Genomic DNA, 273635 nt, shown 5'->3' with positions numbered 1-273635 from the left:
GTCGGCCACCCCCCAAGGGGCGGGTCAGGGGGCAGCTTCGCCACCTCCTCGCCGAAAGGCGCTGCCATGTCTAAAGGAAACTCATATCAACTCAAAACAATGCCAAGCGTTTATCAAAACAAGGCCTAATTCCCTCGTCATCGCCCGCTATCAAAATTCCCCAGCCAAAACACTCCACACTCGAAACGGAGCGACCTGTCATTGAACTTCAGCCTCGTCTGTGAAAAATCTTCATTGCATTCAATAACTGTAATTTGTGTATAAAATCCCTTATAGTCAAATAAATAAAATGGAAAATCCTTCAACGCGTTTATCCGTTTTAATCGCGGCAATCAATATTGCTTAATAAACAAATTATATGGGCTAGGATCGCAAGCACAGCGCTGAGAAGCAAGGAAAGAAGGAGGAGAGAGATTCTGCAGGGGAGTCGAAGTTAGCCACAACATTCTACCTAGCATAAAATGGATTGGAAAAACATAAAATATACCTTGTAATAAATGCTTGCTGTTAATCCAGGAGTATTTTAAAGGTTGCCAGTGCCCCCATTTACACACCGCCATCTTCTGTCTTCATCAAAAGGGATTCTACAACATGCTATATCGTGCTTAGAACCTTACCGGTTTGCACAGCAAGAAATCGCCAAGTCGTAGTTATATTCTTCGGTCGTGGTTTTTGATACAGTGGAACCTCGGTTTTCGAACGCCTCTCAGTTGGAACAAATCGGTGTCCGACCCAAAATTTTGAGAAATTCTTGCTTCGCTGTTCGGTCAAAAAATGGGAGTTTGAACGCCGGTAATGCGTGAGTGCGTACGCTAGGGTGCGATGCTGAGCGGCGTACGGGTGTTTTAGCCCCTTATTATGCCTCCGAAGAAAGTCAGTGCAAGCAGCAAAGTTGCTACAGGTGAAAAAAGAAAAGTAGTGCGTACAACTATTGCATTTAAGAAAGAGATAATAGCCAAATATGAAGGAGGTGTGCGAGCGCCTTCTGCTGACCACCACAAAGGGAAGAAATCCTATTCATAAGATTACGATAACGCGAACGTTCGATTAGCCTGGGTTAGCTTTAAGTTTACATTCAGGGTGTTGGAACGGAGCCCAACATTGAGGGTGTTGGAACGGAGCCCCCTTTCCAATGAACCGCTCACTACTTGTTGTGGAGACCCGGGTGCTAAATGACTTGTAAACGACCTGATTTTTTTCATTTTTACACGTTCATGTTAGGGGAATCTTTCGTACGGAAGATTACGATAACGCGAACGTACGATGAGCCAGGGTTAGCTTTATGTTTACGCTAAACATTCAAGGTAAACATTCAGGGTGTTGGAACGGATTAAAACGATTGACATTATTTTGAATGGGAAAAATGATTTCGGTGATCGAACAAATCGGTTTTCGAACAGGGTTCTGGAACGGATTATGGTCGAGAACCCAGGTTCCACTGTATTTGCCTCAACTCAACTGCCATGCACTCAAGTGTCCCTCGCCGTCCGTCATGGCCCTCACGTGCAAAGGATCAATAGCATTAACGTTATCCGTCCTCATTTTCAGGAATTGTCATTTTTCAACAGGTTTTAACCCCGAAAGACCGAGCGGGTCGTGAACTTGGCCCCGGGGCGTCTCACGGGACAGGTTAGAAGTCTCGGTCGAGATTGTCGCGGAAGACGGTGATTAATATTGTAAACATATCTGGAGTGGATGCCAAATTTGCGTCCAAGCGGCTGTACAAAGTCATAAATCATCCGATGGCTTCCCCGAGGTGACTGTCAGTGTTCAGGTAGGAATCCCGATTCCTTGTCCCTAAGCGAAAAAGCAAACGGAGAGCAGACGGAAAGGATAAATTTTCCCTCCAGGCGAGGACAGGTAGCGTTCAACAGCCGGCCATCTGGCCGATATCGTGTCCTGCGGACGTTTTATGACTTTTCATTGCCTCCCGTAGACCCCGGAGGAATCCGAGCAAACAAGACATCGGCCCGGCCGAGCCCGGCTTGTTTAAGTGATTACGACGTGCGACCCGCGGCCTTCGCATGACATTCGAGGTTCGTACGGGTGCTTGAAATCCTTCAAATGGCTTGAATTTGGGGTCAAACACTGAGAATTGGTACCGTGTTTCTTAACACGTCTGCTTGAGAATGGTGCCGGCAAAGCTCTTTGGTGGATTAGCTTTGCCATTTAGCAGTGTATGAAACTCATGAGAAAAAGTTAGCGGACACCAACTCTGAAAAGTTGCCTGCCCAGCCATAAAGTTGCCTGCCCCATTTTTCCTAACTTGAAACAATAAAACGAGTGATAGCAAAAAAAAAAAAACATTGTTGCAAAGTATTAAAGTTTGATAATCAGAATATATAACAGAGCAACACTTTCAATTTAAGTATATTGAAAATCTACTTATAACATTCATTGAATGTATATGAGATCGCTGTTTTCCCTCTGCCATCAGTATGTAGCTGTATTGACTCATCTTCATTCATGCAATGTTTGCGTTGCCTCATCTGCTACAAGCCACGTGAACTCCTCTTTCCAGGATGCTTTTAACGTAAGTTTACGTTTTGTTGCGTCATCAATTTTGTTAGCTTCTTTTGAATCTTTAAAATAATTGGATTTTAGTTTTAAATATCGCAAGCGGATAAAGAAAAGTTATTGGTCTCTTATGGACAATTTTATCGGTAGAAAAAACAGTTATCGTGCATATCTTACACTAATCAGTGTCTGAAACTCATGAGAAAAAGTTACCAGACACCAGGGATGCCAGCTACCCATCCATAAAGTTGCCTGCCCCATTTTTCCCAACTTGAAACAATAAAACGAATGATAGCAAAAAAAAAACATTGTTGCAAAGTATTAAAGTTTGATAATCAGAATATATAAAAGAACAACACTTTAAAATTAAGTTTATTATAAATCTACTTATAATATTCATTGTATGTATATGACATCGTATTGACTCATCTTTATTTTTGCAATGTTTGCGTTGCCTTGTCTGCTACAACACACGTGAACTCCTCTTTCCACGATGCTTTTAATGTACGTGTACGTTTTGTAGCGTCATCAATTTTGTTAGCTTCTTTTGAATCTTTCTTTTGGGGCTGAGGTTTTGGTTAAGCACAAAGTTATTCGACACTGGTTTCTGATCGGCTGCAAAGTACCCAATAAGACCCAACACCTATAGATCCCTTTCCATGTTTATAAACAAGTGTGACCTAGCCGGGCTGCAAGTGCACTGTTGAAGCAGAATGGCAGAATTCATGTCAGTTTATAGCAACACTATGAAACAAAAAGATCATAGATAGCAACAGCTCAAAATAGCGAGATTATTTTAGTCATATAAGTCAACAAAAACATATTCTTGATTGGTGATGGATTTTTTTTCCTTCGAAGGTACTGGAAAAAATTGAAAATTGGCATCGAAAGTGCTTGAAAAGTGCTTGGATTGGACCATGATAAAGGTGTATGAACCCTGAGAAATGTTTCCGTGTCTCTTAGCCAATGAGATGCTTCAGAATACATGACCACTTGATTGCCAAGGTTAGAACTGGAACCACATCAAATAGTTGAAGGTCAATTTGTATCCTTCTCATTTGCAGTATTTAGTGACATTTTTACCAAATAACTCTATTTGCACCTTGTTTTGAAATCATCACTTACAACAAAAAGGATGATCAAACAAATTTTAATTGGGATATTGTTTGAAGTAGGACACAGGCTGTGACATTATTATTATTCAATATACTTTATAAACTGATCAAATGTTAGCCAGTGAAACAGTTCAGGTTCGGAGGTTTTGCTTGATTTTTTTAGGAAAATATATGGTGTGGCTCTTACTAAACAACAAAAAAACCCTAGATATTTTGTTTCCATGGCTCTTTTAGTAAAAAAGCACCCCAACCCTGTTCCAAGGCCATGGCAATCCTTGTACAAGTTTTAAAAATAGGTTTTATTTTAAATCTGCCACCCCCTCCCTCTGCATCCACCCGCTACTCCACCTGACCAGCTCAAGTAGAGTCATACCAAAGGTAAATAAAATATCATTTTTCTTTTACATGTATATTACACATAGGTAATATGATATAATATTTCTTTATTTAAATGTTTTGACGCGGGGTGCAGGGAGTTTGGACCGCATGAGCTAACTACCTTCGGTTTCTATCCGTTGCCATACTGCAATTTTACTTTGCGATCACGACCTCAGAATGAATTCATGTCGTATCCCGGGGGTCTAGTGTAATGGACTACATCCAAAGAACACCAATACCCACTGTGAAAAATGTCCTGCCAGAATTTTGCAGTTCCTTATTTCCTCGATTTGAAGTTGTTGGGGCTGGATATTTGGACCAAAACCTTTTAAAAAAGTGTTTGATTGGAACGAGTTAAACCGGGGTTCCCACAGATCCTTGAAAAGTATTCAAAGTTGTTCTAAAAATGATTCCTTAATTGGCATTAAAATATCCATCCATCCATTTTCTGCACCGCTTATCCTTACTAGGTTCGCGGTGGGCATTATAGCGTGACGACAAATACGGAACTATAAAAACTGATCTGGTTTTTAGTTTAGCCTTTTCAGCGTCGCGACCTCGTAGCTCGCCTTTGTAGCATTTTCATTTGACTCGCAAGGTGTCATGAAAAAGCGCTGATTTGCAGTTAAAACAGCTTCCAGTTGCTTCACCTTTTCACAGCGTTCGTTTCCGGTTAGCTTTTTGTAGTCAGGAAGTTTTATGTAGCAGTGTCTCTTGACATTATATTCATTAAAAACACTCGAGCAAATAAGCCAGACACAGTTGTTTCGGATTTCCGTGAAAAAATTACTCCGATTTCCAATTGTCCTGTAAGCGGTGGCCCTCACAGTCAAATCTCCTTTTTTTAATTACAGTTGCAATGTCGGAAATGGGCTAAATTTTTACTGCCATTATCCGAGGATTTTTTTGTTTTTGTTTTTTCATGCTGTGGGCAACAATACTGGCGGGTCACGTATTATTTTATGACAGAGGCCGTGGGCCAGTGAAAATTAAGTAACTGGCCCTGGGGCCGGACTTTGCACATAGCTGGCTTAGTTCTACCCACAATACACATAGCAACTTCAGACAGAGATGTTTATTTTGGACCATAGGAAAGAAAAAATGCTTTAAATTCTATTTATTTAATATGACAGTGCTCATGGTTTCCCACATGAATTAATGCGAAACAATCTTATATTGTGTCTACCATTTATCATAAAGGAAGCAATACTTCAAACATATTTTATCTTTAGCTTTAAGTTATCAAATTTTGAGTTCATCAGGGGGGCGGTGTTTGGAAGAGCACATGGCCTCACAGGCAATGTTCCCTCTAATTTTCCTTACGGGTCTGAGCGTTCACACATAGTCGGTGAGCAACGCTTGAAACAACAGTGAGCAACAGCAATCCCAAGTGTGGCAACTAAGTCATCATCAAACATGTCCAAAACTTGACATCACGTTACATTTTGCTGAGTTTCCGGCTATGCAAAATTATTTTTCTCTTTTGAATGAATTGACTCATGTACTATTGCAAAGGTTGTACAGCCTACAAACGTCGTTTGTTCTTACAATTCTTTCACAAGATATCCATTTTTTTTTCCTGATATATTTTGTCGCATAATATTAACATTTTTGGGGGCTTATTTAGTCGGTTGTAAAAACTGTACTTAATCACATTTTTTAGTGGAAGTACATTGTTGGCAACAAGATTCACTTGATATAATTGGAAATTATTTGAACAAACTTTTTCTTCTTTTCCTTTAAAAAAAATCTCATTGTTTATTTTTTCCGAGCTGTTACTTTTTTCTTTTTGTTCTCTATTTACTTTTTTCCTACATTTCTTTCTTTTCTTTTTTTCTGGCTTTTTTCTAAAAATTTTCTTCTTTTTTTCTCTTCCTTTTGTTTCTTTTTTTTTTTTAGCTTTTCACTCCTTTTTCATTTTGGTATTTTTTTTCTTTTTTGTTCTATTCCCCTATTCCTTTAACTCATTTTGTGCATAATTTTACATAATATTTGGTCATGTTGGGATTAAAGAAGCTAAAACAACCCGAAGAGCCGTTTAGTACCCGAAAGAGCCGTTTCCTTTTAGTGAGCCGAGCCGAAGAAGCCGGTTCTCGACAAACTCTACTGACTTTTTAACTTTGTTCGACATTGACATCAAAATACCGCATTTAGGACACAACGTCAGGGGACCCGGTGTATTATTACCTTCATGCACTGTAACTTTGACTTAAGTCGCTTCTTAATTAGTAATTTTTAACCCATCATTTTTGTGCGCTGGCTCGATTTTCTTGTGCGCTGAGAATGTGCGAGCAGTGGGCAATTGCGCAGGCGGGCAGCTTAGAGGGAACACTGCTCACAGAAGCTAAAGAAAACCAGGTCCCTTTTCTTTGGCGGTGGACTTCACGGCAGTTGTGCTCATCCGGATGACAGGGACGGCGAGAACCACAGAATCTCGCAGCCTCGAGATTCTGATGTGACCAGACTGTAAGCCCAAAGACCGCGGTCCGCCATCTTGATCTAGACCCATGTCGACTTAAACTTGATTTCAAAAGGCATTTGAAAAAATCTTGAATTTGACTTGCCGTCAGCTGTCGGATCCCTGTAAACTGTCTTATACAACGTTATCTCCTTTAAGATCCCTCAAGGGTCCCAAACATCAGCTCCCGGTTTCATCCCTTCCAGTTCTGTTAACGTTACACAACAAGAAGCGTGTCCAATAACAAAGTCTCCAGCTGTCTTGGAGCGCTGGCCGAGCCCCCCGACATCCTTCGCTCTCTCGCGTTCACTTCCTCACCTGTCAGGAACCGGAATGTCACTGGCGGACGCGATCCTCCCTCCGGAGAACGCCGTTAAAACAGATGTCATTCGAATCAGTCCGCGAGGACCAAATACCATAAACGGTCAGGGGCGCTTTAACCTGGCTCGGGGAAGACCCAGAAAGTAAGATTACCGTAAATTCTGGACTATAAGCCGCTATTTTTTTCCCAAATGTTCAGCCCTGCGGCTTATTCAGTGAAGCGGCCAATTTATGTAAATTTTCTAACAGCCACCAGCGGCGCTCGAGTACAAGAGGTAAGATTTAGACCGGTGGAATGTATGCGCAGAGGAAGACTGCAATCTCTACGCTTAAGTATACATTTTTGAGGTAGACGCCTTTGAAGGCGATAGTTAAGAGGAGGAAGTAGTGAATGATCTACCGTGAATTTCACATTTAAGGAATGCTTTATTTTTAACAGGTACATTTAATACATTGCGAGCGTGTACCTTTCAAAGGCACGGTTTGGGATGAAAGTTATATTATTATTATTAAAGCTATGAAAACTCTCTCGGTGTACCGTCTTTCTTCGTAAATATGTGTAACCATGTATAATATGTATTTGCAACTGTATATTTTTGTATTTATTTTAGAGATTTATTCTGTTATGTGTTCTAGGGACGAATGAAAAAGAAGGGGCGGATCAAACGCGGGCTGATGGGAATTAGAGTAAAGCTGAGTTACTGGTAGATCTGTCTGTTGTCGCAGCAGACAATAGTGGATATATATTTTTCCCACCCTTAACTTTGGAAATATACATTTTGTTTCCTTGGATTACTTTCGACGGGACCCAGACTTTACAAGTCTGCATCATACCTTAATTACGGGTATCATTTTCCATTTATGATGCTGACTGTGATTCCAGGTCTGTGCACTATCTATGAAGTTTCAATCGTGGAATTGTCAGGATGGTCTGAGATAAACTTGTGATTGTGTCACGAGTTCCAATGCAGGCACACGCGGCTCATACATGGGTGAAGCTTGTGTAAGTACAAAAGTGGCCAAACATCTAAAAAGTGGCGGGAGCGGCTTATAATCAGGTGCGCTCTATAGTCTGGAATTTACGGTATAAGGGGAAACGAAATTGCAGCAAAGGGAAGCGACAGAATTTGTGTTTTGGTGTTGCCTGTCAATTGTTTTAACAAATTATTTCATCATCTTAAACATTGTTCTCTTGAGACAGAAGAAGAGTGCCGGTCTAAAACTCAAATTGTTGCCATTAGAGTTGGCCTTCATCAGTGTTCTGGTTTGCCCGCATCCCTGCGTCCTAGACGCATCATTTTTGCTGGGGACGCATCGTCTCAAATCAACGTGCGTCCCCGGGACGCAACTTTTTTGACACCAAATTGTCATTATTACCCGATTATTTTTTTTTTTAACAAAGATTTACCGCACTCCGAACTTTTCGTCAGGCAGATCCGCCATTGTTGTTTTGGTCTCGAGCCGATCTTGGCAAACGAGATCTCGTTGTTTCAAATGACGTCATTGTTTTGGTGGTGGTCCATTGAAAGAGAAGTATGCCTCCGTAAAAACAGTTGGTATTAGTTGCAAATCAACAAAAAAATTGGTCATTTCTTCAGTGTCGGTAATAAGTCAAAACATTATACAGAAAGTGGTAACAACGGCAATAATTCTGGCACGAAAAAAACGGCGGAGAAATTCTTCGGAAGATCGCGAAGGCAAGGAAAACATGTGTTTTGAAACGAACGATTCGACGAAAGATAAACAAAAGAATACTGCTACCAAGAAAAGGACATTTCTGCCAAAATAGACTCAATCATATTCCTGGTTACGCTATGAGGAGGATGATAATGGAGGCTACATGTTCTGTGATGCGTGCACCCAGCGTGACAAAAAAACTGAATTACATAAATCATTTCGCAATACGAACTTTCAGAAAAGCACATTGGATCGGCACAACGACAATGAAAACAACAAATTAGCGATGGAAATTCCGTTGCTGCAATTGGACCTTGAGAAGGCATTACAATTGTGGCGGGACAGAAAACCACGAAGAATATATGAACTGAAAAATCTGAAGTGATTAAAACTGCATGAATATATAGACTAATATTTCAGCAATAATATTTTGTATAATGTACAATATTTTTGTGAACTGAAAAATCTAAAGTGATAACTGCTTTGTATTACCAATTAAGTGTGATGATTCAAACTGAATGAATATATCGATTTTTATTATATATTTGTCGCCGATTTACAATTTTTAACACAAAATTTTGGGGAGCCATAGATCTCTGTTGGGACCCATAGATTTTTGAGCATGCGAGTCCCCGGGACCCATCACTTTTCACAGCTAAAATGAACACTGCCTTCATTCTTAATTATACAGACGCTGCCCTACTTACGAACGAGATAGATTCCGGACAATCGTTTGTAAGTTGAATTTGTTTGTAAGGTGCTTCAGTGCTATACTTTTTATGTTTAAGGTTTATAGAAGTGCGTTTAAGGCTTGTATACGTAACCTGTATTGTTTTGCACTCAAAAAATAAACATTTCATAAAATAATGTGCTCTATAAAGATAAAGTTGAGTTTAACTTACTTTCAGAAGATGCGCTTCAAGAGGTCCTCCTCCGTGGTAAAAAGTTTCTGAAAAAAGCGTTCCGACCATTTTCTCAACTGCATCAAGCTTTCCTATTCATCTTTCATTAGGAAAGAAAAGGCTCGCCTTTTCTTTACACTTTACACCAACCATATTGAATGGATGCACGGATATAAGAGGACTATGGTTGCACATTATTATTGAACACAACGACTTCGGTGAGCTACTCCGGCTATATATTTTCCCAGGATCTTGTTTCAGAGTGATCTCGATGTTTCTGTGATGGGTCTTTTTTTAAATTAAACTCAATTCCAAGTGTTTACTGTCATATGCACAGTAAAGTGGCGAGCGAAAAAGAAAATAGAAACTAAGGAATGGTTGGCATTTCTTGAATCCCAAGAATTCAATGTATTTATTTTGGGGCGGCAGTAGCTCAGGAGGTAAAGCGATCGTTTTAGGATCAAGGGATCCCAGTTCGAATCCCGGCTCGTCTGTGTTACATGTCGAAGTGTCCTTTGGTAAGACACTGAACCCCCAATACCCCCAATAAGCAGGTTAGCGCCTTATATGGCTGCACAGATCACGGCCGCTATTGGGAAATGTGAAGCACAATGTAAAGCGCTTTGGGAAGTCATTGACTTGAAAAGCGCTATAGAAATGCAGATCATTTCATTGACTTTAACCTTCCGAATGATATTTGGAACGATGCGTTTGAGTGACATCGTACGGACACGGTTTCTGTGTATGTCTGAGACACGTATTTGCTTCTTTGCAAGCTTTTGGAATGTTAAGGGGGTAATAAGTTTGACTCAACTATCTGACTGTTTTGTCCACGTTCCCATTGTAGCGCCTTATAATCCGGTGCGCCTCATGTATGGAAGATATAGGACCAAAAACTATTTTTTGGGGGTGCGTCCTATAACCCGGTGCGCCCTATAGTGCGGAAAATACAGTATATCCGTTGGCATCCTTGTTTGCAGTATTTAATGACATTTTTACTGAAGAACTTTGCTTGCACCTTGTTTCAAAACCATTCAGGACGTAAATTGCAGTCAAAATGAGACCTCAATACTTTTAAGTAACTGCAGGAGAGAGACCAATTTTAAGTGGTTTATTGAAATGGGACACAGGCTCTGGCATTAATATGTCATAGATTTAATCCAAATATTACACAGTGAAATAAAATGTGCTGAAGAATTGGCTTTTGTCTGGAGAGCGGGTTTCGCATATTTGTTGAATTTTGTCTTCAAATACAATGGCTTGCGAAACTATATGGCCCCCTTAAAATTTGTGACCATTAGCCACATTTCAGACTTCAAACATCAAGATATAAAACTGTTATTTCTTGTGAAGCATCAACAATAAGTGGGACAAAATCATGAAGTGGAACACACTATAGGATATTTTAAACTTTTTTAACAAATAAAAAAACAAAAAAGTGGGTGTGCAAAATGATTCAGCCTCATTGAGTAGCGCCACCTTTTGCTGCGAATACGGCTGCATGTCGCTTTGGATATATATCTATCAGTTTTGCGCATCGAGAAACTGATATTTTGGCCCATTCCTCCTTGCAAAACAGCTCAACCTCAGTGAGGTGGGATGGAAAGCGTTTGTGAACAGCAGTTTTCAGTTCTTTCCACAGATTCTCAATTGGATTGAGGTCTGGACTTTGACTTGGCCATTCTTACACCTTGCTCTGTTTTTGGTGAACCATTCCTTTGTAGCTTTTGCTTTATGTTATGGATCATTGTCTTGTTGGAAGACAAATCTCCGTCCCAGTCTCGGGTCTTTTGCGGACTCCGTCAGGTTTTCTTCCAGAATGGTCCTGTATTTGGCTCCATCCATCTTTCCATCAACTTTAACCATCTTCCCTGTCCCTGCTGAAGAAAAGCATACCCAAACCATGATGCTGCCACCACCATGTTTGACTGTGGGGATGGTGTGTTGTGGGTCTCATCTGACCAGAGCACCTTCTTCCACATGTTTGGTGCGTCCCCCAGGTGGCTTGTGGCAAACTTTAAACGACACATTTTATGGATATCTTTAAAAAAGGGCTTCCTTCTTGCCACTCTTCCATGAAAAAAATTGTGCAGTATACGGACAGATTCTCCCACCTCAACTGTAGATCTCTGCAGTTCATCCAGAGTGATCATGGGCCTCTTGGGTGCATCTCTGATCAGTTTTCTCCTCGAATGGGCTGAAAGTTTAGGGAGACGGCCCAATCTTGGTCGATTTGCAGTGGTCTGATGCTCCTTCCATTTCAATATTATTGCTTTCACGGTGCTCCTTGAGATGTTTAAAGCTTGGGAAATTGTTTTGTATCCAAATCCAGCTTTAAACTTCTCCACAACAGTACTTCGGACCTGCCTGGTGTGTTCCTCGTTCTTCGTGATGCTCTCTGCGCTTTAAACAGACCTCTGAGACTATCACCATGCAGGTGCATTTATACAGAGGCTTGATTACCAACAGGTGGATTCCATTTATCATCGTTAGTCATTTAGATCAACATTGAATCATTCAGAGATCCTTGCTGAACTTCTGGACAGAGTTTGCTGCACTGAAAGTAAAGGGGCTGAATCATTTTGCACACCCACTTTTTCCTTTTTTATTTGTTAAAAAATGTTTAAAATATCCAATAAAGTGTGTTCCACTTCATGATGGTGTCCCACTTATTGTTGATTCTTCACAAGAAATTAATTTTCTATCTTGATGTCTGAAATTTGGCAAAAGGTTTAAGGGGGCCAAATAGTTTCGCAAGCCACTGTATATGGTGTGTCTCAAAGAGTCAAAATATTTTTGCTTTTTTTAGGCTATTTGGCTCAAAAATGTTCCCGACCCCTGCTGTAACTTCTCATAACTTCACGTTTCGTTATTCTTGGTCTCAGTGCGTCGCAGGTTGAAAAATGTGATTATTAGATCGTCATTATTTCAAACTATCATAAGTTTAAATGTGTTTTTATTCCTGATTTCCAAACGCCTCGAAGCGCTCGGCCTCAGCAGCTGAGAATGTGTAGGTCTTCAACACTGTAAACCGATAACGCACGTGGCGCGAGTAAAACCACGGCACGTACATGCGATAGAAGGCATCCGATGGCACAGATGCTTGGGTTTCGCTGACTCAGCCGTATTATGCTAGCTTTCTAATGAGAGGATTTGAAGTGACGGCGTGACCTCTTTCAGATTTGACTTCCGCCCACAGAGAGACACTTCCCATCCCCGCTGAGAGCTGGACCCGAGCCCGGTTGCAGAAAACTCACTTTTCGGACATTTTTTTGCTATTTCTAACATTCAAGCCCAAGGGGTGTATTTATCTCAGAATTAGGGTTCATCTACCTCAGGATTCGGGTTCATTTAACTCAGAGTTAGGGTTCGTTTAATCCAAATATGAGTGATATTTGTTTACACCTGCAAAGTTCATTTAACTCAACTTGAGAGTCATTTTATCCAGAGTTCAGGTTAGTTTAACTCTGAGCTAGGAGTTAAAAAATATGAATATTTGCTTATTTCTGCAAGCTCAATTTAACTCATATCGAGGTTTAGTTTTACTCAGCACAGAAGAGGTTAAAAATATGAGTGATATTTGCAAGGTTCATGTTACCCGAAGTTCAGGTTAGTTTAACTCTGAACTAGGAGTTAAAAATATGAATGTTTGCTTATATCTGCAAACTCAATTTAATTCATATAGAGGTTTAGTTTTACTCTGCACAGAAGAAATAAGAATATGAGTGATATTTGCAAGGTTCATTTTACTCGGAGTTCAGGTTAGTTTAACTCTGATCTACGAGATAAAAATATGAATATTTTTTTATATCTGCAAGTTCAATTTAACTCATATTGAGGTTTAGTTTTACTCAGCACAGAAGAAATAAGAATATGAGTGATATTTGCAAGGTTCATTAAACTCAGAGTTAAGGGTAATTTAAAAAAATTTGGATTTATTTAACTCAGAGTGGGGAGTTGAAAATATTATCGATAATTTAACTCAGAGTTGCAGAGTTGAGTAACATAAGTATGGATGTTAAGAGGGGACTGTATGAAAGTGTGATTGTTGAGACTGGGAGGTCGGTGGTTCGCGCCCCGGCCGAGTCACTCCTAAGACTTAAAAAGTGGTCGGCGGCGCCCTCTGTTGGCTGCGGCTGCATCGGCTCGCTACAACGGGTCAGGTGCAATCGACATTTCGTTCTGTGTACATTGTTACACAGAATGACAGTACAAGGAAATTATTATTATTATTATTATTGTGCCGACTGTGTTGTATGGTGCAGAGACTTGGAGCCTGAATGCAGATTTAAGAAGGAAATTCAATGTTTTCGAGATGAAGTGTTTGAGGAGTATGTTAGGCGTGACAAGATTGGATAGATTGAGAAATGAAATTGTGAGAGACAGAACTGGAGTAGTAGCGGAACGGAGCAAGCGTGTGGATAAGAGAGTACTCGGTTGGTTTGGAAACATGGAGAGGATGGATGAGGAGCGAATGTTGAAGAGGATCTACAGAGCAGGAGTCAATGGAAGGAGACCAAGAGGAAGGCCGCCATTGACATGGATGGATGGTGTTATGAGTGCGCTGCAAGAAAGAGGTCGAAAGTGGAAGCTAAATCTCGTGTTGGTGATAGGAATGAGTGGAAAGGTATGGTGAAAGGATAGTAGGATGTTTGGATGGGTTCTATGATACGGCAGTGGTAAACCAGTGAAAACTGTCAGGTCCTGCTGTTGAACAGAAGAGTGTGTTGTGTCTCCCTGACCCGAGTGACATGGCCGCTTTCTTGTGTCCCGTTTCATCAGGAGGGAAGAATGCATGACTGACTTAGGTGGCGAGGTGCTTAACTTGTTTGGGTGTTTGGCCATTTGGGTTGGCCATGGTCCAAAAAAATTGTGTGTGTTTTTGCTACTTTTTCCCTTTTTTATTTTCTTTGTTTTTGGATATGTTTGTCTTGCTGTCAGTCACCCCTCTCAAGGGATATGACCAGGGTAGATAGATAGAAAGATATGAAAAATGCACACAAAAAAAGCATTGAAATGAAAACTCTGCTTCAAATGCATCCTTTTAGAAAAAGACGTTTTTATTGTGACACTTTCAAGAAACTGATACAAAAAAAAGACAAAATGGGTATGGAGTGTCTCACCTACGTTAGTTTGATCGTCAGATATACAATCGGCAAAACAGATGGAAAATAGGGCTGACGGTAAAGGCCATCTTGGACCTCTTCCCTTCACAGTTCAAAGATTTTCACAATAATCATATCATGCAGATTATGATACACGGTATTATATGTAATATGATTCACATCTTGGTGTCACACGAGAAATAATTTTTATTTATTTTTTAAATCTTATTATTTGATTCAACATAATCACACACACAATAAGACTCAAGAATTTCAATAAATGGATACATGTGTGTTTTTTTTTTTTTTTTTTTTTTTTTCTTTAATTGATTTTCTTTCCATTAACTCTTTCTCCGCCCTTACTTTGGATCATGCCCCAATTTCGTCCTTGATTTGTTTCCAGCAGAAAAACTAAATGCTTTTTTGCAGTAACACGCCCGTCACTGGAGGGGAAGGGGAAGGACAGGGGAAGGGGAATCGGGATCTGCTTTGTCCTGAAACGTGAGCATTTGATGACACCCTGTAATGATCCCGATGTCATCTTTCATTTCAAAGGGCTGCACAGACTACAATGACACCATCCTTTGATCTAAAAACTACATGAGGGAAAGGAAAAACTCAAAACCTTTACATCTTTCTTACAGGACACAATACAGTATCTGAATCGTTTGCATCCTATCTACAAAATGCATCTATCATACAAGATCTTTAGTGTTGTCAGTAGTACCTAAATAATGGACCTATACATTTGTTTCTATATAGCGTAGAGAGTTTTGTATTGATTTTTCATACGCTTTCAATCTATTTTTGTACTGCAAATTGCGACGAGTCTAATATTAGAATCTCGCTGGTTTAAAATAAAGGAGTAACCAAAATACTGGGAGCATGATGTGGTTAAAATCTCCAGCATTGCTTTTGGTATTTCTAAACGGATCTGGATAAGCTATATAATGTCTCATGCATCCTGAAGTTTTATACTATTTTATACGCTGTTTTATAATCAAAAATACTTGTCCTAAGTTGGACTTCAGCCTTTGAGTGCGAACTCTGGCAGTAGGGTGTCGTAAACCACGCTTTGCGTTGGAATGCGTTTTCTTTGGTCCATTCTGTGCAGATAACAATGACTTATCACCTCGCCTGGGTCGGTAGGAGTGTGTGTCTTGCCCCATTCTGTACAGAGGGCGATGACCTCTCACCCCTCCTCCCATTTTTCAAAGGACTTGGAAGTCTGCATCGGCAACAGCGTGGATCAATCGGCAGAAGCTTGGTCATGGGGTGTGTACATTTCATCGCCATGTGTTATAAAATTGGCAAACTTTGGAGCACTTCTTGTCTTCTCCTACACGATTGCAATTTGGCATGGCAGAAAGACCCAATCTGATCAACTCTTTGATTAGGCTAGATAAATTAATTATGTGGACTATCTTCGTCGCCTGGCTCATCAAATTTCACCGCCTTTTGAATATGCTCCAACTGTAAGGGTTTAGACAAGTGTCCGATTTCAGTCCAATGAATATTAGAACCTTAAAATCCACACTAAAATAATTATTCAGCCATCAGTACTTGTTAGAAAGAAACAATTGTCTTATTCGCGGCACACATTTTTGTTTGTACCACTGTGTACTAGACCTTTCCCAGATGTTTTGTTTTTAAAAATAAGACTTAATGCGAATGAGTTCATTTGTAGGGCTTTTTAGGCCTGCGGCGTAAAATCCGGTGTACAAAAACAAAGTTCAGTTTCTTCCTTAAATTTGCACATGCGGCTTTTAATCAGGTGCTCTCTGGAGTCCGGAATTTAAGGTACCTTAACAACCAGATATACCCAAAATATGAATTAAAGTTGTACCTAAACAGGTTTATAAGAATGATTAAACACAACAAATATAAACATATAGATCAAATTTAAACAATTTACTGTACCTTTAACCAGAAGTTGGATGTCAGACACTACCCCATTCTCATGTTTGGCAATATTCTTCGACTCGATGGTTTTTGCTCTTTTCCTCCTCCTTAGGACTAACTTTATTGGAACTCGTTTATATCGAACAATAAAACGCCATAAATTCTCAAAAAGTGTTGTATTACTAACTTTCTCAAAACGATGCTAATGCTACCCGTGTATCCAAGATGGCCGCCCATCTCACTCGGCCACTTTTTGTACATTTTCCGAAGTTTCAATCGAATTCCAAAGCAAAATATACTCGATTTTTTTGTTAAATACTAATTTATTCGAACACAAAGTTGTGTGAGTACTAAGGTGTCACCATATTTTGATTTAACGATATTACTTCTCAGTGTATTGAAGCCGCCATCTAGCGGACATTGTTTACAATTTAACCAAACCCTTGCATTTTTTTACTACTTTTAGCATCGTCTCCGTTTTAGTAAATAAGTCATTTAAAAATGTTATAGATATATGACCTAAAACCTGCATTTTGGAGTTATTTTTTAGTCATCTTTGTGTTATTAGGTTGGGGTTTAATAGCTGTCGCCGTTGGGTAAAATGAAATCACGTGACATGAAAGAAATTTGGCTAAGTTGCCTTTCACATGTTTCTTAATTTGTCATTTTTAAAAATAAAAATTAAAGAAAAGCCTTATTCATGCCGCCTAGGTCCAGAGATGCACAAATATCTTTCGGCTTTCAGTACAAGACTTCGTGGCGCAACGGTAGCGCGTCTGACTCCAGATCAGAAGGTTGCGTGTTCAAATCACGTCGGGGTCATATTTTGTTATTTACAACGCACATTCATGACGTCACATTCCAAATCTAATTTTTACAAAATGTGGAATTAATACGACGTAGGCAGCACGGCGTATTTATGAGAGAGAGAGAAAGAGATAGATAGAGCTATATATATATATATAGAGAGAGAGAGAGAGAGAGAGAGATAGAAATATATATATATATATATATATATATATAGAGAGAGAGAGAGAGAGAGAGAGAGAAAGATATATACGGTATAGTGAGAGAGAGAGATAGAGAGAAAGATATATATAGAGAGAGAAAGATATATATAGAGAAAGATATATATATAGATAGAGAGAAAGATATATATAGTGAGAGAGAAATATATAAATAGTGAGAGAGTGAGATAGAGAGAAAGATATATATAGTGAGGGAGAGAGAGAGAAAGATATATATATAGTGAGAGGGATAGAGAGAAAGATATATATAGTGAGAGATAGAGAAAGCTATATATATAGTGAGAGAGAGAGAGAGAAAAATATATATAGTGAGAGAGAGAGAAAAATATATATAGTGAGATAGAGAGAAAGATATATATATATATATATAGAGAGAGAGAGACAGAATGAGATAGAAAGATATATATAGTGAGAAAGAGAGATAGAAAGATATATATAGTGAGAAAGAGAGATAGAAATATATATATAGTGAGAGAGAGAGAGAGAGAGCGAAAGATATATATAAAGTGAGAGAGAGAGAGAGAGAGAAAGATAGATATATATATATATATATATATATATATATATATATAGAGAGAGAGAGAGAGAAAGAGAAATATATATGTAGTGAGAGAGAGAGAGATATAAAGATATATATAGTGAGAGAGAGTTAGATAGATATAGAGAGAAAGATATAAATAGTGGGAGAGAGAGATTGAGATAGAAAGATACATATAGTGAGAGAGAGAGATAGAAATATATATATAGTGAAAGAGAGAGAGAAAGATATATATATATATAGTGAGAGAGAGAAATAGAAATATATATATATGGTGAAAGAGAGAGAGAGAAAGATATATATAGTGAGAGAGAGAGAGAAAGATATATATATATAGATAGAGAGAGAGAGATAGAGAGAGAGATATATAGAGAGATAGAGAGAGAGCGAGAGATATATAGTGAGATATAGAGAGAAAGATATATATAGTGAGAGAGAGAGATGAAGAGAATCAAGTCCGCACACCGTTTCCAAGATGTGTCCATCCAGTTTTTTTCACCTTCCAAACAATGGTAACCTAAATCCATTGGAGTCCATTCCAATTGGCTGAAATCGGCAAAAAGAAACCTCGCCTTCATCACAACTTAGTTCTTTACTGAACATTGTACAAAATGGCGCTGGATTATGATCGAAGCCCAGACATTTACTAGCTGTCCACCGACTATGTAAAAACGAAAAATAATTGAAACGATTGATTTGATTAGAGGTTATAACAAAAAAGCACGATAAGCCGTCTAAAAACTGTTTTCTTCTAAAAACTTCTGTTTTTTTGCATTCCTCGTTCCGCAAAACCTCTCGTGGAAAACTCGGAATTGAAAAATGAAACTGTCTGTCGCCATCTTTACGACACCGTAATACAAGGCACTTACGCCTTGCTTGGTTCATTTAACTCAGAGTAAGGGTTTATTTAACTCTGAGCTGGGAGTTTAAAATACAACTCAGATTTAGTGTTCATTTTACTCAGAGCGGGGAGTTAAAATATGACAATATTTGCTTACACCGGCAAAGTTGATATAACTCAGAGTTAGGATTCGTTTCAATCAGAGCTAGGGTTGGTTTAACTCAGAGAGAGGAACTGAACATATCAATGTTGTTTTCTTACACTTGCAAAGTTCATCTAACTCAGATAGGGTTAGTTTAATTCAGAGCGAGGAACTAAACATGAATGTTATTGTCTTACATCTGCGAGGTTCATTTGACTCAGAATTAGGGTTAGTTTAACTCGGAATAGGGAGTTACAAATATGAGTGATATTTCTTACACCTTCAAAGTTTATTTAACTCAGATAGGGTTAGTTTAACTCAAAGCGAGGAACTGAACATATGAATGTTATTGTCTTACATCTTTGAGGTTAATTTAACCCAGAGTTAGGTTTAGTTTAACTCAGAGCGAGGAACTAAACATATGTATGTTATTGTCTTACATCTGCGAGGTTCATTTGACTCAGAATTAGGGTTAGTTTAACTCAGAATAGGGAGTTACAAATATGAGTGATATTTTTTACACCTTCAAAGTTTATTTAACTCAGATAGGGTTAGTTTAACTCAGAGCGAGGAACTGAACATGTGAATGTTATTTTCTTACATCTGTGAGGTTAATTTAACCCAGTGTTAGGTTTAGTTTAACTCAGAACGAGGAACTAAACATATGTATGTTATTGTCTTACATCTGCGAGGTTCATTTGACTCAAAATTAGGGTTAGTTTAACTCAGAATAGGGAGTTACAAATATGAGGGATATTTCTTACACCTTCAAAGTTTATTTAACTCAGATAGGGTTAGTTTAACTCAAAGCGAGGAACTGAACATATGAATGTTATTGTCTTACATCTGTGAGGTTCATTTAACTCAGAGTTAGGTTTAGTTTAACTCAGAGCGAGGAACAAAACATGAATGTTATTTGCTTACATCTGCAAGGTTCTTTTAACTCAGAGTTAAGGTTGGTTTAACTAGGAACAAGGAGTTACAAACATGAGTGATATTTCTTACACCTGCCAAGTTCATTTAACTCAGAGATAGAAGTCATTTAACTTGGAGTTCGGGTAAGTTTAACTCCGAGCTAAGGATTAAAAATATGAATATTTGCTTATATCTACAGGTTCAATTTAACTCATATAGAGGTTTAGTTTTACTCAGCACAGGGAGTTAAGAATATGAGTGATATTTACAAGGTTTATTCAACTCAGAGTTAAAGTATTTCAAAAGTGGACTCTGGGAAACTTGGATTAGATTACTCCTACCTAGTTTCATCTAACACAGAGTTCGTGTTAATTTTAGTCAGAGTGTGGAGTTGCAATGTCGTGATATTTTGTATGTTCCAATTGAACATCAGAAAGTGTGAGACTTGGGGAAACTTTGATCTACTCACTCTTGAAAAGTTGATTTAACTCTGAGTTAAGGTGAATTGAACTCTGTGGAGTTCAAAATCTGAGTGATATTTGAACTATTTCAATTTATCATTGGACGGTGTGAGACTCGAGAAAACCTTGATTTACTTACTCTTGATTGAACTATTCCAATTTATTATTGGAAGATGTCAGTCTTGGGGAAACCTTGATTTACTCACTCCTGAAAGGTTTATTTAACTCTGAGTTGAAGTGAATTTAACTCGGTTTGTGGAGTTCAAAATCTGAGTGATATTAGAACTATTCCAATTGATGATCTGACGGTGTGAGACCCGGGGAAACCTTGATTTACTTACTCCTGAAAGGTTTATTCAACTCTGAGTTTTTGATTTACTTACTCCTGAAACGTTTATTTAACTCTGAGTTGAGGTGAATTTAACTCTGTTTGTGGAGTTCAAAATCTGAGTGATATTTGAACCATTCCAATTGATCGTCGGACGGTGTGAGACTCGGGGAAACCTTGATTTACTTACTCCTGAAAGGTTTATTCAACTCTGAGTTCTTGATTTACTTACTCCTAAAACAGTTATTTAACTCTGAGTTGAGGTTAATTTAACTCTGAAGTATTCCAAAAGTGGTTATTTAGCATTGGAAAGTGTGGGAAAGAATTGAGCACCGTTTTGTTGCCAGGAAGTCCAAAACCGTGGGTTATATTGTAGAAGGGTTAAGTTAAGCCTGTGAGTTAGTTTTCTTTGTCAACATCAAATACACGCTTCGGCGAGACTTTTTTGCGGCGTCCTCTCGGAGGAGCGAAAGAGTAAAGCGACAGTGAGCGAGCGAGCGCTGCAAACAGGGCGAGGCCTCTGCTGCGGTTCTGTCGCACCAGGAAAAAAATCGGCGTTTTCGGGGGTAAGAGAGTTAGCCGGGGCGGAGCCCCCCTTTGGCCCCCTCCCCTCAAGAACAGCCGCAGCGATCCACCACCATGGAGGGGATCTTCCCGTAGATGATTTGCTCTTTGCGGTTGAAGTAGAGCATATTGATGGGGGACATCTTGGTGGGGGTGCAGCAGGGGCCGGCGTTTCCCCGGGGGTTGGCCTTGTTGACCAGGTGGGTGTGCGGGTATTTCTGCAGGTGCATGTACTCGCATTCTCCCGAGCAGTAGTTGGCCTTGTAGCGCTTGGGGGCGATAATCCAGTCCCAGCCGAAGTCCTCGAAGTCCACCGTCAGGGGGTAGCGGCAGCAGCGGGACTCGGGAGAGTTCTCGTCGCAGTCCAGGCCGGCGTCCCGGCGGAGGCGCCTGGGGGCCTCGCTCAGCTTCACCTCCATGAACGGTTGCTGTCGGCGAGACCAGAGAATAATTCAGTGGGCGGGGTTCGGACGGGTGCTTGGAATCCTTGAAAATCATATACAGTGGAACCTCAGTTCTCGAGCATAATCCGTTCCAGAACCCTGTTCGAAAACCGATTTGTTCCATCACCGAAATCATTTTTCCCATTAAAAATAATGTAAATCGTTTTAATCCGTTCCAACACCCTGAATGTTTACCTTGAATGTTTAACGTAAACATAAAGCTAACCCAGGCTAATCGTACGTTCACGTTATCGTAATCTTCCGTACGAAAGATTACGCTAACATGAACGTGTAAAAATAAAAAAATCAGGTCGTTTACGAGTCATTTAGCACCCGGGTCTCCACAACAAGTGGTGAGCGGTTCATTGGAAAGGGGGCTCCGTTCCAACACCCTCAATGTTGGGCTCCGTTCCAACACCCTGAATGTTTAACGTAAACTTAAAGCTAACTTAGGCTAATCGTACGTTCGCGTTATCGTAATCTTATGAATAGGATTTCTAACTTTTGTGGTGGTCAGCAGAAGGCGCTCGCACACCTCTTTCATATTTGGCTATTATTTGTTTCTTAAATGCAATAGTTGTACGCACTACTTTTCTTTTTTCACCTGTAGCAACTTTGGTGCTTGCACTGACTTTCTTCAGAGGCATAATAAGGGGCTAAAACACCCGTACGCCGCTCAGCATCCCACCCTAGTGTACGCACTCACGCATTACCGGCGTTCGAACTCCGATTTTTTGACCGAACAGCGAAGCAAGAATTTCTTGAAATTTTTGGTCGGACACCGATTTGTTCCAACTGAGAGGCGTTCGAAAACCCAGGTTCCACTGTATTTTAATATTTTGTTTTTAGGGTCAGGAAAAAGCTTAGATTTTGGGTGAAGGGGCTGCAAAATGCTTGAAATTGTTGCCATTGCCATGTTTCTTGCTAGTCTGACTATAGACCACGCAATATCCATCCATCCATTATCTGCACCGCTTATCCTCAGTAGGGTCGCGGGGGTGCTGGAGCCCATCCCAGCAATCATCAGGCAGTGGGCAGGGGACACCCTGAACTGGTTGCCAGCCAATCGCAGGCCACACAGGGATAGACGACTCACTCGCTCTCACCTAGGGACAATTTGGACCGGCCAATTCACCTGAAATGCATGTTTTTGGAATGTGGGAGGAAACCGGAGTGCCCGGAGGAAACCCACGCAAGCACGGGGAGAACATGCAAACTCCACACAGGAGGTTCGACCTCATGATCTCAGAACTGTGCCGCACACGCGCTAACCACTGGCCGGCGTGCCGCCATAAGCAATAAATGATTTGATTTTTCTCTAAAGTGCGTGAAAATGATGCCTGCTCTCAGTCATTATGGTGTTGACATGTAAAGCGCCACAGCCCCCTACTGGTCGCACCCAAGAGGACAGCTCTCTTTAGAAAACCAGCTCTTTTGGCTCAGCTCACTCAGAAGAGCTACTGACTCCCAAACGGCTCCTCTTCTTTATGTTAATATCTTATCAATAATAATTAATCATTGTGCACCAAGTTGTTTAATAATTGGGATTTTGTATGGTTTGCAGAGGATCACTGAAAAACACATGAAATTGTCACAGTTGCCATGGCACCCAATTGGCCCTGCCTGTGTGTCATGGTTGCCATGGCGCCCAATTGGCCCTGCTTGTGTGGCGCCAGCTGCAGCTTGTTGACGGATTGGCTCCCTGTCAGTATTTAAACTCCTGTCGGTCCGTCTGCGAATCTCCGTTTTTTACACGGCTAGCCCTTTTTCGCCTGTCCCGTTTTTTGCTCCTGTTCGTCTCCCACTACGATCTGTTTGATCTCGACCACGTCTGCTGTCCCGTCCCGAATTACGACCTGTTTTGATCTCGACCACGTCTATTCTCCCCTCCCGAATAACGACCCATTTTCTGATATCGACCACGTTTTTGCTCTTCTATCCCGGCTACTGACCCGTTTTTTTTCCCGTTGCCGACACCGCCATCGCTCCCCACGGAAGTCCCGCTTTTAGAAAAAAGAATGAAAAATTCAGAAAAAAGCCAGAAAAAAAGAAAAGAAAGAAAGGAAAAAAAGTAAATAGAGAACAAAAAGAACAAAGTAACAGCTGGGAAAAAATAGACACAATGAGATTTTTTTAAAGGAATTAAAAAAATAGAAAAAAAACTGGGAAAAAGAAGAAAAAGTTTGTCTTGCATTCAAATAATTTCCAATGATACCAAGTCAATCTTGTTGCCAACATTGTACTTCCACTAAAAAATGTAACTAAGTAGAGTTCTGTATCTTACAACCGACTCAATAAGCCCCCAAAAATGTTAATATTATGCGACAAAATATATCAGGAAATAAAAAGAAATGGATATCTTGTGAAAGAATTGTAAAAACAAACCTTTGCAATAATATGAGTCAATTCATTCAAAAGTGAAAACATTTTTTGCATTGCCGGAAACAAAATGTAACGTGATGTCAAGTTTTGGACCTGTTTGATAATGATTGAGTTGCCACACATGGGATTGCCGTTGCTCACTGTTGTTTCAAGCGTTGCAGAATGCTCACCAGTCCTTCCTCGCCCGGCTGGGCGCTGGTGACGGCCAGATCGTTTCCGGCGTTGTCGAAGGCGCTGACGCCGATGCCCCAGTTGGTATCGGGCTGGCGCAGCCAAACGCTCAGCAGCTGCTTGACGTCGATACTCTGCCAGGAGGGGGCGCCGGCTTTCACCTCCAGTTTGAGCGAACGTACCCGGGTTTGGCGCCCTCCCTCCGCGGTCAGACGCGAGATCTGCAGGAAGACGGGGCCCGACTCCCGGGCCGCTCGCAGCCGTACCCACAACTGTGCCCGCAACACTCGCCCGGCTTGGAATTTGGGCGTCAGGGAGAACAGGCAACATTTGGGACCGCCGTTGGTCTGCGACGCCGGATCGGCTGAGGGAACACAAACGCACCGCTGAGCACTAGAAACACCCAGTCAATCAAGGTAAAAACAGTTCCCGGTGTTTCCTATAATATAGGAAGACCCTGGCAGGCCGCCAGGGTTTAATGGGTCCCGCCAGAGTCTCAAAAACTTGTATTATTCAAAAATAGAAATACAATACAATAACTTTTAGATTTCCCGTTCTATAAATCAGTGGTTCTCAACTGGTCTGACTTGAGGACCCACCCTTGTCACGGTTGCCATGGCGTCCAATTGGCCCCGCCCGAGTGGCACCAGCTGCGACTCATTAACAGATTGGCTTTCCATCTTTTTAAGCTCAGTGCTCTCTTAGTTTGTCAGTGCGTCAACGAACTTCTGCCCTGCAAGACGTGGGTTTCGACTCGGTCCTGTCCCTGTTGGTATTTCCAGTTCGGTATTCTCTCATCTCATTAGCTGCACTGCTTATCGTCAGTAGGGTCGCGGGGGTGCTGGAGCCCATCCCAGCAATCATCAGGCAGTGGGCAGGGGACACCCTGAACTGGTTGCCAACCAATCGCAGGGCACACAGGGACAGACAACTCGCTCGCTCATTCACACCTAGGGACAATTTAGACCGGCCAATCCACCTGAAATGCATGTCTTTGGAATGTGGGAGGAAACCGCACAGGAAGTCCGGTAGCTGGATTTGAACCCACACAGGAGGTTCCCAAGACCTTAGAACTGTGCCGCACACGTTCTAACCACTGCGCCGCTGTGCTGCCCCAGTCCGGTATTGTTCCCGCTTATTGTTGTCCTGTTTAATTTCAGGTTCCAGTTTTTTTTTCTGTCTGTTTTAGTCCTGTTTATTATTTTTTCCAGTTTTCGTTCCCGTCTAGTTTCTCCTGTTAATTTTCAATATCCTGATCCGTTATCTATCCTGTCTGTGACTTCCTGTCCGGTATCGACCCCCATCTGTCCGATATCAACTCGGGCAATTGGAATCGATCTTTCAAATTTGTTCTGCCTCGACAGCAGGGTTGGGTAGGGTTACTTTAACTGGATTACTTTCAATGACTTTTGGATGACTCCAATACCAAATATGCTAATAAAAGACAAAAGAAACTAAATAGGAATCAAATGACTACATTTTGTGCAGGCAGCAATGGCAATGGCTCTAATCTCCAGTATTTCCTTACAAACAAGTTTTGGGGACACTGTGTGTGTGTGTGTGTGTGTGTGTGTGCGCGCAAAGAATGAGAAAAGCCCTTAAGGGACACAAAATGATGTTGGCAAGCTGTTTGGATTTATTTTCATTTTGTTTCTGTCACATTTTATGTTAATTTTGCCGGAGATCAAAGAGATCAAAGCCAGGAGAGAAAACTTACCACGTGTTGTGAGTCATCATTTTATTCATATTTAGTTTCTTTTGTCTTTTATTAGCATATTTGGTATTGGAGTCATCCAAAAGTCATTGAAAGTAATCCAGTTAAAGTAACCCTACCCAACCCTGCTCGACAGGGTATTAAACCTTCAACCCCATGAGTGTAACACAATCATCTTACCATCTGAGCTGCTACAGACTCCAACCAAAATGTTCACCCTAGCTAGCTACAACCAAAACCCTAACCCTAGAAACCACAACTCTGTGGAAGACCGGTATCTTACCATTTAAGATAACTGTTGTATTGCTCTAAAGCAGGGGTGTCAAACTCATTTGAACTCGGGGGCCACACGATAGAACAAACATTCTGTCGGGGGCCGGACGAGTAGATTAAAGAGAAAGAAAAAGAGAGATGAAGAAATAAGAGAAAGAGGGAGAGAAAAGGAGAGAGGGTGGGACAAAGAGAGAGAGGGAGGGAGAGAGCGTGAGAAACAAAAGAGATAAAAAGAGAAGTCGTGAGAGAGGGGGAAAGAAAGTGAGCCGAAGAAAGAAATCCAAAGAGAAATAGAAAGACAGAAGGAGAGAAAAGAGAAAAGAAAGCGAAAAGGGTAGGAAGAGAGAAAGAGAAAAGAGAAAAGAGAGAAAAGGAAAAAGGAAGTTAGAGCAAAAGAAGTTAAAAAACAGAGAGAGAGAAAGAAACAAAGAGCAACAAAGGAAGAGAAAAAGAGAGACACAGAGAGTGAAAGAGACAGAGAGTGGGAGAAAAAGGGTGGAAGAGAGAGAGAGAGAGAGAAATACAAGTACAGTGTCTTTGTTCAAGGCACCTTTCTTTGGCAAAATCAAGTTGACATATTTCAACCTGCAGCTTGTTTTTCTCTTGCACTTCTTTGAGTGTTCCGGATTCAATCCCTTAGCGGGCCTGATCTGGCCTGCGGGCCGCCTGTTTGACACCTGTGCTCTAAAGCCTAACCAATGCTCCAACCGAAACCCTAACCCCCAAAAACCCTAACCCTACCTCAGAAGAACCGTAACCCTAGCTCAATTGGAAAACCCAAAACCTTGCTCCCACACTAAGCACCAAACCATGGCTCCAAAAGTATTTCCCTACCTGCAAGCCAATACATAGCCTAGTTATTTTGGCTTGACTGTGTACCGAACCCGCAGACCAGTATATGGAAAGCAAGGACTTCACCAGTGGTACCCTGTATTTTTTTGATTTATTTAAACACAATGATTAAAATTTAAAACGTAATTGGAAATTCATGTATTAGTATTTTTGGTTTGCCTATGTTTTTTGGGGGTAACGCCTTTTTTTTAAGGGACTGACAAAGTGTATGATTGGAGATCAAATCCGGGAAAATAAACTAGAATGGAAAAAATGGGGATGCAACCAATCCGGGTGTTGAATAAGAAAGTAGCCCAAAACCTGAATCCTAGCTCCAACAAAAACCCAAACTCCAACCATAACCCTAACTCCAAAAACCCTAACGTTAGCTCTTTGCAAGTTTTTATGTCCAATTATAGAATCTCAAACTAGCAATTAATATACATATTCATCAAAGCTGTGGTCGCTACATTTACAACATTTTTGGCTTTTATTTTGTCGGGTATTTTGTCTTGTTTCGGTCGTGCATTTTGTCTTTTATTTGTTGTGTATTTTGTCACAACAAAATGTTGTCCAAATGAGGAGGCGGGTTCAACTGTCCACACCTTTCACTTATTGCTTTTCACTTATTGGATTTCCTCGCTGATCAACCAATAAGTGAAAAGCTCCAGTTTGACCCGCCTCCCAATTTAAATTACATTTTGTTGTGACAAAATACATAAAGAAATAAATGACAAAATATGTGAAAAAATAAACAATATATAATAATATGCTACAAGATAAATGACCAAATACACAAAAAAAATTTATGAGGAAATTACAAAATACGCGTTAAAATACACAACAAAACATGCAACAAAATACATGACAATTAAATGACACAATATGCTTCAAAATAAATGACAAACTACACGACAAATTACATGTCAAAATATGTGACATAATACGCAACAAAAAATGACATAATATGGGACAAAATTTGCGTAAAAATGCGGTAAAATATGCTACAAACTCTTCAACGAATATGACAAAAAAACTAAAATATGCTACAAAGTACGCAACAAAAATGCCAAAATGCAAGACAAAATATGTGACAAAATATGCAACAAAAGTAAAAAAACATGCGCCAAAATACACAACAAAAATATGCAAGAAAATACGCAACAAAAATGACATAATATAGGACAAAATTTACGTAAAAATGTGGTAACATATGCCACAAACTCTTCAACAAATATGACAAAATAAACTACAAAATGCGCAAAATATGCACTTAAATTCACTGGAAAAAATGTGAAATGTGATAAAATATGCTACAAAGTAAGCAACAAAAATGCCAAAATGCACAACAAAATATGTGACAAAATACACAACAAAATAAATGACAAACTACATGACAGATGACATGACAAAATATGTGACGTAATACGCAACATAATTTGCGACAAAATTGGCGGAAAAATGCGGTAAAATATGCTACAAACTACGCAACGAATATGACAAAATACAATAGAAAATACGCAAAATATGCGCCTAAATTCACTGCAAAAAATGTGATAAAATATGCTACAAACTACGCAACAAAAATGCCAAAATACACAACAAAATATGTAACAAAATATGCGCCAAAATACACAACAAAAATATGCAAGAAAATACGCAACAAAAATGACATAATATGCGACAAAATTTGCAGAAAAATGCTTTAAAACATGCTACTAACTATTCAATGAATATGACAAAATACAATACAAAATATGCAAAATATGCGCCTAAATTCACTGCAAAAATGTGATGGAATATGCTACAAACTATGCAACGAAAATGACAAAAAACACTACAAATTATGCGACAAAATTCACAACAAAAATATGCAAGAAAGTACGCAAAGAAAATGACATAATATGCAACAAAATCTGCGGAAAAATGCGGTAAAACATGCCTCAAACTGCAACAAATATGACAAAATACACTACAAAATACGCAAAATATGCGCCTAAATTCACTGCAAAAAATGTGATAAAATATGCGACAAACTACGCGACAAATATGACAAAATCCACCTCAAAATATGCGAAAAAATACACAGTAAAAATATGCAAGAAAATACGTAACAAAAATGACCTTATATGCAACAAAATCTGCAAAAAAATACGGTAAAACATGCGTCGAACTATGCAACGAACAAAAATGACAAAGCATGCAACAAAATACACTACAAAATACACGTCAAAATATTTCACAAAATACGTACCGGTAATAAAATATGCTACAAAACAGGCAACAAATATGACAAAATACACGACAAAATATGTGCCCCAGATTCCCTGCAAAAAAATGCAATAAAATATTCTACAAACTACGCAACACAAAATGACAAAATACACTACATAATATGCGAGAAAATACGCAACAAAAATAAAAAAAACATGCGACAAAATAAATGAAAAGATTCACTGCAAAACATGCGATTAAATATGCTACAAAATACAAAAACAAAATATGCATGAAAATACGGAACAAAAATGACAACGTATGCGACAAAATAAACTAGAAAATACACATCAAAATATTTCACAAACTACGCAACAAAATATGCTACAAAAATGACAAAAATTCATGACAAAATATGCGACAAAATCGCACAATAGTCCAAGACAAAATTCAAGAGGAAGTAAGAAAACACACAACAAAATAGGGGGGAAGACAAAATACAGGACAGAATACACGACTAAAAAAAAAACATAAAAAACGCCAAAAAATACACAACAAATTAAGAAGCTACATGACAAAATAGTAAAAAACTCATCATTAAGTGACAAAATACATAACAAACTAATAACATCATAAATACCAAAATACATGAATAAATGAATAAAAGTGCATGTGTGTCATATATATATCTATATATATATATAACATTCAGTTATTTATCCAACACAGTATATTTGTAGCTATTTATTTATTGATACATTTATTTCTCAAGCTCGCGGACGCGCTCCAACTCGCGGACGCGCGCACCCTCGGCCAATAATTGGCGTAAAGCACACAGCCATGCAAGGTGCGAGCTCGCGAACGCGCTCAAACTCGCGGACGCGCGCACACTCGGCCAGTAAATGTCTAAAAGCACACAGAGACGCAAGTTGCGAGCTCGCGGACGCGCGCACACTGGGCCAAAAACTGGCGAAAAGCACGCAAGGTGCATGCTCGCGGGCGCGCGCAGAACAAAGTTTATCCTTGTAACTCACGTTCCTTGGCCACGAGCATGATCGTCTCGGTCACCGCGTGCTCGTCATCGTCCTGGTCCAGTCTTTGCTCCCTGTTGTCGTCTCCCAGTACATCATACTGGTCCAGGAGCTGCTGTAACGGGGGCGCCCTGGGCAAGAGCTGCTTGACCACATCGCGGCTTATATTCGGAGCTTCCTTCATGCGCAATTTGCTCAAGATTTGCGACTTGATGGCGTGGAGGCGCAAAGTTTTCAGGTGCTGACGCGCCTCGCAACTGGCGCAAGCTTCGAACGACTCGTCCGGAGCGCTCGGCGACTGCGCATGCGCGTAGTCGCACCACACGCCGGCGGAGAAAAGCGAGAATAATAAAGTTAAAGTGATGTGAGAGGAACGCATGGCGAACGGAAGCGCACAAAAATAAAAGTCTGAAGAAATCAAAATAAAAAAGGTTTCCGTTCGGGTCCAAACTTTGATTGGCATTTCTTGATTAGCGCGAGCGTTTTTATAATGAGGTTTTTGTTTTTTTGGGAGATGATTTCGAGAAGATGATTGGCTAAGGGCTCCGAGAATGACAAGTTTTTAAAGGGGAGGGGGCGTATCGAGAGCACATTGCGGATAGATTGAGGGGTCGTGCGGCGATTGCGCAACAGGCGGAAAGCGCTTGACCTCCTTTGCGTGAGACGCCAATACGCATGCGCGGGAGAGGTGCATTCGTTTCTTTTTGTTTTTCCTCTTTCTTAAGTTTTCAACTTATTTTGTTGATGATTTTTCATATTTTCTTCTTGGTTTGATGTTGAACACTGAATGTTTAGGTTAAAACTCCTATAATAGATATATTTTCAAAAAAAATTGCAGGTGAATTACCCGTGTGTCACTCATCTTCAATGCTTTTTCAATACTCTCGCTAGTTTCCGTTTTTTTGGAGAAATTTTCCATTCTTTTCACTATTTTTCACTACTTCTTCCACTTCTCTATTTAGCTGAAATCTTGGCTCCGTACACATGAATGGGTTTCAATTTTTTCCCATTTGGAATACACGGGCCCATTCATTTTCAATGAGTCACCATGGTAACCAGGAGAGTTTCCAGGGGTGGCCCAGGTGGGTCCCCGACTAACATGAAGATAAGCGTGAGCAAAAGGTATGCTAACAAGTGGATGCTGACAGCTACATCCTAACAACCACATTCTAATAAGTTATGCTAACGGGCACAAGCTAAGGGGTAGATGCTGAAGAGTCATGCTAACGGCTACATTACTAATGGGTTATGTTAACAGCGACTTGCTAACGGGGTCATGCTAACTGCTACATCCTAATGACTACATTTTAAGTTATGCTAGCATGTACGAGTTAATAAGTAGATGCCAACGAGTCATGCTAACAGCTACATTGCTAACAAGTGATGCTAACGACTATATGCTAACGGCAACTTGCTAATAAGTCATACTAACGGCTACATTGCTAACAAGTTATGTTAACGGCTACATGCTAACGGCAATATGCTAACGAGTCATGCCAACGGCTCCGTCCTAACGACTACATTCTAATAAGTTATGCTAACAGGTACAAGCTAAGGGGTAGATGCTGAAGAGTCATGCTAACGGCTACATTACTAATGAGTTATGTTAACGGCGACTTGCTAACGGGGTCATGCTAACTGCTACATCCTAATGACTACATTTTAAGTTATGCTAGCGTGTACGAGTTAATAAGTAGATGCCAACGAGTCATGCTAACAGCTACATTGCTAACAAGTGATGCTAACGACTATCTGCTAACTGCAACTTGCTAACAAGTCATACTAACGGCTACATTGCTAACAAGTTATGTTAACGGCTACATGCTAACGGCAATATGCTAACGAGTCATGCCAACGGCTCCGTCCTAACGACTACATTCTAATAAGTTATGCTAACGGGTACAAGCTAAGGGTTAGATGCTGAAGAGTCATGCTAACGGCTACATTACTAATGGGTTATGTTAACGGCGACTTGCTAACGGGGTCATGCTAAATGCTACATCCTAATGACTACATTCTAAGTTATGCTAGCGTGTACGAGTTAATAAGTAGATGCCAACGAGTCATGCTAACAGCTACATTGCTAACAAGTGGTGCTAACGACTATTTGCTAACGGCAACTTGCTAACAAGTCATACTAACGGCTACATTGCTAACAAGTTATGTTAACAGCTACATGCTAACGGCAATATGCTAACGAGTCATGCCAACGGCTCCGTCCTTACGACTACATTCTAATAAGTTATGCTAACGGGTACAAACTAACGGGTAGATGCCAACAAGTCATGCTAACGGCCACATTGCTAACGAGTTATGTTAACGGCTACATGCTAACGGCAACTTGCTAACGAGTCATGCTAACGGATACATGCTTACGACTACATTCTAATAAGTTATGCTAACGGGTACGAGCTAACGGGTAAATGCCAATGAGTCATTCTAACGGCTACATTGCTAACGAGTTATGTTAACTGAAACATGCTAACAGCAACTTGCTAACGAGTCATGCTAACGGCTACATCCTAACGACTACATTCTACTAAGTTATGCTAACTGGTAGGAGCTAACAGGTAGATGCCAATGAGTCATTCTAACGGCTACATTGCTAACGAGTTATGTTAACTGATACATGCTAACAGGAACTTGCTAACGAGTCATGCTAACGGCTAAATCCTAACGACTACATTCTAATAAGTTATGCAAATGTGTACAAGCTAACGGGTAGATGGCAGCGAGTCATGCTAACGGCTAAACGCTAACAGCAACTTGCTAACGAGTCATGCTAACGTCTACATGCTTACGACTACATGCTAAGAACCTCACGCTAACGGTTATATTCTAACAACCGCCACCTCTGGCCCCATTTCTGCCAAATGAATTGTGTAGTTGTAAATACTTTTTCTGTACCATCTTCATACTTTCACTAATTTTCAGTGTTTTTTTTCATACTTATCACTGTTTTGCTATATTTTCCATAATTTCACTATCTGTCATACTTTTTCCATAACGACTTTTTTAACGAAATACATTTCCACACTTTACACAATTTTTCACAACTTTTTCCTTACCCTCTCTATTTGTAAATACTTTTCGATACCTTTGTCATACTTTCACTAATTTTCAGTACTCTTTCCATCCGAATCACTATTTATTTTTTTGCTATTTTTTCCATCATTTCACTACTTTTCATTTTTTTCCATAATGTCACAGATTTTCGCTATTTGTAAGCACTTTTCCATACGTTCCACACTATTCACTATTTTCACTACTTCTTCCTTACCTTCTCTATTTGTATATACTTTTCTATACCTTTGTCATATTTTCACTAATTTTCAGTACTTTTCCCATCCGAATCATATTTTTTTGCTAATTTTTCCATAATTTCACTATTTTTTTCCATAATGTCACGGATTCTTAACTCTTTTTAAGCACTTTTCAATACGTTCCAATTATTTCACTATTTTTCACTACTTCTTCCTTACCCTCTCTATTTGTAAATACTTTTCTATACCTTTGTCATATTTTCACTAATTTTCAGTACTTTTCCCATCCGAATCATATTTTTTTGCTAATTTTTCCATAATTTCACTATTTTTTTCCATAATGTCACGGATTCTTAACTCTTTTTAAGCACTTTTCCATACGTTCCAATTATTTCACTATTTTTCACTACTTCTTCCTTACCCTCTCTATTTGTAAATACTTTTCTATACCTTTGTCATATTTTCACTAATTTTCAGTACTTTTCCCATCCGAATCACTATTTTTTTGCTAATTTTTCCATAATGTCACAGATTCTTAACTATTTTTAAGCACTTTTCTATACGTTCCACACTTTACACTATTTTTCACTACTTCTTCCTTACCCTCTCCATTTGTAAATACTTTTCTATACCTTTGTCATATTTTCACTATTTTCCAGTACTTTTTCCATCCAAATCACTACTTTTTTGGATTTTTTTCCATAATTACACTACTTTTCATTCTTTTTCCATAATATCCCATATATTTAACTTTTTTCACTACTTTTCCCCATACTTTCCCTAGTTTTCTATACATTCCAATACGTTTTTCGATACTTGTATTATTTGTCTTTACCTTTTCTGTAGTTTCCCTCTTTTTCACTACTTATCAGTACTTTTCACCTATATTCACTATAGTTCACTATGATTCGTTAGGGTTTTTTTAAATAAATTGTTCAATTCTTTCCAAATGATTCCACTTTATTCCCCAATCATTTCCCATAGTCCCATACGTAAACTCTTATTTCATTATTGATATTTTTGAGGGCGTCATTTCTCGAAATTAAAAAATGAAAACTTTGTGGACAACTTTAGCATCACTTTGCTCTTTAGTGCATCTCTTTATGTTGACGTTTATGAATAATATCGTAAAAAAAATAGAGAAAAGTCTGACATTGATTCAATCAGCTCCTACCGTCTCCATGTTGCTTGCTAGCAAAATGAAGAAGAAATTATGAAATGTATTTAAAATATAACCAATGGGTGACAAGCTCAGCCACTTTGACCCGCCTCCCGATATCAATAAGTTTGGTTGTGACGAAATAGACAAGAAATAAAATGAGCAAATATGTGACCAAATTCGCGACATAACATGCAACAAAATTAGATAAATACATGCCAAAAATATACGACGAAGTAACATAATACACGTCAAAATAAACATGCAACGGAATACATGACAATTAAAGGACAAACTACACACCGAAATAAATGATATAATACAAAATAAGCACCTAAAATGTCAATATATGCGACAAACTATGCTAAAAGATATGTGACAATATAATAAAGTACAAGAAAGAAAAATAAAACCCTAATAGAAAATACAAAATATAAAAAAATACACAATTAAATAGAGAACAAAATACGATACACGACAAAGAAACAAAAATATATATTTACAAATAAACGGTAAAAAAATACAAAATCCAGACAAATTTCAAAAAATGAACCGAAAAATAATTAACACTCAAACTTCTTTATTGATTTAAAATAAAATACCGGTACTATCAAGGTATACTCTTCGTTCATTGGCTCACCAAGATGCCCAGCGAAGGAAATTCTCTTTAAAGCCGACTCTGCCATCTAGCGGGCATTTGATGACGCGCAGCCCAGAAACGCGTTCAAGTGCTCTTCTCAATTTCTCCACCAGAGAGCGTTGTCGTCCCACTTCTTTGCTCATCTGGCGTCTCTTGCGAGTGCGCGTTCTCGGCGGGGCTGAGACCAGACAGGATGGACCTCCACTGAGGACCGAGACCAGACCCAGTTCTTCTATTTCGCGTCGAACGGCATCTTTCACGTTCTAAGAGTTGGATTCTCGATGGTTTTTATTAGAACGGATCGACCTGAACGCCCCACCACGGGTACGGAGATGGTCCCGATGACGTCACGCTGCTTCCAAAGTATGTCATTATTTTTATGTTAATAATTTTAATCAAAAAACGAAAAATTAAGAGGTTGTATCTTTTTATTTTTTAATCATGAAATATTTTAAAATAGAACCATACCAAAAAAATAAGGAACACTTGTAAATCAATCATTTGAACTTCGTAAACTAACCTCTAATATTCGTTCTAACTCAATTCCCGAGACATTAAAAGTCAAATGTTTGAATTGACTTGACTAAAATGTGCAAACTTCGTGAAAGTATCGTAATTGCGAGAAAAGGCTTAAAAAGATGAAGAATTCGACGTAGCGTTGTGATGTCATCAACCTTTGGACCGCACGGCACTCGTGCTGCGTTTGCGCAAGATTAGGAAATCACAGTGAACCCGAAATCACGTTAGGTAACGTTGCATATTCAATTACCTATTAAAAATTAACAAAACAATAAAAACTTTATGATGACCAAGTCAGGGAGTGAATTACTGAGCTTTCAGTTTGGGGGCAAGACCTCTACCCAGTTGTCAGGAATGTATGGTTCGCGAGACAGATATGGCTCGATCTATGAGTACGTGTGGCTCAGAAACCAATTTCATTTTTTAAACGCAGAGTGCATCACCCTATTTATACCACTAGAGGATGTCACATTAATTTTAGCTCCGGGGCCACATGCTAGAAATACGGGGCCCATACCTGTCAAGCTCCATGCCCGTACAAACTGTCGTATTTTCCCATACAAAATAATCTTACACCATTTTTTTTTCCGGAAGGGTGCATGATGGGAAATCCCCAGGCAGCAGACGCATGCGCACAATAGCATCAAACCGCTCGCTTCGTTTGCAACGGAAAAAAAAACGATACCGAGATAGAGGCTACCGCGGCTAAGTCGTTTGACTTGATTGATTTGCCGTTTCGTGACAGTTGGTGTATACCGGATGGTGCCCATAATTGACAAATTTGCGTTTTTCCGTACAGATTTTTTCGTATGTCGTAACGGTCTTAAAATGCATAAAAACGTACTTTGTACGGCAAAACCGTATGACAGGTATGGGGGCCGCACTAGCAGATTAAAGAGAAAGAGGTAGCAAAAGAGAAAGAAAGTGAAAGAGGTAGAGAGTGAAAGACAGTGAGAGAAAGACATAACTAAATGATCTGCAAGAAAAAAAAAGAAAAAAAAGGCAAGTCAATATAACTCATTTAGGGAGAAAGAGAGAATAAAAGAAAAGAGTGAAAAAGAGAAATGGAGGGAGTGAGAGAGACAGAATGGAAATAGAAAGAAGAGAAAAACGAGAGGAGAGGTAAACAGAAAGAAAAGGAGAGGGGGAAAGAAAGAGAAAGCAAATACAGTGGAACCTCGGTTCTCGACCATAATCCGTTCCAGAACCCTGTTCGAAAACCAATTTGTTCGATCACCGAAATCATTTTTCCCATTAAGAATAATGTAAATCGTTTTAATCCGTTCCAACACCCTGAATGTTTACCTCGAATGTTTAACGTAAACATAAAGCTAACCCAGGCTAATCGTACGTCCGCGTTTTCGTAATCTTCCGTACGAAAGATTACGCTAACATGAACGTGTAAAAGTAAAAAAATCAGCTCGTTTACAAGTCATTTAGCACCCGGGTCTTCATTGGAAAGGGGGCTCTGTTCCAACACCCTGAAAGTTAGGCTCCGTTCTAACACCCTGAATGTTTACCTTGAATGTTCAACGTAAACATAAAGCTAACCCAGGCTAATCGTACGTTTGCGTTAGCGTAATCTTCCGTACGAAAGATTACGCTAACATGAATGTGTAACAATAAAAAAAAAAAGGATAAAGAAAAGAATTATGAATAGGATTTCTTACCTTTGTGGTGGTCAGCAGAAGGTGCAGGCAAGATCAGACACTCGCACCCCTCCTTCATATTTGGCTATTATTTCTTTCTTAAATGCAATAGTTGTACGCACTACTTTTCTTTTTTCACCTGCAGCTACTTTGCTGCTTGCACTGACTTTCTTCGGAGGCATAATAAGGGGCTAGAACACCCGTACGCTGCTCAGCATGGCACCCTAGTGTACGCACTCACGCATTACCGGCGTTCGAACTCCGATTTTTTGACTGAACAGTAAAGCAAGAATTTCTCAAAATTTTTGGTCGGACTCCCATTTGTTCTAACTGAGAGGCGTTCGAAAACCGAGGTTCCACTGTATGAGAAAGAGGGAGAAGTACAGCTACTGTTGACTTGGGAGTGCCATCTGTCTTTGGCGTCATGCAGTGGACATATTTGAAACTGCAACTCATTTTTTTTGTCTTTGCTTCTCTCAGCATTGTCCCGCAGGTCCCATTTGGTACGCGGGCCACGAGTTTGACACGCGATTTAGACAAAAATCAACTAAAAAGTACAAAATATTTCTATATCTCGTCTGTCCAGGGCCCACTTCTCACCACAACCAGGGATTCTAACCCCGCCCCTTCATGCAGACTCCGAACTTCTGGTGTCCGCCCAGGCCACGCCTCCCGCGACATGGGTTGCATCAAATCCAAAAATCTCGACGCTGAAGCCGGCGGCGAGAAAGCTCACCTGGTCCGAACCCGGGCCGGTTCTGGCGGAGCCGACCCGGTCCTGCTGGAGTACGCTCACAAACTCTCGGAGGAGATAATGGTTCGGGCCGTGCAGCAGTGGGTCGAGGTGGAGCGTCGCTACGGCGACATCCCCTACATCGAGTGTGACCTGCCCTGAACGCAACACTTTGACACTTTAATTACTGTAATTTCACAACTATTTAAAGAAGACCCAGACTCCATAGCTGGTTCTATTTCTGAATTTAACACGAATATAGGCCGCGCCTGATTATAAGGCGCGGGTGCCCTCTGCTGCTGCTTCTTTACGACAACGCAGACAAGCATCCGAGTGTTTGCATTTCATTGAAATTGATATTATAATGATGATAACCGTTTAATTAAAATATTTTGCTAAAAACATATCATTTTAAAAGGCTGTTTTACCAAAGGAATGCAACTTTTTTTTTGTAATTGAATTGTGGCACTCTTGGGCTTCCATACTAACATCATCTCATCGTAATACACCAGGAGCCTCCACAGACTCTGCCACTATGCCGCAAGCAGGGTTGGGTAGGGTTACTTTAACTGGATTACTTTCAATGACTTTTGGATTACTCCAATACCAAATATGCTAATAAAAGACAAAAGAAACTAAATAGGAATAAAATGACTAAATTTTTGGGGAGTAACGGAATACATGGAACGGCAAAAATGATGTTGGAAAGCTCATTGGATTTATTTTCATTTTGTTTCTGTGGCATTTTATGTTCGTTTTGCCGGAGATCAAAGAGATCAAAGCCAGGAGAGAAAGCTTACCACGTGTTGTGAGTCATTTTATTCATATTTAGTTTATTTTGTCTTTTATTAGCATATTTGGTATTGGAGTAATCCAAAAGTCATTGAAAGTAATCCAGTTACCCAACCCAGGCCTAAAGTGACCCAAGCCTTGTGGATGGAGGGGCAGGAGCGGTGCTAGGAATCGACTAGACTGAACCACTTAAAGGCGTTTTTGTTCCCGTTTTGTCCTGTTTTTTTTTATATATTTTAGCTAGCATTTCATCACATTTAACCCTATCCTGTCCTTTATATAAAGGATAAGAGTTTTAAAAATTACATTTGGGGTGCTTAAACGAGCTGGTTACGCCCCTCTGTTCAGCCTCCGGTAGCACAATGTTCCTAGATACTCTCCGCCGTGAGCATCCATGAGTACTTCCGCTAACAATGCGCACATAGAGGTCACAGGAGATTGCATACAAAGTTGAAAATGTGCATAATCTGCCCAAAAACATCGAATATTAATATAAGCATGAAGCTCTGCAGTGTGGACCTAGCCTTTTATACACGCCCACTTCACTCTTTAACAGCCTCATCTACGTCCGCCACAGGGGGCGCCGCACCATAGGAAAGAAAAAAATCGGAGACTTTTATGTGCGTGGTGAAAAGAAGGCAAACGGTCCGATTCCTTGGTCCGCACCAGTTCTAGGCCAGCTGCTAGGCACCAGCCAAGCAGCAGACTTACAGTTCTGGGTTCGAATCTCATGATTAAAATGAATTTTTTTAAAAAACTGCAACGAAGCCTCTCTTTTCCCGGTCTTCATTCTCAAACTTCTACGATCTTAAAAAAATGGATCAGAATTGAAGGAATCAAATGGGATAAACAGGAAAGTTAGGGGTTGTTGGTGAGGCATTCAGGTTCTGACCTACTTTCCGGATTAAAATGACACGAGGACGGATTCGAGAAATCCGCCACCCGTCCAAAAGCAATCCCACAAGAGGATATTTTTGGATTATGGGCATCAAAAATGACATTTTCATGTTCCTGCTTAAAAACAAAACAAGAACAGCAAGTGTTAAAGTTCTTAAACATATGTTTTTGAACACAATTGGTGGATATAACTGTTTCATTGTATGTGTATATATATATATATATATATATATATATATATATATATATATATACACACACTCACACGTACATTGGTACCTCTACTTGCAAATTTCATTCATTCTTGGAGTAGCTTTGTAACCTGAAACGTTTGTAAGTAGAGACGCATTTTGAATGTAAATGCGTTAATCCGTTCCAAGACCTGCAAAAGTATTTTTTTGGGGGGGGATAAATCCTAAAAGAGCATCAGAACACGAAACAAATACATATTGAAATTAAATTACAGTACAATAAACAAATCGAGAAAATATATTGTAAATATATTGCTGGTCCTTAGCAGGGTTTCTTGTCTTGCGTTTTTTGAGAAACTGGTCCAATGACGTCTGCTTTTGACAATCTGTCGAAAATGCGTGATGCGGATGTCATGATAATAAGGGATAGCCCGACCTGTCAACACTTTTACTGGCTGATTTATTTCCAAAAATTTTGGGACCTCATGGAGTTTTGCCAAAATGTCTCTTATATGGGCTAATGGAATAATGGCTGCATCCTACTTCTTGTCGTCTCTGAACCCATCCTGCACAGCGGTGTGTTTTCATACCATTCTATTATCTCTTACTCGGTTTCAACGGACAGAAAAAGTCTCTTCCTCTTCTTTTCTCCACGTCCACTTTTCTGCATGTCTTCCGTGGGGTCCATTGTGAATGATAACTATTTGTAGCGTTAGCATACAGTAGACTGCTCTGAGACTATGTCATTTTGCCAAAATGTCTTTAAAATGGGCTAATGGAATACATTATTCAATAATGACTGCATCCTCCTCCTCGTCTCTGAAGTCCTCCTGCACAGTGGTTTGCGTTTTCATACCATTTGATTACCTCTTGCTCTGTTTCGGCGGCCGGAAAAAGTTTCTTCCTCTTCTTTTCTCCTTGTCCACTTTTCTTCAGGTCTTTCGTCGGGTCCATTGTAAATGATAGCTCTTCGTTGCTGTACCCTACAGTAGACTGTTTACCAAGTGGGAAGGGGACACGAAGAGCATGCTGGGATTCAGGCACACACACTAGATTTCCACGTACAACTCTGGGAATGGCGAATGGCAGCGCGCACTGTATTTCTGAGTTTGTATCCTGAAACGCCTTTGTAACTACAGGCAATATTTTCTCGCTTTGGTCCTTCATAACCTGAAATTTTTGTATGTAAACATTAGTAAGTAGAGTTTTTCAGGCTGTAAAGTTGCATCTCAACCCAATTCATGCAACTTATTTCCAATATGGATAAGAACATAGACAGTAGAACCCTGGTACTAATCCGGCACCGAGGTAATCCTAAACATATTGGCGACACATTGAAGATTAACATCAATTTTACATTTTTTTTTTTAAAAACAGTGTCTAGATCAGGGGTGTCAAACATGCAGCCCGGGGGCCATATCAGGCCCGCGAGACAACGCTCAGAGAAGCGCAAGAGAAAAACGAGCTGCAGGTTGAAATATGTCCACTTGATGTTGCCAAAGCCAGGTGCCTCTCACAAAGACGGTGGACTTTTGTATCTCTCTCTCTCTCTCTCTCTCTCTCTCTGTTTCTCTTTTTACCTTATTTTGCTCTCTTTTATTTTGCTCTCTCAATTTTCCTTCTCTCTCTCTCTTGCTTTCCCCTTCTCTCCTTCTCCCATTCTTTCTCTCCTTTTTTCTATACTTCTCTCTATTTCTCTTTGGATATCTGTCTTTCTTTCTCTTTCTTTCCCCCTCATTATTTGTCTTTATCTCTTGTTTCTCACGTTTCACGTTCTCTTTCTCTTTTTTCTCTCTTTCTCTCTCTCTCTCCCTTTCTCTCTTTCTTTGTCCCACCCTCTTTTTCTCTCCTTCGCTTTGTCTTATTTTTTTCTCTTTCTTTCCCTCGAATCTGCTAATCCGGCCCCCGAGAGAATGTTTGTTCTATCCTGTGGCCCCCGAGGTAAATGGAGTTTGACAGCCCTGGTCTAGATTTAAAAGGTCAAGTATTTTAAATGTATTTATATTTATTGATATATGAATATGGATTTCATTTCTGTATTATTTTGTCCCTTTTTTTGTTTCACTATTTGGCGAGTTTGCATATACATCATAATACACTAGTATTTTCACTGAATATATTCAAGTCAATTTCCCAGTGCTGACCCAAACGCGGAAGAGCTGTAATATTCCAAAAGGGCCATAAATCACAAGCTGCTGTTTGAACAGCGCCCCCTCGATACAAATCAAGAGCAAACATGAAGATTAGGACGTTACATAAGATGATTTGACGAGCGGGGAGGATTTGAGGCCGGGCGGCTGTAAAATCCAGTGGCTTGTTTTTCAGGAACAGCCATAATGGCCCACAAAAAAAGCATTTTCATTTCCATAAAGTGCCACTTCTTTCCCATGAGTAGCTCCGTTTCAGAGAGGTTATGATGCATCGGGTTACTTTGTGGCACAATCATCTCCCGAGTATATTTTACCGAGGTCAGTGGCTACTTTTCATGATTTAAGAAGTGAAAGAAACAAAAAGTCAAACCCTAGAAACACCGTTTTACATTGGATGAAACTTGCTGCCTTTTTATGCGTTATCATGAAAAAGTAAATATCTCATCTCATCTCATTTGCTGCACCGCTTATCCTCAGTAGGGTCGCGGGGGTGCTGGAGCCCATCCCAGCAATCATCGGGCAGTGGGCAGGGGACACCCTCAACTGGTTGCCAGCCAATCGCAGGGCACACAGGGACAGACAACTCGCTCGCTCATTCGCACCTAGGGACAATTTGGACCGGCCAATCCTCCTGAAAATGCATTTCTTTGGAATGTGGGAGGAAACCGGAGTGCCTGGAGGAAACCCTCTCAAGCACGGGGAGAACATGCAAACTCCGCACAGGAAGTCCGGTAGCTGGATTTGAACCCACACAGGAGGTTCCCGAGACCTTAGAACTGTGCCGCACAAGCACTAACCACTCCGCCGCCGTGCTGCTCTTTCTCCTTTTATCTTTCTTTTATGTTTATCTTTTTCTCTCTCACTCGCTCTCTGTTATCTTTCTCATTTTCTCTCTCCGTTGTCTTTCTCTCTCTTACTTTTCCTCCGTATTTTGTCTCTCTTTTCCCCATCTTCTTTTCTCTCCATCTTTCTTTTCTCACTTTTTTTCTGTCTTTCACTTTTCTCTCTCTTACATAATCCCTTTATCTTTCTCTCCTAAATATATTTTTCTTTATTGGTAGACTTTAAACACCAGCAAATGAATTTTTGTTCATTATCAAAATTGAAAAGCGCAAAATTACTCTTAAACTATTGTAAGTTTTATGGGAATAATATGTGGAATCAGGTTACTCAATCTAACGGGCGTTCAAAGCAGTTTTCTAGCAAATATATTCGTTCCTATAGGCCACAGGTGTCAAACAGGCGGCCCGCGGGCCGAATCAGGCCCGCTAAGGGATTGAATCCGGCCCGCGAGACAACACTCAGAGAAGCGCAAGAGAAAAACAAGCTGCAGGTTGTCAACTATGTCAACTTGATGTTGCCAAAGCCAGGTGCCTCACTACTTGTATTTCTCTCTCTCTCTCTTTTTTTTTCCACCCTGCTCTTTGTCTTTCTCTGTGTCTTTTAACCTCTTTTGCTCTAACTTCCTTTTTTCCTTTTCTCTATTTTCTCTCTTCCTACCCTTCGTGCTTTCTTTTCTCTTTTCTCCCCTTCTGCTTTTCTCTTTCTCTTTGGATTTCTTTCTTCCTCTCCCTTTTTTCCCCCCTCTCTCACGACTTTTTATCTTTTGTTTCTCAATCTCCCTCCCTCTCTTTGTCCTGTCCTCTCTCCTTTTCCCTCCCTCTTTCTCTTATTTCTTTATCTCTCTTTTCTTTCTCTTAAATCTACTAGTCCGGCCCCCGACAGAATGTTTGTTCTATCGTGTGGCCCCAGAGTTAAAATGTGTTTGACACCCCTGCTATAGGCATTCCAGGACTGTGTACATGGCCAAATTCAAGCACTTTTTAAAAGGGATTACCATCTTTTTTTCGATTAGGCACAGAACAGGTCATACAGACTTGTTCCATAATATTCCACGCGCCATGGATCTCCTCAAATGAATTCTCGGAGTAGACAGTTTGACCCCGAGAGTTGCGACCTGAAGACATTAAGCACCAAAACAATGGCAGCACCCTTGAAAACCGGACGGCAATTATAGTAATCAGCGAATGCATACCGTTATTTTGTATGGAGTGATTGGAATTTTGCCTATGTCACTAGGGTACTTCTGTTTTGTCCAAAGCGTAAATTTACCTGCCGTCGTGTACAGCGTTTGTTCCTTTGTCGCCTTCGTCTCCTTTTAGGTATGCGATTGTGACTTTTCCTTTTGTGTTTTTCGCCGCGTGTCTTGCAATTAATACAATGTTGGCCAGATATTTCCCTGGTTAGCGTTAGGGCTCCCGAAGGCTTCCAGGTTAGGCCTGTTAGCAGTCAGCTAGCTGGCCAGCCTCCATTTTTTTCCGCCGATCGGTTGTGTTTTGTCCTCAATTATATCGGGCTAGCCTGCTGTGCTAATTGTTTTTTTCCCTGGCTTCGTTCGTGTTTGTTGCCGTAATTGTTTTTGGCCCCGGGTATCCTGTTCGCTTACTGCATGTCTTTTCGCCGATCGCTCCTGGTTAGCCAATTTTAGCAGCCGGCTAGGCTGCCTTATCCCGGCCAGTTTAGCCCATTAGCTCTGTGTGTGTGTATTTTTTGCCCTGCTACTTTACGGTCTGTGCATTGTGGATCGAAAACTATTCCACAATCGATTTTCCCTGATAGCATATTGCAGCGAGGGGTGACCAGCAAGCCCATTTTTGACAGGCCCGGTGGCTCTTTTTTACTATTCCATTCACATAAATTGAACTGCACTCATGCGGCCACGATCCATTATCCTGGACCGCATATCGCTGCAAGCGGGGACTGGGAGAGCACACTTTTACGAGCCTGGTGGCTCTTTTTATGCCATGAATTCTACTTAAAATGACCTGCACTTGTGCAGCTGTGATCAATTATTTCCCATCCTACATTGCCGCAAGCAAGGACCGTCAGAAGGCACTTTGGTCAGGAGGTCTTTAGCCTTGACTAAAATGAAATGCACTGTTGTGGCCGCAATCCGTTATCCCCGATCGTTTATTGCTTAGACCAGGGGCAAGCAGATTACTTTTTTTAGTTAGGACTAATCACGCCCGAAGAGTAACATTGTGGCCCACCAGAAATTACTGCACTGTTTAGGTCGTGATCCATTATCCCCAGAACTATTACTGAGAGCGAGGACTGTGAAAACGATCCACCATTGCCGCAAGCAAGGACCAATCTTTTCAGCTAAAATGAATACCACCTGCGCTGTCGGAATCCATTTTGGCTGTTGACTTTCTGAGGGGGTCAGAGTGCATGCTCAAGTGGGGGTGGAGCTTGTTTTTAAACGAGGGATGACAGTATCAGTTATTTATTTTCTGTAATGTAATTGTGGGATCTAAAACGATCTCTTACATGTGGGAGAGCTATCTTAAAAGTTTCTGACCCTAGAAAAGATACACCGAGCGTTCGACTTTTTTTTCAAATGCCAGTTGGAGGGGGGAGGGGCCAGAAGAGGAAGACTTACGTCCATCTCCTTGGTCGCGCTCCCAACTCTGGGGCACCCCTCCCCCTCCAAACTGCATTTATTTAGGCAAAACAAAGACAGAGAAAGAAACGCCCCTTTGGGCGGTACCAATATTTAAAACAAACGCAAATCTGGTTTAGGGATACAAACTTTTTGTGGAACTAGTTTAAACCCACTTTACAGTAATAGACATATGTATTCATTAGAAATCTGCAGAAATATTAAGTCTTTCATTGTTTTAATGGCAAAAACTCAAATATACCATGTCAAGTCATGCTTTTGTATAGCTCTTAATCACAAAACGCCTCACAAGTGACAATTATCAACATGAGGGCAAAGAAAAAGTGAAAAAAATTGATTCATCAATAATCATCGCTGGCCAAAATTGCAATATGCAATTAATCTCACACCCGGGTCGAGGGTGCCATCACTCCACCACTAAACCAAGGAAGTGGTACAGATGACATTCGAAAAGGCACTAGAGCTCATCTCATCATCACACCATTTCCACTCACAGTGCCAGAAACACAAACCTTCATGATAAAGTCAAGTCAAGTCATTTTTATTTGTATAGCCCTAAATCACGAAGAGTCTCAAATGATAAAGTAGTAGTAACAATACTTGTGTTCCTCTCGAACACTTTGTCATGTGCGTAAGAGATGGGAGATCGTAAAATCATGGGACTCATTATGTGACATGAAAATAAAAAAAGATTATGCTTACGAAATTTGGTCAGTACAGTAGAATACACTGAAAAAGTATTTTAGTACATTGTAAGCCATACTGGGACATTAATAAAATCAAAGGGTTTTAATATTTCAGTGGATTTGTTATAATTCCAGAATGTATTACATTCTTTTATATTTGCTTTATCCCAAAAAAAATAGAACTTGATCATTATATTCTCCTTTGTTCAGTTACCGTATTTTTCAGTCTAAGAATCACAGCTTTTTTCATAGCAGGGGTGCGACTAAAACGTTTTTCCTTCTTAACTATGCATTTTGGGGGTCAAACTGTAATTTGAAACGGCATCAGGGGAACAAAAGCACCACATGATCAATCTGAGGTTGGACTTTGTTTAGACGATGAGAGGACAAAGTGCAGACAAAACAGCAGCAGCCCAAAAAAGGACAGAAAACCGGCATATGCTTCCATGGCGCGTCTTAAAATGGAATGAGGCTCTGCTTTTTCTGTCCAACTACACGTTTCGGCTTCATTTCACAAAGAATTGCAAAAACGCATTTGCCATTACCATTTTTCACAATTACTTTTGGAAATATAAACTGATTTTTTTTGATGATGACAATGGCTTATTGTATTGATTAGACTATCATATACAGTGGAACCTCGGTTCTCGACCATAATCCGTTCCAGAGCCCTGAATGTTTACCTTGAATGTTTAACGTAAACATAAAGCTAACCCAGGCTAATCGTACATCCGCGTTAGCATAATCTTCGTACGAAAGATTACGCTAACATGAACGTGTAAAAATTAAAAAATCAGGTCGTTTACAAGTCATTTAGCACCCGGGTCTCTACAACAAGTGGTGAGCGGTTCATTGGAAAGGGGGCTCCGTTCCAACACCCTGAAAGTTGAGCTCCGTTCCAACACCCTGAATGTTTACCTTGAATGTTCAACGTAAACATAAAGCTAACCCAGGCTAATCGTACGTTCGCGTTATCGTAATCTTCCGTACGAAAGCATACGCTAACACGAACGTATAAAAATTTTAAAAAAGAATTATGAATAGGATTTCTTACCTTTGTGGTGGTCAGCAGAAGGCGCAGGTGGACGGTGGGGTATTCCCTAGCAAGATCAGACACTCGCACACCTCCTTCATATTTTGCTATTATTTCTTTCTTAAATGCAATAGTTGTACGCACTACTTTTCTTTTTACACCTGTAGCAACTTTGCTGCTTGCACTGACTTTCTTCAGAGGCATAATTAGGGGCTAAAGCACTTCGTACACCTATTTTAAAAGCGAAAGCAAAAGGAAGCACGTCCGCACGCGATAACAGTCGGTCACGGAAAGAGCCATCTACACCCGCACGCCGCTCAGCATGGCACCCTAGCGTACGCACTCACGCATTACCGGCGTTCGAACTCCGATTTTTTGACCGAACAGCGAAGCAAGAATTTCTCGAAATTTTTGGTCGGACTCCGATTTGTTCGAACTAAGAGGCGTTGGAAAACCCAGGTTCCACTGTAGTATCATTACCTCCAACAAGTTCCTTAACATTTCTGGCGCACGTGTCAACATCACAGAGTCAAATCGGTGTCGCCGAGCGGGGAGAAGCACTGCTCCACGCTGGAATCGGTGACTTCCTCCAAGGTGGCCGGCCTCCATTGGGGCTTGTGGTCCTTGTCCACCAGAACTGGGAAACAAACAGACTTCAGCCAGGTTTATGGAAACCACATCAAAATCTAAGGATCGAACGATATGGGTTTTTCAGGGCCGACACCGATTATTAGTATTGAGAGGACGCTGATAACGGATATTTGGAGCAGATATTCATTTGCTGTAAAAGCTTCGGAATCGGCGAAGAATTGTTTTAATAATGCCAAGAGAAACAAAGAATATTTTGTATATATATTCAAATAAAACTTGAATAGCTCCCTTAAACCTTTTACAGTAAATAAATTAAAATTTCAACACAACAAACATGACTAATCTTTCACTTTTAGTGCAGAGAACAAAATTAGGCTTAGCAACTCATATAAAAAGTACATAAAACTTTTTTTTACAATAAATAAAAATGTCAATAGAACCAACATGACTTGAATTAACTTAAAACAAAAATTGCATCGGAATTTAAAGGGAGCTCGTTAATTGAAAAGAGTGGGTACTCCTGTTTTGAGCCGGATTGACGAACTAATGTTATGGTAAAAGCTAATCACGCAGCCTTCCATTTCAGCGTGCTTTTTATGCTCTATCTCAATCACAAATACTTGCATTTGATTCACAAACTAATGTTATGATAAGTGCTAATATATCGGTCTCCACCTTGAAGGATTTGATATATTTGACTATAAAGGATTTTATACGATTGAATACAAGTCACATTTATTGAGTGTAATGAAGATTTTCACAGAGTAGGCTATAGTTCAATGACAGGGCGCGCCTTTCCGAATGCAGAATATTTTGTCTAGTTCAGTTGATAACAGGACTCTGACGGAGGACGGCAGGCGATGTTTTGAGAACAAGGCCCTGATGACGTAGAAACGCTCGGTGTTTTGGTTAATTCCAGACATCGCGGCGCTCTTCTCCAAGGTGGTGGAGCCCAGGGGGCTTCATTGGCACGCCCATGGGAGGAGTCGGCACACCGTTGTGCGGGGAGAGGATGGCCAATGAGATCAAAAGCTAGAGGACTTCAAAAAAGACTTGACGGAGACTCGAGCGACACTAATTCGGCCATATTCGATGGAGTTCACTTAGTTAAATTGTTTCAGAAATTAAATCTGCCCCCGTGTGGAAATGCCGGTGTCTTGTTCATCTTTTCCAACAAGAAACGAGCGCGCATTGTTAGGTGAATGTACGTTGTGTTTGGTTAATGGAGTCAGATAACTAATTCGGACAATTTGGTAAACGATACATTTTAATATTTAATTCCAAACAACCTGAACACGTTTCCTAAAACAAGTTAACTACATCTTTTACGCCATCTTTAAATCACACACTCGCTTTTCTACCACGGACTCAATACACTGAAAAAACTGAATATTAACAGCGGTTTCGATTCACAAACATGTCAGGACTCAGAAGTTGCCCCTGGTCGCGGGGTGAGCAGCGTGGGAAACATAGGGAAAGAAGAGAGGGAGAGAGAGGCTCAGCTGCATCTGAGCTTAAATAATCGGCTCGTCGTGAAAATTCCCAAATATCGGTGGCGATAATCGGCCCGTCCCATAATCGGTCGACCTCTACCAAAATTATTTTCACACTTACCAGCTCGGACGCCCTCGTAGAAGTCGAAACCTCGCTGCAAAGGATAACATGTTAACGAAATGTCATGTTAAGCCCCCTCCCCCAAACCACTTCCTACCATGCAAGCCTGACTCAGGCGATATTCCATGACAAGGACGTCCTGCAGGCTGAGGGTTGCACCCAGTTGCAGCTGTCTGAAGGTGATTTTGAGAGACGTGGGGGACATCTTGGACAAAGTCTGTGGGGGATGGGGCTAGTGTTTAATATCATCAAATCGATATGGATTCGTATAGCACAGGGGTCGGCAACCTATGACACGTATGCCAGCAGTGGCACGCGAGGGGTTAACCAGTGGCACGCGAGCGCACGGCTAAATAATAATGATGTTTTTTTTCATGCGCATTTTTAGGAGAAAAAAAGACATTTTCAGTTGCGCGCATGGTTATTTAGAAGCTTTACGGTAGCGCCCCTCTGCTTGGTGTGTCTGTGCCGCGCCTCGCAAAAGGAGGAAAAATCTGTGTTTTAACCCAGCCACAGAAACACTTGCACCCAATAAATCAATGAATCATGACTGCTCCTCCAGCGAAAAAATCTCGTTCTTTTCAGCCAGCGTGGACAGACAAATGAAGCTTTGTGTGAAAAATGACCGTGCTGTTTGTGTATTATGCCTCAAGAGTGTTGTACCTCGCACGTCAAGTGTTAAACGTCGTTACGAGACGAAACATGAACACGAATTCAAGGATGAGTCTGACAAGGCGGAGACATTAAAACGCGCTGTGTCCGGGTACGGCCAACAAACAAAGACCCTGAAAACCTTTGTCACTGCTAAAAACGCCACCACTGAAACAAGCTATCACATTGCTCACTGCATGCTTGGGCAAAGCACAGAAAACCATTTACTGATGGCGGATATATTAAAGGTGTGTGTGTGTTTCAAGTTTTGCTAGTTTCTGAAAGAAGATTTTATCGATAAATGGTATGGTAGGCTAGCTGTCCAAATCACTTGTTTTTGATTGTAGTTCATTGTTGATGAAGAATGGTTGAAGTCATGGATGTCTACAGGCCTTTTCACGTGTTGCTCACATTCATTTTTTAGTTTATTGATGAACAAGAATAGTGCTAGATAAATAGGTCAGTAATACGATTTCAATGTCTATCCATGTTGTATATTTGGACTGGTGTAAAATGACAGCTCTGTTGGATATAACATTTTTTTGTGTGAGTCATTGATTTTGGTGTGGCACACTGATTTACAAAGACATTTAAAAGTGGTAATACACACCGAAAAGGTTGCTGACCCTTGGTATAGCCCTTTACGGGGTGATGTCTATCCCTCGCATACTCTCGAGCTCTCTCACAGTCACTCTCATCAATTATTACACTCAAACTCTCTTTCATACCAACTCAAACTCCGCAAACCTACTTTCACACTGCTTCCCTCTCTCGTACTATAACACTAAATCACTATCACATTTTCTCACATACCCTAGTGTTTCCCATACCATATTAAGTCTTTGGCAGGCTGCCAGGGTCTAATTAGTTCTGAAAAACTGCTCTGAACATTGACAAATGTAATATCACCCAGAGTGACTCAGTCAAAAATTTCAGGGGTCATATTTGACCCCGATCTGTCCTTTCAAACACACGTTAAGAATATGACTAGAACAGCTTTCTTCCATCTTCGCAACATTGCTATAATCCGCCCTATGCTGTCTCATTCCGATGCGGAAAATTATAAATCACGTTTTTGTTACCTCCCGTCTCGATGACTGTAATGCACTACTCTCCGGTCTCCCGAAGGCCAAAATCAAGAGCCTTCAGCTGGTACAAAATGCTGCAGCGAGGTTTTCAACTAAGACAAGAAAGTTTGATCACATGACCCCGATTTTAGGTAACCTGCATTAGCTCCCTGTTAGCTTAAGATGTGATTTGAAGGTTCTGTTGGTAGTATACAAAATCATGCATGGACTTGCTCCCTCATATCTTTCAGAACCTTTGCCCTGAAAATGCTGGCCTACTAGTGATTGCAAGAGCCAAGAAGAAATCTGCTGGTTCGAGAGCGTTCTCCAGTCGGGCCCCGGTGCTGCGGAATGCTCTTCCCCCTGAGATTCGATCTGCAACCTCAGTGGAAATGTTACATCGAAGCTTAAAACACACTTGGGGGCGGCAGTAGCTCAGGAGGTAGAGCGATCGTTTTAGGATTAAGGGATCCCAGTTCGAATCCCGGCTTGTCCGTGTTACATGCCGAAGTGTCCTTGGGTAAGACACTGAACCCCTAATACCCCCAATAAGCAGGTTAGCGCCTTACATGGCTGTACAGATCACGGCCGCTATTGGGAAATGTGAAGCACAATGTAAAGCGCTTTGGGAAGTCATTGACTTGAAAAGCGCTATAGAAATACAGATCATTTCATTCTATTCGATAGCATATGAATAACCTATTTTTTATGTTCACAATATCTGTGTAATATTTGCTCTCATTTGAGTTTTAGATCAGGGGATGGTGTCATAATAGTCTGTAGTTTGCAATTGTCTGTGCAGCCCTTTGAGACTCCTTCTGATTAAGGACGTCACAAATAAACGTGACTTAACTTGACTTTGGGTTTTTGAGTTTTCCCTTGCCCTCATGTAGGTTTTAGATCAGGGGATAGTGTCATAATAGTCTATGGTTTGCAATAATCTGTGGTCTGTGCAGCCCTTTGTGATTAAAGGCTATACAAATAAACATGACTTGACTTAATTAGTCCCCTGTCAGAGTTTTTTTATCATTTCGATCTATTGAAAAATATAATATTTTCATATATATATATATATATATATATATAAATGCAAAATTAATAACTTAAATAATAACTCTCATTTTAAAAAGATCGCAAACGCCAAGGTGTGCTCGCTTTCACCCTATTTTGTCATCTCGTCTCTGGTTAATTAGTAAATATGCATGTTTTTGTTCGTAGAGGAAGGGGGGTGAGGGAAGAAGCACATTGAGCACAGGAACGGGTCAAGTATTTTTTTCTGAGGTTCTGTGTTGTCTATATCGGTTAAACGTTAAATTGTAAATAGTTAAAAGTTCTTCTATTGAATATTTTTTTAAAGCACTGAGGAGTTCATATTTTTATTTTGTAGTGTATTTTGTTTTTCAGGAATTCTGTGTAGCTTTAAAGTTGCTTAGTTCAATGTAAAGTAAGAAAATAGAGGTAAGATAACAATGAAAGGGAAAGTTCTTTTTGGGAAGTCAAGAGAGCAAAGAATTAAAATGATCGGTTTTGTCCTGAGTTATAGCACGGCGGCGCAGTGGTTAGCGTGTGTGCGGCACAGTTCTGAGGTCATGAGATCGAACCTCCTGTGTGGAGTTTGCATGTTCTCCCCGTGTTTGCGTGGGTTTCCTCCGGGCACTCCGGTTTCCTCCCACATTCCAAAAACACGCATTTCAGGTTAATTGGCCAGTCCAAATTGTCCCTAGGTCTGAATGAGCGAGTGAGTTGTCTGTCTCTGTGTGCCCTACAATTGGCTGGCAACCAGTTCAGGGTGTCCTTTGCCCACTGCCCGATGTTGGCTAGGATGGGCTCCAGCACCCCCGCGACCCTACTGAGGATAAGCGGTGCAGATAATGGGTGGGTTTTGTCCTGATGGAGCTGTAAGAATGTCTCTGCTATCCATGTTTTCATATGAAAAATGCATTTGAAAAGGGGACCAATAGCACTTGGCACATCATATTACAGCTGGTTTTAAATACAGACAACCGGTCAGAAAAGCCACATTGCAAAAACTCCCAATTTTTCATTAGCTAAATGCAAAATGGGTCCAATTGAGCAGCAACATAACAGGACGATCTAGCAAAGTGCTTTTGCATTATTAATCCTCGGCACCATGAAGAGAATATAAGCAGTAATGAGCGGAGGTGTAGTTGGGGGTTGGGGTTTATAATCTTTTTTTTTTTTTTGATAATCCCTTTCAGTCTGACCTCATTGGACACCGCAAATGGATGAAAAACAGAATTAGGCAAATGAGTTTGGGAGAAGCTACTTTGCTTCGAATCGCCTCATGGGGGCTGGGGGGGATTGTGAAGCCGTTGAGGTAAAAAGGCGGCGCTAACCCCATTAAGTGCTTAACTCTGGTGACTGCTAATTTGCAAATACTGTAAAAAAAGGGTCCCAAAGAGCCATAAAAGAAAAATTATTTTGATTTGTTTTGGGGGAAAGTCACACCGAATAGTTTAAGACAAAATTCAACAAAACTGCCAAACCCACTCTCTTCAGCACGTTTCATTTTCCTGAGTGACGTTTGATGATTTGATAAAATCTATTAAATAATAATGCCAGAGCCTGTGTCTCATACCAATATAAATATACTCCTTAAAATTTGTCTCCCTCCCAAAGTTACTTTTCGAGTACAGACGCTCCCCTACTTACAACAATTCAACTTACATAAATTGGTAGATACGAACATTTTTTTCAGGATGTTGAAAAATATCCGGACATTGTTGTAAGTTAGATTTTGTATTGTGTGCATCTTTTTCTGAGTACTGGACATTACTGTAGTGCTTCTTTCCGCCACTACCGGAGTGTGGCACTGTGAGGTCACCCAGCATCCACCGAAGAAGAAATCTGCTTCCTCTTCCTAGTTCGTGTGTAAACATTCTATACTGTATCTCCAGCGTGCTAAGAACTTTGACATTTTTATGGTTTATCATCTCGTGCATCCATTCAATATGGTTGGTGTAAAGTGTAAAGAAAAGGCGAGCCTTTCCTTTCGAAACAAAAGTGGAATAAGAAAGCTTGTTGCGTTTGAGAAAATGTTCAGAACGCTTCTTTTCAGCCACTTTTTACCATGGAGGAGGACCTCTTGGAGCGCATTTTCCAAAAGTAAGTTAAACTCAACTTTATCTTTATAGAGTGTATTATTTTATGAAATGTTTATTTTTTTTGTAAAAAACAATACAGGTTACTTATGCAAGCCTTAAACGTACTTGTATAAACCTTAAACATACAAAATATAGCAATGGAGCAACTTACGAAAAAAATTAAACGATGGTCCGGAACCCATCTCGTTTGTAGGAAGGGCAGCGTCTGTTTTGAGGCTCATTTTGGCTGTCATTTCTTTCCTAAATAATGGTTTCAAAACAAGGTGCAGGCAAAGTTTTTTAAATTAAAATGTCCCAAAATACTCCGAACGAGGATATCAACGTATTTATCTTCAGTGCAGACTGCACAGAGCGAGAGAGAGGAAGGGAGTGTGCATGTCGTGTGTATACCTCCGACCACTCCTACCGCTCAGCCAATCAAATTGCTCAGGGTGCGTTGCTGGATTTTTGGGGGGTTTACAGGTTGTTCTGTGGGTTTTTATTATTAGGTGTCACAACAGTGAAAATATATTGTTCAATGAGCTTCCACATTAGGGAAAACGGGGTCTGTTGTTGTGACACCTCAACTGTAAACTGTAGTTAAACTGTGCCCTATATATACAGGAACGAACCCCATGTATATCTAGTGTTATTTGGGCGTCGCACCTGTCAGAATTGGCACTGCATGCAACAACAGAGTAAACAGTTTCGCAAAATCTATTTTATCTCAGAGCAAGATGCACTCATGAAATTAGACATAGGTTCCCGAAGCCTGTTGTAACAGATGTTTAGCACATGGCCAAAAAGTAAATATTTGGAGTTGACGATTGAATTGCTCTTCGTCGAGGGTTCTTACCTCCAATTGTTTCTTAGCAAATTCCGAGCAGTCAGCCTTCAAGTTGTGCATGACGCCTTCCATGCTCTCGGAACCGAACAACCTGTGGGTGTGATGACAAAATAGTTACTGCCAGCGTGGTCCCATCCCAAATTCTCTCCTTACCTGTCAATATCCGACATCTGTTTCTCCAGGATGAAAGGTTTGTCGCCATCTAGGCTGCTCTGAAAAAATAAAAGTAATGAGAAAATAAAAATCAAGCGTATCCTTGTTATGACATTTAGGTTCCGACCCCTCACCTCCTTCTGGAAGGAATCCAACAAGCTGGAGACGTTTTCATTGGACGGAGACCTCAAGTCCAATAGCCTCTTCTCCAGGTCCGAAATCTTAAAAAAATATAGATAAAAAAAAAAAAAAAATGGACAAATTAAAAACAAGGGCTGTTTAAACATTTTCAGAGTCATACGTGCCCTCTTTCTGGACTACACACTCTCACAGACCAAGTCACCATGTCACACTATCTCACACAATTGTTCACTCTCTCCTTCACTCACACAAACACCCTCCGTCACTCACCCCTTTTTCAAGTCAAACTAACTCACCATCTCACACTAAATAGGTCTTCCCAAAACTCTTACACTTATTGTTCACCCTAATTCACTCTCCCTTTTCACACACCATATCTCACTAACTTACCCTTTCACTATCTTACTTTCTCCTTCAAAAATTTGTCGCTAACGAACTCAAACCCCCTTCTCACAAAGTCACTCTCTCTCACACTTATCCACCAACTCATTTTCTCACTCTCCCCAAAACTTACTATCATTAATGCACTCTACAGTAGCTCATTCTTCCTCACACTTAGTCACTCCTTTGTCAGTAACCCTTTCTCACTGATCAATCTTCCACACTTTTAAACTAACTCTCTCAAGAACTGACTCACAAAACTCCTTCTCCCTCGCACAAAGTCACCCTCTCACACAAACTTCTATATCACAAACCCTCTCATGAAACCAGGCTCTTCCACACTCTAACACTAACTCACTCTCTCACACTCACCCAAACTCTCTTATAACTCATTATCTCTCACTAACTCACTCTCTTACCAACTCATACTCCCTCACACTAAGTCAGTTCCTTACACTTACTCACTTCTACATCACTCACCCTCTCACTAACCCACTCTCTCCCACAATCCTTCACGAATTTAACCAGTCACACTCTCCCCAAAACTCTCCCAAATTAATTCACTCTCACAGAAACTCATTCTCACTTTCAATAAGTTATTTGCTCCTCAGTAAATCACCCTCTCACCAGCCCACTCTCCCATACTCTTAAACCAACTCACTCTTCCCCAAGAACTGTCTTACTAACTCATTCTCCCTTCCACTAATTGACTCTCTAACACTAACTCTCACTCTTTCTCATGAACGCACTCTCACACCAACTCACCATCCCACACTAAATCACACTCCCCAACACTCACACTGACTGTCTCACCCTAACTCACTCTCACTCAGACTAAGTAATTCCTCTCTTCACCATACTCCCTCCCTCCCACACTTTCAATAGATCCTAAAAACTTTCTCGCCAACTAACTCTCACTGACATATTCTCCCTCACATCAAGTGACTCAAATTAACTCACGCTCTACCACACTAAGTCCTGTTCACCATCACTCTAACTCACTCTCTCCCAAAAAACATTAAGAACCAACTCTTTATCATTACCTCAAACTCTCATAATAACAACTCATACATGAGTCATCTCTTGCACTTAGTCACCCTCTTACTCTAAGTCAGTGATTTTCAACCACTGTGCCGCGGCACACTAGTGTGCCATGAGAAATTATCCAATGTCACTTATTAAAATTTTATAAAACATTTATGAATCCTTTTCTGCAAATATGTCATTATCAAGTGTATGTGCTGTAAAATGTGGGGGTTTATGAATTATAGTGTAATTTAACGAACTGTTCAGTGTCATTCTATAACATTTTTGGTTAATGGTGTGCCGCAAAAATTTTCCAATGTAAAAAAAGGTGCCCTGGCTCACCCGTTCTTACTACATCACTTTCACACTAAACAACTCTCTCACATTAAAACTCACAACAACTATCTCACACTGTCTCACTCTCTTGCAAAAAAAACTATTACAAACTCTTCTCATTCACTATCTCACTCACACTGTCTTCGCCAGCCAGGTACGGCAACTTTCGAGTATAGAGTTTGAAAAAACAAACAGCCGATACAGCTTGATTTTCGCAGGTTAACAGGAATTTGAACGGGCACACACTGGCTACCTTCCGGGACTCGACAAAGTGAGTGGCAATTCCAGCTCTGTGCACGTCGCGACCTTTCAGGCGAAAGCCGGTCAGGGCCAAAAACAAGCCCAGCTTCCCCTGGAGCCTCGGGAGGAAGTAGCCGCCTCCCACGTCAGGGAACAGACCTGTCACACACAAAAATGAACTCAAATTCGAAAGAGAATTTGAGGTCAGAAGGCAACAAAAGCAGTGTTTGTTTGTTTTTATTTGAAGTCAGATTTTAACAGCAGGATTAAAGCCCAGATGACCTCGTTGGCCGACACAGAGCGTGACGGGCACGAGTAAATCTGCAGAGTTCAGCGAGGCTACGGCAGAATATTAGCATGATGAGTGCTAGCAACGTTACGGACATGTTATCTCTGCAGTGTTTGTCTTCTGTTGATGATGGGCTTACCGATAGCAGTCTCTGGCATGGCAAACATAGTTCTCTCGGTGGCAACTCGAAAACGCCCGTGAACAGAGAGACCGACACCCTGTGGGTGAACCGAGACCAGAATTAGAAAAGATTCACTCTCAAATTAAGTACAAGCAATATTACTAGAGACATGTTGCTGTTTTTTGGTGCTATTTTTTTTTTCTATAATGCTCACTGGCCCTTATTAGGGCAAAATAGGAACTGAAGCACAGCAGCGCAGTGGTTGGTGTGTGTGCGGAACAATTCTGAGGTCATGAGATCGAACCTTTCTGTGTGAAGTTTGCATGTTCTCCCCGTGCTTGCGTGGGTTTCCTCCGGGCAGTCTGGTTTCCTCCCACATTCCAAAAACATCCATGTCAGGTTAATTTAAAGTGTGAATGAGAAAGTTGGTTGTCTGTGTGCCCTGCGACTGGCTGGTGAGCAGTTGAGGGTGTCCCCTGCCCACTGCCCGAAGATAGCTGGGATGGGCTCCAGCACCCCCGCGACCCTACTGAGGATAAGTGGTGCAGATAATGGATGGATGGATGGCAACTGAAGCCTTTCACAGCTGAGTATAGTGATGCTTTTTATCGGTCGCCAGTCAATCAAAGATTTCTTACAGAGATAAACATTACGCGCTACGCAGGATGCACTGCAGCAGACGGGAAAGCCCTGCAGAGGATTATAAACTCGGCCCAAAAGATCACCGGCGGCCCCCTGCCCAGTCTGGAGGACATTGTCAGCTCTCTCTATCTCAGCAGAGCTAAACACATCCCGAAAGACTCATCACAACTGCTATCATCGGGCCGACGGTTGAGATCCCACAAGTCCCGAACAAACAGACTAAGGGATAGCTTCTTCCCTAAATCCATCAACACACTTAACTCATGGAACACAGTTTTAATGTGCAATGTCCCTGCTCTAAGTGCAATACCCCAGTTTTTTGAGTCCAAAATCGGAGTCTAGTCTGGTGCATATCACGGTTATGTACAGTTTTTACTTTAGATTCTCTTAAATTAATTCCACAACACTTTTGTCAGAAGAACTATTTAATTTGCAGAAGAATTATTTTATTGCAGAAAAGTGAATTACCTTATTTTTGTACTGTTAAAGGTTTTACATTGTACCGTTAACTTATTTACACTTGACTTCACTTCTATACTTTTCAGTTGTCACGCTGACCATTACAGTTTCAAGTGCAATATCCCCGCTGTGTACCGTTCTTATTTCGGATGTAAATACTTTTTATTAGAGGTGAACCCATCCATCCATTATCAGCGCCGCTTATCCTCACTAGGGTTGCGGGGGTGCTGGAGCCCATTCCAGCTATCTCCGGGCAGTGGGCAGGGGACACCCTGAACTGGTTGCCAGCCGGTCGCAGGGAACACAGGGACGGACAATTCACTGGCTCATTCACACCTAGGGATAATTTGAACTGGCCAATTAACCTAACATGCATGTTTTTGGAAAGTGGGAGGAAACCGCAGTGCCCGGAGGAAACCCACGCAAACACGCGGAGAACATGCAAACTCCACACAGGAGGTTTGATCTCATGACCTCAGAACTGTGCCGCACTAGAGGTGAACACATTCAATTTATTTACTATTCATAAGTCTTAACATATATATTTTGCCACCTGAAGCGCAACAGCGATCGCATCGTAGAAATACAATGATAATAAAGGTGTTTCTGATACAAATGGGATTTGATTTGATTATTAAGGTGGTAGATACAGTAGGTCCGGACTTATTGAACATCTCGTTTGATATTTTACTGATATGTTAAACCAGCTGAGAAGCAAAGATGTAAAACTGGACCAAGATCTGTCCATTCATGGTTTTTAAAATGCATTTTTCATTGAGTGATTAAAAGTTTGTGGGATCCTGAAGAAATTAACACAAACATGCTGAGACCGAGCAGCAAAGCACGCTCTCTAATGATTCATGTTGGTTATTTCTGGTGTAGGGTGACCAGTAGGTCATCATTCAAATTCAAGCTATATGGGACTCCTGCAGGGTGGCAACAATGCCGGTCATCCAATCAGGCGGCAGGAGGTAACACAAAGTCCTCTGCTGCCTCCTTCAGACCAAATTTCACATTGCACTTCGAACTTCATCTTAAACTCAATATTGATTAAAATAAATGATTTTGACTCACCCCTCCCATTGTGATTCCATCAATTAAGGCAACAAATGGTTTCTTGTATGTTCCTGAAAAGATCACAAGTGAGAAGGTGAATGATTTTTTGGAGCGTTGAGGAACATGTTAACAAATCTTGTCACTGAATTTTACAAGGCATAAATGTATATTTGGCCCCCGGGATACGACCTTAATCCATTTGAGGTGGGAATTGCAAACCGAAGAAACCACATAGCGGGAGATAGAAACCTATGCAATTTAGCCAATGAGTACAATTCAGTATGGCCGTGCAACTTACCATTGCAAGCTTTGTTTATATGGTTATGTTTTTTCTTATTTGGTATCAGTGCAAGCCTTGGTACCCATGATGAAACAATACAAAACAATAAATACAGTATACAGCGACAAAAACCTATAGCTAGTGTCTGAAATAACGTCTGCCTGTGCATCTTTTACGTCGGGCGTACAACTTACACATCGTCTCTGCCTGGTCGGCCAACAACTTTTTCAAGAAAAAAAAAATATTTCGTTTTTATTTTTTTCAAATCAAACGTTTGCTTTATTCCGATTTCGAAATCTTCGTTCTTTTTGGAAATTTCGGTCCGCTTGGCAATTTGCATACTCTGCAGCCGATCAGAAGCCTGCATCGAATAACTTCGTGCTTCCAGACTTTCCCGAGCCTTATAAGGTCATGCATATCATTTTCCAAAGAAGATGCACAGAGAACACAAGAAAAATGGATACGTAGTTAGGAATCAAGCCAAAACCTCAGCCCCAGAAGTAAGATTCAAAAGAAGCGAACAAAATTGATGACGCTACAAAACGTAAACGTACATGAAAAGCATCGTGGAAAGAGGAGTTCACGTGGCTTGTAGCAGACGACGCAACGCAAACACTGCATGAATAAAGATGAGTCAATACAGGAACATAGTGATGGCAGATGGAAAACAGCGATGTCATTTACATGCAATGAATGTTATAAGTAGATTTATCATAAACTTAATTTTAATGTGTTGTTCTGTTATACATTCTTATTATCAATCCTTAATACTTTGCAACAATGGTTTTTTTCTTTTTGCGATTAGTCTTATAGTGTTTCATGTTGGAATAAATGGGGCAGGCAACTTTATGGCTGGGTGTTCGGTAACATTTTGTCATGAGTTTAAGACACTGCCATAGCAGACAAGTATTTTATGTTACATCTATCAATAGTGGACAGGCATCTTTATTGAGGATGAGGCACGTGACTCACGCACAGAACGTCAAGTTTGAATTTAATGAGATGAGGTTTTTCGGCACTCAGTCATTTTTTTGTTGATGTCGTACAGTGGGTAAAAGAGGGGCCGAAAAAACACCTTATTACACACTGTAAAGTGGAAAAATCATACGGTGTACTGTAGTTAATTTTTTTAAAGTTTACCTATTGCATTGTTCAGAATGTACTCCTCACGAAACAAATCCTTGGTAAGGCGATCACCAACTTTCCCCGCTTCCGTGAGTGCTGAAATGAAAACGTCAAACAACAATAGCAAAAACGATTTCATTTCTTTGCCCAGTCACTCCGACATGAACTCGTATTCTTTACCTCGGACATCTCCACCGGCACAAAAAGCTTTCCCGCCAGCACCTTTGATGATCACAAGGTCTGTGTCGCTGTCACTCTCCCATTTCTAAAAAAAAAAGGAACATTTGAAGCTGAAACTGAGTGTGACGACTTTCAAAGAGCTCCTACCCTGAGTTGTGGGTAGATAAGTCGGATCATGGTCAAGTTGAGCGCGTTGAGAACTTTGGGCCTGTTCATGGTAATGACGCCGGCCCGTCCCACCTTCTCCAGGAGAACCTCGGGTTCCGTGTGACTGGACATCTGAATAAAAGAAGAAAAAACACTCACCAAAAAACTTTTACTAGTGTTCCCAAGAGCCAAGAAGAAATCTGCAGGTTCGAGAGTGTTCTCCATTGGGGCCCCGGTGCTGTGGAATGCTCTACCCCCTGAGATTCGATCTGCAACCTCAGTGGAAATGTTTAAATCTAACGTATTTTCCACACTATAAGGCGCACCTAAAAGTCTTAATTTTTTTCAAAAGATGACCATGCGCCTTATAATACAGTGCGCCTTATATATGGCTCAATATTAAATTCGCAAGGTCTCGCAACTTACGCAACTGCCGCCGACTCGATTTTCCCCCAAACGTGAAGTAGTCCGCGGTGTATGCTGGGATTTATATACCGGCGTTTCATTGGCTAACCAATGTGTCAATCATCATTTGAATCTATCACTATTGGCTAAAGTTATTTGGAGCCTCGGATTGGCTAGAGGGCCAAAACAAACCCTGCAATTGGCCGAAAAAGATGTGTCAATCATCCGTTAAATTGATCGCTATTGGCTGAAGTTATTCGGAGCCTCGGATACGCTAGAGGGCCAAAACAAACCCTGCAATTGGCCGAAAAAGATGACTGAATAGCAAGCTTGCTAAACTTCGCCATAAAGAAACATGTTTCATTAGTCTGTATTTGAAAACATTTTACTCTTCTGGATTTACTACACTCACGGTTGTAAGAAGACCATGATTGCGTATCATTATTGAACGTGAGAACTTAGGAGAGTTATGCGGCTTTATATTTTCCCGGTATCTTGTTTTAGAACGATCTTGATGTTGCTGTGATGAGTTGAGTGAATGAAACTCAATTCCAAGTGTTTATTGCCATATGCACAGTAAAGTTGCGAGCGAAAAAGAAAATAGAAAGTAAGGAATGGTTAGCATTTCTTGAATTTCAAGACTTTAACCTTCCGAATGATATTTGAAATGACGCATTTAAGTGACATCGTACGAACACCGCATCCGCACGTGTCTACGACACGTATTTGCTTCTTTGCAAGCTTTGGGAATGTTAAGGGGGTAATCAGTTTGACTGAATCATCTGACGGTTTTGTCGAAATTCCTATTGTAGCGCCTTATAATCCGGTGCGCCTTATCTATGGAAGATATAGGACCAAAAACAATTTTTTGGGGGTGCGCCCTATAGTGCGGAAAATACGGTAGGCTTAAAACACACTTATGTTCTATAGCTTATGAATGAGCTATATTTCATGTTGACAACATGTGTGTATTGTTTGTTAATGCTACATCCATTGCAGCCTGGTCTAAAGACCCTCAATCGTGCGCAAAACAAGGGTTCACAGTCACTTGGTGCCTGCATGCAATAAACAATACAAATAAGTCAAGGCGTCCGTGCACGACTCCATACATCTAAAACCTCAACAAAAATACAAAAACGGGACATCACTCAACATGCCGCACATTGTGGCGTGATTGCATTGAAACATGTAGTCATCGTTTCAAGCTGCATTACTTTACATTTAATTAGTGCTTTTTTATGCATCATTTATCACAACTTATATACAAAAAAATAGTTAATGAAAGCGGCTCCTATATTTCGCAAAATATGAACTTTACCCGAACTGATATTGGGCACAGCTTACCTTCAGCACGAGGTGATTGAGCTGAAGGTAAGGCAAGCGCAGAAGACCATAAAGCGCCGAACAAAAAAAGACAGTCACACACGCCCATGGCTTAACAAATGAATGTGGTACTAGAAATTTAATAGTAATGCAACAAAAACACAGATTTTGTGAGAATTAAAAAAAATTCAAACTAATCAAATTTCAACTCTGTTACACTGGTTATCCTAGAAGGGGGATTACTTCATGTGCGGTCCCTACTCAAAATTTCTCAATTTTCCTCATGTTGAGGTTTTTGAGTTTTTCCATGCTCTCATGTAGGTTTTAGATCAGGGGATGGTGTCATAATAGTCTGTAGTTTGCAGTAATCTGTGCAGCCCTTTGAGACTCCTTTTGATTAAGGGCTATAAAAATAAACATGACTTGTCTACTTGCTTATTTTTTGCTTATTGATTTAGCATTTTCAAAGCACTGAAGTCCTTGTCATTAATGACGGCAATGTCTTCATAAAATATTATTGATAAAAAAACATGCAATAGAGGTCTTGGGAACCTCCTGTGTGGGTTCGAATCCGGACTTCCTGTGCGGAGTTTGTATGTTCTCCCGTGCTTGCGTGGGTTTCCTCCCACATTCCAAAGACATGCAATTCAGGTGGATTGGCCGGTCCAAATTGTCCCTAGGTGTGAATGAGCGAGCGAGTTGTCTGTCCCTGTGTGCCCTGCGATTGGCTGGCAACCAGCTCAGGGTGTCCCCTGCCCACTGCCCAATAATTGCTGGTATGGGCTCCAGCACCCCCGCGACCCTACTGAGGATAAACGGTGCAGCTAATGAGATGAGAACATGCAATAGAAGGTCAGCAACAACCCGGATCGTCACATGTCGTAAAGCGAGTATTGTGTTGCATCTTTACCATGTGTCCTTGGATTCGATGAAGTCTGCAGACAGCTCTGAGTCTAAAGGGAAAAAAGCACGAATTGGAAATTAATGATATATTTTATTTTAAAATGTATTTTTTTTATTTTTATTTTCTCTCAAAAACCCAAACAACGGTGAGGCTGCTGTGCCAAAAACGTTTCTAGCAATTATTAATAAACAGTCGACACTAAAATAAACCCCTTGTGGTAAAAAAACGAAGAAAAATACCTGTTTTTCGTCCTCAGCACAGTTAATGACATGACTTTGATTCTGTTAGCCTGTTAGCTACTTGAGCGTGTTTTCCTTTGGACGTGACACTTCTGGGTTCATATCCTGAAAGAGGTTGTAGATATTCCTGATTGGTCAGATATGATGACGTCAGAAAGAACCGGATGGCTACTGCCTTTAGTTTTGTTTTAGACAAATGTTATTTTTTTATATCTGTTTGCAAATATTAGTTTTTGTTTTTGTTTTATCATAATACATTACCTAAAAATACTCCCAAAATTACTGTTTTAAGACAGCAGGCTACTTTTGTTTAGCCAGATTTGGTGACGTCACAAACACGCGGATGTTGTCGATTGATACGAATGGCAATTGTATGGTAAAGTTAAAAAGTTTTGTAATGTTTATTTTTGTATACATAAATTGTTTTCTGAAATACTCCCAAAAATACTATGGTTACACAGCCAGCTGCTTCTGATAATTCAGCATCATCGACGCCCTGTGCTGCGTTTGATAAAAATCGGTATTTCTTTTTAATAAACTTTCATTTTAAATTACAAATCTCAAAATTTACAGGATTGAGGAACAAAAACACAGAACCAAAGTATTAAGTTTTGTGCAAATTATATTTCCAAGCACAATGACATCATTTTCTTTGCGCTCATAAAAAAACATATTCACGAATTTGCGAGCTATTTTTGATTGGTCAAAACGAAGAAGTGTTCGTAAAAGTTCGGAAAATTGTGATATTCTTTCATTTTGAATAATAAATCTTGCAATTTGTCAATCAAGGAACAACAAACTGAGCAAAAGTATTGAATTTGACATAAACTGCTGTTTCGAAGTAGGATAAGATTTGCTTTGTGTTTATAAAAAACCCCTCTCCCAAATTTCATTTTAGTGTTCTTTGCTTTTGGGGGTCATAAGTGGACTTCTTATACCGGAAAATAGTTTGTTTTACTCTTAAAGTGTGCGAAATATACTCCATTCAGCAAATGAGTCGTTTTTTTACCGCATCAAGTCTCGGCATTGCATTTCACTTTCCCGTTTACTCATTTCCGTGTTTTTTTCCAAAATAAAACTAAAAACGGAAGTTGAAATGATTTGTTAAAGTTAATGAAAACAATGTTTTGCTTGTGTAACAGGTGTAATATTAGCTTTCGTTTTGTTGAAATTCCTGCTGAAATATGTTTGTATAGTTTGTGTATAAGCAGGGTTGGGTAGGGTTACTTTTACTTGATTACTTTCAATGACTTTTGGATGACTCCAATACCAAATATACTAATAAAAGACAAAAGAAACTAAATGTGAATCAAATGACTAAATTCTGTGCAGGCTTGGAGAATAACGGAACACATGGAACGGCAAAAATGATGTTGGCAAGCTGTTTGGATTTATTTTCATTTTGTTTCTGTCGCATTTTATGTTCGTTTTGCCGGAGATCAAAGAGATCAAAGCCAGGAGGGAAAGCTTACCACGTGTTGTGAGTCATCATTTGATTCATATTTAGTTTCTTTCGTCTTTTATTAGCATATTAGGTATTGGAGTCATCCAAAAGTCATTGAAAGTAATCAAGTTAAAGTAACCCTACCCAACCCTGTGTATAATTGTCCTGCAATGAGGAGTCCAACAGTGCCACCTGCTGGTATGGGGTAAGGTTTAGTTTAGCCTCTGATTTTATGACCGGAAGGCAGATATTGTTAGCAGTCTCAGGCACGCTGCTAACGATGTTGAGAACCAGTGGAGGTGCTAACCACATGGTGTGTGTGTGTTGTGTTGCTCATTGCAGTCTCCAGCGCGCTGTTAGCTAATGTAACTGAAATAAAAGCCTCATCATCCAGTTCAGCCTGAATGTGGATCCTTGGTGGGACGGGTACACCACGGTTACATTTGTAACATATTAAAAACAATCAAACATAGCTGACAGCAATGTTCCCTGTAATTTTCCTGGGGTCTGAGCGTTCGCACAGTCAGTGAGCAGCGCCTGAAACAACAGTGAGCAACAGCAATCCCAAGTGTGGCAACTAAGTCATTATCAAACATGTCCAAAACTTGACATCAAGTTACATTTTGCGGAGTTACAACAATTCTTTCACAAGATATCCATTTCTTTTTATTTCCTGATATATTTTGTCACATAATATTAACATTTTTGGGGGCTTATTGAGTCGGTTGCACGATACAGAACTGTATTTAATCACATTTTTTTAGTGGAAGTACAATGTTGGCAACAAGATTCACTTGATACCATTGGAAACTATTTGAATGCAACACAGACTTTTTCTTCTTTTACCCTGTTTTTTTTCTTTTTTTAAAATCCCTTTTAAAAAAAATCTAATTGTGTTTATTTTTTCCTAGCTGTTACTTTGTTCTTTTTGTTCTCTATTTATTTTTTTTCCTTTGTTTCTTTCTTTTCTTTTTTTCTGGCTTTTTTTCAGAAATGTTCCTTCTTTTTTCTCTTTTTTCTCAGCTTTTCACTACTGTTTCTTTTTTGTTCTATTCCCCTTCCTTTAAGTCATTTTGTGCATAATTGTACATAATATTTGGTAATATACAGGGTTGGGTAGGGTTACTTTAAATTGATTACTTTCAATGACTTTTGGATGACTCCAATACCAAATATGCTAATAAAAGACAAAAGAAACTAAATATGAATAAAATGATCACTCACAACACGTGGTAAGATTTCTCTCCTGGCTTTGATCTCTTTGATCTCCGGCAAAACCAGTGTTGGGTAGGGTTACTTTAACTGGATTACTTTCAATGACTTTTGGATGACTCCAATACCAAATATGCTACTAAAAGAAAAAAGAAACTAAATAGGAATAAAATGATAACTCACAACACGTGGTAAGCTTTCTCTCCTGGCTTTGATCTCTTTGATCTCCGGCAAAACGAACATAAAATGCGACAGAAACAAAATGAAAATAAATCCAAACAAACATCATTTTTGCCGTTCCGTGTGTTCCGTTACTCCCCAAGCCTGCACAAAATTGAGTTATTTTATTCATGTTTAGTTTCTTTTGTCTTTTATTAGCGTATTTGGTATTGGAGTAATCCAAAAGTAATTGAAAGTAATCAAGTTAAAGTAACCCTATCCAACCCTGGGACTCATATAGGGATGAAAGAAGCAAAAACAACTTAAAGAGCCGTTTGGGACCCGAAAGAGCCGGTTCCTTTTAGTGAGCCGAGCCGAAGAAGCCGGTTCTCGAAAAATTCTAAAAACTCACACATGCAGTTTAGAGGGAACATTGCGCTGGCTAGATTTTCTTGTGCGCTGAGAATGTGCGGGCAGTGCGCGATGCTTTGAGGGAACACTGGTTGACAGCAAAGAAAATGAGGCAGCAATGTCAAAATGTCAGCAATTTGGCGTCCAATGGCCGTTATCTCGGAATTTTCCGGACTATCAAAACGGGATGAGATTACAAATTCCAAGATGACGAACACTGTTGGGAGAAGGTGCGGCCGTGCACAGGTCAGCCTCTCCCAAAGCAAAACATGAAGTCAGTTCACGTGTCATATTGTTTTATTTTCCGCAGTGGGGTCGGTACAACGGTGCAGAGTCCAAAATCTGTTGCTCGAATCGGGCGTTGACGAGAAGACGCAAAAAAGTTTGACTTCTTTTTGTCTTCATTCGTTTCTTTGTTGTTGTCTCTTTGTGGGACGATTTGATCTAGTCAGAGTCGCTGCTGCTGCTGCAGGAACTGCTAGAAGACTGGAGAGAAAAGGAGAACATGGATGGAGATTGAAAGAAGGGGACAATGCAAGAAGGGACATTGGCGAATCTTACCCCATGGCAGTCTTTTTCTTTTTTGTGGCATTTGCCGTGTTTATGGCCATGCTTGTGCTTGTGTTTTTTGTGACAGGTACCGCCATGTCCATGTCCATGATCGTGTCCATGACCATGTCCATGACCATGTCCATGATCGTGCCCATGTCCATGTCCATGATCATGTCCATGACCATGTCCATGATCATGTCCATGACCGTGTCCATGACCAGGTCCATGTCCATGACCAGGTCCATGATCATGTCCATGAACGTGTCCATGACCAGGTCCATGTCCCTGATGTCCATGTCCACCATGTCCTGAGGTCGGTCCAGAGCCAGGCGGACAGCAGGGCTGAGGAGGGCATCCACCCGGTGGGTACTGCCCCCCAGGAGGATACTGCGGGTACCCCCCTGGCTGGTTGGGGTAACCTTGGGGGTACTGGTTCCCTTTTGAGGAAAGATGAAAATGAGGACAAATTAGAAAGTTCTTCATTTACATTAATAAGAAAGGAGTGAACATTGTTTATAACGAGATAAGACGTGGCACTCAAGGATAAAATAAATAAAAATATATATAATTGTAATTCCCTGCTCTCGGGATTCCCGGAAAAGAACATCAGGATGAGTAACAACAATAGTTCAATGACATCAGCAGCAACACATTTCCAAAATAAGAGTCGATAAGTCATCAACGAATTTTAATTTGGTCACTGTTGCCATGGCGCCCAATACAAAAAATAAACAACGTTACTTTTATTCATAGGGCAGCACGGCGGCGCAGTGGTTAGCGCGTGTGCAGCACAGTTCTAAGGTCTTGGGAACCTCCTTTGTGGGTTCAAATCCAGCTACCGGACTTCCTGTGCGGAGTTTGTATGTTCTCCCCGTGCTTGCGTGGGTTTCCTCCGGGCACTCCGGTTTCCTACCACATTCCAAAAACATGCATTTCAGGTGAATTGGCCGGTCCAAATTGTCCCTAGGTGTGAATGAGCGAGCGAGTCGTCTGTCCCTGTGTGCCCTGCGATTAGCTGGCAACCAGTTCAGGGTGTCCCCTGCCCACTGCACGATGATTGCTGGGATGGGCTCCAGCACCCCCGCGACCCTACTGAGGATAAGCGGTGCAGATAATGAGATGAGATGAGACTTTTATTCATTTGTGATAAAATGTAAATTCAACAGAAACATAGAAAAACGGTTCTTATTTTAAGTAAAATATCTCAAAATAAGACATATTACACATAAAATGAGGTCCATTTTTTGCCATTGGGGTAAGGATCTTTTTTTTTCAAGTCCAAAAATCTCTGGAAAACAATAACCGAGGATTCTTTTAAATATTTGGAACAAAATGTCGTAAATATAGCACACCCTTTAAAATCTGCAATGCACTATTATTCTGATTTATTCTAATATTTTTGGGGGGAGTCCGTAGAGCAGGGAATTATAATTACGTTTTTCTATTAAGTCTTTTATGACATGTTTATCCTGGAGTGCCACATCTAAACTTGTCATAAACTATTTTTACTAAATTCTTATTAAAGACAATTACAATTCTAAAGAATAGAATATTGGATATTATTCTCATTATTATGATCCAAGCTACTGCAAAAAATATTGCAAAAAAGTTTTTCAGAGCGTCCATGCTGTTTACCTTGGTTGTTGCCGTACATCCTTCAGCGATTTCCTGTTATTTTGAAAAAAAAATCTCAATCATCAGAATGAATTTCAAAAGAGCAAAAAAGAGAAGAACTTACTTTGTACTGCTGAGTTTCAAATGTAGGTGTTGCCTTTCTTTGTTGCCCCTTTTAAGAGGAGCCACTCCTTCACTTTCCACTCCCACCTAACTTGTGTTTTCGTGTGATATAAACTGTGTTCTTTGAATGATTTAACACGTTTATTAGTTAACATACGGTGGCTTGCGAAACTATTTGGCCCCCTTAAACTTTGTGACTTTTTGCCACACTTCAGACTTCAAGCATCAAGATAGAAAAATGTAATTTCTTGTGAAGCATCAACAAGATAGATAGATAGATAGATAGATAGATAGATAGATAGATAGATAGATAGATAGATAGATACTTCATTCATCCCCGAAGGGAAATTCACATTCCCAGCAGCATCCCTTCGCTGAGAACAATACAATAATAAAGCAAAAAGAATACAATATACAAATACCCAGTGTGACGTGCAAATGCCCACTGTAGCGTGTTATATAGAATAACTAAATAGTGCTACACAGAATACATATTGCAATAAGATTCGGTAATGTGCAATGTAGGTGGTGTGGTTTACTGTGAGCTTTTACTCTGCCGGGTGGAGTTAAAGAGCCTCATGGCATGAGGAAGAAAAGATCTCTTCAGTCTGTCCGTAGTACAAGACAGTGACAGCAGTCTGTCACTGAAACTGCTCTTCGGTCTGGAGATAACGCTGTGTAGTGGATGTGATGGATTGTCCATGATTGACCGCAGCTTTTTCAGTGCTCGTCTCTCAGCTACTGTTGTTAGGCTGTCCGGCTCTTTGCCCACAACAGAGCTCGCTTTCCTAGCCAGTTTATTGAGACGAGAGGCATCCTTCTTCTTGACGCTGCCTCCCCAACACGCTGTCGCATAGAAGAGGGCGCTTGCCACAACTGTCTCATAGAATATTTTCAGGAGCTTTTTGCAGATTTTGAAGGAGGCCAGCCTTCTGAGGAAGTAAAGTCGGCTTTGCCCTTTCCTACATAGAGCTTCTGTGTTGGCAGTCCAGTCCAGTTTGTTGTCCAGCTGCACACACAGGTATTTGTAGGTCTGAACAAATTCCACACATTCTCCTTTATGGTTACAGGAACCGGGTGAGTTCTGGTTCTCCTGAAGTCCACCACCATCTCCCTGGTCTTGGTGGTGTTCAGGTGCAGGTGGTTTGCGTCGCTCCATCGGACAAAGTCCTGAATCAATAAGTGGGACACAATCGTGAAATGGAACACACTTTATTCGATATCTTAAACTTTTTTAATGAATAAAAAAGGAAAAAGTGGGTGTGCACAATGATTCAGCTCCATTGAGTTAATACTTTGTAGCACCACCTTTTGCTGCGATTACAGCTGCAAGTCGCTCGGGGTATGGTTCTATCAGTTTTGCACATTGAGAAAATGATATTTTTGCCCATTCCTCCTTGCAAAACAGCATGAGCTCAGCAAGGTTGGATGGAAAGCGTTTGTGAACAGAAGTTTTCGGTTCTTTCCACAGATTCTCAATTGGATTGAGGTCTGGACTTTGACTTGGCCATTCTGACACATTGATATGTTTTTTGGTGAACCATTCCATTGTAGCTTTTGCTTTATGTTTCGGATCATTGTCTTGTTGGAAGACAAATTTGCGTCCCAGTCTCCATCAGGTTTTCTTCCAGAATGGTCCTGTATTTGCCTCCATCCATCTTCCCATCAATTTTAACCATCTTCCCTGTCCCTGCTGGGTCCAAACCATGATGCTGCCACCACCATGTTTGACTGTGGGCATGGTGTGAGGGTGATGAGCTGTGCTGCTTTTACGCCACACATAACGTCTTGCATTGTTGCCAAAAAGTTACATTTTGGTCTCATCTGACCAGAGCACCTTCTTCCACATGTTTGGTGTGTCTCCCAAGTGGCTTGTGGCAAACTTTAAACAACGCTTTTTTTATGGATATCTTTAAGAAATGGCTTCCTTCTTGTCACTCTTCCTTAAAGGCCAGATTTGTGCAGTATACGACTGATTGTTGTCCTATGGAGAGATTCTCCCACCTCAGCTGTAAACCTCTGCAGTTCATCCAGAGTGATCATGGGCCTCTTGGTTGCATCTCTGATCAGTTTTCTCCTTGTATGAGCTGAAAGTTCTGTAGATTTTCAGTGGTCTGATACTCCTTCCATTTGAATATTATTGCTTGCACAGTGCTCCTTGGGATATTTAAAGCTTGGGAAATCTTTTTGTATGCAAATACAGCTTTAAACTTCTCCACAACAGTATCTCGGACCTGCCTGGTGTGTTCCTCGTTTTATATCTTTATGTTTGAAGTCTGAAATGAGGCAAAAGGTCACAAAGTTCAAGGGGACCAAATAGTTTCGCAAGCCACTGTATTTACTACTAAATTGATTGCATTGGCCTCAATTTAGGGAGATTTTAATATTGCTATTCTAGATGTGTTTGGTTGCCAAGCTCACATTCGTCTTTAAAGGGACAGTGTGTATTATATGGTGCCTCCACACCATTCATATAAAACAGAAAAGGTAAAATGCATTTCATTACTATTCAATACTAATGAAATAGAAAAATAATTCTTATATATAATTGAATTTGTTGAATTTGTTTTTGTACGAATTAAATATTTTAGTGAATTAAATAGATATGCACCAAAAATTTGAGAACAATTTACAAACAATTCAATAATTATGAAATAAAATCCATCTGCACTGCTCAACAGTTTAAGGACATTGTGTTGTTTCTACCTGTATACCATGCTACTACAACACTTTTTCACAAAATGGATCAGGCATTTCAACTAAAAAAACCTGTATTTTGCCAAAAACACCTTACAAGGGCTTCCTGTTTAATGGTGCTAATCTAGCACATGGTGCTAATTTCCTTGATTATCTGTCAACCCTTATTTGACTGGCATTCTAACTGACGGTTTCACTGACTTTGCAAGATGGTGGGACGTTCTAAAGTGACTGAAAACCTCTAGGCAGCAGGTTGTCCAAATGAAAACGAAAGGGATGGTCTTATAAGCCATAGCACGACACGGTGATGGTTCCAAATCTGTGATTTCAAGAATATTGAATCTTTACAGAAGTACAAACTCATTCAAGTTGCCCAAGTAGGCTGGTCGTCCACAGAGGACAAATTCAAGAGAGGGCAGGTCACTGCAGAGGATCATCACACTCATCTCATCAGTTGTACTGCTTATCCTCATTAGGGTCGCGGGGGGGCTGGAGCCCATCCCAGCCATCTCCGGGCAGTGGGCAGGGGACACGCTGAACTGGTTGCCAGCCAATCACAGGGCACACAGGGACAGACAACTCTCTCGCTCATTCGCACCTAGGGACAATTTGGACCGGCCAATTCACCTGAAATGCATGTTTTTGGAATGTGGGAGGAAACCGGAGTGCCCGGAGGAAACCCACGCAAGCACGGGGAGAACATACAAACTCCGCACAGGAAGTCTGGAGCTGGATTTGAACCCACGCAGGAGGTTCCCATAACATGAACTGCAGAGGATGTCAATGGGTAATTGTTTCCCAGGGTTGGGTAGGGTTACTTTAACTTGATTACTTTCAATGACGTTTGGATGACTCCAATACCAAATATGCTAATAAAAGACAAAAGAAACTAAATATGAATAAAATGACTAAATTTTGTGCAGGCTTGGGGAGTAACGGAACAGCAAAAATGATGTTTGGATTTATTTTCATTTTGTTTCAGTCGCATTTTATGTTCATTTTGCCGGAGATCAAAGCCAGGAGAGAAAGCTTACCACGTGTTGTGAGTCATCATTTTATTCCTTTTTAGTTTCCTTTGTCCTTTATTAGCATATTTGGTATTGGAGTCATCCAAAAGTCATTGAAAGTAATCCAGTTAAAGTAACCCTACCCAACCCTGTTGTTTCCACACTGCAGCAAGAATTGCTCTCCAGTTCAGTGCTTAACATGGTAAGCATCATCTCACCATTTAGACTGAAGGACCACACAGCAGTAACCAAACCTCTCATTAGCGAAATAACTCAAAAAGCTGGACTAAGCATTGCTAAGGAGCATGGTGTGTGGTCAGAGGAGACCAGGTCCAGAGTTCACTTCAGTGACAAAAGCATATTTAATTTGTTTGGGTCTGATGGAAAGCATCATGTTTGGCGAAACATTGGAGAAAGACTATACACAAAATGTGTTAAAAGTCAATGAAAGGTGGAGGAGCAAGTGTCATGGTTTGGGACATGCAGCCGAAGTTGGTCCTCTTATACAGCGGCACGGCCGAGTGAATGCAAATGTGTATCAGAACCTTCATCAATGCTCAATCAGCCTGCAGTCTTCATGCAGGATATTCTAGGTCACACAGCAAAATGGGCAAATCATTTCCTTGAAGGTGAAAAGGTTGAATTAATGACAAGGCCCGCCCAGAGTCCTGATCTGTAGAACCTCTGGAAAATCCTTGATGACAAAGTTATGGTCAAGAAACCCACTACAATCACCGAACTGTGGAGGAGGCTGGAAGAAGAATGGACCAAAATTACGGCAGAGTTGTGTGAGAAACTAGTGGTAGCCTGTGGCCGCAGATGTGCCGAAGTCATTCAAAGCAGAGGCCTGTACTGTCATGGTTGCCATGTCGCCCAATTGGCCCCGCCCATGTAGTGCCAGCTTTGGCTCGTTGACGGATTGGCTTTCCTTCTATTGAAGCTCAGTGCTCTCACTCACCGTTTGTCAGTCTGTTGACAAACCTATGCCCCGCAAGACGTGGGTTTTGACTCGGACCTGTTTCCTGTTGGTATTTCCTGTTTGGTATTGTTCCCGTTTGCTTTGTCCTGTTTTAAATCGGTTTCCAGTTTCGTTCCCGTCTAGTTTGTCCCGCTTAATTTCGATACCCTGTTTTGATATCAATCCGGTCAGTCTCGTCCTGTCCGGCATCGACCCCATCTGTCCTATATCTGCTCAGGCAATTGGTATCAATCTCGTCGACCTATGGCTCCCTGTCCTTCCACGCCAGACTGCTGCCTAACGTGCATGACTCCCCATTTCCCGTAAAATAAAAGGCTGGTTTGAGAAACGTCACGCATTTGGGTCCTGATCCTGCTCCGGTTCATGACATGTACACTTCTTACCAATTGCTGACTGTTGTAACCTACAAAAAAACATATTTCCATGCCTAAGTCATTGTTGTTCTTTAATTTTGATCGATGCATTTTCTGAAAAACATCTTGCCTTAAGTCTTTTTGTGAAATGAATATTTCTCTTTGTATTGCAGACATTCCAGAAAACAATTCCTGAAAGTTGCAAAGTTAAGCAGTGTGACGCATAATCCTTACAAAAATCACAAGACCCTTTACAAAGGTCTTCATTCAGAACTCCCTTGTGATGCTCACGCAACAATAATGACAAAAATAATGATAGGAATGATGCTCTTTATTATTTCTCTAAGGAGAATAACAATCAGGTTTCAAAATATAGATTACTGTATGGAGCATCCTTTGTGGCCGTAGCCGTAGCCATGGTAATAGTGTCCGCGACGACCGTAACCACGGTAGCCGTATCCGTAGTTTGGGCCGTAGCCGTAGTTGTGCCCGTATCCATACGCCGGCGTATATGGCCCTGCATAGGGTCCGCAAGCCGGGGGCGGGGGATAGCATGGGCGAGGAGGGATACACGGTCTGTTCGGACCGTACGGCATTATTCCTGAAGAAAAAAAATAAAACAGATTTATCAGTTGCAACAAAAATGGTTTGACAGTGTAACAGCGCAAACATCTTAAATTTCTATGATGGAAGATTTTGGCAAAATGAGTCACAGTCCTTTGTGTGCTTGTTTAGGGTGGTGATACCCCCTGCGGAAGAAACTATTGTGTTCCCTCCAGGGGGGGGTATATTTAAGGGGTCAGAAAAAAGACTTAAGTGATCACATCCAATAGCATCAACCGTCAGAGTGATCTTATTTTTAAAAAATAAGGCAATTGGAGGCAGCACGGCAGCGCAGTGGTTAGCGCGTGTGTGAGGTCATGAGATCGAACCTTCCTGTGGGGTGTTTGCATGTTCTCCCTGTGCCTGCATGGGTTTCCTCCAGGCATTCCGGTTTCCTCCCACATTCCAAAAACATGCACGTCAGGTTAATTGGCCGGTCCAAATTGTCCCTAGGCGTGGATGAGCGAGTGAGTTGTCTGTCCCTGTGTGCCCTGCGACTGGCTGGCAACCAGTTCAGAGTGTCCCCTGCCCACTGCCCGATGATTGCTGGGATGGGCTCCAGCACCCCCGCGACCCTACTGAGGATAAGCGGTGCAGATAATGGATGGATGGAAGGCAATTCGAGAATTGTCTTGTATGATGCAGGTCAAATTGGAGCCAATGCTGACAAGGATACATTTATAATTTATTTTGGTAAATTTGGCAAAATGAGTCTGTTGTATGGAAAAAAAAGTGGGGGGGGGGGGGGGATTGAGATGTTGTTTTTGTTTCAAATGAGAGTACAAACTTTATCGTGGAAAAATATCACACAACTCCAAAAAGTATATGAGAGTCTGTACGAATATTAGGATAGATAAGAACTATAGTTCAATAAAGACTGCAATGACATTAAAGGGAACCCAATTTTAAAATAAGGCTCATGGAATAAAATATGAAAATACATAGGCAAGATATTTTTATATATTTTCAAAGTCTTGTGTGCTTGTTTAGGGGGGGTGATACTAGCTGAGGAAAAGACTATTGTAGCCATGTTGGAAAATGTGGCTAATGGTTGTTTTTTTTCCCACACAAGAAACTTTGTTGTACAAAAATACTCCACAATCCCAAAAAGTATATGAAAGGCTGTAATTATTTATGATTATTATAGAAAGTATTTTATGAATAACTTTGCCTTATATACAAATATTATAATTATGTAGATATCTAAGAAACATACCTATATATATTAACATTTAAATATTTGTGAAGTTGTCTGAATTAATTAATCCGTATCCATGTATAAATATGTATTCCCTTATCGACTAGGGTTGTAAGGGCACCATTTCCTGTGGTGTGTCTTTTGCAAGCACAGCCTGGTGGCGCCCATTCCTCTCCAGGCCAACACATATTTCCATCCAGTCTCTTAACGAGGGACTTTTTGCGTGTATATATACATACATACACATATGCATACATATAAAGGAAGGCCGCGATTGACTTGGATGGATGGTGTTATGAGTGCACTGCAGGAACGAGGTCTAAATATAGTGGAAGCTAGAGCTCTTGTTGGTGATAGGAATGAGTGGAGAGGTGTTGTGAAAGGATAATGGGATGTTTGGACGGGTTCTATGATACGGCAGGGGTAAACCAGTGAAAGCTGTCGGGCCCTGATGTTGAACAGAAGAGACGTCTGCCCGGACGCCCGGGGCGTACATCTTTTTCGTCGGGCGTGAAGCTTACAAAACCTCTCTGCCCGGGGGGCCGACAACTTTTTCAAGAAAAATATATATTTTTTTAAATCAAACGTTTGCTTTATTCTGATTTCGAAATCTTCGTTCGGTTTGGAAATTTTGGTTCGTTTGGCAATTTGCATACTCGGCAGCCAATCAGAAGCCAGCATCAAATAACTTTGTGCTTCCGGACTCTCCCGAGCGTTATAAGGTCGTGCATTTGCATATCATTTTCCAAAGTAGACGGTCAGAGAACACAAGAAAAATGGAGAAGTGGTTAGGAATCAAGCCAAAACCTCATCCCCAGAAGAAAGATTCAAAAGAAGCGAACTAAACTGATGACTCTACAAAACGTAAACGTACATTAAAAGCATCTTGGAAAAGGGGGTTTCACAAGTTCTCTTAATTTTTTTTTTTTTTATAAAGTCAAGAACTTATGGACTAATTTTGGAGAAAAGCCAGGGGAAAATGTCTCAAGGTTTCCAAAAACGGCTCGGCCATTTTATTCGATTAAAAAAAAATAAGAAAACAAATCAATGGTGGCTCACAGACGCCTTCAGGAAGTTAGGCAATTCCAAATGTCAAAAAATTCCTCTTTACAAAACAGGTTCCCTATCAGGTTATGCAACATAGCATTACTATAAAAACTAAACATTTAATAAACAGGGTTGGGTAGGGTTACTTTAACTGGATTACTTTCAATACTTTTGGATTACTCCAATACCAAAATATGCTAATAAAAGACAAAAGAAACTCAATATGAATAAAATGACTCAATTTTGTGCAGGCTTGGGGAATAACGGAACACATGGAACGGCAAAAATGATGTTGGCAAGCTGTTTGGATTGATTTTCATTTTGTTTCTGTCGCATTTGATGTTCGTTTTGCCGGAGATCAAAGAGATCAAAGCCAGGAGAGAAAGCTTACCACGTGTTGTGAGTCATCATTTTATTCATGTTTAGTTTCTTTTGTCTTTTATAAGCATATTTGGTATTGGAGGAATCCAAAAGTATTGAAAGTAATCAAGTTTAAGTAACCCTACCCAACCCTGGTTTTGCCGGAGATCAAAGCCAGGAGAGAAAGCTTACCACGTGTTGTGAGTCATCATTTTATTCATTTTAGTTTCTTTTGTCTTTTATTAGCATATTTGGTATTGGAGTAATCCAAAAGTAATTGAAAGTAATCCAGTTAAAGTAACCCTACCCAACCCCGTTAATAAATACGTACACATTTGAAAGACGGAAAATGTCCATCAATAACAAAAAAATAATAATACTAAAAACAGTAAAAAGGTAAAAATACCTTGATAAGTCTTGTGCTTGTCAAAATTTCAAATCCAAATCCTAAAATAAAGGAAGACAAATAAATGACATTAAAATATAATTCACCACAACTCAAATAATTAAATTGATCTTCCCCAAATGTTTTATTTTCTTTTAAGCGTAGCTGCATTTACCTGGCAGTTGAGTTCTTCGTTTCCTCACCTGCCTAAAAGTTGTGCTTTTATTAAATGTCAACAAGGAAAAAAAGCAAAAAAAAATCCGAATTGTGCCACACCCCCCGGAAATATTGCAAATGGTTTTGTCCGTAATTGCAGATGACTCAACATTTAGGGGATTTCTTACCTGACAAAACTCAGCCATTTTTATGGGGAATAAGAACCAAAAAAATCTAATTAAAAAAAAAAAGAATCAATAAAATAGTAAAATTGTTTTGGGGCAGAAATATATTAAAGAAATAAAAATAAAAACTCACCTTTTCATCACCTGAGCGGCCATTTTACCACTTCCTGTTGACAACAGAATGACATAGAAATTGCTTCGACCAATCAAAGCTCAGCTTAAAATGGGAAATGAACTATGAATGGTTGTGACGTCAACCCTGGAAAATGTGATTTCTTCTTCGTAAATCTGTTTCATTTTTATTTTATATATATATATTATTAATTTTAAATTAATATATTCCATTTGTGTTTGTTGCAAGTAAATGACTGTTAAAAAACAACCTTTTCTCTTGATATTTTTTAATTGGATATTTTATTGATATATTTTTGGGGATGATTTATTATAAAATAAATATTATTTTATATTATATTAAAATTGTAATATTTAAGCAGCACGGCGGCGCAGTGGTGTGCGCGTGTGCGGCACAGTTCTGAGGTCATGGGATCAAACCTTCCTGTGTGGAGTTTGCATGTTCTCCCCCTGCTTGCGTGGGTTTCCTCCGACACTCGTTTTTTTTATTATAGTTTTTTTTGGGAGGTCTTTTGTCATATTATTTAGATATTTCCTTTTTTTTTAGATATTTAGGCATCTTATTACTAGCTAAGTAGTTGAATATTTTATTATTAAATGTATTATTATTCTTTCTTATTATAAAAATATATATTTGGATATTTTATTATGATTCTTAAATATTTTGATTTTTTTTTTTTTATTATTCTGGAATTCAGCATTTGATATTTTTCAAATGTATAAACATCATTATTATACTTTTAGAATATTGTGATATTTTATAATACATTTTTAGGTGATTAGACATTTTATGTATTCATTTTTAAACATTAAGTTATTTTATCACGATATTTATTTCAGATGGTTAAATATTTTATTATTAAATTGAATAAATACTAAGGTATTTCATTCTTTTAGATAGTTTGCTTAATTCTTTAATAGTTTGAAATTGTATTTTTATATGATCCCAGTATTTAGATGTTTTATCATTATATATTTTTCAAATTCACAAATTTCATTTTTATATTTTTCAAATGTTTAGGTTTTTTTTTAATGTAGGTATATTGTTTTATTTTATGGAGATTTTTAGATATTTCATTACTAATTTTCAGTTGGTTAAATATTCTATTATCAATTTAATAGATATTTAAGTATTTTATAATATATTTTTTAAAATATTTAGATTCATTTCTAAAAATATTTCAAAATTGTATTAATATATTTTTTTAGTATTGAAATGTTTTATTCTTATACTTTTTAAAATTAAAAAAAATATCTTTTATATATTTAAATATGTTATCATGATACGTATAGGTATTTCAATTTTTTTCAAATATTTACATAATTTATTACTACACTTTTTCAGACAGTAAAGTATTTTATTATTAAGATCATCAATATTGTAGGTATTAAATTGTTATATTGTTTCCATTTTTAAACTCCTAAATATTTTGAAATGTTTTTTTCAAATTTAACTTTGCTATTTAAGTATTTTAACATGATCATTTTTTATATATATATATATATATATATATGTTTTTTGATTAGATATTTTTAATTATTTAGATATTTTATCATATTTCTTGGTAGCCTAGATGGTAAGGCGCCCGCTTTGAGACTGGGAGGTCGGTGATTCGCGCCTCGGCCGAGTCATTCCTAAGACTTAAAAAGTGGTCGGCGGCGCCCTCTGTTGGCTGCGGCTGCATCGGCTCGCTACAACGGGTCAGGTGTAATCGACATTTCGTTCTGTGTACATTGTTACACAGAATGACAATACAAGGAAATTATTATTATTATTTAAATTTGATATAGGCTGCAGTTACCCTTTCAGCCAGAGAGGCCAGTATTGAGTAGAAAGTGACAACAGCCTTGAAAATACGGTAATGTATTTTAATTCATGGTCAAAAAAGGACACATTTGCATGATTAAATGAAAATCTTTTAATGCAAATATGTGTTTTAGTATTCATTAAGAGGCTGACATTCTAGTCAGAGTCGCTGCTGCTGCTACTGCTGCTGCTGCTGCTGCAGGAACTGCTCGAGTACTGCAAAGAAGAGCAGGAAAACAACAGCTTAACATTAAAGTCCCAGTGTGTTTTCTTTAAACATGAGATAGCACTGTATTTTCTAATGCCAATGAAAACCAGAGCCACAGAGCACAGTGGAGTAGCAAGATGCCAGACAAACACGGTGGCGACTACAAGGTATGGATTCTAGTATGGAAAAGAAATAAACATTTCTCGAAGTGTGAGCACCTTTGTTATTCTGTTACAAGGATTCTGATTGGAGGATAAAATAAATCACGTGCTTGTAAGTGGTATTCGGATTGGACGATTTCTTTGGTGACATGGTGTGATGTACACTGCTGGCCACTAGGGGGCACTCCAACCTGACAATAAACATACAAAAAAAGAGTACACTATTCCCCTAGGGGGGAAGCTAACAGTATACATCAAAGGCCGTACCCTTTTACATAGCTAGCGATCACAGACTTCCTTTGTCGAGCGGTTCCTGGGAGTTGGATTAACAAAAAGGATTTCTGTGATAGGCTAGCATGAGGAGTCTTGGAAACCACCGTAATTCATTGTTTGATAAGCACCTGGAAGTTATTTTCAACGGATAAGCTAGCATGAGGAGTAGCTGGGAAACTGTTAGTGGCCTTTCAAGTCTTGGCTTTTTAATGAAAGAGACCCAGTTGTTGGCTGGGAACTCATCATTTTGACCTTGAAGGTGCGTGCCTCTGAGCACAACTCAAATTCGTAAAACCACACACTTATTGAGTATATTATAAAAATATAAACGTATAAAGATATAAGAGTATAAAAATATAAGAGTATAAAAGGCACCTTTAGACCATAATTTCCCTTACAGTTGTTTTTCTACTGAATGAAAGATTCTTTTGCCACTAGAAAGCACCAAATTTTACACACTGTCCCTTTAAATTTGAGCCATCAGCTTTTAATCAGGTGCGCTCTGTAGTCTTAAATTTACGGTATTCATTTTCTTTATTGAATAGAAAATCAGAACAAAGAAATGTGGTTAAATAAGAATCTCACCCCGCGGCAGTCCCGTCCTTTCTTATGACACTTGCGATGTTTGTGTCCTAACTTGTGGCGCCGCTTGCCGCGTTTTTTACATCCCTTTTCTTGTCCGTGCCCATGCCCGTGCCCATGCCCGTGTCCATGCCCGTGTCCATGACCATGTCCTCCACCTCCACCTCCACGGCCACAGTGTCCTCCTAGGAATAATTAAAACAGTTACTGTGTCGTAACAAAGTATTTGCCGCCTTCCAGATTTCTGTGATTTTTGCATATTTATCATTCACACAGGTTTCAGATCATCAAACCAAGTATTGAGGATAATCAAGATGCATTTTGGCAAATGTTCTTTTTTGACTGGAGTGGTTGTTGCCCGGAAACTGCCATTTTTTGCCTTTCTTACATTAAAGTTATGAACACTGACCTTAACAAGGACCACTGAGACCTGCTGTCCCTTAGATGTTTTTCCAAGGTTCTTTTGTAACCTCCTGGATGAGCCGTCGTCAAACTCTTGGAGTAACCTTAGTTGGTCTACCACTCCTGGGAAGGTTTGCTACGGTTTCAAGTCTTAGTGGGCTTATTGGGCGGCGTTAGCTCAGGAGGTAGAGCGCTCGTGTTCACAGGTTCGATTCCTGGCTCCTCCGTGTTATATGTCGAAGTGTCCTTGGGCAAGACACTGAATCCCTAACGCCCCGAATAAGCAGGTCGGCGCCTTGCATGGATGACTCCCTATTGGTGTGTAAGTGTGTGTGTGAATGGGTAAGTGTGAAGCACATTGTAAAGCGCTTTGGGAGGGCTTCATTGACTTAAAAAGCGCTATATAAATGCAGACCATTTACCATTTAGCCATTTGTGTATAATGGCTCTGACAGTGGTTCGCTACGGCCAGCCCTACAGCCTTGGAAATGGCTTTGTGACCTTTTCAATCACTTTTTTCCATTTTTTCTCGAATATCTTTAGATTGTGGCATTTCAATTGTGTTGTTCGGATTTTGTAGCCTACTTCGCTTTTGCTGACAGATTCCATTTAATGTCAAAATGTTGTAAATTAAATAGACAAATAGGAAAATGGTTCTTATTTTATTCAAGATTCAAAATAAAATATCTCAAAATAAGACCTATTTGTCATGATTACTGATGTGATTCACCTGTGCCCGCTCATTTGGCGCCAACCGCTGCAGGTTCTGATTGGCTCACTATCACTATTAGTCCTGTCAATCCCCTGTTGTCAGTCTGTCTGCGAACCTCAGTGTATACTAGGCAAGACTTTTTCGACCCTGACTCCCACCTGTCCCGTTTTTGCTCCCGTTTGTCTCCGGCTACTACCTGTTTTGATCCTGACCATGTCTGCTGACCCGTCCCGGCTTACAACCCCTTTTTGTTCCCGACTACGTCTACTCTCCCTTTCTGGCTTACGACTCATTTCCGACCCCGCCTTGCTCTCCCAGTCCCGGCTACCGACCAGTTTTCCGTCCCTGACACCGCCATCGCTCATTTTCAGAATATCTACTTCCGTGTCCGGATCACAATCAGAGTACGAGAGCAACTTGCCTCCCGCGCCTAGCGAACAGCGGATCATGGGCGCAGCCCTTCCTCTTTCCTGCAATAAAACTTGTGGTAAACACTACAAGATTGGGTCCTGTTTCTGTTCTGGTCCTGACATTTAAGTGATTTCTCAATTCAACAAAGGCGGTGGCGATCAATTTTGGGTGTGGCCTGTGGAAGTCAACCTAGCTCCCTGCCCTCTAAACTCACCAAAAAATAACAATAAAATAACGAAACAGTAAATACGTACTACTGCATATGTGTTATATATGTGTGACTATCATAAATAAATCTACATGTGGAGATAAAACAAATTGATTTACCTGGTACGGTAGAGTAGCGGAAGGATGCAAAAGGGGGGGGGGCGGTGGATTCAAATGAAAACTAAATTCAAACTGTTAAAACTGTTGTTGTTGTGCTCTGTGCAGCCCTTTGAGACTTTTTGTGATAAAGGGCTAGACAAATAAATATGACTTGACTTACCCAAAACTATGGTTAGTCACAGTTATTTTTTCACATGGGGTCGGAAAGGCTTTAATTTTTTGGTGCCTTAATAAACTGAATCAACCATTTCATACAGCATTTTACTTCTCCTTTGATTGCCTCTGTATGATATTAAAATTGTTTTATAATCTGGAACCTTTGTGAGTGATAACTACGCAAAAAACACAGAAATCAGGAAGGGGGCAAATACTTGTTCACAGCACTGTAACTCTTGAAGCAAATCTCAAAATTCCTCACCCTTTTTGTGATGCATCGACAGGCTGACCTGAAATCATGAGAAACAAATGCAAAGATGAGAGAAAATAGTAGAAGACAACTAAAACAGTAAAACGATGTTCTTACCTTGTGTGCTCAATGCAAAAAATTCGCTCTTGGTGCATGTCCCTGCACATTTATTTACCTGCAGGAACGCCCTCATCATCTCACAGGAGGGCAAAGTGGGCACTGGCTGAATGCAAACAATCTAGAAAATGTGCACGCCAGCTCGAAAACAATGTGAAAATTCTTCAAGAAAAACATTTTGATCGTGATAACGGTTGAGAAAACACAAACAGCGAGACGGAATTTGAAGAAGCTGACTGGTAGTGTTGTGATAGGTTGGCGTGTCTGTGACAAACACCCGGATCGGGAACACCTGTGTTCAGGATTTGGCACCAACAGCCAGGACAACTGATTGGTGCACCCTGTACATTTAAATCCCCAGCTTCCAGTAACTCTTTGTCTGATTGTACTCACGCTACCTGTTGCCTTCAGCTCAGTAAGCCCGTACCTCTGACTCTTTGCCTGCTCCCTGTTTTCTTCTGATTGATCTCCGTTGCCGACCCGTTTCTGTAATTGCCTACGACCTGCCCTGCCCGTCTGACTCCTGAACTCTTTTCCGAATACTACGACGCCCTTCTTCTCCAGCCCTGGCCAACAAGACTACGATTACGCCTGTCCGCGACCATTCCCGCCAAGCCTTCACCCGCCTGTCAAGTTCCGTCAATCCGCCAACCAACGGATCGAAGAATCCCACCTTGTCATTTCCTTCCTTTCAATAAAACCAAGAAACGAGCGCAAGTGATCTCAGTCTTCCTTTCGTCCTGTCTGACAGTGTCAAGGTAAAGTTGTAGTCCTGCAAAAAATACATAAATACACAGTATTTTCAGGACTATAAAACGCACTTATATAAAATAGTGTTTTGCGAAGGATTTATCAACTATATGTCATGAACTAGAACCGGATCAGGACCCAAACGCGTGACGTTACTCACACCAGCCTTTTATTTTACGGGAAATGGTGAGTCATGCACGTTAGGCAGCAGTCTGGCGTGAAATGATTGGAAGCCAGAGGCCGACAAGATCGATACCAATTGCCCGAGTTTATATCGCACAGGAAGGGACAGACAGAATAGATCATGAAACAGGATATCGAAAATAAAGAGGACAAACTAGACGGGAACGAAAACTGGAGAAAATAATAGACAGGAAAAAAAATAGACGGAAACAAAACTGGAAACCGGAATTAAACAGGACAAAATAAAAAAATAAAATCATATTTGGTTTGTTTTGTCTTTTATTAGCATATTTGGTATTGGAGTCATCCAAAAGTAATTAAAAGTAATCAAGTTAAAGTAACCCTACCCAACCCTGCAAGCAGAAATTCAGTACAGGATAAACCAGCCTTGAGTGTCAGCTTCTTATCCCCGTGAAAGATCTGCTCGCCCATTTTGAGGCACTCCTCATTCGAGCAAAGATTTTCCATTCTGATTGAGCTCCACCTTGGGTTGAAGGATCCAAAACTAACAGTTCGATTCGACACCTAACTTAAGCTGTGTCAATGACTGTTGTTTTGATCTATTTCTTTATTTAATCTATTATTTTAGCTGAGTGACTGAATTAAGATTATACAACCGGGGTCCGGGGGGGGGCGGTAGCTCAGGAGGTAGAGCACAAGTCTTGGGACCAAGAGTCGCAGGTTTGATACCCGGATCCTCAGAGTTGAATATCGAAGTGTCCTTGGGCAAGACACTGAACCCCTAACGCCTACAATAGGCACCTTGCATAGCAGTCTCTGGCCATCGTCATCAGTGGCTAATATTAAGTGTTTCGGTCCAGTAAATCAAGAGCATACTCCTCATTACATTCTACAGACACGGTGTCACACCAACAGACCATGGCCGTACATCTCTAAGGAATCCTTTATATGGAAGCTCATTAAACATTGTATGATCACCGTTGAGACACTTCAAGAAAAAACCCCACAAAAAAACTGTAAACAGCCAGAAACGCCAGCCAAGCACACAGAGCAATTTGATTGGGTAAGTGTTAAGCGTGGGCGGGGCTATGGACACAGTGCACTTCCATCTTAGTGCCGTCTGCACCGAAGGTAAATACGTCAGTATCTTTGCAGTATTTGGTGACATTTTTAAAAAATAACTCTGCTTGTTTTGAAACCATTATTTATGAAAAATAATAAAGGTTGAAATGAGCCTCGACTATCTTAAGTAATTGTGGAAGGGACATAAGTTTAAAGTGGAATTATTGTTGATATGGGACACAGGCTCTGGCATCATCTAACGTCAAAAAATTAGATTATGTCTGGAGAGTTAGTTTGGCAGTTTTGCTGAGATTTGAAAACGATCAGGATATTTTGCTACTATGGCTCTTTTGGTCAAAAAGGTTTTGGGATAGGCTCCAGCACCCCCGCCACCCTACTGAGGATAAGCGGTGCAGATAATGGATGGATGGATGGATGGTTTTCTACTTGTTATGCATTATTCCCACATCATTTTTCGGATCGACTTTTGCATTATCTATATTTTTCTTTATCATACCAATGTAAATTTGTACATTTTTATCAAGAATCATATTTCGTATTTCTTTTACATAGTGGAATCTATACCTAGTAATTACCGCCATATTGGTCGGGCTTCTTTTGCTGCTACGCTATGGTCTTGGAACTGGTTTTCATTCCCATTACAAAACTGCTATGTGGTGCTCAAATATTACACACAAGGTTTTAAGAAAAAACAATATTGATTTGAAAAAGTCGCAAAAAGACAGAGACTAGCATTGTTAAACGTGCATTTTTGTTTAAATACCCATAGGTCAAGAAATGTTTTATTTTAGATATCATGGGGTATTTTGGAGAGAATGTCATTGGGCATCGCCCCAAAATATCCGCAGAGAGAAGACATGGCAAAAAGGGAACATGCTTTATTGCGTTCGGGACATGTTCGAAGTTCCAGACGTTCAACATTGGCTTTTATAGTGTTCTCAAATAAAGTTAAGACATCTCGTGAAGGTCGTCCGCCCAGGCAACAACGTCATCCCAAGACCTTCACCAAATGCCTACATACTTATCATGAGCTATTATCCACATTCCACAACAGGTTCACCTGGAGGGAGCTAACATGATTGCCTGCCATTTTGCTGTAACAGGTCCCCCCAAAGAACAAAAACCTTTTGAAAAGGTGGGGAAAAAATAATTGTGCGATTTGGTTACTTTGAGTCTCCCTTTAGCCTTGTAGTACTGTATTTTCCTCACTATAAGGCGCACCTAAAAGCCTTTATTTTTTTCAAAAGCTGACCATGCGCCTTATAATACAGTGCGCCTTATTTATGGATCAATATTAGGTCGCAAAGTCTTGCAACTAATGCAGCAGCCGCCGACTACATTTTCCCCCAAACGCAAAGTAGTCCGCGGTGTATGCTGGGATTTATATACCGGCGTTTCATTGGCTAACCAATGTGTCAATCATCATTTGAATCCATCACTATTGGCTAAAGTTATTCCGAGGTAAAGGGGGCGGATCCTTTTTATCATTTACAGGCTCACATAGGCTAAAGGGGCAAAACAAAGCCTGCGATTGGCCGAAAAAGATGTGTCAATCATCAGTTGAATCGATCACTATTGGCTAAAGTTATTCGGAGGTAAAGGGGGCGGATCCTTTTTATCATTTACAGGCTGGCATAGGCTAAAGGGGCGAAACAAAGCCTGCAATTGGCCGAAAAAGATGAATGTGAATAGCAAGTTGGGTTGACGGCATAGAGAAAACAGTATTTTACTATTCTGTACTGTATTTGTAATTATTTTACTCTCCTGGATTTACTACACTCACGGATATAAGAGGACCATGGTTGCACATTATTATTGAACACAACGACTTCGGTGAGCTACTCCGGCTATACATTTTCCCAGTATCTTGTTTCAGACTGAACTCGATGTTTCTGTGATAAGCGGTGCAGATAATGGATGGAATGGAGTGTCTATTTTTAAATTAAACTCAATTCCAAGTGTTTTATTGTCATATGCACAGTAAAGTTGCGAGCGAAAAAGAAAATAGAAACTAAGGAATGGTTGGCATTTCTTGAATCCCAAGACTTTAACCTTCCGAATGATATTTGGAACGATGCATTTGAGTGATATCGTACGGACACCGCACCCGCACGCGTCTACGACACGTATTTGCCTATTTGCAAGCTTTCGGAATGTTAAGGGGGTAATAAATTGGACTGAACTATCTGACTGTTTTGTCCATGTTCCCATTGTAGCGCCTTATAATCCGGTGTGCCTTATGTATGTCAAATATAGGACCAAAACCTATTTTTTCGGGGTGCGCCCTATAACCCGGTGCGCCTTATAGTGCGTAAAATACGGTACTTGTTTTTGGTTGCACTACACAATGCAGAGACATCTAGTGGTCAAATATTAGACAGTTTTCATGTAATACTGGTGGTCATGGAACAGAGTGAGAGGGAAAATCGAGGGAATACTGTATTACAGAAGTAAAATACCCTTTTTAAATCCTTTGGACGGGGCAGTTTGACATCGTCACAGTTTGATCTTGCCTGCCAGAAAACTTTTGGGGTATTGTGAGGCGAATCGGCCCAGTGTCCAAATGGGAAAGACGTTCCTGTAGGAGGTGTAGCTGATGGCGCAGCTCTTGTTGAAAACACCGGCGATATTTTCCTACGGTATTACGACGCAATGTTTGTTAAATTCTCATTTTTGTGCTATAAAATTGAAGGACGGGAAGGTCACCTGAGGCCAGTCGCCATTGGGAAGCTGCCTGTCGATCAGCAGCTTGATGCCTCGCTCGATGGCTTGCCCGTCAGGGTGTCTTCACATGATGAGATGAAATACATTAAAATAAATTTGATTTTCTCAATAGCTTTAGAATCACAAATCGTTTTGATTCATTCCCACAACATTGTATCACTAAGGCACTTTCAAAATGACAGAAAAAATGACACAGAACAAACTTTAAACACCCAAAAGCCCGAGCAAAGCACCATGATTGGGTGAACGGTGGGAATGGGCAGAGCTATACACAGGACAGGGCCTGTGCACGACTTCTCCTACCCCAACGCCGTCTGCTCTGAAAGTAAATAAGTTGGTATCCTTGTTTGCAGTATTTTGTGACATTTTTACAAAAGAACTTTGCTTGCACCTTGTTTTAAAGCCATTATATAGGACAAAAATGACAGTCTCAACAGTTTTAAATAACTGTCGGAGGGAGACTGATTTTAAGTGGTATATGTATACTGAGTTAGGACACAGGCTCAAGCACTGTTTCTTTTTTATATCATCAAACATCAAACGGTGAAAGAAAATGTGCTGAAGAAACAGGGGGTTTGGCATTTCTGTTGAGTTTGGTCTTAAAATATAGTATTGTATGACTAAAGTAAAATAAAATAAAAGTAAAAATTAAATTAAAATAAAATAAAATAAGATCAAAATCTGAATATTATGCAATCAATGGCTCTTTGGGTCAAAAAAGTTCCCGATCCCGGCATCAGAGTAATTGTTACATTCAGAACATGGCTAACAAATTTGACTGTCTGTACACAATGAAACAAGGATTTGTCATTCTGGCAGTACTGACATGTTACAAGACACATTAATTTAATTTTGAGCCATAGACTCAGACTTTTGCACCCAAAAACTCACTTTTGCAGATAATCCTTGGCGTTAAGCTAATTGTTCGATGCGTTTTGTGAAATAACAAGAGAAACGTACTTAAGTAACTGATAAAAAAAAAAACTATATTTACATTAAAATGCAGTGATCCCTCATTTATTGCGAGGGTTTGGTACAAAAAACCTGTGACAGGTGAAATCCATGAAGTACAAACCCTGAAACATAGGAGCAAATCTACTTGGAGGCCTTCACAGTCAGCTCTGCAGGCCCTGAGGCATAAAATAAGTGTGGATGAAGCTGTTGGTTTAGCTAATCAGATTTCTAGTTGGCCGAGCAGTGCCTTCTCAAAGGCGTGACAAAATGTCTGTGGTTTAACCAGGGTTGGGTAGGGTTACTTTTACTTGATTACTTTCAATTACTTTTGGATGACTCCAATACCAAATATGCTAATAAAAGACAAAAGAAACTAAATATGATTAAAATTGCTAAATTTTGTGCAGGCTTGGGGAGTAACGGAATACATGGAACGGCAAAAATGATGTTGACAAGCAAGTTTGGATTTATTTGCATTTTGTTTCTGTCGCATTTTGTGTTAATTTTGCCGGAGATCAAAGCCAGGAGAGAAAGCTTACCACGTGTTGTGAGTCATCATTTTATTCATATTTAGTTTCTTTTATTAGCATATTTGGTATTGGAGTTATCCAAAAGTAATTGAAAGTTATGAAGATAAAGTAACCCTACCCAACCCTGGGTTTAACTATGATTGGCTAGGGGGCAGGAACTGGAGTATCACAACAAAAACTTGAAGCAAAAATCCCAGTGTCCACTGTAAAGGGTTGTTTACTTTAGTATCAAAATTGTGGGCAAAGGGGGCGTGTTAACCAGCAGACGACGCCAGGGGTCTACGACAACAATTAGTTTTTAGCAGTCTCATTTATTTTTTCATGTCAAATCAGTCTCAAATTGTAGATATTTCCAATGATTGATGGTGAGTCTTTCAAAGTTCCTTTTTTTGACAAAGTCTGTGGCTGGGGGGTTTGTAGCAAGGGATTTACTTCTGTCGAACGGACCTTTTCAGCCCAAAATCGAATAAAAACTTGTGTCAGTAATACGACAGGACAGACTTGACTTTCAGCATTAGCTTCAATGGTGATAGAAAGAAACTTGTTGATGAAACTGAAATGTACGAAGAATCATAGGCGACGCCGCGAGCGGCAGCCTTTCCAGCAGCTCCGTGTTATTTTGCTCATTTCGTGATTTATTGCTTTTATTGTCTGCTTGCATCTTCAATGTTACACTTTGGATTATTTTCTATCCTTTCGATGTGGGTTTTAACGCACAAAAATGCGTTTATTCGAGGATTCAACTCCTTGCCCTGAAGAATTCTCATGCCGGCGTGATGAGGGGGCCCTATCGTGGCTGCAGAGCCGGAGCTAAGGCTAAGCGGCTAGCGGCATTATAAGCGTTCGGAACCGTCCGTAATCATGGTAAATGGGAATGCTCTACCAAATAAGACCGACAAACTGGCTGTGCTGGTGAAAAACATCAAAGCGCACAGGGAGTGCAGTTTGCTGTGTTTTACGGAAACGTGGCTAACGTCTAGCATCCCGGACGCTAACGTGGAGCCAATGTATGTAGCGCTGTTAGGGCAGACAGAGACACAAAAGCTTGCGGGAAGCGGAGAGGAGGCGGACTCGCTATCTACGTGGACACGAGGTGGTGTAACCCTGGGCACAAATATTTCCATCTGCTGCAGGGACATCGAACTTTTGGCCTAGCGTGTGACGTCATCCACTCGGCTGTTGCTAAACTACAACACAGCACCCCGAGGCCATCCTGTTAATAAACAACACAAGGATACTGCTGGAAGTGTGAATTGCCCTACGGGGATGAATAATCTATCTATCTATCTATCTAATTGAAAGCTTTTTAGGGAAAAATATGAGGATGGTTTTTGTGCACAAATTAAAAGTTTGGTCGGTAAAATGTGGTTATATTAACAAATCGTATTGCCATTTTATGAGGATAAATTATTGTTGATGCTCTTTTACATGTGTTGCAGCTGTAGATGAAGGATTTCATACATTTTACTATAAAGGATTTTATACAAGTTACATTTATTGAATGCAATGAAGATTTTTCACAGAGAAGGCTTAAGTGAGCTTCAGGTCACGCCGTTCCGAATGCGAATGTTTTGTTTAGTTCTGATGATAACCGGACTCTGACGGAGAAGGCCAAGACGCAGGAGGCCAGGCACTGATTTGATAATCGCTCGGGGTCCAGACATCGAGGAGACGAGGTGGAGGCCACGTGGGGGCTTTTCTCTGGCCCGCCCATGGGAGGAGCCGACAGGCTTGTGAAAAGACGTGGGAGGAGGATCGGAGAACGGTAGGGACAATCGAAAAATATACACTAATTCGGCTAATTCGATGGAATTCACTTATTTAATTTGTATAAGAAATTAAGTCTGCGCCCGTGTGGAAATGCCAGTCTCTTGTTCATTTTTCCATAAAGAAAGGAGCATGCATTGTTAGGCGAATGTAAGTTGTGTTTTGTTAATGGAGTCAGATAACTAATTCAAACAATTTGGTAAACGATACATTATTAATATATTTATTTACTAACACCAATCAAAGACTTATTGAGGGTTGCATTTATTCAGACGTAGCACTACTGATACACAGCCCGCCACTGCCTTCAAAATTTCGTGATCACTTAAAAAAATCCGCTATAAGCCCACTAATTCCAAGACCAAACCTACGCCCTCGCAAGTGCTGATCAGCTTTCAAGACGTTTCCTTACCTGACGGCCATGAGCCCCAAGAGAGCCCAGCAGGTGTTGTGGATCTGTGCCGAGGCGCTCTGAACGTAGCGCCGGCGCTCGCAGGACTCAAAGTCTTCCCCCCAGCCGCCGTTGGACATCTGCCGCTCCAGCAGGAAGCGGCAAGCGTCTCGTACCTCGGCCGATGCTTCTCTACCTGACGCCACGTCCTCCCGTCCAGGATAACCGTGGCCCATGCAAGCGAAGGCTTCCAGGCCGAACCACGTCCCGTAGGTGAAACAAACGCCCCAGGACCTGGGTGGGGGAAATACAGGGTGTTACAAAAGTCTTTGGCACATTTGAGGTCCCCAGATCTCCTCAACTATGAATGGTACGGACGCTGCCTTTACGAAGGTTCCTGACGATCGTTCGTAAGTTGAATTTCTTCGTAAGTTGCTTCAATGCCAAGTGTCTGGCTTTTTTAGGTTCACAATGCAGAATTTCTGCTTGAATGCGTTTTGAACACTTTCAGTATGAGGTGGCTCGGAATTGTTTTTTAAATGGAGTAATTGCAGATGTTTTGATCCCTTGCAAAGATTGTGTGGCTAGATTTTTTATTTTAGGAAATTGTTGGGATATTTTTCCGAGGCTTACTCAATTGGCCGTGCGCGTGCGAAGGGAATTCCCTTCCGCGGAGTCCTGCCATGGCCGGGCGTTATGCCAACGGGCGGAGACATAATTGCGTGCGATTCTTATTCAAAGATGTAGGAATGTCAAGACTTGATTTTATGAACAAGTTTCTTGATAAAATTCTGAAGTTTAAAATGGAGGACTTGCATTGCGTCATAACTTTGACTTCTGGCAAGGGCTTTGATGTAAGTTTTGTAACGGCGGCTCTTTATCAAGAGTTTTGGAATCGTTTTGAGGGGGTGAGGCCCCAGTTTTCTGGTTTTATAGTGGAGAAGCTGTCTGATAATGCCAACAAGATAGTTATTGTCAGGATGTTTAATGAAATGGTGAATGCTGAGGACATATGTTTTTTGTTGAGTAGATATTGCTTGATAAAAGGACCGGCTATGAAGGTGAGGGATGAGAAAGGCGTTTGGAATTGTGCCTGGAGGATACCCATCCAGCAATTGCAAGATCCTCAGGGCTTTCAGGGACTGAAACAGCTCCCGTCGACTATATTCCTGGGGGAAAACCGTGGCTTTGTCCACTATCAAGGTCAACCGAAACTCTGTCGCAAATGTGGTGAGCATGGACATCTAGCTGAGGTATGTGATCGAGTTTTTTGTGGAAAGTGCAGGACAATTGGACATTCCTTTGAAGAATGCACCAATAGCAGAAAATGTAATCTCTGTGGAGAAACGAACCACCTCTATAGGAACTGCCCAAAGTCGTTTGCTAACAAGTTGAAAGCTAGGAAGGCAGTTAACAAAGACAACAAAGACAATGAAATGATGTCAGAAGACAATGAAATGATGTCAGAAACCATAGATAATGAAAATAATATATGCAACAAAGACAATGAAATGAAAAAAGACGACAAAAACAATGAAATGACTAAAGTTATGGAAATGCAAAATGAAAATGAACAAGAAATTAATAAATTTATGGAAATACCCAATAAAGATGAACAGAAAATGAATAAAGTTATGGAAATACCTAATGAAGATGAACAAGAAATGCACAAAGAAAATGAACAAGACAAACAAATTGAAAATACACCTCAAACCTCTGGAGGAGAGACCAAAGAATCAAATTTGAGTCAGGAAGGAACTGGAAATTCTAATTCGACTTTTCATCAAATACCTGAATTTGGACAAGACAAACAAATAGAAAAGACAACACATATTAATCAGGAAGGGCCTGGAAGACAGTCCAAAATAACAAAATTTGTTACTACGCCACTACCGGAATTTGAAAAAGACAAAAAAATTGAAAAGGTGAACGACTCTCCAAAAACCCCTACAGGCACTGGAAAGAGGGGTAAAAGTAAGACAAAATTGGGGGTGGTGAAAACACCGGAAACAAAGGGAAGAGATTTAGAAGAAAGCCGATTGCCGATAAAAAAGCCCACAAGGGAACTGTATGAAGTTGAGATGGAGGAAGTCGGGGAAGGAAAAAATCTGCCCCTTTGTGGGCAGGGAAGTAAAAGACCCCTTGATAGGTCCTCTGGCTCACCCCCTAACCCAGAAAAAAGGGGAAGACCTGGAACCACAGACAGAGAGTCGGAGGATTCCAGAGTTTTCCCCGGTGAGTCTCCAAATGAAGTACTACTCTTAAGTGATATGTCTGACACAGGTGACACTCTTGATGATCACCAAAGAATGGACTCAGATCCCCCGGTTTTGTCTAACTAGTTTAAATACTTTAACCACAATTATGAACATTACATTCTCTACTATCAATGTGAGAAGTGTGAGATCAAAGATTAAGGCTCACAGTGTTTTATCGTTCTTAAAAACTATCAGAACAGATGTGTTTTTACTACAAGAATGCTGCATCCCCTTTCTAAAAAATTATAAACAGTGGGAAGAGATTTGGCCATATCCTTCATTATGGAGTGGCTCGAATGAAAACCGTAACGATGGGGTAGCCATTTTAATAAACAACCCTCAACTCATCATAAAGGGGAGTACTGTGATGAGAGAAGGACGCGCAATCTTAGCAAAACTTTCTTATATAGGGAATGATTTTAACCTAATTAACATATACGGCCATGCAGACAGACATCTCAGGTACGAACTTTTAGAGGACATCCAGTCGCATATGCTAGGCCATCAACCACTAATCGTGGGAGGAGATTTTAATTGCATCCTAAGTCGGAAGGATAGAAAGAGGACCGATGAGGAGTTTAAAGTAGATAAAACATCAACTTTATTACAAGACATGTGCCGGACATTTAAACTGGTGGACTGTTTTAAATCCATACATCCAGGAGAAGAGGGCTTCACCTGGTTCAGTAGTGACAATGTCAGAGCCTCTCGAATAGACTACATATTTACAAGGGGTTTAGCACAGAGTGATGCAAGATTAATTCCTGTTTTTTTTTCGGATCACTTGCTATTGTCCTGCTCTCTCTCATTCTCTTCAGGTATGACTGTTGGGAAGGGTTTGTGGAAGTTAAACTGCTCTTTGCTGGAGGATGAGGCTATAGTCACACAATACAGAGAGCTTTACAAAGACTGGCAGACCCTTCAAGACTCGTATGATTCACGAGCAGAATGGTGGGAAGTGACAAAGAAACGAACACAGACCTTTTTTAAAAATGCAGGGAAAAACAAGAAACTTAAAGAGATGAAACGCATGTCGGGTCTACAAAGAAGACTCCAACGCTATTTCATCCTAACAGAAAAGGGGATGGACTTTAATGATGAAATCAAAGAGACCAAACAAGAACTAAACGCTTTGGCGGAAATAAAGAGTAAAGGCATCATAATAAGAAGCAGAGAAAGAGAAATAGAAGAAGGGGAAAAATGTACACGCTACTTTTTTAAAAAAATTATGAGCAAAAATGAGGGGCTTTTTAAACTTCAAAACGAAAACGGGCAAATAACAAAGGAAAGTAGTGAAATAACCAGATTGGTCGAAGACTACTACAAAAAAATATTTGAAAAGAAAGAAACACATGAGAATGAAATGGGGCATGTATTGGATCATATTTCAAGATCAGTGCGTCAAGACCCCTTTTTAACGTCAGACTTTAACAACTGAATGATTGCATAAAAGCTATGAAAAAAGGCAAATCACCTGGGGAGGACGGACTCAACCTCGAATTTTACCGGACTTTTTGGGATATTTTAGCACCAGATCTGATTACGGTTTTTAACGAATTTTCCAGTCGAGACAATATGCCAGACAGTTTCAGAATAGGGATAGTTACTCTATTGCACAAAAAAGGAGACAAAATTGACTTAAAAAACTGGCGACCTATAACACTTTTAAATGTGGACTGTAAAATTTTCAGCAAGCTTCTAGCGACACGAATGTCTGTAGTCTTGGGAGACTTGGTTGATCCAGACCAAACCTGTGCCATTGTGGGAAGGAAGATCAACGACAGTCTCATGCTGATCCGTGACACCATTTGTTATGCGAGAGACAGAAACATGCGACTAGCGGTCCTAAACCTAGACTTTGAAAAAGCCTTTGATCGAGTCTCGCATCAATACCTCTTCAGGGTATTGCAAAAATGTGGTTTTCCCCAAAAATACATCAAGTGGGTAGGACTGCTATACCGAGACATCTTCAGCAAATTCATGATTAACGGGAATTTATCGGAAGCAATCGAGGTCAACTGCGGTGTACGTCAAGGTTGCCCTATGTCTCCGCTTCTCTATGTTCTTTGCATTGAACCTTTGGCACAAATGTTAAGAAAAGATAGATTTGTCGAAGGGATCAATATCCCAGGAAGTGGGGGACAAATTATCAAGTGTGTTTTGTACATGGATGATTTTAATATTTTATGTACTGACCGCGCATCTGTTGGAAGAGCCCTTGACTTGACTGACCTGTTTGGAAGGGCGTCTGGGTCAAGGCTAAATAGAGAAAAATCACAAGTAAAATTTTATGGAATGTGGAAAGAGACAGAAAAGGCAGGACTCCCGCTGACGGTATTAAAGACAGACCAGAAAATCCTAGGGATAAAATTCAATGCGGATGGAGGAGGCGAGACCAACTGGGATGACATGACAAGGAAAGTTAAGCAAAGACTTGTTTTTTGGTCACTGAGAAAACTGACAATAGAGGGGAAGGTCCTTATCATCAAAGCGATTATCCTACCAATGCTTTTGTCAATCAGTTTAGTTTTTATGCCCAAAAGAAACGTGCTATTACAACTGGACCGAGCCATCTTTCGCTTTGTCTGGGGATCAAAGTGGGAAAGGATAAAAAGAGATACAATGAAAAAGAAAAAGGAAAAAGGGGGAAAAGGAGTACCTGACCTCCAGCTTTTCCTGGGAAGCAAATATGTCTCTCTCCACTTCCAAAACGCTGTGGGCCCACCCAACAACCCGAAAAGTCAAGCAATGACCCGTTTTTGGATGGGCTCATATTTGCGGAAGCTAAAGCTTGTACCAAACAATCGTTTGATTCCAGTTTCATTTAACTTGCCACCAACACATCTCTTTATTAGGGATTTTTTAAAGAAGTTTGATTTGGAAAAACAAGAATGTCACAATTTACAAAACCACAGGGCCCTTATTGCTATTGTGCAAGAGCGAGCAACAGTAAGCCCTGTGCGGGGGCTTGCGTTTGGCGAACCTACAACGGTTTGGAGAAACGTGAATCATCCTGCCCTCCCAAACAGACTAAGAGACTTGTCATGGATGGTGGCTCATGAAGTTCTCCCAGTCAGAGCCGTAATGCACCACCGAGGTATGTCGGCGACTTCGACGTGCCCTCGACCTGGCTGTGGCGCCCAGGAATCGGTGAGGCACCTTTTTTGTGAGTGCAGCGCTGCCGAGGTCTTGTGGACAATGGCCGACCAACTAGGAAAGTTCCCGGACTTGCCAGCAGGGGAGGTCCCTGATGCACAGTACGTGCTTTACGGGGTGAGTCGGTCGATGAGGTCTCAGAACGACTTTGCCAGGGACTGGCTCACTCTCGCAGCCATCAAGGACGCCATCTGGACCTCCAGAAACCTGTTGGTATGGAGGTGCAGGCAGATCCCCCCCGTGGCTGTGCTACAAATGGCTGCGGATACCATACAATCTGCGAGCGGCGGGGCTAGGACGCAGCCATAAAGAAGACTCGTCTGCACCCACCCAGAGGTGGGAACCGGAACTACACTGTGGGAGTCCCGGCAACAACGGGAGATATACTGTGGAAGTCCCGGCAGCAACGGCCTGAGAGGACCCACTGTGGGAGTCCCGACAGCAACGGAAGCTACACTGTGGGAGTCCCGGCAGCAACGGCCTGGAGAAGACCCACACAGAGGACTGTAAGAGTGCTGCTTGGGAGAGTGGGATGGCAGAGCTACGCCCTTGCACAATAGTATTGCCTTTTACACGCTGGTTAACTACTGTTAAAAGAAAATAACTCTGAAATTGTTTAATTGATGTCGGTTTTGTTTTTGCTGCTGTTGGTGTCGGTGGATTTTTTCAGACCAAGGACAATCAACTTTGGCCTGGACGGATCTATTGACACTAACAAAGATGTTATATAATGAAATTGTGAATATGCTTGATTGCTATTGAGATTTTCGAGAAAGGTTGTTCAAACCTCACATTGTGTTTGTTGTTAAAATCGTCATATTGGAATATAATATTGTGAATATGCTTGATTGCTGTTGTGTTGGTCATAATTGTTTTCTGTTGTTGGTGATCTATTGACACTAACAAAGATGTCATATAATGAAATTGTGAATATGTTTGATTGCTAATAGGATTTTCGAGAAGGGTTGTTCAAATCCTCACTATGTGTTTGCTGGTAATAACATCATATTGGAACATAATATTATGAATGTGCTTGATTGCTGTTGTGATTGTCATGATTGTTTTATTTTAATATTAGTGTCAATAAATTTGTTCAAACCAAAAAAAAAATTTTTGTAAGTTTAAGGTTTATAGAAGTATGTTTAAGGCTTGCATAAGTAACCTGTATTGTTTTGTACTCCCCCGAAAAATTTCATAAAATAATATGCTCTATAACGTTACAAAGCAGACAGAATGGTAAGGCATAGTCATGAAAAACTTAGCTACACATTCGGCGTTGAAATTCTTTGGTCTGTGAAACCCTTTGTGACTCCTTGTGATTAAGGGCGTCACAAATAAGCTTGATTATAAAGATAAAGAAAGTTAAGTGTAACTTCCTCCTCCGTGTAAAAAGTGGACGAAAAAAAATCAATCCAACAATTTTCTCAACCGCATCAAGCTTTCCTATTCCACTTTCATTACAAAAGAAACGGCTCCCCTCTTCTTTACGCTTTACACCAACCATACTAAATGGATGTACGAGATATTAAACAATAAAAACGTCAAAGCTCTTAGCGTGCTAGAGATACAGTGCAGTGTGTTTACACACAAACCCGGAAGGGGAAGCCGGATTTCTTTTTCGGGGTCGATGCTGGCTGAGCTCTCACAACACCAGTAGTGGTGGAAAGAAGCACTACAGTACTGTACTCTACTCGGGAAAAAGTGCTCACAATACAAAATCTAACTTACAGCTATGTCCGGATATTTTTCGACATTTCAAAAATGTCTTTTGTATGTACCGTGGTTCATCATTTGAATGTTCGTAGGAAGGGGAGCGTCTGTAATGAAGTAAAAGTAATGATAATCACATTAAGATTTAGTAAAGCTATTGATTTTGATCCATTTTGTGTGCTTGAATCTGCAAAAACTGAATCATGGACTGTTCTTCAATGTGCATTTCGCAGAAAATTCTGAAAAATGCTGGCAGGGAGGAAGTTTAAGTGAGATGGCATGGTAAATTCATAACAGATGGGTGCTTATGCCCAGCTAACCCTAACCCTAAAAAGAAGAGCCAGTAGAGAACTTCAGTGTCCTACAAAAACTGTTTGGCGTGTCTTAAAGAGATGACTGCGTATGACGCCTTACAAGCTACAGTTAGTCCAACAGTTGAAGGACAAACCAGCTCGTCGTGACTTTTGCATTGCAATGCCACAGATGGAAGATGACAGATTTGACGGCCGGCGTGTTTTTAGCGACATTCCGCATAAACAGCAAAGTTAGCAGCCATAACTCTTGCATATGAAGTACTGAGAACCAACATGAACACCTTGGACTTCAGTCAGATTCATCAAAGGTGACCTTGTTTGGTGCATGTCAATAAAAGCCATCTACAAACCTTTTTCTTTAAAAGAGCAACAGACAATGGTGAGACGTACCACGACATGCTGAAAAACTGGTTAAAGGATAAATTGAGTGAGAAAGAGTCTGGTAACTTAAAAATCCAACAGGATGGGGCGCCACCAAACTGGAGCCTCGGGGTTAGACAGTTTCTGAACACTATTTGCTCGTGTATCCTGTCCAGTTTTGATCTCTTCTGCCCAGAGATCGCCAAATCGCTGGCGTTTGTGTTCCCGCGCATGACTGCCCCGCTCCGGTAAAATAAAGCTTGTGTGAAGACATTACGCGTCTGGGTCCACCATCTGTTCAGGTTCTGACAGCAGGAGCAATTAGCCAAACTCAATTAGAGCTCCTGTCGCGTCAACTGCCGGTATGAGCCTCTGCCTTCCGGGGACTCTCCTCCTGCCCTGCTGTCGCGCTCCCCGCCCATTTGGCCCACGGACTTGCCCGCCATGGGAATTGCTGTGCCTCAAATGAGTTTTCGGGAAAAATTTGCGCCAATCTGTCTGAGGTTCCTGACGGGCTGTCTGCCGTTTCTCTCTGTCCTTGGGCAAGACATTGAATCCTTAATGCCCCAGATAGCAGGTAGTTGCCTTGCATGGCTGATGCTGCTATCGGTTAGTTTGTGTGTAAAAAGGGAAAAGTGTGAAGCACATTGTAAAGCGCTTTGGGAGGTCTTCATTGACTTGAAAAGCGCTATATAAATGCAGACCATTTACATTTTACATTTACAAGACTGTCAGACTGATGGATTGGACGGACTGGGCAGAAGGATCACGATCTCGTGTCCTGGCAACCCAGATCTCCGGATCTGACACCACGCCTTTACTTTTTGTGGGGATTTGTGGAAGGATTCGTGACTAGTGGCTCGAAGCGAGTTGTGTTACCAATAGTGATCGCTTGGAACATTTTTAAACATTGTGTACAAATTGAGATTACAAGTTTTTTGTATTTACCATTTTTTTTCTTTAGATGTCAAAATGTGCCCAAGATTTTTGGAACACCCTGTATTTTAGCACGCCGTACATAGTGCCATGTGACGGTTCAGCTCACCCTTCCCACGATCCGTCGGGCCTCTGCACTCTTCTGCAGTAGTCCAGCCCCTCTGATAAGGTTTTCCTGGAGGATTCGCAGAAATACGTAGTACCAGTTAAAGCAGGCGTGGGCAAATATTTGGAGTTGGGGGCCACATTGAGTTCAAAAATGTGCCCAACATATCCAAATTTTCATTTCTGGATAAATATACATGCAGACCTATACATGTTATTTTCTTTACAATTGTTATTAAATAGATTAGTTTCATCAAATTGATTTTGAAACGCTTAACATTAAAGAAAAAATAATATTAGGTCCCTGTTTTGAGCACAAGATTTTATATTTAGTTTTGTAGTATTCCAGTACTTGTATCCATCCATCCATTATGTGTGTGTGTACTGTAAGATCAAACATCCAGTTTTGATCCCCCATCTCTGTTTGTCCCTCATGACCTCAGAACTGTGCCGCACACAGGCTAACCACTGCGCCGCTGTGCTGCCCTCCTGTACTTGTATTTTTATCGTATTTTTACTGTCTGATTATGTAGTAAATTAGTTTTACCTGGTTATATCAGTATTATTTTCCCCCCATTTTATTAACACTCCACTTATTGAAACATGAATATTTTGTTTGTTTGTTTGTTTGTACATGATTCAAATTGAATCTTTTCTTCCGGCGCCGTCACGAATGGCAGCCACTCCAGCAGCCACTCCAGCAGCTCCCGTGTTATTTTCGATTGTTCTCGATTGTTCTCAGCTCAGGGATGCTGCTGGAAATGTGAATTTCCCTTCGGGGATGAACAAAGTATCTATCTATCTATCTATCTATTTTTGTAGTACGACTGTACTTGTATTTTTGTATTATTTCCATCATAGCATTTTGCAGTATATCTAGTATTTTGTAGTTTTACTGTAGTAAATATGTTTGTGTTATAGTATTTCTGTCGTAATATATGTGTAGTACTTTTTTAGTATCACTATTTAATTTTATAGTATTTCTGAAGTAGTATTACTGTAGTATTTCCATAGTAGCATTTTGCAGTATATCTAGTATTTTGTAGTAAATATGTTTGTGTTATAGTATTTCTGTCGTAATATATATGTAGTAGTTGTTGTAGTATCATTGTTTTATTTTTATAGTATTTCTGCAGTAGTATTATTGTAGTAATTCCATAGTAGCATTTTGCAGTATATCTAGTATTTTGTAGTTTTACTGTAGTAAATGTGTTTGTGTTATAGTATTTCTGTCTTAATATATATGTAGTAGTTTTTTGTAGTATCACTATTTTATCTTTATAGTATTTTTGCAGTAGTATTACTGTAGTATTTCCATAGTAGCATTTTGCAGTATTTCTAGTAATTTGTAGTTTTACTGTAGTAAATATGTTTGTGTTATAGTATTTCTGTCGTAATATATATGTAGTACTTTTTTAGTATCACTATTTAATTTTATAGTATTTCTGCAGTAGTATTACTGTAGTATTTCCATAGTAGCATTTTGCAGTATATCTAGTATTTTGTAGTTTTACTGTAGTAAATATGTTTGTGTTATAGTATTTCTGTCGTAATATATAGGTAGTAGTTGTTGTAGTATCATTGTTTTATTTTTATAGTATTTCTGCAGTAGTATTATTGTAGTAATTCCATAGTAGCATTTTGCAGTATATCTAGTATTTTGTAGTTTTACTGTAGTAAATGTGTTTGTGTTATAGTATTTCTGTCTTAATATATATGTAGTAGTTTTTTGTAGTATCACTATTTTATCTTTATAGTATTTTTGCAGTAGTATTACTGTAGTATTTCCATAGTAGCATTTTGCAGTATTTCTAGTAATTTGTAGTTTTACTGTAGTAAATATGTTTGTGTTATAGTATTTCTGTCGTAATATATATGTAGTACTTTTTTAGTATCACTATTTAATTTTATAGTATTTCTGCAGTAGTATTACTGTAGTATTTCCATAGTAGCATTTTGCAGTATATCTAGTATTTTGTAGTTTTACTGTAGTAAATATGTTTGTGTTATAGTATTTCTGTCGTAATATATAGGTAGTAGTTGTTGTAGTATCATTGTTTTATTTTTATAGTATTTCTGCAGTAGTATTATTGTAGTAATTACATAGTAGCATTTTGCAGTATATCTAGTATTTTGTAGTTTTACTGTAGTAAATGTGTTTGTGTTATAGTATTTCTGTCTTAATATATATGTAGTAGTTTTTTGTAGTATCACTATTTTATCTTTATAGTATTTCTGCAGTAGTATTACTGTAGTATTTCCATAGTAGCATTTTGCAGTATTTCTAGTAATTTGTAGTTTTACTGGAGTAAATATTTTTGTGTTATAGTATTTCTGTCAGAATATATATGTAGTAGTTGTTTTAGTATCACTGTTTTATTTTTATAGTATTTCTGCAGCAGTATTTTTGTACTATTTCCATAGTGTTACATGTGTAGTATTTCCGTATATCTGTAATATTTTTGTAGTATTACGGTAGGTGGTTTTTTTTGGTAGTGTTTCTGTAGAAGTATTTTGTAGTATTCCTGTTGTGATATGTATTTTTGTATCTAATTATAACTGTGGTGTTACTTTGGAGTATTTCTGTAAAAGCTTTTATTTAAGTATTTATATAGTGGTGTTTTTCTAGTATTTCCATAAAACTGTTTTTGAATTATTCATTTTTTTACGTTTGTAATATTACTGTAGTTGTATTTTTTGTATAATTTCTGTTGTAGTATTTATGTATCACTGTTTATTAGGCCGGAGGCAGAGGAGCTGTTATCGACTGCAGAAATTCAGAATGCGTTCGCTTGCTGGGGAAAACTACAGGCTTTTGTAACATGAAGATTTCCTGACGAAGCAAAAGCCGACGGGCATTGAAAATATTTGATAATAACAGTTTGAAAATTGTAAAAAAATCTGCATTCCAGAAAGACACAACAATCACTGGATCGCTATTATGCATCCAGCGGCACAGTGAGTGGAAAAGCGTGACAAAAGGATTACATTTACACTGACTTTGTACGTTTTATAATTTTCACTCGGTTTTTGTAACTGTTCTTGGTTGATTAAGTTTTGTACTGAGCAGTAACTTCATCTACCGTAAATTCCGGACTATACGCCGCTACTTTTTTCCCAAACGTTCAACCCTGCGGCTTATTCAGTGATGCGGCCAATTTATGTCATTTTTCTAACAGCCGCCAGCGGCGCTCGAGTACAAAAGGTAAGACTGCAACTTCTTAGCTTGTGCACAAATTAAATTAGCGTAGACATATCCTCATCATGCAAATTGCAAAAAGAAAGGCACATGACGTAGCATTTTAGCTAAAAGCAAACTAGCAGCCCGATATAGAAGGAAACAGAGCTACTGCACGTAAACTTCACTTTGAGAGCGTGTTGCTTGCGTGTTTTTGAATAAGGGAGCGTGGGACGACTCCTATATGGTAAAGTCTCTTTCCCATACTGGGAAGGACGACTTTGATGACGCCAGTTATAAGGAGGAAGATGAGGACGGTTTACTGTGATTTCTACAAGCACGAGATGTTTTTTTAACAGACCCGTTTACTGTACTGCGAGCGTGTCACTAGTAGCGTTTTGCTACCCTTCACAGGCACGGTTTGGGATGAAAGTTATAATATTATTATTAAAGCTTTGAAAACTCTCTCGGTGTACCGTCTTTCTTTGTAAATATGTGTAACCATGTATAATATGTATTTGCAACTGTATATTTTTGTAATGTATTTATTTTAGAGACTTATTCTGATATGTTTTCCACGGGCGAATCAAAAAGAAGGGGCAAATACAACGGCGGCTGACGGGAAGTGGAGTAGAGGTGAGACGTGTTTGTGGACGCAGCGGACAATAGTGGATATATATTTTTCCCACCCTTACCTTTGAAAATATACATTTTTTTCCCTTGGATTATTTTCAACGGGACCCGGACTCTGCAGGTCTGCATCAAACCTTAAGTACCGGTATCATTTTCCATTCATTATGCAGGCTGTGGTTTTTGGACTGTTTACTTTATATTCAGGTACAATCGCGGGAGTCGAAGTCGGGTCCGAGTTAATTTAGTGATTGTGTAACATGTTTTAATGTGGGCGCATGCGGCTTATATACAGGTGCGGCTTGTGTAAGTACAAAAGCGGTTTTCCTCTTAAAATGTGGTGGGTGCGGCTTATAATCAGGTGCGCTCTATAGTCCGGAATTTACGGTAATCGAGTTTACATTCATTTCAATGGGAAAATGTGTTCCATTATACAATGTCACTGCCAGAACCAATCAGATTTGTAAATTGTAATGTACAGTATTTTATCGCAGTCATGTGAAAGAAGAAAATGGTTTATTTCACTACATTTGCTTCAAAAGGAAATTTGGAAGTATAATTTTCTTTAAAAAAAAACAATATATTTATGGTGTACCTAATTTCCTCGGTGCGATGTTGAGGATGGACCTTTTGGAAATGGCTGAGCGCTTGCATAGCAGCTGACGTGCACTCCACGTAGGTGTAGTCGATCATGATGTCACCTGTTTGTGAAAGGGAGAAGATGATTTCACAATTCAAAAGAGGAAGCAGCGCTATATTCGGCTTTTTGTCCTTTTCGGATCGCATTGGAAAGACTGAGTCAGACGCATAAAAATATGAAATGTCATATAAATGATCAGCTTCTTCTTTTCAGACGTGGCCACATAACAAAAATAGTAAAGACATAATTAGCATAGTAACAAGTGCAGTAACAAATTTGAGACCTCTAATTGTTGTCAAGGAAAGTGCTTCAATGCAACGATTGCTCTTTATTTCACATCGAACGTTTGCTTTATTCTGATTTTAAAATCTTCGTTCGGTTTGGAAATTTCAGAATTTCAGTCCTTTTGGCAATTTGCATACTCAGCAGGCAATCAGAAGCCTGCATCGAATAACTTCGTGCTTCCGGACTTTCCCGAGCGTTATATGGTCGCGCATTTGCATATCATTTTCCAAAGTAGACGCACAGAGAACATAAGAAAAATGGATAAGTGGTTAGGAATCAAGCTGAAACTTCAGCCCCAGAAGAAATATTCAAAAGAAGCTAAGAAAATTTATGACGCTACAAAACGTAAATGTACATTAAAAGCATCATGGAAAGAGGAGTTCACGTGGCTTGGAGCAGACGACGCAACGCAAACATTGCATGAATGAAGATGAGTAAATACAGGTACATACTGATGGCAGATGGAAAACCGCAATGTCATATACATGCAATGAATGTTATAAGTAGATTTATAATAAACTTAATTTGAAAGTGTTCTTCTGTTATATACAGTGGGACCTCGCTACTTCGCGGTTCGACGTTCGCGGGTTCAGAGCTTCGCGGGTCTAAAAAATAATAATAAAATAAAAAAAATAAAATAAAATAAAAAAAAAAAATATATATATATATATATATATTTTTTTTTATTTTTTTTAAGCATTTTTGAAGGGGCGTCGCTACTACGTGGTTCCACGTTCGCGGGTTCAGAGCTTCACAGGTCTAAAAAATAATAATAATAAAATAAAATATTTTTCTTTTTTTAAACATTTTTGAAGGGTCGTCGCTACTTAGTGGTTCCAAGTTCGCGGCTTCAGAGCTTCGCAGGTCTAAAAAATAAAAATAATAAAATAAAATAATTTAAAATAAATATAAAAAATTAAGCATTTTTGACTTTTTTAAGCACCTACTTCGCTGATTTTCACTTTTCGCGGGTGGTTTTGGTCCCCATTAACCGCGATAACCGAGGGATTACTGTAGTCTGATTATCAATCCTTAATACTTTGCAACAACGCGTTTTTTTGCGATTAGTCGTCTTATTGAAGTTGGGAAAAATGGTGTCCGTCTGGTGACTTTTTGTCACGAGTTTCAGACACTACTTTTACTAAAACATAATGAAGAAAATTCTGCAGAGATGTAAGGGGTGTTCTCACTTTTGTGATTACTGTATTTTTTCGTCCTGTTACAGCCCCTCGGCCAGATATTTGAACCCATAAGTCTGCTCATGTCCGTTCTATGGAAAGAAACTCACCAAACACTTCCGATGGGTTGAGCAGCTCAAGGAGTTTTCCCCCCCTTTTCCGTTCATAAGTGGCAAAGCCACCATCTGGGTTCCTCATACTCAGCAGCTACAGAAAAGAAAAGAGAAGGCTTAATCCCAGCTATTTGGCATTTGGAATTTGAAGTCCATGAAATTTTCTGCAGAGTACTATTGGCTTTAGAACACCAACAGCACCGTCCCCTGCACACCTGATGCCGTTTTTAGCTCTAGACCAGGGGCCACACGATAGGACAAACATTCTGTCGGGGACCGGACTATTAGATTAAAGAGGGATAAAGAAATAAGAGAAAGAGGGAGGGAAAAGGAGAGAGGGCAGGACAAAGAACGAAAAAAGTCGTGAGAGAGGGGGAAAAGAAAGGAAGAGGAAGAAAGAAATCCAAAGAGAAATAGAAAGCCAGAAGGAGAGAAAAGCAAAAAGTAAGCGCAAAGGGTAGGATGACAGAAGGAGAAAAGAGAGAAAAGAAAAAAAGGAAGTCAGAGCAAAATAAGTTAAAAAGACACAGAGATAGAGAGACAAAGAGCAACAAAGGAAGAGAAAAAGAGAGACACAGAGAGTGAAAAAGACAGAGAGTAGGAGAAAGGGGTGGAAAAGAGAGAGAGAGAGAAAGAAATACAAGTACAGTGTCTTTGTCCGAGGCACCTTTCTTTGGCAACATCAAGTTGACATTTTTCAACCTGCAGCTCGTTTTTCTCTTGCGCTTCTCTGAGTGTTGTTTCGCGGGCCGGATTCAATCACTTAGCGGGCCTGATATGGCCCGCGGGCCGCCTGTTTGACACCTGTGTTCTAGACGGTTCGACAACCTACGTCAAAGCCACAGCTCGGGGCAAAACAAGACTTGCGCTGGTCAGAAGACTGAGGAAAAGAAAGCTGTTGTTGCTGCTATTTGTCGTCATGTTGTTTGTTTGTGAGCCAGAATCGGAGAAAAAAAACCTTATTGATCGCTAAATTGAAGTTTTATACAGGATATAAGCGGACACTCCTGATCAGAAAAAGAACAGACTTGTGGTTAAATGCATTTGTACCATTATCTGTATTGAGGTCACTATTTGCTGCTGCTTTGAATATTTTATTGTTCGTCGTGTCTTATATGCCAGTTGGTTTTACTTCAGTATTAGCTGAAAACACTCTTGAATTTTTATTGAGTATTATTTTAGGTCAGGGCTGAATTTTGGTTTCTTGTATGTAAAGTACATTTGAGAAATCGACACATGAAATTGACTTTGACTTTGATTAAAGCGAAAAGATTGGACCGAGGCACTCATCAAAAATGCTCAAGTTTGCAGCACACACTTCCTATCTGGTAAGAGAGATTAAAAATGTATGATTTTTGCCATTAAGTCCAAGCCACCAAAGAGGAATGTCAGCGTCATTTTTTAAGCAGACTTGTGAAACATTGCAACAATTTCAAGCATCTGCAAGCGCCTTACCCAAAATGGAAGCACTTTTTAATTCTTGAAAACACAACATTACAATTCAAGCATTTTCAGGGATTTCAAGCACCAGTACGAACCCTGAACTTACCACATTGACGGCATCGTACAGACGCTGCGGTGCCACAGTCTCGCCCAAGGAGGCACCAGACTCCCCCAGAAGCATCAAGGACTTGAGACCCTCAGCCGTGCAATCGGCCACGATCCAGCCGCAATCGCGAGTGCTGAAGGGGAAGCCTCCCTGCCCCAAGAAGAACGTATCATCGGAAGGACTTTGGCTCGGAAGTCGGAAGAATCAACTCACCTTGTTCATTTGCCGGTAATACTTTTGGTAATCGGGAGGATTTTCCGGGATCTGAAGGAGTGAAACACGTTCAATGTCTCACATTTTATTTCTACACTTTGAGTAGAGGTGGACCAATCATCTGCACCGATATTTGGGAATTTGACGGCTATCGGTATCGGCATTTTTATTTATTTGACGGCCCGATTATTTAGGCTCAGATGAAGGCAAGCCTCTCTCTTCTGTCTTGATCACTACCCACACTGTGCCCTCTGATTGGATAAGCGACAGGGGCCAGAGCTAATGAATCAAATGCTTTCCAGGCTCCACAGTCACAGACTGCAGACCGAAGTGTGAGTAGACATGTTGAAGGTAAACACAGAAAACTCCACCGCAAATGATATAAACATCCCAGTGTTCTACATCTCTCTCACGACCATCACTAACTTTACAGTGAGTAGGTGAATAACGTTAGAGCGGAGTAAACAGATGTAGCTTTGGTAACTCCCGAGTCCTGACATGCCTATGAATTAAGACCGCTCATAATATTGAGATTTTTAAAAGTCTGTGGTGGAAAAGTACATGTGTGATTAAGACATAGCATAAAAAGTGTAGTTTACCTTCTTTTAGGGAACCCAATTCTGGTGGAGACTGATATATTAGCACTTATCATAATAATAGTTCATCAATCAAGCGTGTGTGCTTGTGATTGAGAGAGAGCATAAAAAGCATGCTAAAGAGGAAGGCTGTAATTAGCTATTATCATAACACTAGTTTGTCAATCTGGCTGTGCCCACGCTTTTCAATTAGCGAGCTCCTTTGAAATTTCCGTTGCGTTTTGCAACACGGTTTTATGAGGGTTTTTTGCGATACCTTAAATTATTTTAAGTCATGTTGATTGTGTTGACAATTTTATTTATCTATTGCAAAAAAATCAGAGGGTTAAGTTTTAATGTAGCTTTATACGAGTTGCTGCTTAGCCTAACATTATTTCCTGCACTGTTAGTTTTTGTTTTAAGTGAACATTTAGTCAAGTTAGTTGTATTCTAAATTATTTACTGTCAAAGGTTTCAGAGAGCTATTAAAAGTTGTATTTAAATTCATAACAGAGATTCTGTGTTTATTTTTGTATTATTAAAAAAGCTTTAACAGCAAATGAACATCAGCTCCAAATATTGGTTATTGGCCTCCTCTTAATACTAATATCGGTCCTAAAACCCCATATCGGTCGATCCTTAATTTTGAGGAAAGTCATTAAAAAGGCAATCCTATTTTCTCACCTGTGTGATAGTCAGAAAGTGATGGGCTTTTCGGAGAGACTCTGTGAGTTTGGGGTCGTCCTGGGCTCCTGCCTGAAAGACCCCATCGGAAAAAAAAAAACATTTCAAAAAAGGGAATCTTTTCATACCGATCCAGTTAAATAGTTTGCGACCTACCACATCAGGGGTTTTGTTTGTGGTTTTGTCCCAGGAAATATTTTAACAAACTAACCCCCCTATTCCCCGAGAAAAGATTGTTTGCGGGCAAAATTTAGTTAGCTTTTTGTTTTATGAAGCATTAGAACATTTATCTAAAAGAATAAGAAAGATAAGAAAAAATGAATTAAAATAAAATAACTAGGACAGTAAAGAACAAAAACCAAAACTTTTACTTTAGATAAACAAACAGATAAATACATATCCAGTATTGAGGTATTGAGGACTGAGATCCAAGATTAGAAAATAGGAAAATATATACATAAAATTCTAGGATTCCAGTAAATTCACATATTAAGATGTCATGGTTCAGCGCCAGCAGTCCCTCGCCTTCTCAAAGACACGGCAACATTACCCCGTTTCCCAGTCTCTCTCTCAACTCCCCCGGCTAGGTGCTCCCATCACCCAATTAGCCAACTCCTACTATAAAGACTCCAGCCTCCCATTCTACATTGCCGAGTCGTCTTTGAACCCTTCAAGACATTTACTTGCCAAGAAGACGAGTTCATTCCCAAAACTTTCATCTTCAGGTTCCTTCTCGTCACAAGACCTTCTTCACCAGGCATTTTCTTCTAAGTACGTGTTCTGCCACATCAAGAGCACCTTCCCAAGTTTCTCTCCCAAGTCTCCCTCCTCAGCAGTACCCGCTCCTCCTCTCAAACCTTCCTCACAGCCATCTTCTTCAAAGTACTCACAAATTTTCTTTTCAAGACACCCAAAGATCCCCTCAGAAGTTTCCCCTCCTCAGCAGTCCCAGTCCCACTCTCCCTTCTCCTTAGTGATTTTCGTTTTTGTTGTTGAATAAATGCCCCCTGTTGGGGTTTGATCACAGTCCTGTTTTTCATGTCTCCTTGGGTCCTGGCTGATATCACGTGACATTAAGACAAGAATGTACTGATTAGTCAAGTCATATTTATTTATATAGCCCTTAATCACAAAAATGTCTCAAAGGAAGGCACAGTTTTGCACATCTGGTTAGCTACTCTTCTTGCACTATCGGCACTATGGTAAAATACTATAAGTAGCCAAAATACAATACAACATTATTTATATCTGTACATTCAAGGAAACTGTGGGGGTCAGATGCATCGACATTTCGTTCTGTATACACGTGTACTAGAATGACAATAAAGTAGATCTGAATCTGAATCTGAATCTGAAGGATTACAATTACACCATTACCTGATCTTAAACCAACAATCGGGCAAGGAAAAACTCAAAACCGCAGCGTGAGGAAAAAAGAAACCTTGAGAAGGGGCCTCACAAGTGGTAATCCCCATTCCAGGATGACCAGGGTGGAATAGATTTAGCATTGAGTTACAGTACACAAATATAGTAAACATCAATCAAGGAGAACACTACGTAACATTTTGAAATTTGTCCGGAAAGTGCATGACAGCAACAACATCCCCAAGCCTGTAAAATAGTCCAGAAAGTCCATAACAGCAACATCCAGTTGTCTCCATTGGCAGATACAGTTGAGTGTCGTCTGCATAGCAATGGAAACTAATATTATACTTGCGAAAGCATCTAAATACTAAAATGAAGGGGGCCAAGTACAGAGCCCTGTGGAACGCCACAGGGGACATTAGAGTGTTTAGAGGTTAGATTGCCGTAATTGAAGAATTAAAGTGTCGGTTATATTGTCAATTACAAAGTAAAAAAACAAACAAATGCACAAATAAGTGTGTGGTTATATTCCCAGCCTCCATCGACTTTTCACGTTTTTCTTATCATTCTGTTCATTGAATATACTAGTGTGACAGGTTTCAAGTAGGTTGAGGGGATGGAGCCAAGATAAGATCTGGCTGCTTTAGAACTCATTGCAATTTAAATTCTGGAAAGTATTATCCTTACCTACGTACAAAAAATAAATCAAATAAAGGAAAAGTCACTGACCTCAAGAAAAGCCTGAACAGTAAAGCAAGTATCCCACAGCTGAGAGCCGTTGGTGCCCTGTTCCAAAGGGAAAAGCAACTTTGATTAATGCATGATTTCCAGATAAGACTATTCAGGTTGGCATCAGCTCTCTGCAAGAGTGGATGACTTACCTGCATTTTCATTCCATCGAGTCCTAGCCTGCAACGCACAAAGACAGCGTTTCTACCGTATCCTCCGGACTTTAACGTTTTTTTTTTCATAGTTTGGGTGAAACTGACAATCTGGTGCGATTTATGTGTGAAATCGTTAATAGAATATATCATTTTAAATGTTATTTTCAAATTTAAACCTTATGTCTGAAATTATTAACTCACAATTACCGTAAATTCCGGACTATAAGCCGCTACTTTTTTCCCAAACCTTCAACCCTGCGGCTTATTCGGTGATGCGGCCAATTTATGTAACTTTTCTAACAGCCGCCAGCGGCGCTCGAGTACAAAAGGTAAGATTTAGACCGGTGGAATATATGCGCCGAGGAAGACTGCAACTTCTTAGCTTATGCACAAATTAAATTAGCGTAGACATATCCTCATCATGCAAATTGCAAAAAGAAAGGCACATGACGTAGCTTTCTAGCTAAAAGCAAACTAGCAGCCCGATATAGAAGGAAACAGAGCTACTGCAGGTAAACTTCACTTTGAGAGCGTGTTGCTTGCGTGTTTTGGAATAAGGGAGCGTGGGATGACTCCTATATGGTAAAGTCTCTTTCCCATACTGGGGGAGACGACTTTGATGACGCCAGTTATAAGGAGGAAGATGAGAACGGTTTACCGTGATTTCTACAAGCACGAGATGTTTTTTTAACAGACCCATTTACTGTACTGCGAGCGTGTTACTAGTAGGGTTTTGCTACCCTTCACAGGCACAGTTTGGGATGAAAGTTATAATATTATAATTAAAGCTTTGAAAACTCTCTCGGTGTACCGTCTTTCTTTGTAAATATGTGTAACCGATGTATAATATGTATTTGCATCTGTATATTTTTGTAATGTATTTATTTGAGACACTTATTCTGCTATGTTTTGCGAATTAAAAAAGAGGGGCGGAGCAATCGCAGGCTGACGTGAAGTGGGGTAAAGGTGAGTGAGACCTGTTGTCGCGGCGGACAATAGTGGATATATATTTTTCCCACCCTTACCTTTGGAAATATACACTTTTTTTTCCTTGGATTAGTTTCAACAGGTACCCGGACTCTGTAGGTCTGCATCAAACCTTAAGTACCGGTATCATTTTCTGTTCATTTTGCCGGCTGTGGCCTTTGGACTGTGTACTTTGTATTCAGTTACAATCACGGGACTCAAAGCCTGGTTAGGGCTAATTTTGTGATTATGTTACATGATTTGATGTGGGCGCATGCGGCTTATATACGGGTGCGGCCTGTGTAAGTACAAAATCGGTTTTCCTCTTAAAATGTGGTGGGTGCGGCTTATAATCAGGTGCGCTCCATAGTCCGGAATTTACGGTATATCCTTTCACATGTTATTTTCACACTAAACCGCAAGAGGGCGCTCTAGGCCTGTGTTTCCCTGTTGTGTCGAAAAATGCCCCTACCAGCCTTTATCAATCGCACAAATGTCACTAAAATAATTTTGAATTTCATTTCTGAGGGAAAAATGCGACTTATACTCCATTACAAATTGTGTATGTTTTTTCTTCTTGGTTATGCATTTTTTTGGGCTGGTGCGATTTATAATCCGGAGCTATTTATGGTCCGAAAGAATGCTTTTATGGGGAATTTGGAAGCAGTAAACTGACCAGAGATAATCAGGGATTCTAGACACGTGCTCCTGGAAGGCAGCGGATGAAGGCCCGTCCACGTACCAGCGGACCAACATGTTGATGGTCTTGGATATCTGAAACACAGCCAATTAACTTTAAAGGGACAGTGTGTTATAATTCACCACTATAAGTTGGTATAGTTCAGAACGGAGATAAAATCTGTGTAATGGAAGAAGACGCACTACGGAAGCCCAGAGGATACCACGAGGCGAAATTCATAATCCCTCTTCCTTTTTCTATTGCCTGATTTCAGTTAGCCGTGGTTTGTTAAAAAAACACCAAGGAACCACAAGGGAGTGCCAAAGCGCAGTATGGCCACGTGCAGCTCCATAGCTTGTACACAAAAGCAGATGTTTAGCAATTTTGTTGGTGGTGCCTTGACACGAAACCTAGCTAAAGACCCGGATGCCGAGAGTAACACTGAAAATTTTCACGAACATCGGTTTAGCCATTACAAAGCCCAGCTCAGTAGCCTAGAGGGTAAGGCGCCCGCTTTGAGACTGGGAGGTCGGTTGTTCGCGCCCCGGCCGAGTCATTCCTAAGACTTAAAAAGTGGTCGGCGGCGCCCTCTGTTGGCTGCGGCTGCATCGGCTCGCTACAACGGGTCAGGTGCAATCGACATTTCGTTCTGTGTACATTGTTACACAGAATGACAATACAAGGAAATTATTTTATTATTATTATTAATAAGCTACATACGAACATACACAAATCGGGATTTATAAAGTATTTTAGATGATAGATGGATTGACAGACAGTTACATTTAGATTGGATTTAGATTGGATTAGATTTATATCTATTGGGGTGCTTTGACACAAAACCTAGCTAAAGACAAATAAATTAGTTTAGATTAGATATATTTAGATCTAAATGGATGCCCGACAGGAATACCACCAAATTTATATTTCCAATTGATCAAAAGATTAGATAAAATTTAGATTAGATTAAAATAGATTTAGACAAGATTATATAAAATAGATTTAGATAAGTATAGTGTTATGCAGAGGCTGCATAAAATCATTTGATGAATTATACAATTTTTAGTAGGGGAGGAGGTTTTCTTCTTCCTAGGGGGGCACGACAGAAAATAACCTAGAAGCATTGCTTGAGCCTATGGTTGTACTGGTTTACTTATTTGCATAATTTCTAAACACTGGCCTACCGGTCCGATGCTGATGCATTTAGTGAAGCGGTCGTCGGCCTGAATGTGCTCGTAGAGTTCTTTGACGGCCATTCCTCGCAGAGTGGCGCTATGGTGGGCCTCGTACATGTTGAGCAGGACTGCAGAATCAGAATCACATTAATTATAGTTGTATTGCTACACCAAAATTGCGGTTGCACTCTAGTTAGCTAAAATATAAAGACTAATAAATGAAAACATATAAAGTATTCACCGCTAATATCAAGTATTCACATTTAAAATAAAAACAATACACAACGGGGATATTGCACTTAAAACTGTAAAAAAAAGTCAACATGACAACTAAAATACCTTCCATTGCACAATATTTTGGAAATGAATTCAAAGTGAAAATAAAGTAAACAATACAACGAAAAATATTTAACAGTACAAAATATAAAATACTTTTTCTACAACAACTGTTTTAGAAAATCTAAAATAAAAACTACAGACAACCGGGATATTGCACTGAAAACTGACGCGTTGTGTCACAAAGTGTCAGATTACAAGGGATCAAACCCCACGAGGGAGACGTTTGTTTAACAGCAACACAAAAACGTTACTAGCAAAAGAGGGTTGTGGGACCGGAACAGCTGAGGAGGAGATCTTGAGAGGGAGGCTTGGAAGGGTCTTAGAGCGAAGAAAAATCCTAAAAAGGAAATTTGGGAGTACCTTTAAAAAAGGTGGCTTGAGTGGATGATCATGGGACAAAGATTGAATTGAAGTAGGTGGTTGGAGTAGCAGGTCTTGGAGTGGGTAAACTTGGAATGAGGAGGGAATTGAAGAAGGAAGTCATGGGAGGAGAAGCTTGTTGTTCTGGCAAGTGAAACTCTTCAGAAATCCAAACGAGTCAGCAACATGAGGTGGGAGTCTAAGGCTAATTGTCTAATTAGAAAACACCTACCCTCACATATGGTCAAAAACTGTTGGTCATGACTGAAAAAAACAGGATCCCAGATACAAGCAGTAGAAATTAGTTTTCCCCACTGGGCTCTCCCTTAGAGATAAGGTGAGAAACTCGGTCATCCGGGAGGGACTCAGAGCTCTCCTTTAGAGATAAGGTAAGAAGGTAGGTCATCCGGGAGGGACTCAGAATAGAGCCGCTGCTCCTCTGCATGGAAAGGGGCCAGTTGAGTTGGCTCGTGCATCTGATAAGGGTGCTTACGGGACTCTGACAAGTAAGTTTCTGGGTACTTACTTGTCAGCTGACCTCACATGGACTGTCAATGCTACTGATATTCTAAAGTCAGCCAGACAAAGGCTCTACTTCCTTCGTCAACTCAAATCATTCGGAGTCCGTCAATCCATTCTAGTAAATTTTTATCGTGCTATCATTGAATCCGTTATAACTAGGTCAATCACAGTTTGGTTTGGTCGCGTCAATCAGAAAGAATTGTCAAAGATGGAATCAGTCGTGAGGACGGCAGAGGAAATAATAGGTACTGGCCTCCCGTCCCTGCAAAGTATCTACATCGATCGAACTAGAAAACGGACACTAAAAATGATAGACGATTCCAGTCACCCTGCTCGCAGGTACTTTAATGACCTGCCGTCAGGTCGCCGTCTTCGCTCCATTCCGAGCAAGACTTCCCGTCTTAAAGAGAGTTTTTAACCTTCCGCTATCCGTATGTTCAACGGGAATTGATTTAGGTTATTATGTATAGTATTATTATGCCAACGGCGTTCCGCCGACCTATTCTACTCTAGTCTTGTTATTAACATATTCTTTCTTTTTAAACTATTCTATATAATTACCTTGTATTATACATTACAATATCTTTTTTACTCTATTCTTTTTATTCTTTTAAATCTATTATTTATCATTATTGAGTGTTCGCGTGTCAAATGATTTCTTGTAGATATCATGTTTATGGTTTATACTGGCTGAATAAATAAATACAATACAATACAATAGTTTAGTGGGTGCAGAAATTCCAAAGTGGGCCAAAAACATTTAGGACTTCTAAACCTACCATAGGCGACGTTTAACAGCGTGCTGTGCGGCGTGTACATGTCACACGCTGCCACGTTGTTCCTCTGAGCCGGCCAATCGATGCTGGCATAGTCTTGGACGTAAAGCTCCTATTAAGAAGAAAACCGAGAAGTGACCATTAAACTTTATTGATTGAATTCTAAAGGAGTTGTTGCAGAGCGATAGTGGGCAACTATTTGGACCCAGGGGCCACATCGAGATCAAAATTTTGCACAAGGGTCCGATTGTGGAGACTTATCAGATTTTTTCATTTATGAATGAATATACATGCAGACATTTAAGTGTTAATTTTCTTTAAGGAAGTTTTTAAATAGATTAGTTTCATCACGGGCAGCACGGCAGATGAGAGGTTAACGCGTCCGGGGCACAGTTCTGAGGCCATGGGTTAAAATTCAGCAACCAGCCTTCCTGTACGGAGTTTGCTTGTGGGTTTCTCCAGTTTCCTCCCACAATTCCCAAAACATGCTTGTAAGGTTCAATGGCCGAACTAAATTGTCCCTAGTGAGTTGTCTCTGTGTGCCCTGCGACTGGCTGGCAACCAGCTCAGGGTGTCCCCTGCCCACTGCCCGAAAATAGCTGGGATGGGCTCCAGCACCCCCGCGACCCTACTGAGGATAAGCGGTACAGATAATGGATGGACGGATAGTTTAATCAAACAGGTATTGAAATGCTCACAATTGAAGCAAAGTACTGTAATTTATTTGGTCCCTGTTTTAAGAACTACATGTGATCTTTAGTTTTGTAGTATTACTGTAGTTGTATTTTCTTTTTAGTATTTTTGCACTCGGGTTTTTGTAGTATTTTTGTAGTTTAACTGTATCCTTATTTTGGTAGTATTTAGAAGTATTTCTTTAGTAGTATTTGTGTACTAGTATTTTGTAATCTTTAGTTTTGTAGTATTACTGTAGTTGTATTTTTGGACTCAGGTTTTTGTAGTATTTCTGTAGTTTAACTGTAATTTTATTTTTTTTATTCTTTAGTAGTATTTGTATACTAGTATTTTGTAGTATTTCTGTAGTGTTTTTCTGGTATCTTTGTAGTAATTCCATAGAGACGTTTGTAGAATATCTGAAGTATTTCTGTCATAATATTTCTGTAGTAGTATTTATGTATTATAGTATTGCTGTAGTGGTATCTTTGTAGTATTTCTTTAGGAAAATACTTATAAATACATCTAGTTTTAGTATTTCTGTTTAGTACCCGTACTCTCCCCCGCGACCCTTCTGAGGATAAGCGGTGCAGATAATGGATGGATGGATGGATGTATTCTCTCTTTCTCTCACTCAATGCTGTCCGCCACTCCAAATATTTGCTTAGCCTTGACGTAAGGTTACAGCGCCATCTTGTGGCACCAAAGATGAGAGGTGGGCACCTGTCTGAGGGTGAGGACCAAGGCGTCCTCTTCAGCCACCAATCGGACAGCGTAACAGAAACTCATGGGGAGGTAAACCTGCCGACAGTGACACCACAACGTAGACGGGTGAGCCGGCACCCAACTTGGAAAAAGCCTGGTGGCACACAAGAGTACAAAAAAAGTCAGACTGAAACAAATTGTGCAGGAAAAAACTTACTTGATGTAGTATTTATTTGTTGTAATGTTTATTCAGCAGGCCGGATTTAAAAGTCTGGCCTGTGGGTCGTACAGTGCCGTGAAAAAGTATTCTGGATTTCTGTCATTTTTGCATGATATGACTCTTTACGTTCTATTGTGACAGCAGCGGTTTTCACCTGGAAACTCTTCCATGTGTAACGGGTGTAATAATAACTTTTGTTTTATTGAAATTCCTGCTGAAATATGTTGTATAGTTTCTGTATAGGCGGCGCAGTGGTTAGCGCGTGTGCGGCACAGTTCTGAGGTCGTGGGAACCTCCTGAGTGGGTTCAAATCCAGCTCCCGGCCTTACTGTGCGGAGTTTGTATGTTCTCCCCGTGCTTGCGGGGTTTCCTCCGGGCACTCCGGTTTCCTCCCACATTCCAAAGACATGCATTTCAGGTGAATTGGCCGGTCCAAATTGTCCCTAGGTGTGACTGAGCGAGTGAGTTGTCTGTCCCCGTGTGCCCTGCGATCGGCTGGCAACCAGTCCAGGGTCTCCCCTGCCCACTGCCCGATGATTGCTGGGATGGGCTCCAGCATTCCCGCAAACCTTATGAGGATAAGCGGTGCAGCTGATGAGATGAGATGAGTTTCTGTATAAGTGTCCTGCAATGAGGAGTCCAACAGTGCCACCTGCTGGTATGTGGTAAGGTTTGGTTTGGCTTTAGACTTTGCGACAGGAAGGGGGGGGGTTTTGGCAGTCTACAACGAGCTGCCAACGGTAAGACACGATCTATTAGTGCACCACAAAAAGTTAATTTTAAACATTAAAACCACAGCTGACAAATCTCTCAACATCCACAGCAATATGATTGATGTTGTCAAGCTGTTTGGATTTATTTTCGTTTTGTTTCTATCGCCTTTTATGTTAGTTTTGCCGGACGTTGCGTATTGTGCTAAAATGTTAATTCCCCTTATAGAGATCAAAGCCAGCAGAGAAGCTTACCACGTGTTGTGTTGTGACTCATTCATTTGCAGGTAAATTGTACCCGTTTTTATACTCATTATTGTTATTATTTCTATTTTCTCATATATATAAAAAGGATGATGTTGGTTAAAATTCAGACTAAAGGAAAATATGTTGAATTCATTGTAAACGTTAAAAAAACACTATACAATCTCTTGTTTAAAGTATCTTGTTAAAATGGATGTAAAAATGTATTGTGATGGTTGATATTCTAAAATGTATTTTATGAGCTTAAGAAAGCTCTTTGAAATGTATTGGGCAGTCTAACAGCGAGCTGCCAACGAGATCAAAGAGATCAAAGCCAGCAGAGAAGCTTACCACGTGTTGTGACTCATTCATTTGCAGCAATTGTAATAAAAACCTCATCATCCAGTCCAGCGTGAATGTGGATCTTTGGTGGGACAGGTACACCGCGGTAACACATGGATGCCATTTTTGGTCAGTGTCTTTCTTAAAATGGATTCATGAACACTGAGCTTAACTGAGGCCAGCCGGCCTACAGTTCCTTGGATGTTTTTGGAGTTTACTTTGTTAACCTCTTGGATGAGCTTTCGTTGCACTCTTGTTGTCATGTTAGTTGGTCGGACACTCCTGGGAAAGTTTGCCACCGTTTCTAGTTTTCTCCATTTGTGGACAATGGCTATGACAGTGGTGTGCTGGATCCCTATAGCCTTGGAACTGGCTTTGTGACCTTGCCACATTTAAATCATTTTTTAATTGTAGTTTCTATTACTTTTTCAAAAAGCGCCAGATAGGTTTTATTTTTTGTGCTTTTCTGCATTTTGTATTTTTTTGGGGGTTGTCTCTGTGTGATAGAAAAAAATGGTTTGATGATTTGAAACCTGGCAGCACGGCGACGCAGTGGTTAGCGCGTGTGCGGCACAGTTCTAAGGTCTTGGGAACCTCCTGTGTGGGTTCAAATCCAGCTACCAGCCTACCTGTGCGGAGTTTGTATGTTCTCCCCGTGCTTGCGTGGGTTTCCTCCGGGCACCCCAGTTTCCTCCCACATTCCAAAGACATGCATTTCAGGTGGATTGGCCAGTCCAAATTTTCCCTAGGTGTGAATGAGCGAGCGAGTTGTCTGTCCCTGTGTGCCCTGCAATTGGCTGGCAACCAGTTCAGGGTGTCCCCTGCCCACTGCCCGATGATGGCTGGGATGGGCTCCAGCACCCCTGCTACCCTACTGAGGATAAACGGAAGAGCTAATGAGATGAGAAACCTTTGTGAGTGATATATAAGCAAAAAGGACAGAAATCAGGAAGAGAGTAAATTCTTTTTCTTGCCTTAATAGATTCCTATATATAGTTTGAGACATCAGGAATTTTTACCACATCTCCGGTAGCAGCGTGTTCATCCCTTCCCAGCTGTAGACATTTAAAATAGCCAACCAGAATTTACCCCAGGATGGGATGCCCACTGCACCACCTGCAAAACATCGTTTCAATGACATTTTAATGTACAATTTTAGGGGTCTTTGGACCCACAGTATAACCAGAGTGTTAGTTTCACTTTATTTGAACCTTTGCTATGCAGGTTGTTCCTGGCCCGGACCAAGTCGGGATCGTCAGCATCGACACCCAAAATCCTCATGGAGGTGTAACTCAAAGCCGTACCGAACACCGTTGACTTGTCTTCGATGTGGCTGATAAAATACAAATAACACAAACAACCGTCACAAGCAGTGTTCCCTCTAAGCTGCGCGCGTGCGCAATTGCGCACTGCTCGCACATTCTCAGCGCACAAGAAAATCTAGCCAGCGCACAAAAATGAGGGCTCGAAATTACTAATTAAGAAGCGACTTAAGTCAAAATTACAGTGCATGAAGGTAAAAATACACGGGTTCCCCTGACGTTGTGTCCTAAATGCGGTATTTTGAAGTCGAGTCGAAGGAGAACGAAGTTGAGTAAAGTTAGTAGAGTTTGTCGGGGAACCAGCTTCTTCGGCTTGGCTCACTAAAAGGAACCGGCTCTTTCGGGTCCTAAACGGCTCTTTTTGCTTCTTTAATCCCAACATGACCAAATATTATGTAAAATTATGCACAAAATGACTTAAAGGAAGGGGGGAATCGAACAAAAAAGAAAAAAATACCAAAATGAAAAAGGAGTGAAAAGCTGAGAATAAAAGTAACAAAAGGAAGAGAGAAAAAAAAAGGAAAAATTCAGAAAAAAGCCAGAAAAAAAAGAAAGAAACCTAGGAAAAAAGTAAATAGAGAACAAAAAGAAAAAAGTAACAGCTCGGAAAAAATAAACACAATGAGATTTTTTTTAAAGGAATTTTTTTAAAAGTAGAAAAAAAACACGCAAAAAAGAAGAAAAAGTTTGTGTTGCATTCAAATAATTTCCAATTATATCAAGTGAATCTTGTTGCCAATATTGTACTTCCACTCAAAAATGTGATGAAGTACAGTACTGTATCTTACAACCGACTCAATAACCCCCCAAAAATGTTAATATTATGCGACAAAATATATCAGGACATAAAAAGAAATGGATATCTTGTGAAAGAATTGTAAGAACAAACGACGTTTGTAGGCCGTACAACCTTTGCAATAGTACACGAGTCAATTCATTCAAAAGAGAAAAATAATTTTGCATTGCCGGAAAATCAGCAAAATGTAACGTGATGTCAAGTTTTGGACATGTTTGATAATTAATTATCTTGCCACACTTGGGATTATGGTGGCTCACTGTTGTTTCAAGCGCTGCTCACCGCCTTCGTGTCAACACTCAGACCCGTGGAAAATTAGAGGGAACATTGGTCACAAGGTTGAAATTTGGAAAGAAGTCAGGTTTGGTTTTCCTTACAGGCCCCATCCTCCATCCGGCAGCTGAACAGAGCGCAAGTATCGCACCATCTCTTCCTTCCAGGTCTTCTCCAGATGGATCTTAGCGATATGGCAGGTTATTAGCAGCCCTGGAAGCATGTTTGTTTAGTTTAGTCTCAAACTGTGGAATAGTTGCAAATTTTAAGAAAGGTGGTACCGGGTAGGAGGAAGAGAGGTCCTCCATAGTCACCCGCCCAGTGGCCGTCCTCAGCTTGAAGCTGACTGTAGAAGTTCATACCTTTACGGGCAGCTTCTATGGCCGTGCTAGCCGCCGGGGAGTCGCGGACAAATTTAGTCTGTGGGCACAAACTGATCATATAAGATTCTGCTCTGCTATTGGTCAGAGCATCATGACGATGCAGATATGTTATTGGCTGAACTAACTCCCACAATGCCTTTTTCCTGATTTATGATTAAGACTGATATGATGTGTGTTAGGGCAGCAGGGCAGCGCAGTGGTTAGCATGTGTGCGGCACAGTTCTCAGGTCATGTGATCGAACTTCCTGTGTGGAGTTTGCATGTTCTCCCCGTGCTTGCGTGGGTTCTCCTCCGGGCACTCCTCCCACATTCCAAAAACATGCATGTTAGGTTAATTGACCGATCCAAATTGTCTCTATGTGTGAATGAGCGAGCGAATAGTCTGTCCCTGTGTGCCCTGGGATTGGTTCAGGGTGTCCTCTGACCACTGCCCGAAGATAGCCGGGATGGGCTCCAGCACACCCGTGACCCTACTGAGGATAAGCGGTGCAGATAATGGATGGATGGATGGATGGATGGATGAAGAGGAAGTGATTGTGTTTCAAAGCACATCAACTGACACTTACTGTGTCCAAGCCTAGGGAATGGGCCTCTAGCATGGTCTGATCCCTTTCCGGGGCATCCACGTATGCCCATGTCTGCCTGCCCTCGACATTAGAAAGCCTCCAGCGAGTCAGGTCTGTAGCCGGCTCTGTCTTGTATGGTCCTCCTCGCCTCCGCAAGTGCCTGGCCCAAGCATCAAAACCAAGTTGAAGTTCTAAGTACAGTTTCTGACTTGAATCACATGAACTGACATGGTTTAGAATGCAGATTTTAGGATTTCATTGCATAAAATGTGTGAGGAAGGAAATGTAACTCTTAGTCTTAATCAAGTTACAGTAAGCCCCTCTGGTAATGGCGTCGCTACCTTGCTATGTTTTCGTGTTAAAATGTTTTTGGGCTCCTCGTTAAAGCATTTTTCATACTGTACCCAGAAATGGGTAGCAACGAGTTACACATACTTGAGTAGTGTTTGGGAAATTTTGTACCCTTAGGCGGATTTTTAATTCACTATACTTTTTATTTGAGTACATTTGTGAAGAAGAAACTGAAATCTTACTCCACTACATTAGGCTATATTGAACCCGTTACTTAAATCTCCTCTACAAAAGTAAGCCTCTGTCTTTCTCAGCCAAGGCGCACTTATTTTGTCAGAGACTTTGTTTATTTTATTCACATTTTACCAGTAACCGAAAAAAAAATCAGGTGGCACTTATGAGCAGGGTTAAGATCGTTTTTTTTTACTGTACTGTATGTGCAGTGTATATAGCTGTAGCCTCATATTAGAGGTAAGATCGGATCTAATAATCCAGCCCGACCCTCGGGGATCAAAACCTATACCAGCCTGAGCCAGACCGGTTAACTTGAGTTGAGGGACGAAGCCCGAAGTAAACCCGAAGCTGCACTTCGTCGACAAAGTGTGCCGAAGAGCATGTATGCTGTGCAGATTTCCCACAAACAAAAAAAAATCTGCAAGAGAGAAACCCGACTTAATGATTGACATTTATGCCTGCCCAGACCCAGGCCCAAGATCTTACCTCTACCTGACATATGTATATATTTTTTAATCCACTGAGGGTTCACCCAAACAAACTGTCTGAGTAAACAGGCTTACAATTACACAGACTTGTAATTTATTGTTGATTGGATGGACTCCCATCAGTTGATTGATTTTTTTTTTCAACCAATAAATAAAATGTTCTACAGTTACTCAGTACTTGAGCGTTATTTGTACCAAGTTATTTTTTACTTTCAATGAAGTAAATAAATGGATGACTACTTTTTACTTCGACACGGGTCATATTATTCTGAAGTAACAGTACTTTTACTTGTGGAAACTTTTCGGCCACTCTACCCACCTCTGACTATACCTCATCAGTAGCAAATTATTTCTTGAGCTAAAAACTTCTCATTTAAATTTTGAACTGTATTCGTGTTACAGTACAATTCTAAAATGCCTGTCCGCTATAGCTCGACATCATATAAGATGCTGCTCTGCTATTGGTCAGAGCATCATGAAGAAGTAGATATGTTATTGGCTGAACTAACTCCCACAATGCCTTTTTCTCTTCATTCAGGTCAGAATTTCTAGTTATTTGTACAGAGTTTGTGATACAATACTGTATTTTTTGTACTACAAAAGATTTGCAGTGAGGCATAATAGTAGCCATTGAAACAAAGCTTGTGATGATCAAGAAATACGAACAAGACACATGAAACTCCTCTAAGTTGTCTGACACTAACCAAGCAACGATCGGGACTATATAAAAAAAGCAGAGGCGATTAACACACAGGTGGAAGTTTTCACTTTAATCCGCTATCTCTTCCCCTATGCATCCACCCACTAACTCCACTGTACCAGATCCAGTTATGTCCCACCCAAGCTAAATACAATGCCCCTTTTCCCTTACTGTATACTAATTATTTGATGTAATTTAATCACATGCACCAGTTCAGGGTGTCTCCTGCCTACTGCACGAAGATAGCTGGGTAAGGCTCCATCACCCCCGGGACCCTACTGAGGATAAGTGATGCAGATAATGATAGATGGACAGTAGTTACTACTGTATATAATACCTTGGTAGTGTTACAATTATTTTCTATCCCTGCAAATGGACGATTTCACTCTACGATCCCAACATAAGAACAAACTCTTGTCGTATCTTGCGGCTTTACTGTATAAATGCACATCAAGCTTTTAGTTACGTTTCTATTTAAAATTTGTTTCCAAGTAGCTAAGTCCAGTGCTTGTAACCCACTCACAAGGAAAAAACGTGATTTCAGAATCAGTAAAATTAAAAATTCACGTTTAAAAAAAGGAGTTTAAATGGGAAGAACGACTTCATCACACTGATGTATTTTCCGGACAAACTTTTATAGCAATTTTAACTTGAGAAACTTTAGCTAAACATGATAAACTCATACTAGTCAGAGAAAACCAAATTTAAGTTTAATAAAATGTTTAAAGTTGTAGAAATTAAAGTTCCCTACTCACGTTTGGTGATTCATAGCCGCTGTACAAAATTGAAAAAAGTCAACACTACATGTACTCAACAGGTAGACCTCCGCCTCCTATATGGTACCCACGGGATGTGTAGTCTTTAGAGGGATAGAAAGTCTTTTATTGAATGAAATTAGACTACATTTCCTAGAAAGCACAGTGGCACCTTTCGAGAAGCACTTCGGCGTGGAGAGATATGAGCAGAGACAGGTTGACCTATCAGAAAGCGAAAAAGAGAAGCGGGGGCGGAGCTGCAAGTGATCCAACCAATCTGAGAAAACGACTGGTTACCGTTGCTTTTGATGACATGCCCGCTCCAGTGTTGAATTTTCATTTTTTGCGTAACATTAGCTTCTCCTAATGGTACAAAAAATGCCATTAATTTTAAAAAAAACACATTTATTTGAATACCAGGGAAAAGTACATGAACTATCATACCCATGTTATTTTTCCATTAAAAAAACATATGTCAAGAAATTTATATTTTCTTGACTAACCAACACCATGAAAAATAAAACAAAAACAAAATTATAAGCAATGTCATTTGTTGAGTGGCCCCCTTTAAAAAAAAGAAATATATTTCCGTCACTGAGGTAAACAACTATATATCCGGTTTCCGGTGTGACGTTGCGTTTGCTGGTGCTCGTCACTTTGCTATAATCTCTTTGACTTTACACATTAGGACTCCAAAACATTCCTGTCAACTATTATCGAGTGATTTAACCATTACTAATGTTTTTTTACGATTACCTTTTGACTGATCTTCTATTCCTCGTTTTTGGTTAACGTCGGTCTCCTTGTTTCAGTTTCGTTGAATGCAGCACTAGCATTCAGTGTGTTCTGACATAGCGTCTCATTCATTCGTGACCAAAGACTATATATATATATATATATATTATTTGTTTTTATTTAATATAGCTCACGATCACTTAGGAATGATCCTTAACTTGCAACCGTCCTTAATATTTTACATCCTGATATCATTGCGTGTCACCTTGGTTTGCCTTTATAGCGTTGCAAGGTGAACGTGCACACCCCTGGAAAGGATATTTCATTTAAATATTAAAGATTGAGAATTTAATAACATGGGTGTCGTGGTGAGGAATCTCCAAAAAGTGGTAACTCTTCGCCGAGCCCGCCTCCGCAAGGACGTCAACACCCTCGGGCACATTTTGGGAATTCAAAAGTTCGATTTGAGCGTCGTTTGCGTGGACAATCGCAGGATTCAACGCATCAACAGCATTTACAGGAAGAAAGACGAACCCACGGATGTCCTCTCGTTTCCATTCCACGAGGTAACTACCATGGACGTAGCCAGCTTGTTTTAGTGGGTGCTTGAGCACCCCCCAAAATTGTAGCACTTTTATTTTTCCTAAAAGTACGGTGCGTATTTTGAGGTCAAGTCACATTTATTTGCAGGGTTGGGTAGGGTTACTTTAACTGGATTACTTTCAATTACTTTTGGATTACTCCAATACCAAATATGCCAATAAAAGACAAAAGAAACTAAATAAGAATAAAATGACTCAATTTTCTGCAGACCAGGGAGTAACGGAACACATGGAACGGCAAAAATGATGTTGGCAAGCTGTTTGGATTTATTTGCATTTTGTTTCTGTTGCATTTTATGTTAGTTATGCCGGGGATCAAAGAGATCAAAGCCAGGAGAGAAAGCTTACCAAGTGTTGTGAGTCATCATTGTATTCACATTTAGTTTCTTTTGTCTTTTATTAGCATATTTGGTATTGGAGTCATCCAAAAGTCATTGAAAGTAATCCAGTTTAAGTAACCCTACCCAACCCTGTTTATTTGTGACGCCCTTAATCACAAGATGTCTCAAAGGACTGCAAATATTTTCTTTGTTAAGTATGTGTTAACAACTGCATTCAAAGCGCCTTTATATTTCTTATCCTATCTGCTTTTATCTTCCTTTTATCATCAGCATTAGCCTGGAGGAAAGAAGGCGGGTGGTGGTAGGGGCGGCAAGTTATTTCACGCGCGTGACCGAGATTTCTTTAGTTCTAGGATGAAAATGGTGAAAGTAAGAAAAGGACTTTCGAAATAGTTCAAATGCCAACACAAACCCCCCAATGAGTTTATTCGAGTGCTTCGAAGATAGACACGTACATGCGCGCGCCGTACAAGCAGTATGGTAGCGGCTGCAATGATGATTTCAGCCAGAAGGTGGCGTCAGAAAGTAGATATTTTAAATTTACAGACACCACCTTTAATATAAGGACAGGATAGGCTCAAATACTTGGAAAACGTGAGATTAAAAAAACTATACAACATCATAAATACTCCACTGCCTTTAAATGATTCATTCCATTCGATTTTTAGCACTGCTCTGGCCCCCCTCCCCGCCGCTCTTTAGCCATTCAGGCATTTTTGAGTGCTCAGGGCCCCCCGAAGTGTGGTGTATTATTTATTTTTAGTTTTTGAGTTTTTCCTTACCCTCTTGTAGGTTTTAGATCAGGGGATGGTGTCATAATAGTCTGTAATAATCTTTGGTCTGTGCAGCCCTTTGAGACTCTTTGTGATTAAGGGCGTCACAAATAAACATGACTTGACTTAGGTTATGAGTTTTTCCTTGCCCTCATGTAGGTTTTAGATCAGGGGATGGTGTAATGATAGTCTGTAGTTTGCAATAGTCCGTGCAGACCCTTGAGACTCTTTGTGATTAAGGGCTATAAAAATAAACATGACTTGACTGACTCAAATTCAATGAAATGAAGCACAGACAAAACATGTAGGGCTGCATGCACAAGGTGACCCAACTGGCTATTAGGTTCAGGGGCCAAACTACTTTTTCACATAGGGCCAGGTGGATTTTGGAACATGTCCAAACAGCATTTTGTATTTTCTTGGGTTGTCTCAGATTTATATTGAAATTGGTTCGATGACCTAAAACCTTTGTGAATGCGAAAAACACAGGAATCAGGAACGGGGCAAATACTTTTTCACTGAACTGTAAATATTACATTTGGCCTGTCTCAGATGCCGACTTTTGATCCCAGTTGGAATATTCCCCGTATCTAAACTAACCCGTCTTACTTTGAAACACCCTCCTAATTGAATATCCCTCTAGAACCTAAGACCAGGCAAGATACCAAGCCCCCTCCACCGAGATGAGCTCAACCTTGGAGACATTTTCCTGGGCGTGGAGTTTGTCATGAAACAGTGTCAAGAAGAGTCCGTGGATCTGCACCAAGCACTTACCGTGAGTGGCTGCTGCCAAATCAGCGAGCAATTTGTTGACAAATACTCCTCATTTTCAGGTGGTGACGGCCCACGGAATTTGTCACCTGCTCGGCTACAGACATGAGACAGAGGAAGAATGGAGTGAGGTAGATACCTTTAGGAGAACCTGCATGAAATTACCGTATTTTCAGCACTATAAGGCGCACCTAAAAGCCTTTATTTTTTTCAAAAGCTGACCATGCGCCTTATAATACAGTGCGCCTTACATATGGATCAATATTAAGTCGCAAAGTCTTGCAACTAAGGCAAGCAGCCGCTGACTAGATTTTCCCCCGAACGCGAATTAATCCGTGGTGTATGCTGGGATTTATATACCGGCGTTTCATTTCCTAACCAATGTGTCAATCATCATTTGAATCAGTCACTATTGGCTAAAGTTATTCGGAGGTAAAGGGGGCGGATACTTTTTATCATTTACAGGCTGGCGTAGGCTAAAGGGGCGAAACAAAGCCTGCAATTGGCCGAAAAAGATGAATGCGAATCATATGTTGGATTGCACCACGGCATAGAGAAAACATTTTTTACTATTCTGTATTTGTAAGTATTTTACTCTCCTGGATTTACTACACTCACGGTTGTAAGAAGACCATGATTGCGCATCATTATTGAACGTGAGAACTTAGGTGAGCTATGCGGCTTTATATTTTCCTGGTATCTTGTTTTAGAACGAATTTGATGTTTCTGTGATGAGTCTATTTTTAAACTTAATTCAAGTCAAAGTGTTTATTGTCATATGCACAGTAAAGTAAAGTTTCCCTGCACAATAAAATTCTTACTTTGCTGTCCACATAGTTACCAGCGAAATCTTGAATCCCAAGACTTTAACCTTCCGAATGATATTTGGAACGATGCATTCGAGTGACATCGTACAGACACTGTTTCCGTATATGTCTGAGACACGTATTTGCTTCTTTGCAAGCTTTGGGAATGTTAAGGGGGTAATCAGTTTGACTCAACTATCTGACTGTTTTGTCGACATTCCCATTGTAGTGCCTTATAATCCGGTGCGCCTTATGTATGGAAAATATAGGACCAAAAACTATTTTTGGGGGGGTGCACCCTATAACCCGGTGCGCCTTATAGTGCGGAAAATACGGTATATATAAAATATAACTGTGGTCTTCGCTTCTGCAGATGCTGCAAAAGGAAAGTTACATTCTTAGTGAGTACAACAGATTGACAGGGCAACATTTGCTCCCCATGATGAAACGGTGTCATCAAGATAGGTGACATTGACTTGTAAGCACTCCAATAAAAACTTGAAAAACAATCTGAAGTTGTTGCTTTTTATTATCAGGGTTGGGTTACTTCAAAAATCTAATCCGAACGGTTATCACCTGTTGAAAAATGTAATAATACTGACGCTCCCCTACTTACGAACATTCTCATCTCATCAGCCGTACCGCTTATCCTCATTAGGGTCGCGGGGGGGCTGGAACCCATCCGAGCCATCTCCGGGGAGTGGGCAGGGGACACCCTGAACTGGTTGCCAGCCAATCGCAGGGCACACGGGGACAGACAACTCACTCGCTCATTCACACCTAGGGACAATATGGACTGGACAATTCACCTGAAATGCATGTTTTTGGAATGTGGGAGGAAACCAGAATGCCTGGAGGAAAACCCACGCAAGCACGGGGAGAACATACAAACTCCGCACAGGAAGTCTGGAGCTGGATTTGAACCCACACAGGAGGTTCCCATGACATGAACTGTGCCGCACAAGCGCTAACCATTCGATTTACAAAAAACGGTACATACAAACTTGTTTCTAGATGTCGAAAAATATCCGGACATTACTGTAAGTTAGATTTTGTATTGTGTGCACCTTTTTCCAAGTAGAGGACGGTACTGTAGTGCTTCTTTCTGCCACTGAGTGGCGCTGCGAGAGGTCACTCAGCATCCACCCTGAAATCCGGCTCCCTTTTCCTAGTTCGTGTGTAAACATTCTATACCACATCTCCAGAACTTTGACATTTTTATCGTTTAATATCTCGTGCATCCATTCAATATGGTTGGTGTAAAGAGGCGAGCCGTTTCATTTGAAATGAAAGTGGAATAAGAAAGCTTGATACGGTTGAGAAAATGGTTGGATTGCTTTTTTTTTTGGCCACTTTCTACCATGGAGGAGGAAGTAGCCTAACCCTTAATGGTCATCTTCCAAAAGTAAGTTATTTATCTTTATAGAGCATATTATTTCATTAAAGGTTTTTTTTTAGCACAAAACAATATGTTACCTATACAAGCCTTAATCATACTTATAAACCTTATACATATAAAATATAGCACAGAAGCAACTTAACAACAAATTCAACTTACAAACGATCGTCCGGTACCTCTCGTTCGTAAGTAGGGGAGCATCTCCATATAGCAGTAATGTGACCAGTGAGTTTGATTACTTCAGGGTTGTTCAAATACTTAAATAAAACAAAATAAACTAAATGTAAAATACAATAAAATATAAATACAATTACATTTTGTTTAAGATGATTGAACAATCTAACCTTAAAAAAATAAAGGAAACCAAGATCAGGAAGTTGTTTCAAGTCCAACAACAAATGTCCTCACATTTTAGACATATAGTATAATATTTATACAGTAGTGCAATTAGCACGCTCGTCGTACACGCGAAAGATCTCCCGTTCGAGACCAGATGGAAAGACATGTTGGCCTGCAAAGAGATGGGTGCCGTCAGGCTGTACTTGCCCAAGACACAGCACATGGAATGATGCCCCTAAGAACCTAATGGTTATGGGATCCAACCAACCAGTACAATGTATTGAGCAAAAATAAACTCACTTTCACATAGTGGAGAAGATATTTGTTTTAGGTTACATGAAGAGGACATCAAGAACCCAATATTGTTTTAAACACATGAAGTGTAGACTTTCTAAATTTCCAACACTCTGGGACATTTTGTCATCTGTCTCTCTAGTGTCAGTAATTGGAATTATGATAGACACAATTTACCTATAGCCTTGAGAGGGAGGGGCGCTACCAGGCTGTTCTTGCCCAAAACACACTACAGGAAACGGTGCCAATATGGCCCTAGTGGTTAAAGGATCCTCCTAACCAGGGGTAGGGAACCTATGGCTCGGGAACCATATATGGCTCTTTTCATGAGTACATATGGCTCCGAAATAAAATGTAACTATTGCACATCTCTCTGGCGTTCCAAATTCAAGTGATTTCATCCCGATGTTGGTCCATATAAAGCCGAAGCAACTTAATGCAGAAGTTCAATAAGAAACCATTTCATACCAGCTCAGTAGCCTAGATGGTAAGGCGCCCGCTTTGAGACTGGGAGGTCGGTGGTTCGCGCCCCGGCCGAGTCATTCCTAAGACTTAAAAAGTGGTCGGCGGCGCCCTCTGTTGGCTGCGGCTGCATCGGCTCGCTACAACGGGTCAGGTGCAATCGACATTTCATTCTGTGTACATTGTTACACAGAATGACAATACAAGGAAATTATTATTATTATTATTCAACTGATAAAAATGCTGGCAAACGACTTTGATTGGGTGAGCAGTACAGGTGGGCGGATCCCTGCACACAGCGCAAGGTAGTTCCTTCTCTCTCTCTCTCTCTCGCTCAGTGCAGTCTGCACCGAAAGTGAATATGACGATATGCTTAACGTTTGCAGTCATTTGTGACATTTTTACAAAAGAACTTTGCATGCACATTGTTTTGAAACAGTTATTAAGGACAAAATTAACGACAAAAATTGGCATAAAAACTCTTAACTGAAGGTGGAAGACAAATTGTAAATGGCATATTTACATTGATTTGGGACACAGGATTTGGCATTATTATCATTTCCTACATTTGATTAAATCATCAAATGACAAACAATGAAATAAAATGTGCTGAAGAATTAGCTTGTCTAGAGAGCGTGCTTGGCAGTTTTTTAAATTTTGTCTGAAAATATATAATGTGGCTCTCTCAATTTATTTTGAAAACATTTTTTGCTTTTATGGCTCTTCGGGTCAAAAAGGTTCCTAACCCCTTCTCCTAACCAACCATATGATAATTGAGACACTTTCCTACAGACTTTGCATAAGAAGGAAGAAATGATAAGGCTATGCTCTCAGGAAAAGCTACTTAAGGGTCAGTCGCTGTTCAGCCACCCTATTTGCTCCTTGTGTGATACATGGATACCCTAAACTATGGTGGGTGTGGCCTGGCGCTGTTGTATCTGTTGTAACAGAAAGAAATTAGATGTTCACCAACTGTCACCTCTAGCCCTGGGTTGATGAACATCAGTGAAAGGAACCTCACCAATCTGTCCCAAACATACCTGATGTCAGACCTGGCTCTGTTGTCAAATCTAGACTCTTGAGATTATCTGAAAGGTCTGAAGTTTCAGTGTTGCCAGGAAAATACTCGGCAAATGATCTCTTTACTGACTTGACAAGTCTGTTTTATTCTTATGTCGATATACTGGTAAAGTGAGAATTCCCTACTGCTGTTTGTGATGACTGACGATCACTTGGGATTTCCGTTTTGGTAGTAGTGCTTTATAATCTTGTTTTAATAGCCGGGTCTAAACAGACCCCAACACTACTAATGTAACCATTTTAATTAAAACATTTTATATTGTAGTGAAAAATGTTTTTCTACTTTATATTGTTAAACTAGACATTCCTAACATAGTCAAAGCACCTTGATGGAATAAAATGTGTTTTTTGTATGCATTCAAAATCCAAACCAGGTGGTGACCCTAACACAGGAGCGTTAAGTATACTATATTATGGTGTAATGTGACCTATCTATTTAATTTTAATTGTATACACGTACATTACACACTTTAGTTTTCCCCCAGTTATCTAGGATCAGTATTGTCACAAGACACTGGCTGTCAATGCTGAGATCCAGAGGTTTTCTTTTGTATTTCAGAGGGTTGTATGTTAGGGGGGTTGGCTTTTTAAGAATATTCCCTATATTGTAGAATTGTACGATTGAGGATATTGAATATTATAAGTTTTTGTCTATTTTTTTCTTTGCAACGGGGAGAAAAACAAAACCATGTCCCATTGGCACTATGAATTAGTGACAACTGAAACATCTTTCATTGCACAAGGTTATGGAAATTAAGTGAAGTTTAAATAAGTAACCAATACCAAGTAGAACCTTTAACAGTACAGAAAAAATTAAATAACGTTTCTGCAAGTGGAATACTTCCTCTGCATAACTGTTCTAGAATTGACATACAATACTGAGCTTACTAGTTTTTTTAAAATAAAAAAATAAGTCTCATCTCTGAAGAACGGGACTACGCTTTACAACGAAAAACAACCGTAAACAGATGAAAGTGCAGTATCGAAGTCAGATCAGGAGACTTGGAGCAGGATCGGCGCCGCCAGGCTGTACTTGCCCAAGACACACCCCAGGGAGTAGGTAAGAGATCCATGATTTTTGTTATTACCCCTAACTTATTTTGCAGTGATATTCTATCTGGGACCATTAGGATGTGTTACAATGATAAATTATATTCTATCTAATGTTATTTGATGCATCTAATTGTTCTTAACTATGGTACTAGAGGTTTAGAACACAGCATATTACCATTTCCTTGCCAATCGACAAATTCACCCAGGTATCCCCACCATACAACTTCTTGAAAAAAAAACAACAACCAGTAATTAAACATTTGCACAATAATTTGTTTATTTCCTCAAAGCAAAACATTTGTTTCAAAACTGATTGAGATGGCAGATACGGGTTTAACTGCAATCTCACCCACAGTGATGAATTTACACGTGCAAGACACACAGGCTTACAAAAAATTATGCATTTTACTCTTACCAAATGAAGAACTGCTCCCAATACGACTGCAGCACTAATCAACTTGAGTTGACCAAATCCCCACACTGTAGACAAAATATGACAAGGTATATTCAGCAGGAAAAATTAAACTGAGAGCAAATCAATTTGGATGAATATGTTGTGATCTCACATTTGATGACTGTTTGCAAGTAAAACATGGTTTCAAAACTGATTGAGACAGCAGACATGAGTTTGAACTGCAATCTCACCCAAAGTGATGAACTTGATCTCCTCTAACTTGACGGCTCACCTATGTCACTGATTAGACAAGGCAAGTGCTTTTGGAAGAGGTGCATTTCTGCGTTTACCTTTGAAAATTTGATAAGGCTTTATAGTTGGTGTGTGAAAATTTTAATGAGAAAATTCATCATTCAAGCTCGGCTTAGACCAGTCCCTACAATGATTTGAATCGATTATTTAAAAAGTAACCAATTATTAAAATCAGTTAGACAAAAAGTTAGCAGTCATAACTCTTGCAAAAACTACTGATAACTTGTGACTAACTTGATTGATTGCCACAATAACTTCTATAGTAACCGTTTGACAATAGGCATCAGCATGGATTCAAATCAAACTCTTATGCCTACATTTGATTTTACGAATTTTCATTTTTCTAATCGTTCGGAAAAATTAATTTTCGTGGTAACTCATTTTATTCTAGCGCACATTAAATTCAGTATATGTAATTTTCATAATTTCAATGTATATAGTATATATATTGACTTGTGTGCGTATCACAATTACTATGATATCTATAATTTAAATTTGAAAAAAAATCAAGACAGGAGGATATTTTGAACAGATTCACAAAACACTTTCAAACCAACTCTAATTTCTTTGTAGTATTTTATTATCAAGGTTTGTGGTAATAAATATGCCAGGATGAGCAGGCGACTAACAGCAAATTCTGTCGGAAACACAAGCTCCTGTCTGCAAAAAGACTGAAGGGAGTTTGTTAAACCTATGCAATAAATAGTTAAACTCTAAACTATATAAATCATTAAAACAAAAATAGAGCTCAGACAACATTAATAAAAATATTACTCAAGAGGCACAAAATCAATACCCGATACAGGTTTTTTTTTTCGAGTGGCGCCAGTTTAGGAGCAGCTCAGCTAAAGCAAACAGAAAAAGTCTAAGCAAAGCTCAAATTATGCTAAAAATGATATTGCACCAACTGTACCCACCAATTACAGCAACCCAACCTATACACTAGAAATAATAGCTTATTATGAAACAGTCATTTTTGTATTTACTTTGGAAACAGTGAGTGAGCCAACAGTCTGGAGTTCACAAAAACAAATTAATTGATAAAACCGTAGCAAAACAGAACCGTTGACACACAACGAGGTAAAATCGTTCGGTTAAAACATTCATCAATGGTCATGTGGACGCTTGCGTTCTGTAGAAAACAAGTGCCAACATAAGGGCTTGGAGAAACCAGTAGTAAATAAGTCTAGTTACGTTGAGAATGGGGCCCAGAGAGGCTGCAAGACATTTCTCACTGAGTCGGAGGCACTGCCGGGCGCTTTCTCCATTTTGGACAGCTGCTCAAACACGTCTCTGTGGAAACACAACATTTTGCATTTTTAAACGGGTCCGCTTGATGCAAGCACATACCTATAGACCACTAGATGCGCCTGCGAGCTGTAGCAACCGGCTAACTCCCGGGCCTACGTGGAGGCCAGGCTTGTCGGGATAACGTCCCATTAAGGCACTGAATTTACATTAAAAAAAAATAATAATAATTTGTTCATTTTACAACCGATTTTCATGCGATTGATCTTTTTGTCAATGTCAACAATTATAAATACACAAATGTATATATTTTACATCACAAACAATTCATTAAAACGATTTATAACTTTACACACACAACAATATACAGGCACACACACACACAACTATAGTCACTCGCCAATAGAAAATACACTAAGATAAAATATGTTATTCCACCGAATTTTATTGTCATGTAGGGCAGTTAGTAAAACACGACACTAGGGGGTGTGCGTTCACCGTCCATTGTTTTGGGGCTTTATTCAAGGTGAAACAAGTTAGACATTTCTTTTATGACTCGATGCAGCGCAACAGGGTTAACTGCTTGCCACAAAGGGTTAAAATATACAATGGTTCTAGAAACCCTGAAAGACCATTTTACAAAAGAAATTTCCTGTTAAACTGCTCGCTACTGAAGCTCTCAACAAGATTAAATCATAATATAAGGGGGCAAAATATTTTTCAACCAATGAACGGTTATTCTATTTTCCCGGGACGCAATGGTACGACGCTGAGTGCATAGTCAGCACAATGAGCCAGAATTCTTTTTGATTTTTTCCCGTTCCGTCCACACATACTGAAAGATTATAATAGACTCGGAAAGGCACGCCACTAAAAGGGGAATATCGTATCTAGACTTCTGTACATATCTGCGGATGCAGACACATGTATTCATTCCCCTAAACAAAAGGTTGTGCCAACACTGATTGAGACAGCAGCTATAGGTTTAAACTGCAATCTCACCCACAGTGATGAAGTTGATCTCCTCTAACTTGACGACTCACCTGTGTCACTGAAAAGACAAGGCAAGTGCTTTTGGAAGAGGTGCGTTCATTTTAACCCCACCAGGGGTCACCAAAAAAAGAATCACCGTTATTATCATTGTGTTGTTATGGGCATTTCAGGGTTGCACTCCACTTGGCAAGGTATACATAATAAAAATAGAAAAATATAGAATCCACCCCCTTTTTTTCCAGTAACAGTATCACAACGACCCGTTCCTAGTTAGCCATGTCCAGAATCGGTCCACAGGCTATTCACTTTAGGGATCCCTATATGTAGTGCCATATCCCACTAGTGGGAGGTGGCTAGAGTCAAGAACACATTCACATTTTTGACTCTTTCTGGGAGATTGAGAGGATCTTTAAAAAAACAAACAAATCCATAGGTGTTCAAACATTGGAACTCACTTGTGCATGTAAAAGAAGATGTATCCACTTCTGTCCCTCTCTCGCTGGACAACAGACTCCTGCGTGCGCGACACCTCTAGATCGTTGTAGTCAGCCACGACTGCTTTTTCATGTCGAACACGTCGCTGATGTAATGTCCTGGAGAATCCCGGTAAACATGAAATTCCCCGTTTTACAGTGAATCCTCATGAATATTAAGAACAACTAATGTGAGTGATCAATAATAATTCACAAGTTGAAAGGAGCTGTAGTGTGCATTGGAAGAAAACACTCGGAAGCCTAAACAATACCACTTGGCAAAATAATAAAACACAGATTTTACACTTCTTGACATTTGCTCTAAAGAATGTGTTTGCCTTCTGCCGCATGCATTTATTCCCCCCCATCAGAAGACTGTTTCAAAACTGATTGAGACGGCAGACATGGGTTTGAACTGCAATCTCACCCACAGTGATGAACTTGATCTCCTCTTAGTTGACGACTCACCCTTGACACTGATCAGACAAGGCAAGTGCTTTTGTAAGAGGTACTTTTTTTTCTTCTCTTGAGTATTAAATATATAAAAAGTTTCATACTGTTAGCCTTTTCCAATTTTCAAAGACTAAGCACAATAGCAGCAAGCAATGGCCTGCGGCCCAGTGGCTAGCCGACATGAGTGGCTAAAGAAGGAAATTGTGGGGAAAAAAGTGGAAGCTGCCTGAATGACGGGACTCTGCAACCATGACATGCGAGACTCAGGTGTGTGCGGTAAGTGGCCATTAAGTGTAAAAAGCACCACCAGGCCAAACCAGAATTTGGAATTCGGTAAGGGTAAGATGGCCAAACCTGTCAGCTCATTCAATTGGGTAGTATAATTACACATTTTTGAACCTTAAATCATGTTTATTGTACATGTCATTTGCTTATTATTTGAAACAATAGTGACTTATACGAATCAAGTCTTTTTACACCACTTAAGGTCCTATATAACCAGCTTCGTGGCCTTGGGGTAGGGCGCCCACGCAGAGGCTGGGGTCGATAGTTACTGTGCACAGTCGTGCGAATGTGTATGGAAGCCAACCCCTAATTAGGTGTATGGCGTGGAAAATGGAATGGATAGTTACACGTGCAAGACACACAGGCTTACAAAAAATTATGCATTTTACTCTTACCAGATGAAGAACCGCTCCCAATATGACTGCAGCACTAATCAACTTGAGTTGACCAAATCCCCACACTGTAGACGAAATACGACAAGGTATATTCAGCAGGAAAAATTAAACTGAGAGCAAATCAATTTGGATGAATATGTTGTGATCTCACATTTGATGACTGTTTGAAACCAAAACATTGTTTCAAAACTGATTGAGACAGCAGATATGGGTTTGAACTGCAATCTCACCCACAGTGATGAACTTGATCTCCTCTAACTTGACGGCTCACCTATGTCACTGATTAGACAAGGCAAGTGCTTTTGGAAGAGGTGCACCTCATCTCATCAGCCGCACCCATTATAGAAAATTTAAATAGCAGTCCAACTCAAACCCTGTTTTTTCTCCCCATTAAGGTTAGTCATCCAGGGTTCTTATGCTTAAAACAAGTTAATTCAAGACTATAAAACTTAATGCTTTTAAAAATCACAATTAAGAACAAGTCAAAAATAAAAAGGTCCAAAGTTTGTTCTTCAAAATGAATTGTTAGTGCTCGCCTTGCAAACTGAGCTCTGTTGCCCTCTTGAGATCATCTGCCTCCCTCAGCTCTTGAGCTTCCTGGATGGAAATGGAGAAGAAACTACTCGCATTAACACAATCCTTTCCCATTAAAAAGGACCATATATTAACGGGACGTTACATGTTCCTTGAGGCTTTGGGCCAGTGCTTGTTGCAATTCTTGATCTTCCCTCTCCTGATCCAAGTTGTACTGCTGAGCCCAATCCATTTTGTCCGGTTGTCCCTCCGAGTTCTCAGGTGTTTGGTTCTCTTTGTTCTAATCCATGGTCATGTCCAAAGAATCCAACACTTCTTTTGTTAAACTAGAAGTTCCTAACAAAGTCAAGTCGCCTTGATGCAATAAACAAATGTGTTTTTTGTATGCATTCAAAATCCAAAACGGGTGGTGACCCTAATATAGTATACTTAAAACATTTTAATTTTGATTAATTAATTTAATACACACTTTAGTTTTCCCCCAGTTATCTAGGATCAGTATTGTCACAAGACACTGGCTGTCAATGCTGAGATCCAGATGTTTTCTTTTGTATTTCAGAGGGTTGTATGTTAGGGGGGTTGGCTTCTTTAAGAATTTTGACTATATTGTAGAATTGTATGATTGAGGATACTGAAAATTATAAGTTTTTGTCTATTTTTTCTTTGCAACGGGGAGAAAAACAAAACCGATTGTCATGATGAATGTATTAGTGACAACTGAAACAACTTGCACAAGGCTATGGAAATGAAGTGTAGATAAGTACACAATACCAAGTAGAACCTTTAACAGTACAGAAATAATTTAAGAACTTTTCTGCAAATGAAATACTTCCTCTGCATAACTGTACTAGAATTGACATTCAATACTGAGCTTAATAATTTTTAAAATAAAAAATTCTACAATCCGGCTCATCTCTGAGGAACGGGACTATGCTTTACAACGAAAAACCACAATGAACAGATGATGAAGGTGCAGTATCAAAGTCAGATCAGGAGACTGAGCGGGATGGGCACCAGACTGTACTTGCCCAAGACACACCACAGGGAGTGGGTAAGAGATCCATTTTTGTTATTACCCCCAACATATTATTTTGCAGTGATATTTTATCTTGGACAACGAGGATGCCACTTTTTAATGTTGGTGTGTTACAATGATAAATTATATTCTACTGTTATTTGATGCATTTTACTGTTTTTAACCATGGTACCAGAGGTTTATAACACATTAGCATATTACCATGTACTTGCCAATCGACAAATTCACCCAGGTATCCCCACCACAGAACTTCTTGGAAAAAAAAAACCCAACAGAAATTAAACATTTGCACAAGAATTGGTTTATTTCCTCATAGCAAAACATTTGTTTCAAAACTGATTGAGACAGCAGATATGGGTTTGAACTGCAATCTCACCCACAGTGATGAACTTGATCTCCTCTTACTTGACGGCTCACCTATGTCACTGATTAGACAAGGCAAGTGCTTTTGGAAGAGGTGCATTTCTGTGTTTACCTTCGAAAATTCGATAAGGCTTTATAGTTAGTGTGTGACAAATTTTAATAAGAAAATTCATCATTTAAGATCGGCTTAGACCAGTCTCTACAATGACGTGACCCAAATACGGACAAGAAACACTGTCCAAATTGCTCATTTAAAAAGAAACCAATTATTAAAATCAGTTTGACAAAAAGTTAGCGGTCATAACACCTGCAAAAACTACCGATAACTTGTGACTAACTTGATTGATTGCCACAATAACTTCTATAGTAACCGTTTGACAATAGGCATCAGCATGGATTCAAATCAAACTCTTATGCCTACATTTGCTTTTACTAATTTTCATTTATCCAATCTTTCGGTAAAAGTAATTTTACTAGTCAATCATTTTTTATTCTAGTGTATATTTCATTCATTATATGTAATTTTTATAATTTCAATGTATATAGTATATATGTACCTATGTGTGTATCACAAATACTATATTATATATATATATACACTATAATTGTATACAATACTTTGAACTCATTTTAGTTATTAATTGCCTATCCCCAATCATCAGTGATAAGTCTACTCATTACCCAGCTTGGACAAGAGTAGTAAGTAATAAGACTAGAAAAACAAAACATTTAAATTTGAAAAAAAAAAAAAAACAAGACGGGGGATACTTTGAACAGATTCATAAAAACACTTCCAAACCAACTAATTTCTTTGTAGTATTTTATTATCAAGGTTTGTGGTAATAAATATGTCAGGATGAGCAGGCGACTAACAGCAAATTCTGCCTCTCTGCAAAAAGACTGAAGGAAGTTTGTTAAACTAGCCTGTGCAATAAATAGTGAAACTGTAAACTATATAAATCATTAAAGGAACCAAAAAATAGAGCTCAGACAACATTTATAAAAATATTTCTCAAGAGGCACAAAATCAAAACCCGAGACAGAGGGATTTTTTTCCGGTGGCGCCCGTTTTGGAGCAGCTCAGTTAAAGCAAAAAAAAAAAAAAAAGTCCAAGCAAAGCTTAAATTGTGCTAAAAAGGATATTGCACCAACTGTACCCACCAAATACAGCAACCCAACCTATACACTAGAAATAATAGCTTATTATCAAACAGTCATTTTTGTATTTACTTTATAAACATTGAGTGAGCGAACGGTCTGGAGTTTACAAAAACAAGTTACTCAATAAAACCGTAGGCAAAAAGGACCGTTGACACAAAACACCAAGGCAAACTCGTTCGATTCAAACATTTATCAATGGTCACGTGGACGCTTGCGTTTGTGTTCTGTAGAAAACAAGTGCCAACATAAGGGCTTGGAGAAACCAGTAGTAAATAAGTCTAGTTACGTTGAGACTGGGGCTCAGAGAGGCTGCAAGACATTTCTCACTGAGTCGGAGGCACTGCCGGGCGCTTTCTCCATTTCAGACAGCTGCTCAAACACGTCTCTGTGGAAACACAACATTTTGCACCTTTTAACGGATCCGCTTGATGCAAGCACATACCTATAGACTAGATGCGCCTGCGAGCTGTAGCAGCCGGCTAACAAACGGGCCTAAGTGGTGGTCACGTTTGACGGGTCAACGGCCCATTAAGGCACTGAATTTACATTAAAAAGAAATAACTTGGTCACTTTTAGACCGATTTTCATGTGGGTAATTCTTTTGTCAACAAGTTAATTAAAAATATAAAAATCTATATATTTTACATCACCAACAATTCATTAAAACGATTTATAACTTTATACACACAAAAATATACAGGCGCACACACAAAACTATATATTATATATAGTCACTTGCCGATAGAAAACACTTGGTCAAAAGAAGTTATTCCATCTAATATTATTGTCATGTGGGGCAGTTAGTGAAACGTGACACTAGGGGGTGTGCGTTCACCGTCCATTGTTTTGGAGCTTTATTCCAGATGAAACAAGTTAGGGGTTTCTTTTATGACTCGATGCAGCGCAACAGGGTTAACTGCTTGCCACATAAAGGGTTGAAATATGCAATGGTTTTTGAACTCACGAAAGAGGAACATTTTACAAAAGAAAGGTCATGTTAAACTGCTAGCTACTGAAGCTCTCAACAAGATTAAATCATGAAATGAATGGCGGTGTAAAAAAAATTTAACCAATCAACGGTTATTCGAGTTTCCCGGGACGCAATGGTACGACGCTGAGTGCATAGTCAGCACAATGAGCCAGAATTATTTTTGATTTTTTCCGTTCCGTCCACACATACTGAAAGATTATAATAGACTCGGTAAGGCACGCCACTAAAAGGGGAATATCGTATCTAGACTTCTGTACATATCTGCGGATGCAGACAATGTATTCATTCCCCTTAGCAAAAGGTTGTGCCAACACTGATTGAGACAGCAGCTATGGGTTTAAACTGCAATCTCACCCACAGTGATGAAGTTGATCTCCTCTAACTTGACGACTCACCTGTGTCACTGAAAAGACAAGGCAAGTGCTTTTGGAAGAGGTGCGCTCATTTTTTATCCCCACCAGGGTTCACCAGAAAAAGAATCACCGTTATTATCATTGTGGCAAAGTATACAGAATAAAAATAATAGAAAAATATAGAATCCACCCTTTTTACAGTAACAGTATCAAAATGACCCGTTCCTAGTTAGCCATGTCCAGAATCGGTCCACAGGCAATTCACTTTAGGGATCCCTATAATATAGTGCCATATCCCACTAGTGGGAGGTGGCTAGAGTCAAGAACACATTCACATTTTTGACTCTTTCTGGGAGATTGAGAGGATCTTTAAAAAAAACAAACAAATCCATTGGTGTTCAAACATTGGAACTCACTTGTGCATGTAAAAGAAGATGTATCCACTTCTGTCCCTCTCTCGCTGGACAACCGACTCCTGCGTGCGCGACACCTCTAGATCGTTGTACGTCAGCCACGACTGCTTTTTCATGTCGAACACGTCGCTGATGTAATGTCCTGGAGAATCCCGGTAAACATGAAATTCCCCGTTTTACAGTGAATCCTCATGAATATTAAGAACAACTAATGTGAGTGATGAGTAATAATTCACAAGTTGAAAGGAGCTGTAGTGTGCATTGGAAGAAAACACACTGGGAAGCCTAAACAATACCACTTGGCAAAATGTTGAAACACAGATTTTACACTTCTTGACATTTGTTCTTAAAAATGTGGTTGAGTTCTGCCGCATGTATTCATTTTATATCTCGATAGTTGTTTACTGTGCACAGTCGTGCGAATGTGTATGGAAGCCAACCCCTAATTAGGTATGTGGCGTGGAGAATGGGTAAATGGAATGGATAGGGATAGTTACGCGTGCAAGACACACAGGCTCACAAAAAAATATGCATTTTGCTCTTACCAGATGAAGAACTGCTCCCAATATGACTGACGACACTAATCAACTTGAAAGAGTTGGCCAAATCCCCACACTGTGGACAAAGTATCAATGTTTTCTGAAAATCTGTTTGTGCATGTGTAAGCAAAGTCTGCAGAAGGTACCTCAGCATTTCTCTTGAGGTTCTCTACTTCAGCTTCTGTGTACTCCATGTCAAGCATGTCTTCAGTGCCAGAATCGTCATCTGAGCACATGAGCTCAGGCAATGAATTGTTGAACTCTGTTGTAAAAGTAAATGGTTACTGTAAAAAGGTTACAATATCTAAAAAAAAACTGGACATTTATGGCCTCCATCAAGAACATTATGGAAATGAGACATTTTGAATAGTCTATTCAGCAGGAAAAATTAAACTGAGAGCAAATCAATTTGGATGAATATGTTGTGATCTCACATTTGATTACTGACTGTTTGCAACTAAAACATTGTTTCAAAACTGATTGAGACAGCAGACATGGGTTTGAACTGCAATCTCACCCACAGTAATGACCTTGATCTCCTCTTACTTGACGGCTCACCTATGTCACTGATTAGACAAGGTAAGTGCTTTTGGAAGAGGTACACCTATTATAGAAAATTTAAATAGTAGTCCAACTCCAACCCTGTTTTCATTAAGGTTGGTCATCCAGGGTTCTTATAGCTTGAGAAAATTTAATTCAAGACTATATGACTTAACGGCTTTAAAAAACACGTTTAAAACCAAGTCAAAAAAAAAACAAAAAAAAAAAACACACACAATTGGGGAATTTTTTTTTATTATTTCTTGCACAATATGTAGTGCCTCGTACACATTACACAGCTTTTAGCTATGGCGAAAAACGTTAACCCCACAGCCTCTTCATTAAATTGACTCTTTCTCCATGTCCAAAAATACACGTCCCCACAAAGTTGCTGTGTATATTTGTTTGTAGACCTAAGACATGCCTCTGCAACAAAAGGCCTGACTGAAACCACATCATAATTTTGAGTTATTGTGGTAAATTGTGAACTATTTAAGACATTTGATAAATGTTACTTAATATTTTGTAGTTGTTTAAAGTAGAAATCTCACTAGTTTCACATTTTTGTGACCTTCAAAAATTGAATTTAAGACATTTGAATGCCTTATAAGGCCTAATTTTTAGAATAATGAATTCAATGTCTTTCAAGACTTCAAGAATCAATGGGAACCCTGTTATCCACTAAATACGGAAGGTTGACTGGGGTTTTTTCCAAGGTTTTCTTCAAAATGAATAGTCAGTGCTCACCTTGCAAACTGAGCTCTGTTGCCCTCTTGAGATCATCTGCCTCCCTCAGCTCTTGAGCCTCCTGGATGGAAATGGAGAAAAAACTACTCGCATCAACACAATCCTTTCCCATTTAAAAGGAGCATTTACCGGGACATACATGTTCCTTGAGGCTTTGGGCCAGTGCTTGTTGCAATTCTTGATCTTCCCTCTCCTGATCCAAGTTGTACTGCTGAGCCCAATCCATTTCGCCCGGTTGCCCCTGTGAGTTCTCAGGTGTTTGGTTTTCTTTGTTCTCATCCATGGTCAAGTCCAAGGAATCCAACACTTCTAAAGACAAGTGATATGCAACATAAACCACTCAGCTCAAAACCTATAGCGCACAAAAGACACGCTGTGGCTTGTACAGTTTCTTTACACAAACTCAAAATACTATGCGATCTGTAGTCCAATTTTTTTAGTCCTTTACCTGCAGGGTGTTTAGCATCTGTATCAATCCTCTCTGTGTGATAAACCAGCTCCTGGGCATCAGTGTCTCCGAAGCCCGTATCTGGACTGCTCGTGGGTTCATCATCCAGGCCCGGGGAACCGGTGAGGCCGGCCTCCTGCCGACTGATCTCCAGAACAGCCTCTAACATGTCGTCATCATTTATCTCTCTGAAGTCTGCTGCGTCCACAGGCACACCCCGCTGTAAACAACCATTACTGGATTAGAGAGGGTCGGGGAACACCATTGAAGAAAATCTTTACCTCCTCTGGTGCTTTCTCATCTTCAGGAAGGCAGGTGCTGGTTCGTTGGTGCTCCCCTTCGCTGTCTGTGTCCACTGGTGCAGATGTGTTGTTGGAATTGCCCCCATGCTTCCTGTAAATCATGACCACCACATTCGAGTTGCATTCAATAAAGCACTTTTTATATGTGTTACACATTGAAATATTATGGACAATCCTAATTTACCGCATTGGTGTTGTTGGAGCGTAGAATGATTGTGAACTTTTGAGCCCTCTTGACCTTAAAATCAAATAAAAACAAAGCACTTCTGTGAAACTGCTAAAGCGATAAATGACTGAGTGAGGGACTTCAATTTCTCAAGGGCTTACACTTGGGAACTGCAGCCGAGAGGGATCGGGGGCCGTGTGGTGTCAGTACAATGTGACAATAGGGTCAGGTAGCGAGGGATAACCACCTGTTGGCCTAGCTTGCTGTTCATAGACAAGTGGGCGTTAAAACTGTATCTTTTCAAGTGGAGGATGAGCACCCTGCAAAATAAAAAAAATCCATCAGGAGGAGAATATTTGACTTGTCTGTCTGCCTTTTCAACTCTTGTCGGTATTTACCTGGGTAACTTGCTGAACTTGTGTGTGACCGTTGCGGCTTTTCCATTGCATTTCTCGCAAGAATATTCAATTTCCTCCAACTACAAGCAAAAGCCGTGTTTCAAACTATTACACAAGATTTAGGTTAATACAGCGATATAATTTAATATAAAAAGGGTGCCAACATTTTTTTCTCAATTTCTATGATGTTCAGTATACTGTACTAAGAGGTAATGGCGGCTAACAAATTTCAATACAGAAATGCGTCCAAGTTGAATCACCCTGAAAAATAGATCGAGGGAGTCTTGGATGGATCGGAGTGGGAGGGTGTTCTTTCTCCGAGGTAGGTCGATGGACAGGTCGTTGAACTGCTCACGCTTGGTTACCACTTCGCCACAGCTGCAGAAATCGTCTCATTACTAAAACCCAATAAATTTTCAGGCACATCAAGAAGATCGGCCAAAAGATGGGGCCTCACCATTTGCAAGTGATGGTGTGCTGCACTTCAAACTCCATGTTAACAGTCACGGGACAGGTGTAGATGCGAGAGATGTCAGCCTCTTCAGCAGGATGCACTTTAGCCGCCGGTGAGTGCTCAGTCGTCTCAAAGCTACTCTCGGACGTTGCCAGTGGGGATGAAGAGGACGCGTCGCTCATCCAGTTTTTGTTCATTTTCTCCACGTCATCTTTCAGCTGGTCCAGGCACTGGCCGAGAAACTCATGAGCATCCTATTGAGGTTTCAAAATAACTGATTAAACAAACTGGTTTGTGGGGGAAAATAAATCTTGGGTAATGTACAAATCATACATTCTGCATGTTTCCAGAAAAACGTTCGGCAGTAGAAGAGATAGCACTCTTAACTTTCCTTAGTAGGTCCCTTTGAGTTTCTGGACAGCCCACATCCTTCTTGGTGAGAAGATGGGCAAAACGCCTGACAAACATGTGTCACAATCAGGGCAAGAAAATATGAAGAATTCAAGTACTGCATTATGGATTTAAAAGACCATGAGAAAAGTTTAAAATTTGTCAAGTCTTCACAAAAAAAAAATTGTTTTAGACTTCTCCATAAAAGCATGCAAATATTTTCAAAAGGAATTGGGCATATGTAAATCAAAAGATTATTTGCCGAATATATACAGACTCTCCCTACTTATTTTTCGGGATGATGAAAAATATCCGGACATTGCTGTAAGATTTTGTATTCTGTGCACCTTTTCTGAGTAGAGGACAGTGCTGTAGTGCTTCTTTCTGCCAGTACCAGCGTGTGGTTGGCGCTGTGAGAGGTCACCCAGCATCCACCCCAGAGAAGAAACCCGGCATCTACTTCCTAGTTTGTGTGTAATGTAAACACACTGCACTGCATCTCTAGCACCCCAAGAACTTTGACGTTTTTATTTTTTTATTATCTCGTGCATCCATTCATTATGGTTAAAGAAAGCTTAAAGAAAAGGGGAGCCATTTTATTTGAAATTAAAGTGGAATATGGAAGCCTAATGCGGTTGAAAAAATGGTTGGATCGCCTTTTTTCGTCCACTTTTTACACGGAGGAGGAAGTTGCCCAACTCTTCCAGAAGTTACACCTAACTTTATTTATCTTTATAGTCAAGTCATGTTTATTTGTATTGCCATTATTCACAAGGAGTCTCAAAGGGCTTCACAGACTACAGAATGTCAACGCATAATGTGTAGCGTTGTTTTTCAGTACTATGCTTTATAATTTTGCCTGCTTTGTAACGCTATTGAGCACATTATATTATTAAACGTTTATTTTTCAGTTTCAAAACAATACAGGTTACTTATACAAGCCTAAGACATACTTCTATAAAACTTAATCATACAAAATATAGCACTGATGCAACTTGCGAACGATCGTCCGGAACATATTTTCGAAAGTAGGGCAGCGTATGTATATATATTTCTTCTCTGTCAATCTAACACGCAATTTGAATCGGTGAGGAACTTCATGTACCTGAGCAATGCATTGACGGGGACCTTCTTCCAAGGGATGCTCTGCTTCAGCATGTCATTGGAGAAGGATGGAAGACTAAAGAGCGACTGCAGAATGGCGTTCATGTAACAAGTGTTGCCCAAATTAGAAAATCTGCAGCGAATGACACATCAGATGGCACTTTGTCATTAAAAAAGTAAAGGATGAGAGAATCCTATGATTGACAAGAAACTACACTTACCCTTGCAAGGGAGGCTGGGACTGGGTGGGGGCGGAGGGCCTTTGTTTATTCCAACCACCATAATCCAAAGATGGCCGGACTTTCTTGGAAGGAGTTGAATGATTAGGCAAGAGGAGGCTGCGCTTGGCTGCAGGGGTCACTGAAGTACTTGACGACCTAAGATTTAATTAATGTCAACGTTATTACGAATTTTAAAAGAAAACAGCACAAAATTTCAACTCAGTTTAACACTCCCTAGCATCAAGTAAAATAATTTTGTCAAAAGACATGGATAAAGTCCATCTTTTTTTTTTTGCAAAATCACGTATTTGTTATTTTCATCAATATACAATTTGTACTGACCTTTCCGAGAAGGAGTGGATTTGACCGTAATCCCTGGTCACAGATCGACTGCCATAAAATGAAGCTGGTTGGAGGGGAGTCGTTGAACCAAGTGGGGCTGTGAGGAAGACAAAAACAAAGATGCTGAAAAAACAGCATGGCGATATATTTGAGACTGAATGGGATACGAAGAGGATAACTGCACTCGTTTACCTGAACTTCGATGGTCTTCGGACTGCTTCAGTTTTTCTTTGCAGCTAAGTAAAAACTTTCGAGGTGGGTCAGAAGTTGCTTTGTTGTTGCTTTGAAAGAAAATTTAATTTAAATTGCATTCATAGTATTCAATAGTTTATCTGGAATAACTTCTACCTGGAGGAATAATTTTCCTTGGGGAAATCTTCAACCAAGTCATTTTCAGGGGTGAGGAGTCGCTTTCTCTTTTCACTCCTGGAAAAAGATTGGCGAATAGAAGGTTCTGAAATGATTCAAATCAATATTGTGTGCTTATTTTGAACGCAACACAATTTAACTCTCAAGACAAATACGCAAGAGTCCATCTCACCGGTTCTCAGAAAGTCCAATTCGAGTTGGGGTGGCTCCTGCTCTGCTTGAGCCGCCCAAGGGTTTACGCGGTGTGGACTCCTCTCGCCCCTCAGCACTCTGACGCCTAGTTGGTGTCTGCAAGATGTTCAATATGTGATTGTGAATTTTCTTAAATAAAGGAATGTAGATCCATAAAGACCCTTTATAATCACTACCACCATATTTAGAAGGACAGGAAAGCATGGAAAAATACTTGAGATATGGATCTACACTTCCACAATAGGAATTTGATTGAAACTTGGATTTCAAGGCTTTCGCTCACCTGTCTTTCCCCGGGAAGAGCGATTTCATTTTTCAATGAGCGCCGTGTTGGCAGGCTGAAGTTGACACTTCCATGTGATGATCTTAAAACAGCTTAGAAAGGAGGAAAAAAACTGGGCGTAAGATTATTTTGCATATTTGACAGGATACCGGTGGTGCTTACTTGTCTTTCCCTGCATGATCTTCTCCAGGAAGTCATTGGTTTTCCGGGCCAACGCAGAAGTCATCTGGTCCAGTGTGACCGTGTGTTTATCCTTTAAAGTCACAGTTATTCGGTTCACACTGAAGGAGACCTTTTTCACGTTCTGACTCAACTGGAGGACGAGAAAACATGATTACATATACGTTAATGGGACGAGTATCAGCCGATTTTTATTATATATGTATGACCTAATTTTATTTACCAATTTCTAGTCTGACAGGGTTGAAGCTCAGGGGTTTAAAACTATCAGCCCCAGGGCCAATCCAGACATGCAGAACGATAATTTTAAGTCCTTGCCTTAAGATGAATGTTTAATATTAGTGCAACCAGCTACCACCATGTTAAATAGATGGACAGGACTCATAATCGCAACATAATTGATGTAAGTGTATTCCAGGATTAAGGTGCATATGGGCAAAAAAAAAAAAAATAATCCTCTGAATACTTAAAATATGCCCGCAGTGAATTTAACATTTTTTGAAAGCACACTGGACTGAAATGTAAGGGGACGTGGATGTAATGTGCTCTTAGTTTTTTGTCATTGTTTTAGAAATAGAGATATCTGCCTGACCTACTAACCACTTGACTGTATATGGTTCTGTCTTACACATACAACACAGGAATCTTGCTTATGTGAAGGTGTTTCTGTAGCATTACTTCCTTGATATAAAAATGATTTTCCCTTTGTTACATTAAAAACATTTGAAAATTTATGTCGCATGATTCTGACTTGCAAGACAACTTTCAAGATCAAAATTGTTATTTATTACCGAGTACAAGGTGCATTTACTTATTAACACTAAATATGTGAGTCTAAATAAGAATATATATTTGATAACAGTTCACTGTTTTTCATGTAATCACAGCTTTTCTTGTAGAAAACACGAATAGGCCCAATCATACGCAAACCCAAGCAGCCCCCTAGGTAATGCTAGTTTGCGACCCCTGCTGTAGCTGATGTGACTACATGTTAGGATTAATTACACAATAGTACTGTTTCTTAAAATCACAGATTTAACAGGTGAATAATCCCACATTACAGAATTGGCTACCTGGTAAGTTTTCCCAACTCCACCAGAGCTGAATTTCAGGCACAGGTTGACTTTATTGTCCTTTTCTGTTATCTCAAAAGTTCCTTCCTTCCATCGCGACACGCCTACATCGAAGCCTGTGTAGCGCATCTTCACAATGCCGCCACTGGAGATTTTGGTGGCCATGGCTCAGCAATCCCCTTGGGCACTTAGGAGTATGTAATCTGTAAAAAAAAGATATTTTAGGCACATTAGCTTCACACAATATGATCTTGAGCAATGCATTTCCTTATAACAGTAAAACCACAAAAAAGGTTTGAGGACATTTGCTCGACAAGTGAAAATAGTGTTAATCAATGCATTCTCTTGTAAAGGGGGATATATGTAAATGAGCTTTTAAGGTTATTCGTTCGTCCAAAATGATTAAAGTAATCTGTAAGAATACGGAGATTTGTTCGACACGTGCATTCTCGTGTAAATATAAAACTATGCTAGTATGAATTGTGACGACACACGTGCATAAACGATTTCAATGAAAATCAATGAAAACTTTTGCATTGTGGATAATAACATTACAATATTTGATTTTCCTGCACACTTTTTTTTAACAGTCTCGTGGCGTAAATGTTCCTGATAAGCTAACCAATGCTGGTTTAGGTTACGGCAGGAAACACGAGCAAAACGCAACTTCTCATTTAATTTTATGTAAGAAGTGGTATATAAGCATGAACCGCTTATAACATCTCACTTTATGAAAAGAAAATCGTCAAATTCTGTTGCAATATCGGCAACAAGATGAACGAATGGCCGCCATTATCGGCTAGGCTAGTCAAGCTAACACCTAGCATGCTAATTAGCCGACTTGGTATTTCGACGGAGGTGAAAACCATTTGACCGAAATAAATACAAAATTACATGTTCCTACCGGTTGTTTAGCGACCCTCTCCGTCGAACGTTCCGAAAAATAACGTCGTTGTCGCGGGGTCGAAGTTTTCCTTTTCGCCGACATTCACCGCCGGCTTCTCACATCGAATCTCGGTGACACGGAGGATGAGGACTCGATAATGGCGGGAACGTGAAAATTTTTACACCGGAATTGACGCAAAGGAGAAGAGTTCTCGCACGTCTCGTCGCATCTCGCGATATTTGAGTCCTTAACATCCGAGCAGCGTTCGTTAGTCACATTCGAATTATATTTGTTAACCAAAAATCTTTTGTTCTGTTATTTTTTGGGCGAGAGTGACAACAATTAATTGTTATTTATTATTTTTGTGTGTCACGTTAAGTGTGTTTTTTGCCATTTTTCGACGCTCCCTTTCAATGTGCAATGACATGCTAGCGGCTAGCTGTGGCTAACTTTAGCGCTAGCAGTTTCTTTAACTTCAACAACCTGCTGGGAAATCCATTTTAACTTAAATTCTTCCAAACAGGATTAGGAGAATGCTGGCTACTGGAGCCGTAAGTATTTATTCTATGGATTTTTAGCAATGCAAATCATTTTAAACCCGGACAATAGTTAAGTCGCGCCACGCTTATTATCATACATTTCCAGAAATATGATAAAAAAGGTGACCACAGATTATTACAGACTATTGACACAATCCCCTGATCTAAAACCTACATGAGGGCAAGGAAAAACTCAAAAACCTCAAGTCACGTTTATTTGTGACGCCCTTAATCACCAAGAGTCTGAAAGGGCTACACAGACCACATATTGCAAACTACCGACTATTATTACACCATTCCCGGATCTAAACCCTACACGTGGGCAAGGAAAAACTCAAAAACCTCTAGTCAAGTCACGTTTATTTGTGACGCCCTCAATCACTAGGAGTCTCAAAGGGCTGCACAGACCACAGATTTTTATAAACTACAGACTATTATGACACCACCCCCTGATCCAAAACCTACACGAGGGCAAGGAAAATCTCAAAAACCTCAATAGGAATCACGTAAACCAACAAGCATTGTTACACCAAGTGATGTTTTCTCATTTTTACAGGCTGTCACCAACGTCACTGCCTTGGCTCAGGTCGACCGGGAAAAGATCTACCAGTGGATCAATGAGTTGTCCAGCCCGGAAACCCGAGAAAACGCGTTGCTAGAACTAAGCAAGAAAAGGGAATCTGTGCCTGACCTGGCACCTATGCTCTGGCACTCCTGTGGAACCATCGCCGCCCTTTTGCAGGTATCCATTTAGCAATACAGTAGACCCCCAGGATGCAACATCGATCTGTTATGGGGTGGGTTTTTCGAGGTGAAATATCCGTATAGCAGGGGATAGACACCTACGGTAATAAGCTAATATGTTCCAAACACCTGCTTTCCTCCCGCCCCAAACATTGTTTAATAGTGTATACTGTCAGGTTCAACCCAACACTTGTAACAAAAACCTGTATACAAAAAAAGACAGAGAGAATTGTGTTTGGTTTACTTGCAAGGGAAGCGAACGGAAAACTGCTTTTGGTTACAGTTCTCGAACTCGCTCCAAAGCAGCCTTCCCTCACCTTGCCTTTTATTCAGAAAAGGAACGCCCTAGTTACAAGGTGGTTTCGACTGCTAAACAGAAAAATGCATTTGAAGGTTAAATGTTCCAGTTTAAAACCAGATCTTGCACAACAACTTGTTAAATGAAATGTGACTGATTAACTCTCTTCCACTATACTCAGGAAAAGGTCCTTGGCCTTCGGGTCAAATCTGTAACTGATTTACACCGTTAGTTCTCTTGGGTGCAGTGGAAAACCTTTGCTGGGAGAATATCCTATTTTTGTAAGCACAATATCTCACAAGCAAACTTATAACACACATAAATTATAGTAAAGTTGAATAACTTGTGTACATTATTCCAACATATACAAAGGACTACTTATATGTAATGTGTGATTAAATAATATCATACATTTAAATACTTGTAAAGGAATTTGTGTCATGTGACCTAAGCCGGTCGAGTGGAGTATCGGGTGGATGCAGAGAGGGTAGAAGCAGGCAACGGCAGATAAAAAAACTAACTTTAAAACTTCCATTTGCGAGTTGTCAAACCCTTAGATGATTAAATCTCCTCGTAAACGTGTAATTGTCATGATTACTGGTGCGAAGCACCTGTGCCCGCTCATTTGGCGCCAACTACTGCGGGTTCTGATTGGCTCTCGGTCAGTATTTGAACCCAGTCCTGTCAGTCCGTCTGCGGACCTCAGTTAACACTAGGCATGCTTTTTTCGACCCTGACTCCCACCTGTTTTTGCTTCTGTCTGTCCCCCGGCTTTGACCCGTTTTTGATCCTGACCAAGTCTGTTCTACCGTTCCGGCTTTCGACCTATTTTGTCCCCGACCATGTCTACTCTCCTTTCCTGGCTTACGACTCGCTTCCGACCCCGGCCATGTTTTTGCTCTCCTGTCTCGGCTACGGACCCGTTTTCAGTTCCCGACACGCCATCGCTCTCCACGGAAGATCCACTTCCGCGTTCAGAGCGACCTGCTTCCCGCGTCCAGCAATCTCCGGATCGTGGGCGCAACCCTTTCTCTTTCTTCCAATTAAACTTGTGAGAAATGCAACCCAAGTGGGTCCTGTCTCCGTTCTGGTCCTGACAGTAATAGTAGTCCTGATCATTGACTAGTTATGGCCATGCAACCTAGCAAGGGTAGTGGTTTGTGTTTGTCTTTGTATTTCTTGATAATCTTAAGCTTCTTCCCATGGTTATCATGTTTTTGCTTCTTCCTTTATTATCACTGCAAGATTTGGACCTGTAGTGAATAAATGCAGCAGAAAAAATATAGTATTGTATCGCTGACTCGCAAAGTCTTTACAAAGAACAGGAGTTTCTTAACTGAATAAAAATAGAAAGTCATTGTGGGAAAGAGTCCAGCCAATTGCACAACTGCATTTTCATGATGGTGTGACGTAAACCAATTGCAGTCCTGCATCTTTAATGATTTCGACCAATAGCAGACAGGCAGCTCAGAGACACAATTGTCATACATACTAACACAGTTCGAATATTCAACACTTGGGCACTCCAATTCATTTGTTGGTGTTGTTTAATGAGGAAAAAACACGTAAAGAGGGTTTAAAACACCGTATTCCTCAATGTCGTACCCCGGGGTTTACTATGTGTCAAAGAAGGGAACTTGTTTTTGATTACTTTACTGTGTTGTACCAGGAAATTGTGAACATCTATCCCTCGATAAACCCGCCCACTCTGACGGCTCACCAGTCCAATCGAGTATGCAACGCCTTAGCTCTTCTTCAGTGTGTCGCCTCGCACCCGGAGACTAGGTAACTCTTGATTTTTCCAATGACTTTTAATGAATTGTTGTGCAGTATGTCACAAAAGTGAGTACACGCATCGTAATTCTGCAGAAATTTTATTATAGTGTTTAACAGAACAATACTGAAGAAATATTGCTGTGACACAATGAAAAGAAGTCCGTGTAAAGCTTATATAGCAGTGTAAATTTAACAAAAGTGTGTACACCCCATAGACACTACACTGCCTAAATGTCCAAACAAAGTACTGCTTGTCATTTTTCCTCCAAAATATGGTGTGACTCATTACTCTTTATAGGTCTCAGGTGTGAATAGGGAGCAGGTGGGTTCAATTTGCAGTACAGCTCTCACACTCTGTCATACTGGTCAGTGAAACTCCCAAGATGGCACACCATGGCAATGAACTATTTGTGGACCTTGAAAAAAAGAATTGTGCCGCTACATAAGGCTGGCCAAAGCCAAGAAGATTGCATAGCCATTGAACTTGAATTGCAGTACAGTGGCCAAAATCCTCCAGCATCTTAAAAAAATCTGGATGCACTCACATTAGGGCTCCTGTTGGACGTTTAAAGCACTGATTTTCAAACACTGTCCCGCGCCACACTAGTGTGCCGTGAGAGATCGTCAGGTGTGCTGTGAGAAATTATCCAATGTCACTTTAAAATAAAAAAAAATATAAAACATGAATTATTTTCTGCAAATATTATGTCATTGTCAAGTGTCTGTGCTGTAAAAACAGGGGGTATTCTAAATTATATTGTAGTTAAACATATTGTTCAGTGTCATTTTATCACATTTTTGGTTAGTGGTGTGAAAAACATGCCCTGGCTCAAAAAAGGTTGAAAAACACAAGATGAGTACAAATATGGTTTTGTCGTGCCTTCTGTCAAGCATGGTGGCGTGAGTGTCATGGTTTGGGGCTGCACGAGTGCAACTGGAAATGGGCAGTTCCATTTCCATGAGGGAAACATTAACTCAAGCATATACTGTGTAATACTAGAGCAGAGAATCATCACCTCCCTGCGGTTTAGCGACTAATGGCTATAATTTGAGGGTTTTTTTGGGTGAGGGGTGTAAATTTACACTGCTATATAAGCTTTATACAGACTACCTTTCTCGACATTATAATAAAATCTCTGCAGAAATGAGAAAGGTGTACTTACTTTTGTGACCTATTTTCATTAATTCTAATATTAAACTATACATCTAAATGTGATTTTTTTTTTTTTTTTCTTCAGGTCGGCCTTTCTGGCAGCTCACATCCCCCTCTTCCTCTACCCATTTCTTCACACCGTAAGCAAAACACGGCCATTTGAGTACCTTCGCCTCACCAGCCTGGGAGTCATCGGTAAGAGTAACATTCATTTCTATTTTCCAAGAAGATTTTCCGTGCATTTTAAGCGATATCTCTGTCGTCCCAACAGGCGCTCTGGTCAAAACAGATGAGCAGGAAGTGATCAACTTCCTCCTCACCACTGAAATCATCCCACTGTGTCTCCGTATTATGGAATCTGGGAGTGAACTCTCCAAAACGGTATTTTCTGAGATGAACTGGTCAAAAGTCAGGTTTAAAAAAAGAGATGCGGTAAACTCCTAGGGTATATCATTGTTCTGTTCGGAGGTTGGGATCGCAAAGTGAAATTGCTGTATAGTGGGGGAGAGAGAAACCTATGGGAATAAGCTAAAGCCTAGCCTCAGGTAAAAACATTGAAAATGTGCATACATATTAAAGATTACCTTGCGGATCTTGGTCAGACGGAGCATCATGTGGAGGGGAGGGTGGTCACATGGCGCCCTCTCCTGCACAGAAAAGGCTATCCCTTTCTTTAGATAATGGAGAGGTAAAAAGAGGTACATGGGAAAAATCTGGCCACAGGGATGGGTTGTACTATGTCTCCTTGACAAGGAGCCAAAGCAGTGGATTTGCCCATCTTTGTCCCTATTGTCCCCTTTTCTCTTTATATCTTTCCCTCTCTTTTTTTCATCTCTTTTCTCCCTATTTCCCTTTTCTCTGAATCTCTCTCCATCTTTATCCCTTTCTCACTTTTTTGACTCTCCCTCTTTCTCCGCCTTAATCTGTTTTTCTATCTTTGTCTTTCTTTCTTTTTCCTTTCATTTTTTCTCTGTCTTTCTATTTCCTTCACTCTTTCTCTTTCTTCCTTTCTCTTCCTCACTTTCTCTCTCGCTATCACTTTTTTCTCTCTTTCTCTACCCCTCCCTCTTTAGCTCTCTTTATTCATATATATATATGGATACAGGGCAGCGGGTGTGCGGCACAGTTCTGAGGTCATGAGATCGAAACCTTCCTGTGCGGAGTTTGCATGTTCTCCCCGTGCTTGTGTGGGTTTCTTCCGGGCACTCCGGTTTCCTCCCACATTCCAAAAAAATGCACGTCAGGTTAATTGGCCGGTCCAAATTGTCCTTAGGTGGGAATGAGCGAGCGAATTGTCTGTCCCTGTGTGCCCTGCGATTGGCTGGCAACCAGTTTAGGGCGTCCCCTGTCCACTGCCCGGAGATAGCTGGGATGGGCTCCAGCACCCCCGCGACCCTACTAAGGATAAGCAGGGCAGATAATGGATGGATGGATATATATATATATATATTGTACCATTAGGAAGCACTACATAATTTACACTGTCCCTTTATTTATATTGACTTTCTTTAAACTTATGAACACCGCACCCTCTTCTGGGGAGCTCTGTTAGGCTCGCTGTCTACTCACACGAGACTCCCGCGTGCTACTTGCATACTTGGCCTCGCCTTTACTGGCTAGTGCCCTTAAAACTTGCCTCTGATTGGCTGGCGCTGTTAAAACCCAAACTGTGACCATTCTGGTTGGTCAAACACCCCATCACTCAAAGATGGAACTATAAAACCTTGAAAAAAAATGGAGTGTGTTGCGATGACACAATCGCACTACGACACGTCGCTCTATCAATTCGATTTTGGTTAATCGTGCAGCCTCACCCATGAGTTTATCATTCCTGGTCTCTAATCACTCCATTTTCTCCCCAAGGTTGCAACTTTTATCCTTCAGAAGATCCTCTTAGACGACACCGGGCTGGCGTACATTTGTCAGACGTACGAGCGCTTCTCGCACGTGGCCATGATCTTGGTAAGATGCCCTCCCTAACTCCTAGTATCGATTATCCCCTCACTGTTTTGACTTTCTTGTCCGCAGGGGAAGATGGTGTTGCAGTTATCCAAAGAGCCTTCGGCGCGTCTTTTGAAGCACGTCGTTCGCTGCTACCTTCGCCTCTCTGATAATCTCAGGCATGCCAGTTTTTGTAGTCTTAGATGTAATTTTGGAGAGAATGCTTTTGGGCGTCGCCCCCAAAAATACGCAGCGAGGAGATATGACAAAAAGGGAACGCGCTTTATAGCATTTGGGACACGTTCAAAGTTCCAGATGTTCAACATTGGCTTTTATAGTGTTCTCAAATAAAGTTAAGATATCTCGTGAAGGTCGTCCGCCCTCAGCATATAAGCTTGTGACTTCTTGCAACAATGTCATCCCACGACCTTCACCAGATGCCTACATACTTATCATTAGTTATCATCCACATTCCACAACAGGAGCACAATACGACTGAGCTCAAATTCTTTTTCAAGGTTGAGTCAACAATGAAATTTCCCTTTTTTCTGGCAAGATTTTCAATTGACTAGACTCCAACCCCTTTACTCGCTCGGACCAACATTCAATATTCTGTGAGGAGTGCTCTGGCAAGGAGACATTTTGCAGGAGAAACATCAAATATCATCTCAAAGTCATCATAAGGTTCCTGAAAAGGTCTATTGAACAATGTAGATTGAAGTTCAAGATTTTGTTGGTTATTGAAAGCAACTACTGTAAATTCCGGACTATAGAGCGCACCTGATTATAAGCCGCACCCACCACATTTTAAGAGGAAAACCGATTTTGTACTTGCACAAGCTGCACCTGTATATAAGCCGCATGCGCCCACATTAAAACATGTAACACAATCACAAAATTAGCCCAAACCCGGCTTTGAGTCCCGCGATTGTAACTGAATATAATGTACACAGTCCAAAAATTACAGCCGGCAAAATGAACCGAAAATGATAGCGGTACTTAAAGTTTGATGCAGACCTGCAAAGTCCAGGTATCCGTTGAAACTAATCCAAGTAAAAAATGTCTATATTTCCAAAGGTAAGGGTGGGAAAAATATATATCCACCATTGTCCGCCGCGACAACAGGTCTCACTCACCTTTACCCCACTTCCCGTCAGCCCGCGTTTGCTCCGCCCCTCTTTTTTAATTTGCAAAACATATCAGAATAAGTGTCTCAAATAAACACATTACAAAAATATACAGGTGCAAATACATATTATACATCGGTTACACATATTTACAAAGAAAGACGGTACACCGAGAGAGTTTTCAAAGCTTTAATTATAATATAACTTTCATCCCAAACCGTGCCTGTGAAGGGTAGCAAAACGCTACTAGCAACACGCTCGCGACACAGCAAACAGGTCTGTTAAAAAAAACATACTGTATTTGTAGAAACCACGGTAAACCGTCCTCATCTTCCTCCTTATAACTGACGTTACTAAAGTCGTCTTCCCCAGTATGGGAAAGAGGCTTTGTCATATAAACGTGGTCCCACGCTCCCTTATTCAAAATCACGCTAGTCAAGTGAAGTTTACGTGCAGTAGCTCTGTTTCCTTCCTTATCGGACTGCTCGTTTGCTTTTAGTTTGAAAGCTACGTCATGTGCCTTTCTTTTAGCAATTTGCATGATGAGGATACGTCTACGCTAATTTAATTTGTGCACAAGCTAAGAAGTTGCAGTCTTCCTCGGCGCATATATTCCACCGGTCTAAATCTTACCTTTTGTACTCGAGCGCCGCTGGCGCCTGTTAGAAAAATGACATAAATTGGCCGCATCACTGAATAAGCCGCAGGGTTGAAGGTTTGGGAAAAAAGTAGCGGCTTATAGTCCGGAATTTACGGTATACAGTCATTGAAGATGGCTGTTGCCATCCATTAGGAGGAGCTCTAACATCATCATTTGTGTTCAGGGCCAGAGAAGCTCTACGGCAGTGTCTGCCCGACCAGCTGAAAGACAGCACCTTCGCCCAGGTCCTAAAGGACGACACCACCACCAAGCGTTGGCTGGCCCAGCTGGTGAAGAACCTCCAGGAGGGCCAAGTGACGGACGCCAGGGGCATCCCATTGGCCCCGCAGTGACACATTCGCTAAAGTCGCTTGCGCTATTCCGAAATGCGGTGCTAGGACTCTGCTGGGTAAAGGGCTCCATTTTGATTTGATCCTGTTCAATTCTACGCTTACAATTTTGAAGATTTACCTGGGGATACTCTCAAAAACATCTGTGCTTGGATGAAGAATCGAGGAGAAACTGGGAAAATCCCAGAGTATCCCACCTTAGAATCTGCAGGTCCCCAAGTGAGAAAACGTGGAGGTTACATGAATACACAATTACAGAACAGTTCAATATGGCGTCAGAGCTACTTTGTGGCCTGAAAATATCTTGTCCTTGTATTTTTGTTATATTTGGGGCACCGTAAATATTGGTTGATTTTTGGCCACCTGAATTTGGGCTATTTCCAAAAGCTTTTGTTGGGTTGGAATCAAATGTAACTGTTTTGTACTGAAAACTGTAAATACTGTAACTCATGATGTCCTATCAAATGTCCACGTTAGCACGTCAACGACTGCCTGCCTTTCAGAGTTTTTTTCATCTCTTTTTGTTGGTTACGGAATTTCTAGTACGTAACATATAGGCACCGTTAGAACAACAGGATTGTTTATTTTGGACGAATAAACGTTTGTTTAAACTCTTCAATTTTGTCCTCTAATAGGTTGGTCGTTTTGGTTGTAACATTTCTCAGAATTCACGGTGTGAATATAACTTGTTTTTATATTCCTAAATATAAAAACAATCTTTCACACACACACACACACACACACACATAAGGTAACGTTTCAATAATCAGTCTAATTGCATCTTTTGTACGTTTATCAGTCTTGCACTCTTTTATTTTGAAGTCGCATTTCCGGTGTATTTTTTTGTTTCCTGTGTGAATAAAGTTAACTGGACACACGGGGGCGGGCCACAGGAAAGAGCTCTCCCGCTTGGGAAATTTATTTACCTTAATGCTTGTTTTTATTTGAGTAATTCTGCCAACATAGAGTTTATATAAGTTTTAACTTTATCACTTCATGCTAGCTCGGCTTCAGTTGCTGTTGTTTATTTGTTTGGCCTTTAATCACAAAGAATCGATTGCAAACTACAGACTATTATGACATCATACACTAATCTATCTATCTACCCAGGTCACACCCCTCGAGATCTAAATCCCCGTAAAATATTTCCTTGCTTTAATTTCCTCTTTGTTCTTAATATTAGTTCTTAATATTATGCAACTTATTGAGAGTAGACATTTGTGTGCTCTCTATATGTCTTGACCATAGGGGGCTTTGTTTCCCTGGTCATCATGTTTTTTGTTTCTCCCGCTCGCATCACTGCAAGCCTTGGGACTCATAGCCAATAATTAGAGTAGAAAAAAAATCCAGTATTAAATCGCCAACACGAAAAGACTACAAATAACATGAGATTTTGAGATGAATGAGAGAGAGAAAGGCATTGTGAGAAGTAGTTCAGACAAACGCATATCGACGTTTTCATGATACCTTGACACAAATCGAGCATCTTCAAGAGTTTGAAATTTATGTTGACGTAAAAAAGGAAAAAAAGACAACAAAAGCACGCATTGTCTTTTTTTGTTTACTACATTTGTCATTTTTCCCGACATGTATTCATTTGTAAACTAATATAAAGATGAGATAGGCATTGCGGGAGAGAGTTCCGCCAATAGGATATTCGTATTTTCACTATGCTGTGACATTAGCCAATAGCTGACCAGCATTTGATTTGATGCCGACCAATCGAAAGGCATCTTAGAGACAGAACTGTCATTAATACCGACATTGCACGTTGTTGCTCACATTTAGAATGTGTGTTAAGATGTTTATCTATTTTTGGGCAATTTTTGAGTAAGTAAGTAAAAGTACTTTTACTTCAGAATAATATGACTTCGGTAGAAGTAAAAAGTAGTCATCCAGAAAATAGCTTGAGTAAAAGAAAATAGGTAGTCAAGTATTGAGTAACCTTAGCAACATCTTGTTTTTTTAAACAACTATCCAATTAGATCATTAAATCCTCAAAATGCAGCCAATCAATTAATTACAAGTCTGAGTAATTGTAAGTCTCTGTACTCAATTTGTTTAGGTAAGCCCTCTGTGGAATAATATATGAGGCTACAGCTATATACACTGTGCATACAGTACAGTTAAAAAATGTGCTTAACCCTGCTCAGAAGTGCCACCTGGTGGTTGTTTGGGTCACTCGACCATAATCCGTTCCAGAACCCTGTTCGAAAACCGATTTTGTTCGATCACCGAAATCGTTTTTCCCATTAAAAATAATGTAAATCGTTTTAATCCGTTCCAACACCCTGAATATTTACCTTGAATGTTCAACGTAAACATAAAGCTAACCAAGGCTAATCGTACGTTCGCGTTATTGTAATCTTCCGTACGAAAGATTACGCTAGCATGAACGTGTAAAAATAAAAACATCAGTTCGTTTACAAGTCATTTAGCACCCGGGTCTCCACAACAATTGGTGAGAGGTTCATTGGAAAGGGGGCTCCGTTCCAACACCCTCAATGTTTACCTTGAATGTTTAACGTAAACATCAAGCTAATCGTACGTTCGCGTTATCGTAATCTTCCGTACGAAAGATTACGCTAACGAACGTGTAAAAATAAAAAAAAGGATAAAGAAAATAATTATGGATAGGATTTCTTACCTTTGTGGTGGTCAGCAGAAGGCGCAGGTGGACGGCCGTTGCTCGCTTATAGCACTCACTCCCTTAGCCAAATCACTAGATTTCACAGCCTCCTTATTCTTTAGTATCGTACTGATCATAGATTTAGCCATGATGTATTCCCTAGCAAGATCAGACACTCGCACACCTCCTTCATATTTTGCTATTATTTATTTCTTAAATGCAATAGTTGTACGCACTACTTTTCTTTTTTTCACCTGTAGCAACTTTGCTGCTTGCACTGACTTTCTTCGGAGGCATAATAAGGGGCTAAAACACCCGTACGCCGCTCAGCATGGCACCCTAGCGTACGCACTCACGCATTACCGGCGTATCAACTCCGATTTTTTGACCGAACAGCGAAGCAAGAATTTCTCGAAATTTTTGGTCGAACACCGATTTGTCCGAACTGAGAGGCGTTCGAAAACCGAGGTTCCACTGTACTGTAGTAGGGTCAGCTGATTACGGCCAAGCTCTCCAGTGCCTCACACATATTAAAAAGAGGTAGAGAGGAGACACAACCAAGTTGTGCAACTACTTCTACCAAAAATAAAATACAGTATATTCTAGAAAGGAACATAAACACTGAGAATCTTTCTCAATAGTAGGGTCAGCTGATTATGGGCAAGTTCTCCAGTGTCTCACACATATCATGAAGAGGTAGAGAGGAGACACAACCAAATTGTGTTACTATCGAAAATCCAAATAAATTCTAGGGAGGAATATAAACTATTCGAATCTTACTAACAAATAGTGTCAACCAATTGAATATTATAGCATGGCGTCAAGTGACTAGTTATTGGGTATTTTTTATCTACATCTGTGACGTCCTGATAACTACCATGCATGTGATGTTAAGTCATGTTTATTTTTAGAGCCGGGTAAATCAGAACAATGTTTAGTCCAAATATTGTTTTACTTTATTTGTATTTTTTTAAAGAAATTCAGAATTTTAGATCATATTTGTAAAAGTATTTTTCTGGTAAAATAAGAATACTTAAAACTACGTATTTCTTATTTTTCCCTGTTCTGCAAGTTAAATACTTCATTATATATGCTTTTATTTTGAATTTTTTTTTTTTTTTTTGTAAAATCCGGAAATGATAAATAAAACAAAATTGCTGCTTTTAAGTCAGCCAAAGTTCTCTCCTTTTCCCCAAGAGGATACCTTAAAGCAGGGGTGTCAAACTCATTTTACCTCGGGGGCCACACGATAGAACAAACATTCTTTCGGGGGCCGGACTAGAATATTAGAGAGAAACAAAAAGGGAGAAAGAAAAAGAGAGAAAGAAATAAAACAAAGTGAAGGAGAGAAAAAGAGAGAGGGTGGGACAATGAAAGAGAGAAAGGGAGAAAGAGAGAGAAGAGAGAGGGAGAGAGAATGTGAGAAACAAAAAAGATATAAAGACAAATAGTGAGAGAGGGGGAAAGAAAGAGAGAGAAAGAATGATATCCAAAGATAAATAGAAAGAGAGAACGAGGGAAGGAGAGAAAAGAGAGGGAGAGAAAGAGAATGGGAGAAGGAGAGAAGGGGAAAGCAGGAGAGAGCGAAAGAGAGAAAAGGAAAAATGGAATAGAGAGCAAAAGAAGGTAAAAAGACACAGAGAGAGAAAGAGACAAAGAGAAACAAAGAAAAAGAGACACAGAAAGTGAAAGAGAGAGAGACACAGAGTGAGAGAAAAAGGGAGGAAAAGAGAGAGCGAGAGAGAGAAAGAGAGAAAAAAAATAGATTCAAGTACACCGTCTTTGTGAGACGCACCTGGTTTTGGCAACATCAAGTGGACATATTTAGACCTGCAGCTCGTTTTTCTCTTTCGCTTCTCTGAGCGTTGTCTCACGGGCCGGATTCAATCCCTTAACGGGCCTGATCTGGCCCCCGGGCCGCATGTTTGACAGCCCTGCCTTAAAGCTTCCATTATCCTGACGAACGCATTTGAAAGCGAGAGTGTGCTCTCACAGAAGCTGTTCTTAAGTAGAAGTTCTTCTTGCCAAATTCCCTTTTACGAGCATTAGCTCCATACTGCAGTCCATTAGCCGGACTGCAGGCAGGAAATGGCGGCAAATTTAGTCAGCTTCACCTATTTACTTATGACGTTTTTCAGCAAACAGGAGTTTGCGTAATATATATAAAGTCTGCTAAACATAAATCAAGAATTTAATGTCATGATTACTGATGTGAATCACCTGTGCCCGCTCTTTTGGCGCCAACTGCCTCGGACTCTGATTGGCTCCCTGTCCTTATCAAACCCACTCCTCTCTGTCGCCTTTTGTCAGTCCGTCTGCGAACCTCTGTTAACACTAGGCAAGCCTTGTTCGACCCGGACTCCCACCTGTTTTTTTGCTTCTGTCTGTTCCCCGGCTACGACCTGTTTTTTATCCTGACTACGTCGACTCTCCCGTCCCGGCTTTCGACCTCTTTTTGTCCCTGACCCGACCACGTCTGCTCTCCTTTCCTGGCTTACGACTCGTTTCCAACCCCGACCCCGTTTTTGCTATCCTGTCCCGGCTACTGACCCGTTTTTCAGTTCCCGACACCGCCATCGCTCGCCACGGCAGATCCACTTCCGCGTTCAGAGCGACCTGCTTCCTGCATCCAGCAATCGCCGGATCGTGGGCGCAACCTTTCTCATTATCTCATTAGCTGCACCGCTTATCCTCAGTAGGGTCGCAGGGGTGCTGGAGCCCATCCCAGCAATCATCGGGCAGTGGGCAGGGGACACCCTGAACTGGTTGCCAGCCAATCGCAGGGCACACGGGGACAGACAACTCACTCGCTCAGTCACACCTAGGGACAATTTGGCCAATTCACCTGAAATGCATGTCTTTGGAATGTGGGAGGAAACCGCAGTGCCCAAGGAAACCCACGCAAGCACAGGGAGAACATACAAACTCCGCACAGTAAGAGCTGGATTTGAACCCACGCAGGAGGTTCCCACGACCTCAGAACTGTACCACTGTGCCGCCGTGCTGCCCGCAACCCTTCTCTTCTTTCAATAAAACTTGTGAGAAACGTGACGCAATTGGGTCCTGTTTCCGTTCTGGTCCTGACATTTAATAGGTGTATAATACTGTAACCATTTTAAAATAACTGTACAACTTGGCAGCGCCCTCTTGTGGCTCCTTTGGAAAACGTAATTCATAAATCCACCAATTAGAATGTAAACTCTAAACCAGCTGAGCTATAAAAGAGTTGTACAGTACCATGAAATAGTATTTGTCCCCTTCCTGATTATTGTTATTATTATTATTTTTGCATTTTTATCACTCAAAGGTTTCAGATCATCAAAATATTTTTAATACCGCACAGACACAACCCAAAGAAATATAAAATTCACGTTTGAAAGGTTGATTCAATTTGTTATGGTACCAAAAAATCAAAATCCGGCCCTAGGTGAAGAAGTAATGTTGGACAATGTGAAGATTTTATAGGATGCCAGTTCCTTATTTTGAGTAATATTGCACACTGTTGTGTTTTGAATAAAAAATCATTGTCGCTATTGGTCAATCACATCGTTATTCTTAGACCTCCACACCCCTTAGGGCTCATCTGTTTTTGTAACCTTAGAGGAGGCTCTGGGGAGGGCTTTAATACAGGGATGGAATTCTCTTATCTGAAAGTGTCTCTCCAGGTCCTCGTTGGAAGTTTAAAATCCATTGATGTCTTCTCTCCTTATTTTAGAATATAATCTGTCTTTATTGTCATTGATATAAACGCTGTGAAATATTGTATGGAACGAGGTTAGACATGACACACCAGGGAGCTGGAGAGCCATTAGCCGCTGCACCCATGCATGCCGCCATCTTGGCTAGTGAAGAAGGGTAGTGGATTTTGATCTTGTCCTGTTGGTAAATTAAGAGGCTGGATAAACTGCATTTTATTGGCAGAATGTGTTCAGGAGACCACCGCAATACAAGTCTTAAATCGGACAATATTAGCAACAGTATATGACATTTCGAAACAAGATTCTAATACCTTTTTTGAGGTGTTGTATAGGTCAACAGGAAACCGCAACTTCAGTTTTCCGCTTGCACCTTGGTCTCTTGGTTTCTTGACATGGGGGAGAAGTGAACGTTTTTTCGCTTGAACTTCCTGGTATTAGTTTGAACTTGTAGTTTGCATTGAAAATATTAGGACTATATGAATATATGATATATACTTATGAACAGCTTCTGTGAGATCACACTCTCGCCTTCAAATGCATTTTCAGGATAATGGAAGCTTCACGCTATTCCTTTGGGGAAAAGGAGAGAACTTTGGCTGAATTAAAAGCAGCAATTTTGTTTTTTTATTTCCGGATTTCACAAAAAAAATATTGATTTCCAAATAAAAGCATTTATAATGAAGTATTTCACTTAACAGAACAAGAAAAAAAAAGAAATACATAGTTTTAAGTATTCTTATTTTACCAGCAGCATTCGTAAGCATGTTTTACAAATATGATCTAAAATTCTGAGTTTCTTAAAAAAAAAAATACAAATAAAATAAAAACAATATTTGGATGAAACATTGTTTGTTCTTATTTACCCGGCTCTAAAAATAAACACGACTTAACATCACATGCATGGTAGTTTTCAGGACGATAGTAATCGAACCGATAACGGACAATTCATTTATTTATTTAGAATTCAATACGAAAATATCCATTTATATTAAAAGCTGATATACTTCATGTATAATAGGTCGACACTGTATAATGATCTGCCAGCTGCCGTATTTAGACCCTCCTTCCTTAATCTAAGCCAAAATATCTCCAAGCAGTGGATCAGGGGCCCCAGTGGTCGGATAGGCATAGCAAAGCCATATATGTAACCGCAGTGTACTTGTCCCACCAAAGATTCACATTCACGCTGGACTGGATGATGAGGTTTTTAATTACAGTTACTGCAAATGAATGAGTCACAACATTAGCTTTTCTGCTGGCTTTGATCTCTTTGATCTCAGTAGCAGTTCTCTCTGAAGACTGTCCAACAAAGCATATCAAAGAGCTTTCTTTTCAATTGACATAAAATCGTTTTTAGAATATCACAATACATTTCTACATCCATTTTAACAAGATACTTTTAACAAGAGATCGTATAATAGATTTTTAACGTTTACAATGAATTCAACATATTTTTCTTTAGTCTGAATTTTAACCAACATCATCCTTTTTAATGTATATGAGAAAATAAAAATAAAAACAATAATGAGTATAAAAACGGGTACAATTTATCTGCAAACGAATGAGTTACAACATTGGCTTTTCTGCTGGCTTTGATCTCTTTGATCTCTACAAGGGGAATTACATTTTAGTAAAACAGAAACAAAACGAAAATAAATCTAAACAGCTTGACAATATCAATCACATTACTGTGCATGTTGAGAGATTCGTCAGCTGGGGTTATAATGTTTAAAATGAACTTCTTTTGTGGAACACCAAAAGATGTGTCTTACCGTTGGCAGCTCTCTCTGTAGACTGCCGACAAACCCCGCCTCCCGGTCACATGTCAGATGCCAAAACCAAACCCCACCCCATACCAGCAGATGGCACTGTTGGACTTATCATTGCAGGACACTTACCAAAAACTAAACACATATTTCAGCAGGAATTTCAATAAAACAAAAGTTATTATTACACCCGTATCTCCAAGCAGTGGATCAGGGGCCCCAGTGGTCGGATAGGCATAGCAAAGCCATATATATATATATATATGTGTGTATATTTCACTGGTTTGTACACATTTTTCATGGCCAAATTCATGCACCATTCAAACACTCTTAAAGCCAATACTCCAATTTTTCCAGCACCTTCAAAGGAAGAAATCTAGCGCCAAACCAAAGAACATTTTGTTTTTTGTTGATTTTTTTTTCTTTGATAACTAAAATAAAGTGGCGATCCTGTTACTGGCACATAATTTGTGCTATTTTCAGCACCTATGATGTATATACAATATCAAAAATCAAGCCTTTTCACGGATTTCAAGCACCCGTACCAACCCTGATATTTGATTATTTGTTTGTTTATCTGCTTATCTGTTTTGAGTGTCTACTAAAGTAAAATGTGACACCCTCCTTTGTGAATCTACGAACTGCTGCCACTGAGAACATTTGGCAAGCGATGCCCACAAACGCAGCGAAAGGAGAAAAAAGCCGCAGAGGGAAAGAGGGAGGGGCCGCTAAAGGAAGGAACATTCAAGAGGAGGAGGCGTGCAAGGAGCCCGTCGTGGTCTCCTTGTCCAGGACCGATTCCTCCTCGGACACTCCCAACGCTTCCACTTTCCCTGGACCTCTCAGAGCATCCGTGTCATTCCCAGGATTATCTTCCAGGCTGCCCACAACAATGCATCAAGCCCATCCCCCCGCAGACCCCCAGGAGGAAAGACCTTTCACGGGGTAGACCGCTGTAGGTCGACCACATCTGGAGGTCTGGATCGTCTCAGGAGAAGGTCGGTCCAAATCTATTCCTTTGTAACCATAGGTTGTCTTTATCGTCATAGTATATGTGTGTGCATGTTTTTATATATCTAGTAAATAAATGGGGGGTTGGGCAAGATGACATCAGATGTTTATAGCGTCTGGTTCTGATTTACGGTCTGCGGCAGTGATTGGTTGGTTGACTCCAAAAATTTTCCGCCTCTTGTGATATACAATTAGAAAACACAGAAAAATGTAGCCATGATATGGAGATTGTTTTCATGAGCTTTTCAATACAGTCATGATTGTTCTGGCCATTCTCAGATGCTCTGTCTTTGGTTTGCACTATTTTACTGAAGGGTTTGACTGCTAAACTAAAACAGAGTGAAAATGAAAGTAAAAAGAGAAGCTTTGCCGGTAAATGATCTCTCCCAGCTGCACGAAAGGCATATTTTTGTCGGGTGTAGCAGCTTGTTTTTGTCATGTTCACCAAAAAGTGAACTGCACTTGTGTGCCTGCAATCTATTACCCTCAATCCCATATTGCTGTGAGAGACAGAACATGAGTTTATCAGTCCAAAAGGCCCTTTCTTGTTGGGTCTGAAGGCTATTTTTTGCTATTCTGTCTACCAAAAAGTGAACTGCACTCGTGCGGCCGTGATGCATTATCCTCAATCCCATATTGTTGTGAGGGGGAACGACAGAACATACTTTTATCAGGTCTGAAGGCCCTTTTATGTTGGGTCTGGGGGCTATTTTTTTGCTATTCTGTCAACCAAAAAGTGAACTTTACTCGTGCGGCTGTGATGCATTATCCTCAATCGCATACTGTTGTGAGGGGGGACCGACAGGACATACTTTTATCGGGCCTGAAGGCCCTTTTTTGTTGGGTTCGGGGCTATTTTTTGCCATTCTGTCTTCCAAAAAGTGAACTGCACTGGTGTAGCTGTGATGCAAAATCTTCAATCCCATATTGCTGTGAGGGGGGAACCGACAGAACAAACTTTTTTCAGGAATAATGGCCCTTTTATTGCTGGGTCTGACAGCTATTTTTTGCCATTCTGCCCACCAAATTTAAACTGCACTTGTGCAGCCGTGATCTATTATCCCTGAATGCCGATTGCTGCAAGCAGGGCCGGCAAAGAGCAAATTTGCTGCGCTTGACAGCTCTTTTTTTGGCTCTTATTTGCACTTAAAATGAACTGCACACATGCAGCCACGATCAATTATCTCTGACTCCAATTACTACAGAACCCAGAATTTTTTTTTGTTGGTAGGCGTGCAGTAGTGGCCCACCTTAAATGAAATGCACGGTACTTACTCATACAAGAAGTAAACACATTTACACATTTTATATATTGTTTTTTTTGTTTGTTTACTCTCAGTCTTTCTATTGTTTATTTTTTGCCAACTGGAGTGGAACCGTAACATCATTGTAGAACTACAATGATAATAAAGGTAATTCATATTCTCCATTATCCCCAGTTGACTACTACTGAGAGTAGAGGTCAAGAAAGCACATTAGTCATGCATCGCAGCTTTTTCTTTCATTCTTTCCACCTAGAATGAACAGCACCTGTGCGGCTGGAATCCATTATCCTCAGTCAACTATTGCTGTGTGCGGGGGCCGGCAGAGCGCATGATGAAAGTGGGGGTGCGGCTTGGCTACTTGTCAACACACAAGGAGTCTCAAAGGGCAGCACAGACCACAGACTATTGCAAACCACAGACTATTATGACATCATCCCCTGATCTAAAACCTACATGAGGGCAAGGAAAAACTCAAAACCTCAGTCAAGTCTAGTCATGTTTATTTGTATAGTCCTTAACCAGTAGGAGTCTCAAAGGGCTGCACAGACCACATACTACTGCAAACAACAGACTATTATGACACCATCCCCTGATCTACAACCTACACGAGGGCAAGGAAAAACTCAAAACCTCAGTCAAGTCTAGTCATGTTTATTTGTGTAGTCCTTAATCAGTAGGAGTCTCAAAGGGCTGCACAGACCACATACTACTGCAAACAACAGACTATTATGACACCATCCCCTGATCTAAAACCTACATGAGGGCGAGGAAAACCTCAAAACTTCAGTCAAGACTAGTCATGTTTATTTGAATAGCCCTTAATCACTAAGAGTCTCAAAAGGCTGCACAGACCACAGACTATTGCAAACTACAGACTATTATGACACCATCCCCTGATCTAAAACCTACATGAGGGCAAGGAAAAACTCCAAAACCTCAACATGAGGAAAATAAAGAAACCTTGAGAAGGGACCGCACATGAGGTCATCCCCCTTCCAGAATGACCCGGCTGCAACCGATGTTGCAATAACAAATAATACACAGATACTTCACAGATTTTGGCATACTGCTGGGGTTCTGGTCCCATTCACTCTAATAAACAATGTGTTACAGTGTTACAGAGGTTGGACCCCAAATGTCCAAATTACAAGCCAACAGGACAGTTACAAATCAAAGAAATGTCACCAAACTTGGCAGAATTACGAGAAAACATGAAACAGAACGCGATTGTTTCCCGGGCAAAGTCTTTAATCCTGTCTGGCGAGACATCTGGGTGACTTTGCATCGGTCAGACTACTTCCCCGAGGGCTTCACCATGATTCAGTTCGCCTCCAGAAAGCTGTCACTTAAATGCTTCTCCCTCCCTAAAAATAAAACACTTGTGATCTTATTTGCTCGTGACTGCTGCACAATCCGGACAACAACATCACAAAGAAGAGTGTCGAGGGGCAGAAATTGAGCTCTGCCATTAAAACCTAGCAAGAAATTTGTTTAAGCAACCAGGGGACAAAGACTTCTGTTCAAGAGGGTTGTAATTGAGGAGTGGGAGTGTTTTTGTGCTATACAAAGGGCAGTTCAATCTCTGTTGTTTCAGGACAGAGTTCAGAGGAAGTGATACCTTAGGGCGTGCACTCAGGAAAAAAACATTCTTTCCGAAGGGTATCGTCCTCTTTTAGCAGGGAAGAGGAGGAAGCAGTAGAGTAGACCTCCGGGATACAACATGAATGCATTCTGAGGTAGGGATCGCTATGTACCGTATTTTCCGCACTATAAGGTGCACCGGGTTATAGGGCGCACCCCCAAAAAATAGTTTTTGGTCCTATATTTTCCATACATAAGGCGCACCGGATTATAAGGCGCTACAATGGGAACGTTGACAAAACAGTCAGATAGTTCAGTCCAACTTATTACCCCCTTAACATTCCCAAAGCTTGCAAAGAAGCAAATACGTGTCGTAGACACGTGCGGATGCGGTGTCCCAACGATGTCACTCAAATGCATCGTTCCAAATATCATTCAGAAGGTTAAAGTCTTGGGATTCAAGAAATGCCAACCATTACTTAGTTTCTATTTTCTTTTTCACTGGCAACTGTGTGGACAGCAAAGTAAGAATTTTATTGTGCAGGGAAACGGGGTTCTTTACTGTGCATATGACAATAAATACTTTGAATTGAATTGAGTTTCAAAATAGACTCATCACAGAAACATCAAGATCGTTCTAAAACAAGATACCGGGAAAATATAAAGCCGCATAGCTCACCTAAGTTCTCTTGCAGCCATCACGTTCAATAGTGATACGTAACCATGGTGAGTGTAGTAAATCCAGGAGAGTAAAAGATTTACAAATACAGAATAGTAAAAAATGTTTTCTCTATGCCGTAGTGCAACCCAACGTGTGATTCACATTCATCTTTTTCGGCCAATTGCAGGCTTTGTTTCGCCCCTTTAGCCTATGCGAGCTTGTAAATGATAAAAAGGATCCGCCCTCTTTACCTCCGAATAACTTTAGCCAATAGTGACCGATTCAAATGATGATTGACACATTGGTTAGGAAATGAAACGCCGGTATATAAATCCCAGCATACACCGCGAACGACTTCGCCTTCGGGGGAAAATCTAGTCAGCGGCTGCTTGCCTTAGTTGCAAGACTTTGCGACTTAATATTGATCCATATATAAGGCGCACTGTATTATTAGGCACATGGTCAGCTTTTGAAAAAAATAAAGGCTTTTGGGTGCGCCTTATAGAGCGGAAAATACGGTAATTGCCTTATAGGCTCCAACCCACCGCTTCTCCAGATAAAAATATTAAAATAAGAAAATAGGGTGTAGGAGTCACATGGGGACTTGAGACTTAGTGACTTGGACTCGAGTCGACTCGAGTCGCTGTTTTTATGACTTGTGACTTGACTTGGACTTGGCAATCTAAGACTCGGGACTTGACTTGTGACATGACTTGCCCAAGAAAAAAATACTTGGGACTTACTTGGGACTTGAAGGTGAAGACTTGAGACTTACTTGAGACTTGCACATGTGTGACTTGGTCCCATGTCTGGGAGTCACTAATCATAAGTTATGTACATGCATATGACGTTTTATTTATCTTGGTGTGACCTGACTTGAGCTGGTCAAGTGGAGCAGCAGGTGGATGCAGGGGGGGAAGAGAGCATATTCAATTTAGCGCTGATTCCTTTCACTGGCAAGTATTGTCATGCCCCTAGATCAATGTTTTTCAACGTTTTTTGAGCCAGGGCACGTTTTTTTTACATTGGAAAAATTTTGCAGCACACCACTGACCAAAATGACACTGAACAGTATGTTTAATTACAATATAATTTATAACCCCTCAGTTTCTACAGCACAGACACTTGACAATGACATAATATTTGCAGGAAATTATTCATAAATGTTTCATTAAACTTAAAATTTTAAAAAGTGACATTGGATAATTTCTCATGGCACACTAGTGGGCCGCGGCACAGTGGTTGAAAATCACTGCCCTAGATGATTTCATGCTATCTTCTTATTTAAAAAAAATAATCCATATATTTTTTTGGTTCGACTGTATTTCTTAACTAGAGAATCTATTCGTGTGCTTTCTTGGTATTTCTTGATAAATGCAACCTTCCTTTCCATGGTTGTCATGTTTCAAGTTGGGGGCGGCAGTAGCTCAGGAGGTAGGGCGCTCGTCTTGGGAACAAGGGATCCCAGTTTGAATCCCGGCCTGTCCGTGTTACATGTCGAAGTGTCCTTGGGTAAGACACTGAACCCCTAATACCCCCAATAAGCAGGTTAGCGTCTTACATGGCTGCAATACAAGGCCGCTATTGGGAAATGTGAAGCACCCTGTAAATCGCTTTGGGAAGTCATTGACTTGAAAAGCGCTATAGAAATGCAAATCATTTCACATTTCATTGTTTTTGCATCTCCCATTAGCATCACTGAGAGTTTTGGGACAAAAAGCGACTAAATACATGACGGAAAAACACAGTTATTGTAATCCAGTTATCCTATTCAAAACACACAAGATTCCGAACTGAACGTGGAGAAAGGCATTGTGGGAGGTAGTTCAGCCAATTGCATATCAGCCTTTACATAATGTCATGACGCAAACCAATAGCAGACCAGCATAGTATATGACGTCGACCAATAGCAGACAAGCATCTTAGAGAAGGAACAACAAATACACACACGTTTTTGGGCACACAAAATAATCTGTTGTTGATGTGGTATGGAGGGGGAAATGCTGTAAAGTGGGGCCTAAAATCATCTTATGCCACACTGTAAAAACAATAAAACTGTATTTGCTTTTGATGAAAAGCTAAGTCTGGTTTAAAATGAGGTTTTATAACAAAACAGTTTTCCAGTTCCTGGAATTATCTAATGACTTTTGCTCTGTTTCAGCAGTCACTTTCCATTGGCATGATTTGAGGGCTGACAAGATGGAGTCACGAGGTCCTCGTGAGTACCGAGTCCACGTGAGTCCCTGAGAATGGCACAATAGTGACAAATTCTGGCCCTCCAGGTCTTCAGGAGGACCCTGACATCGGGATCATGATGGCAGGGTCGACTTTGAGGAAAGTCAAGTCCCGTACGTGGAAAAAGCAGAGACATTTCCGACTCCTGGAGGACGGTCTGAGTATCTTGTACAAATCCGGATGGGTGGGAAAAGGCCACACCACCTGTAAGTTCCCAACGCCTTTCCATATCCAATCGACTGTTAATCCTTGCGACCGGTGTTCCCTCTAAGCTGCAATCGCGCACTGCTCGCACATTCTCGGCGCACAAGAAAATCTAGCCAGCGCACAAAAATGGGGGCTCAAAATTACTAATTAAGAAGCGACTCAAGTCAAAGTTACAGTGCATGAAGGTCAAAATACACGGGTTCCCCTGACGTTGTGTCCTAAATGCGGTATTTTGAAGTCGAGTCGAAGTCGAACGAAGTTGAGTAAAGTTAGTAGAGTTTGTCGAGAACCGGCTTCTTCGGCCCGGCTCACTAAAAGGAACCGGCTCTTTCGGGTCCTCAACGGCTCTTCGGGTAGTTTTTGCTTCTTTAATCCCAACATGACCAAATATTATGTAAAATGATGCACAAAATGACCTAAAGAAATGGGGGAATGGAAAAAAAAAAAGAAAAAAATACCAACATGAAAAAGTAGTGAAAAGCTGAGAAAAAAAGAAACAAAAGGAAAAGAAAAAAAAGAAAAAATTTAGGAAAAAAGCCAGAAAAAAAAGAAAAGAAAGAAACGTAGGAAAAAAGTAAATAGAGAACAAAAAGAAAAAAGTAACCGCTCGGAAAAAATAAACACAATGAGATTTTTTTTAAAGGAATTAAAAAAAAAAGTAGAAAAAAACACGGAAAAAATAAGAAAAAGTTTGTGTTACATTCAAATAATTTCCAATTATATCAAGTAAATCTTGTTGCCAATATTGTACTTCCACTAAAAAATGTGATTAAGTACAGTTCTGTATCTTACAACCGACTCAATAAGCCCCCAAAAATGTTAATATTGTGCGACAAAATATATCAGGAAATAAAAAGAAATGGATATCTTGTGAAAGAATTGTAAAAACAAATGACGTTTGTAGGCCATTGTACAATAGTCAATTCATTCAAAAGCTAAATTACTTTTGTATTGCTAGAAAAATGATGTGAAGTTTTGGACATGTTTAAATGATTTAGTTGCCACACTTGGGATTATGGTTGCTCACTGTTGTTTCAAGCGCTGCTCACCGACTTTGTGTGAACGCTCACACCCGTAAGGAAAATGACAGGGAACATTTTTTGCAACCCCTTTCTAGTTTCGGTCACCGAGGTGGAGGCGGTGCGCGAGGGTCACCACTCGGAGGTCTTGCAGAGCATCAGAGACGAGTTCCCGGCCGACCTCTGTTTCACCTTGGTGTTTCACGGTCGTCAGGGAAACCTGGACCTCGTGGCAGAGTCCCCGGGGGAATCTCAGGCCTGGATACGAGGATTCCGCAAACTCATTCACAGAGCTCAAACGATGGACGAAAAACAGAAACTGGATCAGTATCCTTAGCATTTCTTTTTAAAGGTGAGGAGATCCGGTTCTCACTCCTTTACCGCGATTTAATGCCAACTAGAACTGCTAGAAATTAGCCAACTAGCCCCAGCTCGCAGCAATACTCAATCGGGGATAATGGAGTGCAGCCTTGTGGGTGTTGTTTATTTGAGAGTGAAAGAATAGAAAAGCCATCACACATGATACTAAATTGCTCTTTCAGACCCTGCTCTCCTCAATAGTCAACTGGGGATAGTGGATTGCGGGCGAAACAGTGCAGTTCAGTTCAAGGTACACTTCAGCAGTCCAAAACGAAAACAAATGCGTTTTGCTAGTCTATGCTCTAAACTAGGGGTCTCCAACCATTTTCAAGCTACGTTTTGTTACCTATTAGCGCAAAAGGCACCTAATTTAATTTGGATTTCTAAAATAACAACTTATCGTGTACTAATTACTACATTCTTACCAGGTTAATTATTGGAAGAAGAAAGTGAGAGAGAGAGAAAAAAGATGGTAAGATGAGAAAAAGAGCTACTGAGAGTGAAAAAGAAAGGGAAAGAGCGAGCGAATGAGAGACAGAGAAAGAAAAAAAGGGATAGTAAGAGAGATGGGAAAAAGAGCGACAGAGAGAGAGTAAAAGAGAAAGAGAGAGAAAGAAAGAGCAAGTGAGAGAGAGGAAGAGAGAAAAGACACAGAGAGAGGGCAAAGAGAGAAAACAAGAGGAATAGAGAAAGAAAGAATGAGAGAGAAAAGGATGAGAGAGAGAGAGAGAGAGAAAGGACACAGAGAGAGGGGGCAAAGAGAGAAAACAAGAGGACGAGAGAAATAGAGAATGAGAGAGAAAAGGATGAGAGAGACAGGAAAAGAAAGGGACAAAGAAAGGGAGAAAGGAAGAGAGAGAATGTGAAGAAGAGAGGAAAAAAGATCAAGAAAGAATAAAGAATGAGAGAGAAGGGAGAATGAGAGGGAGAGAAAGAAAGAGGAAGAGAGAGAAAACAAGAGGAAGAAAGTAATAGAGAGAGAAAAGGGAGAATGAGAGGGAGATAGAGAAAGGGAGAACAAAAGAGAGACAGAGAGGTGTAAAGGAGAAAGAAAGAAAGGGAAAGAGGTATAAAAGGGAGAATGACAAAGAGACAGAACTAGAGAAAGAGAAAGCCATAAAACTAAAAAAGACAGAAAAAGAGAGAAGAACAATTGAGAAAAGGAAACATGAGAGAAAGAAAGAAGGAAAAAACTACAGAAAAGTAGGAAGTGGTGTTAAAAAAATCACAATGACCCAGCACTGGTGAGCTGGTTTTGGCAGCTGTCCTCAGGGGCAACCTGGTGGAGACCCCTAATCTCAGCAATAGTCAAATGGGGATAACGGAGCGCGGCCGCAACCATGCATTCCATTCTAGGCGGCCCTTTTCGGCAAAAGTGCCCTCTACTTTTAAACATGATCAAAGTTCCTTGACCGTCCTCTCAGATGGATCCAGGACTGGTTTCACAGAGCTGACAAAAACAAAGACGGGAAAATGAACTTCAGAGAAGTGCGGACGCTGCTGAAGATGATGAACGTGGAGATGAACGAAGAACACGCGCTCTATCTCTTCACGGTATGACGCGTTCAGAATTACTCTTCCAAAAAAAGTACCGTATTTTCCGCACTATAGGGCGCACCGGGTTATAGGGCGCACCCCCAAAAAATAGTTTTTGGTCCTATATTTTCCATACACAAGGCGCACCGGATTATAGGGCGCTACAATGGAAACGTGGACAAAACAGTCAGATAGTTCAGTCCAACTTATTACCCCCTTAACATTCTGAAAGCCTGCAAAGAAGCAAATACGTGTCTCAGACATACACAGAAACAGTGTCCGTACGATGTCACTCAAATGCATCGTTCCAAATATCATTCGGAAGGTTAAAGTCTTGGGATTCAAGAAATGCCAACCATTCCTTAGTTTCTATTTTCTTTTTCGCTCGCAACTTTACTGTGCATATGACAATAAACACTTGGAATTGAGTTTAATTTTAAAAAAGACCCATCACAAACATCGAGATCATTCTGAAACAAGATACTGGGAAAATATATAGCCGGAGTAGCTCACCGAAGTCGTTGCGTTCAATAATAATGTGCAACCATGGTCCTCTTATATCCGTGAGTGTAGTAAATCAAGGAGAGTAAAATATTTACAAATACAGAATGGTAAAACATGTTTGCTCTATGCCGTAGACAACCGAACTTGCTATTCACATTCATCTTTTTCGGCCAATTGCAGGCTTTGTTTTGCCCCTTTAGCCTATGCCAGCCTGTAAATGATCAAAAGGATCCGCCCCCTTTACCTCCGAATAACTTTAGCCAATAGTGATCGATTCACATGATGATTGACACATTGGCTGGGAAATGAAACACCGGCATATGTATCCCAGCATGCATTGCGGACCACATCGCCTACGAGGAAAAATCTAGTCGGCGGCTGCTTGCCTTTGTTGCGAGACCTTGCGACTTAATATTGATCCATATATAAGGCGCACTGTATTATAAGGCGCATGGTCAGTTTTTGAAAAAATAAAGGCTTTTAGGTGCGCCTTATAGTGCGAAAAATACGGTACTCCATCTACCGTTCGATTTCCAGATGGCTGACCAATCGCAGAGCGGATCACTGGAACTGGAGCAGTTCGTCCTCTTCTACAAGATGTTGACCCAGAGGGACGAAGTGTGGAGAGTGTTCCAGGACTACTCTGGAGATGGAGAGACGTTAATGCTGGAGGAACTGGAGAGCTTTCTGAACGTGGAGCAGCAAGAGGGGGAAGGCAGTGCCGAGCATGCCAGGGAGCTGATGGAGCGCCATAAACCGTCGGGAAAAGGTTCGGACGAATGGCGGACTTCATGTTCTTTCGCTGGTTTACCCCTGCCGTATCATACGGATTCCCTGCCCATCTCTTAGAACGCGTCCAAACATCCCACTATCCTTTCACAACACCTCTCCACTCATTCCTATCACCAACAAGAGCTCTAGCTCTGATATCAATGGAAATCCTAAAAATAAGAAAAAGCACCTCAAAATCAATCCAGAAACACATAAGGAACCAAAGCAGCGGATTTTAGGGGAGTCCAGAGAGCAGGGCATTACAATGATCCAAACTAGAGTCAGTAAAAGCATGCATGATCACTTCTGTGTTGGGTTGGAAGAGAAATGGGCAGACTATGCCTACATTATTCAAATGACTAAAAATAAAAATTAAAATTTAGGCAATAAAACTGCTAAAAACTAGTAAATGAAGCGATTCAAATACCAATGTGATTTGATACCTCCCACCCAGATCCATTATCACACGTGCTGCTGAATTTTGCACCTTTGACTTGTGATATTCTTTTTGGGGACCGCGTCATAATATTTCTGTATTTTTGTAATATATTTCTAGTAATTCAGTAATTCTATTTTGGTAGTATTTACTGTAGTTTCTTTAAATATTTTTGGTGGTAATTTTACAGTTGTATTTTTATGGTAGAATCTTTGTAGTATATCTGTAGTATATGTATAGTATTACTTTACCTTTATTTTCTAGTATTTCTACAGTAATATTGTTGCAACATTTTTGTAATAGTAGTTTTGTATTGTAGTATTACTGTAGTAGTAGTATTTAAAAATCAAGAAAATAATACAGTATATGATATTGACTGGGTTGGCGCGTGTGTGGCACAGTTCTGAGGTCATGGGATCAAACCTTCCTGAGTGGAGTTTGCATGTTCTCCTCTCTCTCTCTCTCTATATATATATATATATATATAAAGGCACGGCAGATGAGTGGTTTGCACATCCGCGGCACAGTTCTGAGGTCACTGGATCAAATCCAGCTATCAGCCTTCCTGTGCGGAGTTTGCATGTTCTCCCCGTGCATGCGTGGGTTTCCTCCGCGCACTCCGTTTTCCTCCCACATTGCAGAAACATGCATGTCAGGTTAATTGGCCGGTTCAAATTGTCCCTGGGTGTGAATGGGCGAGCGAGTTGTCTGTCCCTGTGTGCCCTGCGATTGGCTGGCAACCGGTTCAGAGTGTCCCCTGCCCACTGCCCAAAGATGGCTGGGATGGGCTCCAGCACCCCCGCAACCCTACTGAGGATAAGCGGTGCAGATAACAGATGGATAATATTGACAGACAGTCTCTCTTTTTGTGCAGGCAAGATCCAGAACAGCATGTCCTTCGACGGCTTCCAAAGATACCTGTGCTCCCCGGAAGCCTCCATTTTCAAAGCGGACCGTCTTGGTCTTTATCAGGACATGAGCCAGCCACTCACCCACTATTTCATCTCCTCCTCGCACAACACCTACCTGATGGAGGACCAGTTACGAGGCATGAGCAGCCTGGAGGCCTACATCCAGTAAGATCTAAATGCTCCATGCTCCACCCTGAGATAGTGAAGAAAAAACATCAGTTTAGGGTCATTATTGAAGATACACCAGACCACCACTGGGGCTGTGACATTTCAGTAATCCACAGGTGTCACACAGGCGGCCCGCGGGCCAGATCAGGCCCGCTAAGGGATTGAATCCGGCCCAGGAGACCACACTCAGAGAAGTGCAAGAGAAAAACAAGCTGCAGGTTGAAATAGGTCAACTTGATGTTGCCAAAGAAAGGTGCCTTGAACAAAAACACTGTACTTTATGCTCTCTCTCTCTCTCTTTATCCCGCTCGCTTTTTGCTCTCTCTCTCATTTTCCCCTTTCTCGTTTTCCCCTCTCGCTCTTTTCTCTCTCTCGCTCTTGATTACTATTCCCTTTCTTTCTCTCGCGCTTGTTTCTCTCTCTTCCGCTCGCTTTATTCTCTATCTCTTACTCTCTCTGGCTTTTTGCTCTCTCTCTCTTTTGTTCTCACTTTTCACGCTATCTCTATTTCTTCTCTCTCTCGCTTTTTGTCCCTTCTCTCTCTCTCTCTCTTGCTTTTTGCTCTTTCTCTCTCTCTCTTGATTTTTGCTCTTTTTCTCTCTATCTCTTGCTTTTTTTCTCTCTCTCTCTTGCTTGTTGCTCTTTCTCTCTCTCTCTCTTGCTTTTGGCTCTTTCTCTCTCTCTCTTGCTTTTTGATCTTTCTCTCTTGCTTTTTGCTCTTTCTCTCTCTCTCTCTCTTGCTATTTGCTCTTTCTCTCTCTCTTGCTCGCTTTTTGCTTTCTCTCTCTCCCCTTTTCTCCCACTCTGTCTCTTTCACTCTCAGTGCCTCTCTTTTTCTCTTCCTTTGTTGCTCCTTGTCTCTTTCTCTCTGTCTTTTAACCTCTTTTGCTCTAACTTCCTTTTTTCCTTTTTTTTCTCTTTCTCTCTTCATACCCTTCGTGCTTTTTCTCCTTTCTCTCCTTCTGTCTTTCCATTTCTCTTTGGATTTCTTTCTTCCTCTCCCTTTCTTTTCCCCCATCTCTCACGACTTTTTATCTTTTGTTTCTCACGCTCTCTCCCTCTCTTTTTCTTTCTTTGTCCCGCCCTCTCTCCTTTTACCTCCCTCTTTCTCTAATTTCTTTATCTCTCTTTTTCTTTCTCTTGAATCTACTCGTCCGGCCCCCGACAGATTGTTTGTTCTATCGTGTGGCCCCCCGAGTTAAAATGAGTTTGACACCCCTGCAGTAATCTGTACTGTCATTTTCATGATGCTGTGATTTTACGGATTTTGTGCTATTTTGAGCTTTGGCAATCTATGATCTACTATTTTTTGGGGTCAATGGGCTGCTATAAACTGACATGAATTCTGCCATTCTGCTTCATCGATGCCCCAGGACGTCCTAAGATGTTGACCATTAGCCAACAGGCATCTCTCAGAAGTAACCTGTCATACGCAGAAACACCACAAAGTTTGATTAGAAGATTTTGGGCACGTAAAATTGTCGTTAATGTCATATAGTGGGAGATAATTCACAGGGAGGGGCCAAAAAACATCATAATCTAGACCAGGGGTGTCAAACTAATTTTAACTCAGGGGCCACAAGATAGAACAAACATTCTCTCGGGGGCTAGACTAGTGGATTAGAGAAAAAAAGAGAAGGTGAAAATGAGAGAGAGAGAGAGAGAGAGAGAGAGGAAGAGAGAAGGGGAATGCAAGAGAGAGAGAGCAGAGAGCAAGAGGGGAAAGCGAGAGAGAGCGAGAGAGAGAGAGCAAAAAGTATGAGAGAGAGAGAGAGAGAGCAAAAAATGAGAGAGAGAAGCATGAGAGAGAGAAAAGCGAGAAAGAAAGAGAGCGAAAAGCCAGAACAAGAAAGCGAGAGAAAGAGAGAGAGAGAGCGAGAGAGAAAAAGAGAGAAGGGGGAAGCAAGAGAGAGGGGAAAGCGAGCGAGAGAGAGAGCAAAAAGTGCGAGAGAGAGAGAAAGAGCAAAAAGCAAGAGAGAGAGAAGAAAGAGAGAGTGAAAAGTGAGAGCGAAAGAAAGAGAGCAAAAAGCCAGAGCGAGTGAAAGAGGTAGAGCATAAAGCGAGCGCAAGAGAGAGAGAAAAGCGAGAGAGAGAGAAAGCGAATAGCAATCGAGAGTGAAAGAAGAGAGAGAGAGAGAGGGGAAAACGAGAGAGAGAGAGAGGGGAAAGCGAGAGAGAGAGCAAAAAGTGAGAGAGAGAACATAAAGCGAGCACAAGAGAGAGAGAAAAGCGAGAGAGAGAGAAAGCAAATAACAATCGAGATTGAGAGAGAGCGAGAGGTGAAATCGAGAAAGGGGAAAGTGAGAGAGAGAGCAAAAAGCGAGAGAGAGAGAAAGCGAATAGCAATTGAGAGAGAGAGTAGACAGCGAGAGGGGAAAGCAAGAGAGAGAGGGAAAAGTGAGAGAGAGAGAGAGAGAGAGAGAGAGCAAAAAGCGAGAGAAAGAGAGCATAAAGCGAGCGCAAGAGAGAGAAAAGCGAGAGAGAGAGAGAAATCGAATAGCAATCGAGAGCGAGAGAGAGAAGAGAGCGAAAGGGGAAAGAGAGAGAGAGAGAGAGTGAGAGGGGGGAAAGTGAGAGAGAGAGAGCAAAAAGCGGGACAGAGAGAGAGCATAAAGCGAGAGCAATAGAGAGAAAAAAGCGAAAGAGAGAAAAAGCAAAAAGCGCGCGCGAGAGAGAGAGAAATACAAGTACAGCATTAGTGAGACACAGCCTGGCTTTGGCAACATCAAGTGGACCTATTTCAACCTGCAGCTCATTTTTCTCTTGCGCTTCCCTGAGCGTGATCTCGCGGGCCGGATTAGATCCCTCCGCGGGCCTTCGCGGCCTGTTTGACACCTGCGTTCTAGACCGTAACGTGAAAACAGTGTCTCCTCTACTTGCCCAAAACCAAAGCTCATTTCTCTCACTTCCTTTTCAAATTTCCCTTTCTAACTCTTGCAAAAACACACAGGGCCCTTAAAAGAGGTTGTCGTTGCGTAGAAGTGGACTGCTGGGATGGAAACGACGGGGAGCCCGTGGTTTATCACGGCCACACGCTCACGTCCAAGATCTTTTTCAAGGACATCATCCAAACACTGAAAGAATACGCCTTTGCGGTGGGTCCCCAAAATATGGCCCGGCCTGGAAAAGTTCCGGTGTTATGCCGAGAAATGCATCCCCTAGCTACTATAACCACTTTTACCTCGTTTTATCTCACTTTTATATCACTTTTCGGGAATGTAATGGCGACCACTTAGTCTTTCACTTGTTGGGGATTTAATCGATCAGTAATGCACACCCAGGGTTGGGTGGGGTTACTTTAACTTAATTACTTTCAATTCCTTTTGGATTACTCCAATACCAAATATGCTAATAAAAGACAAAAGAAACGAAATAGGAATAAAATGAGTAAATTTTGTGCAGGCTTGGGGAGTAACGGAACACATGGAACGGCAAAAAGGATGTTGGCAAGCTGTTTGGATTTATTTTCATTTTGTTTCTGTCACATTTGATGTTCGTTTTGCCGGAGATCAAAGCCAGGAGAGAAAGCTTACCGCGTGTTGTGAGTCATCATTTGATTCATATTTAGTTTCTTTTGTCTTTTATTAGCATATTTGGTATTGGAGTCATCCAAAAGTCATTGAAAGTAATCCAGTTAAAGTAACCCTACCCAACCCTGGTTTTGCCGGAGATCAAAGAGATCAAAGCCAGGAAAGAAAGCTTACCACATGTTGTGAGTCAACATTTTATTCATATTTACTTTCTTTTGTCTTTTATTAGCATATTTGGTATTGGAGTCATCCAAAAGTAATTGAAAGTAATCCAGTTAAAAGTAACCCTACCCAACCCTGGTTTTGCCGGAGATCAAAGCCAGGAGAGAAAGCTTACCACGTGCTGTGAGTCATCATTTTATTCTTTTGTCTTTTATTAGCATATTTGGTATTGGAGTAATCCAAAAGTAATTGAAAGTAATCCAGTTAAAAGTAACCCTACCCAACCCTGGTTTTGCCGGAGATCCAAGAGATCAAAGCCAGGAGAGAAAGCTTACCACGTGTTGTGAGTCATCATTTGATTCCTATTTAGTTTCTTTTGTCTTTTATTAGCATATTTGGTATTGGAGTCATCCAAAAGTCATTGAAAGTAATCCAGTTAAAGTAACCCTACCCAACCCTGAAAGTGAGATAAAACGAGGTAAGTAGTGATAGTAGCGAGGGGATGCAAATCTCGGCAGGGATGCATTTCTCGGCATAACACCGGCTGTGTTAAATGTCCGCCTCTGCCTTTCGATAGACTTCGGACTTCCCGGTTATCTTGTCCCTGGAGAATCACTGCGGTGTGGAGCAGCAGACCGTGATGGCCCGCCATCTCAGCACCATTTTGGGTGACACCTTGCTCAGTAACGTACTAGACGGACATATCGACCCGCAGTTTCTACCCTCACCGCAGGTTGGTTGAAGTCTATTATATTCAGAGTTCGTACACTTTTTCATGGCCAAATTCAAGCACCCTCAAGCCCAATTTGTACATTTTTCCAGTACAGTAGAAACCTCGGTTTTCGAACGCCTCTCAGTTCGAACAAATCTGATTCCGACCCAAAATTTCGAGAAATTCTTGCTTCGCTGTTCGGTCAAAAAAAATTGGAGTTGGCACGCCGGTAATGCGTGAGTGCGTACGCTAGGGTGGGATGCTGAGCGGCGTACGGGTGTAGTTATTGCGTGCGGACAAGCTTCGTTTTGCTTTCGCTTTTAATATAGGTGTACGAAGTGTTTTAGCCCCTATTTATGCCTCCAAAGAAAGTCAGTGCAAGCAGCAAAGTTGCTACAGGTGAAAAAAGAAAAGTAGTGCGTACAACTATTGCATTTAAGAAACAAATAATAGCAAAATATGAAGGAGGTGTGCGAGTGTCTGATCTTGCTAGGAAATACAGCATGCACCTGCTGCTGACCACCACAATGGTAAGAAATCCTATTCATAATTCTTTTCTTTATCCTTTTTTTTATTTTTATACGTTCATGTTAGCGTATGCTTTCGTACGGACGATTACGATAACGCGAACATGCGATTAGCCTGGGTTAGCTTTAAGTTTACGTTAAACATTCAAGGTAAACATTGAGGGTGTTGGAACGGAGCCCAACATTGAGGGTGTTAGAACGGAGCTCCCTTTCCAATGAACCGCTCACCACTTGTTGTGGAGACCCGGGTGCTAAATGACTTGTAAACGACCTGATTTTTTTATTTTTACACGTTCATATTAGCGTAATCTTTTGTACAGAAGATTACGATAACGCGGACGTACATTTAGCCTGGGTTAGCTTTGTGTTTACGTTAAACATTCAAGCTAAACATTCAAGGTGTTGGAACGGATTAAAACGATTGACATTATTTTGAATGGGAAAAATGATTTCGGTGATCGAACAAATCGGTTTTCGAACAGGGTTCTGGAACGGATTATGGTCGAGAACCGAGGTTCCACTGTACCTACAAAGGAGGAATTCCAACACCTATCAAAATAACGTGTTTTTCTTAACTGATGACTAAAATAGTCGCCATCTTGCTGGTAACACAAATTTTGTGCTATTTTGAGCTTTGTCTATCTATGATATATATTTTTATATCAATGGGTTGCTATAAACCGACATGAATTCTGCCATTCTGCTTCATCAATGCACGTTCATGCACTTTTACAAACACTATCCATCTATATCTATATACCTTGGTCACACCCCTCAAGAGGGGTGACCAACAGCAAGACAAACACATACAATAACAGAGAAAATAAAAAAGGGAAAAAAATAGCAAAAAACACAAACATTTTTGGGACCATGGCCAACCCAAATGCCCAAACACCCAAACAAGTTAAGCACCTCGGCACCCCAGTCGGTCATGCTTTCGTACCTCCAGATGAAAAGGGGCCCCAGAAAGCGGCCATGTCACAACACACTCTTCTGTTCAACAGCAGGGCACAACAGCTTTCGCTGGTTTACCCCTGCCGCATCATACGGATGCCATGCCCATCCCTTAGAACACGTCTAAACATCCCACTATCGTTTACAACACCTGTCCACTCATTCCTTTCACCAACAAACACTGAAAGGGCTTTATAGGTGTTGGGTAATAATGGAGTTCAATACCGAAGACAAAAAAAGAATGTATTATATGTATAAAAAGCAGAAAAAATAGCCAAATTTGTACTCATTTTAATAAATGGAAGAAGTGCATTCAAGGCTGATATTTTGCATTTTGTTTTACTCATTTGAATTGATTTTTTATGCAAGTTTTTCAGAGAATCTATATCTTAATTCGTTAATAGAATTGTAACTGTTTTTTTTTTTTGCATTTTATCATTTGTTTATTTATTTTGGCTGGCAACGAGTTCAGGGTGTCCCCTGCCCACTGCCCGATGATTGCTGGGATGGGCTCCAGCACCCCCGCGACCCTACTTAGGATAAGCGGTGCAGCTAATGAGATGAGAGATCATTTATTTATAGCACTGAAGACTTATTTTTTATCTTACGATTTTGCGTTTTTAGGGATTTTTTGTGGTTGTTCGACTTTAAATTTGTTCAGTGTATCAAAAGCTAAACATTTTTGGGATTACACAGTTTTTTTGTAGCTCTGATCTATATTTCGGATGTTTTTCGGGGGATCCCAGAAATGACTAACTGCTATATAATTTGGCAGATAATGTTTTATTACTATTGATACCATATTACTTAAAGAACAAAAATCTGATGATCGATCGACCTCTACTACAAACTATTCACACATGGTTTTCTCCTCTCGATCCAGGACCTCAAAAAAAAGGTTTTGCTAAAAGCCAAGAAAATATGTGGTGCTCAAGGGTCCATAGATGGGACGATTACAGATGAGGCTAGTGACGAGGAAGAGATGTGCAATGGCCAAGGTGCAGAAGACCTCAAAGCTGAAAACCAACACGAGAAGGTAGAAGCGACTGTTATTCTGAGACTGTTTGCCGTCCCGTTTGCCAGGCGATTGTCTAACTTTGCGAATCGCACCTCATTAGGCTCAGAAACCCAAGTCCAAACTGTCCCGAGAGCTTTCTGACCTGGTGGTTTATTGCAAGAGCGTCCACTTCCGTGGTTTCAAAGGCAGTCCTTCACACGTCAAAAGCAACGAGATGTCTTCTTTTTCTGAGTCCAAAGCCAAGAGGCTCGCCAAGGAAGCGGGTAACGGCACATCATTAAGCCGTGTTTTGGTTATCCGTGCGCAACAACTGGCTTACTTTTCTACAGGAACGGACTTTGTGCGACATAACGTTAAACAGCTGAGCAGGGTTTACCCCAGTGGTCTCAGAACTGACTCTTCAAACTATAACCCTCAGGATTTGTGGAACGTGGGATGCCAGATAGGTGAGGACACAATCTCGGTTTCAATTGTGCTCACTCCTAAACCATAATTATCTTTCCCTTTCCCATTAGTGGCTCTGAACTTCCAGACAGCAGGTCTGGAGATGGACCTCAACGACGGGTTGTTTAGACAGAACGCTCGATCCGGTTACGTGCTCAAACCGAGCTTCTTGAGGGACAGTCATTCGACGTTCAACCCGGAGAAACCCCAAGAGCTGCCGGGATTCAAACCCATGCGTTTGTCAATCCAGGTTAATATCTATTTGAACACCCAAAAGAGGAAAGATTCATATCAACCATCTGTAGAGAAAATACTGTACATGAGGTCCTCGTAAACTCAGAACTTGGAGATAGCAGAGAATTCTGGCTTGAGAATGGTAAATCAGAGGGAATTATTACACTAAAGTCAATACCTAATACTGGCTTGGCACTACTTCGCAAAGGGTTGAATCAAGTCATGTTTATTTGTGACGCACTTAATCACAAAGAGTCTCAAAGGGCTGCACAGACCACAGACTATGGCAAACCACAGACTATTGTGACACCATCCCCTGATCTAAAACCTACATGAGGGCAAATAATACACATATTATCAACATAAAATATAGGCTATTCATATGTTATGGAGTAGAAGTGTGTTTTAAGCTTAGATTTAAACATTTCCACTGAGGTTGCAGATCGAATCTCAGGGGAAAGAGCATTCCACAGCACCGGGGCCCAAATGGAGAATGCTCTCCAACCGGTGGATTTCTTCTTGGCTCTTGGGATCACTAGTAGATCAGTATTTTCAGAGCGAAGGCTCCGACCGGAACATAGGGGGAAATTAAATCTGAAAGATATGAGGGAGCAAGTCCATGCATGATTTTGTATAAGACCAACTGAACCTTAAAATCACATCTTAAGCTAAGAGAGAGCCAATGCAGGTTAGCCAAAATCGGGGTCATGTGATTCAACTTTCTTGTCCTAGTTAAAAGCCTCGCTGCAGCATTTTGTACCAGCTGAAGGCTCTTGATTTTGGACTTTGGGAGACCGGAGAGTAGTGTATTAAAGTCATCGAGACGGGAGGTAACAAACGCGTGAATTATAATCTCCGCATCCGACTGAGACAGCATAGGGCGAATTTTAAATGGAAAGCTGTTCTAATAATATTCTTAACGTGTGTTCGAAAGAAAAGATCAGGGTCAGATAAGACACCTAAATTTTTGACATTCGTCAATGTTTTGGGTTCTGGTCCACATTAACCTCGATAAACGGGCGATTACAGTACCCGGTTATGAGACTTTCCATCGGCTTTGTATCGTCATTCAGGTGATAAGTGGGCAGCAGCTACCCAAGGTGAACCAAAAAGAGGGCTCCATAGTGGACCCTTTGGTCAGGGTGGAGGTTTACGGAGTACCACTGGACCAGGCTAAGGAGGAGACCAGCCACATCAACAACAACGGTACAACACAGTTGTGATGGTCTGAATTGCCAAACAAGAAAACCAAAAAGATGTATTTCCCTGCAGGATTTAATCCCGTATGGAACCAGACTTTGAATTTTGTCGTCAATACTCCCGAGCTGGCCCTAGTCCGCTTCGAAGTGGAGGATTACGACAAGACGTCCAAAAACGACTTCATCGGACAATACACGCTGCCGTTCTCGTGCATCCAAACGGGTGAGTGGCGTTTTTTTGAAAAAGAAATAAGTTTTTTTTTTTCAAACATTCAGCTAAAAACTTCATTTCTCTTGCAGGGTATCGTCACATTCATCTGCTTTCAAGAGATGGGACACCCATCCCTCCTGCATCCCTTTTTGTGAATATCAGTGTTTCCAAACTCTCATGAACAACTGAAACCGGTTCTCAGGAACAGAACATCCTAACAAATATTCAGGGTTGGGTAGGGTTACTTTAACTGGATTACTTTCAATTACTTTTGGATTACTCCAATACCAAATATGCTAATAAAAGACAAAAGAAACTAAATATGAATAAAATGATGACTCACAAAACGTGGTAAGCTTTCTCTCCTGGCTTTGATCTCCGGCAAAACTAACATAAGTTGCGACAGAAACCAAATGAAAATAAATCCAAACAGCTTGCCAACATCATTTTTGCCGTTCCATGTATTCCGTTACTCCCCAAGCCTGCACATAATTTAGTCATTTTATTCATATTTAGTTTATTTTGTCTTTTATTAGCATATTGGGTATTGGAGTAATCTAAAAGTAATTGAAAGTAATCAAGTTAAAGTAACCCTACCCAACCCTGCAAATATTGTATCTCGTGATTAACTGCCTTACTAATTATTCCATTAACAAGCCAGCCTTGTTCCAAAAGTTCGCATTTAAATGGTCAGCATTTATATAGCGCATTTCAAGTCAATGAAGACCTCCCAAAGCGCTTTACAATGTGCTTCACACTTACCCATTCACACACACACCACTAGGGAGTCAGCCATGCAAGGCGCCTACCTGCTTAATGGGGCCATTAGGGGTTCAGTGTCTTGCCCAAGGACATTTTGACATATAACACGGTGGAGCCGGGAATCGAACCTGCGACCTCTTGATCCCAAGACGAGCGCGCATTTCACTTTTTTATTGTACATGATCCATTTTGAAACCTTTTTTGTACATTAGAGGAACAAAACCAACTCCATTGCATATGTTTTTGTATACAGACAGAAAAATATATTGAAACATTGTGAAAATGTTAAGCCTAAAAGGACAGTGTGTATATTTTGACCACTAGATGTCGCTCTTTTGTGTAGCGCAATTAATAACGGGCATAAAAAGCTCAAGGAAAAATGCAAACTATGCCTACTTAAGCGAAAACAAATTGCACTATTTTCATTCTCATTTTTTGCTCAATTTTTTTCAATAACTCATAGCAGCAAGATTACCAAATATTAGGTAAGATCCTTCTTTGAGATATGGAAAATAGATAAAAATGTCTCCACCCACGAGTATTAAAAATGCACTTTTATTTAATAGATCAGGGGTCTCCAACCTTTTTCAAGCTGAGAGCTACTTTTTGTTAATAATTAGCGCAAAGGGAACCCAGTTTGATATGAATTTATAAAATAGCAAATTATCATGTGATTACTATGTTGTTACTATGTTATTACCTGATTAATAATTGGAAGCGGGATTAAATACACTGTAGGATCTAAGAAGCAGACCACTGACGTGTGGGAGAGCTATAAATTGGCTAACGGTAGGAAAAATATCAGGCAAAGACTAGTTAAGTTTTTAACCAGCTCCAGCGGGGAGAGTAGCGAAAGGACAAGAAACTGACTCGTCCACACTCAATCATTCTGGGTCACCCCCCGTCTGCCTCTGCGTTTTATTGAAACCACAAGACATGGAAAAGTACTGGTATGTTGAGACAAAGACAAAGGATATCCCCATTGGAAAAGTACCGACACCTTTAAACAAAGACAGGAAGATTAAGAGACGGCCAAAACGGACATCAACTGATTAGAAATACACACCTTGACCAAATACATTTAAGCCTACTTTACATAGACTCTGTTAATGTGAATTTCCCTTCGGGGATGAATAAAGTATCTATCTATCTATCTTAACCACCCAAAAAAATCCTTTTACAAGAAAAATCACAACACCCCTGCACTGGTGAGCTATTTTTAGGACAGGTCCGCGGCAACCTCAGCTGTTATTAGTACCACGGTGGAGATCCCTGTGATAAATAATATATTTTTTGCTTATAATTTTAACCAATCTTTTTTTCTACCACTAGGAGGCAAAAAATAATACACACTGACCCTTTAAAGCATTATTTCATTCATGTCACTCACCAAATTCCACAGAGTACCGTGCCTGTTTGTTCCATTGCTGCGTCCCATGTGTTTACAAGTTGTGTACGTACGTTGCTTGCCAGAAGCATGGATTTACACTGTATATGGATGGAAACAACTGCAGCAGAAATTTAAATGAAAATGTCCCTCAGAAATCAACCAATACACATAAGGCTTTTAGCCAGTAAGCCGGGGTTAATGTGTCAATTCGTCTCTGTATTACTTGTCCCATAGTGCTTTGCGATACAAAATCCCGGATGTGAGATACAATGATTGGTTCCTACTTCGCAGTAAATTCACTTAATTGTTTATAGAACGGATTAAACATGAAAATCGAGGGAATATCATATAACTATATATGCAAGATTACAGATCTCTATGACACTACGATGGCCTTATTTAAGCATTTAAAAATATCTGACGAAAACATCATAGTTAAAAGCTTCGCAATTAAAGCTAAGTTCTAAACTACTACATGCAAATTTGCACGTCATGGTTTTGCTATATGCAAATTGTATTCTATGCATTCAAAATGTGTTGTTCTAATGCTGTACTGTTCATTTGTTTTCTGTCAAAATATATACGCAAAATGTTTATTGACTGACTCCAGTTTTTTTAAAGGAGAAACTTTAGCAGAAGACTTTGAAAATCGGTTTTAACCGTGATATGACATGAAAGCCCTGGTAAGCAGAACATAGTGAGGAACACTCACCCAATGAAATTGCTCTGGGTGCTTTGCTGGAGTTTGAGGGTGTTTACATTTTGTTCTGTGGGTTTTCAGTATAAAGTGTCTCAACAGTGAACATACATTGTTCAATGAGCGTCCATATAAAAGATTCTTAAGCAATGTACAGCCAAAACAGGGTCTGTTGGTGTGACACCTTGACTGTAAACTATAGTTAAGAGTGTGCCCTATATACCCAATACCCATTTAGTGTTCCCCGAATTTCCTTGTGCTAAAATTGGCTTCACATGTGGTAATACAGTAAATTATTGCCCAAGTTGAATTTGATCTCTGAGCCACATGTACTCATTAAAAGAGCCATAAATTGCTTGTGAGCAATGTTCCCTCTAAGCTGCACAGCGCACAAGAAAATCTAGCCAGCGCACAAAAATCAGGGCTCGAAATTGCTAATTAAGCAGCAAATTAAGTCAAAGTTACAGTGCATGAAGGTAAAAATACATGGGTTCCCCTGTGTTCTAAATGCGGTATTTTGAAGTCAATCTCGAAGTCGAACGAAGTTGAGTAAAGTCGGTAGAGTTTTTCGAGAACGGGCTTCTTTGGCTCAGCTCACTAAAGAGAACCGGCTCTTTTGGGTCCCAAACGGCTCTTCAGGTTGTTTTTGCTTCTTTCATCCCTATATGACCAAATATTATGTAAAATTATGCACAAAATGACTTAAAGGAAGTGGGAATAGAACAAAAAAGAAAAAATACCAAAAATACCAAGCTGAGAAAAAAATAAACAAAAGGAAGAGAAAAAAGAAGGAAAAATTCATTCAAAGAAAAGAAAAGAAAAAAACAAAGTAAAAAAAGTAAATAGAGAATAAAAAGACAAAGGTAACAGCTAGGAAAAAATAAACACAATGAGATTTTTTTTAAAGGAATTAAAAAAAACAGGGAAAAAGAAGAAAAGGTTTGTGTTGCATTCAAATAATTTCCAATTATACTAAGTCAATCTCCACTAAAGAAAGTGATTAAATACAGTTCTGTATCTTACAACCGACTCAATAAGCCCCCCAAAATGTTAATATTATGCGACAAAATATATCAGGAAATAAAAAGAAATGGATATCTTGTGAAAGAATTGTAAGAACAAACGAGGTTTGTAGGCCGTCAATTCATTCAAAAGTGAAAAATAATTTCGCATCGTCGGAAACTCCGCAAAATGTAACGTGATGTCAAGTTTTGGCCATGTGTGATAATGACTCAGTTGCCACACTTGGGATTGCCGTTGCTCACTGTCGTTTCAAGCGTTGCTCACCGACTTTGTGTGAACGCTCAGACCCGTAAGGAAAATTACAGGGAACATTGCTTGTGAGCCATCGGTTCTCGACCCCTGACATAGCGCATGTATGCATACCAGGAGGCTTTAAACAGGACTCGTTTCTGACTCCAATAGAAATCAAAAAATGAAATCAAAAATTGTAACCTTCGGTGGCCTTCAACTCACAGTTTGCCCGTGTTGTTCAGGATCAAGATCTTGCGTCTCCTTTGTCTCTTTATTGTTCAGCGTTCCTTGCATAGCCTCCTTCAGGGTAAGACCGACAGCATCCAAGTCCTTCACAACCCCCTTCTCTACCGACATCCCCGGGTGATGCTTCCGCATATGTTTAACCACCTGAAACTTCTGCTTGGCCCGATAGGGACAGTGAGAACATGCAAACGCCAGCTGGCCGGTGTGCGACAGGTAATGGTGCCTGAGGCCGGCCGGCCAGCGGAATTCTTTGTGACAGACCCCGCAAGTGTACGGCAACTGGTCCGCATGTTGGCGTTGGTGGGTCTTCAGGATGAAGCTGGTCTTGAAGGATTTGCCGCATTTCTCGCAGACGTAAGCTCGAACGTCGCAGTGCTGCGTGGTCCGGTGGACACTGAGGGCATCCGCTCGGTTGGTGCGGTATTCGCATTGGTCGCAGGCGTGCCGCTTCTCTCCTACACATAAAATACGGTTATTAAAACCCTTATCTTCTCTGTTCCTTTATCTTCTTGGTTTCTTTTATCCTCACTGAGAATATGTGAACCTGGAGTGCCATGCCCAATTTTGTTGTCACAATGTTTACCCATTTTGTAACAATGACAATAAAGGTATATTCTATTCTATTCTATACCCAAACGACACTTGTTTTAGCCAGTGGTCCTTTGGGTATTTCACGGTTTTCTAATACAGTAGAGACCAGGTGAGGGCAACTATTTGAGATTGGGGGCTGCATGGGGGTTCAAAAATTTGGCCAATTTCTTTCTTTTTCCCCTTTTATCCCAACATCTACATGTGGTACTTGTTCATATTTATTTCTAGATAGATTTGTTTCATCAAATTGGTTTGGAAACACTCGTAATTGTAGAAAATAATATATAAAGTCCCCGTTTTAAGCATTACCGTAGATGCGTTTAAAAAAACAAAAACATTATTGTAGTATTTCTGCACTCGGATCTTCATAGTATTTTTGTTGCATTACTGTAGTTTTACTTTTGTTGTCATGATTACCGATATGCATCACCTGTGCCCGCTCCTTTAGCGCCAACTGCCTCGGACTCTGATTAGCTCCCTGTCCCTATTTGAACCCACTCCTATCTGTCCCCTTTTGTCAGTCCGTCTGCGAACCTCAGTTAACACTAGGCAAGCCTTTTTTCGACCCTGACTCCCACCTGTTTTTGCTCCCGTTTGTCCCCCGGCTTTGACCCGTTTTTTGATCCTGACCACGTCCACTCTCCCGTCCCGGCTTTCAACCTCTTTTGTCCCCGACCACGTCTACTCTCCTTTCCTGGCTTGCGACTCGCTTCCAGCCCTGACCACGTTTTTGCTCTCCTGTCCTGGCTACTGACCCGTTTTCCGTTCCCGACACCGCCATCGCTCGCCACCGAAAATCCACTTCCGCGTTCCGAGTGACCCGCTTCCCGCATCCAGCAACCACCGGATCATGGGCCTTTCTCTTTCTTCCAATAAAACTTGGGTGGGTCCTGTCTCCGTTCTGGTCCTGACATTTGTAGTTTTGTAGTAATTCCATAGTAGTATTTTTGTTGTATTCCTGTAGTATTTTTATAATATTTCAATGGTATTTCTGTAGAAGTATTCAAGTATTTCCATCTTAGATTATTTTTGGTAGTATTTCTGATCCAATATTTATGTTGTAATATTGCTTTTATAGTATTACTTTGGTAAAAAGAATTGTGGTATTTCTGTTGTAGATTTTTTGTATTATAGATTTTTTAAAGTATTTTCATAGTCTTAATGGTTAGCATGTTTTTGTTTCTCCCTTTAGCGTCTCGACAATTCTTAGAACTTGTAACTAAAATAGGGTACAAACAAATACAGTAAGTCCGACAACCTTTTCAAGAGAGGAAAAAAAAATAAAAAAATTCGTTTTTATTTTAATTTTATTTTTTCAAATCAAACGTTTGCTTTATTCCAATTTCGAAATCTTTGTTCGGTTTAGAAATTTCGGAATTTCGGTTCGTTTGACAATTTGCAGCCAATCAGAAGCCTGCATCGAATAACTTTGTGCTTCCGGACTCTCCCGAGCGTTATAAGGTCGTGCTTTTGCATATCATTTTCCAAATTAGATGCACAGAGAACACAAGAAAAATGGATAAGTGGTGAAGAATCAAGCCAAAACCTCAGCTCCGGGAGAAAGATTCAAAAGAAGCTAGCAAAATTGATGACGCTACAAATTGTAAACGTACATTAAAAGCATAGTGGAAAGAGGAGTTTACGTGGCTTTTAGCAGACGACGCAACGCAAACATTGCATGAATGAAGATGAGTCAAAACAGGTACATACCGATGGCACATGGAAAACAGCAATGTCATATACATGCAATGAATGTTATAAGTAGATTTATAATAAAGTTAATTTTAAAGTGTTTTCTGTTATATATTCTGATTATCAAATCTTAATACTTTGCAACAATGATTTTTTTTTTGCGACGAGTCGTCTTATTGTGTTTCAAGTTGTGAAAAATGGGGATGGCAACTTTATGGCTGGGCCGGCAACTTTTCAGAGTTGTCTGCACTGGTGTCCGCTAACTTTTTCGCATGAGTTTCAGACACTGACATTATCATCATAAAATGATGCAAACCAATATAAGACCAGCATTTGATATGTTGACCAAAGCCAACAGGCATCTTACAGGCGTAACGACATACGTACAAACAACATAAAGTTTGAATCTTTAGGCACATGGAATTTGAAGTTGATGTCATATAGTGGAGAAAATGCCATAAAGACAAGCCGAAAAACGCCTCATTTCACACCTCAATTTAAAAAAAAAAATCATATGGCGGGGACACTGTATCCCGAGGGTGTACAGTAATTAATTCTTATTTTCATCCAGGACCAAAATTTTGAAGCGTGTATCCCTCAAAACGACATCATTGTGTTCAAGTTGAGTCTGACTTCTTTGGCCATGTCTTGGTCTTACCTGTATGTTTGGTCATGTGGTACTTGAGCTGAGTGGCCCACTTGCACTTGTAGCCACACTGAGGACAAAGGTACTTTTTCTCGTCTTTGTGAACTCTCATATGAAGCTTGGAAAAAAAGCAGAGAATAAAACGAAATTGCTTAGGACAGGGGTAGACAACCACTGACACTAACCCTAACCCCTTAATCTGGCCAAATAGTAATATAAAATGATCAATAACAGTACTACAAATAAATGTTGTATATCGTAAATTTTGGGGAATTTATCGGCAGTTTTATTTATTTGACGGTCCGATGATTTGGACTCAGATACAGCCAAGCCTTTCTCTCCCTCTCTCCTGGATTCAGTCTCACATGCCACCCACCCAGAGCCTTCTAATTGGATAAACGACCAAGGGTGGAGCCACCAAAGCAGGAAGAATAACGTTAAAGTGGAGTAAACAGCAGCAGCTATGCAGGCTTTGGAGTCCTGACATGCCTGTGAAACAAGACCGCTGATAATGAATTTTAAAAGGTCTGAGGTAGAAAAGCGTTTGTGTGATTAAGAGAGCTTAAAAGTGTAGTTAACAGGTATTAAGGAAGCACGTTCAGGTGGAGACTGATATATTAGCTCTTATCGTAACATGAGTTCATCAATCAAGCGTGTGTGTTTGTGATTGAGGACAGAGAAAGCACGCTAAAGTGGAAGGCCGATTGATTAGCTGTTACCGTAACATTAGTTCGTCAATCTGGTACTACAAGAGGTGTGCCCACACTTTTCAATACGCAAGTTCCGTTAAAATTTAGATGCATATTTTGATTTAAGTAATTTAAGTCATGTTGGTTGTATTTACATTTTTATTGGTTGCTGGGGAAAAAATCAGGGTGCTATTCAAGTCTTTATGAACCTTTATAAGAGTTGCTAAGCTTTATTTTAATTCCTGCGCTTAGTTTTTGCTATAAGTAAATGATTAGTCATGTTAGATGTGTTGAAATCGTAATTAATTTACTGTAATATATTTAAGATGGCTATTTAAGTTTTATTTTAATATTAGAACAAATATTGTGTTTCTTTTTTGCATTACTAAAAATTTCATACGCCAATTTTTAACCTTTTACATTAAATATTAGGTCCAAATAATGGTTATCAGCCTCTTCTTAGTACCAATAATCCGTATTGATCCAAAAATGCCAATATTGGCCGAACCCCACACTGGTCCCCAGTGTCCCTTTGAACTTACCTTTAGCCTTGAAGGATCAACGCAGGCATAGCCACAAAGCTCACACTTGTAAGGCTTTTCTCCCGTGTGAATTCGAACATGCCAAGTCATTTTCTGTTTGTTGCCTGTCGAGTACTCGCAATCCGTGCACTCGTACATCCTCTTGCCTCCGTGCGAGCGTAAGTGCTGGTCCAACACCAACGGGTGTCGACAAGAGAATGCGCAGCTTCCGCACCGGAGTGGTTTATCCGAGGGGGAGCCTTCTTCATGTTCATCCAGAAGGTGCTGTGCAAGAAGTTGCTTTTTTTTGCTAGAAAAAGAGCAAATCCAGCATTGGTGGTCTGAATGTGTTATAAGAGGAGCCTTAGAAGTGTCGTTGGTGTCTTTGGACCTTGGGTGGTCACTCCGTTGATGGTTTTTCAGCGTGGTCTCGCTGCTACAGGCGTAGTCGCACCGCGGACAAGCAAAATGTTTCTGGTGTGCTCGCTTGCGGTGCTTTCTCAAAGCGGCATCGGAACTGAAGCGAGCTTCGCAATCGGCGCAGTCGTGTTGAGAGTCCCCCGAGTGACACCGGCGAACGTGTCGGCCAACGTCGTCCGCTGTGTAGCCCTTGAAGTCGCAAAACGAGCAAGTCAGGGCGGGTCGTTTGTCGTGAACGCGTAGCTTGTGCTGCCGTAGCTTGGTTGCCGCTCCAAAGGTTTTGTCACAGGAATTACAGGAATAGCGTCCTGTTCCTGTGTGAAGGGACTGGTGCGCTACCAAACGGTAACGCCTGGTGGTGGTGAAAGCACAGTAGCTGCATGTGTGGGGAGATGAAGCAGATAATCGCTTTTTAACCTTTAGTCCTTGGTTTTTATTAACACTTGCAGTTGGATTCTCTCGTCTGTGGGCGCCGGGTTTATCGGGTAACTTTTTCGGGCACTTCTTGGCAAGGTGGCCATCAAGGCCCCGTTTTTGCTTGAACTGGGCACCACAGCCTAAGCACTTGTGATAACATACCCTGCTACGACACAAAGACTGGCAGTGGCGTTGAAGAGTCTGCTCCTTTTTTGTGACGTAAGAGCATTGATTGCAGCGGTAAACGTCTTGAGTGACTGAAAGCATCCGGAACCTGCCGTCCAAAATTTCATATTGAGGATGGGATTGCTGATTGTGTTTCAATACGTCACTTTCTGGAGTTTCCGTCTCTGACTCAATAGAGCGCTTTTCACCATCATTATCGCTTTCCCCCGAATGTTTAGCTGCGCTCGAGTTGTTGAACTCACTATAAGTAGTTAGGTCGTCGTTGAGTGGGACAAAGGTTTCAGATTCAGGGTTCAATGTTGTTAAAACTAGAGTACAGTATTCTGGACTAGCAGCAGGAGGGCTAGGAAATGATGCTTCAACAGACCCTTCCTTACTCATGACTTCTTCAGCACAGATTTCTGTAGCTTTTCCAACAAACAGGTCCAATGGAGCTTCGATTGGACTATTGGGCTCTTCTGTCGGAATGGTTTCTTCAGTGGACACTGCGGTTCTCACTTTACCGATCAGAGATTTAGAGAGCATGCTACCAGAGTTCTTCTCCCTTTCTTTAGCCGCATAATTCTCCAGCCAGGTTCTGTCACCAGGCACATAACCGTGAGCTTTTCTCTTGTGCAGGAACAGACTTATGCTACTAAACGAGGAATAACGACAAAGAGCGCAAGTGTATTGTTTAAGTTTGGTATGTTTACAGTTCTCGTGGTTTTGAAGGGCTTGCCGGAAACACGTCGTATATTCACAATATTCACACTTGTATATGGTTCCTTTTTCCCCTTCTCCTGAATGTTTGACGAGCATGTGATTGCGAAGCTCGCTTTTGCGTTTGCAGGCGTAGGCGCAGATCTCGCACATTAGCGATTTGGCCTGATGTCGTAGTTTGTGGCTGTTGAGTTGGTCCAACCGGTGACAACGATATAGGCACTGATCGCACTCGTACCTGGAAAAAACAAATTAACATACAGTACGTTAGGCAGTACACAATATCTGTCAACACCACATTCTATGGACACGTTTACATGCAGATTCACGCCGATCGGCCCGCAACTCTTGACTCAAGCTCTCCGATGCCGATTGGCCAATTCATATCACAGAATCTTTCATACTGTATTCTGATTGGACACCTGTTTTTTTCCTCTCTGAATTTTGGAAAGAAGAGTTTGGGTAGCGCTCTGTTTGTCCTGTCGAAGCATTTGTTCTCTCTCTCTCAGTCTCACTCTCAGTCTCTCGGCAGGTTCAAATTACTATTTTCCGCACTATAAGGAAAAGCCTTTCTTTTTTTTAAAAAGCTGACCATGCGCCTTATAATACAGTGCGCCTTACATATGGATTAATATTGAATCCCAGGGTCTCGCAACTAAGGCAAGCAGCCGCCGACTCGATTTTGCCCAGTAGGTGAAGTAGTCCGCGGTGTATGCTGGGATATATATACACCTGCATTTTATTTCCTAACCAATGTGTCAATCATCATTTGAATCTGTCACTATTGTTAGTTATTCTGAGGTAAAGGAGGCGGGTCCTTTTTAGCATTTACAGGGTCTTGCTAAAACGGCGTAAAACAAAGCCTGCAATTGGTCGAAAAAGATGTGAATCACAAGTTAGGTTGCTCTACGGGCTGGAGAAAACATTTTTTTACTAGTCTATATTTGTAAACAGGAATTATGGGGCTAAAAAGACAGCTAGCAACAAGCAACGCTCATCCATGCAGATGCTTCTCGACGGATTTTCTTTTAATTGTCGGCATTATTTCGTGTTTTGGAGCGTGTAAATATTTGACACGGTTGGATTTACCTCACTCACGGATGGAAGAGGACCATGTTGCGTATTATTATTGAACGTGATGGCTACAAGACAACTTTGGTGAGGTAACCCGGCTTTATATTTTCCCAAAATCTTGTTTCAGACTGATCGTGATGTTTCTGTGATGAGTCTATTTTTAAATTCAATTCAAAGTGTTTGGCATTTGCACAGTAAAAAAACACAGTTCCATGCACAATGAAATCCTTACTTTGCTGTCCACACAGTTGCCAGCGAAAAAGAAAATAGAAACTAGGAAATGGTTGGCATTTCTTGAATCCCAAGAGAGCGCCTTATAACCTGGTGTGCCTTATAGTGCAGAAAATACGGTATTTCAATTATCTCTCTCTCCAAGTCAGCTCTAATGAAGGTCACCAAAGAAAAAAAAAAGTGTGACACTACTTAGCGGATTTTGGCTAAATAAATTTTTCGTAAATAAGAACCATTTCTACATTTAACTTTTGACAAAATCAAGTACTGGTCTTGTTTCTACTGGGCTCCAAAAGGGACCTCCATTGCTGCGCCCTCTTTGTTTACAAGTTGTGCTCGTACGAGGCCTGCCATTAGCATGTACTTACACTACATGTGAATAGAAAACATATGTGGAATTTTAACCGTGGGGTAAAGTTTTTCAAGGGATATATCCCGGAGAAATTAACCCATAAGGCTTTTTTTAGCGAGTGCGAAAAGAGTTATTCGTCTCTACTACAAGTCCCACTGTGCTTTCCCGCAAAAACATCCCAGATGAGCAAACGGATTACTTAAATGCATGAACAATCAACAAATGATGAATAATCAAACCATTGCAATGGGAAAATTCACAGTCCCACCAAGACTTCAATCGTATTATTCTGAAATCTGAAATGATCTGCATTTCTATAGCGCTTTTCAAGTCAATGACTTCCCAAAGCGTGTGCTTCACATTTTCCAATAGCGGCCGTGATCTGTACAGCCATGTAAGGCGCTAACCTGCTTATTGGGGGTATTAGGGGTTCAGTGTCTCAACCAAGGACACTTCGGCATGTAACACGGACAAGCCGGGATTCAAACTGGGATCCCTTAATCCTAAAACGATCGCTCTACCTCCTGAGCTACTGCCGCCCCCACGCTACTGCACGTTTACATGGCTTTACATAATCGGAATACTGGCAATAGTCAGTTTCCAATCGGATTATCCCCTGCATCTAAACATATATGTTCATTAAGGCAGTGTTTCTCAATTAGAGGGGAGGGGCCCAAAAGTGGGTCAGGAACCCGTTTTCAGTGGGTCGCAACCTTTGCCACGGCAAATATAATGCTAAGAAATAAAAATAACTAAGGGCCGTTTACACCTACTTAACACTTTTCAGTTTTCTTCATTTGGGTTGCGGCTTGCGATTCAGGTAGTATGGTGGGTCCTGAAGTCAGCCAGACAAAGTGTGTTATCCCGAATGTTATGTACTGCAGGAAAAACTTCCCTCCAAAAGTATTGGAAGAATGAAGCTTATAAATATTATTTTTTGCTGAATGAGATGTAGCTCGACAATTACACTTTAATTTCAAATTATTTACAACTGGATTTTATACACAATTTAGAAACATTGAAATAAACACTGGACACCTAAATGACTGAATGTGTAGTGTAATATTATAATTTGCCGTTTATTACTCAGGTTTACCTCTTGAGATGGGCTTGATTGGAAACATTTGCGGTTAATACCATACCACATGATAAAGGACTTACCAATGAGCTTGGCTGCACCTTTACTACAGTACATGCAGAAGACATATCTTGTGTAAACTTTTGCGTTCCCATTAAAAAAGGATTATATTATGTATGCAATCCAATTACAAATACAACAAGCCTCTACTTCACTCTGTATAAAGATTATAATTACAAATGCTTTAAATGTACGTTTACGCTTTTAGCGTCATCAATTTTGTTAGCTTCTTTTGAATCTTTCTTCTGGGGCTGAGGTTTTGGCTTGATTCCTAAACACGCCTCCATTTTTCTTGTATTCTCTGTGCGTCTACTTTAGAAAATGATAACGCTCGAGAGAGTCCAGAACCACGAACTTATTCGATGCACGCCTTTGATTGGCTGCCGAGTATGCAAATTGCCAAACAAAACAAAATTCAGAAATTTCCAAACCGAACGAAGATTTCGAAAACGGAATAAAGCAAACATTTGATTTGGGGGGAAAAAAAAACAACGAAAGATTTTATTTTTTTCTCGAAAAAGTTGTCAGCCACCCGGGCAGAGACGTTTTGTAAGTTGTACGCCCAACGTAAAAGATGCACGCCCCGGGCGGCCGGACAGACGTTATTTCAGACACGGATGATAGTTATGGGAAAAACTTTATATGTTAAGATACCAGGCTGATTTTCAGCAGTGGCACGTAACGTAAACATATCAACCTGTTGCTTCAATTCCATTTTTTTTTCATCCTTTAAATATTAATCATATCTGTTCTCTGTGTGGGTTTTATAAAAATACATTTTCCCCTAAATGCGACTTAAACTCCAATGTGATTTATGTGTATTATTCCTTCTTCATCAAACATCTTATGGCTGTTGCGACTTACAGTACGGAAAATACAGGTAATATTTGAGTCAGGGTACTTACCAGTAAATAAAACTTGAGCGGAGGATATTGTTGAAATATGGTCAGTGCAGTACATTATAAATAACACGACTATTTGTAGTGTACTGCACTTTGAAGAAGAGCATTCACAGCTCTTCAAAGGACGCCTGCTCTCCAGGCGCTGCAGGAGGGAGTAGCGCAAGAAGTTCTTTATATTCGGGCACGTCTTCTAGAGAAGTTGAATTGTCTTGAGAGTTGGGTATTTTCAAACCCTGGTTCTTTATGGTGGTGAGCAGGGTCTTGTATCTTTGCATTGCCCCGTCCATATCGTTCTTGAATTTTAATGCCCGGACCATGTAGGGATCCCAGGCGTTCGCCATGCCTTGGAGGTCCTTTCCTGCTTTTATCATTGTCGACAGCCTTTCAAGTGACAACCCTTCATCTTCAGTGCCCTCCTGAGCAGGATCGTCGTCCTCTTCTGCTTCCTCATTGGCTGACGTTGTGACGTCTGCCAAATCGTCGTCAGCCACCGGATCGGAAGGCGTCTCGAGGATGTCGTTCAAGTCGTCAGGAAACATGTTATATGAACCACCCCCGCCTAAAATTTTAGCCAGCTTCACAGCCTTATCAACCGTCGATTTTTGAATGTCTTCAGGAGAAAAACCCACAGCCTCATGGACGCATTCCGGCCACAGCTTTCTCCAACATGCATTCACCGTTTCAGGTTTTAAATCATCTCGACACATTTGAATAACCTCAAGAGCAGTGGCGATGGTGAATTTCTTCCACAGCTCATCAACGCTAATATTGTCATCATTCTCCTGGTCATTGACAATGTGTTGCATTATGTTTTGAGTATAAAGAACCTTGAATGTCCTAATAAGACCCTCATCCAAAGGGTGAATATTAGCCGGTATGATCTCGATTTGCACTCCCTTGTAAGATAAATCAAGTGGGTGGCCACTAACGTTGTCCATCAACAAGCAAATATTGAAATCCAATCCTTTTTCGCCGAGGTACGACGTTACCTGAGGGATAAAACTTTCATAGAACCACTCGGTCACGAGGGCTTGTGTAATGATCACCTTGGAATGATGCATCCAGAAGACGGGCAGTAGGTCTTTATTCTTGCTCTTCAGGGAGCGAGGATTTGCAGATTTGTAAATGAGTGCTGGTTTCATCATGAAACCGGCCGCGTTGGCGCACATTATCAGCACCACGCGATCATTCCACCCTTTCAGTCCAGGGCCTTCATCCTTCATAAACATCCTGGTTGGCAACTTCTTCCAGAACAGGCCAGTCTCGTCCATATTGAAAACTTGTTCGGGTTTGTAGCCTTTCTCTTTAATGAGAGCCTTGAAGGTCTCCGGGTACTTCTTGGCCGCTTCAAAGTCCGCCGATGCAGATTCCCAATGAGGTGACACGCTCTTCAGCTGGTATCTCTTCCTAAAGCGATCAAACCAGCCTTTGCTGGCAAGAAATTCGACGGGTTCTTCCGACGAGGCCGACGGTCCTGGTTGAGGGTTGTTTTCGGTATCCTTGTCGCGTTCTGCACTCACACAGGCCAGTTCCTGATAAAGCTCTCTGGCTTTCTCCATCATTAGGTTGGTATTCAAAGGAATATTATCCTCCCTACATTGTTTTATCCACATAACTAATGCAGACTCCATCCTCACGATGTGCTTATTTCGTGTATTTGCCACCCTCTTCAAGGTTTGTGAGTCGTTAATAGCCACTGTATGGCGAATGTTGGCCTCTTCCTTCTTAATGGAGCGAATTGTAGACTCGTTCAATCCGTAGCAGCGTGCAACGGTTGAAAACTTCTTCCCGTCACGGAGCATGTTAAGGATCTTGACTTTCTCACAAAGGGGCATGACAGTCCTCTTGCGTTTGAGCTTTGGGCCAAAATACACCAAAGGCGGAGGAAGTTTAGGCGTCACCTTAGGGCTTGAAGATGTAGAGTAAAAAAAGAAAAAACAAAAAGAAACAAAAAAAAAACACTTCACTAATACAATCATGACAACAAACAATGCAGATATAAACTTCTGTATTCTTATACTTTTGGAGGGAGTGTTTCAAATGGTCTTAAAAATCAATGGTGGCCTAACATCGGCAATTTTCTTAATTTTTGAGCCGCAAAACAAAAGAGGAAAAAAACGTAATTTAGCAGCACACAGACACAACGATGCTACCTGAGGTCTCCAGCATGCTTCCTCATGTGGATGTTGAGGTAATGTTTCCACTTGGTGATGTATCCACATTCCTCACAAATGAAGTTCCTCTCACCAGAATGCGTGACCATATGCTTTGAGAGGTAAGACTCGTCTCTGCATCGGAAGTCACACACCTGGCACTTGTAAGGTTTATCATCTTGGAAGACAAAGAAAACATGGGCATGTATGTCAAATACAAAAAATACATACAGGGAGTTCATTAACTTAGTATAATCTTCATTGAAATCAGAAAGTTATAGAGTTTATGTTTACAGTCTTGGGGCTGACTTAGCCAATCCAAACTTCTCAGCCTCCACCAAGAAAAATCTAAGAATCACAAAATTCTGAATGCATGCTTTCCAAACCAAAAAAATCGGAACTAAACATATCATGAGCCATAAAACAGAGTCTACTCTGATGTGGTTTACCAATTAAAACCTAAGCAAGCATAGGAGAGTATAAAAACTCCACCTGAGACCAAGACCCATTACTTGTAGGTCTGACAAGTTAACCAGCAACCGGTTATACGATCAAATTGACACAAATCCCTGTGGTAGGGAAGGCCCAGAAAGACAATCTGGAACAAAAGCTGCTGGTATCCTTCAACAGAACCACAGTAGAGAAAATAATGGGGTATGGCATCACAGTGTGGTTCGCTGGGTACCCGGCCGCAGACAGGAAAACCTTAGACAGTCATCAACACAGCCAGGAAAATCATGGGATGCTGTACTTTGCCCAGTCTAGGGAATGGCTATAGCCCATCTATCCAATTATACTTTATATCTCATGTCTGCCGTTTGAGTATTCATCAAATGTTTGTCCTGGAGTCTGAAATCTTGTTGTAAACAATGTACACTATGTTATCACCGACGACAAAAGACTATTCTATCAGAAAAATTAAATAAAAATAAAAAAAAATCAAACAATCCTCACCACTATGCGTCAGAACGTGACGGGTCAAGGCTCCCTTGTGTGCTGTCGCATAGCTGCACTGAGAGCAGCGGTGCTTTTTCTCGTTGCTGTGCAACCTCCCCACGTGCTGTTTGATTACCACTGGATTAAACGTGAAAAAGTCACAGAATTCGCAACACAGCTTCTCGCTGCCTGCGTGGCCCTGCTTCTGATGCTGCAGGAATGCCACCTTGTTTGAGCACGAGAATTCGCACTCGGCGCAGTGGTAAGGCAGATGACTTCTGAAGTGAACCTCCATGTCCTTCTCGCTGGGAAAAACGGCGACACACGAGTAATGGGGACAGCCTACCGCCGTAATCCCGTGTTCGTCTTGGGAATGTCGCACGTGGGCCCTTCGCAGATGACTCCGGAAAGGACAACCGTCGTGAAAGCACGCCACGGTGGTTTTGGGGACTCGGGGGTGTTGAGTCTTCATGTGAGCCTTCAGTGTCGCGCTTTGTCCAAAGTTTTTACCACAAGTGGGACAAGGATAGCGCTGGAGGGTCGTTTCATCTTCTAGTTCATCGGCGTGGGCGCTGAGCAGGTGGCTGGGTAGGCCGTTTGGCTCCACGGTGGAGTAGTCGCACAAGTGGCATTGATGGGGTTTGTCTCCCGCTTCTTGGAGCTGGTGCATGCGTAATGTGCTCCTGCTGGTGGGACACTGGAGCCCTAGATCAGGAAAATGCAAACGGGGATGCTCATGGACATGGGAGGAAATCTAGAAATATAGTGTTCTATCGTCATTTTGTTGTTCAACTTTCTCATTCTCAGTGCATCTTTTAATGGGTTTCCGTGGATAAAAACCATACTTTAAAAGTGGCCTTGTAACCCACTGTCATATGCTTTTCAGTGTACTATTGTATTTGTGCAATGTTTAAACAATCGAAAAACATCGCTGACATAATTGCTAAACATTGTATACGGCGGGACTCAAACCCACCGGTGAGAGCACCCAAACCTGATTAGAGGTTATATACAAAAATACATACGTTTTTTTTCTCATAATCACACTATTTTTAACTCATTGCACCAGAGATAGAGAAAACAAAATCGTTGTCAAGATATAGGTTGAATGAAAAGATAAGGTTAACCTTTGCTGGGGAAGTACTGATATGAAAGGATCTAGCAGGTAGATACTTTATTGAAATATGTGGATGAACATAAATGCATAAACGCTAAGCCCAAATAAACATCAGATACACCACCGTATCGTCGTCATGTTTTTTTGTGTTTAAAACTCTCAAGACAACTTTCAGTTTTCTCCTTCCTCTAACATTTATCTCTAACACCGTGAGTAGAACTGGTGTGATAATGAGATCAAATCTAATGCCGTTTTCATATGATATTATATATATCAATGGTCGTCTAGTGGATACGTTTCGGTGCTCTGACCGGCGGGACCCGGGATCGATTTCTGTTGAATACAATGTTTTGCAATTTTGGTCAGCTATATTTCTCGACTGATCGATCATCGCACTAATATATATACTGTAAAACCTTGTGTAAACGCACACCCGAACTTTAAGTCCTTTTTACTTTACAAAAGTGCAATAAATACGATTGCTCTTATTTTAGTTTTAATTCCATGCACCTTATAATCTGTACATACTGTGTGCTTGTGCGTGGCTTGACAGAAGCATGGACTTACACCATATATGGATGGATACAACTGTGGCATTCATGATATACAGCTATATACAGCTGGCATTTTGGCGGTTGGGGCAGTATATAAAAAGTCTTTCAGAAATCAACCAATACACATGAGGCTTTTTATCGAGTAAGGCGGAATTTGCAAATATCATTTGTCTCTGTACAGTTAAATTCTTCAAAAATGTCTCATTTGACAACACTTGAGAACTCTTGGAGGAGATCTTCGCATACCTTTGGTGGGCGAAGAGTCCTCTCCCTCCACCTGTTTCCGTGATTTGGCGCCGTCATTTTGGATCTTTTCGTCATTTTCTTGCTCATCGCTGTCGTCTTCTTTTTTTGTTATATTGTAGCCCTCATCATTTTCTACTGATACTTCGACGTCAGGGTCATCCAAATCTGATGTGTAAACAGGTTTTGAATGTGCTTTTCTTTTGGGCCTGTTTGTGGAGATTTGGGGTTGCTGGTCTTCACCTGCACATTTAGTACCAGCGAACAAAAGACAAAAGAGAACAGAAATTTTAATATAACAATAAACTAATAACATCCACTCCTGGGACACACAAAAGCTGCTAAAATGTAATTTATCTTGGGTGTCATATTCCAGAAAAGGAATTTTTTGAAAAGAAGCTTTGGGTATGTCATTATTTCACATCAACTGCAAATAGACACTCACTTTTAAAGCTGCGCAAACGTCTCTCTGAAATGTTACAAGTGTTCTTGTTTCCAGTATCCTCCAATAGTCCCTGAAACAAAAATAACAAAATGTGTTTGATCGTAGCGAAATTGAGTGCAAGTCGTTTTCATTCAGCCTGTAAAAAAACAGACGTCTTTTGGACATTGGATTTGGGTGCTAAATCTGGTCTGCTCCATTTTTTTAATTCTAGTGATCCCAAGAGCCGAGAAGAGATCCGCAGGTTCGAGAGCGTTCTCCATTCGGCCCCCAGTGCTGTGGAATGCTCTTCCCCCTGATATTCGATCTGCAACCTCAGTGGAACTGTTTGAATCTAGGCTTAAAACACACTTATGTTCTATAGCATATGAATAACCTATATTTTATGTTGACAATATCTGTGTACTATATGTTATTGCAACATCCATTGCAACCTGGTCGTCCTGGAAGGGGATGACCTCATGTGCGGTCCCTTCAAGGTTTCTTCATTTACCTCATGTTGAGGATTTTGAGTTTTTCCTTGCCCTTATGTAGGTTTTAGATAAGGGGATGGTGTCATAATAGTCTGTGTTTTTTTTTTTGTTGAAATGCCTGATCCATTTTGTGAAAAAAGGTTGTAGCAGCATGGTATAGACACAACACAATGTTCTTAAACTGTTGAGCAGTGAAGAGGACATTTTTTCAGAATTATTCGTGTAAGTTGTTCTCGAATTTTGATCTCCAGCGTACATACCTGTCAAGCTGTACAGTTTTGCTCTACAAAGTACATTTTTATGCATTTTAAGACGAGTACGACGTACAAGGAAATCTATACGGAAAAACGCAAATTGTCAATCGCATGCGTCTGCCGCCTGGGGATTTCCCATTATGCATCATTCCGAGAAAAAAAAAATATGGTGTACAATTATTTTGTATTTTGTACGGGAAAATACGACAGTTTGTACGGGCATGGAGCTGTGGAGGTTGACAGGTATGAGTGTGCATTACACATCTATCTATATCTCCCTGAACTATTTCCTTTGGTGTGTCATGGGCAAGTACAGCTTGGTGGCGCTCATCCCTCTCCAGGCCAGCAAATGTTTACACCTGGTCTCGAGCCGGGGTCCCTTCGCGTCACCCAGCCATATCCCCCAAATGGGAGGCAAGAAACCACTCACACACCAAACATTAAGCCCACATCCCCAAGGGGTGAGTTGCTTTGCCATACATGCAGTACTAGTACTATGTACTATTTCATCCATCTATTCATTATCTAAACAGCTTCTCCTCAGTAGGGTCGCGGGTGTGCTGGAGCCCATCCCAGCTATCTTCAGGCAATGGGCAAGGGAATACCTCAACTGCTTGCCAGCCAGTCGCAGGGCACACAGAGACAGACATCTCACTCACTCATTCACACCTAGACACAATTTGGACCGGCCAATCAACCTGACATGCATGTTTTTGGAATGTGGGAGGAAACCGGAGTGCCCGGAGGAAACCCACACAAGCACAGGGAGAACATGCAAACTCCACACAGGACGTCCGATCTCATTACCTCAGAACTGTGCCGCACCCGTGCTGCCCTTTACTATTTCATTCTTTTTAAATTTCTATCAGAGGTATTGCGGTTTCGGAGCTAATAGGCATAAGTTTCAACTGCATTTGGCGATTCCGCTTTACGATCCCCACCTCAGAACGGATTCACGTCGTATAACGGGGTCTACTGTATTAAATCCCAAACTACACACCACATTTGCACCTCAGAAGCATTTGCGAATTTACATACTACAAAAACATATGCCTGAAAGAGAAAAAATAGTAAAAGAAGAAAGAAAAATTAATAAACGACTTACTTTTTGGCTCATCCTTATCTCAGTCTCTTTTTTCCTTATGTAGCGGACAGTGCTCTCGTTCAGGTCATAATGACGTGCAACTTCTGCAAAACTTTCGCCTTTTTTGAGCATATCCAGGATATTGATCTTCTCATGTGGCGGTAGATATCTCCTAAGACGGCGAACGGGGGGCATCTTGAAGCATAACACAAACAGAACAAAGGAAAAGTGATTATTTACGCGAAGGTGCTGTTCCCCCGCTAACTGGAGAACACAAACGTAAATTCGCGAATGGCGGGGGTTTCGCTGAAAAACTCACCCGGCGATATCTGTTGAATAATTTAAAAAGTACTCAAATAAAGCAAAATATTTCAGCTAATTGACTTACTTTTGCCACCAATAATAAGATGACTCCAACGACGGCGTTAGCTTTGCTATAGCATTAGCTTGCTGAAAAACTGGGGAGCAAATTCTCGTTCTTTCCCCCCTAAATAGTACAAAAACGTTTTTATATTAAACGTTCAAATTTGTTATCATAATAATATAAATACAATTTATCACTGAATTCGGACAAAATTTAAGTCAAAGTATTAGCAGAAAACGGAGAAATCCAGCCGGAGAGATGAATGGCAAACACCGGAAGTACAATTGGACACGTGCGTGTAGTCCGGATATTTACCTGTAGATAAACGCCTTTTTATTTTTATTTTTATAAGTTTCGAAATAATTGATTATAGTCTTTGGATAGATCCCTAAAAATCTAAATAAAATGTAACTCAATTCAAATCGGAATTAACAATACTTTAATCCAGGAACCAAATCAGAGGATAACCAGTCGGAATATTGTGCAGTAACACGAACATTGTATTTATTTTTTAATATATTTTATTCTTAAATAACCATAAGGAAATTCTGTTCAAACATAAATGTATGTTTATCAACAGTGGTTTGACAAATATATCATACCGTTTTTTTAATTATTTAATAGATCAGTTCATTGAAATACAGTACACAATTTTACCTGGGGGCTATCTCTGGTACCATGAGTTAAAAATTCGTGGGAGTAATCTCTTCTGATACCTGCATTTAATTCAAATATCTAAGAGCCTCACCTGACTGCAAGCAGAGGTGGGTAGCATAGCCAAAAATTGTACTTAAGTAAAAGTACTATTACTTCGGACTCAAGTAGAAATAAAAAAAGTAGTCATCTGAATAATTACTTGAGTAAAAGTAAAAAAAGTACATGGTGAAAAGAAAAACAACCATTGAATCAGATCATTTTACCATCAAAGTCCATCCAATCCACAATAAATTGTTAGTCTGTGTGCTCAGCCAGCGTCTGGGTGGTTAGCGCGCAGCCCCGCAGTGCAGAAGTTGAGCCTCCCTGTGTGGAGTTTGCATGTTCTCCCCGCGCTTGCGTGGGTTTTCTCCAGGCACTCCAGTCTCCTCCCACATTCCAAAAACATGAACTTCAGGTTAATTGGCCGGTCCAAATTGTACCTAGGTATGATTGAGAGAGTGAGTTGTATGGCTCTGGGTGCCCTGCAACTGGTTGGCAACCAGTTCCCTTGCCCGCTGGCTGAAAATGACTGGGATGGACTCCAGCACCCCCGCGACCCTGCTGAGGATAAGCAATGCAGATAATGGATATATAAATATATAGAAATATAGATTATTAAAATGTGTCACTAAGTAGATAGATAGATACTTTATACATCCCCGTAGAAATTCAAACTTCCAGCAGTATCCTTGTGTTGAAAAATAAAATAATAAAAAGAAATAGAATACAGAAATACCCAATATAACGTGATATGATATGGAGTATTTAAATAGTAATACATAAAATACACACTGTAATAAAAATAGGGTAATATGCAAATGTGGGGGTGGGGTTTAATGTGGGCTTTTACTCCCCCGGGTGGAGTTAAAGAGTTTCATGGCATGAAGAAGAAATGATTTCCTCAGTCGGTCCATGGAACAAGGACAAGAGTACTGTATGTTGTCACGATACAAGTCTTTAGCTAAATGCGTGTTATTATTTAATCATAACAGTATTACTATGATAATCACATTATTCATTTAATTGTTATAAATGCATATTACATTTATCCACATATTTTAATGCTGTATTCTGTAAGAGCTTCATGTTCTATTTTGCAAATTCTATAAGAGAGGGGGAGAAACATTTTTGTGTAGCTTTTGGTGGGAGAACGCTCTCCTTATTAAACTCTTTATTTTATTTTGTAACTTTGTAATAAATCTCAACTGAAGTGCTTTACTTCAGACCATTTTTCCCTAATCCAAAATACTCAGGCCAGATCCCAGGAATTGTCACGACCAGCACAATGGGTAGACCCAATCGCGTAACATTTACTCACAAGTTTATTGAGATAGAGGGGAAGGACAGCGCCTGCAATCGGGTGCTCGCTGGGACGCGGGAAGCAAGCCGCGCACAGAATCGGAACGAGATCCGAATACGGACGCGAATCTTCCGGAGCGGGAGATCGTGGTGTCGAGGACGGGAAAAAACAGGTCGATAGCCGGGACAGGAGAGCAAAACGTGGTCGGGATCAAAAACGGGTTGGAAGCCGGGACAGGAGATCAAAACGTGGTCGGGATCAAAAACGGGTTGGAAGCCGGGACGGGAGAGCAAAACGTGGTCGGGATCAAAAACGTGTCAGAAGCCGGGACGGGAGAGCAAAACGTGGTCGGGATCAAAAACGGGTCGTAAGCCGAAACAGGAGAGCAAAACGTGGTCGGGATCAAAAACAGGTCGTAGCCGGAGACAAACAGGTAAATCAGGAACGGACGGGTAGAAAACGGGAGTCAGAGTGCTTGACGTATAGAAACAGAGGTTCGCTGACGGACAGACAACTGGAGAGTGACAGGACTGGGCTTGAAAAAGGACAGGCAACGATTCAGGTAGCCCGCAGCGGCTGGCGCCAAATGAGTGGGCACAGATGGTGCTAATCAGTAAATATGACAGAAATTGAACCCGCAGCGAGACACGGATCGTCTACGCCAACTAATTTATAAAAATAAATGTGTGTGTGTGTGTGGCTACAGTTATATACACAGCACATACAGTTCAGCAAAAAATAACCCAGCTCACAAGTGCCACCTGGTGGTTGTTTGGGTCACTGGTCTCATCTAAATAAAATAAACAAAGTCTCTAACAAAAGAAATGTACCTTAGCTCGGACTGACGGATGCCTTTTACGGGGAGGGGATTTAAATAACGGGTTCAATGTAGCCTCATGTAGAAAAGTAAGAGTACAGTTTCTTCTTCACAAATCTACTCAAATAAAAAGTATAGCAATTTAAAAATACTTTGAGAAGAACACAAATGTCTCAAAACCTACTCAAATAAATGTAACAAGAGTAAATGTAACCTGTTACTAACAACCTCTGACTCTTAGTTTCCACTGAACCTAAAAGTCAAGTCATGTTTATTTGTGACGCCCTTAATCACAAAGAGTCTCAAAGGGCTGCACAGACCACCTAATGGAAGCATGTAAATGCTAAAAAGAAGGGGGCCGAGTACTGAACCCTGTGGAACACCACAGGGAATTTATTTAATAATCCCACATATGGCGAGTCACCATTGGCATTTTAATTTATTGTTACAGGTATAAAAAGCATTTATAACACAAGGTCACAATTAGTGCAGTGTTCGGAAAAAAAACATTGCAAAAATGTACATTTTGGATTTTTAAATGAATTGATAAGCCCCTAAATTTAGTGGAATAGCACCGTTTGAGTCTTTAGGGAAAAAAAAAGATCAAGAATGTAGCCCACAGCGCGTAGTGGTCACAGAACATCAAGACACAAACTGGGACATGAAGGTCATGGCCTGGTCAAGGTCATCGATGAGCTCGTCTGGTAGTGACAGCACTGTTGACGTCAGTTTGTGAGTAATGGATAATATCCTGCAAGAGAAAAATAGGTTGTCAGGATGGATTTTCACATACAGTGCCTTGCAAAAGTATTGCCCCCCATCCTTCCTAGAACTTTTTGACATATTGCCATATTTCATGCTTCAAACTTAGAGATAAAAAAACTCGAAATATTTTTTATGTCTCTATAAGTTTTAAACATTTTGAAACAGAAATATTTGCCCATTCTTCCTTAAAAAACAAGTTCCTTATGGTTTCTTGTTAGTGCACACATCATTTTATTAGATCTTTTCACAAAAGCTCCGAGTCTGTGTAGGATTGACTTTGGCTTGGTCATTCTAACACTTTTTCATTGTTAGTTTTAAACCATTCCATTATAGATTTTGCTTGATGTTTATGGATGTTGTCCTGTAGAACGGTGAACCTGCGCCCCATTCCCAGGTCTCTTGGAGACTCCAACAGATGTTCTGCCAGAATCGCCCGTAGTTGGCTCCATCAATCTTCCCATCATCTCTAACGATATTGCCAGTCCCTGCTGAAGAAAAGATACTGCTGCCACCATGTTTAACAGTGGGGATGGTATTTTCAGGCTGATATGTAGTGTTACTCTTAAACCAAAGTTAATGCTTTGCATTGAGCCCAAACAGTTCAACTTTGGTGTAATCTGACCAGACCACCTTATTCCACATATTTGTGACCCCATGTGGCTTCTTGCAAACTGGCCTTTTAATGGTCTTTTTTCACAGGGGGCTTTCTTCTTACCACTCTTCCATGAAGGGCATATTTATGCAGAGTACAACTAATTATCTTATACACAGTTTGTCCCACCTCAGCTGCGTATGCCTGCAGGTCATCAAATGTAATCATTCCTCTTGTTCGCTTCTCTGATTAGTTCTCTCCTTATTTGGGCCAAAATGTAAATATGAAGTAGATTTCATTATTTTGACTATTATTGCGCACTTTTGTCCATTGTTTTGACCTTTACACCTGTCACGGTTGCCATGGCGCCCAATTGGCCCTGCCCATGTGGCGCCAGCTGCGGCTCATTGACAGATTGGCTTCCCTGCTATTTAAACCCAGTTGTGTCACTCTCCTTTTGTCAGGCCATCAACAAACCTCTGCCCTGCAAGACACGTGTTATGACTCTGTCCTGTTTCTATCTCCTGTCCGGTATTGTTCCCGTTTATTTTGTCCTGCTAATATCGGTTTCCGGTTTCGTTCCCTTCTATTAATAATAATAATAATAATAATAATTTCCTTGTATTGTCATTCTGTGTAACAATGTACACAGAACGAAATGTCGATTGCACCTGACCCGTTGTAGCGAGCCGATGCAGCCGCAGCCAACAGAGGGCGCCGCCGACCACTTTTTAAGTCTTAGGAATGACTCGGCCGGGGCGCGAACCACCGACCTCCCAGTCTCAAAGCTTTTTGTCCTGTTTATTATTCTCTCCAGTTTTCGTTCCCGTCTAGTTTGTCCTGTTTATTTTCGATATCCTGTTTTGATATCAATCCAGTCTGCCCCGTCCTGTCCGGTATCGACCCCATCTGTCCGATATTTGCTCGGGCGATTGGTATCGATATCCTCGGCCTCTGGCTACCTATCATTCCACGCCAGACTGCTGCCTAATGTGCATAACTCCCCATTTCTTGTAAAATAAAAGGCTTGTGTGAGAATTTGGGTCCTGATCCTGTTCCGGTTCCTGACACCTTGGGTGTAATGAACGGACTTTGGAAAAAAAGTATAATTATTATTATTATTATTATTATTATTATTACAAGACAGCCCTGCAGGTCAGGCTTCCGCGGCTAATAACTCTCAGATGCTATCCCTGCCGAGCCTGTATCTCACCAACGCCAGATCCATTACCCGTGAAACGGATGACCTGGAGCTACAACTCGTAGGAAAGCATTTCAGGATGGTTGTATTTAATCATCACGGAGACCTGACTCAAAGTGAGGATTTCCGATGCTAGTGTGAAGCTAGCCAGCCACTCTTTTCTTTGCTTTCTTACATAAAAAGGAGAAGCCCTCCGATTTTGCTACTTTTGTATAATAGGAATAAAGATCTCATCTAATCTCATTAGCCGTACCGCTTATCCTCAGTAGGGTCGCGGGGGGGCTGGAGCCCATCCCAGCAATCATTGGGCAGTGGGCAGGGGACACCCTGAACTGGTTGCCAGCCAATCGCAGGGCACACAGGGACAGACAACTCATTCGCTCATTCACACCTAGAGACAATTTGGACCGGCCAATCAACCTGAAATGCATGTCTTTGGAATGTGGGAGGAAACCGGAGTGCCCGGAGGAAACCCACGCAAGCACGGGGAGAACATACAAACTCCGCACAGAAAGTCTGGAGCTGGATTTGAACCCACGACAGGTTCCCATGACATGAACTGTGCCGCACAAGCGCTAACCACTGAACCGATTTATTCAAATGCTCTATATATCTTTATCGATCTATAGTTGTTATTTTGTCACAGTCATATACTCTCAGTCTTTAAGAGTGTCATTTCGAGGTCAGTCGAAGCTACTTCGCAGATTTTCCCTATTTCTCGAGGGGCTCTGGTCCCCATGAACCGCGATAACCAAGGCATTACTGTATACAGTAAATATTATTGTTATTTTATTTATCCATTATCCTCCTTATAGGAACCGTTCATCCAGCCAATTCTATGTTATACATAATACTTGTGAACTCACCACTGAACATAATGAGAAGCCAACTGAGGTTCATGCCTGGAGCCTTCCTCTGCCACCAGGGACTCTTTCATCCGCTTGAAGTTATCCTCGATGTCCTTCTTTGTCTCTGAGAAAATGTTGATGCCCTGGAATGAGCTGATTACTTGCTGTGGGAAAAAAATGAATTTTAAGGTTTTTTACACTTTTTCATGGCCAAATTCAAGCACTTTCAATGCCATTTTTTAATTTCTTTGATTTCCTTTCAAGGAAGAAATCCAGCGCCTGTCACGGTTGCCATGGCGCCCAATTGGCCCAGCCTGTGTGGCACCATCTGCAGCTCGTTGACGGATTGGCTTCCCTTCTATTTAAGTTCAGTGCTCTCACTCACCTTTTGTCAGTCCGTCAACGAACCTCGGCACCCGCAAGATATGGGTTTTGACTCTGTCTGGTTTCTTGCTTGTGTTTCCTGTCCCGTATTGTTTCCTGTTTAATTTCGATCTCCTGTTTTTATCACTCTTGTCTGACCCGTCCTGTTCGGTATCGACCCCATATGTCAGATATCTGCTCGTGCAATTGGTATCGACCTCGTCGGCCTCTGGCTTCCTGTCATTCCACGCCAGACTGCTGCCTTACATCTTCCGCCCAACGACCGCCGAATCACTGGCGTTTGGGTTAACGTGCATGACTGCCCCATTTCCCGTAAAATAAGAGCTTGTGTGAGAAACATCAAAAGAACGTTTCTTCGATGTTGACTTCCATCCATCCATTATCTGCCCCGCTTATCCTCAGTAGGGTTGCGGAGGTGCTGGAGCCCATCTCAGCTGTCTTTGGGCAGTGGGCAGGGGACACAGAGACTAGTCACTCGCTCATTCACACATAGGGACAATTTGGACCGGCCAATTAACCTGTTTTTAGAATGTGGAAGGAAACCGGAGTGCAAAACCCATGTTTTTCAGAAGATCCATGTCTAATTTGGTTAAAAGAGAAGAGTACCGGTAAATAGTTATTTTTTTTAATCTTTTATTTATAGCACTGAACTGTTTTATTTTATTATATTGTTTTGAATTTTCAGGGATTTTGGGTGGTTCGACTTCTGTTCAATGTGTGAAAAGCTAAAATTGTTTTGTATTTTACAATTTATTTTAAGTAGTTTTCTGAATATTCTAATTTATATTTGATGTTCCTTGCAGGGATATCCTGCAAAACACATGAAATTACTAAATGATTTGGTGCATTATGTTTTATTATTATTTAAAAAAAATCTAAAGAGCCATTTGGGAGACGACCCAAAAGAGCTGGTTTTCTAGCTATAGCTGTCCTCTTGGGTGCGACCAATAGGGGGCAGTGACACTTCACATGACAACGTCACATTGACTGAGAGCAAGCGTGTCAGTGTCATTTTATGCACATTAAAAATAAATACCTGTATTCATTGAATGGACTCTAGCAGGGGTCAGGAACCTTTTCGACCCAAAGAGCAATAAAAGCAAAAATATATTGATTTTTTTCTCTTTGCACCGTATAAATTTAACAAAGCCAGCAAACCCGATCTCCAGACAAAAGCTAATTCTTTAGCTCATTTTATTTCACTGTGTGTGTGACGTTAGATTATTTGATATAATCTATGAAATAATAATCATAATGCCAGAGCCTGTGTCCCATGTCATTATAAATATATCGTTTAATATTTGTCTCCCTTCCAAAGATACTTAATAGTGTTGAGGCTCACTTTGACTGTCATTTTTGTCCTACACAATCGTTTCAAAACAAGGTGCAAGCAAAGTTCTTTCGTAAAAATGTCACAAAATACTGCAAACGAGGATACAAACGTGGTTACCTTTGTTGTGGTTTAGAGATTGCTTACATTACGGGAAATTCTTGGCAAACAAATATTATTAATGATCGCCTTGGACGAAGGACTGGCGTTTGTCCTGCCAAGAGATTTTGGCAGGGAGCAGGGTGACCAAAGACTTTTTCTGAGAAAAGTGAGAGAAATGAAATGATCTGCATTTGTATAGCGCTTTTCAAGTCAAGACTTCCCAAAGCGCTTTACAGTGTGCTTCACATTTCCCAATAGCGGCCGTGCAGCCATGTAAGGCGCTAACCTGCATATTGGGGGTATTAGGGGTTCAGTGTCTTACCCAAGGACACTTCGGCATGTAACACGGAGGAGCCGGGATTCGAACTGCGATCTCTTGATCCCAAGACGAGCGCTCTACCTACTGAGCCACTGCCGCCCCAGAGAGGAAAACACTTCCTAAGAAGTGATGAGTACAAAACCCCTTTCACGTGTACACGCCACGTGAAAGGGTACGGGCTCCACTGTTTACTCATGCTGTGTTAAAGCTATAAAGAGCCACTCATATCTAGAGAGACTTTGAGATTTTTGCTTCAATAAAGTCTCCCTCTGACGTCACTGACTCCCGCATCTTTTTTGAATACATACGAGACGATCCCAGCGGTGGCTCCACATCACCTTCAGTGCAGACGGTGCTGAGCAAAGGAAAGATAGTAAGCGCTCCTTGCCGATAGCCCCGCCCGTTCCTACCGCTTACCCAATCAAATCGCTTTAGGTGCTTCGCTTTAGCTTCTGGGTGAAACTTTTGTTTTGGGTTAAAGTTTGTCCTGTGCCTTTTCATCATAAATCGTCTCAACAAGGAACATAGATTGTTTAATGAGATTCCGTATAAAGGATTATTTAGCTATTTACAGCCCAAACAGGGTCTGTTGGTGTGACACCTTGACTGTAAACTGTAGTTAAAATGGTGTCGTATATATACTGGACCAAACCCTTTACACATCAGCTTCATTTTGACTTGCATATGTAAAAATTGACTCAGTAAACAGCAAATTAATTCAAATTGCACAATTTCTATTTCTCCCCCTGAGCCATAGGTACTCATGAAAAGAACCATATATGGCTCGCAAGCCATAGGTTCCAGACCCCTGGTCTTTAGGGTCACACAGCCATGAAACATGGCAATGGCAACAATTTCAAGCATTTTCAAGCACTTCACCCAAAGTTCAAGCATTTTCATGTCCTTAAAAACACAACATTAATATTCAGGCATTTTCAAGGATTTCTGGTACCCGTACGAACGAAACCTGGATTTCGAAGAGCAAGCAACTTCAAAGTAAAGGGATGTTGTGTAAGTGAGCTTACGTATAGAACAGAGAGCTGGTGCGCGATGTATTTGTGGCTTCCCAGGTGCCTGATGTCCTCTTCCAGCTGCTGACTCAGCACAAGCAGCTGATTCAGTTTGGCGATGTGGGAGAAATAGTCTGCAAAGGAAGCAGCAATTGAAATTATATGTCAAGTCATGTTTATTTGTGACGCCCTTTATCACAAAGAGTCTCAAAGGGCTGCACAGATCAAAGACTATTGCAAACTACAGACTATTATGACACCAACCTCTCATCAAAAACGTAAATTAGGGCAAATAATACACTGAAAAGAATGGGGGCCAAGTACTGAACCCTGCGGAACACCACAGGTAACACTAAAGGGCTCAGATGTCATTTCACCATATTTAACACAGTGTGTATTATATGAAGGTAAAGTAAACTTCTTTATTGCTGCTTGAAGCTTTCTTTGTTTTGGTTTTGTGTATGCAGGTTTGGGGAGTAACTGAAGACATGTAACGGCGTCACATGAGTAAGTGTATTCCGTTACAGTTACAGAAAAAAAGACGTGATCAAATAACAGATTTTTTTTTTGTTTGAACAATTTTATTGACACTATTAACAGCAAATAAACAATGTGAGGTCTGAACAAATTTTCTCGACAATCACAACAGCAATTAAGCATATTCACAATTTCGTGACGTTTTAACAATTTTTTCCGACATTTTTAACAGCAATTAAACACATAATTTCATTATATCATATCCCAACAGATATAGTTAGTAAAATAAGGAATACTATGCAGGATTACCATCTTATTTAAAAAGTTTGACACACATTTACAAGGCTACCCTGTAAACCTAGCACGGTGTTCCTGCAGTCAAAACGTTCCTATTGCGGCTCCTATCAAAAACTCTTACCGTCCATTGGTGGCCTCTCCAACATGTCGACCGGACTACCTTGAATGAGGAACACCTCCACACGTGGAAACATTGCAGACAAACCAACAATGTCCAGGTAATCCTATGGGAGAAATCATATTATGTATATATATATATATATATATATATATATATATATATATACATATATATATATATACCGTATTTTCCGCACTATAAGGCGCACCTAAAAGCCTTTATTTTTTTCAAAAGCTGACCATGCGCCTTATAATACAGTGCGCCTTATTTATGGATCAATATTAAGTTGCAAAGTCTTGCAACTAATGCAAGCAGCCGCCAACTAGATTTTCCCCCGAACGCAAAGTAGTCCGCGGTGCATGCTGGGATTTATTTACCGGCGTTTCATTGGCTAACCAGTGTGTCAATCATCATTTGAATCGATCACTATTGGCTAAGGTTATTCGGAGGTAAAGGGAGCAGATCCTTTTTATCATTTACAGGCTGGCATAGGCTAAAGGGGCAAAACAAAGCCTGCAATTGGCCGAAAAAGATGATTGTGAATAGCATGTTGGGTTGACGGCATAGAGAAAACAGTATTTTACTATTCTGTACTGTATTTGTAAATATTTTACTCTCCTGGATTTACTACACTCACGGATATAAGAGGACCATGGTTGCACATTATTATTGAACACAACAACTTCGGTGAGCTACTCCGGCTATATATTTTCCCTGTATCTTGTTTCAGACTGAACTCGATGTTTCTGTGATAAGCGGTGCAGATAATGGATGGAATGGAGTGTCTATTTTTAAATTAAACTCAATTCCAAGTGTTTATTGTCATATGCACGGTAAAGTTGCGAGCGAAAAAGAAAATAGAAACTAAGGAATGATTGGCATTTCTTGAATCCCAAGACTTTACCCTTCCGAATGATATTTGGAACGACGCATTTGAGTGACATCGTACGGACACGGCATCCGCACGTGTCTACGACACGTATTTGCTTCTTTGCAAGCTTTGGGAATGTTAAGGAGGTAATAAGTTTGACTAACTATCTGACTGTTTTGTCGACGTTCCCATTGTAGCGCCTTATAATCCGGTGCGTCTTATGTATGTCAAATATAGGACCAAAAACTATTTTTTCGGGGTGCGCCCTATAACCCGGTGCGCCTTATAGTGCGGAAAATACGGTGTATGTGTATATATATATATATATATATATATATATATATATATATATATTTGTTACACAGTATAGGCAGGGATAAGTGATATAAGGCCATCATTTTTTTGATCTAACCCAAGCGGCCTATAGTAGTTATTGTCATGATTACTGATTTGACTCACCTGTGCCCGCTCCTTTGGTGCCAACTGCCTCGGACTCTGATTGGCTCTCTGTCCCTATTTAAACCCACTCCTATCTGTCCCCTGCTGTCAGTCCGTCTGCGAACCTCAGTTTACACTAGGCAAGCCTTTTTTTCGACCCTGACTCCAACCTGTTTTTTGCTCCTGTCTGTCCCCCGGCTTCAACCCGTTTTTGATCCTGATCACGTCTACTCTCCCGTCCTGGCTTCCGACTCGCTTACCACCGACCATGTTTTTGCTCTCCTGTCCCGGCTACTGACCCTTTTTTCCGTTCCCGGCACCGCCATCGATCGCCACGGAAGATCCATTTCCGCGTTCAGAGCGACCTGCTTCCCGCGCCCAGCGATCACCGGATCATGAGGGCAACCCTTTCCCTTCCTCAAATAAAACTGAGAGAAACGCAACGCAAGTGGGTCTCGTCTCCGTTTTGGTCTTGACAGTTAATTTTGGGTACATTTTGTGTAAATTATAACTATTATAACTATAACCTTATCCTCCTTGTTTTATAACCTTATCTTCTCTGTTCCTTTATCTTCTTGGGGTTTTTACCTCACTGTGAATGTGTGAAACTGGAGTGCCATGCCCAATTTCGTTGTCACAATATGTTAAACCATTTTGTAACAATGACAATAAAGGTATATTCTATTCTATATTCTATTATATTCTATTCTAAATGTACAGTGCATAAGGAAGGTATTTGCTCGCCAAGAACAGCCTGTCATATTGCCACATTTCGGGCTTCAAACTTAAAGCTTAAAAACTGAAAATATTTTCTAAGAATCAACAACATGTGAGACACAATCGTGAAGTAGAACCAAAGTATTTTAACATTTAATAAAATATTTACCACCGGGGAAAAAATAAAAGCAGGTGCTGCAAAAATATTGGCCATCATTCTCTCAGCTCAGGCAACTGACCCCAGAAGTTCCCTGAAGACTTCTGAATGATCCAACGTCAACCTAAATGACCAAAAATTACAGACACAGTGCACTGGTGTGTTCAATATGAGAAAGAGACTTTGTCATATAGACTTCGTCCGACGCTCCCTTATTCAAAAACACGCTTGCAACACGCTCGCAAAGTGAAGTTTACGTGCAGTAGCTCTGTTTCCTTTATCGGACTGCTCGTTTGCTTTTAGCTTGAAAGCTACGTCATGTGCCTTTCTTTTAGCAATTTGCATGACGAGGATATGTCTACGCTAATTTAATTTGTGCACAAGCTAAGAAGTTGCAGTCTTCCCCGGCGCATATATTCCACCGGTCTAAATTTTACCTTTTGTACTTGAGCGCCGCTGGTGGCCGTTAGAAAAATGACATAAATTGGCCGCATCACTGAATAAGCCGCAGGGTTGAAGGTTTGGGAAAAAAGTAGCGGCTTATAGTCCGGAATTTACGGTAGTCAGTTTTTAGCTCATTAAAAATATAGTCCAGCTTAAAATGTAATACCTCCAATTGTGGCATAGGCTTTGGTAAGTGTTCAAGGCACTGCAGCATCTGGTCAAGAATCTCCGATCCTGGAAGACGACGGTCGAAAATGCGTCAAGAAATACAATGTTCAGAAGTATAATCATGTACAAAATGATACGGTCACTGACCTTGAGCTTGGAAAGTGTCTGACTCCTCTGGGCTACAGCCTTGTCTTATTTGCTGCTGGAACTGTCAAAAGGAAGGGGAGAAACAACATATATCGTTTTTTTATATACATTATATATATTTTTTTTTAACCTCACGGTAAAATGTGAAACTGGAGAGCCACGTCCAATTTCTTTGTCACAATATGTATAACCCATTTTGTAACAATGATAATAAAGGTATATTCTATTCTATTCTTATTCTGTTGGAGACCTCATTTCTTTCATGTAGATTTGCTCAGTGACCCAAACAACCACTAGGTGGCAATTGTGCGCAGGGTTAGGAACATTAATTTATACTGTACTGTATGTGCAGTGTATATAGCTGTAGCCACACACACACACACACACACCTCTACTTTGTAACCTGAAACATTTGTAAGTAGAGACGCCTTTTGAATGTAAATGCGCTAATCCGTTCCAAAACCCGCAAAAGTATGTTTTTTGGATAAATCCTAAAAGAGCACCAGAACACAAAACAACTACATACACAATCCCTTAACCACTTTTGTTCGAAGGGGCACCACTTTCCTGTGGTGTGTCTTGGGCAAGTACAGCCCAGCAGTACCATACCTCTCTGTGTTGGGGGTAGGGGTTACAATTACACAGACTTGTAATCCATTGTTGATTGGACAGACTTAGAGACGGCACGGTGGATGGGTGGTTAGCGCGGAGCCCCACGGTGCAGAGGTTCAGGGTTCAAGTTCAGCTACTGCGGCCTCCCTATGTGGAGTTTGCATGTTCTCCCCGTGCATGCATGGGTTTCCTCCGGGCACTCTGGTTTCCTCCCACATTCCAAAAACATGCATGTCAGGTTAATTGGCAGGTCCAAATTGTGTGAATGAGTGAGTGAGTTGTCTGTCTGTGTGCCCTGCGACTGGCAACTAGTTCAGAGTGTCCCTTGCCCACTGCCAGAGGCCAGCTGGAATGGGCTCCAGCACTCCCGCGACCCTACTGAAGATAAGCGGGGCAGATAATAATGGACGGACTAGATGATCTGATTGAATAGTTGTTAAAAAAATAATTAAATAAATAAGACGTTGCTTCAGCTACCCAGTACTTGAGTAGTTACTTGATTACTTTTTACTTGAACACAAGTAATTATTTAACTTTTACTTGAGTCATACTATTACGAAGTAACAGGACCTTTACTCAAGTAAAATTTAAATATAAATATAACTCGTTACTACCCACCTCTGCTAATATAATATAAAAAATACCCTATTTACTGCCAAAACGGACGGCATTCTCTAAATACTGTCGCTTTGTCCCGCTTATCAAAATTACTTAGCATTTTGTTAGCATTTGACTGAGTATCCCCTGCTGTTGTGTAGCATTGTGGAAAATGCTGCGTTCACGGGTACTCGGATGAGTGCCTACCTCTCGCATCTGCGCCCTGATGATGAGGTCCAGCTGCCCACAGAGGCACAGCATCTCCGCCGCCACCTGTTCTGGTCTCAGGTGGAGAGGCACCAGGGGTCTCTTCACCTGGAGCTCCACTGAACGCACCACCAGCAAGCGATTTAGTTCAGATGACGCCAAAATAGTCAACGGGAGACACTTAAAACGCTAGGCGATATTACATCAACTTACCTTTAAAAGCTTCATGGTAGACGCTCGGCTGACAAAGCGGTTCCGATAAGCATCCTGCCATTTTCTAAAAATATCACTTTTGTGCAAAGAACTCAAGACACACAAGAGTACAGGTGGAGCTAACAGGAAGCGCCTATTTTGAGCATATTTGAGGCGGTGGTGGTGGTGCACTCGCCGGTGTTATAATGAGCATTTTTTTTACAAAATGGTTGAAATCTATCTGTAAATCGAAAGGATGCATGGAAACGAGCACCCACGCCCTGCCCATGCCAGCCGTGCAGCCGCAGACTGTCAGTAGGGGCCGTGAACGCCCCTCTTCGCTCACAATGACGTCATGTTTAGAATTGTGCTCTACTTCGAGACATATAAACAGGGTTGGGTAGGGTTACTTTAACTTGATTACTTTCAATTACTTTTGGATTACTCTAATAACAAATATGCTATTAAAAGACAAAAGAAAAATATATGAATAAAATGATGACTCACAACACGTGGTAAGCTTTCTCTCCTGGCTTTGATCTCCGGCAAAACTAACATAAAATGCGACAGAAACAAAATGAAAATAAATCCAAACAGCTTGCCAACAATGATTTTTGCCGTTCCATGTATTGCGTTACTCCCCAAGCCTGCACAAAATTTAGTAATTTCATTCATATTTAGTTTCTTCTGTCTTTTATTGGCATATTTGGTAATGGAGTAATCCAAAAGTCATTGAAAGTAATCCAGTTAAAGTAACCCTACCCAACCCTGCATATAAATACAAGCCTAAAGAAACCTTTTTGGGCAATCTCATTATCGTTTATGGCTCAATTCTACATTCATAATTGCAAATGTAAAGGTAGAAAAATCTCTTTCATTGCCCACCCACAGGCACGCTCTGCCCAACCAGAGAAAAGTGGCTGTAGTAGTGATGGCAGTCTGGGCGCCCCGTCCTAATGAGATAATCCCATTCATTTCAAATGTGGTAACACAGCGGACACTAGATTAGATTAAATTTAATTAAGGAAATGTCCTGTATTTGGCTCCATCCATCAACTCTAAGAATCTTCCCAGTCCCATCTGAAGAAAGGCAACCCTTAAGTACAGGGCCAGAGTGGGGCCTTCTTTAGCCCAAGCAGTTTTCTACCCAAAGGCCCACTTCGCTATGGGGGAGGAATTTGACTGAATGGAACAGCATTGAGCTCTTATGATGCATTTTTATTGGGAAGAAATTCAAGCATGTTAATAAGTTAACAGAACACATTTTACCATTATAATTCAAAGGAAATTATATATATTAATATAGATGAACAGTGTACAGTATCCATCCATCCATTCATTATCTGCAGCGCTTTTCCTGAGTATTGTCACGGGATGCACAGTATCATCCATCCATCCATTATCTGCACCGCTTATCCTCAGTAGGGTCGCGGGGGTGCTGGAGCCCATCCCAGCCATCTTCGGGCAGTGGGCAGCAGAAACCCTGAACTGCTTGCCAGCCAGTCGCAGGGCACACAGGCACAGACAATTCACTCGCTCATTCACACCAAGGGACAATTTGGACCGGCCAATTAACCTGACATGCATGTTTTTGGAATGTGGGAGGAAACCGGAGTGCTTGGAGGAAACCCACGCAAGCACTGGGAGAACATGCAAACTCCAGACAGGAGGTTTGATCTCGTGACCTCAGAACTGTGCCGCACATGCGCTTACCACTGCGCCGCCGTGCTGCCACTAAACACATATAACTTAAGAAGTTGCTTCACTACACACATATTAAATAGGCTACATAAAATATCAAAATCCTCCAAAGCAGAGCACTGTTCTCTGCAACTTTGTTGATGACAATGTCATTGTCTATGACATGAGAATTTCCTTTTCAGTGTACATCTAAATGAAGGCCTCTGAAAATTCCTGAGGCAGTAAGATTCTTAGCCTAGTTTTAACACATTTCAAGTCAAGTCAAATTTATTTCTATAGCCCTTAATCACAAAAATGTTTCAAAGGACTGCACAGGATTACAATGACACAATTACCTGATCTTAAACCAACATGCAACATTTAAAGCAGAGAAGCTCTGCTCACATGCAACCTGAGTACAGGAAAGGGTCAACGGAACTCATATGCCAGCCTGAAGACATGGTATCTATTTGTGAGGTTATATTGTGAGAGGACCTGCTTTTTTTCGTCCCACGTTTTATTCTTTTTTCCCAGAATTTTTGCTGTTTTTCTCCAGATTTTTCCTTCCATGTTCTCATTTACTTTTGATTCTTCTAGCCTTTTATTTTTTTCTTCCTTTGTTATCGTTTCTTCTTGCCTTTGTCTTCAGGTTTTTTTTTTTTCATTTTTGTCCTTTTTAGCCTTATTTGTCCCCCCCCAACAAATAATTTTATGCATAACATTACATTATCAATAAATAAAAAAGTTATTAACAATCAAAAACAATCTGAAGATTCTTTTAGGAGCCAGGCAAAAGAACTGCTTCTCGAAAGAGACTGAATTCTAATCACCACTAGCTTATTTTAGTAAAGGGAGCTACCTGGTAAAGGCAGTTACCTGCTAAATTCTGCAAACACGTAGCACGACACACACCCGCGGGGACACAGATGACAGGCCAAAAGTGCAAAATGAGTGACATGAATGATGACACATTTTGTTTTGTTTTCTTTTTTGGCTCCACTTAGCACCTTTCTGCTCTCCATTGTATCTGACTCATAGCTTTCGTGCTGTTCTGCGTTAATTTTACCACTACAGAAAAAAAAAAAAAAAAGAGTTGTGGCGAGCCAAACCAAATCAAAATTTGTGAAGGGCAATTCCCACTGATGGTAAAACTCACCTCATCTGTTGCGCTTAATGTGTCCAAATAGCTGACTACAGAAGGAATGCACGAGTAAGTTTAGATAATGCAAGTGACAGATGCATGTTAAAATTATTTTTCTCATGCAGCCAGCCTAAACTCGACCTTGACATGAGCCAGGCCTTCGGGAAATCTTCTGTTCTCGATTAGTCACGACTCTGACACTACCATGGTTGACAGTGGGGATAGTGTTTAAAGGGTGATGTGCAATGTTACTTTTAGCCAAGGTAACGCCCATTCTTTTTCACAAAACAGTTCCTTAAAGTTTGATGGTGATCGTTTGTTCACAGCATTTTTTCAGATCTTTTCACAAATGCTCTAAAGTGTTCAGGCCTGGACTTTGGCTTGGTCATTCTAACATTTTTATATTGTTAGTTTTAAACCATTGCATTGTAGTTTTTACTTTATTTTTAGGGTTGTTGGATGGTGAACCTGTGCGCCATTCTCAGGTCTCTTGGAGACTCCAACAGTTTTTCTGCCAGAATCGCCCGTAGTTGGCTCCATCAATCTTCCCATCATCTCTAACGATATTCCCAATCCCTGCTGAAGAAAAGATGCTGCTGCCACCATGTTTAACAGTGGGGATAGTATTTTCAGGCTGATGGTGTTACTCTTCCACCAAAGTTAATGCTTTGCATTCAGCCCAAAAACTCTGGTCTCCTCTGACCAGAGCACCTTGTTTTCTACCTTGAGAATTCTTGAAAACGCAGAACGGGCCTTTTTATGGTATTTCTTTCTTCTTGCCACTATCCTATAAAGGCAGATTTATGCACAGTACTACTAATCGTCTTATACACAGATTGTACCACCGCAGCTGTGTATGCCTGCCTGTCATCCAATGTGATCATGGGCCTCTTGGTTGCTTCTCTGATTGGTTCTCTCCTTGTCTGGGCCTCGAAGTATAGAGGCACAGCCAGGTCTTGGTAGGTTGTCAGTGGTTTTATGCTCACTCCATTTTGATATTATTGCCTACACAATGCTTAGGTAGACATTTCAAAATCTTCTTGGATCCCACTCTTGCTTTGAACTCTTCCACAACTCTATCCCAAAACTGCCTGCCTTGTCGTTTGGTCTTCATATTGCTGTCTGTTCTCTAGTGACCAATTTCACAGACCTCTGAACCCATCACAGAGCAGGTGCATTCAAACTGAGACTTAATCACACTCTGTCATTGTTAGTCATTTAGGTTAACATTGGCTCAGTCAGAAGTCATTGGGGACCTTCTGGAGTCAGTTGGCTGGGCTGAGAGAACAGGGAGCAATATTTTTGTTAATACAACATATAATGCTGAAATCATTTGGTTCAAGTTCACTATTGTGTCTCGCATGTTGTCGATTCTTAAAAAATCTTTTCAGTTTTTCGGCGTTAAACTTTAAGGCTGAAATGTGGTAATAAGACAAAGTTCTTGGGGCAATATTTTTGCTAGGCACTGTAACTATTGAAACAAAATGGAGACTGTGAAATTCTTTGATAAGTACTATATTGTACAAAGGCTTTGGGGTTCTTGTAATAGAAGACCTTCCTCAGTTTGCTTTATTAAATAGCAAATTCATACAGAGTGTATCAAATCCTTACATTTTGATCAATGACTTGTCTTGAAAGTGTGTCGTCTCTGTGAAAAGGTGAAATAAAATGCAGACAGGAAACTTTACAAAATCCCAAGTCATATTTCACACTAAATGATAACGGCTTAACAAAAATAAGGCTAGCATTCAAATATACAACTATGTACAATTTCTTGTAAACAAAATTCCTTTTCATACATAATATTCTGTTTACAAGTACCCTTGAGAAGGGGAAAAATATCAATATCCAAAATATACCTCATCTTCTCATTTCATCTCGGTCACAAAGACCGGCACTTTGCGGTCTGAACTGGCCTCCTCGGATGAAACCGGTGTCCGGAACCAGTCAGCCACAATGTTTTATTCACGGCGGTTGATTCGCTGTCATGCAAACTAAGCAAAGGTTGGTAAAAAGTGAGTTTGTAGTTGTTTACTGCCGTGTGCCTGGTGGCAGGGTGAGATTGGCCATCAGCTCGTGGACCGAAGCAAATATGGTGCACTCTCCTAGGAAAGGAAGAAATAGATATGAAAGTAGAAGCAGGAGATCTTAAACATCAGATTAAATAGATCATTTTGAGCTGATTGAAAGTATTTACTATGCCGAAAAGACACAATCTATTCTTACTAATCGGGAAATCAGAAGATAAGGTGTCATTTCGACAAATTAAGTGTTACCACTGGTTTAGTTCTTTAAAATTGACCGTATAATTTGGGAAGTTTAACCACAAACTTTGATCAAAAGGCAAAAAGTGTATTCAACTCATGTGTATTTTCCCCGTATCAAAGGTGGGCTCACCTTGTCTGGCAGGGTGCATCTCATTGAACCTCTTCAGCATGTTGGAGACCATGAGCGCCGCCGCTCCGGAAGAGCTATGCTGTCTGGGTATGTCAGCTTGCTGGGTGATACCCGATGCCATATCGTACACGATAGGCACAATGATGTTCACGGGCTCTTGTGGCACAGGTACCGGCACGCGCTGTGTCAGCTGCAACTGCAGGAGGTGCAAAAGTATGTCGTCAGGAGGTTTTGAAGGATCCAGGCTAGGGATGCACGATTAACCGAAATCCAAATCGATATTGCGACGCGACCTAGTGCGATTGTGTCATTGCAAAACAGTGTTTTTTTTCAAGGATTTATAGTTCCATGTTTGTGAGTGATGGTGTGTTTGACCCATCAGAATAGTCACAGTTCGGGTTTTAACGGTGCCGGCCAATCAGGGGCGAGTTTTAACGCCACTAGCCAATAAAGGCGTGGCAAAGACACTATGGCTCGGTTCATAATGCAGAGCCTCATGCTCAATTCCGATTTTTGGATGAAATCAGATGTTTTCGTGAGATTATGCACATTTCCAACTAAATGCAACTTGTATGCGATTTCATCTCTAGTGTGAACGCCACAATGCACTCTTGTTTGCGGAAATACTCATGGATGTTAACAGCGTTGTCTCCCCAAATATTCACTTGACCTAAACCTAGCTTTCCCCCGATTGAATGCTGTCTGTGTGGTGTGATTTTAATTCAAATATTGTTAACTAGGGGCGGCAAGGCGGCTGAGTGGTTAGTGCGTCCGCGGCACAGTTCTGAGGTCATTGGATCAAACCCAATGACCGGTCTTACTGTGCGGAGTTTACATGGTCTACCCCTGCTTGCGTGGCTTTCCACTCATATTCGAAAGACATGCATGTCAGGTTAATTGGCTGGTTCAAGTTGTCCATAGGTGTGAATGAGCGAGTGAATTATTTTCCTCTCTAGCTTTTTACCTTTATTTCTGCTTTTTTTCTTATTTTGTACTCCATTTTCCTTTTTTTCATCTTCTTTTGTTTTTTTTTAATTGCCTTTTTTCTTACTTTTTTCTCATTTTTGTCTCTTTTTCTTTTATTTCCCTTTTCCTTGATTTTATTTTTTGCTCCATTATTTTTTCTTATTCTCTGTCTGCTTTTTCATTTTATGTTTTCTTTTTTTGTTACTTTTTTCACAGCTTTTTTATTTCCATTTCCTTTTTGTTCTTATTTTTTCTTGTTTTTCTTCTCTGTTTTCCTTTTTCTTCTATCCTTTTTTTGTTTTTTTCCCCCAGCTTTTGACTTTGGTATTCTTTCTTCCTTTTATGTTTTATTTTTCCTATGTTTGTCTTTTTTTTCATCCGACTGCCCTGACCAACTCTTCCAGTTTTATTTGGGTGGGTAAAGCATGTCCATGGGTGGGCACTGCCCACCCCTGATAATGCATGACTGCCCCTTGACCGTTTGGACAGAAGTCACACTCCAAAACATCAGATATGTACCGGATTTTGGACCCCATATGAAAGTGGCCTGGTTCTTGTGTGAGAAAGATGGATATGTGGCGTTCAGATGGACTTAAACAGATTGGATACAGGTTGCATCCGTGCAAAAAAAAAATACAATTTCCCTGCAGTGTGAACCGCGCCTAAACCACACATCCATGTGAGAACCTTGTGTAAGCAGACAGCAACAATAAAAAAGCTGCGCTGTTTAGTCAGTCAAGTCAAGTCAAATTTATTTATATAGCCCTTAATCACAAAAATAGGCAGCACGGCGGCGCAGTGGTTAGCGCGTGTGCGGCACAGTTCTGAGGTCGTGGGAACCCCCTGCGTGGGTTCAAATCCAGCTCCCGGCCTTACTGTGCGGAGTTTGTATGTTCTCCCCGTGCTTGCGTGGGTTTCCTCCGGGCACTCCGGTTTCCTCCCACATTCCAAAAACAAGCATTTCAGGTGAATTGCCCGGTCCAAATTGTCCCTAGGTGTGACTGAGCGAGTGAGTTGTCTGTCCCCGTGTGCCCTGCGATTGGCTGGCAACCAGTCCAGGGTGTCCCCTGCCCACTGCCCGATGATTGCTGGGATGGGCTCCAGCACACCCGCGACCCTACTGAGGATAAGCGGTGCAGCTAATGAGATGAGATGAGAATCACAAAAATGTCTCAAAGGACTGCACAGGATTACAATTACAAAATTGCACAATTACCTGATCTTAAACCAGCATGGTTAAAGCCTGTCAATATGACTAACACTCATGTTGTCTTCATTTTAGGGATTTTCATTTTTGGACTTTTATACAACTTACATGGAAATATGAATAAAAACAAAATTTCACGTCTCTACTGTTCTAGGAAAAGTCACAACATTTAAAGTGAAACAAAGTAGAATTCAAGGCGAGTTTCCTGGGTTTTAACAACACAAAACAGGAGGGTTAAGTACTCTCAAAAAGTAAAACTAGCGCATCAAAATTGCAATTCTGGTCTAAAAAAATCGCAATGAGTTTTTTTCTAAAATTGTGCAGCCCTTATCCAAGTAAAATGAAGGTAAGAACATGAACTTACAAAGAAGAGCATCTTGGACTTGAGCACCACAGCAATGGTTCCAGGGGGAGCAATGGGAGGAGCGCTGGGAGGTATAGTGAGGCAGAACTGAACGTTCCACTTTAGCTGTCCAGCTTGGTCTGGGAACTGCGGGAAGAAGGGCAAACATCGTACAGTGATGATTATGAAAGGGTCCTATGTCAAATCTAACCAAATTCAATACGAATTCTGTACTTCTCCATTGATTTTAAAGTTGTAACTTTAGGCTGCTTCGACTTATAGCCAAATGCTGCATTCAGGGTTCTTACACCCTTTTAATGGCCAAATTCAATCACTTTTCAAGGATTTTCTAAACCAATTTTCCCAAGTTCTCCAGTACCATTAAATGAAAAAAATACGGTGTGAATCATGTCAAGTCATAATTATTTGTGACGCCCTTCATCACAAGGAGTCTGTCAAAGGGCTGCACAGATTACAGATTATTGCAAACTACAGACTATTATGACACCGTCCCCTCATCTAAAACCTACATGTGGGCAAGGAAAAACTCAAAAACCTCAAGTCATGTTTATTTGTGACGCCCTTAATCACAAAGAGTCTGAATGGGCTTTGCAGACTACATACTATTATAGACAACATGAGGGCAAGGAAAAACTCTAAAACCTCAACACGCGGAAAATAAAGAAACCTTGAGAAGGGACCACAACATGAGGTAATCCATTCCTAATAATACACAGACATTCTCAAATCATGTATTTTGCAGAGCCTTGTAAGCTAAAATATCAATCCTACTAAAACATATCAGCCTATAAGTTTATAACATCTAAAAACACCAACCAGTTCAAGCTTCATGATGCGGACGCAGTCCCTGAGGATGTGTGTGGGCGCTCCCAAAAGCTTTGTGAAGGCATTCAAAGTGTTGTACTTGAACGGGGGGCCGGCAACCTTAAAACAGGGATATGACATGAAGCATGATTAAGATAAAAACATGCTTTACAGTTTTTGTCTTGTCCAGACACACTTAGGTCAAAACATTTTATTGCATCATGCCATTTTTGGAGCAGAAATTATCTTAAGCGCAAGACTAGTTTTATGATCGAAGATACCGTAAATTCCGGACAACGGATCGCACCTGATTAAAACCTGTCATGATTACCAATGCGATTCACCTTTGCCCGCTCATTTGGCGCCAACCGCTGCAGGCTCTGATTGGCTCCCTGTCACTATTTAAACCCACTCCTGTCAATCCCCTGTTGTCAGTGCGTCTGCGAACCTCTTATTATACAACGCAAGCCCTTTTCGACCCGGACTCCCGCCTGTGTCATTTTTGCTCCCGTTTGTCTCCGGGCTACGACCTGTTTTGATCCTGACCACGTCTGCTCTCCCGTCCTGACTTACGACTCATTTTTTATCCCGACTACGTCGACTCTCCCGTCCTGGCTTACGACTTGTTTCCGACCCCAACCACGCTATGCTCTCCCAGTCCCGGCTACCGACCAGTTTTTCCGTCCCTGACACCGCCATCGCTTGCTACGGAAGATCCAATTCCATGTTCGGATCACAGTCCGAGTGCGAGAGTGACTTGCTTCCCCCGTCCAGTGAACACCGGATCGTGGGCGCAGCCCTTCCTCTTTTTTTCAATAAACTTGTGGTAAACGTTACGCAATTGGGTCCTGTTTCCGTTCTGGTTCTGACAAAAACCTGCATGCTCATATTGAAGAATGAAACTTTTTGTTTTTGTAAAAGCTGCCTCGCATTTTAAGCTGTAGACTTAAACAGCAATAAAAATGAACTAATATACATCAATTTCTTACATTTTAAGCCCAGCACACACCTGCTGCCAACCGAATGTGGATTTTGGCCTCGACGCCTTTGGCTGCAGAACGCCATTGGCGCTATGCCCCCACACTCCTGATGTGGTTTTCAGTTATGCTCTGAGTTGTATACGTCACGTGTTTTCGGATCATGTGACCATTCAGATGATGATCGCGAAGACAAGCACATATCTACTACTGCCCCGAAACTAAATGCAAATAAGGGTCGTTTCGCGTAAAACGTGAGCCTTTTAGTGGCAGATACAACACAGATGTGGAAGTATTCTTTTTCTGTTGTCATTAGTGGTTGTTCAGTACCTCACCAAATTGTATTAGCTTGTCATTGTTCCTCGAAGATTAAAGGACACTTCAGTAATCTGCCATTGACGCTGATGGTATGGAAAGAGAAGTGTACCATTTTTGATGGATAACTTTGTGAATAAGTTGTAAATATTAATAATAAACTGTCAAACCACCCGTTTTGCTCCCGTTATGAATTATATGAACAATGTTGGGAAAAACATAATTTTCTCAAAGGGTGTTAAAACGTTTCCAGAAGTTACAGAAGTGTTTCATAAATAGAGAGCATGCATCGTAAAAGCCAAAGCTAGACCTTTTCTACAGTGCTGCAATGAAAAAAAGCTGTTCCATATTTAATACTGCAGTGTTTAATATTAATTTCAAAAATCCGGATTTGTAGTCCGGAATTTACGGTTTACATTTAAAAAAGTTTATATTTGTCGAAACTTACTTTAATTGTGCCAGTATAGTGTTCAATAGCAGTGTCTGAAACCCGTGAGAAAAAGTTAGCGGACACCAGGGCAGACAACTCTGAAAAGTTGCCTGCCCAGCCATAAAGTTGTCTGCCCCATTTTTCACAACTTGAAACACAATAAAAAAACATTGTTGCAAAGGATTAAGGATTGATAATCAGAATATATAACAGAACAACACTTTTAAGTTAAGTTTATTATAAATCTACCTATAACATTCATTGAATGTATATGACATTTCTGTTTTCCATCTGCCATCAGTATGTACCTGTATCGACTCATCATCATTCATGCAATGTTTGCGTTGCGTCGTCTGCTACAAGCCACGTGAACTGTTAGCTTCTTTTGAATTTTTCTTCTGGGGCTGAAGTTTTGGCTTGATTCCTAACTACTTATCGATTTTTCTTGTGTTCTCTGATATGCAAATGCACAGCCTTAAAACGCTCAGGAGAGTCCTGAAGCACGAGGTTATTCGATGCAGGTTTCTGATTGGCTGCCGAGTATGCAGATTGCCAAAAGAATCGAAATTTCCAAACCGAATGAAAGATTTCGAAATCGGAATAGAGCAAACGTTTGATTTGAAAAAAATTAAAAATTAAAAAATAGAAACGAAAGATTTTTTCTTCCTTCCACCCGGGCAGAGACGTTTTGTAAGTTGTACGCCCCGAGCGTCCGGGCAGACGTCATTTATGACACTGTCAATAGGAATAAAAACATTTAAATTTTCAACTTTTAGCAGTAGTATATTAATCAGAAGCGTCTCTCTTCTATCATTTTACCACAACAACAATGATAAAAGCAAATTAGGACAGTGCGTACCCGTGTTTCAAAGAACTTCTCCAGCACCTGAAGTTCCTCCTGGGACCAGGGACCTGCATTCTCCGGAGTGACTTTGAGTTGGAGAGTCTGGTAGTTCTTTGGGTTAAGAGCGACACGGCACTTGAGCACATCTGTTTTGAACATGATGACGCCAGGCTCGTTGGAGTTTACAATGGATAGCTGTACAAGACACAAGCAGTGAGTGATGGCACTAAATAAACAGAATATCCCCAAACTGGAGATTTGTCAGAGTCTCACATTGGCTTCCTGCTGAATGATCTGCTGTAGGTGTCGCCTCATGATGACTGAACCTAGGAAGCGCTCTAGTGGTGAGCAGAGGTAGCTGCCGGCCAAGCCCGGCACCAGGCACGGGGTGGGAGAGGGCAGCAGAAGCACGTGCAGAGCATTGTGGGTGAGGACGGTTGGGATGGAGGCGGCCCAGGACCGCTGAGGTAGTTTACGAGGCGGGGGCATACTGGTGGGCATGATTTGAGATCCTACCCAAAAAAAAAAAAAGAATACAAAAGGTCACAAGCTAGATTTGTTAAGATCTAGAGCTCAAGGCCAAATATCGCACAGGAATTTGACAGGTATCGTGATTGGCATTTTTATTCATTAGACGGGCCGATTAAAAATAATTCAAACTGGGTCTCTCCCGCCTTCTTTCTCTGATGCTATCCACCCAGCACATTCTGATTGGATAAACGACCGGGGGCGGACCCAATATAGCAAAAAGAATAACGTAAGAGCGGACTAAACACCTGGCTGCTCTGCTAACTCTGAGTCCTGACATGCCTGTGAATCAAGACCGCTGATAATATTCAGATTTTTAAAAGTTCGTGGTAGAAAAGTATGTGTGAGATTAAGAGAGTTTAAAAGGTTTAGTTACATTGTTTTAGGTAAGCACATTCAGGGAAAGACTAATATATTAGCTCTTATCATAACATTAGTTCGTCAATCAAGTGTGTGTCTGTGATTGAGAGCATAAAAATTACGCTTAAGAAGAAAGTAGAGTGTTAAGCTGTTACAAAAACAATAGTTTGTCAATCTGGCTTAAAAACAAAACCCACACTTTTCAATTCAATTGGCGAGCTCTGTTGGAATTTACATTGCATTTTGCAATTTTTCTTTTAGATTAATTTAGGTCATGTTGGTTGTATTAAAATGTTTATGTATTTATTGTCAAAAAGATCAGGGAGCTAGGTTTCAATGTGGCTTTATAAGTAGAGTAGCATGTAACTTAAGGATGTATAGATTACTGCTGATAGCACTGGAATAGTAAAGGGTTGTGATTTTGCATTTTGCAGGGAGTGACATTTTTTTTTTAGTCCCCTTTGAATATTTAGGTTGGAAAATGGGATCCTGTTTGTATCATGACATTGTATTAAACAAGAAAATTCTACAGCTTAGTAGTCCACCTACACTTCATGTTAGAAGATAGGTATTTACCAGTTCCAGCGCGCGGAGAGTGGGGATCAGGAATTGGTGAGTGCAATGACGGGTTACCAGGCGACATGCCATGGATTCTCGCCCCAGGAGAAGGACCTGAGACCTGGGGAGACCCTGGCCACTGGCCTCTGTGGCTTGGAGACACCATGGCATAGGGAGAGCTGGGATCCAGGGCACCTAGTGTGAGGAATGGAGACAATTTTAATACACACAAACTTGAATACACAACTCTGTGCCATGTCCTTTGAAGACAAGCATTTTCTGTGCGGTGCGCAACCTAAAAAGCTCGGCAAGGGAGGTTGGTGTTCAGGAATTCATGAGGGCCCCCAGAACTAAGCCCGTCTTACCGTGGGGGCTGGCAAAGCTTGTCTGACCCATGGCTATCCCCAGAGAAGATGGAGACGGGGTTGGGCCGAAAGGAGAGGGAGCCCTCAACGCTCCACTAGGGGAGCCAGAGGCATGGATGTTCCCTGCACATATACACCACATCTCGTCAGACTAAGAAGGTCCCTCGCACGCTTTCCCTGTCATCCCAAGTGCACATGCTAAAGCTAGAAAGCATGGCAAGCATGTTTGAGATGGCGCAACATGGAAGAAGCAAGACTTGGGGCGAGGGGCAAAGCTTAAACAAAGTTTACAAAATGGCTGCTTTTTTCATGAAATTGATATTGCTTCGAAAGGAACTCTGCATTGTGGTGGGGCGACACAGCGGGCTAGAAAAAACCTTTCATATCAAGTCATATTTTTCAGCACACTGAATGTACCTGGCGATTGTGTGGGCATCATGGATGGTGAAGGAGTGACGTTGGCGTGGTAGTTTGATGGTGGTGAAGTAAGCGGAGGGTATACACCACCAGCGGGCCTCAAGGTTTGGGGCTGAGCCTGAAACTGACTCATGAGCGTGTCCATCATGTCCACACCCACCGGTGATGGAGGGTTATCATCTTCATTGACAGACCGTCTACGGGCATCCTGGTTGCTGTCTACGAACATGCTAAGGAATGTCTAAAAAGAGAATTGCCAAAAACACAGTGTAAGAGGTGATAATTGGTGGTCATTGCATGTTTTTCACGCAATTCGGAATGGACAGTGCATCCCATTAATTATTTAGCCATCTTTTAGAAGGGTGGAAATATTTTAGAAATAATTGGGATTTTTTTAGCCCCAATATTGCAATTCAATCTGAATTCATAAATAGAGTGCTCTTGTAGCACTCTCTATACAAGCACCTCTAAAATGAGAATTTCAATACAGTAATCACTTGCTCTACCTTGGTTTACTTTTCGCAGTTTCGATACTTAGCGGATTTTCACCGTACAATGTGTTCTACAGCAGACAACACACAGCATATGCCATCACAGGGCCAGGTCGCAGAGGGCTGGGTGTGTGTTAGGTGTGTGTGACTGTGATAGGTTGAGGTATGCTCTCTAACAGCTGAGTGGCGCACAAGTCAATGTGTCCGACAAAAAACAAACTGCAAATCACAGCGACTGATTGAAAAGAAATGTATCAATTCAATCAGACTTTGAGAAAAATCAGAAAAGCCTAATGTATTAATGGTTGCAACTCCCTTTAATTAACAATAACAACTTGTGAACACAATACAGCACCTATTTACTCACAGCAAGACAGGCTATGTAGAAAAATTGCGACAATAATAGCATCTACAATGACGTCATCTGTTATCATTAACCAAGACGACCCGAATTAGAGCTGAAAAGAGCCAGACGAGATTGATCTGACAAACACAGCTTTTCCTTTTTTAGGTAAATTCTGTTTTAAAAGTTTAGACAGCATACAAAATTGAACTGGTCAAAAAACATATGAAGCATGGTGAAAAAGTTGACAGGTATGCTATTACTGCAGTGTTCATTTTACCTCTGAAAAGTGATGAGTCCAGGTGACTCACATGCTCAAAAGTCTATGGGTCCCAACAGAGATCTATGGGTCCCCAAAATTTAGTGTTATCGAGGTTGAAATTGTAAATCGGTGACAAATATATAATAAAAATCTATATATTCATTCAGTTTTAATCATCAAATTATTAATTCATTTTCTGCATCAAATTAATGTTGGTAATATTCAGATGAAAGGGATAACCACAAACCGGGGACGCACGTTGATTTGAAACGATGCATCCCCAACAAAAATGATGCGTCTAGGACGCAGGGACGCGGGCAAACGAGAACACTATTACTAACCCCCCTTTCTCAGCACCACGCGCACACACACCACCGTTATGGCCACTGTCTCTATGGTAAATGCTCATCATAAACTCGGATTTGATTTCAATATTATTATTCTATTTATCTTATTACTGTATATTTATGTTGTATTACTATTTCAATGTGTTTTTATTGATCAAGAAGATGTGTTTTATACCCATTGAATAATTACTTGAATGCTCCTGGGAGGAACTTTTTTTAAATTACTTTAAATCGAGAAATTTGGCTCGCAATTTGACTTAAGAGCATGATCCTTGAACGAATTAGACCCGTATGAAGAGGTCCATTCATCGATCCATTATCTATACTGCTTATCCTCAGTAGGGTCGCGGGTGTGCTGGAGCCCATTTTAGCTGTCTTCGGGCAGTGGGCAGGGGACACCCTGAACTGGTTGCCAGCCAGTCGCAGGGCACACAGGGACAGACAATTCGCTTGCTCATTCACACCTAGGGACAATTTGGTCTTGCCAATTAACCTGACATGCATATTTTTGGAATGTGTGAGGAAACCGGAGTGCCCGGAGTAAACCCACGCAACCACGGGGAGAACATGCAAACTCCACACAGGAGGTTCGATCTCATGACCTCAGAACTATGCTGCTGTGCTGCCCTGTATGAAGAGGTACCATTGAATATTATGAAATTACCTTGAGTCCAGGGGCAGGGTAAAAGCCCTCCACAAGCTTGGTGTTGTCAAAGAGACTGTATGCTCCGTCTCTGATGGCCACGACGCCACGGCTGCGGCAGTAGATATCGATGCAATACATGTTGCGAAAGGCCAGGCGGATGTGTGTCGGTGACTGAGGCAGGATGGAGAAACACTGATAGGCAGTGTTGGTGCGCTGGGTTAGGCCGAGCATTGGCACGGTTGGTAGTTTGTTGATGGCATTTAGAGGGGCTTGCGTGTCGTACAGCACCTACAAGAAAGGAAAATTGAAATGATCTAAAAGTATATTATACAAAAATACATAAGAGTGTATATTCCGGACTATAAGTTTTTTTTCTTTTAGTTTGGCTGTCGTGAGTCTTATGTGTGAAATTATTATAATTTTACATGTTATCTTTACACTAAAACTTATGTGTTAAATTATTAAGACATTATTATATCCTTTCACATGTTATTTTCACACTAAACCGCATGAGGGCGCTCTAGGCCAGTGTTGAGAAATTCATCATTGCCGGTAATTTATAAAAACAACAGAGAAGGGGCTGAACAAAAATGGCATTGAAAATAAAATTCTGCAGTTTGAAACTGATGCATGTTTTTTATGCTGGAGTTATCTAAATAGCTTAACTCTTAACTCTATCATACGTCATTACTGACATTACCATGCATGTCAGTCATCTAACGTTCGTCTTCGTACATTGATGTACCCTGTTGTTCTCTATTTTATTTTTAAATTGCATTGCCTTTCAAGATGACCTGTATGATATGGTGTTGGATTTAATTAAATACATTTCCCCCAAAATGCAACATATACTACAGATTTTTTTCCTTATAGATGCATTTGGCTTGTAGTCCAAAAAATACAGTACCTACAATGGTAGTCAACAACAATTTTAACATGTAAGTCAACCCTACAGGATTTCCAAATGATAATATATTATTTGGGCCACCAGTAGTCTAAACTTTTTTTAATCATTTTATGAGGGAAGCCATTTAAAGAGTTGTTGACCAGGGAGGATTTCATCTATATTGTTTTGGGCTGAGCTAACATCCAATCAAGTTTCAACCCTTTTCTTAAGCTTATCCATGACACCCCATTAGATAAAGCCTGAGTAACATTGAAGTCATCACACCTGAATACCAACTTTCAAAACAGGCACCACCCAGAGATGGATAAAAACATTGCTTCCAGAAAGATTTAATACTAACTCAAAATAATGTGTTTGGAAATTCTTTTGGGTTTTCCTTTACTTTGTATCATCAAATTCTGGTATTTTATCTGAGTCCGGATGCAATGCCCCTAAGAATTAATTAGTCAGAAGCAGTTTTCACACAACCAGGGGGAAAAAGTAATAGTAACCGGTTTATTGCCATTCCCCATGAATATTCCTACACTGCAAATACAAAACACATACATAATGTAAGGCCTGTTGATGTTGTGAATAAATATAAAACTTGGCAGACAGCACAACACTACACAAGAGACAAGGGACTGCTGTCGTGGCTTTGCAAAACAATGCGTTTCTAAACAGGTGCCAACCAACCACCAACACTATCACTATCGCTTAAAGTTGGATACTGCCACGTTGACTTTGTCCCTCACTGATGTTCTTACAGAATAAATGGCAGCAAGAGACTCAACAACACCCCACATACACAATATTTTTACCTGCAAGAGCTGAATGACATTGGGGTTCTTGTTGAACATCTCTTGTAGCTGGTGAAGGATGATATTATGGCAGTTTGAGCAACCTGAGTTTGGCCCTACAGTTCCAAGAGCCAGGTGGAAGCGTTGACTGTTAGGGTTCCATTGAATGGTGACGGAGCTGCCCTTGGTGGTGCCGTAGCAGAGTACTAGCTTGCGAAAGTTGTACAGACGCACTTCAGAGAACAAGCCAAGGTATGAGGGTAACTCTGGGAGAGCACAACAAGGAGATCATTAATTGATAAAACCATTCAAAGAAGATGTGAACTATACAGTTTTAATACACAGGGTGTTAGCCTTCAGATATCTGCAATAACTTGTGTTGGCTCCATTGTGTTACCACGAGTGATCATTTCTTAGAGTTTGACAGTACCTGGAATTGCCCGGGAGAAGTGAAGAACACACTGGTACAGCTGGCTGATAGCACTCCAGTCATTGAGAAACATTTCAACAACTTTGCGGCCACCCACAGGCTCCGACAGGGGGTTCTCGTAAGTGAGGTACACGTGTCGTGTGGAGGCTGAAAAAATGCAAGATTTCAATTAATATGTAATGGCCATATTACAATGTAAGAAAACCATCTGGGCTTGATACCTTGCTCCTTGCTATTTGTGCTGCTGAGGGGGCAGTTGGCCAGCACGAGTTCGGCCACCCAAGTGCGATTATTCCTGCCCTGCAGGCGGAAGGTGCAGTCTAGGAGGGAACGATCTAAAGCTTTTCTTATCTCCTCCCCAACACCTTTGCAAGGAGGGATCCTAAAAGAACACATTTTTTTTTGCTTAGCCACACAACAGTCTTAGGATCCCTCTGTGAAATAAGAAAACAGTTGCTATTGTCTTTAAAGCATAAAGTTTAGTAAGTAGCAGATTGGTCAATGTGTTGCAGTTGCAGTGAAACATTCCTTAAATACCTATATTTTAACAATATGCCCTGGCATTATTTGTGCGCCCTAAAATTAAGTAATTGTTGTAACACTATGATACAGCAATCCTCCACCTGGGACATTATATTTGCACCTTAAAACAAAGAACCACTTAACCTCCTAAGACCCGGGGTTCTTGTTTGATGTGCAGAACTTAGGAGGTTAATGAGGGAATTATGTCTCAAGAGAAATATATGAAGTCGAGATGTCCCAATAACACCTTTTTCGTGCACGAGCCACAGTCTTTAATTTTAAGTATTCTAAGTATCTGCCGATCCCAAGTCCAAGCAATATTTGGGTATGCCTGTGATTTTTCTCAAAAACATATACAAATGTAAATACATATTTGTATGTGTATATGATATAAAGTATGTAACTTCTTATATGAATATTAACAGGCCATTTCATCAAATAGGTTTTGAAACACTCTAAATAAACTCAAAGTTCTATTTTGCATACATTTCTAAAATGTTATGTTGCAAATTCAGTAGTGAAAGAATGTGCAAAAAATGAAGTTTTTTGCATGTTGTTTCATTCTTGAAGTGAAAGTCTTTATTGGATTTTATGTAAATAAATAAAAAATCCATAATTAGCACAATCTACATTTATGTGTAGTCAAGTTACTTTATAAAAATGTATTATCTTGTAAGTCCTTGTGAATGAGCGGAGCCTTAGCTCGTCTCTTAACCAACACAATTGATTAATGAGCTTTTTTAACTTCTACTGACCACCAAATCATTTGCACTCCTTAAACACCGATTAAAGTTGCGTGGATTGGAGCGGTAGCTACCTTAGAACTAGAATTGTCTTTGTCATTGACAACAACATAATAAGCATTTGTTTACAACAGTATTAGATGTGGCAGTGCTGCTGTCGTTCAATCCAGTCTCAACTTGTACAGGCCTCAGTATGGCAAATGCCTATTTGGGTTGGCACGTTGATGATGAGAATTGTAAAAATGAGTGAAGGAGGATTATGTGTGATTAACTTTAGCTTCGAGTCTCCTGTAGCACATGGAGCAATGTAAATGTAAGACAAAGCTAGAAATGTATCTCCGTGAGTAAATAAAATTAAGCTATTACTGTTGAATAATAAGTTATTATCTATCTGTTTTGTTATACAGTTTTGTGACCCTTCAAATGTGTTTCCCCAATCATCTTTGGCTGATACAGATCAGCAGAAAACTCTGACCACGTGAGCAGGACCGAGACATCCCTTATGTAAAGAAAATGGATACTGTTACATGCATGTGTGTTTATGAAATATAAACAAATTACTTTAGCAGCCGGATGGCGTGACTGCTTCCGTCTCCTTCCACTTGAACTCCCTGGTTGGGTATCTCCATGTTGGAAAGCTACATAATAGCCAAGATGCATGTCATGAACAATGTCACGTTTAATTAAGAAAGGTGTAGGAATGTCTTGAATATCTAAGCTTCTAACTCACCTCAGTTCTGAGGCCAACGAAAGGCATGTTACTGTCACAAATGGCAACAATGTGAGCCAACTCCTTGTTGAAGGCGCTCATTTCCCCTGAGCGCTTGGGCTTTTTTGGCTCCGTTTCAGCCTGCTCTCCAGTCATCTAGGGAGACAATGAGAAGAAAATTATTATCATGACAATGCTTAGGTCAGACAATTGATAGATCATGTTTATTTAGTAATTTATATTTTTCTGACAACACTTTTTAATAAGATAACCAGAGAACGAGGGAATGACTATGATACGGTACAATCGAAAGGGATGATGAAAATGTTTGTATTTAACAATATATTCTACTTTATTTAACTCACGTTTCCAGGAGAATTGTCCATGAGTGCCAAAACGCAATAATGCGGGTTTATTGATTCATTTATTTAACACTATCATAAAGGGTTTGGCGCAGCTCATAAGTAAAAATCCAGCCTCCACCATGTGATGGCAGGAGTGGCTATGATCAGATCTCTGTCCACACATTGAGAAACACTTCCTAGGTTTGCTTCCTGTATCCAGCGATTGAGAGTGTATAGGCGGCCCCGGGGGAGACGTAGTGAAGCAGTGTGGTGATAAAAGCGAATATATGGATAAGGACAGACAGACACTGCGACAGAGGTTTTTTCTTTCTAACAAGTCCTTTCATCATTTTCGGGGCAGAGAGAGAGAACGTTTTGTGCACAAATGCACAAAAAAAAAGTTTAAATTAAAAAAAAACACAGAAGAAAAAGTTCTGCTTGGAATCCATCTTTTCACAAATAGCAGTTTTCTTAAAAGCATTTTCTTCAAGAAATGTTGCTATATTTAATTGTACTTTACTTAACAATGGTAGAAACTAGAAACTAACTTTTTTTCTAATAAAAGATGAGGGTTGAAGCTTTATTTTTATATGTCCTATGCCTATATAGCTAGAGGATTTTATTTGCTGCAGGCCTTCAAAAATGAGTCAAATTGTCAAAAATTGTCTGGCTTCCCATTTGAGAGAAACGTCTGGCATTGAATGAGTTAAATGAATCCAAGAATTAAAAGTGCTAACCTTTCTTTTTGCAACAGGCCGATGTGCTCGCGTTAAGCTAGTGTTTTGCACAAGATGTTCAAGGTTGGGCTTGAATTGCTGCAAGAGCTGCGCGCACATGGGTCCGTCGTCTCCTTCCAGCTGAGTTACAAATAGGAAAGAGTACTTGTACTGCAGCGCTGTTGGATTGCCCGGCGAATCAAGCATTTCCACGACCTGGTCATTAGAAAGTAAATGATGAACAATGCAGAAAATGGAGGTAAATATTTCATTCAATTGTTAGTATGTCACACAAGTGTCACTCACAATATAGTACTGCGGAAGACGCGTAAGCTTGATGAAGAGCTTGTTCTTACACAACAACCCCACAGGGTGTGAAGCCGTATTGGACAAATGAAGGACATCTGTACACACGGTAGGAAGGTGCTTCACGGACTGCCTGCATCGCTGCTCACCTAGCCAGAATCTGCCAGAAAATGATCAGATCAATAACAATCTATAAGCCCAGGAATGTCAAACATATGGCATGCAGGCCAGATTTGATTGGATAATTTAATTCAACCCGCTATCAATTTTGAAGTATGTCAAAAAAAGAAGCGAGTCTCTAGGTCATTTCTATTAAAATTTATGATTTTATAAAATGAATGATAATCAAATGTTTTCTCTGGCTGCTAGAGGGCATTATTGATTTTTTATAGCGGTTTGAGTTGGTTCTGGTGTAAAAGTGCTAATGCTATCACTTTGGATTTTTCTTTTGCAGCTGCCATTTTTGTTTTCCTTCTTTCTGACAAACCTACATTTCAACTAAAAACTGAAAATTTTGAAAGCAAGGAAAGCAAATGACATGGAGATGATAAGATCAGTTATGGAAAGATTCCCTGGATTTCAAAAGATTGACTACAAAATGGAGGAAATGCTGAACAAAATGAAGGAAACAAAAAAGACCTGGGAGATGTGCAGAAATGACAAATAAAGAAAGACTCAAAGATTTTGTTAAAACAAAAGTAAGTCTCCCTGGTCAAATGAAAACACAGCTGATCAAGAGGAGTGAAGACCTGGACCTGAAATTTTTAACGGTGTAAGATGTAATAATTTCTTTGTATGACTGATAAAAATCAGCGTCTAAATTTATTTTGGGGACAGGTCTCTGATAAACCTATGGCTTCAACCTGTCATCCTTTTTCTTTTCGTGTAAAATGATTGAATAGAAAAAATGAACAAGAAAATACAAAAAATAAAATACAAAACGGCATTCACTCAACTGTTAAAATACGGCAGTTGACACATTCAAGCCAAATAAAAAAATAGTTTTCGCCATTGTATGTGAATAAATGCATACATGCCAACCTAACAACATAACAAAGTCATATCACGCACGCGGTCGTGCATTTGTTTTATTCGAAGATGGTGAAAATGGTGAAAGTAAGAAAAGGATTGTTTCAAATACCGTCTTAATGCCAACTCAAACCCCCAAGAATGAAAAAGGAAAAGTTTATTTGAGCGCATCTAAGAATTTCATATACTTTACTTGCACACACAACCAAAGGAACTGCAATGATGATTTCAGCCAGAAGATGGCATCAGCAGGTAGAATATTTTGAAGTTACATACACCTCCCTTAAATTTGAAAGAGTGTTTTGTTTTGTTGTGAAAAAAGCAGGCGATTTTGAGGGGCAAAAAACGATAGTGTTGGCATATAAATGTGTCGTTTCCCCTGTCACCAGTGGTTAGAATATGGAGGGTAGGTCATTAATGTAGGCTGTATGATAAAGCATAACACTGAAAAACACAGCTAAAATTTGGAATAGACTTTTTTAATGTAGCTACAAATATTCAATGCCTATGCTACAGCAGGCATACTTACTTGAGTTGCTGAAGCCATGCCAAGATGCGCTTCATGTCGTCATTGATAGTCTTCTCAATGTCATCCAGCATCGTTTGATCTGACGAAAGAAACTATTACTATCATAAAAGTACACACAAACGGGATACATCAAGATGGCGGCTTCCACCCACCTAATCCATATAGCATTGGCTGTAGCATGCCAGAATGCAAGTCGACAAAGATATGTAAGCACTCTGAGCGACCACATGGCTCCAGTATAGGAATGACAAGAGTGGGTAGAGCTGTTTCAATGAATGCTGAAATTGAGAGAGAGAAACCTATTAAGTTACCATTTTGTTGGAATGAAAAAGCATCAGATGTAAAGTTGGATTCACAGGGTTTGTACACCCTTAAGGACTTTTCAAGCCAGTTTTCCAATTTCTCCAGTACCATTAAAATCGAAAATCCGATTTGAATAATGTATATTGCAGAGCGACAAATATATCTGCCATTTACATATGCGATTTTTAATATTGCGCATGCATTTATCAAGACGGATGATTTTTAGATCTTGGTAAATCGCAAATATCCCGTATTGGTAGAGACACATCTGTACCCATATAGGTGTTGGGTAAAAATTACAGCAATATGTAGCTTACATTTCAGATGCAGGAAGTTCTTCCCATTACAATTTTCCACAGGCAAAAGCTACCCTAATGTTTTTGCATGACCCATAATTGATACCCTTGCACGAATACACATTTAATAGCGACCTGTTTAAGTGTAGCAAGCACCTGTCCTCTTGGGCGCGTCCCGTAGTTGGCGATGCCACTTTATAGGGCCATGCCGTACGAACTAATACCAGCTGCAGTTAATCACGAGGGAAATAGAAATGCAACGGAGAATTTACAAGCACCTCAGCAAAATTCAAGCTCTTTTAAATCCTTGAAAACAAACATTAATATTTAAGGATTTTCAAGCACCCAAACAAACCCTGTAATCAGTACAAAAAGAAAAAATGTTTACAATAAACTCATTGAGTAAAATTATTGTTCTTATAGGAGGTAAAACATATTTCAAATTTCATTAATTTTTTAACTTTAAGAATTATTTTTAGAGATGGTTATTGGGACGATAATGGCACACAATGAAGCCACCCATAACCATATTACTATACAATTTTTGCGATATCAATCTTTCAATATTATGGTACTCATCATTGTATCCTGTCATTTTAGTCAAATTTGAGTTACAAATTAGCAGTTGTCAATCTCTAGTCTCCAACACTAGAGGTTTAAATGAAACTGTCATTGTAAAAACACAAATAATACTATTTGAATTTTGTGTTTGTTTAAATTGTTTTTGTCAGTAAAGGATGCAGTAAAAATAATTAATCATCTCGTTCCCCAAGGCAGAATTTCATCGATCATTGATAAGGAAAAAAAAGTGAGCGTGCATTCTCATTTGTTATTTATTAGTAGTAAAATTATTTACATACTTGGTAGTGTTTAAATCAAAATAATCTTTGAAAAAAATCGTAACATAAAAAATATATATTGTTTAAGGAGAAAAATGATCTACCATATCACAAAATCTTTCAAGTTTTAGGTATAATACAGTAATCCCTCGCTACTTCAAGTGTCAATAATTGCTAGTACACTGCTTCACGGATTTTGAATTGTCTTTATTGTTATTGATATCAAGGCATCATGCATTGTGTTCTGAGCAGACAGCACAAAACAAATGCTATTGGTGGGGCAGGTTAGGGAAAGCTTTGTGTATTGGGTGGGCATGGCTGTGTGCGCGCGACTGTGATACGCTGATGTATGTTGTCAGTCGAACAGGGGGGTGGGCTTGCAAGTCATTGTGTCCACCAAAACAAACTGGGAAGCATGGCGTCAGCTTAGCGGCTCGTTTCATTGTAAATAAATTCATCAAATAATTTGAACTCTGAGTAGAGTCTGTGGTTTTATTTGTAGATCTATATTTGTTATTTTGTTAGTCGTATACTCTCAGTCGACGAGGACGTCGTATCAAGGTAAGCTTGACCTTTGGAGGCTATAATGAAAGAGTGTTGCTACTTTGGGGATTTTCACTTTTCGCGGAGGGTTCTGGTCCCCGTGATAAGCGAAGGATGACAGTATTTTTATATTTAGTAATAAAAACAAGTTAATAATATAGTAAAAGACAAAAATAATAAATAAAATGATGTGCCAGTGGGACACAAATCTATTTGCAGTGTTGAATTGAATTTTAGGCGGCTACACTATCAAGGGACATAAACTTCACAAAGTGTAAGAGAAGAATGCATGTCTGTCTTAAAATAAACTCAAATAAATTACGTACAGGTGTCACAAGGATTGCTGCCTTTCAGAATGGCCTTCAGCTCCAGCAACTTCTGATGGGAACGTGCATGAACACTGTCGATCAAAAGCTTCTCCACAGACAAATGGTCGATCTAAAGATGAAGGGAGGAAAGTATTGTTGTATTTATGACACATGAAAACTGTAATTTCAGAATCAGTGCAACATAGGACCTTTTTACATGAGGACGCTAGTAGGTAAAAATATTTAATGCTGTATATCTGAATCGCTGTTGGTTTGGATCAGCGTTGGCCAGGAGCTGCATGTGACTTTTGAGCGCTGCCTGGTGGTTTCCCAAAAATGTTTACAATTGAAAAAATGAGAGAGGGAAAAATATTTTTCCTTTAATACGATTTCTGTACGAGGGCAAATATAACATTAACACTTAACGTTTTCCAATGCTGTAGAAAAGTGTAAAATAAATATTACATTTCAACTAATCCTTTGCTGTCTGGTAATCCTGAAAGGGGGATGCCACATGTGCGGTCCCTTCTTAAGGTTTCTTCATTTTCCTCATGTTGAGGTTTTTGAGTTTTTCCTTGCCCTCATGTTGGTTCCAGATCAGGGGATGATGTAATAATAATCTGAAAAATAGTCTGTGTAATAACCTGTGCAGCCCTTTGAGACTCTTTGTGATTAAGGGCTATACAAATAAAAATTACTTGACTTGACTAAGGATGTAACTATGTAACTATGAGACGAGAGGGAAGATCAGCTGGTACAAATTTGTGGGGGGGATGTGGCAGGTTTGACTGCCGCTCTCTCACTGGTATCAGGTTGTAAAAACAGGGGATACAGGTTGTTGCTGGAACGTAGCAAAGTCATATATTGTGACGTCAAGTCGTGGCTCCCAGACTTGAACTCCAGCCTCATGAACCTTTTCGCAATCCAAAACTTTGCCTTATCTCACCTCTGCTTAATTTCCTTACTTTCCCGAGTTAGAGCTGAGATTGGCAGGCCCAAGCTCCCCCTCTTTTAAATGGGCAGCGTTACCATCTAACTCAACCTCTAACAACCCTAATTTCAACACAGAAGTCGCATTAATCGGGTCAGAACACAATCATGTCAAAGGTAATTTTATTACAAAGAGAGTTGCTGTTTTGTTAAAGTTAGTTCTGATAATTATATTATTTGTGGTTTTTTGTCAGGCCCGAGGATGGCTGCAATGATTTGGTATCAAAGGAGAAATAGAAGAGGATGCTGCAGTGTTTAGCCATGAGCTGACCTGTTTGACATTTGCACAAATTCAAACTTTAACAGTAATAATTTGATTTAATTTACTTTAGCTTTTCAAAAGGCTGCCATTTTATTTATTTTTTATATGCATGCTGCGTTTTATTGCACTCTTTTTGTTTTGTTCAGATAAGAAACAAAGTGTGGACGTTCCATTTTTTTTCTTTATTTCATTTAATATAATCAAAGTAATGAAACATACCTTAATTCATTAACATTGTAATGACGTTAAAGTTGAGATAGTATCCCAACCACAGAGTAGTCATGTGTTGCATCATTCTCCACAGGGTGTGCAACACCCAACTTAGCCATTTCAATAGTAGGCTAATATAGATATATACAGCATATGTTGCATTCATTATAGGGCTTATAGAAGTTTTAATTTATTTTTTAACAGATATTCTTTGTTTCTTTTTGCATTATTACAATTTTCACCCTCATTTTAAGCTTTTACAGCAATACAATACTTGCTCCAAATATCGGCCTCTTCTTAATACTTATAATCTGTATTGACCTTGTAAAACCCATACTGGTTGATCCTTAGTAAAAGAAACGTGACATAAATAATTTAGACGAAGTAACACATCATGTTTTCTTGTTGGACTGTCCTATAAAGGTTGTCTTACTTTCATTGCTCTATCCATCAATTTGGAGTCACACGCAGGGAGAGGGGGCTCATGGGAGATCTGCAGTGGCTTTGATCCATCTGATTCGTCAATCCTGATGGTGACTTTATGCACAGAGGCTGTTCCCGTTTTCCTACCAAGCACCTGTTGGCTGAGATTAAAGAACCACATGGGTCAGGTTTTTTAATAGCATGTAAAAAGAAAACGGTTGTGTTAATATCGAGGATAATATAATACATAAAAACTATGTACAGAGACCCCACGCAACTTTGCCCTTGAGTTTTTGCTGTTTCGCTACTTTGCAGGAAAAAAAAAACTTTTTTTCAGAAAAAAAGATCAAATAAAAAGAAAACAACGGATGCTTCTCGCACCACCGTGGGAACGTTTCGGGCAGCCAAGATTCAAGCCAATAAGCCGTTGAATGAAAAAAACAAATAGATGAATAAATTCTTGAAATTAAAAAAATGCTTTCCGAACCACAGAGGAAGAGGTTGGGCCGAGATCCAAGCCAATTGGCGAGCACCTCTAACTTGAAGTCTCCGATACCGATGGGCCAATTTATATCATAGCGTCTTTCATACTATACTGTGACCGGACACCTGCTACGCGTTCTTCTGCATTTTGCTGAAAATAGTTTGTGACAAAATTATAATTATGGGAGACTTTAATATTCATATGAATGACCCACACAGTTCACTCACTATTGCGTTTAGTTCTTTACTTGATGGATTTGGTTTTACTCAACTGGTTGATTTGCCAACCCATAAAAATGGGAACACGCTAGACTTGATTCTGACTCGAGGAGTTTTAACCTCAAACATTATGCTGCTACCGTGTACTACCGTTATCTCCGATCATTATTTAGTGACATTTGAGGTGCTAACTAAATGTAGTGTTAAAAAAGCTGAAGGATTTAGCGGACGCAATATAAGCACTGGCACAGTTTCTGAGCTCCTTGAACTCCTTCCTGAAGCAGTTGCGTCCTTTCCTAAATACACTGGCTCGATTGACTCACTCACGAATGAGTTCAATACCACCCTGACTAGTGTGATGGATACCATAGCGCCCTTAAAACTAAAATCACGTCCTAAAAGACGCACACCTTGGTTTACTGATGAAACTAGAACCCTTAAAAAAGAATGCAGGAAATGGGAGAGAAAATGGCGCGCTACCAAGCTTGAGGTTTTCCATCAAACCTGGTGTGATAGCTTGTTAAAGTATAAAGCGGCCCTTGCCTCTGCAAAATCGGCCTACCTTTCGAAGGTGATTGCGTCTCAAAAGAACAACCCCAAAGCCCTTTTTGACACTGTAGCATCGCTTACAAGGCAACAGACTACCGCTGATAGTTCGACACACTCTGCTCAGGACTTAATGGTCTTCTTCACTAAAAAGATTCAATGCATACAGGAAGAAATTGCTAAAGATACTATTAGTACCACTCATATTAAAGAACTGAAACTTACAGATGCACGACAGGGTGGCTGCCCAGGGAAAATGGCCGGTTTTAGTGAACTGTCACTTGATGATCTCAAACAAGTGGTGACTGCGGCCAAACCGACAACTTGCCAGTTCGACCCGCTCCCAGGTTCACTTATTAAAAGTCTTTTTAGCGTCATTGGGCCTTCAGTTCTAAATATTATAAATACATCACTCTCCTCAGGTGTAGTTCCAGCAGCTTTTAAGTCCGCCGTTATTAAACCCACACTAAAACGACCCAACCTTGATCCAGAAATCTTAAGTAATTACAGACCTGTGTCAAACCTACCTTTCCTCTCTAAAGTACTCGAAAGAGTAGTGGCACAGCAGCTGAATGCTTTCATATCTGAGAACAACCTTTTTGAATCGATGCAATCAGGATTCAGGGCTAACCACTCTACTGAGACAGCGCTGATCAAGGTAACAAATGATCTCCTAATGTCAATGGATTCTGGCGCTTCATCACTTTTGCTGCTGCTGGATCTTAGTGCTGCTTTTGACACAGTGCGCCACAATATCCTACTAGAACGGTTGGAAAAATGGATTGGTCTCTCAGGAACCGTCCTCTCGTGGTTCAGATCCTACCTCTCAGATAGGACGCACTGTGTGAAATATGGTGAAACGACATCTGAGCCCTTTAATGTTACCTGCGGTGTTCCGCAGGGTTCTGTGCTCGGCCCCCTACTTTTCAACATTTACATGCTTCCATTAGGTGATATTATCCGCAAGTACAATATCAGCTTCCACTGCTACGCAGACGACACTCAACTATATCTTCCGTTGGAGGAATCTTCCACACTAAACTGTGGAAATTTGGAGGCCTGTCTCACTGAGATAAAAGAGTGGATGTCACTCAATTTCTTGCGTCTTAACCCTGAAAAGACCGAAATGTTAGTCATTGGTCCTTCTAAATGCCGTGACTTCTTCTCAAAAACTGCTGTGAACCTTGACAAATGTCACATCACACAGAGTGACTCAGTTAAAAATTTAGGTGTCATATTTGACCCTGATCTATCATTTGAGATGCATGTAAAGCAAATTACTAGAACTGCCTTCTTCCATCTTCGCAACATTGCTAAAATCCGTTCAATACTGTCTCAGTCTGATGCGGAAACAATAATTCATGCATTTGTTACCTCCCGTCTCGACTACTGTAATGCACTACTTTCCGGTCTCCCGAAGTCCAGAATCAAGTCTCTTCAGCTAGTACAAAATGCCGCAGCGAGGCTTTTAACTAGGACAAAAAAGTACGATCACATAACACCGATTTTGGCTAACCTGCATTGGCTCCCAGTTAGCCAAAGATGTGACTTCAAAGTTCTCTTAGTACTGTACAAAATCATACATGGACTTGCTCCCTCTTATCTTTCAGATCTGATCTGCCGCTATGTCCCGGTCCGAAGCCTGCGATCTGAGAGTGCCGGTCTTCTGGTGATCCCGAGAGCAAAGAAGTCTTCTGCTGGTTCGAGAGCGTTCTCCATCCGGGCACCGGTGCTGTGGAATGCTCTTCCCCCTGAGATCCGATCTGCAACCTCAGTGGAAATGTTTAAATCTAAACTTAAAACTCACCTCTACTCTATTGCATACGAATAACCTACTCCTCTTGTCGGTTGACAATAGTCTGTGTAATATAGTGTAACAATCTGTGAAGCCCTTTGAGACTCTTCGTGATTTAGGGCTATACAAAAATAAATGACTTGACTTGACTTGACTTCTTTCATCGTGCCGCCTAAAATTGTCTGTCTGTCTGTTCGTCTCACTCTTCCCCCTCTACCTCTCTTTTGCTTCCAAGTCTTTAGATCAAGGTGCGCCAAAAAAACAAAATCATCGAGCAACGTAAAACTTAAAATAGGTACTGGTTTTCAATTAGTTGTCTCTTTGTCTCCTTCAGTAGTCAGCTCAAATGAAGGCAGCAATTTCTTTTTTTTTTAATACAAAAAATAAACCATGCAACATTACTTTGCAGATTTTTATTTTTCACGGCTGATTCTGGTCCCCATTAACAGCAAAACCAAGGGATCTCTGTACATTTGAAAAAAAAAAATAAAAAAAAATAAGTGTGCTTTTGAGAAAACAATAATTGAAATATGTTCTGTCGGAAAAACAATCTTTAAACATATCTTTACTTTGAAAAATATTCTCTTTCGTAACTTTTAAGGGTTTATTTTAAAATGTTTTTTGATGTTTTATGGCAGTGATTTTCAACCACTGTGCCGCGACACACTAGTGTGCCGTGAGAAACACTTTTCAAAATTTTATAAAACATTTATGAATCATTTTCTGCAAATATTATGTCATTGAAAAGTGTCTGTGATGTACAAATTGGGGGTGTTATAAATTGTATTGTAATTAAATATGCTGTTCAGTGAAATTTTATAACATTTTTGGTTAGTGGTGTGCCGCAAATTTTTTTCAATGCAAAAATTAATCAAAAAGGTTGAAAAACACTGTTTTATGGTGTCCAACAATTGTTTAAACATTAATTATACAGTAATAACACAAAACAAACTAAAATGAAAATAAGGGAATACAATGATAAATAATAATTAAATACTGTTGATGTCAATTAGTTTAAAAACAGTCTTTATGTGAGCTAATTTTGTTAATAGTTGTGTTTTTCTGAGACACACAGGAGTATTTTTAGATTCCAAAAGGCCAACAAGTGAGCGTATATAGAAAGTAAATGCCCCTGTTTAAGTGTGTCAAGGCTATTTAAAGGCTTACTTCCAGACAGAGAGGGTAAGGTATTTTGCAGGCATATATCTCTCCTCTTGCACTAGGTCCCCCCACCGCTCCCTGATAAGCATTAAGGTCTGTGAGTGGAGAACCTCCAGCTGCAGCGAGAGACAAAAGGAGTCTGGAGACAGTGCAGTTAAAGAAAATGCATGTGGGAAAGAACCGGGTCGTCATCAAGTATCACACTCATTCTCCCATCAGCATTCGTGACACGCACACATGCCTGTATCCTTCGTCACAACCCTGGTAAAAAGAGGTGCCTGTCCGCCACACAGGCTAGTCTTTGATGTGAAATACATGCCTGTAACGCTGACGGAAATGCAGAGTAGAGATGCACTGAGTAGCTCTTTATATAAATTACTCTTAAAGCAAACATCAACAAAAACATACATATACCGTAAAACTCTGACCAGAAGCCGCGACTTTTTCCCAAGCTTTCAACCCTGCGGCTTATGCAATGGTGCGGCTAATTTATGCATTTTTTATAATGGACGCCAGGGGCACCCAAGAAAAAAAGGTGAAAGTGAGACAGGAGGAATATATGTGTCCCGGAAGATGCAAGTTTAATATAACTCTGCGCTCTGTGCATGAATCAAAATAGCATGAGCAGACTCTCATCATGGTAAAGGTTTTAATCGAAATGTCGAGTTTAAGCTTCCCAACGATATGTGGCACAACATATTTCAGTGACTGGTGACATCGTACGGACACAAATTTGTCATAAGTCCAGCGCCCCACTGTTAAGGGGTTAAGGTACCGTATATTATTAAAACTCTGTGTACCGTCTTTCTTTGTAAATATCTCATGTTTCAATGTGGACTAATGCAGCTTGTGGTCAGGCGCAGCTTATGTATGTACATAATATTTTTCCTTTAAAAATGTCCTGGGTGCGGCTTATAATCAGGTGCTTTTTACAGTCCGAATTTTACAATACATTATAATGGAGTTCATCGGTTACTATTATGGCCAATTAATATTATGTTTGATAGATAGATAGATAGATAGATAGATAGATAGATAGATAGATAGATAGATAGATAGATAGATAGATAGATAGATAGATAGATAGATAGATAGATAGATAGATAGATAGATAGATAGATAGATAGATAGATAGATAGATAGATAGATAGATAGATAGATAGATAGATACTTTGTTCATCCCCGAAGGGAAATTCACATTTCCAGCAGCATCCCTGAGCTGAGAACAATCGAGAACAATCGTTTGGTAATTGAACACATTAGGGTAGACATTTAAGACTTACACTTACATGGCAAAATTAGAAAATAGTCACACTGAATGAAGACACACGCCCAAAACACACACGCACACAAATACTCAAGAGGATACGCAGACAGTTGTACATGTCTTGTAGAGGTTTCTCATCCGCACACAGGCGTGCTTGAACCAGTTCATGGATATAGTTCACCTGTAGACTGTGCACCAAGGCTCTACCATCTATTGAAGGAAGATAAAGATGAAAAAAAAATCCAAGTAAAATGAAATACACCGTATAAAGCCTTACCCCCCGTTTCCTTATCCTCCACCAGTATTTCCAGCTTCAGTAGCCTCCAGGGAATAGCTAGATCATCACCCATTACCGTCAGCGTAGCCTCAAACTCTCCTTCCACTCGAAACTTCACACGCCCGTTAGCTGCATGGGAAAGATGAATGTAAATAAATAATTGAGGGAGCTGAACAGACTTACGTGATTATGGATCCTTACCCACTGTGAGGTTGGCTAATTGTGGGGGCAGATCTGTGGTAACAAGGCGGTGTCGCAGGATTTGATTCAGCTGGTTCAGGGTGGTCACTTTCTCAACTTTGGTGATAGGGTCAGGTGGAATGATTTTATCCTGTCAGAATAAAAAAGAGGGTTAATGTCTGACTTTAAGTGAAATCTTAGAACTGGAATTCCACGAGAGTGTGCAGATCAGTCACTCCCATACTTTGACTCTCCCTCAAGGCAACTCTAAAGTGATCATTTAAATAAAGCAAAAAGTGCATTGATTGAGAAGGTATGATTTGATTTTGTGTGCAGATAAGGAAACTCTTATAGGGCAGGAACTACGACTGTGTCTGCAGTGTTGCAAACGTATCTAACGAATAATGTACTTGTAGGGAAATCTTAACCCCCTGACCAATATATTTGTCGAAAAAAGCATGGCAAAAAAATGACAGAAATGACTATATCCCGCACAGGGTATAATCTGCTGCATTTATTTTGTGAAGCATTACAACACATTTGTGTTGTTGTTCTTTATTGATTTTCACAAATGTCCCTTTATACTCATAGATGCAAATGTAATGTCTAAAGCAAAATGCTGGTTCCAAATTTTTTTGTCACAGTTCTATCCAAACACTTGGTCACCAACCTTCCTGTAGTAAGATCAATCTCCTGTCTCATGTCTTTGTTCACAACATTGTTATCAATGACTATAGAAAAGTAAATTCGGGTGGATTAGCCACAACGCAATTTTTAGACATGACTTGACTAGACTATTGGTGCACCGGTCACATTTTTTGTAAAAATAATGACGTGAAGGAGCCTTGTCTCAAGTCACTACGATCAACCAGCAAATAAATACTTCTACATAGAGTAATAAATGAGCACAGTTTCTGACTTACTCGTATGCAGGTGGGCAAGCGCGGGTAAGAACCTGTTGTAAGGACATCTATAGCGAATGGGATAGCGAAACTGGGCAGGCGTGCATGCACCAGAGCATCTCGGGCGAGTGAAGCTAGCCGGTCCGCTGTGTCCACGAACAAGATGGTCTGCTGATCCAAGAAGCTGGAGATCATCTGTTTCCATGGATATTAGAAAAAAAGTGAAAAATCACGCAAGTGTATTGATACGTTCCTAAAAAATCTTCATGGTAACTTACAGCACATTTTTCCACTTTCCCTGCATTGCTTGCCCACTTTACCAAGGCCAAAAGGCGCACAAAAAGCTGCCGGGTACGGCTCGCAAACTGGACAATCTCGATTTTCCTTTATTTGAAAAAAAAAAAAGATGATTAAAAGCTGGTCACATAATATACACACACAAGGTCAAAAAAACTGTAAACCTACCTTTCCATGTCCGTTTTCCTTGGAAGACTAAAAAACAAGAACATGAAAACTGTATTTCAGAAGTTAATCAATCACCTTAAGCCAAACTCATGTGGCTAAAATGAGCTGCTAGATAAACCAAAAACATTTTTTGTAAGTATCTTTAGGTTTTTGTTAGCCTTTTATCAACAGGTCAGCTCTGATTTATACAACCATATCTTCTTTTGTGATAAAAATAAAGTAATTTTTTAAACACATAAGTTTTATTCCAGAAATGATAGGTAAGTTGAATTTTCTTATGGTTTCTAAATATGAAAAAAGTTTCACAGCATTGTTTTAAATTGACCATTTTTAAATAAAGTCACATGGAAAGTATTAAAATATGATTACTGCGGCCAAAAAACATAATAAATGTATTAACACAAAAAAAATATTTAGTAGCATCCCTAATAAACATGGCAGTATCCATAATCATTTAAATGAGGTTGCAAACAATCATTATTCACCTGTAATTTTTTTTGGGGCACCCGGTTGCCAAAGGTTCTAATATGAAACAATAGACTTGTCAACCTCAGCCATCTGCTCCCCCTTATTAATGATTACAATTCCTCTTACTAAGCAATAATAACTTTAAAAAACTCAATGTGTCACCTATGTGTGAAGCACATTGTAAACCGCTTTGGAAGGTCTTCATTGACTTGAAAAGAGCTATATAAATGCAGACCATTTACCTATGTACTCACAGCGACACAGACTACGTGGAATACAATAACAAAATTAGGAATCTATGATGACTTTATCGTCCGCTTCCAGTGACCAAGAAGATCCGGATTAAAGCCGAAATGAGCCAGTTGAGATAAATCTAACAAAAAACGTTTTTTTTTGTTTAAAATCCCGTACAAAATGGGTCATACCACGTACAAAATTTCAAATAATCAAAAAATGCATCAAACAAAATGAAAACGGATATGTTGACAAGTATGGGACCATGACGGTAATGTTCAACAGTTTCTTGCAATAAAGCTTAGGGAACTTTATGTGTTAATAGCACACTGCAGGAAGGTCTGATAAAAAGAAAAAGGAAAAAAGAACATTCAAGAGTAGGATGAAATGAAATGATCTGCATTTATATAGCGCTTTTCAAGTCAAGACTTCCCAAAGCGCTTTACATTGTGCATCACATTTCCCAATAGCGGCCGTGCAGCCATGTGAGGCGCTAACCTGCTTATTGGGGGTATTAAGGGTTCAGTGTCTTACCCAAGGACACTTCGACATGTAAACCGGAGGAGCCGGGATTCGAACTGCGATCTCTTGATCCCAAGACGAGCGCTCTACCTCCTGAGCCACTGCCGCATTAATCTAAATGTGAAAGATTATGTAGCCCTTATTTCACTCTCCTGTTTTCTAAAATAAAACTAATACTAACTTGTGTAGTTGCAAAATATGCATACTATACTTGAGTGATACAAATAGTAATCAAGTTGGTCTTTAAACTCAATCAATACCATAATGTATAAATATGTTTTGCAAGAGCATTGTCCTTTTGATGCCAAAACGTAAAAAAAAAATGTTTCTAGTCCTTCATATATATATATATATATATATATATATATATATATGAAGGACTAAAAAAAAAAAACAGTTAGAAAGGGTTAGGCGCTGCTGATCTGTGTCTAGCCTCTGGTTTTATTATAATAAATCAGCATTAGATTAGAAAAAAGGGAAACAATAAGTTACAAAATTGTATCCTGAGCTGGACCAATATATTTCTCTTATAGTTTAAAAGTCCCCATTTCAGAGTAATTGCTGAAAAATTTGAGATTTTACCTTTTTTATGAGTAAAGGTTACCATGCCGAATGACACCAAATAGTAAGAATGACCCAGCTACAGAACTAAATTTCCTGTAGGCCTTTAAAAATAAATCAAGATGGCAAAAAAATGCCTGGCTCTCCCAATTAGAGAAAAACGCCTGGAGTTGAATGTAACTTCACTCATCTGATCTATAACAGGGACTCTTAGCGCTCGTCTTGTGATCAAGAGGTCACAGGTTCGATTCCCAGCTCCTTCGAGTTATGTGACAGTGTCCTTGGGCAAGACATTGAATCCCTAATGCCCCAGATGAGCTGGTAGTTGCCTTGCATGCAGGGTTGGGTAGGGTTACTTTAACTTGATTACTTTCAATAACTTTTGGATTACTCCAATACCAAATATGCTAATAAAAGACAAAAGAAACTAAATATGAATAAATGACTCCATTTTGTGCAGGCTTGGGGAGTAACGGAATACATGGAACGGCAAAAATGATGTTGGATTTATTTTCATTTTGTTTCTGTCGCATTTTATGTTAGTTTTGCCGGAGATCAAAGCCAGGAGAGAAAGCTTACCACGTGTTGTGAGTCATCATTTTATTCATATTTAGTTTCTTTTGTCTTTTATTAGCATATTTGGTATTAGAGTAATCCACAAGTAATTGAAAGTAATCCAGTTAAAGTAACCCTACCCAACCCTGCTTGCATGGCTGGCGTTGCTATTGGTTAATTGTGTGTAAAAAGGGAAAGTGTAAAACACATTGTAAAGCGCTTTCGGGAGGTCTTCATTGACTTGAAAAGCGCTGTATAAACGCAGAACATTCATTCATTCAAACTGTTTTTATGCGACACAGTATTTTGCGGGAAGCTCGCAGTCTTCCGGGTTTGGTCACGTGATCGGCAGAATCTCAGTAATGAGGAGTTTGCCTTAGAAATCGAATTTGAAAGGTTAAAGAAATAATTGGATCGTTAATGACGTTTAGGTCCACTGGTAATTTTTATTCAATGTTCCATTTACATGGAATTTGATTTGAGCAGGTAAAGTGACAGGTGGTGGCCACTGTCCACCTTTAGGTGATGACATCTGAATGACTGTGACATTTGCTAGCTACGCCCCTGCTTAAGTCAATTATTTTGATATAAATATGCTTTCTCCACATTTTACTGCCAGATCGATTTTACCATAGGAATGGACATTAGTGTTACCATAGCCTAGCGTGTGAGGCCTTCATCAGCTCGTCAACTTACAGCTCCGCCAGCAGGGTGATTTCATGGTAAGTTCTTTGCAGAAGGAAGTCGATAAGCAGACTCAGACGTATCCCGTGTGAGGCCAACGTCCCCGGTGCCGGTGGTTGGGGCCCCGAGACGACTGGCCCGCCGAGGGCCACCAGCTGCCCGTCAGCACCAAGCTGCACTGGAGCCATTTTACAATGACGTTAGCAACTAGCAAGCTAGCGACGAGTCAATGCCGGCGCTAAAACGCGAAACTGTTGGCTTGCAGTGGGAAAATTCCGGGTGAATTGTTTTTAGCCGGAGACTAAATGCATTTCTCTAGCCTGGTGGGTTTGGTTACCGCAACGAAAAGGTCTGTAAAAGACCGTTAAAGGAGAAAACGCGGTGGAGTATTATATTCAACGCCGCCCGGCCGCCATCTTTGCTGATGGAGCTCGTTAAACGTAGGCTGGTGAAAGGGAAAACCAAAACAAGAGTTTAGGGAGTTGGATTGATAGTTCGGGGGTGATCCAGATTCTTGATATTTTTATTTTATTTTTATTTTATTTTTTTAAGAGGAGGATCAAGACCTACTTTTTATCATGGCTTTTATTTGCCGATTTTAATTTAGTTTTGATTTGATTAACTTCTAATCAAGTCAAGTCATGTTTGTTTGCAGGGTTGGGTAGGGTTACTTTAACTGGATTACTTTCAATTACTTTTGGATTACTCCAATACCAAATATGCTTATAAAAGACAAAAGAAACTAAATATGAATAAAATGATGACTCACAACACGTGGTAAGCTTTCTCTCCGGGCTTTGATCCCTTTGATCTCCGGCAAAACGAACATAAAATGCGACAGAAACAAAATGAAAATAAATCCAAACATCTTGCCAACATCACCGTTCCATGTATTCCGGGACTCCCCAAGCCTGCACAAAATTTAGTAATTTTATTCATATTTAGTTTCTTTTGTCTTTTATTAGCATATTTGGTATTGGAGTAATCCAAAAGTAATTGAAAGTAATCCAGTTAAAGTAACCCTACCCAACCCTGTTTGTTTGTATAGCCCTTTGTCACAAGAATTCTCAAAGGGCTGCACAGACCACTAATTATTGCAAACCACAGACTATTATTACACCATACCCTGATCTAAAACTTACATGAGGGCAAGAAAAAACTCAAAAACCTCAACAAAGTGATGAAAGCTCAAGCTCAGGTCATCCCCCTTCCAGGATGACCAGGCTGCAATGGATGTTGCAATAACAAATAATAAACAGATATTGCTGACATAAAATATAGGTCATTCATAAGTTATAGAATAGTGTTTTTTTAGCCTAGATTGAAACAGTTCCACTGAGGTTGCAGATCGAATCTCAGGGGGAAGAGCATTCCACAACACCGGGGCCCAAATGGAGAACGCTCTCAAACCTGCGCATCTCTTCTTGGCTCTTGGGATCACGAGTAGACAAGCATTTTCAGAGTGAAGGCTCCGGACCAGAACATAGGGGGAAATTAAATTTTTGGAGGATGCGCTTAATCGAATACTTAATTTTTATTTCATATTTTTATGTTTTGTTCTGAATTTGTTTTTATTTCTATTTTATTTTATTTCTCAGTGTTTCCTTATTCGAGTGGGCCGCACTGGTAGGATGTAGTTTAATGGCTGAAAATCCTGATGTCATCCCTATCAGTGTGGATAAGCCTCCCTCAGGTCCCTTTCCTCACATGGTTAGTATGTGCCTTGCCATAATCATATTTTATTTCTATTAGTATTTTTTTCTTTATATGTTTTTTCAACCATTGTTTGTCAAAGTATAAGGTGTTTCGGGTTGTTAGGTGGGGATAAAGGAGGGGATTTTATTGTCTTAATGAACGCAGAATATTTTTATACAGCACTTTGAGAGGAAATTTATTGAGTTAAAAGTATTTTAAAAATACATTCGACTTGATTTCATTTAGAATTGTGAAGGATTCTTCTCACCTTGGGCACCACCTCTTTAACCTGCTGCCCTCTGGAAGATGCTAGAGGTCCCTTAAAACAAGGACCAATAGGTTTAAAGACAGTTAGTTCCCCAGGGCCATCACCACCCTAAACAAGCGCACATGACTGTAAAAAAATTACACTGGAAATCCAAATTAGAGAACAATTTATAAGAAATCAAATAATCCTGGGGGAAAAACGGCACCTTCACTGCTCAAGCGTGTAAGGACATTTTATTGTGTCCATACATGCTACTACAACCATTTTTCACTAATTAAAAATGACATTTTTACACAAAAACTGTATTTTGCCAAAAATGTACTGATCAGCATTAAATAGCATTTTCAGGGGCCTCTTACTCAATGATGCTAATCTAGCACATGGTGCTAATTTCCTTGATTATCTGTCAGCCCCATTCTAACTGACAGTTTCACTGACTTTGCAAGATGGTGGGCCATTCTAAAGTTAGGTTGTCCAGATGAAAACGAAAGGGATGGCCCTAACAGCCATAGCACGACACGGCGATTGTTCAAAATCTGTGATTTCAAGAACATTGAATCTTGGGGGCGGCAGTAGTAGCTCAGGAGGTAGAGCGCTCGTCTTTGGATCAGTTCGAATCCCGGTTCGTCCGTGTTACATGTCGAAGTGTCCTTGGGTAAGACACTGAACCCCTAATACCCCCAATAAGCAGGTTAGCGTCTTACATGGCTGCAATACAAGGCCGCTATTGGGAAATGTGGAGCACATTGTAAAGCGCTTTGGGAAGTCATTGACTTGAAAAGCGCTATATAAATGCAGATCATTTCATTTCATCGTTCCAAAACTACAAACTCATTTAAGTGGCCCAAGGAGGCTGGTCGTCCACAGAGGACAGATTCAAGAGAGGACAGGTCTCTGCAGAGGATGTCTATGGGTAATCATTTCCACACTGCGGCTGGAATTCCTTGCCAGTTCAGTGCTGAACATGTTAAGGATCTGTCTTGCCATAGCTTTTAGGAGCATTTGGACTGAAGGCCATTACTGCAGTGACCAAACCTCTCATTAGCAAAATAATATCAAAAAACTGAGGAGCATGTTGTGTGGACAGAGAAGTGGTCTACTTCAGTGATAATTGCAAATATATTCTTTGGGGTCTGATGAGAAGTATTATATCAAGTGACGCACTGGAGAAAGCCCTAAGTGTGTAAAAATGTCAGTTAAAGATGAGGAGGAAGTGTCATGGTTTTGGGAATGTTTGTTGCAGCAAGAGTTGGGCCTCTTGTACACCTACATGGTAGAATAAATGCAAATGTGTATCAGAACCTTTTTGAACAGCACAAGGTTCCTTACTTGCGTTCATCGCCCAATCAACCTGCAGTCTTCATGCAGGACAGTGCTCCATGTCACAGAGCAAAATAGGTAAATAATTTCCTTGAAGGTGAAAACATTTAATGGTATGGCCTGCCCAGAGTCCTGATCTCAACCCATTAGAGAACCTCTGAAAAATCCTTGGTGACAGAGTTATGGTCAAGAAACCCACTACAATCAAACTGTGTAGAAGGCTGGAAAAAGGATGGACCAAAATAACACCAGGGCAGTCTGAAAGACTAGTGTTACCCTGTGGCCGCAGATGTGCCCAAGTCTTTCACAGCAGAGGCCTTTACTGTACACTTCTTAACAATTGCTGACTATTGTCAGCATTTTTCCTCATGCCAAAGTCATTGTAGTTATCTAATTTGGATCATTGTATTCTCTTATTTGGGTCGATGCGTTTTATGTTGGGGTTTTTTTTGAGAAAGGCCTTCTTTAATTTTGTGAAAGTGGTGATGCAGTACCATGGTATAGACACAATAAAATGTAATTTACCTTGGAACATTGTAGATGGTAGGATTTTAAAGTTATTCAATTTCTTATAAAATATTCTCTGATTTATAATGTAATATAACTGGAAAACTCGTGCAATCATGACTACATATTCAGTGACACATTTTAATAATCTAACTCATTCTTTTATTTTGTTTCTTATTTAAGTGCAGTATATCTAACTTGTTCACGTTGGAGTGCCACATCTAATCTTGTAAACAATATTTACTACATTGTTATTAATTACAGGAAAGACAAATTAATTCAAATCCCAAAGTCCGAACATACACAAGTTTATTGGGGGAAAATTGATAAATGCTCCACTTTTTATCTTCAATAACATTTTTATGGAAAATGGAAATAAATATGTGTTGAATTTAAGTTCAGCTCGAGCGAGGGTAGTCGTTGACGGCGAGAAAAACAGGTCGATGGACGGGGCGGAGGAGCAAGGCATAAACGAGTCCAGAAAAGAGGTCGGTAACGGGTATCAGACAGGAAACAGGGCAGCATAGAGTCGGAGAGTACAAAAGCTTGCCTAGCTGGGAGCATAAGTTTGCAGAACGATCCGACCAGTGTTTCTAGGAAGGCGGGAGTTTGAAAAGAGTCCAACAGCCAATCGGGGTCCGTGGCTGTTGGTGCCAACGGGGCAGCCTCAGGTGCCCCGCATCAGTAATCATGACAGCAATAAACACGAACAAACCAAAAGACTGTATTCATAACAAAAACACGCAAAATAATTTACTGTTATATCCATAACCACCAAAGTAAAAAAAAAAAGCTAGTTTATATAGATTAAGTACCATACCCTGTCATCTCACAATATTTGGTTCATTTTTCATGCAATATGTCATGATTACCGATGTGAATCACCTGTGCCCGCTCCTTTGGCGCCATCTGCCTCGGACTCTGATTGGCTCTCTGTCCCTATTTAAACCCGCTCCTATCCGTACCCCTTTGTCAGTCTGTCTGCGAACCTCAGTTAACACTAGGCAAGCCTTTTTCGACCCTGAGTACCTCCTGTCCTGTTTTTGCTTTTGTTTGTCTCCAGCTACGACCCGTTTTGATCCCGACTACGTCTGCTCTCCCGTCCCGGCTTACGATCCATTTTTGATCCCGACTACGTCTACTCTCCTGTCCTGGCTTACGACTCGTTTCCGACCCCGCTTTGCTCTCCCTGTTTTTTGCTCCCGTCTGTCCCCCGGCTTCGACCCGTTTTTGATCCTGGCCACGTCTACTCTCCCGTCCCGGCTTTCAACCTCTTTTTATCCCCGACCACGTCTACTCTCCTTTCCTGGCTTACGACTCACTTACGACCCCGACCACGTTTCGCTCTCTGTCCCGGCTATTGACCTGTTTTTCCGTCCTTGACACCGCCATCGATCACTACGGAAGATCCACTTCCGTGTTCGGATCACAAACTCAGTGCGAGAGCTATTTGCTTCCCGCGCCTAGCGAATGCTGGATCATGGGCGCAGCCCCTCCTCTTTCCTTTAATAAAACTTGTGAGAAACGTAACGCAATTGGGCCTGTTTCCGTTCTGGTCCTGACAGAAATATTAAACAAGTCCGCTTTAAAAATGACGCCGACTCTGCTCTCTAGTGGCTACAATTTGCAATTGCTTTTCTTTCCTCGTGAATAACGGCAGCTCGCATTAGTTTGCATGGCATCGTCCTGTGAAGCCTCATCGCCCCCTACAGGTTGCGACCAAAAGGTCAGGTACATGCTACACCTAAACAGGGCACTATGATATGTATATTAGTTTAAGGATTACGTGTCAATTATGGAGAGTTATTATGGACCGTGCAAAAAAATTAAGTTATCGTTTTCCAGTGGTGAATCATAATGGGAGGAACTTCCTGCTACTGAAAATATAAACCACGTATTAGTGCCATTCTTACCCAACACATATCTGAGGAAAGATTTGTCTCAAGAATATTTACACACGTTTAGTTCTTATCCACAAATATGTTTGTGATTAAGACAAGATCTTAAACTCATATACTGTACATGTCTTGATAAATGCACATGCAAAATGCACATGCAAAATTAAAACCCACGCATGTAAATCACAGATTTACGTTTACAACATATGTTTCACACTAGATTTTAGCCTTGAAAGTCCTTAAAAGGTGCTTGAAATTGGCCATGAAAAGAGTGCAAAAATCCTATAAATTGCTTTACAAATGTTCCAGCGACGTTCCATTACCCTCGGAAAACAGAATATCAACATGGCCAGATCCCACGATACCACTTACTTCATTCGTATTATTTCCCCACGCATGATAAAAATCACAAAGTATTCACCAATCGACACTTATTGTGACTTGTAAAAATAAAGACCTAAACAAAACGAGTTTACAGTGTTAAACTAGTCGCACCATTATCACGTCCTTGTTTTCCCCCGAACACACGTAAAAGATACGCACGAGAACATCAAAGAGATGAAAGAATTGGACAACGGCACTTTTATATAAACTGTTTTTAAGTCGCTGAAGCCCACGAGGGTTTGCGAACAAACGACATGCTCCTTAAGAGATAACCGGCCTCAAGTTATCTTTTTGTTTCTAATAACACGAATACTGGAGTTTATTCGAGGATTTAAACTTATGGTTTGCGGTATTTTCCCCTACAACTGACTGCTGATTAGCGGAAGGTATGAATCAGAAAACACAGGTATGGTGCTATCCCATTTACTGTATTTTACACATTGAAACGGAGCAGACATTTATTATTAGAAATTGTTTGAAAGAAATCCAAATATAACAAAACAAAAATAGAAAACAATCCGGGTTGGTTAAAGTTGCTCTTTTCAGTTTCCATTTGTCTTATTACATTCCCTGCCTTGTTGAAATTAACCCTCATGTTGTGTTATGGTAGTAATTCTCATGTATTTTCTGTCACCCCCCCCTTACACCCCTCGGAAGAAGAAATCCTCTCGTGTCTGCACTTCTTACGCGATGCTTATACTCTGAGAACGCCACTGCGCCCTAGGGTAGTGGAGGTGCAATTGCACTTTATGCCGGTAAAGTTTAAAGAAAAGCTGTTTGAAGTTAAACGCTCCTGCATCCTTCTAAGGGGGACCCACCACATTATTTGAGAACCACTGTGTTTGTCACGACCAGAACGAAATCAGGACCCAATTGCGTAACGTTAACCACAAGTTTTATTGATAGAAAGAGGAAGGCCAGCGCCCGTGATCCGGTGCTCGCTGGACGCGGAAAGCAAGCCGCTCGCACAATCAGATCTTGATCCGAATATGAAAGTGGTTCTTCCGTAGCGGGAGATGGGGGTGTCAGGGATGGGAAAACAGGTCGAGAGCCGGGACAGGAGAGCAAAAACGTGGTCTGGATCAGAAACGGGTCGTAAGCCGGGACGGGAGAGCAGACGTAGATCAGGAACGGAGGGTGGAAAAACGGGTGCAAAAACGGGACAGGCGGGAGTCAGGGTCAAAATGCTTGCCTTGTAACAACAGAGGTTCGCTGACGGACTGACAACTGGAGAGTGAAAGGACTGGGTTTAAAAAGGGACAGGGAACCATTCAGGTAGTCCACAGCGGCTGGCGCCAAATGAGCGGGCACTGGTGATGCTAGTCAGTAATCATAACAGTGTTAGGGTCTCCAGTGACCTGTTTCAAGGTTATGAAATGTAATAACTTATGTGTCTCAGGGGCCATAAAGACAAATTACAATGGGAAGATACCGTGATTTTAGGTTCAGAGTTTAGGGGCTGCTGAGCACCCAGAGAATATTGCTTGTTATTATTGTTTTTATTATTTTCAATTCACTAAAAGTGATTTAGGGTCATTCAACATTTTTCATGAGCATCATTTCCTATTTGTGAACATCCCATTACACTTTTTGCTTAGCAGAAACACTATTAGTACGCCATACCTGTCAGGACCAGAACGGAAACGGGACCCAATTGCACAACATGTACCACAAGTTTTATTGAGAGAAAGAGGAAGGGCTGCGCCCACGATCCGGTGTTCGCTGGACGCGGGAAGCAAATCGCTCTCGCACTCGGACTGTGATCCGAACATGGAAGTGGATCTTCCGTAGCGAGTGATGGAAAAACTGGTTGGGAGCTGGGACAGGGAGAGCAAAGCGTGGCCGGCGTCAGAAATGAGTCGTAAGCCAGGACGGGAGAGTAGACGTAGTCGAGATCAAAAATTGATCTTAAGCTGGGACGGGAGAGCAGACGTGGTCGGGATCAAAACGGGTCGTAGCCGGAGACAAACGGGAGGAAAAACGGGACAGGCAGATGTCAGGGTCGAAAAAGGCTTGTATAAACAGAGGTTTGCAGACAGACGGACAACAGGAGACTGACAGTACTGAGTTTAAATAGGGACAAGTAGCCAATCAGAACCCGCAGCGGTTGGTTGATTCACATCGGTAATCATGACAATACCTAGTTTTTACTTGTTTATTTCAATAGAGTACTGTACACACACAAAAACACAAACATACACGTACAGAAGAAGAAGCATTGACCTTATCAGACAATGAGGCATTCTATAGAACACCTCATAGTTACAGTTATAACATAATCTCATAGTAATACACCCGAGCCTCCACAGATTCCGCCGATATGCCGCAAGTGCCACAAACCGAGTGATAGAGGAGTGATAGGGGCGATTGTGCGGTGCTGGAAATCAAAGAGATGGAACCATTTCAAGGTAGTAAAGTACTTGCCCAAGACACACCACAGGAAATGGTGCCCTTTCAACCCGTGTGGTTAAGGGATCCAACCAACCAACCAACCATTGAGCAATA

At 40.5% G+C, this 273635-nt stretch overlaps 12 protein-coding genes, 2 long non-coding RNA genes and 1 other non-coding gene across 22 annotated transcripts; 5 read left to right on the top strand and 10 right to left on the bottom strand.

Moving 5' to 3' along the window:
• The first annotated feature begins 17125 nt into the window (after nt 1-17125).
• On the top strand, nt 17126-17197 carry trnaw-cca (transfer RNA tryptophan (anticodon CCA)). Its single transcript has one exon. It is a non-coding gene; the product is annotated as a tRNA-Trp (tRNA).
• A 2418-nt stretch (nt 17198-19615) lies between these two features.
• Nucleotides 19616-30630, bottom strand: mstnb (myostatin b). Its single transcript, XM_088353491.1, has 3 exons — nt 30255-30630; nt 24188-24552; nt 19616-21620 (listed from the first exon to the last, which is right to left on the bottom strand). Exons 1-3 carry the CDS (start codon nt 30628-30630, stop codon nt 21240-21242), a joined length of 1122 nt encoding a protein of 373 aa, XP_088209617.1. The 3' UTR covers nt 19616-21239.
• Nucleotides 30631-35446: 4816 nt separating this feature from the next.
• Nucleotides 35447-39513, top strand: akap19 (A-kinase anchoring protein 19). The gene is made up of 2 exons (XM_088352181.1): nt 35447-35676; nt 38068-39513. The coding sequence occupies exon 2, from the start codon at nt 38161-38163 to the stop codon at nt 38374-38376; it is 216 nt and encodes a 71-aa protein (XP_088208307.1). The 5' UTR covers nt 35447-35676; nt 38068-38160; the 3' UTR covers nt 38377-39513.
• A 6719-nt stretch (nt 39514-46232) lies between these two features.
• Nucleotides 46233-64869, bottom strand: hibch (3-hydroxyisobutyryl-CoA hydrolase). Its single transcript, XM_088353260.1, has 14 exons — nt 64748-64869; nt 64515-64557; nt 61877-62008; nt 61730-61814; nt 61565-61645; nt 60163-60215; nt 58006-58084; nt 57591-57736; nt 55588-55674; nt 55454-55512; nt 55310-55391; nt 49729-49848; nt 49632-49665; nt 46233-48063 (listed from the first exon to the last, which is right to left on the bottom strand). The coding sequence occupies exons 1-14, from the start codon at nt 64777-64779 to the stop codon at nt 47948-47950; spliced, it is 1149 nt and encodes a 382-aa protein (XP_088209386.1). The 5' UTR covers nt 64780-64869; the 3' UTR covers nt 46233-47947.
• Nucleotides 64870-68252: 3383 nt separating this feature from the next.
• LOC148352481 (uncharacterized) lies at nt 68253-74834 on the bottom strand. The gene is made up of 4 exons (XM_088353490.1): nt 74820-74834; nt 70161-70193; nt 68535-68962; nt 68253-68459 (listed from the first exon to the last, which is right to left on the bottom strand). The coding sequence occupies exons 1-4, from the start codon at nt 74832-74834 to the stop codon at nt 68375-68377; spliced, it is 561 nt and encodes a 186-aa protein (XP_088209616.1). The 3' UTR covers nt 68253-68374.
• Nucleotides 74835-75611: 777 nt separating this feature from the next.
• Nucleotides 75612-79380, bottom strand: LOC148352480 (uncharacterized). Of its 2 annotated transcripts, XR_015852719.1 has the most exons (5): nt 79366-79380; nt 79236-79281; nt 79067-79098; nt 78913-78953; nt 75612-75899 (listed from the first exon to the last, which is right to left on the bottom strand). It is a non-coding gene; the product is annotated as an uncharacterized LOC148352480 (long non-coding RNA). The 2 variants fall into 2 exon arrangements; XR_015852718.1 differs by lacking the exons at nt 79236-79281; nt 79366-79380 and having other exon boundaries at nt 79067-79180.
• Nucleotides 79381-81219: 1839 nt separating this feature from the next.
• lss (lanosterol synthase (2,3-oxidosqualene-lanosterol cyclase)) lies at nt 81220-126817 on the bottom strand. Its single transcript, XM_088352391.1, has 24 exons — nt 126764-126817; nt 124296-124455; nt 123628-123766; nt 123451-123559; nt 122167-122288; nt 121975-122071; nt 119459-119594; nt 118067-118175; nt 116076-116194; nt 114889-114986; nt 113244-113271; nt 113092-113148; nt 110998-111069; nt 109739-109789; nt 109526-109675; nt 107974-108070; nt 106356-106461; nt 101957-102022; nt 93135-93407; nt 89454-89532; nt 84771-89381; nt 84666-84693; nt 82399-82580; nt 81220-81387 (listed from the first exon to the last, which is right to left on the bottom strand). The coding sequence occupies exons 1-21, from the start codon at nt 126775-126777 to the stop codon at nt 89244-89246; spliced, it is 2220 nt and encodes a 739-aa protein (XP_088208517.1). The 5' UTR covers nt 126778-126817; the 3' UTR covers nt 81220-81387; nt 82399-82580; nt 84666-84693; nt 84771-89243.
• A 574-nt stretch (nt 126818-127391) lies between these two features.
• LOC148352478 (endoribonuclease YbeY-like) lies at nt 127392-131300 on the top strand. Its single transcript, XM_088352392.1, has 4 exons — nt 127392-128064; nt 129858-129989; nt 130048-130116; nt 131165-131300. Exons 1-4 carry the CDS (start codon nt 127855-127857, stop codon nt 131258-131260), a joined length of 507 nt encoding a protein of 168 aa, XP_088208518.1. The 5' UTR covers nt 127392-127854; the 3' UTR covers nt 131261-131300.
• A 4370-nt stretch (nt 131301-135670) lies between these two features.
• LOC148352477 (uncharacterized) lies at nt 135671-140944 on the bottom strand. Of its 2 annotated transcripts, XR_015852708.1 has the most exons (4): nt 140651-140944; nt 139972-140568; nt 138821-138958; nt 135671-137417 (listed from the first exon to the last, which is right to left on the bottom strand). It is a non-coding gene; the product is annotated as an uncharacterized LOC148352477 (long non-coding RNA). The 2 variants fall into 2 exon arrangements; XR_015852707.1 differs by having other exon boundaries at nt 139972-140944.
• A 1763-nt stretch (nt 140945-142707) lies between these two features.
• On the bottom strand, nt 142708-153646 carry LOC148352476 (ubiquitin carboxyl-terminal hydrolase 37-like). Of its 2 annotated transcripts, none has more exons than XM_088352707.1 (24): nt 153475-153646; nt 152571-152773; nt 151480-151630; nt 151318-151409; nt 151015-151130; nt 150822-150899; nt 150666-150754; nt 150474-150570; nt 150132-150287; nt 149912-150043; nt 148750-148873; nt 148420-148670; nt 148223-148340; nt 147963-148042; nt 147726-147884; nt 147583-147636; nt 147378-147489; nt 147097-147316; nt 146788-146954; nt 146649-146709; nt 145508-145623; nt 145368-145437; nt 144826-144964; nt 142708-143450 (listed from the first exon to the last, which is right to left on the bottom strand). In XM_088352707.1, exons 2-24 carry the CDS (start codon nt 152733-152735, stop codon nt 143366-143368), a joined length of 2832 nt encoding a protein of 943 aa, XP_088208833.1. In that variant the 5' UTR covers nt 152736-152773; nt 153475-153646; the 3' UTR covers nt 142708-143365. The 2 variants fall into 2 exon arrangements, with proteins under 2 accessions (XP_088208833.1, XP_088208832.1); XM_088352706.1 differs by having other exon boundaries at nt 146788-146957; nt 153475-153645.
• A 15-nt stretch (nt 153647-153661) lies between these two features.
• Nucleotides 153662-162215, top strand: cnot9 (CCR4-NOT transcription complex subunit 9). The gene is made up of 8 exons (XM_088352708.1): nt 153662-154007; nt 154552-154737; nt 156707-156822; nt 158052-158161; nt 158238-158347; nt 159830-159928; nt 159995-160086; nt 161859-162215. Exons 1-8 carry the CDS (start codon nt 153990-153992, stop codon nt 162025-162027), a joined length of 900 nt encoding a protein of 299 aa, XP_088208834.1. The 5' UTR covers nt 153662-153989; the 3' UTR covers nt 162028-162215.
• An 8619-nt stretch (nt 162216-170834) lies between these two features.
• Nucleotides 170835-194525, top strand: plcd4b (phospholipase C, delta 4b). 2 transcript variants are annotated; one of them, XM_088353642.1, is made up of 17 exons: nt 170835-171115; nt 176800-176853; nt 176918-177076; nt 178195-178423; nt 179881-180010; nt 181034-181265; nt 182578-182779; nt 185733-185877; nt 187052-187207; nt 189551-189703; nt 189786-189948; nt 190015-190131; nt 190201-190379; nt 191437-191569; nt 191636-191785; nt 191863-191987; nt 192371-194525. In XM_088353642.1, the coding sequence occupies exons 2-16, from the start codon at nt 176835-176837 to the stop codon at nt 191952-191954; spliced, it is 2259 nt and encodes a 752-aa protein (XP_088209768.1). In that variant the 5' UTR covers nt 170835-171115; nt 176800-176834; the 3' UTR covers nt 191955-191987; nt 192371-194525. The 2 variants fall into 2 exon arrangements, with proteins under 2 accessions (XP_088209768.1, XP_088209767.1); XM_088353641.1 differs by having other exon boundaries at nt 191863-194525.
• On the bottom strand, nt 192692-213556 carry znf142 (zinc finger protein 142). 2 transcript variants are annotated; one of them, XM_088353640.1, is made up of 9 exons: nt 213325-213556; nt 212958-213131; nt 211129-211198; nt 210687-210926; nt 208788-209474; nt 207834-208011; nt 200283-202221; nt 199064-199169; nt 192692-196577 (listed from the first exon to the last, which is right to left on the bottom strand). In XM_088353640.1, the coding sequence occupies exons 2-9, from the start codon at nt 213129-213131 to the stop codon at nt 196090-196092; spliced, it is 3882 nt and encodes a 1293-aa protein (XP_088209766.1). In that variant the 5' UTR covers nt 213325-213556; the 3' UTR covers nt 192692-196089. The 2 variants fall into 2 exon arrangements, 1 of the variants encoding a protein (XP_088209766.1); XR_015852785.1 differs by lacking the exons at nt 192692-196577; nt 199064-199169 and adding an exon at nt 205684-207588 and having other exon boundaries at nt 202094-202221.
• Nucleotides 213557-216528: 2972 nt separating this feature from the next.
• Nucleotides 216529-228436, bottom strand: LOC148352472 (uncharacterized). 2 transcript variants are annotated; one of them, XM_088352813.1, is made up of 8 exons: nt 228131-228436; nt 227918-228036; nt 226502-226562; nt 226353-226420; nt 223560-223662; nt 222680-222798; nt 219538-219683; nt 216529-216864 (listed from the first exon to the last, which is right to left on the bottom strand). In XM_088352813.1, the coding sequence occupies exons 1-8, from the start codon at nt 228189-228191 to the stop codon at nt 216756-216758; spliced, it is 786 nt and encodes a 261-aa protein (XP_088208939.1). In that variant the 5' UTR covers nt 228192-228436; the 3' UTR covers nt 216529-216755. The 2 variants fall into 2 exon arrangements, with proteins under 2 accessions (XP_088208939.1, XP_088208940.1); XM_088352814.1 differs by lacking the exon at nt 216529-216864 and adding an exon at nt 216929-217366.
• Nucleotides 228437-232467: 4031 nt separating this feature from the next.
• On the bottom strand, nt 232468-265474 carry med14 (mediator complex subunit 14). Of its 2 annotated transcripts, XM_088353177.1 has the most exons (29): nt 265071-265474; nt 262035-262061; nt 261848-261953; nt 261591-261764; nt 260689-260818; nt 260488-260616; nt 260313-260420; nt 258950-259082; nt 254750-254900; nt 252873-252984; nt 250718-250843; nt 250566-250644; nt 249008-249167; nt 248723-248917; nt 247663-247797; nt 247494-247570; nt 245889-246049; nt 245668-245814; nt 245259-245503; nt 243570-243839; nt 241463-241703; nt 241046-241168; nt 240699-240875; nt 239508-239746; nt 239250-239429; nt 236681-236788; nt 235865-235990; nt 233328-233523; nt 232468-233035 (listed from the first exon to the last, which is right to left on the bottom strand). In XM_088353177.1, exons 1-29 carry the CDS (start codon nt 265244-265246, stop codon nt 232962-232964), a joined length of 4305 nt encoding a protein of 1434 aa, XP_088209303.1. In that variant the 5' UTR covers nt 265247-265474; the 3' UTR covers nt 232468-232961. The 2 variants fall into 2 exon arrangements, with proteins under 2 accessions (XP_088209303.1, XP_088209302.1); XM_088353176.1 differs by lacking the exons at nt 241046-241168; nt 265071-265474 and having other exon boundaries at nt 262035-262054.
• Nucleotides 265475-273635: the final 8161 nt, after the last annotated feature.

This window comes from Urocampus carinirostris, chromosome 14, assembly GCF_059441175.1.
Source record: "Urocampus carinirostris isolate Australia breed hairy pipefish chromosome 14, RoL_Ucar_1.0, whole genome shotgun sequence".
NCBI lineage: Eukaryota > Metazoa > Chordata > Actinopteri > Syngnathiformes > Syngnathidae > Urocampus > Urocampus carinirostris.
Note: the sequence above shows the minus strand (reverse complement) of the source record. Positions and strands in the feature narration are given on the sequence as shown.

Coding starts and splice junctions, on each gene's coding strand:
- lss (XM_088352391.1), bottom strand. Junction 122,072..122,166: donor GAACAACCTGCATAGCAAAG/GTTCAAATAAAG, acceptor GATGTTTTGCAG/GTGGTGCAGTGGGCATCCCA. Junction 89,533..93,134: donor TTGGGGCTCATGGCCGTCAG/GTAAGGAAACGT, acceptor CATCATGTGAAG/ACACCCTGACGGGCAAGCCA.
- LOC148352476 (XM_088352706.1), bottom strand. CDS start 152,735: ATGGCCACCAAAATCTCCAGTGGCGGCATTGTGAAGATGCGCTACACA. Junction 150,900..151,014: donor ATTGGACTTTCTGAGAACCG/GTGAGATGGACT, acceptor ATCTTTTTCCAG/GAGTGAAAAGAGAAAGCGAC. Junction 150,571..150,665: donor CGAAGACCATCGAAGTTCAG/GTAAACGAGTGC, acceptor TCTTCCTCACAG/CCCCACTTGGTTCAACGACT.
- mstnb (XM_088353491.1), bottom strand. CDS start 30,630: ATGCGTTCCTCTCACATCACTTTAACTTTATTATTCTCGCTTTTCTCC. Junction 24,553..30,254: donor CATGCTCGTGGCCAAGGAAC/GTGAGTTACAAG, acceptor GTGTTCCCTCAG/CCGATCCGGCGTCGCAGACC. Junction 21,621..24,187: donor AGCCGGGCGAGGAAGGACTG/GTGAGCATTCTG, acceptor TCTCGCCGACAG/CAACCGTTCATGGAGGTGAA.
- LOC148352478 (XM_088352392.1), top strand. CDS start 127,855: ATGGGTGTCGTGGTGAGGAATCTCCAAAAAGTGGTAACTCTTCGCCGA. Junction 128,065..129,857: donor TCTCGTTTCCATTCCACGAG/GTAACTACCATG, acceptor ATATCCCTCTAG/AACCTAAGACCAGGCAAGAT. Junction 130,117..131,164: donor CAGAGGAAGAATGGAGTGAG/GTAGATACCTTT, acceptor TCGCTTCTGCAG/ATGCTGCAAAAGGAAAGTTA.
- plcd4b (XM_088353642.1), top strand. Junction 187,208..189,550: donor AGTTTCTACCCTCACCGCAG/GTTGGTTGAAGT, acceptor CTCTCGATCCAG/GACCTCAAAAAAAAGGTTTT. Junction 190,132..190,200: donor GAACGTGGGATGCCAGATAG/GTGAGGACACAA, acceptor CTTTCCCATTAG/TGGCTCTGAACTTCCAGACA.
- akap19 (XM_088352181.1), top strand. CDS start 38,161: ATGGGTTGCATCAAATCCAAAAATCTCGACGCTGAAGCCGGCGGCGAG.
- LOC148352472 (XM_088352813.1), bottom strand. CDS start 228,191: ATGGCAGGATGCTTATCGGAACCGCTTTGTCAGCCGAGCGTCTACCAT. Junction 226,421..226,501: donor AGACACTTTCCAAGCTCAAG/GTCAGTGACCGT, acceptor GTCGTCTTCCAG/GATCGGAGATTCTTGACCAG. Junction 216,865..219,537: donor GCTTCTCATTATGTTCAGTG/GTGAGTTCACAA, acceptor TTTCTCTTGCAG/GATATTATCCATTACTCACA.
- znf142 (XM_088353640.1), bottom strand. CDS start 213,131: ATGCCCCCCGTTCGCCGTCTTAGGAGATATCTACCGCCACATGAGAAG. Junction 202,222..207,833: donor AAGCATGCTGGAGACCTCAG/GTAGCATCGTTG, acceptor TGTTTTTTCCAG/GTACGAGTGCGATCAGTGCC. Junction 196,578..199,063: donor CCACATGACCAAACATACAG/GTAAGACCAAGA, acceptor TTTTATGTGTAG/GAGAGAAGCGGCACGCCTGC.
- med14 (XM_088353177.1), bottom strand. CDS start 265,246: ATGGCTCCAGTGCAGCTTGGTGCTGACGGGCAGCTGGTGGCCCTCGGC. Junction 259,083..260,312: donor AGACATGTACAACTGTCTGC/GTATCCTCTTGA, acceptor CACTGTCTCCAG/ACTCCTTTTGTCTCTCGCTG. Junction 247,798..248,722: donor GGCCTGTTGCAAAAAGAAAG/GTTAGCACTTTT, acceptor TTGTCTCCCTAG/ATGACTGGAGAGCAGGCTGA.
- hibch (XM_088353260.1), bottom strand. CDS start 64,779: ATGTCATTAACTGTGCTGAGGACGAAAAACAG. Junction 58,085..60,162: donor ATGGAATCACAATGGGAGGG/GTGAGTCAAAAT, acceptor GTTCACCCACAG/GGTGTCGGTCTCTCTGTTCA. Junction 49,666..49,728: donor GCCTGAGTCAGGCTTGCATG/GTAGGAAGTGGT, acceptor TATCCTTTGCAG/CGAGGTTTCGACTTCTACGA.
- cnot9 (XM_088352708.1), top strand. Junction 154,738..156,706: donor CCATCGCCGCCCTTTTGCAG/GTATCCATTTAG, acceptor GTGTTGTACCAG/GAAATTGTGAACATCTATCC. Junction 159,929..159,994: donor CGCACGTGGCCATGATCTTG/GTAAGATGCCCT, acceptor TCTTGTCCGCAG/GGGAAGATGGTGTTGCAGTT.
- LOC148352481 (XM_088353490.1), bottom strand. Junction 68,963..70,160: donor GATGTACGGCAACAACCAAG/GTAAACAGCATG, acceptor TTTCCTCAAAAG/GGAACCAGTACCCCCAAGGT. Junction 68,460..68,534: donor AAGAAAAAGACTGCCATGGG/GTAAGATTCGCC, acceptor TTTTCTCTCCAG/TCTTCTAGCAGTTCCTGCAG.